Source organism: Coturnix japonica, chromosome 5 (assembly GCF_054131305.1).
Source record: "Coturnix japonica strain WE chromosome 5, WE-NBRP24, whole genome shotgun sequence".
Classification (NCBI taxonomy): domain Eukaryota; kingdom Metazoa; phylum Chordata; class Aves; order Galliformes; family Phasianidae; genus Coturnix; species Coturnix japonica.
In genome coordinates, this window is record NC_140667.1 from 34,882,560 (window position 1) to 35,145,477 (window position 262,918).

At 41.6% G+C, this 262,918-nt stretch overlaps 9 protein-coding genes and 2 long non-coding RNA genes across 35 annotated transcripts; 4 read left to right on the forward strand and 7 right to left on the reverse strand.

Annotated features, from left to right (window-relative positions):
- Positions 1–13,345: 13,345 nt before the first annotated feature.
- Positions 13,346–18,824, reverse strand: CFL2 (cofilin 2). The gene is made up of 4 exons (XM_015865018.2): positions 18,747–18,824; positions 17,193–17,500; positions 17,030–17,106; positions 13,346–16,938 (listed from the first exon to the last, which is right to left on the reverse strand). Exons 1-4 carry the CDS (start codon positions 18,747–18,749, stop codon positions 16,826–16,828), a joined length of 501 nt encoding a protein of 166 aa, XP_015720504.1. The 5' UTR covers positions 18,750–18,824; the 3' UTR covers positions 13,346–16,825.
- A 9,425-nt stretch (positions 18,825–28,249) lies between these two features.
- On the reverse strand, positions 28,250–79,634 carry BAZ1A (bromodomain adjacent to zinc finger domain 1A). 9 transcript variants are annotated; one of them, XM_015865003.3, is made up of 28 exons: positions 79,536–79,634; positions 78,806–78,941; positions 71,900–72,178; positions 62,092–62,235; positions 58,823–58,924; positions 57,520–57,607; positions 56,598–56,732; positions 55,932–56,034; positions 54,400–54,566; positions 53,639–53,734; positions 53,076–53,214; positions 52,494–52,640; positions 49,575–49,670; positions 49,224–49,448; positions 48,933–49,098; positions 48,548–48,661; positions 47,539–47,663; positions 46,493–47,098; positions 44,859–45,025; positions 44,519–44,673; positions 41,965–42,113; positions 37,065–37,145; positions 34,343–34,590; positions 34,021–34,244; positions 33,198–33,682; positions 31,946–32,091; positions 29,767–29,854; positions 28,250–29,273 (listed from the first exon to the last, which is right to left on the reverse strand). In XM_015865003.3, the coding sequence occupies exons 2-28, from the start codon at positions 78,916–78,918 to the stop codon at positions 29,083–29,085; spliced, it is 4,779 nt and encodes a 1,592-aa protein (XP_015720489.2). In that variant the 5' UTR covers positions 78,919–78,941; positions 79,536–79,634; the 3' UTR covers positions 28,250–29,082. The 9 variants fall into 9 exon arrangements, with proteins under 9 accessions (XP_015720489.2, XP_015720490.2, XP_015720492.2 ...); XM_015865004.3 differs by lacking the exon at positions 79,536–79,634 and adding an exon at positions 79,312–79,449; XM_015865006.3 differs by lacking the exon at positions 49,575–49,670.
- Positions 79,635–88,015: 8,381 nt separating this feature from the next.
- LOC146760757 (uncharacterized) lies at positions 88,016–90,474 on the reverse strand. Its single transcript, XR_014946671.1, has 3 exons — positions 90,334–90,474; positions 89,355–89,455; positions 88,016–89,263 (listed from the first exon to the last, which is right to left on the reverse strand). It is a non-coding gene; the product is annotated as an uncharacterized LOC146760757 (long non-coding RNA).
- A 395-nt stretch (positions 90,475–90,869) lies between these two features.
- On the reverse strand, positions 90,870–95,497 carry LOC107315055 (uncharacterized). The gene is made up of 3 exons (XR_014946672.1): positions 95,256–95,497; positions 91,648–91,803; positions 90,870–91,009 (listed from the first exon to the last, which is right to left on the reverse strand). It is a non-coding gene; the product is annotated as an uncharacterized LOC107315055 (long non-coding RNA).
- An 11,771-nt stretch (positions 95,498–107,268) lies between these two features.
- LOC107315039 (uncharacterized) lies at positions 107,269–126,824 on the reverse strand. 6 transcript variants are annotated; one of them, XM_085549126.1, is made up of 9 exons: positions 126,720–126,824; positions 119,636–119,714; positions 118,254–118,375; positions 117,088–117,226; positions 116,158–116,279; positions 114,309–114,419; positions 110,424–110,530; positions 108,998–109,088; positions 107,269–107,497 (listed from the first exon to the last, which is right to left on the reverse strand). In XM_085549126.1, the coding sequence occupies exons 3-9, from the start codon at positions 118,284–118,286 to the stop codon at positions 107,381–107,383; spliced, it is 720 nt and encodes a 239-aa protein (XP_085405252.1). In that variant the 5' UTR covers positions 118,287–118,375; positions 119,636–119,714; positions 126,720–126,824; the 3' UTR covers positions 107,269–107,380. The 6 variants fall into 6 exon arrangements, with proteins under 6 accessions (XP_085405252.1, XP_032300941.2, XP_015720479.2 ...); XM_032445050.2 differs by lacking the exon at positions 119,636–119,714 and having other exon boundaries at positions 116,203–116,279; XM_015864993.3 differs by lacking the exon at positions 119,636–119,714.
- A 291-nt stretch (positions 126,825–127,115) lies between these two features.
- On the forward strand, positions 127,116–139,532 carry SRP54 (signal recognition particle 54). Of its 3 annotated transcripts, XM_015864990.3 has the most exons (16): positions 127,116–127,236; positions 128,179–128,287; positions 129,433–129,524; positions 130,111–130,195; positions 131,090–131,194; positions 132,361–132,427; positions 132,553–132,610; positions 133,594–133,744; positions 134,562–134,710; positions 135,989–136,089; positions 136,194–136,280; positions 136,609–136,682; positions 136,918–137,026; positions 137,769–137,939; positions 138,341–138,436; positions 139,081–139,532. In XM_015864990.3, exons 2-16 carry the CDS (start codon positions 128,210–128,212, stop codon positions 139,170–139,172), a joined length of 1,515 nt encoding a protein of 504 aa, XP_015720476.1. In that variant the 5' UTR covers positions 127,116–127,236; positions 128,179–128,209; the 3' UTR covers positions 139,173–139,532. The 3 variants fall into 3 exon arrangements, 2 of the variants coding, with proteins under 2 accessions (XP_015720476.1, XP_085405248.1); XR_014946675.1 differs by lacking the exon at positions 136,609–136,682; XM_085549122.1 differs by lacking the exon at positions 129,433–129,524.
- A 3,273-nt stretch (positions 139,533–142,805) lies between these two features.
- On the forward strand, positions 142,806–156,593 carry FAM177A1 (family with sequence similarity 177 member A1). Its single transcript, XM_015864994.3, has 5 exons — positions 142,806–142,979; positions 146,276–146,452; positions 152,247–152,313; positions 153,502–153,599; positions 154,397–156,593. The coding sequence occupies exons 1-5, from the start codon at positions 142,893–142,895 to the stop codon at positions 154,595–154,597; spliced, it is 630 nt and encodes a 209-aa protein (XP_015720480.1). The 5' UTR covers positions 142,806–142,892; the 3' UTR covers positions 154,598–156,593.
- A 759-nt stretch (positions 156,594–157,352) lies between these two features.
- Positions 157,353–168,203, reverse strand: PPP2R3C (protein phosphatase 2 regulatory subunit B''gamma). Of its 4 annotated transcripts, XR_014946676.1 has the most exons (14): positions 168,121–168,203; positions 167,876–168,003; positions 166,585–166,689; positions 165,897–166,009; positions 164,974–165,071; positions 164,066–164,136; positions 163,366–163,498; positions 162,249–162,304; positions 162,100–162,175; positions 161,334–161,470; positions 160,561–160,627; positions 159,508–159,645; positions 158,345–158,404; positions 157,353–157,816 (listed from the first exon to the last, which is right to left on the reverse strand). XR_014946676.1 is itself a non-coding variant. In XM_085549123.1 (13 exons), exons 1-13 carry the CDS (start codon positions 168,167–168,169, stop codon positions 157,628–157,630), a joined length of 1,353 nt encoding a protein of 450 aa, XP_085405249.1. In that variant the 5' UTR covers positions 168,170–168,203; the 3' UTR covers positions 157,353–157,627. The 4 variants fall into 4 exon arrangements, 2 of the variants coding, with proteins under 2 accessions (XP_085405249.1, XP_085405250.1); XR_014946678.1 differs by lacking the exon at positions 160,561–160,627 and having other exon boundaries at positions 159,508–159,753; XM_085549123.1 differs by lacking the exon at positions 160,561–160,627.
- An 80-nt stretch (positions 168,204–168,283) lies between these two features.
- PRORP (protein only RNase P catalytic subunit) lies at positions 168,284–202,064 on the forward strand. Of its 3 annotated transcripts, XR_014946673.1 has the most exons (9): positions 168,284–168,394; positions 168,730–170,144; positions 171,564–171,611; positions 172,066–172,198; positions 182,054–182,161; positions 185,714–185,873; positions 198,894–199,042; positions 199,869–200,064; positions 201,637–202,064. XR_014946673.1 is itself a non-coding variant. In XM_015864987.3 (8 exons), the coding sequence occupies exons 2-8, from the start codon at positions 169,144–169,146 to the stop codon at positions 201,775–201,777; spliced, it is 1,776 nt and encodes a 591-aa protein (XP_015720473.2). In that variant the 5' UTR covers positions 168,284–168,394; positions 168,730–169,143; the 3' UTR covers positions 201,778–202,064. The 3 variants fall into 3 exon arrangements, 2 of the variants coding, with proteins under 2 accessions (XP_015720473.2, XP_085405247.1); XM_015864987.3 differs by lacking the exon at positions 185,714–185,873; XM_085549121.1 differs by lacking the exons at positions 198,894–199,042; positions 199,869–200,064; positions 201,637–202,064 and adding an exon at positions 188,501–188,697.
- A 1,838-nt stretch (positions 202,065–203,902) lies between these two features.
- Positions 203,903–213,467, forward strand: PSMA6 (proteasome 20S subunit alpha 6). Of its 5 annotated transcripts, none has more exons than XR_014946682.1 (8): positions 203,903–204,071; positions 207,134–207,228; positions 208,240–208,321; positions 208,568–208,723; positions 210,255–210,433; positions 211,747–211,841; positions 212,136–212,580; positions 213,259–213,467. XR_014946682.1 is itself a non-coding variant. In XM_015865020.3 (7 exons), the coding sequence occupies exons 1-7, from the start codon at positions 203,996–203,998 to the stop codon at positions 213,314–213,316; spliced, it is 741 nt and encodes a 246-aa protein (XP_015720506.1). In that variant the 5' UTR covers positions 203,903–203,995; the 3' UTR covers positions 213,317–213,467. The 5 variants fall into 5 exon arrangements, 1 of the variants encoding a protein (XP_015720506.1); XR_014946681.1 differs by having other exon boundaries at positions 212,298–212,580; XR_014946680.1 differs by having other exon boundaries at positions 212,450–212,580.
- A 23,268-nt stretch (positions 213,468–236,735) lies between these two features.
- NFKBIA (NFKB inhibitor alpha) lies at positions 236,736–240,280 on the reverse strand. The gene is made up of 6 exons (XM_015865021.3): positions 239,959–240,280; positions 239,605–239,713; positions 238,948–239,158; positions 238,343–238,431; positions 237,969–238,229; positions 236,736–237,483 (listed from the first exon to the last, which is right to left on the reverse strand). Exons 1-6 carry the CDS (start codon positions 240,270–240,272, stop codon positions 237,436–237,438), a joined length of 1,032 nt encoding a protein of 343 aa, XP_015720507.2. The 5' UTR covers positions 240,273–240,280; the 3' UTR covers positions 236,736–237,435.
- Positions 240,281–262,918: the final 22,638 nt, after the last annotated feature.

Sequence of the window (262,918 nt, forward strand, 5' to 3'; positions counted from 1 at the left end):
TGGAACATCAATTTGGGTTGTGATTTACCATAACCTGTGTTACGGTAATTGCTGTGTTCAGATCTGCCCACAGTTGTCACAGCAACTGTAGTATGTAGGGTCAGGTCCTGCTGATACGTGGAGTGACATGAGCAAGAAAATTTATTCCATTGGTGCAGTATTTGACTCTATTCTAAAGGCTGAGGGCTCAGTGTCTGTCTGTGTGTGCCCTGCATGAGAGAACTACAAAGGAAGATAAAAACCTTTATATTTTAGATTTATTTCAAGCATGAGTAAGACAGTCAAGAATGGTGAAAATCTGTGTTTTTTCCATTAAAATCAGTTGAGGTTTTCTGATTACATCAATATCACTATGTATGATTTATTGGCACCAGTCATTTGATAATACTGTACAATGGGAAATCTTTTATTTTAGCTTCTTTTTATAAAGCTTAAAGGACTCATACAGTTTCACTTAGTTATATTTTGCTTTAGTCTCACCTCCAAAAAATTCCTTTTGTTATTTCTCACTTGAGGGGGCAGCTATGACTAAGTGGCTGAACAAAACCTTCAGATTTACCAAACCTGCACTGCAGTTCACTTCCCACCATTTAAGGCAATGCTATTCTTGGAATCTGTGCTTTGAAATTTCCCCACCCAGGGAATCAGTGCTTTATGACAAAGGTAGGCATCAGACTAAGCCTCAATTACTGACCAAAGATCAAAAGCTTTAGGTTAATTTTTTCCTTCCACATCCCGTAGTAAAGAACCTCTCTGCTGTATTTCTTATTTAACATCTCCATACAACCTCCAAAGTGGAGCACTGAAGACAGAGGAACTCCAGAAGTATGTGCTGCCAATCAATTCCCCTCCAGCCTGAGCTGGCCTTTCTTAACTCTGGCCTGTAAGTGATCCTGTCTCCAAGTTATGCTGTCACAAAATCAGCTCTGAGCCACATACAGAGAAGACTTCTACTTAATCATAACTATGTTAGGATGTACATGAATTTCAGTACTACAAAATATCCCAGCATGCTGGAGTGATACAATACTGTATCAAACCCTGCAGCCACTTGAGTTAAACCAAGACAGTACCCATGGGACAAGCCTGTGGGAAAGCAGAGTAAATGTCATATAAGTATATTGGTGATTCATTAGGTGATGCTCTTCCCTCTGATGTTTCTGTAACAATGCCCTAAAGGTGCAGGGGCTCTACTCTGACTTCCACATGAATAGTAAAATATCTTGGCTGCCTAAGATATGATCGTGTGTGAAATGTGTAATCTCTGTGATGAGCTAAGGCAAATAAGAGCAAGTAAGTTTCAATCACTTTCACTAAGGCTCCTTGTTAAATCTATACAACATTGGCAGCTTCGGTCACCTCCTAGGGCTCTAGCAACATTAAACCTCCTCCTTTTGGGCCACCTGCAGTTCACATCTGGTTCTGAATCTGAAACACACCAGCTTTGTCTGAAGTGCTGCCAGCAATTGGTTTATGTTGGGCTACAAGGCTATCACACAGGGCTCCGCAGGAGGGTAACTGCATGCCCCAAAGGTGAAGGCTGGCTAAGTGATACATACAGAATTGGAGAATGCCCATAATAAAGATCATAGTTGTATTAAAGGAGAGAAAAAATGAAAACTATGAAACACTTCTGATACACTGTTTTTAAAATATTCATGGAATATTAGAAAATTGCATGATTTGTTCTAATTTTTACCCATTTTTATTTTTGAATGAAGTGCCAAATACTGGGGCTTAATTATTAACAGTATAAGTGAGGTACTGCTTGTTTGACATAAAGTTTTGGATATATTCAAGAAAGGGAATAGGTGAACTAGACAACTGCCAGAAAAAAACCCAAACAACACAGGTCTGAGCCAATTAATGGTCCAGATTTTAGCACAAATTTTAGAAGAATAAAAGATAAAGAGGAATACAGAAATGGGAGAAAAATATCTATTTGTTGATAACTGGTGGTAGACTCATTTGATGCATTCATTTGATAATACACTTTCCTGTTCTTTTCAGAGATAGATACAATAGAGATAGACCTCATCTTGCTGGACTTCCTGAATGCAGTTTGTGTAACACCAAATGAGAAAGCATTAATTACTATGAAAATCAAGAGTAACATTTGAACTGTAAAGCATATGAGAAACGTTCTGAACTTCTGTCAAGAGGAAGGGAAATTATTAACAGAGCTTCCTAGATTCACTCTGGGAACATCCTTATTTAATCTTCTCATTAATGACCTTGGCATTAAAAAAAAATAGAAAGTAGATGAGCAAATGAAATTTGCTGACAGCACAAAACTGGAAGAGACTACAGATGTGGAGGAGAACTGGAATATCACACAGGAAGATTTGTATTATCTTGAAGAACTGCACAAAAAGAAACAGGATGGAATTTCAAGGTAAATAATGTGAAGTGATGAACTTAAGGACCAAAAGAAATCTATAAACACATGAGAATAGAGCAAAGGAGGAGGAAGTAGTGGATATATCAGTATATCAGACTTGAATGGAAGAAGGTATAGGATCCTAAGATGCAGAGAAAGGAATATGTTAGTATCTTTATAACAGGTAGTGATAAGACCTGGTCCAACAAGTTTAGGAAAGATTAGTTCAAAGTGGACAAGCTGTCAAGAGGTGCTGGTAGGACAATTAGAGGAATGAAGAAGGCTGTCTTACAAGATCTTGGTATGAACAAGTAAAAGTTAGGGGAAAAGTAAAGCTATTTAAATGAAAGTATAACACAGGCATAACATTAAATGTCGAAGAATATATTTAGGCTGCAATTAAGGCAAGGCTTCAAAGTATAAAGGCATGGTTCTGGCACAGTCTCTCTGTCACAGTAGAAGAAAAATCTAGCCGATGTTAAGCTGAATTTCATATATACTTGGAGGAAAAAGCTAACAAGAATGGGTGAGGGAGGCAATATGGCTTGATAGTTGGCAATAGCAGGTGGCTAGAATGTAAGCCACATGGGCTGCCATCAGATTCTCCATCAGCCAAATGCATCACAGGAAACAGATGTGCAAACTTTCACTTGCCAACATGGAGTCCTGTACCATCTCTGATCACTGCAGTTTGGAGTTATGTGGTCAGAGTCTTGCAGACATTTCAGATGCTGTGGTACAATTTATGGCCAGAATACAGCCAAGGAAGTCTATCTCCCTTTCTCTATTTTGGCTTATGCTTCTGCAAAGTATTAGACTGAGGAATCCCTGTGTGGGAAGAAGTGAATAAGGTAGCTTTGGCCTGTTCACTCTGCAAGCCCTGGCAACACCATCTCTGGTGCTGCTGTCTTTGAAGCAGGAATTGGTTTTCACAGAAGTAACTTACCAAGTATCCTCACTTACTTCCTGGAAGTGAGTCAGGGGAAGTATTCATCAGAACTTAAGGTGATAAAAACACACTTCTGATCAAAGTGTGATGAAAGTGTCTGATCAAAGACAATGATGAAAAAGCGATTAAAGACACTGTGATATCATGCCATAAAAATAAATAGATAATTGTAACCAAAGTTACAAGAATAAGGTATGTATTAAACATGGACATGTAAAACAAGGGGGTTTGGACTAGATGATCTCTGGAAGTACCTTCCAACCCCTATGATTCACCCCCTGTGATGGAGGTATTTGGTAAGATCTGAATCTGCAAAGTAAAAAGCGAGATGGATGCAATGATGCATCACTACCATGGAGACATAACATCACCATGTCTGAGTTCTAGACAGCTGCTCCCTGATCACTAGTGAGCAACTTCTTCACTTAAAACTTTTCTACCATCCTGGATACAGAAGCCAAGCAAACATGATTCTAATAACCAACCGGTGACCTTCCAGAAGGAAAGTTCTGCTTCATCAGGTATGAGGGTGACGATGCGTTGAAGAGCTTGAGAGGACGAGGTGTATACCTTAGCAACACCAGAAGAGAAGCCTTAGCCATCCTTAGGGGTTCAGTCAGGGGGTGCCCAGCTCCAGGCTTACAGGTAGGCCCTGGTGCTGGAGCTGTTTTCTGAGCTTACAGTCATAAAAATGAAGCAGCCTTTTGTGCACACAGGCAGAACATGGATGCCAATCCAAAACATCACAGTAGGTACAAGTGGCCACATGACTGCAGCATTTATTATTGATGTCATGCATTAAAAAGTAAGTACTACAAGATTAAATTAATAACATATTCATAACAACTATTTGCTTAAAATAATTATGAATGCATGTATTGCGTATGTGAAAATCATCACATTTCAGGCTGGAATATACTATCTTCATTGCCCAGAAGTACAAGGTGTGATGCATGCTTTGAAATGCACATAATGCTGGTACATTATTAGTCTTAATTTGCTGTACATCCAGAGCGTTTCACTGCTGCCACTGCTGCCACTGCATCACAGCAGATACTTCTAATGATTCCACACACTGAAGAAGTTGGCAACAAGCATTTCTGAAACCTCCACTAATTTTAGGAGGAGCTACCCCTAATTATACCTGGATTATATCAATCCTGACTAAAAAACAACTTCATGTACACTTAGTACATGTGTGCACCTTCTGAATTCCACATAATGTCAGGTGAGATAATTCACCTATAACTTATTTTCTAACTAGTCTACAGTAAACCCATTTACTCCTCTACTCAAACCACTGCCAGAGACAGTTCACCCAGAATGCCATCAAAAAGCTCAAGATGGATGGAGTTCATTTCATTAGGATACTGAATGAACAAAAAAAACCAAAACAACAACAACAAAAAAAGAGCTGTCAAGAAATGCTGGCCCTTGGATATCCAAAGCTGCATGACACATTCCCTATGCAGTGTGCTTGGGAGGACTGTGGCATGGCAGGAGTCCCAGCCTCCACAGTGCTCCTAGTCAGCACTTCAGAATCTGAGGAATTTGGTTAATTCATATCACTGATCTTCATGGGGGAAGGGTGGCCAAGCTACAGCAAAATGCAGTGAAAGGAGGAAAATAGGGCTGGAGCCAGGCACGTGCATGTCTGACATCATGCAACTCCAAGTTTTATGCTAAAATTAAACTCTAAAAACTTTTAAAGGCCCTATGCATCTTCTGCAACAGTATCAACAGCTGAGACATGCTGGGCTGGATCTCACCAGTCTGCTCTATCCAGTCTACAGCAGTCAGAGTACTGCAGAATAGGCTGGTTAAAATACATGTGTGCTGAGAAGCTGAGCTATAAGTGATTAATGGGCAGTCAAGGCTCTTATGTGGGATTTGCCAAGCAGAGACAAGTATGAGGACATCAGAATTGTTTGCTTTTTTTCCACAGTTTCAAACATAATATTGGTCTCAGTTAAGTATATTGGGAATGTACATAAAAGCTGTGTGATATATGAAAAAGAATGTCCAATACTTTCTGGAAGAATTGGATGTACTGTACCGTACAAGATGCTCACAGTACACCAGCCCAGCACTGCCTGGAAGCACACTGGGCAGCACACAGGGGTGCAGCAGCCTCCCAGAGCACCAAGTATAACCCGCCCAGAGTTAGCCCTCATACTGTGTCCTGAACTGACCAAGGCAAGTCTCAGAAACATCTCAGACATTTCAGGCATTAGTCCTTGCTAAAAAAGCATAAACCTGACCTTTCCACAATCAGTAAGAAGTGTAAATTCCTGAATTCACTTTGTGGTGCAGCAGGGATAAGAGCCAGGAGAAACACCGGGGAATGCACAGCCTGGCCTGTGCAGGAAGCCTCTTCTCAGACACATGTCATTAACTTGCCTTTGCTGCACTGTCGAAGAGCACCCTCAGATGGCCTTCATACATATAATCCTTTTACCAAAACTTTTCTTTTTAAGATCAAGAAAAGGAAATAAATCCTCACTGTGTTGCTGCCAGTTTCTCATGCTTGTGACTACACAGAAAGACTTGAGATGAATTAACTGAAGAAAAGGAAAGTTCAGGTTTATGGCACCAAGAAAAGCATACAATAACCCAATACAGCAGCTCTCTATCTAAATTGTCAAGCCTGCATTTCAAAGTTAAACCCTGTGACCAGAGTGGAACTGGTCAAATATCTTGAGATATTATTCCAAAGTGTTTGCCACAGTTTGATAAACTGAAGTTAAGTTAGTTCTTTGAACAATTCATAAAGCGGCGTGTTTTTAACATGAGAAACCAGCTAATGGACCAATAATGGATTTTTTTTCCTGTTTGCAATTAATATACAATGGTAATGCAGGGGAGAAGTAGAGAACCAGTGATAGCAGGGAAGAAAATGAGAGGTGATGAGAACAGGTAAAGCCAAGAGAAATGGGGGGAGTGGGGTGAGAAAGCAGGTGAGTAGTTTCTGAATGTAAACCAGGGATGTGGGGGAATGCTCTGGAGGAGAAGGGCCACAGGAAGCAAGTCAAGGGGAGGAGGAGGGCTCAGGTTGGTCATTTTCCTCATTAAATAAATGAAAGACAGTGGGACAGTCACACATGTTCGAAGTGGAAACGAAGTGTTATAATTATCAAAATGACATACTCTGATCTGAGAATGTTTCTTATTCCTTCTGCAGACAGCATGAATTGTAGGATTATACCATTATATTGGTTTAAACCTCCATGGTCACAGATACTGTAGCATCATAGTGTGCTTTCTGTGCACTCTTTCACACTGCACCTGCGAGATCACAAAATAAGCCTGACAACACAGCAATCCCCCAGAACAGAATAAGTGAAATAGCTGCTTGTATAACCAACCTTCAGTTTTCAGCCGCTTAAAAGATATTGAAGAAATATAACTCAACATGCTATAATTTTATTCTAATTTTTTTTTAATGTGAAAACATCAAAACATTCATCACAGATATAAATGCTCTATTCTGTATTTCTCTGGAGAGCTCCAAGTTTACAACAACACAAAATGAACTTGGAATAATATCACAAAGTAGTTTGAGTATTCATCTCTCACAGATGCTGGCACCAGATATACGAGATGATCTATGGGATGGTCTATTATTATTTCAGGATTAAACTCTACAATAATAATTTCATTCCCACTGAACACTCTTGAATACTCTCAAACCCATTTGTCCTTTTTCCTTAGTTGTGATCCTATCCCTGTAGAAAGAGGAAGCTCCATAAATCTTTCCTACATTAAACTGAAGAAACTACAATCTTGCGTTCAGCTCACATCAAAGATATTCCACTGAATAGGAAGAGCAGAATGGTTTATAGAAGTCTGCAGAAATTACTCAATTTGAGAAACCTGGAGCTCATCATTCTCTGTTTCTTTGTAAGCATGTTTATTTCCAACTTATCTATGTTAAGTTGGTGTTAAGAAATACAATATTTTGCCTATATATTTTCCTTTGCCCCAAAGACCAGTGATTTTAATTGACTTTAACAAAAAATAAAAAATAAAAAATAAAAAATAAAAAATAAAAGCAATTTATACCCTAAGAATCATTGTTTGTGGCATCTTATATTAAAAGAATTAAAAAACCACAAACACTTCAACTGCTATAGCTTATACAAGGGAAACCAAAAAGGATTGCACCCCAGCACAGACTCTCTCTGTTGAAATTGGGGTGATGACATGCAAATACAGCGATAATTTAAACAGCAACAACAAATGAAAACAAGGACAATGGAAAAGGATCAGTACATTTCCTTTGCAAACAATCGAGTGTAGTTTCTACTAGACTGAAACACAATGCAGTGTGAGAAGCAGCAACAAAACCAAGTAACTACCAACACAGAAAGAATAGATCTTAATGGGCAACTTACAGCAGAGAAGTATTTGTTAGGAGAGAAAACTATAAGCTTTAAAAAATGACATCATTTCTTCCTAAATATGTATTCTGGTAATTAAAGGTTTGCATTTCCATTCAAAGTATGTTCATATTCATAATATAAAAAGTGACTTACAATAATCCCATGTTCTTGTCCATTAACCTCTGAATGTGATCCAAACACGATATTAGGAAGAACCTGAGAGGATCTGTATTTGCACATGATGCTGATGTAAAAAGAAACAACATCTTCCCACAGTTTACTATTACAGTAGAAAATCTGCTTATTAACAAAATTTCTTTTAAAAAAAAAATAGTCTTAAAGTGAAAATCTGAAATACTGTGTTAAATATTCTTTCTATATTTTTATAGTACAGTTACTAGTTTGTGCACAAGATGGCTGCAGCTGAACACAAATACTTCTTGACTATGGTGTGTGTAATTTTTATTTTTATTTTGTTAAGTATCTCAGCTTTGCCTTTCACTGTTAGCAGCAATAGCAACAGAAATTCTACAGTCCTGGAAGATGTATTGAGTTGTCAATTTCTCAGACTTCTAAAGCATAGTACAGCACTGTAAAATTCATGGAAATCAGAAAGCCTAGGGTGGACATAATCCCATGATGTTAGCAAGACCATAGAATGTCTTAGGTTGGAAGGGACCTTAAAGACCATCCTTTTCCAACCCCATGCCAGGGGCAGGGTTGGCAGCCACTATATCAGGCTGCCTAGTCCATCCCATCCAGCCCTGAGTGACACCAGAGATGGAGCATTCACAGCTTCTCTGGGCAGCCTGTGCCAGCGGCTCACCACACTCTAAGAAAACAACCTAACATCTAACCTAGATCTTTCCTCTTTTAGTTTAAAACCATTACCCCTTGTCCTGTCACTATCTGCTCACGTATGAAGTTTGTCCCCTTCCAGACTGTAAGCTCCTTTCAAGTACTGAAGGGCCACAATGAGGTCTCCCCAGAGCCTTCTGTGCTTCAAGCTAAGCAAGCCCAACTCCTTCAGCCTTTTCTCATAGGAGAGGTGCTCCAGCCCTCTGATCACCTTCATGACCCTCTTCTGGACCTGCACCAATAGCTCTGCATTTCTGCTGTGCTGGGGGCCTGAAGGTTGGTCACAGTGCTGCAGATGGGGCCTCACAAGGGGAGAGTAGAGGGGGACAATCACCTCCCTCTCTCTGCTGGCCACCCTTCTTTTCATGCAGCCCAGAATACCACTGGCCTTCCAGGCTGCAAGTGCACACTGCTGGGTTGTGACCAGACTTTTGTCCATCAGGAGCCCTGAGTTCTCCACAGAGCTGCTCTCAATGGGTTCTTCTCCCAGTCTGTACTCATGTCTGGGAGTGCCCTTACACAAATGCAATACCCTGCACTTGCCCTTGTGTGAGGTCTTCTGACATCATCACTGGATTTGCTTGGGCCCACTTTTTGAGTGTGTCCAGGTCCCTCTGGAAGACATCTTTCTGTCATATCAACTGCACCACCTAGCTTAGTGTAATTGGCAAATTTGTTGAGGATACGCTCAATCCCATTGCCTATGTCATTGATACAGGTGTTGAAAAGCACTGGTCCCAAGATCAGTCTCCCTGGTGGACACAGCTAGTGACCAGCCTCTGCCTGGACATAGATCCAACAACAACAACCCTGTGTCCATCCAACTAATATTTATCCACCAAATAGGCAACCTGCAAATCCATCTCTTTCCAACTTAAGGATAAGGATGTGTTGTAGAACCATGTCAACGGTCTTGCAGAAGCCCACGTGAATGACACCACTTGCCCTTCTTTTGTCCACCAGTGCCATCACTCCACTGTAAAAGGCTGTCAGACAAGATCTGCCCTTGGTGAAACTGAGCTGGTTGTCTCAGATCACCTCCTTGTTTCACCTGTGCCTTAACATAGCTCCCAGAAGGATCTGCTCCATGGTCTTGACATGAGGCTCACCGGCCTGTAGTTCCCTGGGTCTTCCTTTCTTCCTTTTTTGAAAATCATAGTGATGTTTCCCCTTTCCCAGTCACCAGGGACGACACCTGACAGATGTCACAGTGACAGAGCAAAGTGCCAGCTACTCACACTCCAGCTCCTTTCCAGAGCCTACCAGAACACGTGCACAATTCAAGTTTGACAAGATAACATTTTGTATCTGCTGCAACAGCCACAGCAGTTGAAAATTGTGACCACATTCCAGTGCTGTGTTTTGGCCTTATGCTGCATAATGCTACGATAATGCTCTGATACTCCCTTACAGTAATAATGAAAATAATAATAATAATAATAAAAATTAATAGCTGAAATGGATGACTATAATACCAGAAGGCAAAAGCTGTAATTGCAGCCTGTCCGTTCCACTCAGAATGAAAAATGAAATTAAAGGTTAGACATTGATACTGCTGCAAGCTCAATGCATCCCAGCATTGATAATATATCCAGCTATACAAGAAATCAAGCCAACTGCTGTGACCTGGTACTCCAACACATTCCAAACTCACCACGAAGATCTGTGGCAGATACTCAGCCTGGAGCTTGCTGGAAGATAGCTCAAGTTTTAAGTTATTCTCCTTGCAAAACTGGCACCAGGGTATTGCATTAAAACTGCTTTACATTACTACTTATTTTGACTACGTCAACTTCTAAATGCTGTCTGCAATGTGTTGTGAGTACTACACTGGCAGCACTGAACTCCAGGCAGTTAAAATAATAATGTAGTTGGAGTGACTGAATTAAAATAATAATAATGAGAACAAAGCAACTACCAGAATTACTGCAAGGTTGTATATATAAATACAGCTTGTTTCAAAGATGTTTTGAAATACTTCATCTCTTGAAGTAAATCCGTAAAAGTGGTTAGAATCAAAGCCAGGTTTTGACAGAACAGGTTAAAAAAAAAATAGAAGAAGAGGAGAAAGAAAAAATAAAGGAAGTGTTTATCAGTGTGACCATGGTAGCCGTTCCACCCAGCATTACCAGCAAACAAGGCATTCAGCCAGCTGGTAAAGTCTTTACCTAAATAGAAATAAGACATTCTGTTCAGCTTCCACATGCTGTCTGAGCTGGGCTGCTGCACGCCAACCTGAGCAGGGTGACACTGCCACCAGGACAAAGCAGCAGCCAGAGGTGGGCAGGAAGAGACGTAGGAAGAGTTACATTCAGTGGCCATATAGGCTAATGCCATGCATTTGTTTCCTATGGGTGTTCTACAAGATGCCTTTCCACTTTAGTCACGCAGAATAAATATTGTTTAGGAATTCTGGTTACTCAGAAGGAGAGTTCTGGGAACTGATTTTCCAGTATGGATGCAGAGAAATAATGCAGCATTACAAGGGAATTCACAAAAGCAAAAGAATAAAAGCCTTCAAGTGACAGATCCTGTATCAGTGCAGTCAACAAAGAGCTAAAACTGTGCACTTCATTAAAGAACTTTTGCAGGCAATGAATGCTGTGGACTTGGAGGTGTTTCATGGCTAAGTCGTGCTTAAATAACAGGGCAAAGGAATCTAAAATATTACTGTGAGTTATATTTGTCACCTGCAAACACCTAATTAAGAACTAAGTTCATTCTAATGCCCAGTGTCATAGCTTAATTATTGCAATTGGCACAAGAAACAAAATACATGATTTAAAGGGATTGTTCAAATGCACCATCTATAAATTATCAGACCAAAATCTCATTTATGCACGGCCTCATATTTGCAGGACTGAAATAAATTTTACCTCGATACAGAGTTTATGTTCACACATCGTGGCTTAGAAGCACTGAGACATACAGACATGGAATCTGTATACTTCTGCAAAGCAAACAATAACATAAGCTCAGCCTTTACAGTTGAAAGCTCATGTTGAAATTAAAAGGAAGAAAAAACCTGTGCTGTAACCCTCACCCTTTTTTTTTTCTTTAGCTATTCAGGTCTCTAAGAAAAACTGCTTGTTCTAAATCTTCCTCTGCTTCTCTGCACCTTGTTTGCTACGTGCACTTTCAATTTTCTGTTGAAACAGCTAAAATGGAAGAAAAGCTTAGCTCTCACATCAGCCTTAACAGAAGGTCAGAGATGAGAGCTGTGCTGCCAGTAAGAGGAAGCAGACACAAATAAGGCTCTCTAAACCGGTTCTCAAAATCACATCTCTTTTTCAAGTCCATGTATACCCTGCAGCTGTGCTCGCCAGAGAGTAACTGATGCTTTTAACTTTCTGCATAATAGAGAAGCTTTTGAGCAGCATAATATTACAGCATTTGCTTTCTCTAAATCAGATCTGTACAGTCACGGGCGAGTGAGGAAAAATAGGTACTAAAAGGTACAAGTGGAGATTGTCCGTCCAGCTTTACAGAAGATGGTGGGCAGATGGCAGGGATTTGCAGTGACACAGCTGTTTTTAAAAATAAAGAAGTGGGAGAGGAGAGGCAGGATTGCAGCCACACACGTTCCTAAGCCTGGTCACACGAGAATAAAAGTTAACCTACCATTGGGAAATAGTTTCTGTGGGTTTTTTTTTTCCTCCTTATCATCTGAATTGACACTCAGAAACTTTTAAACATGATCAGCACCTTCAATTCCTTCTCCAATCATTAGTTTTCTAAGTAACTATGAAGCCAATCTGACAGTAGAAATACTAATCCACAGAGGCACTGAAAAGGCAGTATCAGAATTACCTTCAGTGCCTCCAAACTGCACGTTTTTGCTGTAAGTGTTAAAACATAGATAGACCATTATAACATGAAATAAGCACTGTAAGCGATGCTAGCAGTTGGAATACTGCAGCTATCAGGGCTTTGACTTTCCACTTTAGTAATTTTTCAGATAGTATTGGCAGATGGCACAAGTCAGCAGCACAGTGAACAGCAGTATATGTGGATTACATAGGGCATCCAAGAACAGGTATGAAAATAGGTAAAAAAATCTTCCATTTCTAACTAAGCAGTAATGTATATGGAATTACTTACATTGCAAGGAGACTTTTCACTCACCATTAATGCTTACTTTCATATATATCCCCTAAACAACCACATAGAAGCCTTGTGTCAGGTAACTCCTTTATAACTGCTAAATTAGAGTGATTAGCATTGAGCTTATGTTTTTAAGTCTTTACCAGATGACATGATGAAGCTGCTTCTTGACTAGTTACTGAGATTTGGTTCACAAGATTGACTCCCCTTCATTTAAGCTACTTCTAGATATACGACAATTTCCATTAACAGTAGAAATACCACTGGAACCAAAGAGGTGATTTTGATCACTGTGTGTGCTTTACAGTGACCTTTTCTATATTTCAATAACCCACTTTCTCTAAAGTATTAAAAAAGACTTGTCTGCACAGAGTTTGTACTAACTTCAAAGACAAAACCACAATTATAATTTCCTGAAGATACAACCCAAGATCCAATGCAGGAAAAAAAGGCTATCCAGTATCTATCCACCAAGTATTTCTTTATACCTACCTTTTGCTACAGCTGGTTACTGTACTGAATGGGCTGCAGGTGAAACCCATTACAATAATGCCTGGTATAATGCATTTACTTCACAGAGTGCCCTTTTGCATTGCTTGAATTACTCCCAATCCAAAGACAACAGCAAACTGATTCGTGTAGCCTAGAACATAAAACTCACTCACATCTGGCAACATTTAAATTAATTTTATTTATACCAGGTTTTCAAAATCAGAAATATTTTAAAGAAATTCAATACTTAAAGACAGGTGCTACATTGATGATCCTTCATCCACCATTAGTGCCATGTTTTCACTCTACAATCGTTAACTCTCCACCACAAACTAAGGGGAACTTACAAGTTTATGAAGATAGGCAGATATGAAAATTTCGTTCATACAGGCATTGGCATAAGAGAGTAAAGCTTATTATCAACTTGTGGCAATTTGACTGCTGCTGTAGTCCGCTGCGGGTTCTGAGGGAATTACACAGCAGACAGAGACCCTTCTGCTCAGAGAAATGGACTCAGTGGGTTTTCACTGATGGTACTGAAAGCCTGTTTAAGGATCTGACTGGGAATGAGTCTTATACTTCAGTCCTTATCGATTTAAACTCTGCATTTCCAGAATTGCCACAACTACAAACATCACCTACTCATGCCAGTCATGGGCTCGATTTCCTTTGTCAGAGAAATCAGGCCTGTATGTCTATACCTTTTCCAGGATTTACCAAATCAAAACAAAACAACCTCTGGTTCTGAACTATTTCTTAGAAGAAAAATGCCATTTCTGCACATGCTAATCTCATGAAACTTTTATTTAATGTTTATCAATAAAGTAACTGAAGCCAAGATACCCAAAAGTCATGTCTACATCGAGATACACAGAAGATCTTCAACTCGAGAGGATTTTCCTCTACTCCTCGATCACAATGAGGCCCTCACCATTTTGCATAATGACAGAAAACAACAGCTGACAAACCATTCTGGAACAGATGCCAGCTGTCTCTCATCTGTTTTATAATTCAAGCAGTAACAGTTCTTGTAGCACTTTATTGTTAGTTTCTCTTTTAAAAAAAGCAAGCCGTGTGAATTGGACCTCGCATCCATCAGTCATTTCAAGAACTAACTGAAGGCAGGCTGATCCTTTCCGATCCAAAACTTGGTTTGGTAGCTTTGGATCTTATATAAATACACTTTGTGCTTCAATTTTATACCTACTTGGACTGAGTGTATAGACATATAAGCTAGTTAAAAAACAAATAATAATAATATTCAGTTCAGAAGCCACAGACATCTTTCCAGACTGTTTGCAGCAGAGACAAACATTAAACACAGTACTGCTTAAAAAACAAACAAAAACAACACAAAAAAACCCCAAACTTTACTGTCTGAAATGATTCAAATTGTTTATTAAAATTTAACATTTTCAGTTTTGGCTTTTTTTTTTTTTTTCCTAAAGAAACCACTTATGCCTTGTGAAAATCAGTTAAAATGATGATTTCATTATACTGAACTCAAGTCAAATATAAAGAACAAAGTAGATTTTACATTAAACTGGGCTTTGCAACGTGAGTAATCAGAAATGAAGAGACTAATTTGAGGGATAAAAAGGTGTTGCTTTTTAAATAGACAACATGCATACCATCAGTTACTTCCCAGCCTTAAAAGATTCCTGAAAGGAGAGTTTTGTATAACAAAACCAAGACTCATCGACACACTTAGTAAGTCAGTGGTTGTCATGCCTTTTTAGTTAAATTCTAATCGAGTTTAGCCTACAGAAAACAGCCAACACAATGAGGCGTGCAAGTCGTACGGACAGCCAGAAGCCTGAAATAAAGTCTTAAAGTTCTACAGGAGCCTTACAGTTCTACAAGAAAGCCTAAACACAGTTTCTTTAATGTAATCAAACTTAAAAGTTGATGATTATCTGCTTCTTGTTGCAAAAAGGGGGCTACGAACTGAAAGTAAAGGGCCAGTATTTAAGAGCTCCTCAGTTCTACTCCACCAACTTTTTAAAGTAAGGTAATGATAAAGAGCATTCCTTCTGGCAGCATGTACATTTCAGCTGTGACTGGCTGCCTAACAGAGTGCCTTTACGCATACCAGCAGAATCATGTCCAGTTTTGCCATTTGTGGATAACGATGACAAGATACAAAAGCATGTGTTTGCCATAAATAGCTCTGGCTAACGGAGGATTGCTCACACAGAGCAGATCAAATTCTCTATAAGGAGAGCATTATCTGGCTCTCAGCCAAAACATGTCCCCAGTGCAAGCCTCAGTAGTGGCAAACACTTTCCAGTTCTATTTACATAGAAGTTAACAAGCAGAACAGTTCATCTAGGATACTTCTTGTACCAAGTCAGTGCTAACTGTGACGCTTAAGAAGCAAAAAACTATTCACCAACCTGTATTCTGCATTATATACAACTGTCGCTAGATATCGTCTTAACAAAACAGAGCTGCAAGATTTCACGTAAGGTTTTACTCTAACATGTAGAACTTTAAGAGCATTCAGGTGCGAAACACACTGCATGGTTAATTCCTCAGTACTTGTAAGTTTCTGACACGAGGGTTTCATGGAAGCTAATGGTCTCTAGCAGCGGCAGCTGCTTCTACGGTAAACTAGGAATAGGTCCTTTACCGACTGATCAGAACAGTGCCACGGAGTATTGTAAAGCAGTGCCTAAATCGTGATTAGGAATGAAAAACTTGCACTATTTATGATGAGATTAATGATTGTTTATCTTCACAATACTTTCCACTGAAGTTATTTGAAATATGCTTAAATTAAACATACTTAAAAACTATATTTTCCAATGAAAACAAGGCAACGTTCTGTAATAAGCCACAAGTTTTATTGCAATGTGGCTGGTTTTTGATCTCAAAAACAATGTTCCATTTAAGGCTCTTTTTAATACAGAAATTGCCATCATGACCGATGTTTTACAAAACTTTAGTGTTTCAAGACTCACATGGTAAACAGATAACTTCTACTCCTGTTCAGTAGTGTACATTCAATGGAAAACAAAAGGCATCGTAACAGCTACTTCATTTATAAAGATATGCATGTAACAGGAATGAAACTGAGGTACTACAATAATTTGATGACACAGTTACAGCAACTTAATTGGCATTCCTTTGGGGGGGAGGGGCGGGTCAAACATATTACAAAAAAGTGCTTTAAATGCATAGTGTTGTGTGCTGCCATGTCACAAAAATAGGCTTGTCAAGGCAGGTGAGGTGTATGAATGCACAAGAGCCTCATGGAACTGCAATCAAGTGCAACTGTAAGTAATACTGTATAGAGTCTACCATCCCACCAGTGGACAATACTTTCAAGGCATTCAATTAGCTTACCCTTTGCTGTCTGCTAGACTATTCACATTAACTATCACATTCATTGTACGTGTGGCAAGGAATGCATGCAGCGTCAGTTTTGGCTAAGAGTATGACGTGAAAGCATTCCTTGGATCCTACATAAAACTACCAGGATTAAACAGTCTAATGGCAATCACTGGTAGACTGCTTAACAATGACATCTCCTTCAGGGGCAGAAGGGAAGGGACTTATTTTTGAGGAGGGAAGGAGAAAGGGAGACTAATACTATTCCAATTGAACGAGCTGCAGAAATGGAAGCTCCTTAGATCCAGATGGCACTTGTCTGTCTTTTTATAAGGGTTTTCCTTCAAGTGAAACTACCACGTTGCCTCCCAGTTTCTCTCCGAGTGTTGAACGGTCCTTAATATCATCCAAACCATTTACTTGCCACTCATGTTTAATACCTGAAAGACAGATGGACAACAGGGTATTTGTGAGAACCTCTGCATCTAAGCAGCACTGGGACTCACAACCAAGACACTTTTAGGTCCGTACCTGTAAATTTCTTTTTAATGGCATCTTTAGAGCTTGCGTAGATCATCTTGCTTTTTAAAGGTGCACTTTCAGGAGCCCTTTAAAGGAGGAAAAACAGTTATTCAATCACCCAGCGTTAAGTCACGCCTATTCGAATTTAACTGCAAGCTTTGCTTCTACACACCAGAATATAAATACCAGGTCTTCCTTCTTAGATTCCTTTGTCTCATATGTGGCATCGTACAAAGCGTATCGGCAATCATTCAATGGTAGCAACTTCACAAAGGCTGTATAGGGGTCCTCCACAGTATCTCCAATGTCACCGACCAGTATCTGCTTGGCCTCCTCTACGATTATTTGCTTTTTGTCATCACTTAAGCAGAAGAGAACGGCTTTCTTTCTCTTTTTAATCTCTTCTGGGGTTGAAGATTTCCTTACTTTCATGTCATTAAAAACCTTTATGACTTCATCATTCACTGTTACTCCAGAAGCCTGTAAAATGAGATCAAAGGAATAATTTAAACGGCAAAAATTAACATTCGCTAAACAACGCAACAGATAAAGAACAGATAAAGAACAACAGATAAAGAACTCCACCTGCCCCTGTAGCAATAAAAACACTGCGCTCAACCTGACCGCACGGTGAGGTTGGTGGTGCTGGCAGGACTGGTGCAGAGGACATAAAGGAGGTGTAAATCCTGTCCACTCAGCATCGCTTTAATTCCAGGCGGTGCTTTTATTCGACCGCACACCCGCACCGCTCCCGCACTTTTCCATTACCTGATCGTGCACTCGGGGGGGGGCGGGCAGGGAGATGGACGCGGGACTTTGTAGAGTGGGGCCAGGGTGGGTTTCTGTGATGGAACAAACGCTACGGCAGCGGTTTGCAGCCAGCACTGTCATGACTCTCATTTTGCTGGGTGATGTAAGGCTCCACAAGCAGGAGAGATGCTTTCTGCATTGTGTCAGCCCCGACACCGCGCTTTAACAACTCCCGACTTCTATTTCGCACTGCCGGTGTTCTCCGATCGCTATTTCTTCCCGATCAAAGCGGGGTTACTACGCGTGCGGCTCCCGTAACGCTACCAAGCCGTCAGCCCCCAACCCCACCGCAGTAAGGAAACAAAACACTGACGGGGCGAGCGGGCAGCGAGCGGTGGAAAAAAACCAAACCCGCGGCACAGTTACCCGCGACCAAGCGAGCACACCCGCAGCGCCCTCGCCTTCACAGCACCCGCCGCAGCTGGGCCCGAGCGCCCGGAGCGGGCAGGTGCACGGGGCGCACGGGGCGGCGGCTTTGTCCCCGGGAGCCGTGCCCGCCGCCGCGCTTTGTTCGCCGCCCGCCCGGGCACAACGCGCCGCATCCCCGCCCGGCCCCGCCGCCATCCCGCTCGGCCCGGCCCGGCCCCGAGCCCGGGGGCACACAGCCCTCCCCTCCCGGAGCCCCCTCCCCGCGGCCCGCCCGGCCCCGGCGCGCAGACACGCGGACGCGCGGACGGACCGACCGACGTTCGAGCGGCCGCGGGGAGCGCCGCGCCCACCGCCCACCGCCCGCCGTCGGCCCTCGGTCCCGCCGCCGCCCCGGGGCCGCTCCCACCGCCCCTTCCCCCCGCACCGGGCTAAAATTAGACTAAAATGGCCGCCGGAGGCCGCGGGGTCTGAGCGAGCCGCGCCGGGCCCGCTCGGCCTCTGGGCTCCGGAGCCGCCTCCCCGCTCGGCCGCGGCGCGCCGCCCTTACCATGGCGCCGGGTCCGGGGCGGCGGCGGCTGCCTGCGGTGCGGGGCTGTGCGCGCAGGAGAGCGCTGCGCTGCGCTGCGCTGGGGGCGAGGCGGGCGGGGACTCGGGCCGGGCGGGGGATGAGCCGCGGCGGCCGGGGAGGGCCGGTCACATGGGCAGCGCCGCCACCACGTGCCACCGGCCCGGCCCGGCCCGCCCCGCCCGGCAATCCGCGCCCGCAGCCGGGGCTCGCGGGGCCGCCCCCCGCGGGGAAGGGCCTGGAGGCGGCGGCAGGAAGCCGGGCTTCCTCTCATGGCCCGTTCGCCCGGGCCGCCGTTTACTTGTACGCCTTGGCCCCCGTCCGCAGCCCCACGCGGTGTCTGACCGGCCCCCTGTGCTGGCGAGGTGCGGCCGAGCGGGCGGCCCGGTGAGGCAGCCTGGACGCGGCCTTCTCTCGCCGCCTCGCTCCCCCCGGGGCCTGCCCGGCCGCTCCTGTAACGTGGAAACCATGTCCCGAGACGTGTGGCCGCGCCGCACAGCACGGTCGTGGCGGCGGCCGGGCTCTTGGAGGCCGAGCGCAGCCGCTGCCCCTCACTGCAGCTCACCCCGAGCGGCCGCTGTCAGCACAGCTGCTCTGTGTGCTCTGTGTGCCGCTCCGCAGTCACAGTCCCCAGCATCGCTGCCCTACCCGGCGTGGCTCGGGCTGTGCGCACGCCATACGAGGGGCATGTGTTACTGCTGCCCTTTGTCATCTTGTTCGGCTCTGAATGGGAGTTGTGCTGCTCCTACGGCTGTCGTCGGTCTGTGAGCACAGATCTGGGGCGGCCTGGCATGGGGACAGCACCTCCTGGCAGCACAGAGACGTGTCGGAAAGAATCGCTGATACGGCGGGGCAGGGCACAGTGTGCAGGGGGTAAGGAGCAGTATTAAAAGATAGGAAGATGGCTTCTAGGAAAACAAGAAGGAACGGCCCTCTTGGGAGTGTGCCATTTGTCTGTGTTGGGACGGGCATGGGTCAGGCACAGGATACCAGATGTGGACCTTTGTGTCTCCAGTGCAACAAGTGGATGTGGGGACTGTTGGCACGGCACGGCTCTCATCCCATGAGCTGCTGTTTGGCAGCCCAGGGCTCCTGGGCAGACAGGATCCATCCAGCAGTATGAGTGAACACCCAGCTCCCTGAAGTACCTGAGCTGCTAATGGTATCTTGATGGACACCACCAAACTGGTGTGTGTATGTGTACAGATGTGTATGTTCATACTGTACTGATGTATAGGTTTTTTTCCCCCTTTCTCCATTACCACATGCCACCATGTTGACATGATGAGTCACATCCTGCCCTCTCTGATTTCAGAGTTCAGGCCTGAATTAAACGTGGTGAGACCCAAAAGTGGCCCATCAACCATAGGGCCGCTACCCTGTCGATGCCCTATGGCTCCAGCCCCTCACATCCATACAGTCCCTGCCAAAGACACAGCCAAAGACGGCAGCTCTGCCACCTCTTTGTTCCAGCCAGTGGCCATCTCTTTGTGCTGCCAGCAGCATCAGGAAGAGAGCTGGTACTGCATAATTGCATTTTGTGTAGCCCATAACACAATTCAGTTTTCAAATACAACATGTGCTTTTGATCATACAAGTAATTAGGTAGAATAGGTGAAAATTTATGGGACATAACAGCACAATTCCTAAAATGGATAATTCTCCAGGCGCAGTTTTATGGTTGACTTATAACAATGTAAGTCCAATGAGACCATCTCTTCAGCCCCATTTTGGGATGTCTCCCACACAGCTTCACAGGCTTTGGTGAACTCCAGCTGCTCAGCATGGTTTGGTGAATCACAAACCCATTTGAGACACCGTAGTGTGTCAGTATTTGTGGCACGTGCCCTTCTGTGTCCTTGCACCCAGTGCCAGGAGGCCACCGGGAAAACAGCAGGAAGGGATTCGTAGCATTTGAAAATGGATTTAGTCATGCACATATGCACTTGCACAGAGGCCCATTTCCCACACTGAGGCAGAGACAGCAAGGGGCAGAAGATACCAGTCCCAGAGCCACACAGCTGGGCTGATGCTCCAGGGATGACAAGTCAAAATCAGGCATGACTCACCTCCTGCTCACTACCATGGAAACTGAATAATGAGGCACAGTGTTCATTGTTCTGCTCACCTCACCAGGTGCCTAACTGAGGCTTCCAGCCTAGGGGGATGTTGCCCCAGGGCCCTGACTGGTACCTGGCAGTCACCAGAGTGCTGAAAAGGATTAGAGAGAGGGTATTTTATGACTTTATAGAAATCTATGAGACATAAACAAGTTTAATAGTCAGGTCAGAGGTAAACAGATGGGCTTCTCATTTTCAAGAAAATGAGTGTTGGACTCCTGGTAACAACAACCACCAGAACAGAAACTTGTGATGGAGTCCACTGGTGACCTTGGGAGGCCACAGAAATGGCTGATAACCAGACAATAATAACCAGAAAAAAAAAAAAGAAAAAGAAAGAAAAAAACATATTGCAGGAGCACATTGGGACAAAGCTGCTGCTCCTCTGGTCCCCACATCAGGTCTGGGTGCATGCAGGAAGCATCAGGTTTCACTGTCCGGGTGCCACAAGGCCTACATCCCACTGGGCCCCACTGAAATAGCCCTGCGATGCAGTGACATGCTGTGCTGAGCACACACCTCTGAGGAAACCTCCACGTCCCCCTCACCCTCTGTGGACAGAGGCAGTGACTCAGTGAAGCAGAAGGCACTGCTCATTTGGGTTCCACTCCTGGGTGCTCATTGGCATGTAATAATCATAATGAATAGAGCTGCTGTCTGCATTCAGGCTCTCTTAAATCAGAGCCCTTTGCTTTTGCTCTCTCTGCTCCTCTCACGTCACTGAGCTCAACAGTGCCATTCCAGCCAATTTCCTGTGGAGGTAAGGCCAGCACTGGGCCTCGTCCATGTCCCTGCGGTCACCTGGGCTGCTCCTCGGCCCCGTAACTCAACCTGTGATCTTGTCTGAGTTAAATCTGGAAGAAGGATAGAGGTCACAAAAGTAATTAAGATCCTTAATTAAGTGATTAAGCTTCATAAAATAATTCATGTGAGATAGGAGAAAGTGGGGCTGTGTGCCTACAGGTTCAGCTCAGAGACTTGTTGAGTTCTGCTGTCAGACTTCAGATCCCTTTGGATGCTGACGAATCACCATGAAGAGGACTATAAAGGGAAGGCAGAGGAACTTGTGTGGGTGTTTGCAGGAGTAAAAGAAAGTCTCAGCACTCAGTTGGTACAAAGTTCAGTCAGTCCCGGGGTGCTGGCAGCAGCAGCTGATGCTCTCAGAGGCAGCTGCTGTCTTGGGGCCACTAAATCCCGCTAATGGGTCGTGGCCCTGGGCTCCCACTGTCCAGCCAGCAGCCCGTGGGCAGGAAAGGGCAGATTTAATAAAATTGGGTTGCCCTGTAGTGACATCATTTCAGAGACAGTGTTTTAACGTAAAGAAGGAAATCTCTCCTGGGAGAGAAACTAATGGCAGAAAAATGGGTAAATAAAACAAAAAAAAAATCACCTAAAATCTAATACAGAGGGAAATTTTGCTCAGTGCTATTCATGAAAATACACGAGATAAAAGATGACTTCTAAGTAATTACCACATGTTGTGCATTCACACAGCTTTGCACATTTACAGTGCTGAGAGAGGTAACTTCTGTTAACCCCCATCGCATTCATAAATGCCCACATGCCTGACAAAATGCATTTTCCCCAGGAGCAATTTCTTTCCACATCTCTTCCTGCTGCCCCTCATTCACAGTAGAGAAAAAATCACAGCACAGTGCCAGGTAAGGAAGGATTTATTCAGTCAGCCATAGGCTGCTTAGCAATTACTCAACACTGACACCATTACCATCTTTATTTATTTGTTTTTAAGAAAACAGTCCGTGGTATCCTAGGTAAAGACTACATATATATCAATATATGTGTATGTATGTGTATATATATACACATATATATTCACTTTTACTACTTGTAGAATTTATATTGCAGTGCCTGCAAGCTCTCTATTGCAATTATTTACAAGGTCCTCCCACCCAATAGGCACTGCCTCTCCATTCCCTGAGCTGCTGAGGTCACTCAGGAAGCTGTGCAAGCTCAGCGGCAGGGCAGGGGGCTTGGTGCCCCTACCACATTTTGAGCTGCAGAGTATCCTGCCTCCCTAGGAAGGAAATGCAGCTCATTCACAACAATTATTTATTGAAACTTCAGTTTCAAACGAGCAGTGAGGTCAGACTTTCCTTCTCACTAGCAACTTCTGACAGCACCAGCTCCAAGTTTGCTGCTCTAACGATACTGCATTGAAGAGACATCTGTACACAGGGTGAAGCAGAACCCTGGCTACATAGCAGATGTGGATGTGTGTGATAAATACCTTGTAAAGACTGGAAATGTGAAAAGCAGCATCATTTTCTGGAAGGCACAGCCAGTGCTGTTCTTCACAGAGTGATGCTTATTGCAGTGACAGGGCAACAAGGGAGCCAAAGCGGCCTTTGGAAAACCAGGTGTATAGATCTGACCCATACGCTGGGTAAGTACACTGGGGAAAAGCTGCCAAACTGCAAAAGTATAGATTGCAATGCAAAACAAAATATAGATTTGATTTCATTTTATTCTGATGGAGGTCCAAATGTTCTTCAAGCAGCCAAAAAGCAACAGCGTAATTTGCTGGATGTACCGGTCAGCTGGAAAACCTCTTCTGGATAATCCACTCCTTTTGTGTTCCTGTTTCATATACACAACTGTTTCCTACAAAATGAACTAATGGCAGTCACCTAAAACATTGAAATTTCTCAAGCTGAAAGCGTGCCAGCTGTGAGAACTGGAGGAGGGAAAAAACAAATTGTTTTCAGGCACTGCCAGCTCGTTTTTGGCTGAAGAACACTGCTTTGGGTCTGGAGAGCATCGCTCTCTCCAGTTGTGCCAGCAGCAGAAGCCTGCTGCACAGAGAAGTGCAAAGCATGGGAAGTGATGCTGGGATCTCCTCTCAGCGCGTTCCCCCAGCCCACATCAGCCACTCCCAGCCACAGAGGAATCCAGCAGCCCCAGGCTCCTTTCTGTCACTATTCAAGGACACACACACCACGAGCACAGAGGAGGTGCCATTAATAGTTCTGCTTCTTTCTGTCAGGAGCTTCCAGAGGAGCTGTAAAGTTGGGATGCCTGAGGTTAGCGGGGATGTTAATCAACTCAACAGTCCCAAGAGGTGCTTCTCCAGTAGCAATTTCACCCTTCACTAACCTCTTCAGTTGTATGGCTAAAATCCCTCTGCTTTTCCACGACAAGAAGGTTGTCCATTGCAACAGCAGCTGTTCAGCAGAACACTGCCATGCACCTGGCTTGTGTGTCTCCTGCTGCTGTAAGGTCTGCTGCTGAGCACATCACTCACTGACATTCTGCAATTTGCACTTCTCCTGTGTCTTACACAGGACCAGCCCTTATGCTGCCAGTCTCGAGCTACTTTTCTCTCCAAGGTTAGGAAGTCAGATCCTGCTGACTCTTACACTAGGTTTTCTATGCATTTGCCGCAGCATAGGAGCAATTTATTTATTTATTTATTCTTAACAGAGTTCAGTTTTCTTTCTTTTAAGTACTGTGGCTCAGCAGTTGTGTCTTCTCTTGTTCAGCATACAAAAGATGACACCTCACCTATGTGTGCTTCTCTTCCTGCTGTAGTTGGGATGAAGCCCTTGATGTTATCATCACATCCATGACTTGGAGGCTCACCTTAAGGAGACATCATTGCAACACAAAAATCATTCACTAGGAAAGTATTAAATCCAGCTCAGGAGTTGAGGAAGCCATCACAAAAGTGCCAGGACAGGGAAGATTAAGATGCATGGCTCATTGAGATTGGAAGTTGTAAAAGCCCAACAAAAAAATGGCTGATACTTTTTCTTCTGAAGTTTTGACATTGTTAAAATTGTTCCAGACAGACCTAGAACTCACTTTGCTGCACTGCAACCAGATGTAAGGAAATTATATTGTTTGATCGAAGGACTGGCTCTTAGAAATCTCTTCAAAACTAAGATGGACAGTCTATAGAAGCAGATGAAGCACAAGCTAAGGAACCAAGAGATGCCCGGGTAACCTACTCATGTGTCTGTCCGCAGCATTGCAAGACCCCTTGCAAAGCATTAAGACCATTTGAAAACCAATACGCTTTTGTTTCTCAGAGAGCAATCTAAAAATAAAATATTAACTAAGCGTAACATGCTAAATACATGAGTTGAGGTCACTTGCTGGTGGATGAGAATGGGCTTTAGGATAGCTGGGGCACAGGCATATTTATAACTGCAGATGGATCCCTGAACCTGTTGGTCACTGTGAAAGTGTCCTCTCGTGACAGCAGGACTCAGCAGTGCCAGGACTGCAGAGCCCAGCATGTGACTGATGGCAGGATCTAGGCAGGAATGCTCACAAAAAGGAACTATCACGTCCTGATCCCACAGGCAAAGCCACATACAAACGCAGAACACAAACACTTTAGCATCCTGGATTGCGTTACTGGCATTTCACAGGTGCCAAGCCACTGCAGGACTGTTCTTTTTAAAGTCCTTTCCTCTCTGGGCTAATTTGCTCTGTAAAGTATCTGAAGAAGAAAATTACGATTATACATGTTCTTCTGGGACTCAATCTAGGGGGCGGTTATATAAAGTCTAAATAAACTGGTAAACTAAGAATAGCAAACAACAACACTCAAGCTTGACTGTATTGAAGTCAAGCTATCAAAGTGAGAATACCCTCTGTGAGAATACCCTTTGCTACAAGTCACAAAGGAAATTATTTCCCATTCCTCCACGTGCTTCAGGCAGTACCCAGCGCTGGGATCCCAGCACTGCACACTGGGGCTACTGGGCAATTAATGTGTGCTGACACAGTGCCACTGAGGTTCAAAGATAAAGACAGCAGCAGCGCTTTGGACTACATGCTGTAATGTAACGTCCTCAGAGCAAACGTGGCCCAGTCGAACAACTGGATGGATTCTGCGAGCAGCAGCAGGGCAGGGTGCTGTGCTTACTACTGGCAGCACGCATGGCCTTGCTCCAAGCAGCCCCGCTACTCGCCTCGTGAGTATCAGAAAACTACTTTCTTTTTTTCCTTCTACAGAAAAATAGTTGTAGAGGTACAACTTAAAAAAAGAAAAAACAATGCAACAGCATTTTTCCATAAACGAAGCACTACACGGCCTGGAGAAGGATATATTATGGCAGAGAGACGAGCCCAAAGCCAGCATCTGTGTACTTTTTGGAAAACATAATCCATCTGTGGCCTTCTGCCATTGAAAACATCTCAGTTGCATTTCATGGTGGCATTTGGTACTTTAGTGTACTCCAAGTATTTACTCCAAGTATTACAAAGCACGAGTTTGGAAAAGCATCCATCTGCCAGAACGCGGCTCTGATCATCTGCCCACAGGTGCCTCACCCCAAGCAATCAGATTTGTCTGGGCACTTACCAAAAGAATAGGAAGCTTAAACGCAGTCACGGCCGCATTGTCCCCACAGCCCCAAACGTGGGCTGCTGCTGATGTGGCCAAGAGGGAGCCAAGCTCTGATCCCAGCACCACTGGGGTCACATCCCCAGCAGCGTTTTCCCAGGTACTGGAGATGTAATCTTTAAAGGCACAAAAGTGCAATGCTCATAAATGGTAACTATTATTTTAAAAGTAGATGGATTACAGCAATTAAAACCTCAAAATCTTGTACAGGTATACACATGTATCTGCCTAATTTAAAAACATGTATGTTGTTTCCAGATTCTGCAATACATGGGTTTGTTTCAGGGACACTTCAGCACCCCTCCTTGGAAACAGATGGGAGTGAAAGTACAGCTTAGAGCTGCAGGTATTGCATATCCTTAATAACAGGGTAAGGGCATCGGATGGCAGCCTGAGAAAACACACAGCAAGACATGAGTTTGTTCTGGGGGAAAGAGGAGAACAAGGAGCATGAAATCTCAGCCCCTCGGTGAAGGAGACATGAAACAACTCCCCTTTCCCCAAGGGAGCAGGGGGAAAAAATTCATAAAAAGACTTCCTGACAAATCAGAATAAGTCTAAGTGGAGCATGAAAAAGCAATAACAAAAGCACCACCTCAAGGCGATCCACTGAGAGAGAAGTAACAGGGATAAACCATTACCTGCTTCTCCTATGTAACTGAGCACACAGCAGCCACCGGGTGAGTAAGCTCTCTGAGCACCCCTGCACCACAGACAGACAGGTCTGCATCGCACACACAGCATGTTCAAATGTTTTAAGCACAGCAGCTCAGAGGAGAAGTGGGAATTTTTCCCTGTTTCATTGTCAGTAAGTTTAGCCAAGGCCTTAGGTATGCAAACTGAGGGGAAAACTGGTAACTCTGACACAAGTATACAAACAACTCTGACAAAAATTGAAGTTATGCTCCCATTCACTTCACACAAACTCATAATTCTACTTGTGGTACTAAGGGGAAGCTATTGAAGGAAACAGCTCTGCAGAAAGACCGATAGGAATGAACAGCTGAGAGTAGGTTGCAGACAGTGACAATTTCAATTGCATCTGTCACAGCATGTCCAGCTCCCTGTACCTCACAGAGTATTCACATTCAAGTCAATGGGCACTATTCATGTGGACAAGAACTTGCACAACTGTTTATGCAACCGGCTGGTCAATGCCACTGCATCCTCTTGGGACTGGACAGATGCAGGGACATCCAGTACAATCACCAGCCTCCAGACAAGTCTGCTGCTGCTCAGTTCTTTATTGTGCTCAGCACTCTGGGACAGGAAGGGCCAAAACCTTTATGGAACAAGAAACGCTTCTTTGATCCAGCAGCAAGAGATATGCCAGCCAGGAAAAAGAAGCAGCTCATTTATCAACTGCAAAGTATTAACAGGCATTTTAAAATGTGATATTCTGATTCTTCAAAACCAACCAACCCCTTCAAATTGCTCAGTCCCCTGTCACCATCCAAGAAAATGCCCATTGTTGCCATCTCTAAGGCAAAGCAAGTACTACAGGCAGAGAAAACCCTTGCATAGCAAGTAGTTGTCAACATATACAGGTCTCATTGTTACAAGACAAGCTAGCACAAGTGCAGGCAGAAAAGCTGCAGCAGCAAACTTCACCCTTCGGTTTTTCCCAACCTCTTCACTCCCACCCCCCAAACTCCGCACAGTTTTCTCCAGATACAGATGCATGGACTCAAAGTTAAAACTCTGTTAAAAAGATCCCTACCAAGGTCAGTCAGAATGCTGTAATGGGTTTTACACCGTTAGAATAAAGATCCTAATTAAAGAACCATACAGCTTATATACACTCTTCTTGTGATACTTACACACCAATAAACATCTGCAATGAACAGAGACCAAGTATCACAGTGGCTACATCTGCTGAAAATGCTCAGTAGGACATTCATGCCAAAACCAAATTCTTTTGCATTCCCTCCAGCAACTTGTCCAAGTAAAGCAGCGGTGGCAGAGCAAAAATAAGTGTCAGAAACTCAAAATACTTTGAAAAACGTGTCATTTTATTTGTACACTTTGAAAGTTGTACATAGAAACTTATAATACAGTCCTGTAGATTTACTCATTGCTAGAAGAACTGCCTGGGAAAGGGGAAGGGATTTAATGATTGATCATCAAGAAGTTAGAGGGGATAAACAAAAAACACAGGCAAAAATTTAGAAGTTATGGAACTCTTTTTTTGTTGTTGTTGTTTTGTTTTTAATCCCCAGTACAAATTTTATAAATACAAAACAAATTCACAAATTACTTTGAATGCTAAATAAATATCTACTTAATAAACTCGGACTGAATACCTCCAGCCAGCACTGGTACAGTACTTATAAGATATGCTCATTGTACTCATTCATGTGTAGTGTTGAGAAGATACGCTCAAACAAGTTTTAAACACACACACAGTCTCTTCAACTGCGCTACAGCAGAAGATTTCATCTGAGTTGATAAAGCCCTCAATACCACAGCTCTTACAATACCTAGAGGATGAAACAAGATCATTTGGTGCAGGAAAAAAAAACATCGTATTTCTAGAAGATATTTGGACACATGAATGTATTAAAAATGTACAAAACCTCTGTAAACCAGTACTGTATCCAGTACAGCTATCAAAATTATTAGACACTGAATAAAACTGTAGCAAAGGTAATCCTTCCTACGTTCTCCTGAGTGCTTAATATTACATTGAGAATATAGTGCAGGCCACGCTTCAAGGTGGTTAAACAGTTGTTATTGCTTTATACAGGTATGATGACTGCATGATTTAACATTTCATTTCATGAACATAGCAGACTCCCTCAAAAAAACCTTTGGAAGGCAGAGGTTAGATCCGTGACTTCTTGGCCACAGGAGCGGCATGGTCCACATTACCAGATGTGATAGGAAGTCCCAGCTTTTGAGCCTGGATGTGGAAAAAAGCCTGAAGTCTAGTTCCAGCTTTTGCTTCACTTGTGTTACGAGGGTTGTATTCAAAGCAGTTAGAAAACATCAGCTCAATGTCTTCAATGAACTCCGCTAGTAAATAAAAAAGTAAATACATGAACTTAGTGCGTCTCACATCATCAGCTAGCAGTATGAGCGAGGAGTATGACACCACTGAAAGAGTGAAGAGTTCCCAACACAGATGTCTTTACGTGTGCATCAAGCATGTACCGTGTATTAGCAAAGCACTGTGTAAACATTCTTAAACTCCCATGATAACTGACAGAAAGATTATAAATCAGGCAATAACAACTGAAGCTTTTCCAAATATTTCATCCATCTCATACACTGACATCAAAAGCTTCAGAAATTATGGGCTGTATCTCAGCAGCTCATTTCTTATCCATCTGCACATCACACACTCTGGTAGTTAAAGGCGTAACGTGTTAAATACAGAACAGTAAAAGTTCTTTCAAAAAACCCAAACAGTTTCAGCTTCAAATCCTGACACAGCTTTATTTTAGGATGAGAATTTGTTTTGAAGGAAGAACAGGGTTTGTTACCTCTTTCAACGTGTGATACTTACATGCTAGCTTGTATTCACATTTATTCACCTTTTCACGGATTATATTTAAGGCAATAGGTTTTTTGATGATATCGTAATAGTCTGGTACCTTTAAAAAAAGAAAAAGTATTTTATTCCTACAAAACAAATGGAAGCTTAAATTCTACTGACGTCGAAAGAAAAGGAAGAAAAAAGCAAATCATGCATTTTGGTTTTGAACAAACAGGAGTCCAAGGAACCTCCTCTCTTTCCTGATCTAAATATCAGCGTGCAGATATTGCTTTTGCATTTTTTCTATCATTAAAGTTGCAATCACAACAAACATTAGCCAGTAATTCAACACAAATCTTACCCTCAGTGTTCTGCAAACAACTGTAAGATCCAAAACTGCACAACGTGACAAGCAGCAGGGTATTAATGCTACTCCAAATTGATTGAGACAAAAATGATTTCCCAGATTTTAAAACTTTCTTTTTCCTGTAACATATTACAATATTACAGGTCCCTTCATCATGAATAAGGGCCATTTTTGCTCCACTATTGTTCACCTTTTTGCAGTGTTCCTTGAAATTTCATGTCGTTATGTTGAAAAGATGGTAGTGTGCCTTTCGGTATCAAGCAGGATGCAGTGTGCAAGTGCAAGAGACATAGAGCCACTCAGACCAGCAATTGTGAGAGAAATGCTTAAGGTCAACAATGGGCTGCTTAACCCTTAAGGATACTGATCATTCGGATCACAGTTTCTGAATTCCAAACAAGCACTGAAGTTAAGAGTGCCTCTGTTTTACCCACAGAGCGTGGAAAGGTGGGGGGGAACAACAACATTATCTTCTTAAAAGCACAATCTGTTCTGGATTTGTCTTTGGTTACAGGAACAAATATCCCCCCATGCAGCACTAAAAATATTTCAAAACAATGTTCTTTATTATTGCCCAAAACTTTACCATATCAAGTACAACTTGCAAACAAACACAGGCAGAAGAATCAGTGCAGAAACAGAATTAGATGAACAAGTTTTTCATTCCTTTCCCTCTTGGAATGCTGTTTACATTAAAACAAAAAGAAATGTAATTTTGTCTTTCAGGCTCGCTGGGCACTCATGAGTTAATATACTTTCCATGGTGTCCTAAACACAGTGAGAAAGTAAACCCAAGATTTCCAGTATGATGAAGAAAATGTAGGACATTCATGAATTTTTCCTCCTGAACTGTCTGAATTATCCTGTGGCAATTTATTCAGGCAAATACGAATGCACCAAACTCCAGCATTTTCTTCTCAATATCTGAATTAAGTTGGATTCTCCATCCCTCCCCCTTAAGAAGTTTCTCTGCATTCACTGCTTTCACGCTTCCCAATGTAATTCCACTACCCCAGCATCCATCCACTTGTCTGGAATTCATTCAGAATCCTCTCCTCTGCTCTTGAATCTTTCATTCACATTCGTGGATCATTCTTTTTGTCTTTTTGCCTTCCAGCTCCCCAACATCTGCAAACCCAGTTTCAATTCTTTATTTACCAGTTACTACTGTTAATTTTAGCTAACACTGAGCACTAGCTCCTGAAAAATGACTACAGCTGCTGTCAGCACAGAGTTTCTCCAGGGAGGCTAAAGAGGGCTGGCATTTTGTTAAGGTTGAATAGATCCAGCAGTGACACGCAATTGACAAGCCAGTGCAATCTGCAGAAAAGCAGACGTGCTTTGGGAACTTTCATTGAGATACTCTAAGTAAATGCTGCTTTAGAGGCTTGTGTCTACTTCACTGTCAAGTCTAAATGAGAAGGAAGTTAAATTAAGAACTCAGCCAAGAAATTACCTTTTTACTGCATTATAATTAATGTCAAAATGAAGCTGTTCCCACCTTGTTATTTTATTGCAGGCCTGTTCTGAAAATATCCTTGCACAAATTGAGCATAAATTCAATTAGTTAATAACCATAAAGCTTTACCCATAGCCGTACGCTGCTGTTTGTTTGTTCAAGTCAAAGCACTTCACTATTTAAACTCTTGATATCAAGCATAGTTAAAAGTCAGTATCATGTCATTCTAAAAAACGCCTTGCACCAGCTATTTGAGCTGAAGCATGAGAGTTTTCCTGAATTCCACGGCACTCCCCTGCTTGGGCAATGCTATAAAGCCCAACTTTACTGACGGGAAATAGATTGTCAAATGTTATCATTACTTTTACAGTTCTATCAGTTACCTGGATTTTGGAAACCAGTTTCATAAAAGGCCAGCTGTCATCATGTCGTACCAGTTCCACAACAAGTTGTTCAAACGCTGAGAGTTCATGAACTCCTCCCTGACGTCCTGAACTTCTCCTGTTCAATGAGGTCTGAGGAGACGATTCTGCAGGAAAAAAATAAGCCAGATGAAAATAAAAGTGTGACGAGTAAAAATCAAAAGAAAGTGAAACAACATTATCTGTTTGTAAAAAGAAAAAAACAAAGCAAGAGGATTTGGCACGTAAGAAGATGCACTGTGTTACAGTTCTCAGTCTGAGATAAGACAAACAGATTTTCCCTCCTGCTTGGCTGCCTTACCCTACCATAAGCAGGGGCAGATCCCAAGAACAGCTATGTTACAGCAGGAGAGAAAAAAAATATAACCCACATTTAGTTACAAAATCCTGGAAAGAAATATAACGAAAGAGGATTATTTAATCCTTAGATTTTTGTCTAGCACAACAGCACATGTTAATTTTCCTTCTGTGCTACTGCTGCACTTAGAAAAAAACAGAACACTACTTAGGAAAAAACAGAATAAGCCACCAACTCATAACTTACTTTCATAAAAAACTCTACTCAGGTATTATTTGATTTCAAGAGCAGTTGTCGGAATAGTTACAGACGATAAGCTCAGAAACTCCCAATGGTGAAGGACAGAAATGTCATAGAATACAAGGCAGCCACACTGGAGTGCAAGCTGTTTTACACTCTTCAGTCTCACATTACGTCATTTTTGTTTGTAAAAGGTATTGCAGCTTTTCAAGCACTTCTCTGCAGTCAATTACCTGGTACTAGCTTCACAAGTAACGACACTGTTGGTCCTGTACCAGAAAGATGACATTTGTCATCTTGTGGCAGTTTCTTGTTATATTTGTATATTCCTAATCTCACTACCTTGCCCACATTTAATAAAAGCAGACAAACTTAAGATGATATTCACATTGTTTCAGTAATGCACACAACTTCCAGATTTTCTGTACACCATGGTCTGTATCATGTGCAAATATAAAGCTCCAAACATGAGTATCTTCCTGGCAAATGACATATTTGTACTTTAAATTACCGGACTTATTTTTTAAACGTTCCCTTCCATCACTGTAAAAGAAGGGAATACTTTACTGTAAGTGACAAAAGTGCTATCAACTATCATTTCTCACTCCTTCGAGTTTCCTTTGCTCGACCACACAATTTTAGCAACCAAGTGAACTTCGATTTCATTTCTCTAACCTGTGGATTGTCGTTTCCTGCCTCTTCTCTTGGGCTCACTAACAGGAAGAGAAAGCTTTGGAGCAGCAACTGGGTATCTTCTAACCCGTTCATTAGAGTCTGAAGTCTCAACGATTCTAAATCCAAGAGAATCAGAACTATTTTCCAGTGTGTTATCATCAGCATTCTTTTTTCCTCTTCGTCGTCTTCGAGGACTGAGTAACTCCACAAATACATCTGCTTGTAATGAACTTTGGCTCTGACGAGTGGTCCGGCTGCTAAGTCTTAAAGTAGGTTTTGTCACTGATGGAGGGGCTGATTTTACCTTCCTTAGCCCCCTTCTGGTCACTCTAGATGAAGATCCTGCTTGCTTAGGTGTATTTTGCTGACTCCTAGAAGCATATCTTGCCTGACGCTGGATGTTCCGACTTGAAAAAGGGTTGTTGAGTTTGGCTGCTCTCATTTTTAGTGGAAACTTGACCTGTGGTCTTCCGTGCTTTGAAGGGCTACCAAAAAAAACCCAAAACAAAACAAATTATAATATTTATCCCAAGATTCCATTCTCCTCTTTATTCCTCAGTTTTCTAATTCAGCATTTAAAAAGTCCCCAACAACTCAAGGCTAGCAGGCAACAGGCTTCCACTGATGCATTCATCCCACTGCAACTACAAGGAGTTTTGAACATTATTAGCTAAAATAAATCATGCTTCTAAAAAGCTGCAAATACAAGTTAAACTGCAGTCAGTCTGTAACTAACATTCATGCCTCTCCAGCCATTAAAGGAGAACAGAAAAATCCCAAAGACAAATTTAATTCTCAAGTCATCTAATGGCTGCCAGTTTACCTCATCTCATCTTCTTCCTGAGATTCATCTTCCTCTTCATGTTCTTCTTCATAATCCTCTTCCTCACTTTGTCTCATTTCATCGTAGCTTGCCTCTTCCTCCCCTTCTATTTGCTCAGCCATCTCTTCATCACTTTCCACAGACGGTCTCTGTCTGGAGGAAAGGCGTCTAGAGCGCTGCTTTGGTCGGCACTCCGGACAAAACCAGTCTCCTTCTGGAATGATCTAGAAACAGAAGAAAAAAAGCATTAGCAAGACAGCGTTAGCTGTAAGAACGATGCCAACTTTATGTGAAAAGGAAGCACTTATTTTTCCTCAGATACCTTAAGCTTGGGCCTGATGCAGTAGGTATGATAGCCTCGATCACAGCCATCGCACAGTACCATGCTTTCTGCGTCACCTTTCTTTCGACATACTTTACAGCGAGCGTTGAGGATGGACTTTGACCAGATGACACTTCGATCCAATGTAGACAGATGAAGGAAGACTTGAGATAAGCTGGTAGAAGCAAGAAGTGACTCTCTCCAGCGATCCAAAACTGTTTTATAGGATCGTCCACCATCACTGGCATCTTCCATTAGAAAAGAAGGAAACAAAACAAAGCACAGGATCAAGCTTCTTTTTCAGTCACTCCAGTGATTGAAGATTATGAAGGAAGGCTTGGTATTTCAAACAGATATGGAATAGTAAATTGAGATAACAGAACAACCTTTGTATTATCTTTTCAGTATATAAGTATTTCTTCCCTAGTTTCCCAGCTGCCAAAGCTCTAGGGTTTCACCTTTCAATACCAATTTAACCATGAACTGCCACTTACATAGGACCTAAGACAAAAATCTTTACTTAGATGTCAACCTGGAAACCTAATAATCTGATCCCACTTAAAAGTATACGGGAAGACACATCAAATCCCCAAAATGTTTTCATTTAAAGAAACTGCTTAGCATTGAGAAGAGACTTCACTGAACAAGAACCAACAAACACGCAGTCAGAAAATACCAACTAACCAACTCCAAAGGCTCTCACACCTTCCCTCGTGGCACAGTCTAGCAGACAGTTTTTCAGCCCTCTCCCAGTGCTTAGTGCCTTCAGTCCTATCCTGCACTCTGCCTTCACAGGCATTTGCATGTCAGTAAGGTTAGATGTGGTGACCCTTCTGAAGGAAAAGTAACTAATTTGTTGGTATTTTATTAGCAATAATACCCATAGGAAGTTGTGATGCACACCTAGTGGAAAAACAAGACAGATCTGGGGGTCCTCTTCAGGTTAAAAATAAATGAGGGGCAGGTTTCCAATCCAGGCCACTGAAATGGCCCCACAAAGTAGTGAAAGGAGCAGTACAGAGCAGTGAAAGGAGTGGTACAGAACAGGAATGAGCAGCTGGGAATTGCAGAAGCAAATGGACTGTGTGAGGAGGTAATAAAAAAAAAAAAAAAGAGAAAGTATGAATTACACCCCGCACTGCTGCTGCTATGCAGAAAAGAAATTTGAGTGCTGAAAGCTATTTCTCATATTCTAAAGCAAGAAGAAAAAAAAGCAGTACTTTTAATTACAGAAATTTCTAAAGATGTCCCTTCTAAAATTGATGTTGCAGTTATTACTCTGTGATCTCCAGCTTGTTAACAATGCACTTCACTAAAAAATAAATGCTACCTTGCCTGCTCTGCTAGTCACAGTGGGCACAGGAATGGCCTGCAATCTAGATGTCTGCCAAATGATTTCTCCTCAGAAACAGGAAGAGAAAAACATCTAATAACAGATAAAATGAAAGAACAAAAATGAGACTAATTACTCTCCTGGCAAGGCCCTTCTGCCTTCTCATCTACTGTCTGCCGGGATTTGCCTAATCTTGCATATATTTGCATTAGCAGCAAGCGGCACAAGAGAAACAATGAGTAAAGGCAGAGGATAGACAAGCAGCACAGCTTCATAAATAAAATTCAGTCAATTCTGAACCACAAATACAAATCTGAATTTCTCAGTATTTCTACCTTGTCCTCAATGCTTCCCTTCTCAAATTCATTCTTCCTACACATAGTGCGCAAGCTCCACTTGCAGTACTGCAGAACAGCTCTCAATGTATTATTTGAAATTCAATAAGAACATTAAAACTGCTAATCAGGACACCAGACTAGAATTTGAAACCCAATTCAGTTCTCAATTCTTCCACAGTATGATTCTGGCAAACACAATTCTTCTTCCGTGTATGTATATTTTGGCAAGCATTTCTTTTGCTGACACTGGCAGCTTGAACATTATTGCTTTTTCACTGGCAGCTATTTTTAACCTGGACTGGTTCATCAATAGAGTTCATCACACATCACAGCAAATATGTGCACTGCAAAACTGCAGTTGTAATGCAATTACTGACCACTGCCTGTTTAAACACACTCTGGTGTTGAAAGGAACATGCCAAATGGCACCCACTGCTTCACTTCCCAACTTGTAAAAAACAAGTAACACCTTTTTCTTCCATTTATCATCTTTCTCATTTATATGGCTAACTCAGAGGGAAAAACGGCCTCTTCCTTTGTGTCAGAGCAGCTCTACATTGCTCAGTGGGACACCTCTCAGCAAGCTAAGCCGTCCAAGCCTTGCTACAATGCAAATGAAGTTGTTTGACAGATCTATGCATTCATCTATCAATAGCTAATTAAGTTCAGGGAAGGGTTTTCCATCTCAGTATTTTCAGAAGGGATATGCAGTGGCACAATGCTGTGAGGTTTCCAAAAGGGAAGGGAAAAAAAATAACGGAAAAAATAAGAAGAAGCGTAAAAAATGGGGGAAGGGAGGGAGGAGGAGGGGGGATTATGTGAACACAATAAAAACAAAATACAGTTCCTTATCTCTGGGTGCAGAATTTTGTTTTTTAAATCTTTGATCTGTATTTGAATTGCTTTCAATAATGTTTATACTGCAGTATTTATATGGCAAGTCCTTCAGTATAAGGAACCGGGTACACAATTAAAAGGATGGGAAAAGAAAACTGAAATATATTCGATATTTGCAAATTCTTAGTATTACAAGTAAACATTTAAAATTTACCATCTCTCTGACTAGTCTTGTCTTCCACTTTCTTCCTCTTTTTATACCCCCTGTGGCTCCTTTTATTATCTTCTGCTTTACCTAACATTAAATTCATACAGTTATTTCAAATACTTTTTTTTTTTAAAGTGTGGTCTTTTGTTGGTTGTTTGAGGGTTTTTTTTTAATATTAATTCATATTACCCATACTTGCATAGTCCAGAAATGTAAGTAGAACAGTGGTTACCACACATGCATATAGAAGAAGACAGGGAAGGGTAAAAGAATAATGTGCAGGGAGTAATTGCATAACTTAGGATTCACATTGACTCCCATTACAAGCAAAGACGGTCTTAAAGCTCCTTAAGTCTATCCCATCTTACCTTTGTGTCCACCTCTATTAAGAATGGCTATAACGCACCTTAATACCTTACTGCACAAAGGTTTCTTCCTCAGCAGACAACTTGTCTGGTCTATGCTGCCATCAGCCTCCTAACACCTCAAAAATACAGCTATTCTGTGGCCACAGTTGGCAAGGACCAAAAAACTAGCTTAACTTGGTCATTTCATTTGGACAGACAAGGTATTTGCATGAAGGCACATTTTTTAGTATTAAATGATAAAGTTACTACTCCAGGAAGGCCTCATCTGATCCAAATGCAAGATATCGTCTTTGACTGCGTTCTCTGAAGAGTAAATAAGAAAATTTTCATCAGGAAAAAAAAAGAAAGCTTCCACCTTCTCTGTCTCTGCTCATGAAACTCTGCAGGGAAGTAATGAAAGCACAAGAGTAAACCTGTATATATACAAATCCTCTCCCAGTTCACTGCTAGAAGATGTCTGATACTGCTATGGTGAGGACAATTATAAACAGAAAGGGAAACAACTTTGGAAGTAGAGGAAATCAAAATAATCAAAGCCTGCAAAGGAATGCAACAGAGATGAACAAAAGGAAGCAAGAAAGCACAACTTAGAAAGGACATAAATCATTTCCAGTATCAATCACAAAAGGTGCTTCCATGAATTAGAAACGTATGGAAATCTGTATTGTAAAAGACTGTACATGAAAGATGTTTCATGCCTGTATTCTTGCACTAGTGCAAGAAGCAGAGGCTTTTCTCGATTACCTCGCTGGATGCCAAGGTGACCAAATCACTTTATTTTTAGTCTCAATTTTTATACCTGTCACAGGAACAAGACTTTTCTATTGAAAAGTATTTTGGAATGTAAGGAAAAGTAATTCACACTAAAAAAAAGCAGCAAAATTCACATTGAAATAATATTTTTTCCCCTCAAACATTCTTTTTGAGAAGTAACACTTCAGAGTTTCCATTAAACAGCTCACATTTCAGGGAAAATAAAAAAGAAATGGCCTTTGTTACATTTTTTAATGCATAATTCTGCACAAGTGTGTAATACAACCCACACCCTTCCTCTCTCCCCTTTTTGTTTTTTCATTCTCCCCAAATGCTACCTAGGAACCCAAACGAAGGAAGAAAATCAAAGTTTTCATGGACAGCGTGTAACAAAAGGATTTGTAAATCACCATTCATAATTAAGAAACGCATACATTACAATTCAAGTAATGAACTGTTAAATTTTATCACCAAAGCACAGAAGATTAACAGCCATCTAGCATTTCTGCAAGGCAAAGGGTGCTGCTTCTGGAGTTTCTAGATGTGCCTTTGCATTGCTATCTTCTGTGTCAGCCTTTTCTTGCTCTTCAACTTGAGCATTTGGCAGGCACCTCAATTCTCAATTTATCAGAATCACCAGCAAGGCTCTCGGCTGCCTGATAGAGACTTAGAACAAAAACAGACCAAAGAGGAGCAGCTGGTCCTTTTATTACTCTGCTGGGTCTCTTTGTCTACTCTGCACCCTGGAGGCCACCAAGATAAACTTGCCGGTGACTGCAGTGAATTTCACTGCACTGTCGTCAGTACAAGCTGTACATAGAGTGAAAACTAAAAATTAAAGTATGGCTCCAGTTCCTAATGTGAGCAGAGCACATCGTGTAAAGGGACAAGGGGCCAGAGAGAAAAAGCAATGACACAGCAAAGGCAACAACTGAAATAATGAAGACAGAGCAAGGTTTGCAGAAATGCAATGGTGATCCTTTTACCAAAAGTGCTTTCCTGCCCTGCTACCAAAACAGAACTCACGACACTTGCTTGCCTTGCCGTGTTTTTACTTCAGTGTTAATTAAATTAGTCTAGAAAGATGGCTGTGCCAAGCTTAATATTAGAAACAGACTTGCAAGCATTTTGTCTGGGTAAAGTTGGAACAACTCTAACAAAATGTCCCATTAGAAAAAAAAAAAAAAGTGAATAGATGCTGATCAGTGTAAGAGTAGGTAACAAAAAAAGAAAAAAAAAAACCTACAAAAACTACCTGTTTGTAAATTGAAAATTAACTTCTGTCCTCAGAATATTCTTGGCTACTTCCTAGCCAGGCCACACAAAGAAAGTATCACAGTTCTGTGAGGTCAGCCTTTGAGTAAGAATTTATTTCCACATTTTACTATAACATCTAATAACACTTCTAACTTATTTTTTAAGTAGAGAACTTTTCACTGCAAACTAAGAAACAGAACTTGTTCTGGTAACAAGCAAAAGCCACTGCTTCCAAGTAACGAGCTTAAGCTGAATATGAGAATTTGCAAGTTTTGGTCTACTTTTTCATTTTCCTAAACACATCTGAAATACTGTAAGGTTATATTCAGAAAGGGCAGCACCCAGAATTGAAGCTTGACCCTCAGAAATGCCTACATTTACCAGACACCTCTCTAGCAGAGCTTTCCTCGACCCTTAGCAGATCCACTTTCTGGTCACATCCAAAAGCTCTCATTTCACAGCATCTTTCACAGAACTGCCTTAAAGTCATAAAATTCATTAGGAAACAGTATGTGTTTTCAGGTCTTTTCTAAGGAGCTGTTCAAAGAGTTCTGTGAGGAAAGAACTAAAAAAATTTGCTATCATTCGCACACTCATCTCCTATTAAGAGCAAGTCATTACACAATTAAGAAGTATGAGATGCTTCACGCAAAGGCAAAACAACAAAAGTGGAACCTGACCCTGTAGCTTAATGCAAAACTACAAAAGCCAGAAGAATGCCTTGGATCCTTTCTTGCTCCCTGAGCTACATATGTTATCCTACACACTACTGTTACCTCAAAGCAGAAGAAATTCCCAGGCAGCACGGTAGTATAAACAAACATATGAGGTTTAATATATGTAGATGGTGTAAGACTGCTTTCCCTGTATACCTTCTCTACCACACAGTATAAGGCCTCTAGAGAAAGATTCCTGAGTTAGAAACAAGAACTGCATCATCATCAAAAGGACAGACAACAACAACTGCCATCATTAGACTACAGCTGAGCTGGAACTCCTGAAAAAATAGCCACAATTAATAAGGACTGAAATGATGGAAGTCTTCAGCAGGGACACTTTTGTCTGCCGGTCCTTTCCACTCAACTCAAGATACTCAATCTATAACCTACAAACAGCCATTTTTTCTTTCAGTGCAGACTGCAGCATACTGTAGCTATCAGCAGAATGCTATTGCCAAAATACTCAGAGACAGTTTGGAAATGGACCCCTACACACTGCACTGCATATTTACAACCCACACATGCAGAGTAAATGATAAACTCTGGAAATGCTGTAATTAACTGCATCCAGTCCAGTCAAAACAAGTTATACCACGCTGGGCTTGGAAAGCCAGGACACACTGAGTTGACCAAATGCTTAACCAAGTAAAGTAGTTTAAGGTACTACTGCGCTCCACACCTTATCACCATTGCGTGTAGCATTTTCTTCTTCTAGACATAATCACATTGAAAACAAAAGCTTGTGCAAGGAAAGGCTGCCCATGTCAGATTTTCTGGTGTTAAGTCCAGCTCAAACTCATCTTCAGCAGCAACTGATATTAAGACATCAGGCTCCATGCAGAGGCAGCAGAGACAAAGAAATAGTTTTAGGTCAGTTTAGATCAAGTGTGCCACGGGGCACCAATGTCTAGTGAAAATACAGATTCTGGTGTAAGAACATCTTGGACTGCTGCAGCAAAGTCTGTCAGAGCCTAAGGACTTTGTATGCAGTCACAGGACCCCTGTTACACTGGCAACCCTGCCACAGTCCCAGTAATGTAAGAACTAAACTAGTTCAGTTGGGGTACAAAGCACAGCTCCTCAGCTGGGATGGCTGCCTCAGGAAGGACACACATCTCCAAGCACATCTCCATCCCTGAACTGCAAAAGGACCCAGGTAAGGGCTCCAAACACTGGAAAACACAGCCACCACACACACTTCACAATCTGCCTCTCACCACTAGAGCACATCAGAGGAAGTCAAGCTTTAGGCACATTTTGTTTTGATTTTTCCGTAACTTTTTGATTCTGAGTCTCACAGCATAAATGTAAGAGAGAATCTGAGAGTTTGTGGTTTAAACCGTTAATAAGTTTTATTATAAATATTCTGTTATTGCTAAATAAGGTGATCTACATATACTGGGGCTACACTGTTTTCACTGAAACAGTACATAAAAGGAGGGTATGTTTTTAACAACCTAAAGACATACAAATGGAACTCACGGTACAGTTGCATGACACGCTGCCCTCAACAGCAGGGGTGAATTATATCCCCAAAGGAAGCTCACTCACTGCTGCCTAAGGGTACGGCTCATGTCCCAGTGCATCAAATGTAAATATGGGGCCATGTCAATATGATCACTGAAATCTCAGTTGTGTGGGTGTGTAACCTAATAAATTCGCAAATTAATACAATGGTATATATCAGTAAGCAAGCTAATTGCATCTTTCACATGATTGCACGTTACAGAGGAGTGCATTGGGGAAAAAAAGATGGAACAACACCTTACGCCAAACTGTATACATACAGTTTCAATCCCAAAAGCTTACCAAGTGGTGCTTTGAGAAACCTGCGCTCAATTCCTTGTTCTATCTGGAGCAGTGCAGATGCTAAGCAGTGGACCACGTTATTAACTGGCTGAGGAGTACTTGTACTTGTTGATGCAGCACTTGGAGCTTCAGTTTTCAGTCCAACGAGTCTAAAATAATAATGTATTAAACACATTTTTAACATACTTTCAACTCAACACCACAGATAGTTGCTTAAGTCAGCATCCACAAGAGATTTCATTTTTTAACCTAATTTGTATGCATAGAATAAAGACACAGATACTGCTCAGATGTGATTAGTCATACCAGTCCTCTGGTTTGCTAATTAGTTTAGCTAATTAAGATAAATCATCCTTATGCAACAAAAATAGCTAAATTTCAAGAAATGCGGATGCCAAATTTTGTAATAAATTGTTGAGATTTCCAGAGGATTTCATCAGCTGATTTACAACGGATTTCTATTGAGTACAGTCTCTTTTTTCATTTAAGGAAAGAAAAACAAAAAACAAAAACAGTCCACAGGAATTACAAATAAAAAATCAAAATGCTCAACATCCATAACAAATCACTTATTTAGAATAATGAAAATAATGGAAACGTGTGCATCTCTTTATAAGTTTAGTGTGAACAAACTTCATTTCAATGACAGAGATGAAATCAGAAACTACGCCAGTATTTCACTTCAAGCATATGCCTTCCCCTCAGGATTTGTAGAGGTTTCAGCCCCAGAACATACAGCACCCAAGATCCCAGCTTCAGCAGCTGTGCTGAATACAACAGAACACAATGCCTTGAAAGGGATGTGCTTTGGATGTAGAGCTTTGTGGGTTTTATTCTTAATGCCTTTAATAATAAATAACATTTCTCAACCAATAATAAAGTTATGTTTCCAATAAACAGCCTACTTTTTTGACCAAAGACTAAGCAATCATTTCAAAGCACAGTTAATCTTCCCCAGCCACAGGCCTAAGTGTGTAAGCGTAGGAGGCCAACTAACACTAATGAAAATAAAACTCAACTTCTACTTGAGGCTATTAAAAAAAACAACCAAACAACAACAGAAAAAGCAACCAACTAATAAAGACTGTCCAGATTGTGCTTTTATTCTGATGGATGTGCAATGCTTTTGGTTATCTCTCTTCTTAATTCACACTTAAAAGCTGTTCATTGTATTTTGCAGTCACACATGTTTAGAGAGCCTGAAAGCAAGCAGAAAAGAAGCTGCATACTTATTTGCATTTCACTAGTCATACCCTACGGTCTTAATGAGATGTCACTTACTCCGGGTGGATTAAAAGCTCAGCATCAAAAGGAATCTGTCGTATGATTCCAGAATCCTATACTCTGCTTGAATATGCAAGACTTCAACGTTGGAGTAACAGCAATCCAGAAATTTTGATGGAATCAGTATCAAGTACCAAAAATAAAGCAAGAAGCTTTTGCACTTCAACAGAGAATCAGCAAATAAACCAAGTGCACAGGGTAACTGGGGACAGACATTTTAGCTTCTTGCTAAAACAGTGGAATACTTATTTCCACATTGGAGTTCTTAGAAAGCAAGCAGCTGTAAAACACAGTGTTAACGCAACACTGATGACCCTACCTATTCTCTATGCAACTGGAGAACTCTGATTCAAAGGAGTCTTATATCTAAACATTATTTCAATTCGCTGAATTTGAACAGGAAAAATCAGTACTCAATTCAGGATTTAAAAATCCATCCACAAAGATTGTTCTCATAAAAGGAACATTTCATTGCAAAATGCACAAACGCTACATTAGACTGCTGCCAATTAATCTTATTTCCTTCCAGTATTTCAACATTTATTTAATAAATACAAAAAAATCGTACTAAATTAATCTTAATTTCTGCAAAGAACGCAGCTTCTGAGAATAAAATATTTACTAATGTTGACAGAAAAGTCCTAGCCTCCATGGTTTGACTTACAACATCAATTTAGTGAAAGTCCCTAATCTTTCTCAGAAGAACATTTAGAAGAAAAGCAAACATTCTATAGTTGCAACACTATGATCTGAGGTTTGTTCTACAACAGGATTTGCATTATTAAAGTTATGAGATGATATCACTGTTTTGCTGCAGTGCTAAAGGCCAATTCAGACCGTGGCCTGTTGCAATCATGGCTCTTTCTGTGACTCATGAAGAGGTACACTGTACAGCTCAGCTCACAATCACTGCTACCATTGTCCATTTTAAACACTCCATAAAAAGCAGCATTTTCCCTCTGGAAAACAAAACATATATTGGTAGAATCATTTTTCTCTTTATTTTAGCCAATATTTAAATAAATTGATTATCTGAATGGTAGAAGTTGTAAAAATTGAGAAGATAAAACTTAGACACTTGTTAACAATAGGGCAGCATTGTTTACCAAATATAAAGCAATGCAGAAATAACATTTTACAACTCAAATCTTAAAATGCATCTGTTGAAAAATTCCAAGTTATAGAAATCAAAAGTAAAAAGTTTGAATATGAAAAATCGGAGTACTGGTAAAAGCTCAAATAGCAGAGTTGTTTCAATTCTAGTTCTTACCGGTCTTTAACCATGAACTTATCTTGATCATCAGTTTCCATTTCTTCAGATTCTTCATTCACAGTTTTAATTACACCATTTTCTTTATTTTCATCATTTAGAAATTCATACCGCCCATGCTCTAAGGCTGCTCTCCAGGACTGCCTGTCTGTAACCTGAAGCAAACATACAAATATTACATTTCCAAAGAATAAAAAGCCACAAAATTTTAGTGCCAATTACTGTCTACACTTAATTAAATTACACTGTCAGTAAAACCCACAGCACACAAGATTTCTCATTTAAGTTACAGACTTGATGGCACCACTGTGCTCCTAGGTGCTCGACAGTTCACAAATACCTTAATAGCTCCCAGTGTTCCTTGGTAGATCCTGTCTTCAATATCCAAAAGAAAGTCTCTGAGTCTCATTTCAAGTTGCTTTTCTGCAGATATTTGGGATGCATCATGGGCATTCTGCATCCTTCCCCGTACTGGAGGAGGAGGTCTAACGTCACTTTGAGGTTTGTCTGCAATAATACCAAATAGCTTTCTGTTAGGGGAGTTGGCTCCTTCAAGAAGCTGGCAGTGGAAGGAACAGAGGCAGCACAAGGCAGAACAAACTCAATGCACATGTCCAGAACTCCCCTCCTACAGCAACCATTGTTAATGCCAACATCTCCACATTACTCCAGTCAAACAGCATCCTTGTAAGAGAAGATACGCAAGACCAGCATCTGTGCATCTCAACACACAGGATGAAAAATTGCCAAAAACGAAAGCATGGCTTTTAAATTACCTACTGCTTTAGAAAGTGCTCTCTCAATAACAACTCTACTAAGAATACAAGGGAAAAAACAAGTCACACTTCCAGTATTTCTTGTATTTGTACTCTGCTGGATAAGCAAAATCATTTCTCCTTTGTGCATGGATCTTTAACACCACATTTAAGACATGCAACTGTCAAGTCACAGAAACTAAGAGTACAAGTTATAGTTCCTTTTAACAAACTACCTGTAAAACCAAACAGGTAAGATGCCAGGGGAATGGACTATACTGACTGAAAGCATGCACAGATCCTCAATGAAGCTCATAAATTTGCATAGGTGGCAAAAATCTTTTCAGAGGATTTACCTTAAATTCTCTCAATGCAGTGATGAAGAGGAATATACAAAAACTTGGGGGCATTCAATAAATAAGTGCTTTAAAGATGCTGTTGAAGAAGCACAGGGTGAATTTCTACAACACTCAAGTGCACATTTCTACAGTTTGAAACCCGTAAAAACAATACTGCTCTGCATATACTACCTCCTCTAGTAGTGAGCATTCACTAAAGGAGAGGACAAAAACTACCATCCCCCTTACCCCCAAAAAAACCAAAAACACTCTACAAAAAACCACCAACCCCACCACAGCATCGATGTTAAGCCACCTAACAGCCAATACAGCTAAAACCATCCTTTCATTGTTCCCAAAGGTTTTGGCATGACTTTCAAATATGCTATTTTTCCCTTGTTCACAACACTCAGGTCAGCAAAGGCTTTTTGGTAACTTCATGCATTATCAAAATGCGAAAGTGCATGTCCCACCTACTTAAAAAAATCAACCAGAAATAACTGCCTCCTTTAGTGAAGTTTCCATCTCCAGTGTCATATCCTCATTTCCAGTGTAGTGAAAGGAGAGGTATCAGTTGACCAACGCTATGACTTATCTTTAGCAGATATTAACCTAACACCAAATCAACCTTTTCCCAGTGTTGAAGTTACTAAGCAGACAAAAAAGAAACCACTGTGGTTTTTTTTTAGCAGACATATTCACAACATAAATTCTTCATAAGCAAAAAATGAAAACAATACAAACATTTTCCATAGGGCAAAACAGTGCTGAAAAACAATTCCTGGAATTAATTAAAACTAAATAAGACTTTGAAGCTTCTAGAGTATTATATAGCAATTACAACTGTGGAAGTAAGTTAAGACCAGGAACCTTTCCTTTACCTGGAATATGGAATTTTTCCACAGGAAAACTGCTTAGTTGTTCGTATATTCTATTTTTCTCTTGTAAAAGAGTTTCTTTTAAGGCACTCTCCCTATGTCCTCGGGAATTGAGAGCCTCTAGAAGTTGGTCCAGTTGTTCCCGAGAACTGTAAAAGCACCAACGGTTTGGTTTATATACTGGCCTTGGCACCTCTACAACAACACTGGTGTGTGAATCTTGGTCAACATTGGAGGTAGATTCAGAAGATTTCAAAGACTCTCCAGTTTTACTGAATACCTGAGGTTCATTTGTGCAAGACTGTACGCTATTCTGAAAGGAAGAGGTTCGAGGCAACAACATGTCTTCTGTGAGACCAGAATAGTCCTCTTCTATAAACAATCCAGGAACTGAGGGGAAAATCCAGTAGCGTCGGTACAAACGGTCACGACCTAAGGGAGTAATATTTGTGCAGGCTGTTGCATTCTGTATCTTTTCCAATAGCTCCTTCTCTTTCTTTTGTTGCTCCTGTTTTAAAGCTTCCTCATCTTCAGCAGTAAGAGGTTCACTCTTCTCAGAAGCATCTTCTTGTCTTGTAAATTCTTTATATCCATTTTGCCCTCTCCTTCCTAAAAGTTAAAGGAAGAGAGATAACAATGCCCATAAATTCTTTCTTTAGCTAAAATAAATCAATGCAGCACTTTCTTTTGAAATGTGTTGTTTTTGCATACTTCCAACAAGAAGAAACAAAACCACATAATAGCCTGTTAGTTTAGATTCTTACAAGTTCATTGAGGTACGTTACAAGTAACTTTGTCAGGCAACAACTTTTTATTTGTCATCCAAACAGCAAGCACGGAAGACAAGAAGAAACTGAAGATCACACCAATGACAGATTCGTAACAGGCCCACCAGATGAAATATATTTATGATAAAGTTTTTTTTCTTTATGAATTCGCATAAATTGTTATTTTCTAAGCTCACTATGAACAAGAACTTCCAAGTTGCAGGCATGCCTGTGTATGTAATGTGCACACAGCAACATAAACACACATTAAAGCATTATTACCTCTCCTTCCTTTTTTGTTTGGTCCCAGCTCTTCTTCATCCTCTGTCACTGTGTCTATTTCTGGCTCTTTACGTTCATTTTCCTTGCTCTCTGTACTGGTATCAAGGTCCTCTCGTTCCTCCTCCCTGGTATGATAAAATAATCAAAGAAAGGTGACTAGTTGACCAACCACATATTAAAAGCTTAAAGGAAAGAGAAGAACCCACAGTATAACACAGCACCTTCAACATAAACCACATTTAATACTAGAAGAACACCTGAAGTAACTCACTGAGTTGGAACTGCAAAGTTTCTATTTGAAGACTAAAACCAGCTCTTTGGTATTCACTCTTCCATTTAAAGAGCATTACAGTAATCAGACTCTGATTGAAGACACCCTAATACAGTTCAACTAAGCTGAATTATTTTTCATGAATGAATATATACATGTCTGTATGTTCTCCCATACAGCACTTTTTATAAAACCCTTATATTTCCCCTCATTCAGCAAACAATCAAATAGTCAGAAAGCTATGAGCAGCCACTAGAGCCTAATATTCATTTTTCACTATCCCCCCTCCCCAATTATAGCTTCAGAAACATAGTACAAATCTGACTTTGGCTCATGCTCATCGCTTACAAGCAGATTTAGTTAACTGTCTTCATCAAGCAGGTGAAGATACAGTTTTGTGTGTTTCCTTGGTTTTCTGTTGTAGGTCCCCCTCCCTCCCCCAGAATCATACATACGCAACTGCATGTGAATCTTACCACTTAAAATCATATTCACGTTATAAAAACTACAGTGATCTCTTAAGAAAATCTCCATAGTACTGAAGTTAGTAAAATAACTAATGTAAAAAATACAAATTACATTTTTTTTCCTAGTTTCTCGTCAATAAAGTTGTCAAGCTTTCAACAGAATTACAAGTCCAATGAAAGTTAATTTTACTTTATGAAAGCAATTTTAATTCTACAATGCTAAGATGAAAAAAAAAAAACAACACAACACTCATAATACCACATATCATACCCAACAGATACTTCCACAGCAGGATTTCTTTGCTCTTCTTCTTTCAGCTTTTCTTGTTTCTCTTTCATTTTTAACTCTTGTTCTTTCAACCTTTCTTCCTTCCTCTTACGTATCCTACCAGTAATAAGAACATAGAAAAATCAAGGGCAATTAATCCAGTATTTGATCTAGCCATGTTGTTTTTCCTTTACAGACATTATCATCTAAAAATGACAATTATATGGAAAGCACAGTGCTAAGAACAATAAACATTCGCTACTCTCTAGGGCCTCATAAACCTAGTCTAAAATATAAATGCTTTTAGTGTTTCTCATGCGCCTTTTGCAACTCAGGAATTAGACTAATCTGTGTCAATAACATTTAGCTTCCTGTATCCTAGTTCTACCTTGCTGCGGCTGCCTCCCGTTCTTTGCGATGCTGTTCTGCCTTTAATTCTCTGAACTCCTGTTTCGCCTGCCGTAGTACATCAACAGAGTCTTCAATGAAATCCCGAGTGGAGACCAAAGTCAGAAGTTTCCCACAGAGAGCATGAAGAATCTTCATCTTTTCTCCTAATAAAATTCAGACCAAGGTTCATATTTCATTACACACCTCAAACATCTGTCCTCTTTTATGTCAACAAAACTACGTGACAAGTGGTCAGACAATAAAGAAGACATTTATTGTCTTTCATTACCTGGCAACAAGTCATACACTGAGGTACTTGAAAGTTTCTTCAAGAGCCCAGGATTACTTAATCGCAGCTCCATGCAAGCATCATCAGTAGCATCAAACCCTCCTCGTTTTTGGTAGCGGTACTTTGCATTGGCTGACGTTACATCAGCACCTGATGCTAGAATGTGAAGTCTGAGAATCTCAGAAAGTGTGCAGCTATCAAGATCCAAGTTTTTCAAATTGCAGCCTACAGTTAAGAAGAAAAAAGTTATTTTACATAGACATTTACACACACATATATGTACAAACAGTGCTTTACAATACAGAGCAAAACAAGAACAGTAACAAAACAAGAAGTGAAACCCACACATACCCTGATGTAACTGGGGCCATGCAGCTGCCAAAGTTGCAACTGCAGACAGTGCAGATTTTGTGGGGTCTGCATCTTCATCCAAAGCCTCTGTTAAATCTTTAAGAAATAAACACTTTATTCTAGTGCAAGTAAAAACTTGTACTGCGGAAGGGAGGAAAGCAAGCCATTGTTTAAAGTTGCAGACAAAGCAAAGAGGCCCGATATTTACAAAAGCATGAATTACTGAGAAATCAATTCCAAACCAGAAGTAATATATTTTTAAATGCAACTAAAAGCTAAGGACATGCACCACATGCTACATGCCGTTCTCCCTATACGTGTAAGCTGCTAAAGCAACTGCAATGCACAAGACATGCACAAAAGCAACATTAATAGCACTGGAAACAAATTAGGATACACACTTGAAAGCAAAAATAGACAACAATGCAAGAACACCCGTATTTTACTTCCTCATGAACTGCTAATTCCTACTAACATTTAGATAAGACCACCAAAACAAATAAAACATTCTGATGCTGGCTGTCACTATTTACTCTGACTTTTAGTATGCAACCTAGAGACAGCCTGACTGATCTGCACAAATGCCATTGCTGAGATGTCAGCAAGAGACCTACAAGAAGCATCTACACTTAATAAAGAACATCACATGTTAGCAAACCAACCAAGAAAGCAGAGGAACTGAAAGGCAGAAACAGCAAAGTTCCCGTTTCTTAGAAAGAAGTTTCCTTAGCACGTACAGGTATTTCTCCAGAGGGTTGACATCTTTTTTTTTCCCCCAGCATTGCATGCTGTTTGAGTAATTTAACTTAATTCACTGTAATCATTAAGCAATTTCAACATCACCAACTGAACAAAGAGTCACAAATCCAAACTAAGACTACATAAAAAGCAAATCCACAGTAGTCTTGCCTGATAATATATGTTGTTTGAGAGCTGCCACCTGGATGTAACAAAACTCATCTCTTCATTTTCCCCTCTCACCTTATCTGTATGCCACCGTTTGAAAAAGTACTACAAACCAAAACACTACACTCTTAGTGTTTCTGCAAAAGAATACACCATCTCCAGAGGATTTAGGAGAGCTAACATTCATGCTGACTACTACTAGTTTGGTTAGCCAGAATTACAAAGCTGAGAACATCTAATTCTGTTACAAGAAAGAAGTTGCCTAAATAAGAATTACAAAAATAAAACTAAAAGGCTTTACCTGAAAGTAGAATAAACATGAAGGACAAAGTGCCCTGCCCATAACTCAGCCAAACTAGAAATGAACTGCATGTTTTCGTAACTGTTGGCCTCACGTAGAGAAATTAAAACATGTGAGTTACAAAGATATTTCTAATCAACTAAAGAATCTAGTCAGTCATCAATTGTTCTATGATTACCCTATAATGGAATCCCTGATTATATTACCCTAGCAGTGTTCTCTCTCAGTACTTATCTTTTAAAGAGTTTAACAAGTTTAACTGCTAAATTCAACTATAATTAACATGTACTCCAAATTTTTAGCCCTGCATCCAATCTATAACTTTATTCAATTAACAAGAGCAGTTTTTATTGCTGAAGATAGCATCCCTTTTTTTACAAAAAGATATTTTACAGATCAGACATAAGCAAAAAGTACTGCATCTTCACAGGGAGTGCTAAAGGAATCACCAAGTCAAACAGTAAGTGGTCTTCTATTCCTAACTCTAATAACATCACATGAACAGGAAGGATGAAATTTCTCCTTGAAATAACCAAATTTCTTAGTCCACAAAGAAAGGACACAAAGGGAAACAGCAGTGTGGCTGTCTTCCTTCCCAGCAAGCACTGCATGAAGCCTAAGAATTGGGAGAAGTTTTAGACCTCAGATTCAAAATACAGGAGGTATATGGGACATTGGCATCTTATAATATTTTCTAGGTTCCTAAGTATGACATTTTTTTCTGCCTCCTCATTTACAAATTGAGAGAAGGTCACTAGATAGGGGAAAAGCATAACAAAGAGGTAGGATCAGCTCCCTGATACACAGCAAGGCTTTATAAATAGCCAGACTTAAACAAATAAGGGAGAAGCACCTTGAAAGGGCATAAACAGAATACTTTAAGTCTGTGTTATTGACAAACCCCTGGAAAACACCCTGCATAGCAACAGATCTAAGGCCTATTCTACAGACTGCTGTACCTACAAGAGCAATCACAGACCACCAACTGAATCCCTGAACTGCCTGAACACAAACCAGAAGCAGTCTACTGAGGATGAAGACACATAATGTTGTTCACTGCATAAGTTCGGAACAAGTTCTGTAGTCACTGTGTTCTGAGTGCCTGTAAAAATGTGTGCAGTTTCAGCCTTACCGTGAAACCCAAGGACAGAGTGACAACGAGCAGCTTTACTGTAATGCTACAGAAACAAAGTAGCATCCAGTAGCTGCAGATACACTGTTGTACGATTTGAAGGAGAATGAATATGAAATTCTTCATTACAGTTGTACTGGGAAGTTTTAGTTTTTAATCTAAGTAGATCCAGATTTCCCCCCCCGCCCTCCCCCCCAGTTGAACTCCTCTGAAGAGATTCAGGAAAGCATCTCTTTTCCTCACCCTCAGGAGAAACAACGAACAGTGCTGAAGGAGGAGGAGAAGGAATGTAGACACAAGTTTCCTTCACCTCCTTAACATAAGCAGTGCTGTTAAATGCTTATTATGCTTTGCTGGATGCAAGCGCAGTAAGAATGAGCTTGTTTCTTCTGAATGTCCTCCAGCCCCCACCCACCATGCTCAAAGTTTTAAATGAAGATAAAAGTGAAAAAACAAGGCCATTAGCATACAATATCCATGCATAATAAGACAAAGTTAAGCAAGGAAATGACACAGATCATGCAGTTTAAAGTTAATTCCAGCACAATCAGGTTTTTAGCAGTAAAATTAAGGACCTGACCTTTGGTCTCAGCATCAGCTATTTGATCTTTGGCCACTTCTTCTTCCTCTTCGGCCATTGCCTGAAAGATGGCAGTCAGGAAGAAAAACAGCAGTTCACATAGTGGGCCTTCAGTGTCATTTCCTACAAGAGCTTCCTCTAAAACTTCTGTGAATAAAGTTTAAGAAGCGTCACTTTTGCCACAAAGTTGGAAAACAATTACGTACTGAAGAATTAAAGAAAACAAACATCTTTCCTTCAGGTATGATAATCCAGTTACCTTCCCGTAATTTACCACAAATATTCCTGCAATAACGCTGTAAGAACTGACAACGCATAGTTTGTTTTACTCTTGCAGTTACAGATTAAGAAAGCACAAGGAGACAGTAATAGCAAATAGATTAACAGCTTTTATATTGAAATTATTTTTATAAACACTGCAAAACTCGGTGAGAAGAAAAACTGATAGATGTGCATGTATAAGCGTTGCTATATTGAAGTTGCACAGACAATCCTGTAGCAGCGGTATTATGGTGCATCTAAAATGCTTGGTAGAAGGACACCACAAAATTGAGGCATTTTGCCACATAAATGACAACTTGCCTAGAGTCACTCCTTCAGGAAATTCATCTTGAAGATCAAAGAGTTCCCCAAAAGCATATAAAAACTCCAAAACCATCAAAGCATCACCAAAGATCTCAGGAGGAAGTCTCGTCTTCACTGGCATTGGAACTGGAAGTTCCTACAATCCAAAAGGAAGACATTAATATTGTATTTGGTCCCTACAGAATACACAGCTGATTAAAAACAGTCCGTAGTTCTAAGAATTGTATCTGTGTGGCTTTTTGTGGTTGTTTTTCACAGAAGATAGATACAAACAATCTATTACCACAACAGCATTTTTGTAACTTTTATAGCACGTAATTTGGATATACATCTTTTGAGATACCAAATTATTCTACTTCATAAACACAACTTTTGACTGCATTTAAAGGAACTCAATTTCATGACAAGTTAAGAAGACTGGGTGTCAAGATCTCTCTTTTAAGACTGTACTATTCCACAAGAGTTTTGAATTTAAGTTTTACAGAACAGTCCAGGCAAGCAAAAATAAGCAGATTCCCTATGAAATACAAGCTTGTGATATATTCCAAATTCAACCCTACCTTAAGATCATCACACTCCATATCTTCTCTAGGCTTACTCCACTGTTTCAAGTATTCCACATATTTCCTTTTTTCCTCACGCAGCTTCTCTCTTTCCTAAAGAAAGTCAGAATTGTATTAGAGATACAGTAGGATCATTCGTTAGAATTTAACTCACAGTGGGGGGGGGGGGGGGGGGGGGTAAAAAAGTCAGAACGTATTTCAACAGAAAGCGATGATCTATTTTTAACCTTCTTACAGAATGTATTAGCAAAACTGAGGGTGAGCTTCAGTAATACTTCCTTGGATTAGACTTTTTTGTTTTCAAATGGAGGTCAGACAAAAAAAAAAAAATCTAAAATAAAAGCATTCATGAAAGTTGCCATAAAAAAAGACTGTCAAAACAGGTACTGGATATGACTGTAGTAGAATTTAGTGGCATTAAATAATTTCATTCCATGTAAAGTGACAATTTTTTTTCTTGTTTTTGTTGTTTGGTTTGGTTGGTTTTTTTTAAACCAATTTTCAAAGATAAACTACAAGGAAATTTACATCTCGTATCAAGGGAGAACAAAAAATATATTTTTGTGAATTAACAACCTGAAATACAGAAAGATATCTAGAAATGCAGTTCCATATCATGTCTTACAAGTATCTACTCTTCTAAAGTGCATTTCTAGGAACTAAAAACAGTTAATGGAAAACAATGACACAGACTGCAAACAAACCAAATGAGCTAGATGGCCTGTTCCCATATAAAACACATTCTGCAAATACATTACTTTTTCCTTTTCTATTTTGAGTCTCTCTTTCTCTTCTTTCCTCTTCATCCTTTCCTCTTCCACAATCTTCTTTAGTTCTTCTTTCTTTTTTTCCTTATCTTCTTTCTCTCTTTTTCTGGCTTCTATAGCATTTGCCTTCTCTCGTTTTAATCTAGCTTTCTCAAAAGCTACATAGGAGGAAAAAAACAAGAATTTTTTCTTTCACAAAAAGTTAAATAAAATTAACTGTGTTTAAATAGATTGATCTTTCTTATAATTAACATATGAAAAACATATTGTCTTGAAGACTGAATTGTTTCTATGCCAACCAGAAATTCAATCACTTGAAAGTTCTTCAGAGAATCAGAATTTTAGGGTTTATGTATTATACATGTTTTTTCCCAAGGTTGTAGTAAAGTTGTATTTCTCAGCTCTTAATGAGCATACAGACATTTATTACTTTCTTTCCCTATCAAAAAAGCCAAAAGATGATGACTGATTCCAAATGCATATAGATTTACAGAAGCTTATTAAAGCATGTCAGAAGCAGCGATGGCACATACACATGAAATATCTGTTACAGCAAAATCCTTTAAAGAAGTTAACTTTCAATATTTAAAACAATTATTACTGAAAAGTCGATTCATCTGAAATCCAGTTATCAACTCAGTGGCTTTTATGCAAGTTTTACTTCCGTTACACACTAAGTTGAAAATTAATTGGTAATAAATGTTACTGATAGATTTCTTTGTAGCTGTATGCAGGGTAACAGCAGGGCACATGCTTCCACTTTCAGTGGACAGACAATATCTGTCAACCGCCACACAAATTAACAAATAAAAGGGATCAATGAGATTACAATTTTAATTGAATAAGTAGGCTAGAATCACAAGTGAATGACAGTGGAAAAAAAAAACAGACCCTTACTTTTAATAAAAAGTGCTTAACAATGGAAAAAAAGGCTTTTTTTTTTTTTTAAATCTACTTGTGAAATTCTGAAAAAGGGCTAGATTATTTTCTCAGCTATGTATCAGACATGCCAGTCATGACTCTCATCCAGAATATAAAAGCAATGACACTTATTATCCACAGCCTTCTGTGCACTGAGAAGGCTGATTCTTCAGCGTCCTTGGAATTTTGCTACCTTTTCACATTACTAAAGTACTATAGCACCTCTTTTTGAGAGGCTTCATGAATGTTACTAATTACCATTCCAATTAAGTATCACTTACAGGTAAATACGTTTAGCTTAATATTAACTGCATTAACACAGTGCACTTTCAAAATCTAAACTTCTGCAATTTTTAGTTCACCACCTTAAGAGACCAATGTAGTTGAACCGCAAGTCTCACACATACCCAGAGTTTAGTGAAATAAGTAAATAAAAGCAGGAAACAACAGTTCTAACCACTGAAGTGACATTCTGCAATTGAATAAACTGTCACTACATTTCATTTTCCCCTTGAAATATACAACCCCAAAAACAGTCTTAATTATGGCCAGCTCTCAAGCCTGCAAGAACAGGTTCCACTAGTCACAAGACCTCAACTTACCCATGGCCTGCATATCTTCTTTCTGCCTCTGAAATCTTGTCTTTTCCTTTGCTACTTTACTTCTGTGTCCTTGGGTGTTCTGCTTAGCAGTAATACTGTCCTCCTAAAAGACAGTTGGGGGGGGGGGGGTTGAAAGAAAGGACACAACATCAGCAGTTAAATAACCTGCAACAGATACTGTTGTTTTTTTCAGCTGCCCTCTGAAACACCCAAAACGGCCCATAACGTTTTCTCAAACATACTGACTACTCAGAGATTCTGCCCACTGGTTGAAATTCTCCTAGATTTCTTTTTAAATAAACAAGCTTAGAGCGCTAAACTTTTGCTGTGCTTAAATACAGGTAACTGACATAACTGCATCTGAGAGTAGGAATTCAAGATTTTTTAGATTATTTATTAAGCATTTACAGAAAAATATGTGACTTCAAAACATACTGAAAAGGTATGATCCGATAACATTGGAATTATAGAAATAAGAAAGACAAGAAGATAAACTGATAAAAAGAGATTAAACCTCATATTTAAACAACCCATTTCAATAGTGATTGTATAACGTTTCCCAAATCATTCCCAAAGACAACAAAACCAACAAAAAAACCCAGCATCAATCTTGAATTCCAACTGCTCTGGAATTTCACAGGAGTTAAAGATGTTGTCATGACTTACATGACTAATGGATGCCCTCTTTGGAGGTCTCCCTCGTCGCCTACTTGCAGGACTGAAGACAAATGTGGGTGGGTCATCAGGAAAGAAGTAGGAGTAATTTTGTTCTGCTAGATTATATTTTGCAATTGATGTTGCCTAAGTAAAAAAGATGAAAACATACTCGACGTGAGACTCCTACCTTCTTATAAACTTATGTAAATTAATGAATAATTTCCTCAGAAAGACTGTAAATAGTCACAATTGGCTGGCTCGTTGTAAGAAATAAAACTGCTATGCTATGAATGCAGAGTTAATCTAGCAGGAAGGTAACTTAAACAGCACACATCTGAAGGCGTAATTTGGCCTCATTTGGTAATACTTAAATATTTTTCAGGAAATAGAGCAGGACTCAGGATTTGCAGCAACTTACCAGAATTTGTTCAGAGTCACTTTTGACAGAGAAAGTTGGGAAGTATGGCATAGAATTACATGATTCTTAGAGGAGCAAAAAAATTGGCTTGTTAAAGTTTCAAGTCTGCCTTCTCAACCTGGTTAGGTCAGACGTTGACTCTTATTACTCTTAATACTGCTAAAGAGATGAAGGAGACACTCCAAAGAAGAACCCTCCTACACCCCTTTCAGCTCTATTTTTCTACGCTTCCATTTCTTTAAGAAACTGATGTTAAATTTACAGATTCAATTCAAAAATTAGTTGCTTTTATTAATTTTCCACAACCATCAGAGCTATGACTCCCAACTGAGGCTCTCATCTATCAAAGCTTTCCTATACAGAATGAGAAGTTACATCACTGTACGAGGATTCCTCAAAATACACACAAAATGCAAAATGTAATAAAAACAACCAATGCTCCTTTTTAACAACACCAGGAGAAAAGTCTGAATAAGGTCAATATTCTATTCCACAAACTTTTTTATTTTTTACCTTAGTTTTAATGACTCCATCATGTGGTTCACAGTGTTGTTTCAGAAAAAGTTTAAGTCTGTCACGAGAAAATAGATGTTTCCTCCGGCTGTGTTAGGAAATAAAGGTAGTATTATCAACTGATATACTTTAATTATTGTTTAAATGCAGCTGACAATATGTGCAAAATCACAAGTAGCAGATCACATGATTAAGTTTTTTATCCTCTTCACATTTACAAACTGCACTTAATATCCATGCAACTCTTTGCACAGGTGCAAATTTTTGTGCTACTGTAATTTTTGCTTTGAAAACCCCGTTATCCTTTACCAGATATACACACAACTCCACAGATGCTTTATCTTCACTAAGGCTTTCACAAAAATCATTCACAAAAATCATTCTATCAAAATGACATTTAAAATATCCAAAGGATAGGCTTTAGGAGAGTGAAAAACAAACTAAACTAGAGACAGCACTAAAGTACTGTCTCTCAAACATGGAGATAAGGCATCAAAGTCTCAAGCCAATAAGTATGAGAGTATGAGGGGGTGAATCCTCAAGCTGTTTTGTTAAGCCATCTAACTCCTTGCTACAGGATAATATGCATTCTAAATCTTCCTGGCATTCCAGGGAATTTGCACTGCTCCATGGAAAAGAAAACAAACCAGGAGCTACTGAGATACAGAAACCATCTAGTTGGAATAGCTTTATGGTACTTGAGGTTAAGTAAATTCTTAAGCGAACGGAAAAACATGGTATAATTAGCCCTGATTCAAGTAATCATCCAAGAGACTTGCCTATTACACCAGAGTAATTTATAAAAAGAACTAATCACAGTTCATGCTGGAACAGTGTCTTGAAATCACTGGAACTTTTCCCAGAGTATCCAGGTTAGAGAGGTTTAAAAACCCATCTACAGCACTTACAGAAAATCTTTACAACTTCCTATTTTGTAACAGTAAAGCAGCCAGATTACAATGACTGCTACAATAAAAAGATTACACAATGTGAATGGACCAGAAATATAAAAGAACACAGTTCTCAAACTTTTTTCACCAACCTCAGCCAGAGCAGTAGGCATAGGTACTATTAGTAATATCAGGTCTCATCTGTGTGCCAGTGAAAACACAGATATGAATGGATGGTATATGCATTAAAACTATTAAAGCTTGGAATCATTAATACACAAAGCTTGTGAAGCAGCTGCTTGCTCCAGTGCCTCTAGTTAATAGTTCTAACTTACCATATAGAAAGCCACTTTATATCAAAAACATCTTTACAGTGACTGATATAACCCACACACAATTGTTGTAAATTTTACCTTAGCTGAGATGCTTTAACAATAACAGATTCATACAGTTCTTTTTTAACAGGTTGGACTTTGTATTTGAACAAAGAAGGATCAATTATGGCTTTCTTCTTCCTAGAAAAGGTTAAGAAATAGTTAATGGCAATCAGAAAATACCAGTCTTACATTCTGCATGCGTTGTTTGTATACATATAGAATTGTAGAATGGCAAAGGTTGGAAAAGACCTTAAAGATCATCGAGTACAACCACAACCTAAGCATACTACCATAACAACCCTCCGCTAAATTGTGTCGCTGAGTACAGGAGAACTCTTCAGAATCCCCAACCAGACTTAGTCTAACTTCTGTCAGTATCCAACTGGACCTATTGTGCCAGCTTTTCTGCTACTTAGTTTAACATTACACTGCATCAAAGTCAGTAACATTGCTTGGAACAGAAAAGAGGTTTTCTGAGAACAGAGACGCTGGTTTTCTTGTAGTGAAGGGAACAAACAGGGAGACGAGCATTGATATATCCCAATCTTCAGAAAATGATCCTTCTTAATATTCTCAGTATCTGCAGTAAGCACGGATGAAGGAATCCAAAAGCAAAACTTCCAAAGTATTTAAAAAGATGACAGACAGTCATAGAGATAGAATCACATCTTAAAGTCAACTAAAGGACACAAGAAAATATTGTGCTAACACTGAAAAAAGAAGACTGAGTGCTAATATCAAAAGCACAGATTTCCCACTCCAAAACTGTCTCTAATAGAAAGCAGGATCTAAAGAATAACAGAATGGATAACTTTTGCACCATTAACTTTTACTATTTAGTTTGAGTAGTCCCTCTCTCACCTACAGTGGATCATACACAAGAGCCCCAATCTAACTTGCAAACACACCAAGCTTTCCCAGCTTAGTTACTGAGCTTCCAATAATGATCCTAAGAAATGAACACATTCCTGAAATCCTCATTTGTAAACCCTGATTTAAAGTCTCGTTATTTCTTAGTGCAAAAGAGGAAGTAGTAGTCATTCAGTACATATGAACAACTTTAAATAATGGAGGATTGTCCAGTTATTTTAGCACAGAAATTGCGACATTAACTTTTGTTGTATTTCATCAAGTCTTACAAAATACACACAGAAATTAACAGCCAGATCCATTTCACAGGACAAACACTTAACAGAAATTAACACAGGGCAGCACAGATGGACCACAGGAAAAGTAATCAGTCCAGAATTATGTGAATGAAGAAACATCAGCTGAGGCTGTTCTGGCCTCTTTCTCCCTGTAAAACCTAAGCTTTTACAACAGAATGCAACAAAAATAGCCGCCAAGAGCATTTTTACAGAATACTTGGCTATTTCTGCCCCAAGCAAACATAAGCGGGGTCAGAGAAAGGTTGAGATCTCTAATGACATCTATTTTCAGTTACGATTCTCCAGCCTTACAGATTCTTTAGGAAAAATATTTGCAGATGGCCCATCAATCTGTGCTGTGTGCTCCACCCCCCACAAACACATCCAGCATCTGCTGTACCATTGTTTAGGGGCACCGCAGCTTTGCCTGAAAGGTGGCTCTAAAACTTGGACATTTATCTGCAGACAGAGGCAGAACGCACCAGCTTAACACCAGTCCCAAGGCTGGTAACATCCATGCCCTCCACAAACAGAAAAATACAGTCTCTAAAGGATTAGACCTGTAAAACTAAGTAATCTGTAAAGGCATAGAGAAATGTCAGGTATCTACAGAGAAAATTTGACAACACTGCTTTATTTTGAAGTAGATTTTGCAAATGATAGTTTCTGGGTATATCAAACTTGAAAAACAGTCAGAGTGCTACCACATTTGTTATAAAAATTCTACATGATGTTATGATGTTCAACACTGACAACAGAAATCACAGAACCATCAGAAAAGACTAGCTCAAAACTTTCAGCAGGCATTTTAAAGTCTTAAGAGGTTTACGGTCCAGTTTCTTTCACAGATTTGCTTGGTTTTAGGTTGGTTTTTTTTTTAAGTATACCACAAAACACTGCTTCAAAATGTATTCATATTTTCTTACAACACTTCTCTTGCTAACAGAAAGAAATCGCTTTGGTAATGCAGAGAGGAAAAATAAGTAATCGGCCAAAAAGAACCAAAGGCCGAAACTCTAAGACAGTTTTATTGCCAGCTCTGTGTGTGTTTGCACTACTCCAAGAACAATCTCCTTCTAAATTCCATATGCCTGGGGGAACAAAAAATGCATTAATTTTCTGAAAGATGGAGGACTTCTTCACAAAGAACAGCAGATACTTTTAAAAACAAAAATGATAATCCTACATTATTCTCAGCCAAGCAAGGAGCTCCACCTTAAGTTATTCAAGGAACATCAGGTCATGAAGTCTTAATACAGCAATCAGTAACATTAACTTCTGCATCCATGTGATAACTCAAAGTCAATAGAAGTTCACGTAGAGCCTGTAAGTTGTTAGATGCTAGATTGGGACCTATTTCAAACATTCTTCCTCCTTCAGCACTGTGCTTGTTGTAAGAAATCTTTCATTGCTGTGCTAGAATAAGCAGCACATGCAAACACTGCTACAAGTTGATAGACAATCCAAATTTAACACCCCATCATCGACCAGAAGCTCTCTTATTCAAAGTTATTAAGCCACTGTAGCATATGTATAATTCCTTAATGCAAGACATGCTGATTTACTGCACCTAAATCATATTTAAATCCACTAAATACAAAGGTATAATACACACACAGCGAAGAAAGCTTTGCAAATTTTCCTGTTTTGGACAATCATATTAAAACTATGTAAAGACACTTCACAGTCTTCCAGTAAGATCATGTCTTTCCATCATACATCAGTCTCAGTTCTGAGGCCCATGATAGAACTGGGAACAAAATAATAGAAGCAAGCTAAGTAGTACCCCATGCTGTAGGACTGCAGAATGGAAATACATTTTCTAGAATATAGCAGCACGGGTTCTGTAGAGAGGACGGGCACACAAGGCTCCTCCACTATCTTTCAACACAAACACTGTCATTCCAAAGAGATTAACAGCACGTATTCTGTAGGTACTCAGATTCTCATCATACACAGTTTCCTGGTGATTATACATAGTATAACTAGCACGAAAGTGTGAGGCACCTGTGAACATTCATTTTGTCACCTCCAAGCTGGCAGAATATTCACAACCCATATAAATCAAGTGATTTGTTTCAACCAGACCCTGCCACGTTTCTTTTAGTCTCATTTCCACCCAAACCAAATGCCTTATCATGTAGAAGTATCATTTACCCATTTTGTGCAGAACTATTGTGCGTTTCTGAATCGTCACTATCACTGATGACGATGGTTTCTCCATCAGCACTGCTGACGTGGCCATTTGCCATTCCGTTGTGATGTGCTGGAGGAATGACTTCCAAAACCTGACATTGCAACCTGAAATAAAACACAGACATTTATCGCTGTTAAAGTCTTTCTCTAATACAGAAAGTATCAGCTGCCTTTTTAAAAACACTCACGTAGCAACATTATACAGTCTACAGGACAAATACCTAAGAGCCTTGCACTGAAATACTAAGTAAAATATTTCATGACTTCCATATAGGAAATGAATAAACTCATTTGCTTACACAGCATCATTAGCTTCACTAATGAGAACAATTTTCAAGTCGCTGGTAGAATTAGTTTCAAGGTTTAGTTTACTCAAGTAAGCTTGAAGTTTGAAAGAATTGCTGAAAGTTAACAATGCGTTGCTTGAAAACGGTTTGAATAAATCTATTAGATTTATTTTCAGAATAATCTAAGGAAAGCACAATTTTCAGATCCCAAAGTTTTTTGTTTTTAACTTAAAGAGATCATTTTCTACTGTTGTTCATGACCTAAATAAACAAGGCTGAAATGATTATTATGCATCTAATCTTAATAATGGCCCATTTATCTGCTGACACATATTAAGGCTCCATCTGGCATGCACACAATTGACAAAACAAGTCTATCCCTTTATAACTAGCATCCTGAATGCTAGTTACAAAAAAAGACAATTAATTACATATCAAAAACTACAATTTGCGTACACTTAGCACTGGATAACTATCACAGCTGATTCTTAACTGTTAACTTTCACCCTTTCCTGGAATTCCCTGGTTCATATTTTGTAGCTTAATCTCCTAAAGCCCTGCCTGCTTCACAAAAATTAACTATCACAGTCAATGGATGCTGTCATGTACTAACACTAAAAGCCCAAAGGGGTGGGGGAGGAAGAAAACAATGATTCTCTTCTTCCAGGCACCAAACACTACCACTTGAAATGAGTATGACAGAAAATACGTGAAGCACAGGGCTTGAATTAGCCTGGCATTATGCCTAAATTAAAAAACAAACTAAGCTGAAAAAAAAAAACCAGTCTGGGACAGCCAAATTTGAAGAGTTCTTTATCAAAACTGAACTAAATGCTGGCAAAAAGAAAACTACATCCAAGTATTTCTTCAAACAAAATAAAAATATTTCTTAAAACAATATAAAATATTTCCTCAAACAATCACCTCTTTCTGATTGTGAGCGTGATATAAAACCCCTGCTTGCAGGACATGGGGGGATGAGGAGGGACCACAGAGTAACAACAAAAAGAACACAACTGAGGGGCAGAGCACTGAAAAATCCCTGTGAGTTAAGCTAGGAGCTGCAAAGCAGTCAGTGCCTGCAGCTGTTCTCCCCACACCTCTCCCCAACAGGGAGCAAGCTCCAACATGCTCCACAGGGCACATTACCAAAATAAATAAATAAACATAATCTATTAACATCTTCATGTATTCCTAGAGCAAAGAGGACAATCAATATGCTTAATTATCCATGGGGACACCAGAGCCGTCTTCATGTAGAGCCAGCTTGAGTCCACTGGACTTATTAACCCCAGGCACACTGCCATTCAAACGCAGCTGGCCCTGTTTCCACAGCTAGCTGGTTTGGGACTGGGAGGCATGTTTTCCTGATGAGCCGAGCTTAAGTTAATTAACTGTGCAAATCTAAACAGACCCCGTGTAAAGAACCAAGAGCACCCGACTTCGTAACAGAGAGACAGATCCTAGTGGCTGCTCACAGCCTCATCCCAGGTCCAAGGTGGCTTATTAAGGCCTGGCCCAGCACCAGCTCAATCCCGAGAGCAGCCAAGTACATCAAACACCTTGTCAATGCAGAGTCTTGCTTTTCCAGTATTCAAATATCACAAACTCCCACTTCATATTATTAACATGAAGATGACAGGGTGGTAGAATGTGCATTATCTGGCTGTTTGTTTTTTTCCTAATTAAAAAAAAATACCAGCTATAATAAAAAACTTAGCAGAACTTCTTTCCACCTTACTAAAAGTATATCCTAGAGAGTCCCATTCAGTTTAATAGCGTTTAAATGGCTTTCCAGAGGAAGATAATCAAAAGCATCAATGAACATTGATAGACACGGCTACTGACGCTTGTCTGAACTATTTAGCTTAACGACCACTAGAGGGAGCGCATACACACTGGATTTGGAATCACAGTAAAACAGACGCATGAAAGCTGAATTGCAACCTACCCAACCCAGTGCCACAAGAGGACAAAGAATCGGAAACATAAACGAATCGATCCTCCTGGACAAAAGAGCCTGAATATTTAGCCACTGAGTATTTTTTTACCAAAACTTAATTTACCTGCTCATGCACTCTACTTTCACACTGCCTTCTTAAGTACAGAAATTACACATTCTGTACACTATCCAATAAGTAGCAAAATCCTCAATAAGCTGCTTTTCATTATTACTGTTATTCTTAAGCAGGAAGAATGACTAATGAAAAAAGCAAACACAAAAACCAAATGATTCTGCATCCTCTATACTTTCATTCAAATAATTACTTGAAACCGTCAGGAAAGGAACCAAGTGAAACACACTACACCTGGCTCAATAACAGCCATTACATTTCATTGCTTATAATAGAGAGGAGATTAAAGAAAGTGATGCAATCATTCCTTCCAGCACTAAAGAATTAATAATCTATGAATGAAGATGACTTCTTAGCCTTGTTACAGTCAAGCCATGGCGAGTTTGAGCAAATTCTTTGGGCAGATGCACAGCTTTTAGTGAGAATGAAGGTCTGCTTCTTCTACAGAAGTTTAAAATTCCTTCAGTTCACTTTTTTACAGTTCTTATTTCACACTGTAATTCACATAGAAGAGCAGAGCTAAAAAGCTAAATCAAGACATCCAAATAAAGAACACTAGTTTAAATACTTTCTAAAAAGGATACCTTAAGATCTTTAGGCAGCTTATGTTGAAGTCAAACTGATCAGATTAGGTTTCCTCTTACAGAAAAAAAATAGTAATAATTAGAAAAGAAACAGAAAACATTTAATTCATCAGTCCTGTTCATAAAAATTACATGATGATAATACTAATTCCAGCTACCGAGGCACAACTAGCTGGTAACAAACTACCATACAAGCACTTTATCTAAGACCATTCATGAATGCATCACGTTAAGAGCTTGTTATGTATTCCTGAAGTTATTCCAGTGTTTTGTGTTATTCAGAGTAAAAAACTTTTTTCTGACTTCCTGCCTGCTGTTCAACACAACCAGTTTTAGCTCATTTGTTGCTACACAACAATCTTTAGATCAGACTTCTGCTAATTCCAATATATTTGAGGGGAAAAAAGGAAGAAAAAGTAAAAAGAGTATTACTGGGAGTGAACTCTGGAAAGGAGTTAAAACTTCTAAATTAAGTAAAAACTGGACACCTCAATCTAAAAACTACATTAGTATCTACACACGCATACACCTTTCTCAGTCAAAATGACCTTTCCTTGAAATAACAGTGAATATTGCAGAAAAAGTTTATTTTCACACTATGTGAATCCCAAACATATTCAGAATACCATCAGACAAACTGAGAATAGCCATCACACATCTTACATAAGTCTCAACAACTCTAGCTCAAAAACTGACAGCTTAGAGCTAGAAAACCTGGAAAATTACTATCATATCCTGTAGCAGTTCTGCTACCTCTTTCTGCATTACAGGCTGCAAACAACAGCATGCAAGTCCTCTGACCTGTCACAAGAGTGGCCTTTATGCTAGTTTCAGAAACCAAGATCTGGGGTTTTTTAAGCTAGGCTAAATAGATGTTACAGGAAAGGTTCAAGAAGCGCTTGGCCTTTAAGACTGCATTTTTCTGGAAGAAGCAGCACCACCACAGTAGCCCAAGAGTTTTCAACACAAAGCGAGAGGAGGGATCAACCAATTTTAAAAAGTATTATTTTCTAAATACCAGCACCCATCTCAGTTTTGGGTGGTTGCGGTTTTTTTCCTCCTAATCAGCAAGAGAGATTTCCTACTGATTTCCATGAACTTCAGGTGGGGGCAGGCCAGCTGCACAAGTAAAAGAACACAACCAACATCAGCAGCCTTTACACCTCCATGCTGTATGAATTACATACATACAGAGCTAGTAAGAGCTTGTTACAAAACAATTCAAGCATACAGTTAAAGGTCCATGGCTACAAAGCTACATAAAATTGCAAAAATATAACACAAGCTCCTCTGGAGTCAAAATGCCTGAGGACACACAATATGCAAGAGATACACAATGCATGGTTGCTTTAGAAGCCCCACGTCTATCATTCTCTATGAAGAATAACTCTGGGCTGCACTCTGAAGATCAGTTTGGCACAACTCGCAGAAAACCTTCCCAGGAAAATGGTAAAGATGTGGCTGGCTGAAGAAGTACAAAAGCAAATTGCACCTGCAGCCTTGAGGTGCTATTCTGGAAGATGAAGAGATGATTTAACAGTTTGACATTGCCAGAAGAGGAAAATCTTCCCTTACATCCCTCCTTCCAGCCACATGTGGTGCTTGCTTTTTGTTGCTTTGGCACTCAATATTACTTACTAATTGACATTAAATTGAATTCACTTACCTGCCAAAAACTAACACAACGTAAGAGCTGGCTAAGTTTCTGTCCTATCAGGTGGCTCACTGAAGTATCTGAAGAGAACCAGAGCATGTGGAAGACGCAAATACCGGCCACAACCAGAGCAGGAAATGAATGTGAAGTAGTTAAGGTTTCCCCCACTCAGAAACCCTGAGACAATGTAACTCCCGGGATAGCCAGCGGATCTCAGTAGCTAAACCTTCCTAACCAAACAATTGAGGCACACAACTCCAGAATGTTATGAGTCTGTTCCACGGAAGCATACACCTATGAAGATAGCTGGGCAACACAGTACATATTTAAAGCTTTCCGGTAGTCCACAATAAGTACAACTTAGGAAACCTCCAAACAAAGGGGTTACGTTTCAGTGAGTTGTATCAACTCCTCCTAGCTCTCAGCAGTCAGTTACACATATAGTCAAGCATAATATGGTTGCCAGGTCAGATGAAGTTAGAAAGCTAGCTATAATGTTAGCTCTTGTAAGGATCATCATCTCCCACCCCAACCCCATTATCAGTTAGGCATTGTAATAGTAGCAACACGCACCCCGTGTGTCCCTGTTATGACTTAGAGAAGAAAATATTACTCAAGTTTTTAATTGACATAAAGCAGTGATTAATCCACTATGAACAGTCCTAAAGCATTAGGACATCACCTGAACAATCAGTGAGTTAAAGAAGTTTTGTTTGCAGACAACTTGGAAATAACAATTCCATTATTCCATGATTATCTACGTTTTACACAGCTTGGCAGTGGTCAACATTCAGAGCACAGAAAGGATATTAGCCTTATCTCAGATGAAGCAATCTTCCTCATAGAGAACACCATCTACTCCTTCTGTATGTTGGTTTCATTTTATAAACACCACATTCTCTTCAAGCATTCTGGCATTGCTTGCTTACAGATATCAGGCAAGTGTTGTTTTGCAGTGGTGTCATCTAGTGGTCAAACTACATGAAAAATGTATTTCCTTTTTGTATCTACCATTTTCTATATACTTTCTTCTTCCCTACCCTTTAGTAACCTAGTGCACTTTGTCAGCTGACTACATTTTCATTACACTCCATACTAACCGTTGAACAACAATCAGAAGTGCCTTAACATCAGTGAGGATGGGAAGGCAACACCTCATAAGCTATTTATAAAGAGTGGGAGGGGAAATCAAAGAGCTGGTAAAGTTGTCCAACATAAAACCTCAGACCTTTTTACTGCTCAAGCCAGACTGCAAGCTTACAGATTAATTAACTAATTATCACGTTGCTCACTCAGTTACCCTAATAAAGGCAGATATTATTTCTTTTAATAGCATCTGATCTCAGAACACTGATAAATGACAACTGGTTGTTTATATATGCTAGTTTTTTCCTTTTTCTTCTTTTTTCTCTACTTCCTTTTTGAAGGCAGCACTGCTAAACTCAAGTTAAAAGTTACAGGTCCTCCTGTTCAGTTAATCACACTGTAGTAGCTCTTATTTGGTTGTTATTCAGCCTATTCAGGCATTCATTGATGTTGTTTCAGGTAAGGCTTCCAACACCACAGACAACTGAATTCTGATTTTAAGATGACGTGAAACACTTCAGCAGGTTTTAACTACTAACAATGCAACACAGGACTAAGACAGCAAGAACTGGACAGAAAACTGCAAGATAAACTATTCTTTGCAGAAAAGAGAACAGTACATACAGGTCTTAAACTACACATTAGCTGCTTATGTGACATCTTAAGCGATGACAGATAACATGAAATATTACTGTTGCCCTCCCCCTCATCAAAATCTAGAATAATTTCTATGCCTTCATCAATAGTTTTCTGTAAACAGTAATTTGACATCCTAAGCGACAGTATTTACTGACAGCTGCTCTCACTGTCTTAGCAACAAAAGTCTATGCTTAACGTGAAATAAAGTTTTTAGTCACAGACTAAATTACATGAGTTATTACATTAGTTTCTAACTGATGTTTCAAAAAAAAAAGTGCATGTTTTATGGAGGCAGTACTGCAAAAACATACAGAACTCTCACAATTCTTTAACTGCCAACCTGGGCATCTCCTTTTTGAAAGCAAAGCACAGCACAGCTGTCACTTTGGAGGAAGGTCAGCCCAAGTTTAGCCAGAAAAGAGGAACACAAACAAAAGGCAGGCTAGCTATTTTGAAACTGTACAACATCAGAAAGAGTTAAAGAGCAAACTGAATTACCTCCTTGCCACTTCTAATAGACTACCAAACTGCACGCATCATTTTTACAGACTGCCTGACTGAGCCATACCAGGGGACTGGGGGCTCATCTGCAAATTCTCATTTTGGCTGATAACGACCAGACATACCAAAGTAACAGGAAGGACAGTAACTCCCAAACTCCCTGAGCTCCTCCTACCAGAGCTCAGCAACAAAGTGGAAGCAAAAATAAAATAAAATAAAATAAAAAATCAAAACTGAGCAGTGTAATGACCTGCTCAAAACCATAACAGCACAACAGGGACGTAAGACCATGAAAAATCAGAGATATGACATTCTGTAGTAACCAGAAAGCACAGGTACAATACAGGAACTGTTAAGTCTCAGGAGTCTTTTGCCAAGCCTCTGGACAAAGCACTGGCATTCTTACCCTTCCAGATGACTTGTCCATTCCTCACAGTGCTACAGAATGGTTCTTATACTCAAGATACACACACATATTCATTAAGATAAAACACTAACTTTCCCAGTGTCTATATTCTCATCCACTTACTTCACCGAAAATATAGGATACTGAATCAAAGTAACCTATCCTACAAACATACTGCATGCACAAAGTTAGGATTAATATCAATACTTAAATTACTTGAACAACTTCTATTTACCTAGCATTGTAGTATAGGCTTCCCATTAAAAGATGCAGGGAGCCCAGATAATAAAACAACCCAGCTAACATTCCATATGCAGAAAGTTTCATACATTAATGCAGTTTACAGCAACCCTACACAAATAAGTTTCATGATCTGCTTAATTCCATTGGTTTCATGAGATCCTTCTTCACTAGAGACTGACAAGGAATATTTTTGCTACAACGGACCATCAAAATGTAGCTCCACATGGCAAACACACAAATTGCTTTGTTGAACAGCAATGCTATTTACAAGTAACACAAGTTAGTATACATAATCCTCAGAGAAGTACTTGAAAATACAAGTCAAAGCCAACTCTCAAAAGCAGAATAACTATAAACCACCCCTTCTCAACTTATATTGTTTAATTATTTATCTCTAAGCCTAAAAATCCCACTAAAGTAACACTTAAATTGAACTGTTTCCTAAGTTTAATGAAGATGTAAAGCAGCTTCCTGATACACATTTGTCCAAAATATCAGTGGCATACAATTAGCTATGGAGAATTCTATATGCTTCATTTTAACTGACTATTCATACTCCAGCAGTTTAAAATATAAAATCTTTAGCAGTTTAGGTAAAGGTGGAAATAAATTTTGAATGATCACCTAACCCACCCCAAAGGCTTAAGAAATTTAGCTGAGATATTAAATTTCTCTGTTAAACTGGATCATAAATATAAAATATTTAAATATGCATCTCTGCATAATTTTGAATAACCCATAAGACTGAATCAAAGGCAAGTTAAAAAAGAAAAAGAAAGTAATCTTCATGAGACAGAAACATATCACACCTTTACCTGAGCAGAATTCAGCCCACAAGGTGAGCAGAAACCATTTTCTCGAGGAAAACTTAAAACCAGTGTGATGGTGTACAAATGAAACTGAAATGGATTCTGAATTTCAAAAGATGTCATAATACAAATCTTCCTCGTTTCTTCATACAAACCTACTTTTCATTTCAGCTTTGAAAAGCTAAGATACACATAAATATTTTAGTTAAGAGTTTAGAAAAGCAGCAGAAAGATGGGAAAGCTGCTCCTGGGGAATAAAAGGTTGATCTTCTAAAGCGTTTTTTGTGCAAATAATTTGGAAACTGACAGGATCTTCAAAGATTGAAAACAAACACATTTTATTTGGCAAATGAAAACCAAGAGGTAAATTACACTTACAATTCATTATATTTGGGTCCCTGGTTAGTAAGGGGGGGAAAAAAAAGAAAAAGAAAGAAAGAGTAATAACTTATTCCCTAAGCAAGATAACTTTGATACTAAAAATGACGTAGGTCTCATAGACCAGATGAGAAAAACAGAAATAAGCTTTGGATATACATTTTCCATACAAAGAACAGCAGCTCTACTGAAGTTCTTGCGCAAGCTCTGCAGACTGAGACTTTGAGACTTCACTGGTTGAAAAGAACAAAAGCTTTCCATCTCTTCCCTATTCCGCATTAAGCACAGGTCCACATGAAACACAAAACTTGCAAGGAACATTTGTGGATATCTCCTGCAGCACATGAACAAATTTTCCCTTTTAATAAAATCTGGATGGGATGCTAAGAAAACATTAATTTTATTCTGCATAGGTTATCTGATGACTATATCGAACCACCCTACTCCTACCACCCAATATGCACAACGCTATGAAGCCCATAGGATGTGCCTCATCTGCTCTGCAGTGTAAGCTCACTCCTTCCTCCCTACAAAACAGAAAAAGCAAATCTCAGATAATCACTAACAAATGTTTTAAAATTAATTACCTGAGAACGCAAATACAATTTTAGTGACTACTTAGAAAATAAAATCCAATTCTAATTGATTCTTTAAGCTTTCTTTACATGAGTATACAAAATATCATTCAATTGACTGTGTCCTGTATGATTTCATCAACGATTTCATACTATTTTTAACTAATAGTTTCTCCTGGTTTCTAATCAGATCTCATTCTACAAGCACACTACTTCCCTCACGCAGGTGCACCAAGGGACTACCACTCCTCTGCAAATCCACTGGGACTGAAAGACTGCTGCATCAAGACTGGAGAGAACTACCCTGCCTCTAGAGCTGTTTCAAAGCTAAGGAATGAGATAGCAGGCCCAGCAATACAATGCTACTCCTAATTAATGTAATTAGGAACAGTAGCAGCATTGCTAGTTTAAGCAATCTCACTTCTGAGTGTTTCACAGAGTTTACTGTTCTGATTTTTGGCTTAAAAGAAGCACACTCAAAGAAAAGGCCAACATCTGCTAAAAAGAAATGTGTCATTTTAAATATACTTACCTTTCACCATTATTTCTAATCATTTCCACTGTTTCACCAACAAAATACCGATCCTTGACGTAGGCAAAGATTTCATCACAGATCTCATGAAGTCGGGAGCGATGGGTAAGGGTGGCCAGGTAGAGAACCGGAATGATGAGTGCCTCTGGAAAACTCTGAAGATTATGTCTGGCTTTCTTCTCCGATTCCAGTGCTTCCTGATATGTGAGTCCTGGTTTACCTGTGACAGCACAGCTCCATACAAGGCTGTTGCACAGAATAGTGCGTTCAAAAAAATCACTGAAAAGAAAGGGAGTAGGAAAAAGAAAATTGTTACCTTCCAACATTTTCAATTTGATCCCAGTTCATAAAGCAGCAAATTTCTCTTATAAGCTTCAAGTTCAAAGATAGCTCTACGTCTAAGCCAGCTACAAATACCAGCAAGGTTTATTTATCACTACTTAAGCTACAGCTTCATAAATTGTTATTGTAAAAACTACAGTTGGCAATCATGGAGTATCAAGACCTGCTAGTACTGCAGGCAAATACTCACATGTAAGTGGCCTTATGCACAAGAATAATCACACTGAGTTTAACGTGTCATATTTTCATTGCATGGCCTGTATTTCCACACAAACAAGCAGGAGGAGGGTCTAAAATTGCGCAAAGAAAAAGCAACCTTAAGATCACAGAAACATGCTGAAACTTGAGTACGTTTCAGATTTGGAGTGCCCTTGCTCACATAGGAAAAGATGGGAGAGGTTAAAAAAAATTCACGTCAAGTACTTCTCTAAATAGTTTTTATTCTTTCAGTGTTTGTACTGCTCTTAAAAGAAACCACCAAACTATTTTTTTTCCCCATAGATTCTTCTCTCCTGTTCCATTAGCAAATACGGATTCTCTTCCTTCCCTTTACTTGCAACTAATACCAAAATACAGCGTTGTTCTTGCTTGCTTTTCTGAAAGAGGAGCTTTTCAATTTTGACAGGTATCAAAAAAGCAGCGATTTGTTAAAACACTTTTGAGATTACGTAGTTGGCAGAGCTATTCACAAAACCATGTTAAAATATATCACACACCGGATCAGTGATATGACAGCAGAGCACTTTCTCAGCATGCTCCAGTTCTGATGGTTATTTTGATTTGCCTTCCTTTACAACTTTTTACAGATCAGTATTTATAGGAGTTCAATATACGACGTGAAAAATTCCATTTGTTTGCCTTGTGTTAGCTTAACGCAGCTATTTCAAAGCACACACACAACACTTTCAGAGCATTCCACACCACTTGAGATAGCCACACTCAAGTTTTCTTTCCTTTAAAAAATTACAGGGTGCAGTGCTGCCATTTTTAACTAATAGGACTGTTCAGATCATTCTCATTACAGGGTTACAGAACTGCACAGCTCTCTCCTGAAGTTCTTTGTTGCAGGCTCCCCACTCACACTGACAAACATGCATCAGTCACACTGATGAAGATGATGACATTCACTGCAGCTGGACGGATGCAACAATAACATGTTGAAAATGAAATGGAAACTCCAGATTAAGGACAATGGAGGGTCCTGGCTCAGATAATCCTTTTTGTGGGATTCCTCTGAGCGAAAGAAGGATGCTCGAGGAAGAATATCAGCTGTGACAAGAACAGAATTAGAACAGAAGAAGAAAAGATGTGTTTTATGAATGACACCCTACAGATTTTACATTTTAATAAAATATTCCTTGTGTCTGCTTAATATATTTGATGATACACAATCTAAGGCCTGGATGACAATTTGATTTTGCTTCCTCTAAACAAGAAATGGGGAACAAAGAAAGAGAGAGAAAGGAGATAAATTATTCTTCACTATATGAAGAACAGATGGCTGTTGGCCATACCGAGTATAGAAAAGAAAGAATATTCCTTTTCTGCAGTTAACCACATTGAATCCAATCAGGTATTAGCAAAAATATGAACTATCATTGTTAAAGCACTAAACAAGACTTCTCAAAGAACAGCTTTGACTTTAAAAATAGGTATCTTTAAATTGACCATTAAAAAAAGAAAACAAAAAGTGATGGTATACACAGCACAGTTCATCTGGGTCTGTTCCTGCCTACATTTTACTACTTCTGTGTGAGACTCACAGCAATTTTAAGTGGCCTTACTGACTTCAGTGGACAAACATTTACTGAAGTCTTCATCAGATCTCTCCCTACATGCACGTCTGCCTCACTTCACAAAGAGGTTCTTGATAATTACCAGGAGTTAATTTAAAACTGATCCAAATATCTTGTTCAAAAATGACCAAAGAGAGAGCAGAGGCTGAAGCTGGCTGTGCCCCTTCTGGGGCTGTTGCTGCTCCCTGTGAGGGGGCAATGGGTGCTCCAGCTATTTAAAGCTGCAGTATTGAACTTATGGGGAGAAAAAAAGAAAAAACCTGTATTTTTTTTAAGCCCAGGATTATAAGAGGTGCAAAATTCTAAGACTACTCAAATTGAGACATATTGGAGGAAAACCCTTTTTCATTTGCAGACAGAGCTCTGTGTACCAAGCCCCACTGTAGCTCAATTTCCTCTTCTGTTTTCTATGGATTTTTCCCCCAAAAAAAGTTACAAAGGAAAAGATAAAAATCATACCAAATAAATGGCTTTCAGTTTTGAAGGCGTTATTTCTCAGTAGCCAGTCATTACACATCACACATCAAAACCATCTGTGGCTTAGTCTGTTAACACAGTTTTATTGCAATGTTTTAATGATCTCACCAACTCGGTTTGAGAGAGAACAATCACAACAGCAGGTTTTATTGGTGGCACCAGTCTCCCTGTCTCTGCAATACACACCAGTCAACACAAGAGGATTCACAGAGAGCACAGACAACAGCCACCAAACAAGCAATCAGTACCAAGCGGTGCTGTACTTGCTCTGCCCTCAAAGAGCAGCAGTGCACTCAACCATATTCCACTCTCAATTCCAACGCACACAGCAAGTGCATCTGCTGCCACATACTTCCCATAGTCTTGAATATGCCCTTATTGTGGGCATTACAACCGTGGGACTTCTGCACTGTTTCAGGACCCACACAATCTTTGGCAGGGTGCAGGAGGAGGTCCCCAGCAGCAGGCTGAGCTCAGCCAGGTGCTTCCAGATCAGTCCAAGGTGCTGTACCAGGAGAGCTCAGCTGTGAGTGCAGTAATTCACAATGACTCTCAGCTGGACACCTGTTTACACCGATGCGACAGAAGGAACACTAAGCAGCAAAGTTACTGGCAAACCATTTGGAAGTTCCACAGTGCTTAGTGAGTACTGGACAGAAGGCAGTTCGTTAGTGGAATGAAGTAATTCTGGAAGTAAACTACTTGCAGTTTCTGTGCTGACTGTGCTTGCAATAGATATCAAAATGAAAGAACCAATCAAGCACAGCAGTAAGAGATGGCTCTTGCCTGAACTAACCAAGTACTGCCATTGAGTCTACGCTCTGCAATATTTTTAGTACTTCATGCACATGCTTATTTCAAATCATTTTCATTGATTTTTAACATATATTAAAAACAATTCAGAAGAGAACAAGTTATTTTTTAAACAGAAGAATTACACAACGGAGAGTGCAGAACAGGAGAAAGTTATGCTAAGGGAAATTTAAGCAAGAGGAAAGAGCAGAAAAATTACACGACATGGCTGATCTGCAGACAAGATTATTCTTACTACTGAAGCTCTTATCCACATCTAACATGTAATCTATGTAGGCTGTGTTACCAGCATGTTCACAGATAACTCTGCCATCCAGCATCACAAGTGTTCATGTACTCAACCTGTTCCCACACGTGGTCAATAGTACCTATTACATAGTAACGTATAAAAATACCCAAACCAACTAAAAAGACATCTATCCCCTAATGCTGACAGGTTAATCACACATTAACATATTTTAAATTGAGGGTTTTTTCTTCAACAAAACAGAAAAATACATCTAATTCAACCAGGTACACATTAAGAAGCCTTTTACACAGTCCTAACTTCTGACTTTTGACCAAGAGTCCCACAGGCTGACCTATAAAAAAAGCTTTTTTCAGTAAGTTCTAAAGATGCAGAAGTCCCCTCACTCACCACATTCCCATGTCTTACAAGGGGAAACACTCCTACTACTGGCCTCTATACTACTCAGTTTTCCTCAGCTTCATTGGATCATCTCTGTAGGTCAACTGCCTCTTCAAACAAAGAAAAGAAGGAAAAAAGAAAAAAAGCACCACAAGTTCCTACCTTTCAAACTGCCTTCACAAGCAAGATTTGCCATACTCTGCCAGTAGTTCTCACTGTACATCTCTATTAGATGATCACAAGGTGTCAAGACCAACAACAGCATCTCACTTTGCACCCACACACACACCCCTGCCATGCTTTTCCTACTGCTGCTCTCCCACTCAAGAGACTGTTTTGCCAATCCCCCCCCAGCCCTACCCCCTAAAAGGGACTAAAGAAAGCAGTAAGAACATCAGCTCCACCTGCGTCTGCTGCTCCTGATAAACACAACTGAACATCGTCATCTCACCAAGCCTCCTTCTAAAGGATTGCAAAATTATGTGATGGTGTTTCTGAAGAAAAAGGAAATGGATTCTTAACAGGAAGGTCACTTTACAAAACAGCAGTCTTGCCAAATTCTCCTTGCATTAGCATAAGGATTTCTTAAACAGGGAAGAATCATGCTACACATCATCTGTACTCATCTCCACTGGTGCTGTTATGAACATAGATTTAACTTTCCAATGCCCTACATTTGTAATTAAAAAAAGAAAAAAAAAAAACCAATTATCAGTAAATAGTAGTTAACTGAAGTGCCCATATATGTGAGGAAGGGGTAAATTCAGGTTACCCCATTTATCAGTGCATCCTGCTAGCTGCTGTCAGGTTCTACCTTTTTTTGTTTTAAGCTTTCACCTTCAGAAAATTCTAGTTATTATCACAAAAGTAGATTCAGGAAAGTCTAGTTCAGGCAACAGTTTTCTTTCATGAAACAACTAGTCCCGTTTTCAAGAAGCAGTCCCTGCCTGTCACCATTACCCTAAATGCTGTTGTTTGGAAGAGGGCAACGCTCTCATCTCACAGCTGCCACCTGAGGCACTGCTTTGCAGTGAGAGCGGTGGCCTGAGAGCAGGTGGGCACCTACAGAGCTTGCCAATGCTCCCTGGTAGATCACACTGCCACCAATTCACCTTCATCTGAACACACCCAGCTGCAGCATGACATATCATGTAAAAAATACTGGGCTTGTCGCTGCAAAGCATCCATTTTCTCCATGCAGAAAAATAAATTAAGAATAATAACAACAATAAATAAACACAGCAAAGATATGTGCAGGAAAGGTGGAAGTCCTTTCCCAAACGCCATATCCCAGCCTCGACCTCAGGGCGAGCCACCCACAGGCACTGCTAGGGACGGCCTGTGTGAACAAGCTTAAATTTATCCCTTCATTCATACTTTGGTTAAACATGGGATTTGGTCCCGCATTAAACATTCACCACACCGCGCCAAAGCTGAAAGATACCTTTCATGCTCAAATTTACTCTAAACTATATATATATATATATATATATATATACACACACACCAGAAACGTACTCCAGAGCCGTGTCAACACTGCACGGGAGCCATCCCATGACGTGCCAGCGATAACGGAACGCACAAGGGCAGTTTGTGACACCCGGGGCCGCCGCAGCCATCCCCGCAGCGCCAGGCAGTTTCCCAACCCGGCCCCGGCCCGACTGTACTCGGCGAGATGCATTTGAGTAAGAAAAACAAGTCTAAGCACGAAAAAGATCTAGGTGTGCTCTAATTTCGCATGCTGCGAACGAGAAGCGTTTCTGATTTAATCTCATTAGTCTGCACGTCTGTTGTGCAGACAAAAAAGGGAGAGCTCGGCGCTGGGGCCCCCCCGCAGGTGGGACGGAGCCGAGCGGCCCCGGGGCACGGAGCCCCGCGCCGAGAGGAGCTGAGCACTTTCCGCCTATTGTTCTGACAGCGCTGACACCAACTTAGGGACGAGCCCGGGCTCCCCCCAGCACTAACGACAGCTCGACTGCCGCCGGTCTGCGCACCGGCAGAATAAAAGGACGGACGGACGGGGGGGGGGAAGCAGCCAGAGGACTGGAACCGGACGGAGCTGGGGACAGGTGTCCCCCGCCGGACGAGCGCACCGGCACCGCTCCGTGCCCCCCCCCAGCCCCCGCCCGGAAGCAGGTGCAGCGCCGCGGGCTCCCGGGGCCGGGCCGCGTCCAGCCGGGTCAGTCGTCGGGCCGGCAGCCGGCGGAGGGCGGGGCGAGGGCGGCCATGGGCGGCGCGGCGGCCCTGACACCGGCCCGGGAGAGGGTGCCGGGAACAAGGGGCTCCGCGCGGCCCTGCGGCTCAGCGCACACACACATACACACACACACACACACACAACAATAGCGCGGTGGGTGCGTGCCACGCTCCACGCGCGGAGCCGCCGCCGAATCCCGGGCCCGGCGCGCGCGGCGGCCGTTGGTTGTTGCCGCGTCCCGGCCTTGCGCAGCACCGACACGCGGCGGGATGGAGGCGGGGGGGGGAGAAGCGGCGGCCCGGGGCTCAGCGCCGCCTCCCACGCGCGCAACTTTCACTTCCCCGCGGAAGGAGCCGGGTGGCAGCGGGCAGCCTCCCCTAATCCCCCCGCGGAAAGACGGGGCCGTGGGGTCACCCTGCCGAGCGGGGCAGGGATTCCCCGGGCCGGGCCGGGAGATCCGCCCTCCCTCTCCCCTCACCCCGCGGTGGGGCACGGGCTCGGCGCCAGCCGCGACCCCTCCCCGCCGGGCGCCCCGCGGCGCTGCCGGGGAATCCCCTCCCTCCTCCTCCCCGCCCAGGTGTCAGCCGTTGGGGGTAACCGCTCCCGGCCGCGGGGAAGAAGGGAGGGGGGGCGTTGGGGGGCGACCGACTTACTCGTAGTCCCTGAAGATCTCGTTAGTGACCCTGCAGTAGAACACGCGCTCGTCCGGCCGCAGGTCGGCGGGGGGCTTCTCCCTCACGAAGGGCTTTCGGTGCAGCAGCGGCATCGCCGCGTTCCGTTCTGTCCTCGCTGCGCCGGGACCCGGGGAGAAAGGAGACGAAGGGAAGCGGTGAGAGCGGGCCCGGCGCGTCCCTCCCCCGGGGGCGCCGGAGAAGGAGCGGCAGAGAACGGCGGCACGGCGGGATCCGGCGGCGGCCTTTTGTGTGCCTGACACGCCGCTGCCTGCCTGGGACTGCGCGGGGAGCGGCGGCGGATCCTTCCTCCCCCGCCTCCTCCCGCCGCCTTCACAATGGGGCCGTGACGCCGAGCGGCGGGCGGGCGCGGTGCTCCCCCCCCTCCCGCGCCACACAACGTGCTCGGCGCGGGGACACCCCGGCCGCCGCCGCCGGCTTTGTCTCCGTCGCCCCCCCCCCCCCGCCCCGGGTCACCCCTTCCTCACCCCTTCCCCGCCTCCGAGCCGCGCGCCGCGGCCGGACACAACTTCCACTCCCCGCGGGGCGAGCGCGGCGGCCGCTTCCTGCCTGCTGGCCGCCCCGGCGCGCTCCGCAGCCCTTTCCGCCCCGGCCGCTCCCCGGCCGCCGCCTCCTGCCTCCGCGGGACGGCGCGGCCCTGGCTCCGGGTGCGGCGCGGTGCGGGGGGCTGCCCGACCCCTCCGCCTCCTACCTGGAGCCGCTGCCCCGGCTGCTCGGGCGGTACGTAACGCGGCCCGCGGCTCTACCCCGCTTCTCCTCTGCCCCCCAGCTCCCGGGAAGTTTTTGATCTACTTCTTCGAGCCCTCAATCAGGAAGAGCTGCTGGGAGGAGCTTTCCACTTCTCTCCCCTACATCTTTATTGGCCGCTCGGTGCCTTCCAGCGTGTGTCACACAGGAAGACAGAGAGCAACATTATTAATTAATGGCTGAGAGGGCTCATCCTCCATTTTTGAATTATCAGCCTGCGATCTGCCGGCCGAGGGGAGGAAGGCGGTTCTCCCCGCTCGCCCCCCGGCCCCGTGGATCCCCGCCCCGGCAGCGCCGCGCTCAGCAGGCAGCCCCCGGCCGCAGCTTTCCCTGCCCGAAGCCGGGGGGAGCCGGCAGCCGAGGCGCACGGCAGCACCGGGCTGTGCGTGTTGTGCTGCGGGGAAGGTCGGCAGCGCGTCACTTGTGCCCGGAGCTGGGCCCCGTTCCGCCGCCCCCTTTATTTTTCCGCCACTTCGTTGGAAACGTCCGTACATCGCGCTACCGGTGTACTCGGTTTTCTGTTGGTTGCGGTTTTATTTTTCACCGTTTTTACGGCATTTCCATGCGTAATTAAATCATGGACCTTAGCCTAATTGTGATCTCTTACGTGACAGCCGGCTTAGAGACGTATGCATAGAGCCCACCGCAAGCTCCAGCGCTTACATAGAAGCGCACTTAACGCAGAGCCCTCCCCCTCACACACAGAACCACCCGGGTGGGAGGTTTCTGGGGGCTCACATCTAAGCAGGAGCCTTCAGCATCAACCCTGCTCAGGCACATAAAGGTGCTGCGCTGCTTCCTGCACCTGTGCAGGGGCTGTTTGTCTTCCGTGCAAGGATCGGCGTTGCTGTAGCCCGGATGACTGCAATCTTAAAGAATGTTTACACTCCAAGTCGTGAATTGCTTTGTTTAAAAAGTGATCGGGTTTTAATGAAAAGCGCTGAGAAATGCCAGTGCTCTCCTCAAGTTTACAAAGTACTGAACTTGAACTACAGCACAGGTTAGCTCCGAGTCCCACCAGCTTATTTTTATTTGCCACTTGGCTTCGCTTTCAGTTTGTAATTAATTACCAGCAAATGGCACAAATGCAACTTTCAGTTAATGCACTTTTAGCGCATCAAACATCAATTTTAGTCAGTTTTGCATCAAAACTCTTCAGTATGCCACGGCTGTGACATTTAGTCTTGGCAGCCCTCACGATTACAGTGAGATTTTGCAACACTACGCTTTGTTTTCAGCTCAAACTCCTCGGCAGATGGGATTAAATTGGAACCTCGGCTTATATAAAAATAATTACATTTCTAAATCTCAAGTTGGAGAGAAGAACTAGAACATGTGAACCTGCAGCTCACAAATGAGAAGGGAACAGACAGACTCGAGTTGATCATTTTTGAAAGTATCTTTACTTTGAAGCCAGTATCGTGATATCTGGGAGTTGGGCTGGTTTTTCCTTACGCCTGGACTGTCAGCATGGTGTTATTTCAGAATTAGTTGGTATCCATGAAAAATGCATGAGCTGATAGAACTGTGACATCAAAAGCAAATCCCCTTTTCCTCTTTGCTCTCTCTTGCCCTCTCTCTTTTCTTCTCACCTTTTCCTCCTCCTCTTGTTCTTCCCCCCTCATTATTCCCGCAGTGACTTCCCAATGAGCAGATCCTTGCTAAGTATTAGGGCTGCGCTGCGTTTCGATATTCTCAGGATAAAGAGGAGCAATTCATATAGTTTTCACCTCCGAATCCAGCTCCATTATTTAAAGCCCTCTCAGTCAGTCTCCGACTCTGCTCCCAGTGAGGTCAGAGGGAACCAGAACCATTTTCTGTGGCACCAGATAATGGCTACTGAGGGGGCATTGAGAATGCAGTGGAAATTCATTCTGAGAAGTCTGAAAAAAATGTCACTTTGCTTTCATGGGAATATTTATTGCACTTTTGCCCTGTATTTGAGTGTTGTAATAATTTGATGTGCCTTTAACACGTCACAGAAAATATAGTTTTGATCACAGACACCACACTGGGGTTATTGATGTGGATTTTACCACAGAGGGGTAAAAATAAGCTGCTTCTGCTCTTAGAAGATGTACTCTAGCAGCTATTCTAGGTGGGAATTCCTTTGCCAGTGAGTGAAGTTGTGCAGTTCTTGTTCACAGAACTTTACAAAGAGCTGAACTGGGAGGATAAAATCTCAGGAAGCACCTTGTCCTTGTGCTTTACAGCAATAGGACAGTTTATGAGGGACTGTGCAACCCCCCAGCTGGTCCATCAAACCACCTCACAGTTCAGCTTTTGTTGTACTTGCTCTCTGCTTCATCACAGACTGTTTTCCCTTCTCTTCTGCTATTTCTTCTTGTCCTAAAGCCACCAAGAACTGATCTGCACAGATCTACTCCAAAATACCTGTTCACATCGACCATTACCACATAATTCCATGTATAACAACTGTTATTCTGGAACAAATGCAATGGAATCATTTTAATGCAGTGTTGCCACTTTAAATTCACATTTAACTTTATACAGGAATAACTAATATTTAGCCAAATCATATCCTTGGAACCATGCAAAAATAAGACTTTGACCCAACCTGTTTTACCTATAATACCATGCAGCTGGGAGAGTTGTTATTTTTTTCTTGGAGCGTGTTTAGCCACTCGCTTGCTTTTTTGCCCACCTTTTCCCCAAAGGCTGCCAGTTTCTTCTTTCAGGCTTTGGCTGAAATGAATATATATGTATATATATATATATACACACATATATATACATATGTAATGGGAAGCTCTTGGTAGAGAACTTCACTGGGCTTTGAATGAGACTGTATAGGTTCTCAACTCTTATTTTCATAAAAAACATATGGTGGAAAAGATAAACTTGCAAGATGAACACACTTGTTGAAGTGATACATTGCAAGTGAGATGTTCAGTCGAATGACAGTTATACTATCAATCATCTCTGTGTTTTTCTACTTTGTCTGCAGTGTATAAAACTAACTCACATATGTGCATTGACTCAATTTTAATACTACAGCCCCCTCTCTTTCCAAATGTAGTTTTGAAAACCCCATATTTCCATAACACACACACAAACCTTCGCTCCCCTTCAAGCTTGAGGCAGCCAGCAGAAACACCTTATTTCTCTGCTGATGCATTTTATAACTTACTGATACAGCTTGTTCACCTCTTGCCCTTTCTGCACCACCTTGCTGAGCACTCATTCTTTTGATCGCATATCTTTATTTAGACTTTAAACTATGTGAGGAAAGACAATGTGCTGCTTTTATCAATACGCCCCAGCTGTGTGTAACAGCAACATTTGGTCTATTGTCTTTTACTGGCTGCAAGGAACTACACTCAGTTTTTAATAACTTACTTGCTTATGAATAACATGCTTTGGTCAGAAAAGGAGGAGATGCATACACACAATTTTTCACAGCACATTTCATTTTTCTCTTTCATTTCAACATGCATTTAGAACAGTTCTGTAACCACAAGGATAGCAGATTCTTTATTCTGCCACTGGGTACATTCAGCACTTGTTTCTTTCACAAGAGACAAATAAAGGAGGAAGTAAAGAATCAATGCCCACGTTGAATGAATTTTTGACATAATCATATTTATTCGGTAGTTCCTTGATGGTCTCAACCCAGCATCTTACTTGCTGTAATAGAAGGGAGGGCAGCATGTCATGCCCAGAGCCTGCGTTGCCTATTGCTGAGTTTTGATACCACAATAAGCACCAGGGCCCATCTCTCACCAAGCTCCCTGGGAGCACTGAAGTGTTCTGTGTAAGAACTACTCTGTTATTCTGTGTTCCTTTGTTTTATTATTATTTCTTATTTCCCCTCCACTGCTTGGTAGGATTTAGACATGTAGTTCTCCCTGCTTTTAATGGACACAAATTAGGGGATACGCTCCTTTAAGATTTCCTTTAATCATACCTATTTTTTCCCCTCTCAGAAAGGGCTATTAGAGGTATTTAGGCTGATAACCTTATACAAGTGAGGAGGAACTCTGACCTCATCTACTGTGCAGCGATGACCATGTATCATTGGCTTCTGACCTGATTACAAAATGATAAAATCACGTTGTGAAACCACTCTTTGTTTCCTAACAGTGTCTCTGAAACCAGCTTAACTTCAGAGAGGATTGGTACTGCATTTTCTTAGATACAGTTATAATGCACAGGATACAGAGTACTGACGCTACTGTAATTTCCTGACACTAATGCTGGATTTCTCATTGCCAACCACTACTTAGCATGACCAATGACTGATTAATGATTCTGATGGGTGAACTTGATACTTTCTTCTACATATGTGCATTCTCACTCCTTGGGTGATGTACGGCACTTTAAACACCTTGCATCAAACTGTTTGAAACCTGGACCTGAGTCAGCAAGATATTCTTTATGTGGTCAAATCTGAGAGTAAGAAACCTAGAGCTGCAGAATACTAACCATTTACTAAGCTTGCACTGACATTATTGTAATTAATTATATTGAACGCCTTTCTGTCAGCTGACGAGTGGAACCCACAGTATGAAGGATGTTGCTGTACTTCATGGCTTTGCTGTATAACAGCTGCAACATCTTTTTGCAGTAATACTGAGATTAGCAAATCTGTTTGCTTGTGGAAAGGGATCCCATGCATTGTAGTTGCCGCTTAGTAGCACATGAAGAGGAGTTGGCCCAGTCCCTGGTCTGGGTCATTTAGTCCAGGATTACAGGAATGAGCCAATCTGAATCATAAAATTCTGCCCAAATCCACACCATGATGGGTCTTCATTGAGCCATTTGTTTGACAAATGTAATGACTCATGATCATTACTGGTATTCTGACTTACCCGTGTAATACAAGGCTGCTTTGGAACCCAAATTGTTTTCCTCTGTCTTGCTCATCTCTCACAGAGCGCTGTAGGAAAGCTGAAGCACAGAGATTAACCACTTAGGCACCATTCTGACTGTAGATGCTGAACAGGAGAGGTGTGAAAGAAGCCAGCAGCTCCTTGAGCCTCATCCTGCCTGGCAGCACCCCTGATGCCTCCCCACATGGCATCTCACAGGCTGGTCCTGCCATGGAACAGCTCCAACACAGCACTTACACACAGGAACTGCTTCAGCTCAGGGAGACAAGGGCAAGCATAAAGCAGTGTCTTGTCCTGGGTGCGAGACAGCCTGTAGTTTGATTTCAGCCTCTTGGTTTTCCCTGAAGAGCTTGTATTAGCAGGGTGCTGGCAGAGGCATCCAGACCTGATGCACCTAACACTGGAGTGGTGGTCACAGTCACAAAATATTGTTTAGGGGAATGCTACATGCAAAGGGCATCCTCTGGAAGGAGCGCTCCCTCGGCACAGACCCACGATGACCTTCCCTCCTCCCATAGCGCTGGGGACAGGCATGTGTTAGATGTACACCACTGTCACACTGCCCCTTCTGGGGCCTCATGCTCCAGGGAAATGGAGATACTGATGGGATTTCTACATTTCTTAAACTCAGGCACTTGAAAGTATGTTTATTTTATACAAAACATGCAGGGAAAACAACTTGAAAGTGATAAATCCAGTGCTTGCTTTGGTCTTGCTGGCTGTGGAAGGCTCAAAACAGACACCAAGTTAGTAAGAGTGTTACTGTGCCACTGTACTGCTAAGCATACACAACAGGAAAGAAAATGCACGCTTTCTTTTGTTATTAGTACTAATTCAGCACAAGCACCAATTGCTAAGGATTCAGTAATCTGTGAGTTAGGAGTTAAACATTATTTCAGTCACAATTTCCAGTCATCCAGGAAGTTCCTACACAGAAAGCAAAGACACTTCATGACCCTAAACCACGTTCAGAGATAGAAGTTACAGGAGCTGAGATCCGATTTAGTACAACTCCACAGTGCGGACGTAGGTATAATGTAAAAATGCTTCTATTTGAACTGACTTTGTTCTATAGGAACACCTTCTAGTGGTGCAATGTATCTTTACGCATCTCTACAGGGACCCAAGTTTAAGGCTGAATTGAGACAGTTATCAGACGCTGTGAGTCAGTGCACTGTACATTGGAAACAAAACTAAAGGCTCAGGGAGAGAACTGCCTGCTCTGCATGTACAGTTATACGAATGCAAGGCATAGCATGGCCTCAACTCTGTATCTCTCCTGTTGTGCAACTGAGAATGTATCCAGTATTATCATGTATGTGTGTTTGGGTAAAAGCATCTTGCAGCTGGCCTAAGTTGAAAGAAAACTTTTTTCTCCCCTTTTTTCCCTCTAGCAGCGATACTTCACACAGTACCGAGGGAGCTTCTGGCATTAGGACAACTGGTAAAAATCAGGAAGATTGGAAAAGGTGCACCAGGAAACAACGCTCCGTTTTATGTCAGTGGCCACGTTCTCAATGAGATCCGCAACCGCAGAGCTCATAACCGACTTCTGAAGCCAACCGATATGAAATATTTCAGTGCTCACATTAAACGTCGGTATGAAAAGTTGTAACATTTTACAGCGTTTGCAAAAGCGAACAGTATCAGCGCTCTCCCATCCCGCAGTGCCCGCCCGGCGGCAGCGCCGCCTCCGAGCGCCCCCCGCTCCGCGCTGCCGGTCCCGGGGATTGCAGCGACAAGCGAAAACTCCTCGATTTGCCGAGCGAGCAGCTCGGAATCGCTGCTAACCAGCGGGACTTTAACACCCGACGTGCCACCGCGGTGCCTACACGCCGGCGGCTCCCTCCCGGCGGGGCAGGAACGGACATTTTCTCGCCCTCGCTCGGCCGGGAGACAGGGACGTACATCCACCGGACCGAAACATCTACCCCCGAGCCGCCATCCCGACGCACCGCCCGCCTTCGCTCCGCGCCCCCCGGCACCGACCCGGGTCCCGCGGGGTCCCGGCTCGCACCGTCCCGCCGCCCGCGGAGCCGCACGGGGCAGGCGGGCGGTCCGACTGCGGCGCCCCCTGGCGGCAGCGGCGGCACGGGAGCCGGGCAGGGAGGGGATCGCGGCGCGGTGTTGCCCCGCGCCCCAACGCATCGCCGCCCCTCCGTGCGGGACGAAGGGGACTCGCAGGCAGCCTGCGGAGCGGCCCCACTGCCGGCTGCGCGCCGCCTCCGCCCGGCAGCGTGCGCGTGCGGTCCGCTTCGATAAGGCTCGGTTAAAGCTTAACCCGGGCAGGCCGAGGGGCGAGCGCCGGCGGCGGGCAGGAAGCGCTTCTCTGCGGTGCCCCGCCGGGAGCCGCGCCTGGGGCGGAGCCGCCTTCGCCTCGCCCTGGGGGCCCGCTCCGCTCCGCACCAAATGGCGGCGTGGCGCTCCACGCGTGCCGACCGGGGCTGGTCAGCCTGCCCCGTCTCACCCTCAGTCTGATGGTCCTTTGCAGTAGGATACAGGCTCCTGCGAATCGTTCTGTTTTTGCAGCGGTAGGGAACGCAGGAGGGGATTTTTCCAACTCCTACTTAACATAATCTTCCCAAATCCCACCCTTGGTCCTGCTGTGAGCTCCGCAAACAGCCACCAGCCACACAGTTCAACTCATGTATGTTTCACCCTTACACAACATGTTCCAGAGCCTGTGCAGAAGCCTCTTTAGAAGAGGAACTTGTTTTGAACTTTTAAAGAATGCAGAGGTAGGGCAAACAATAAGGAAAAAAACATGAGTACAAGTAGGGAACGTCACACTTTTAAGTTCAAGCCCATTGAAATCACTCTTTGCTTCAGGATGAAACCTGGGCAGTTTTGTCCTAAATAATAATAATAATATGGGCTGAGGTTGGAGGTTTTACTTCGGGGGTGAATATGTTCTACAGTTTCTCAAAAAGAGAAGGCGAATATCACCCAACCTCTGCAGGCAGGACTCTGCTGACTGTCAGAATACCAGCTGTAAGGCCAGACCCAAAGGCTTATAGGTGTGGATGCAGTTTCTAGGGAGGGCAGTTAAGGTAAGATGACAAATGCTGACATGGGATCCCTGTGTGGCTGCTATAAAGGTAATCCTATCTGAACTTAACAATTTTACGGAAAAAATTAATCGAGCCTTGCAGGTTACTTGTGCTTGTGCAACTTGAAAACAAAATCTATCAGTTGAGCCAGATCCTTGGCATGGCTCCAGCGGCTCCAAACAGCTCCAGGGCCATCAGCTTAACTGCCCCAGCCATAAACGTGTTCACATGGCCAGGAACAACTCAGAAGGGCACAGACCCACTGCGACAGCCCACACTTGTCCCATTCTCAGCTCTGATGCCCACAGCACATGGGACAAGCTGTACGTACCCATTGTGCTGTGGGTCTGCCTCAGGAGCAGCCCAGAGCTAAGGGCCATGGAGTAATTATCCACATTGCAGAACAATGACACAAAACTTGCAACCCTTCAAACAAAAAAACATTAATTTTTTTAAAGTCATCTTTGGATGAAGAAAGATCAGCTCAGCAATAAGAAACTACTACTTTTCACACCAACCAATAGGATTCCACACATTTACTTTTCTTTGGTATCCAGTGGATCAGCCCGGGTACCATTATTTTTTGAGTTCTCATTGCTTGCTTTATGCAATTTTGCTCTCAAGCTTCTGGTGAGAAAATGGTGAAGTTTGATGTAGTAATTAAAAAGTCAACATTTTACAATGCTGAAAACTATTAATAGCAACACCAACAGGTTTGATTTATTTGCTTGGGCTAAACTTGGGGTGCCCTGGGCCGCGTGTCTTTAGACAGCAATGGCTCTGGAAGCAGCAGCTATCCAACGCGTTGGGCTGAATATGAAGACCTGAGCAAGAAGTAATCCTGTGTGATTTTCCCAGGTCGATGAGAATGCTTTAAGAGCAAAGGCGTTTCCTCCAGGGGGAAAAAAGCCCAAACAAAAACAGAACAAAAACCCAACCCTCTGCCTAGCAGTTGCCTGGAGCAAAGAGACAGATTTGTGTGTGTGTGTGTGTGTGTTCCTGTTGCCTAGAGTCATGTGGAACCTTTGCCCTTTTAGAACTAGCTACAAATCTTGGGCCTGACTGGGTACTGCGCTTTGTGAGAAGGAACAAGAAAGAAAAGAGGGAAATAGTCATTCAATGGACCTGAGGGCCAAGCACAGGATTTAGGAAAAACGAATTGTGTACTGTCTATTTACAGAGAAAGGGACAGAGTTGGTATTATCCCTTTGGCCTCCCAACAGATGTGCTAATTCAAAGACTCAAATAATTGCATCTAAACAAAACAAACCAACCAAACAAACCCAAAATTATTTGCAAGTTTTACAACAATCAGATGTTTAGTGAGAGCAACTCTCCATGTGCATCTAAGAGACAGGTAGGGCCAGCTATGAGGAAAAGAGAACACTGCACATCAAACTAAGTGAGCTTGCTTGCTGCTGCAACAATGCAGCCTACAGAGAGCAGTTCATAATCACTTGAAGTAAACCAAGTAACACATACTTGTTAGAAAAGGAGAAATTGATATTATCAATCAATAAGTAAATCTGGAAATACCATAAACTAACTGGGTTTCCTTAGGAAAACGAAGTAGCAGCAAAGGTTCTCCAAGTGCAAGCTCTTCCAGGTTTAACTGAGAAAAGAACAAGGACACCTGAAAGAGATGCTGATCTTAAATGGTTTACAGCTGCTTCACTGGTGTAAGTGATGATGATGCCCCTTGTTCTTGCAGGTGCATAAAAACCCCGTTTCAAAGGATTTTTGTCAGTATCATGTTTTGAACAGCCAGGCTGAAAGATGAAAACATGACAGCCAAAGAGTTTAGAAGGCAGCAACGATTCCTGGCTGAATCCTGGCTCTTTTCATCATTTCAGAACTCACCTTCTGATTTGCTCTGTCTCCTTATCTCTCTGTGTGAACTTTGTCTTGTGGAAAGATAAGAAAAAGGTTGTGCAAATGATTCAGTTGAGTGTTCTGATGGTCTGCAAGGAAAGTGAGTGGTACATAAATATTAACTGCAAAGGGAGAAATTCACCTTGTCACAGCCCAATTTTAAAAATATAGAATAAAAAATACAGAATATTCTACAAGATACTCCGTATTGGATTTATAACATTTCTGTTAGCATTTTCCTTTACAGTTTTTCTCTTCTTCTTTTTCATATTTATTTACATCTTTGAACACATCAGTTTCCTAGAATCTCTAGTTCTGGCACAATTTAGAATTTAGATCATTACATAAAGTAAATTGCTGTATTACTTAAAGTGCATTCTTATCAATCAGAAACACAACTCAGCATTGGGCTGTCATATCCAGTTTTACAGCAGTAGCGTACATCAAAGTTAGCTTTGCTCTGATGTTATAAAAACTTTTCAAGAGAGGCAGAAGTCACAGTTCATTGCAATATTTATAGTATTTAAGAATGCTTTTAAGTATCTTGTAATGGCAGATGCCATCGAGTACTGTCATAAGTGGTTTTCTTATTCTAAACAAGTAATGTGTGTTATGGTATGTTTCAAGCATTAAACATGTTGGGAAAAATAAAGACTGTGTCTGTATTACTTTATGAATTCTCTTTGGATTCTGTTAATGCCACATTGTATTTTGATTTTTGTTTTGAATACAGCTTTCCCATGTTTTTAGCCATCAATTCTGTAGCCTAAAGTATGATAGATTTTAATAGGTTATGTCTAAGAAAATCCAACACAAGTATCAAAGGCACACAAAATGCTGTGTGCCTGGGTCTCCTGGGATGGAAAACAGTTTTTTTACAGTAGGAGTAACCCTTGAAAGGCTTGGACAAGAAGTCCATGAAATGAGACTCCTGCTCTTGCAAACGTTGGCCACTTTATCCCCCTACTTCTGTTACTCAGCCTGTCCCCAGGAGTGCTTTCTCCTCTCTCAGGTTGTGTTCTTGTGGCTTTCTGCTTCAGTAAATGGGGAGATGCTACAGCCTAACCCATCTTGGGTCAGAGCAGCAAGAGAGAACTGGAAGACTGCTAGGAGTGCAAAAGTTCTGGGAGACCAGCTGTAGAATCTAATCAAGCTGTGCTGTACAGTACCACAACTCCAGAAGGATCCCAGATGTAGAGCAAACAGCTGGCAAGACACAGTAAAGACAGTTAGGAGTTACAGTCCTTTGAGTTATAGGATCAAATCATAACACAGCGAGCCTTCCTAGAATGAGATGAAGCCACAATCTAACAAAAAATTCCAAATACGACCAGATTTGAAGTTTCGCTCCTGTTTCTCCAAGCTAGAAAGCCCCACTCCCTTGGGAATTACAGTGAGTCAACACTATGTGTGCAAGGCTCCCAGCACTCCAAGAAGCTCGTACCTTCTTTCAGACAAGCCATTTCTGTATGCCCTGGTCCCACTCACTGTCTCTGGCCTTACCTTTCCTGCCAGTCTCGATCCCTTCCAACGGCTGTTCTTAATCATGCAGTCATAAACATCCCTTTTAACACATAGTCACAACTGCCAACTTGTTTTTCTTCTTCAAGAGTGGCTGTGGTCATTGATTATCCAAAGTTAAACTGTAATTGGCAAGTAACAAGTGATTTCACAGCTGTTTAAAAATGTCCAAGATAATAAAGTTGGAACTTGGGGGGCATGTAGAAGAAAATAGGTTAAATAGGTTACAAAGTAGGTCATTCATTTGTTATTTATTTCTTCTCTTTCCTCTGCCATTTAACACAACATGTAAGGATTTTCCTTTTGCAAGCCTTAATCTGCACTTCTCACCCTTGTCATAAAAACCAGAGAAACTGACTCGCTCTCAGTTCAGGGCTATGGTCCAAATTCCATCTTGAGCACTGTTAGTATGAGTTCCACTAGGAAGATTTCCTTGTTTTTGTTCAAATACTTTTATGTAGCACTATCTTTTCATACTGGAAAACATCTATATAGACATATATAGATAGACAAGCCAATTATGCTTAAAAATGTTATCTGAAATGTACAAATGAAAGGTAAGTCTCCGCATGGTGTGCCTTGATAGGCTGCTTGAGTTGTTCTGGCTATGTGGAAGGACTGAATTAACACCCACCCTGGTTCACTGTTCCCATCCCAGCTGCCCTTCAGCAGTTCTCCCACAGCCTCTGAGCTCAGCAGTCCATCCCTTTGCCTGTTGATACAGCATTTCTCTAAAGAGTGCTGTTGAACAAATACGTACCTGTAGAGAGGATGAGACTGTAATTCCATGTGTATCTTCTTTAAATGTCGATCATTATCTGAGGTATTGAGAATTTGGGGAATTCCACGTTGTAAATATGCAGATGTTTATAGTACATACGTGGCTGACTTGTAGACAAATCCAGCACTCAGGAGACTTCAACATATATAGAGAAATATAAACAGGAAATGTTCAGTTCTGTCTTATGTGAATTATGTACCAGGCACAGAGATTGTGGATTCTTAGGATTATTCCCGAAAAGTCAAGTGTTTAAATCCCGTAGCATTCCTGAGTGTTCTAAGCAAAGGACAGGCTGAAAAAAGAAATGCCAGGTTCTGAAGGCAAACTAAATCTTTACATTGCTGGTAACCTACAGTTTTCAGTTATTGTCTTTAGCTGTTCCTGAATTGTATCATATTAGGAATGGCTTCTTGAGGTGCTTCTCAAGGGCAGTGGGTGTTGGAGCAAAATTGTAAGGATCACTGAGCGACTCCCAGCAAGTACTAATTCAGTACAGAAACATAGATTTCATTCAGAGGAAACTATTTTTAAGATGTGTCATCACAGACAAAGCAGGCTTTGGTTGGCATAGGCTAGTCATTAATGGCTTTCTGATGTTAGGCATGGTATAGGTCTGAATGTGATTAAGTTAGCAGGAATTCTGCCACCCTTCAGTGACAATGACGTTGAATCCTGAATTGAAAAACAGGAACATCTTTAACAAGGGAGTAGCTGTTCTGGGTAATTCAGCTAAAACATTGGAAAATTTCAGGGCAAATGGAAAGAGCCAACCTCAGCACAAGTGATTAAAAAGAACTATTGTTGTTAAGACCTAATTATTATGCAAAGAATGGGAAGCTCAGAAAATTCCTTAATATTGCATTTACCATTATCAGCTTTTTGAGTTCCTTACTTCTAGGTGGTGACGTGAGTAACATCTGACTAAGAAAGCAGATCTAATTTCTGGCAGTACTGCATTAGATGTTAGTACCATTATCAGCCATAGCAGAATCCTAAACCTAGTTTTCAGCACATTAATACAGGAATAATTTGTTTCTCAACGGTTATTTTGAAACATATTGATTTTTCAGCCTACACATGTTTTTACTTGTTTGTGATCTTATCTTACTCACATTTCAGAGCCACACAATTCACCGCAAAGACATAAAATGCAAAATTCTCCACCCAGCTTGGCTTCAAACAAACAAATGCAACTCCATGCAAACAAAGAAAGTATCTAAGCATTATTTGCCTGTGTTCTTAATGTTTCAATACTCTGTGGAAGAAAGCAAGTTGGGTAACAAGCTGCTTTGACTTCATATCCAGTACACTTTCAGGTTTCTCTAGTCTGTAAGGCCAAGAATCCAGTGTAAAAGGTGCCACAAAGCTCCGGCATACTTAAGACAAGGCGGTGCCGTGTGGGGTTTTGTTGGGTTTTTTTTTTGTTCTTTTGTTTGTTTTCCCCAATCTTTGTTGCCTTACTTAGGAACAAAATACAATTTTTTTGCTACAGATAAAAAGGAAGACAAGTCTGAGACATTACCTAAATCTTCTGTGCCTATTCCATATGACTTGGAGGAAAGAAGCTGGGCTTGTAGCTGGTTAGATTTGCATTTTCTGATGAAAAGAGCTCACAGCTGGAACCATTTCATTGGAAAACCCTGCTTCAATGAGCTTCCAACAGTCAAAGCCAAAGCCCAGAACAGGGCACTGCACTGGTCTGGGTGCCCGTCTCCAACCTACAGGCAAATGGTTTGTGGGGACTCAGCCTCCAACTCTTCCATCTTGATAGTGGCTGACACCACTTTCTCAAGGAACAATTTGTGACTTTCCCAGGAAAAGCTCAAGCCTCATGAGTGTGGGCACTGCCATATTATTATTGCTCTTGCTGCCATGTAGGAAATGGGGTCAGCTTTGTAGAGGGCATCCCTGGGATATTAACCTCACAGCTTGAAAGTAAGCGTCCCATAAACCCTGACATCTCCTGAGTGTAAATGACTGCACTTTCTAGGGAAGCAAAACTCTGCTTGATTCCTTGTGCAGCTTCAATTGGGAAGGACTTGTCTGTCCCCATCAGCACCAGGGAGGACAGGACCTGGTACTTCAAATTACTTTTGTTTGTCCCCAGCAGGACTTGATGCTTCTTGCCCAAGTTATGCAAGGCTGTCCTACCCTATCTGTGACAGAACTACTTGGCAAGATCTACCATTGTCTTCCTTTACAGACTGGGCCACTCTTTCAATCCTGACTGACTGGAGAATGGTTGCCAATTTGTGTGTGCTTTATTTTCATTTCCTCTGCACAGATCTGGAGAGCGTATGCCTATAAATATCTGCTTAAATGGTTCTTGGGGAACCACTATTTTCTCTGGGGGCTAGATTGTATTTTCAAGTCATATCTTGCCATGGAAACAGATGGCTAATGAAGGATCTGAATTGGATTTTTCTGCATCCATGTCTCAGTCATTCATTCAACCAGGTGACAAATCCTCTCAACAAAATAGAGGTTACAGTAAAAACTGGACCTCAGCAGCAGAGGTCACCCAGGCTGAGATAAGCAATCTGTGATATCTTTTCCAAATCAAGCCAATATCAATATAGTGCAGTGGTACCTTCCAAATATGATGAGGAAATTTTCAAGTCTTACCACAAGAAGCTTTACAATCAAATCTGAATCCATTTCAGGCTGGCCCATGAATTAAAAACTGTACACTAAAACAGGGACCAGAATATGCAACTAAATTCTAAATCAATCTTTGCAACTAAATTCCAGACATCACAGAATGATTTTGAAGATGTTACTCAAAGGAATGGAATATGTATTTTAAAGTGAGCATTACCTTGTCCAGATTCTGCACAAATCACCTGGAAATATACGCTCTCGCAATTTTTTATTGCACCGTGACCTGTTAAAGTACACAATAAGGGTGCTGGAAATTACAGGCTATGAACCTCCAAAGAAACAGCACCATTAACTTTCACAGAACTACCAGCATGCTATTCACTGCTGATAATTGCCAAGGATTAATTAATACAAGTTTTATTAATATTAAAGTCCATTGCTGAGCCAAGACAAAACTATGTCGACATTAACAATAAATTATTCAGATTTTTTCAGGATGCTTTTGTAATTGTCATGAACTGCTGCACGTACGAATCAATCAAAACAACCAGTCAAAAAGTAGACAGATTTGAGACAGACCACACTGCAAAGCACACAGCTCCTACAACGGATGTAAAAGATTTCCATGGAGCATCTCTATAACTTATACTCTTGATCAGAACAAGAGACAGAGCATTCCCAAAAGATCCACGATGTGTTTAACAGCCTGCAGTGAAGGCTGAAGAGAGATTTTAGAAAGCTCATGTTGTCCAGGCAGAGTACACAGTTTCTATCAGCTGCAGTAAACCTTGTATGTCTTGTTGTATGTTTTAAAGATGACTTAAAGAAACTTAAACTATAATAGTAGTTCACAATACTGTCATATAATACTGGTATAATGCTAATTACTTGGTAGTGCTAATATATGTCAGCTAGCTGCAAAGTGTTGTGGGGACCGCAGAGAAAGCCAACAGAGGAACAATTGTCTTATCTTTTGCTTTACTTACCTCTTTTCCCTCTTCTGTGTGAAGGAATAGTGGCAGAACATCATTCCTTCTCCTCATTACTCCATAAAAATACTAATTTGTGTCTGCCTCTCATTCAGCACAGTTTGCACCTCTGTGGTGATGCTGGCTCAGTAAAAGGGTGGTGGGAGCGTTGTGCCAGAAGGTGAGGAAAACTATCGGTAGGACTAAGTGAGCATGTTTGAAAGTTGAGGGCACATGTTGAGTTCACAAAAGGAAATGCTGGTCGCTGTTGCAATGCTGGTTACACAATCACATAAGGTTTTATTTTTAAAAGCAAGTAAAAAATTACAGTGCATCAGCTCCTCAACTGGTGTAAATCAGCATGGTTTTATTGACTTTGATGGAGCTATGTCGATTTATACCAGATGAGGATTTGGCCCACTGTATGGAGATATTTTTATTTCTCTTCTCACTCTATCAGTTAAGGAAAGGGTAATAATCAGAAAGCTGGAAGCAATTACGTGCGTGTGAGGAGGGGGTAGTTTCATAATAGCTAACTTGATATTATTTCCTGTAAAATGCATCAGGAGAATAGAGCCTGGAGCCTGCTGACCAGTTTGTTTTGTAAAGAAATATTTGTTCAAATCTGTTTATAATAATTTGTCAGCGACAGACAGGCTGGACTCGAGCACTTGCCTTCCACCAGCAGCAGAGGCGGCAGCACCGCAGCTTGCAGGGCAGTGAGGGGCAGCTGAGAACAGACCAGGCGAAATTTGGGTTTCATTCACACCCGTGTAAATCCAGAGAGATCCTACCCAGATCGGTGGAAATACTCTCTATTTACAACAGCGTGCCTAAAAACAAAAATTGGCAGAGATTTCAAGTAAGCATTTATAAGCTGTTTCTGGCAGCAAATAAGAATGGGGGGAGGGGAAGATTATTCATCGCAGATGCTTTGTAAGATTAGCAGAGGCTTTCTGGTGACAATAATGTCTGCTAACATAGTCACTTGTGGAAAATGCTTTTTAAAACGCAATTCGAGTGAGTTTTCTGGTATGCCTTAATTCCTGAAGCATTTCATGGTGGCAAAAAGCACTAACCAAGAGCTGGAGCTCGGTGATCTAAATCACCCCTCTTTATGCCAGCTGGGCAGATCAGCCCCCAGCTGCGGCACCAGGAAGGTAATGTAGTCTGCGGAGGGGAAAATTTCTAGGAAACCATTTTGGATAAATGCATTTCGTAAGGGTTAGTTTTAATTACGGTAAAACAACCTCTCACAGACAGCAGAGATGAAGACAAACTAAAACACATCTAAATTGGAAAGCTGTATCAAAGTGTTTTAAATAAAATATTTAGAATACATGTAAATATAGTGCAGATTATGCTGTAGAACAACCTGAATAATTTAGTACCTATGCCAACACTGTTAACACTAAGTTAACAGGAATTCCAACCGGCTGTTGGAATGGAGCTAATTCCTGTTATCTTACTGCTTGGGATGATATAAAGATATTTTTTTGCATGTATTTAACTTACAAACGTCAGTGAAATTGCAGGCCCTACACCACATAGCCTGCAGCCTCTGCCCGGGCAACCACTGCCCATGGTGCACAGGCCCCCCATGCCTGCTGCTTCCCACAGCAGTGAGAAGTAGCTCTGCAGGGAAGGGCTGGTTTGGCTTATTTTGGGATCCCCTTTGTGGTAGCTTCAGTACAACCTCCTTACAGCCAACATACAATAACGCACTGGTTCAGCTGGGGCAGATGACAGGGTGCTGTCACTACTCTTTCTGGTAGTAAATATATATAACCCTTGGTATAAGCCACTAGCTTTTTCTTCCGTATGCTGTCTGAGTGTGTCTTTCAGTGGGTTCTTCAGTCAGCTCTCCAATCAGTCCTAGAAAGTTATGGGTAACCAAAGTTATCCTGCCCAGTATTTCACATCTGTATGCCATCCTGCTCTGGGTGAGACAACAGCAGGGTCATGACTGTCTTTTCTGGTTAACACAGAGAACTGAAAAGCAAGTGCAGTACCGTAACGCGGACTGCCTCCTTTCTGCTGTTACATAGATTACATAAAGAATAGTTCTGTTTCGTTGCATTTCTTTAATTAACGCACTCAGATCCTTGTCGTTATTTAATATGTTGCTCAAAGTGTAACTGCTTACAGACAGTTTGCTAAGAATCAATACCACAGAATCAATTCAGAATAGGAGTAGTCTAGAAAGGATGAGAAAACAGAGCGTGAAACACGAGTGAAATGAAAGTAGGCTTTTCTCATTGCTTTTCTGCTTAGCTTTCAGACCTTCATAGAGGGGAAAAAAAAAGATCATTTTCAATTCTGATGTACATTGTGAATATGATGTCCCCGCTAATTGTGATGTGGTCAGAGATTATGATTGAACTCAGCAATCCACAGAAGATTAAATCCTAAACCTCAACCCTGTTTTCATTGAAAAAAAGTAAAATAAAAAGTATTAAGGGAACAAAATAGAATGATGCACCTAAACCAGAGCAGTGCCAAATAAGGCACCTGTCAGATTCTTCTGTGAGATGTAGGCAGTTTAAGATTTGCTATGACAGAATTTGAGACTGCTGCATTTTAGTTTTGTTCAGCTTCCAGGGTGAAGGTGGTCCAAAGCCTGAAGATGAATTTCAGGGGTAAGCTAAGCAGTAGCCAGGAAAATGATTAATACTGCAGTAACTCCCAGTTCAGACGCGTCAGCTAATCTTCAACGTGAGAAAACGCGGGACAGGGTCATCATTAAATTAAGTGAAGCTTACGTGTATAAATGAATTTGAGCCTGGTGTCCAGCTACACACAGGATTAGATATTAATGCAGTATCTGATCTGCACACACTACTGGATTTAGTGCTTAGCACAGCATGAACCTCAGGCTGCAAGCACAATTTCTCAAAGGAAATATCTGTGGGTGTAGTGCATCACTGTTTGGTTTTGATCAGAGACTGAGATAATCCTATCACCAGACAGAGCTGAACTCAGCTCAGAGATCACCAAAAGGAATCTTGTGGGGCCCGCAGGTCCCAGTGCTCATCATTCACTGCATTATTCACCTACTGTACATGGGCATGGGAAGGAAGAGACCCAACTCTGCCCCGTACCAGCTGCAGCTCCAGCCAAGTAGGTTTCGGGAAGAAGTTCCCTTCCACGCACTCCAACCTGATCTGAGAAGAAACATTAATCTTGCTTCTAGTGTCTAAAGCAGAGCCCTGAAGTACATATTTGACAGTCTGGAAGCCTCCTAAGGCTTTTGTTTGTATATTTGATTTGTTTACACATATAGGTAATCAGTTTACCAACTGGAAACAAATCTCCAGAAGCAAGAGGCAACCATCTCATTTATGGGCATCATGTTCCCATATATATTACAAAGACTGGAGAAAACAGGGCTGCAAGGGCTCTCTGAAGGCCATCTAATCCGTCCTCTGTGCCTAGGCAGCTTGGAACAGCTTACATCAGATTGCTGGGATATCTTCACTCACATATCTTCACACTTCCCAGCACGCAGCCTGTATCTAACCTTGCTGCAGGGTTTTACAAAAGGCTGAGCATGGTACTCACAGCTCCTCAGGGAAGAAATGAAAAGAGAAGTGGGAGTAACAGAATGACTTTTAAAATGCTGTTACTCAGCTTGGCCCTTGATTTAGTATCAGATTAATGGATTAAAAACAAAACAAAATAAACAAAAAAAAAAAAAAACAAAACCAAAACCAACCCTTAAACTTAACTTGATTGTTATGAATAATCCAGAAATGTAAGAAACTAGTGTGAGCCCATGGAGCCTGAGACCAGCTACAGTCTAATTACTTGGGTGGATGTTTTAATTACTGCAGATAGGAGCACTGGATGAAAGCTGTCATGATTCAGAATTCAGAAGCCACATCCTCCTTATTTTCTAGCCATCCCACTCAGCCACTGAGAGGGAGTGCTGAGAGCGCAGCAAGTGGAGGCAGGTAACCACATCCCCAAACAGCTGTCATCCTCCGACAGCAGAATTTCCAGTGTACCTTAACAAAGAGAAGCAATGAAAACTAAGAGGATGTAAGTAACCTCACTGTTAACAGGTGCCTCCACAGTTATTTCTCAGAGCTGTCCTGGGCCTACAGGCAAAATTCCCCTTGTTTTTTTTTGGCAAACTTTTGCCATTTGCCCCTTGAGAGATTTAAGATGAATCATTTGAAGGCGTGAAGACAACACAAATAGCTCATATTATCTTGAGCTCTATGCAGGTGCTCTCACTGGGGAGCTGAGTGCCTGCAGAGCTCTGATGAAGCTCCCCTGCTGATGTCACCTTTGCTGAAAACGGTCAAAGATATCTCAGTTATAGAAAGCTGCATCTTTTGCCAGGTAGATGAGATGGATTCACACATGTGAGGGCCATCCTCATTTACACCTGGGTGTCACTGCACAGGTCTGCCACAGGGACCTCTGCAAAGGGGAGGAGTTGAGAGTTGGGGTAATGCAGACCTGTCAGTACTGAATCCAACCCAGTTTGATGGTGGTATCTCACACCCGGCTCCTTTCTAGAGCTTTCATGCAACAACTTTTTCACATGCGCAGCAGTATGACCACTGAGAAAGTTTTGCTTTCAGCAAAGCAGTTCATGCAGCAAGCAGAATAGCTTTACAGCTCCTTTCACAGCTTTGATCTGGATTGGTGTGACCCTGTCTCTCTTGGCCACCAGCCTTGCTACACAGAGATAAGCATGGGCCCCATCTTCTCTCACTTGCAGCACCCCCCTCCCTTCTGGCCTCCCTGCCCAGTTTCATGTACCTCTGATTAATTTGCATAGGTGCCAGACACAATCTGTATCTTATTTAGATAGGGCCATAAATAAGACTTCTGAGAATGCAGGCTGTAGGAGCGTGCAGAGCCCAGGGATCTCAGGGAGAGCAGCTGCAAATGCTGGACAACTATAAGACAGTGGGGAGAGAAAGGAGGCCTTCTAGCCTGCCAGCACAGAAAGAATGCTTTTATGTGAAAAAAAAAATCAACTACCAGGTATTGGGCCACAAGATCAGCAATGGAAGGGTGAAGTGGAAAGAGGGCTGTTCTCATAAGCAGGATTTGCATTATCAGCCATCCCATGCTGCTTCTACAGTGGGTAGTGGCAGGCCCCAAAGTGCTGTTAGCAAAGCCCTCCTTCTGTCAGCTCTCTCCTGCTCCCTTCATCCCTCTAACCCACCTCTCTTTCTCTGGGGGAACTTCCCACTGCACTGTGCATCACCCTGGTCCTCTAGACAGGAGCAGAAACCCACAGCCCACACCAGCCTGCCTGTCTGCAGTACTTTTTCCCTGTTTTTCTTCAGAACAAGTCTTGCCGCTACTGATTTCTCCTGTTTTGTTTTTTTTCCTCCTCTCACCCTGCCCCTCTCACAGTTCCTGAGAGCTGGCTGGGAACCAGTGGCCCAGTTGGAGCTGGCAGGCATGTTCAGGTGAACCAGTCTAGCAGAAAACAATACTAGGCTGTGACTTCTGTACTCCAGCTCCCCTTACTGAGGTGAGGGGCAATGAGATGCACACGCTGTTCTGAAAACCCCACAGGAAGAGCAATGGTGAGAGCACAAATGGGAGAAGTGTGAAGGTTTGGCAAAATGAGAGGAAGAAGGCTGACTGGGTCACGTGAAAAATAAAGTAGAAGCTTGCCTGCAAGGAGAAGACCTGGCTTAGTAAATCTAGGGGCTGAAGAACAAGGATGGGATGTTCAGAGCTGAATATAACGTGAGAGGAAAGACCAAGCTGAGTATGGCTTACCCTGGTTCAGGTCACCATTAGGGCTGTAGAGCTTACCTCTTTTTCCTGAGGCCAACAGAAGAGAGCCTCGTGCAATGGAGCTAGTCTAGGTTGCAGGGATTTCATCCACATACACAAGGTGCTTGCCTGCTCTCCACTTTGCTATCATAATTCCCTATGATTAAAGCCTGGTGGGTAATTATTCCTTGACTAGCTGCCTCTCCCCTCAAACACCTGCAGCCACTTACAAGAAGGACAAAGAAATAAGCCAAATGCTGGGCATCCTAAGACTGCAGTTATAGGGCAAGAATGATGCATATGACTGATGGCTGGTAGCTCTGGGTTGGTGTGCCTGCAAGTCTCAGTGAAATGCCCCCATCCAGTTACTAAATAAAAACTCACCCCTGTTGTTTGTGAGAGCTGAACCATATGTACAGTCATGATGAAATGTGGGTGGTGCAGCTAAATTCTGTTAATTCAGAGCATGAATATCAACTCTTACTGATGAGTGGTAGGAGGAAAAAATAGGAAAACATGTAAGAACATCCCTCTGTTACCAGACAGCTTTCAGGGTGGCATCAGTTGTTCCAGACACTCAATTTGGACAAAACAGTTGACCAGAGGAAAAACCCCAAAACAAACACAAAAACAGAAGACAAAGAACTAGAAAGGCAGACCACAGTGGCTCAAGACAAAGAACAGCGTTGGATTGTGTCATTTATGTACAGTGAAAGAGGATCAGTCTGAAAGGGACTGGAAAACTTCACAGAAACCACCCTGTCATCTATTTAAGTAAATACTGAATCTCAGGGAATTCTCAGTTGTGCTGTTCCTGAGTGCGAAGACCTCTCAGAACTAAACACATCAACTGAAAGGTTCCTTTCTCCTACAGGAAAGCTCAAAGAGGATGGGAAAGAATGAAACAGCTTTAAAAGGTGGTTTTGGCTTTCTAGACCTCAGCTGATAGTAGAGAACCTGGAATAGCTGCTAACCAGATGATGTTTGAAGTATTTTTTACATCAGAGCAAACAAAGTAATACAGATACAGAAGAACTTTCAAGGTAGCTTAACTTAAGAGCCTGCATGAACAGAAAGGATCCATGTCTGAACAGAAGCTCTGCTGCTGCATCCCTTGACTGTGCATGTGCAGGTAATGCAGCAGAGGTAGTGCTGATGCCAGCGTGTGCGAGACCAGCACAGCTGAATGTCAGCAGTAGCCTAAAGAACTTCACTTTGAAAAAAATGCATAGCTGTGAAATCCATGGACAAAACTGATGTCTGCTTCTATTAGTACCAAAACAGCAGTTTGACCTAAATAACAATTTCTGTTTGGCACTGAAAGACGAACAGAAATAGGGTCCAACTCGTGAGTCATTAAAAAATACAAGAAGCCCAACAACATGCAGTGCACTCCACAATCGGCCCCTTCCTGAGGGAGGCCAAAAGCTGTACGTACGTACTCTGTAATCTTCTCTTCCACGGAGATCTTAGTGCAGCTTCAGAACTGTTGGCTGACACCTTTATGACACTGAAATGGATGGAGTCAGTCTACGAAGCACAGATTTTAAATAGGCAGTGGAGCTCCTCACTCATTCCAGTAAGTGTATCAGAATGACAGGCTTGCAGTGTCGTAGCACCAGATGTACTTACATGTGCAATGTCTGTGGTTACAAAACCCCTGACATTTTCCTATGCCCCAGTCACTGCCTGGCACTTCTTTGGGTTATGTGTGACTTCAGAATTACTACAAAAATTTACCATTCATGTACATCTTCTGCTTGCATACCTTAAGCGGGGTCAAAAAGAAAGTACTCAGTCATCCACCATCAGCTATCAATAGTGCTGACACCTAGCCCTTGTTGGTGTGCAAGTGCTTTTGCAACATAATGCTACATTCAGTCTTAAGACATTAAGACTCACGTTTTCAGCTTTCCGTTTAACCCACTACTACCACCATTATTCTTCCTTTCTTTCTTTCTTTGTTCAAGCGGTTGGACGGGAAGCAGGCAGCTCCACCCAAATTCTTCCCTCTGTTACACCACGTCCTTGCTAGGTTTTTATCCACATATCAGCTCAGTGTCTGTTTTCCAGTGTCTTAAATGCTCTGCCAGGAAGCTGTCAGTGATGTTCCTCTCCCCTCCTCCCTCCATTGTGGATTATTCATCTCCTTAATGTCATTTTAAATATAGAAACTGTTTCTTTTAGCAGCAGTGTGGATATTTTCATGCTAAAAATTGTAAGTCAGTTATTGACCACGAAAGTGCACTCACCAATACTACAGAAGACCACATGTGTGCAATTAGATTTACATGATCACAGTGACCAGCCTTAATTCAGTGCCCTTCTGTTAGACAGGAAATGCTTCTTCTACCTCTGCCCATGTACACAGCAGACTCTTGAGGATAAGCAGAATCTCATTTTGTACTTGTATGTATATACACACATATACACACAATGCACATGCTCACACTGTGCTGCAAACAATCAGAGCCTGCTCTGTGTTGGGGCTGCTAGCAACTCTGGTGGAATATCCCACTTCAAACTTTGGCATGAAATCTCCTTCTGACTTTCCTCCTTCCTGCTATTCCTTGCCCAGGCTCACAGTTTAGGTTAGCTGCCTTTGATGCTCCAGCAAACCCAGGGAATGCAGCAAAGCAGAAATGCTGGAGGACAGAAGCAGAGCCTTCACTTCAGCCCAAACATCCCCTTGGCGGAGTCTGAGGCAGGTAGTGGAGAGGCAGAACCCACAGAATCTTTCTCACACAGAAAGGGACAGATGAGGCAGAGCCCAGGACTCTGAGTTGCAGGAATTTAAAATACTTAAGCATGATGTTCAATGTCTCTTCCTCCACCAAAACGCCGTGCTGTTACTCTGTTCTCACAATTAGTGGAAGAACAGATATTTGTAGGAGTGATTAACAGGCATTTGTTGGACAAATAGCATTACTCTCCTTCTCCAATTCTGCAAATACCCCCCCCCCCCCCCCCCCCCCCCCCCCCCCCGCTTCTGCAGAGGGTTTGTCACAGCCCAAGGGTGAATCTGGGGAGGCCATTTGTTAAAACACTGGCAAAGAGCTGTGGCACTGTCTGTGCCAAGCTCTGTTACACTGAGGTTGGGGAGCAAGAGCCAGGGTCTGACGCAGTGCCTGCAAGATGGGATGGAGCCAACTCTGCACATTTCTTTGAGGTCCTGACAGGAATTCGTGGAGGGTGTGAAGCAGCCCTTTATAAATGCTTTCATCATCTTTCCAGTCAGCATTGACCCTGAGAAGCTGCTCAGCTAAACTGACTGGCTGTTTGCTGTCACTGTCTTTCAATGGCCACACTTGTGCAGAGCTCCTGCTTGCCTCCTGCTGCACTACTGCCTGGTCCTGGCTCTGGGAGCAGAGAACGAGAACACAGTTTAAAAGAGAGAAGAGATAAAAGCAGCCTAAAGAAAAAAGAACACAGATGATGAGGAATTGAGGAGGTGGATTTTTTTTCAAGCTTCTCTCACTGTCAAGTTTTCCTAAGCACGTGTCATTAGACCCTTCCAATACCACTTAATGGGAAGAAGCACACATGGAAAATGACTCACCTTTGACAACAGCAGGCGTTTGATGGCATGATCCTGAGTGAATATATCTGTGGTGTTTTCTGTTTGTAAAGTTAATCTACTATTCTTAAAGCTTGATGGCTTTTGCCCTAATACCAGGGGTCCCAAACACCGTTGGTTTAATGAAGTAATTCTCAATAGATCTGAACTTCAGATAGCTCATCGTGCAGAAGACAGAGTACAGCACGGAGAGTTATGCTGCAGGGAAGAGTAGGGTGGCTTTCACCGTGTATCAGAAATTCCTGATGCTTCCAACAGGCACCTTGCTTTGATTTTGGATGTATTACTCCTATTTTCACCATAGACACTAAGGCAGAGAAAGGCTGAATTGTCTGCCAAGGAGCATGCAGAGCAGCAGCAGCAGCACCATGAATGGGGACTTGGCCCACTGGACGTATCCTTGGCAGCTTCCTAGGGCCAAACAAGCAAAATCAGAGCTGAGGTAATGTAGATACTCTCAGGTGAATTTCTACTGACATCTCAGGCTGACCAGGTGAACAGGAGAACAGATTTTCCAACTTGTCACAAAGGGTATTGCAAACCTCCTTAGACCTTACTTCTGCTTCTCTTGTGTAGGGGAATCTATAACAGGACTAACAGGAGCCAGACAAGTTGGAAAAGGAACAAATTCAATTAACACCTTCTCTCACACAATAGTTACTTGAGTTTGTCTTCCTCATCTAACCTAACACCCTTAAGAATGGCCCTATGAGCTCAACAAGCCCTATGAAGCCAAGTTAGGAAGAAATGTCTGAAGGGACTGAAAAGTTTTATTTTTTTGGCATTTTTAACCAAAACTTCTCTGCAAACATGAAGATGTCTGGGTTTAAATCAAGGTCCTGGTAAGGGCAGCAGAGGAAGACAGAAACTTGAGCAAATTAAACTCACTTCTGACTTTCTCCTGATGTCTAAAAAAGACAAGGGGAGCTCTTCCCTGTTGCACCCTTGTTACATATGAGCTCCAGATGCGGGCATGCTATTTCAAGAGTCAGAGGATACAGATGTCATTAAACATGCTAGTGATCTGCTCCAGTCTACTGCTTTTTTTTTATTTTAATCTGAGATCAACACCCAAAAAGTATTTGAAGACTCAGCATGAAGAGGGGAAACGACTGCAATGAAAGCTATCATTCCTGTATTACCAAAGGTGCAGGGCATGGGTTATCCACAGTATCATGAACCAGAAGTCCTGGCAACTGATTAGGGAGCAGATCTTGGAGGACCCCTGAAACAAGTAAGAAACATTCCAATATGGTCTCTTCATCTCACATGACAGTGGGGCTATGCAGTAGCTTTTAAATACCCAGCCAGTTTTCCTTTTACAGTAGACTATTTACACACTCCAAATTCAGTCACAGCTTCCACTGTATTGTACTGATTACTACAGTCTCATTTCCAGATTCTGAATTGCCCATGCATTTCTTTTCCCCTTTTTTATTCTCTCCAAAGCTAGTAGACATGCATTACCTCCACACCACTGCATAAACTCTTCTAGGTTCCCTTTCTAGGGGCATCTGTCTCTTTGGCAATTAGGCAATCAGCAATTTACTTACCATACTTTAATAAAATAAATACTTTAAGTAACGCCTGTTTGTTCTTAAATGCATAAAGAACAGATTCAGTCATGTTTTGGGGCTGCAATTCAGTATCACTCACATTTAAACATCCTCCTCCATGCCAAACAAACCACTAAAAATGCAGCTTCTTAAAACTTATTACCATTATCCAGTACCATTTAACTTCTTTGTTACTGAGCGCCTAATGGCCACTGTTCCTTTTTGCCTGTCAGATGTATTATAAAGGTCACTGGCCTATAAATTATTTGAACACTGAATCCCAATTTAAAGTTTTCTCATCTGCATTAGCCATAAGTTGTGTAGTAAACTTTCAGACACTAACAATGTTTCTGAATTCACAACACACTTAGCCCAAAACTCCCAAAGTTAATATTTTTGCACTCGATTGCCGATGTTTGGCAAAAAACTGAAACATTCTTCAGCTGACTAAAAGCTTCACATCCTTAGAATGTAAAATCTAAATATAAATGTGGTGGGCGTATGTGGATCTTTTTTCTCTGAGGAGGCTCTGTTACGAATTTCCAATGTTTTACGCCACCACCGAGCCTCCGCTAAGCCGTGACACCTGTTCAGAATTTTCAGCTTCTTAACCCCTTATTATACTTTCTATAATCCCTAGAAGTGCAGAGCATGCAACACTGTTCTTCAGTTCCAGGCTTGTGGTATTAATTCTCACTGCCTCCTCGGTACCTTTCAGTGTTTTACGTTAACATCCTTACCTTAAGGATTAACTAAATGGATGGAGTCTTTTCTCTTAACTAATGCCAGAAAATGCTCAGTTTTTCTGGCAGACCATGTAAAGAAAATCTAAGAATTCCATTGGAGAAAGAGTTTTAGTTTGATTTTTGACAGAAGTATCTTAACAGATGCAGCTTTTAAGTAACTAAGTTAAATGTATTGCTATCGCCCATTAACAATAATTTGCCATTCTTAGCTTTGATATATTCAGCAAACTTTAGCAGTGCACAGTGCTAGGGAACAACAACTCTTTTGCCATCAGTCCATAGTCACTCTTTCTAACATTTCTACTAAAAATAAAATGTATCTTTTAGTTAAAGGCCAATACATTTTTGTCAGACAAAATGCTTATACAAGGAATCTTGCTTAAAAAAAAAAGACTCTTACATTCTAAACCACAATAACAACTTTTACTCAATTTATTCATACGTATAAATCAGAATTCATTTTAGAGTCAAAATAAATGATACTGCAAGGATATTAGTAAGTTTTTCCAGGTGCTACAGAATCCTGTATAAATGTATTTGTTCGAGTGCTTCTCTGTCAACATCCTTTTCCACATATACATCATAGTTTAGCTGTACCTCCTCTACCCATTGGCTGAGCTGTATATCCGTCTGAAACAATGAAAACAGATCATTAAATTAACACAATTCTGAGAAACACGACAGGAGTAAGACCAGCACAACATTAGGAAAGCAAGGCATAATTAGACCGATTAGTCACTGCAAATTATGCAGCACTGGATAAATTCATTTCTGGAAATGCCATTTAACTTAAATAGGAGTGTAATAATGACAAATTCTAAACATGATCTCAGCTGGTAGTCTAGATATTTTGTTAGTATGTTACAACTGCTTCTCTAACTGCATCTGTACGAGCCTCAAGCATCCTGATCTCAGGGCATCGTTTTGACAGAAGCAGTGAGGGAGCAGCTAACCGTACTATGGAAGAATCACACGAACTTTCCCATTTTACATCTAGAGAATACAGAATAAGACTACAAAGGTGTTCTCGGCTGTTGTGTGGCTACTCTCTACTTCAAGAGAATGTCAAATGACATCACTGCATCTCCTGGGGCTAAGGATCCATTTCACCCATTGGCACATGGCAACAAATAATTTAACTTCTCTAAAGCAGACTATTGGCTAGCAAGCCACTTTATAAGTAACTTTGTCGTGTATTATCAGTATTTTGTTTCCCAACTAAATCTAGCCCATATAATTTGTATAGGCATCATACACATAACAGTAATCTACCAGTGACCTGTGGCAGAATGGATGCAGAGCAGAGACTGGTCTGTCAGAAGTGATTAGTACTCAGAGAACAACAGAACAGCAGCAGCATAGGATATTCAACATCATTAAAGTTTTCCAACCATAATTTAAAGCTGTATTAGTGATCTGATACACCTGATGGTAGTCACTTGCCTAGCTGGGATACCACCATCTCTCCTCATCTGTACTCATAATAATAGCTCATAATGGCATGTTGTGTATCACTCTTGATGCCGTCAGCAGAAAAGAAGACAGGATACCATCAAGGATGGTCCTTTCTTCAATATGTTCCTTTTCCCCATTGGTTTAGCAAAACAGTTTGTCGTATTTTAAGGCACTGCACAAATGTAAAGCTAAATAGAGAAAGGAATTCAAAGTTTTACTTCTAATTAGAAGCTTGTAAACATATGTGTACTTTTGAGGTTCTACACCTATACCTGGATGTAGTCTTAAGGGGAGCGAATACTGTCACAATCCTGGCCTGGTTCTGTGACTATACTTATTATCACAGAATTATTACATAATTATGCAGCTTATACAATGTTATTTTTCATAACTTCACAGCTAAAGACTTGGTAACAATATGCATGATAATGATTCACGGAGCCTACTGATATAGACTGGGTTTTCCATTTTATAGGTAGGAACAATTAAAGTACAGAAGATTGTTGGTGGTCAACCCAGAAACAGAAACCAGAGTCCTGCACATTTTAGTCTACGCTCTGAATTAAATACCCTTTCTGATGGCAACACTGGCAGGCACCTAATCTCCAGAACAGAACTGCCACTTCCATAGAAAGTGACAAAATGTGTTGGCTAAAACTGGCTGAAGGAGCTTACCTGGAGCTTTGAGAGCGATTCTTTAAGGCTTGGAACTGTAACTAACAAGGACCCTCTTTTCTTCACATTACAAGCAATAAACTCCCAAGCTCTGAAACACATTGAAAAGCAGGTCATTAGGTTTTAGGGAAATAAACATATTCTTACTTTATATTATAACCAATAAATTCCTAAGCTCTGAAACATTTCTGAAAATATGTCATCAATTTTCAGGGATAGAAACACCTTTGAGACACAACAAATCTAACACTAAAAGTCAGTGGAGGTAGACTGAGTATGAAGATTTGTCAAATATGCTTATCACCCACTGTTTGTGTCTCAGAAAATAACTGTGTACAAACAAAATCAGACTTTATATTACAAACAGAAGAAATACATGGTCTTAAAATGTTGAGGTTTTTAATTTTTTTTTCACTCTGATACATGTCATTTTGTACTGTCAAAACCTTCATTCTGGACTAAAATTAAACATCAATCCAGTCCCCAAGCACAAAGTTGTTTTAAGCAGCTCTGTACACACTTATTTTGCAGTAGTGACAAAAGTCTCTTAAGACATCAGCAATAGAAGTATCTAAATATAGCCCCTAGCATTTCCTTTTTTCCTGATTTTGCAGGCTGGTTCATTTCTAACAGCACAGCAATTCATATTAAAAAGAATATAATTTTCACCATTTTTCAAATGTAATTTGTCTTCATGGTACGAATGCAACATTAAGCCACCACAACTGAATTCTTGAAGAATTAAATGAATTCTCAGTCATGTGCCTTGAAACAAATCTCCAGGCAATGTGAAAGAGTCACTAATTCACCCAGCCATTCTGTCTCTGTTTGTGATTATTGTTTGGTACTGAGAACACACCTTAACTTAAAATGCTAGTGGAGACACAGGGACCCTTTTCTTTTAACTACCCGTGCTAAAGGCACAGTAACTTTTGGCAGGTAAAGTTATTTAAGTTTTAAATGGATAATGATTAACAAACGTTCATCTGGAAGCATCCAGTATCCTAAAAAGAAGGAGCTTAATCATGCATTTATTTGCTACCACATCCTTATGAAAATACATTAGAACTATTAAGATCTGTGTTTTGCAGAGCATTTGTTTCAATGCTGTGACATCTGTAAGTCAGAGCAACCTGTCTTCTTTCTGAAAATCGAGCTTTATGCTGATAAATCCACTTCAGACCCTCAACAGTGCAAGGACCCAGGGCAAGATTTGAGTAAACAAAGGAACAGTACTCAGTGAATTGAACAAACAGCTGCTATACTATCTTAGCAGTTAAGAAAAACAATTAAGTAAAGGCAGTTTAAAACAATTTCCTTACATAATTTATGTAAGTGACTTCAAAAAGCACAACCTTAAGGTTTTCCACAAGGTTACGCATACAGTGCCAAAGAAATAGATTACTTGTTTGGACACATAGCTTACCTGGCCTGTTCCAGTCTGTCAAGAAAATATTCAAAGACATTATTCATTACAATAACATCAGCATTCTGAAGAAGTGAAGCCTGAGTACAGATGTCTGCATGAACCACCTGAAGGAGAAAAAAATCACACAGCATAAATTAATTTAAGAGACAAATACGTCCTTCAAATAAACATGAAGACCAACAACATATTACAACATATGCTACGACCTTTTTGAACCCATCACAAAAAGGGGTATTTCACTGACCTTACTGTAGATGCTTGCAGTTTAATTTAACTGGATACTTTTTTTTTGAGAATACTTGAAGGCTCAGTGCCCTACTAAGGGATCACAGCTAGAAAAAACACTACAGACACATATTTGGCAATTGAATTCTCATTACCTACATAGGGACTGAGAGTGCTGGACATGCAAAATGCTCGCTGGCAGTGGAAGACAGCAAGTGCTTTAACTTCCCAAGCAACTACTTCTCTACTAAGCACAGGAGCTGGTTTGATTTCATTTACCTTCACCTATCAAAAAGGATATTAGTACATCATGTCATTTTCAAACAGGTGTGATTATAGTGACAAGAGAATGTGAGTGTTCATTAACACTCTGACAAGATGTGTCTGATTTCCTCCTCAACATGGAAAAGTGCATCATATTCTAAATCTGCGAAACAAACTAGAACATCTTTTGAGGGGGTAAGAGAGAGAAAGCCAATGAATGCCACAATTTTTTTTGAAAGTGCATCCACACAGAAAACTTGATCAATGTCTGGTCTTTTCTGTGTGAACTATTACTGGGTTGAGCAGGGAATACAGTGACCTTATGGATTCAACAATTTCACATTTTGCAGATTTCTTCCAATATACAAAAGATGCAGAAAAGAATTTTTGATTCTGAATGTTTGTACCGAATATAAACATTTATCTGTTGAGAAACACTTCGCTCATTTAACATATCAGTACTTGCTGAGAGGGAAAGATACATATCCCTCTTCATAAAGAGCATGTAAAGCCTGCTGTTCTGATTGACAGAGGTAACAGATACTACCACCCCTGCAACCTGTAGGAGTTCCAGTGGGGAACGAGATGACAAATTGTCACACTTTATGATCTCAACTGATGCTATCAGGGTACATTACTGCAATTGAAATTGCAGCCAAACATTTTAAGATTAGTAACAGCAGAAACAAAGGTCTACTATTCAGATATTACTAGGCATCAACAGCTTCATTTCCTTAATTTTACTGCTACCTGTAATGAATGGAAGTAACTGTGTTCTCGGAGTTTATGCAGAATTGGCAGGTTAGTATTTGAAGGTTGTATTTCACTGAGAAATATGGACAGCTGACTTATCAGTGAAATTGCAGCTTTCACCACCAATGTGCGGATATCTCAACGACTTATCCATTAGTTCACGATATACGGAATATTTTAAGACAATTAATATTTGTGATAATTTATCTTAAAACAGTGTAGTATAAACAACACCTGCAAAGGATCTGATTAAAAAGAAGTTCAAACATCCAGGCAGCAGAGAAACAAGACAGACCACTCCTGTCACTGTCACCATCAGCTGTCCTAAAGAAGGTAGGTCCTGATTGCAAATCTAGGTCCTCTTAATAAAGCCATTGCTAACTATAGATATAAATAACAGGCTATATAAATAACTGTGGTGGTAGAGCTATTATGGATACAGCCTTAACTGCTGCCTCAGTACATGGGCTACAGCTTCCTGCAGAGGGGCAGAACAAACAGCAAGGGACAAAACTTGCCTCAGCTAGAACTGCTGGAACTCATGCATCAGCACTTGGATTCCTCCATAATTTATTAGTGCATCTATGCTGTAAGTGGGATTCACGTCAAAATTTCAAGGCAAAGGAGACATTTTAATTTACTCTCTGATTTTCAAGGGGAGAAAGTAACAAAACCAGCACATTTCTGTACAAAACACCTGAGCAGCAGTGTTTAATTCAAACCCAAGCGACTGATGGACTGTTCCCAAAGGGATTTTTAAAATGACAGCTTGACGGAGGAAAAGATCACATACATAAGTGGCACAAGACATCACATTACTACTGAATTTCCTTCAGTTCCTACTAAAGGCAGTCCTAGTATTTTTATCATTGATTCAGAAAAATAAGCTACCAGAAAGTTTTAAATGTATGTTGGCTGATACCTCATTTACCTCAAAAATGCTCAGACCTTAAAGTTAGACTGCTTTTACAGAACAGGAGACTGCTGATTAAACTGACATTTGCAGCCCATTCTTGTTAAACCCACCCTTGTTCCTGCTGGAGAATGCAGTACCACAAGAGCATATATGGCTGTACCACAAGTCAGGCCCGGATACCGGTCCAGCTGAAACACTGGGTTCTACATCAGCTGTACCTGATTTCTGTTCAGCGTGGCTATATGTTGGCACAACAGAGAGGAAAGCAACCAATTTTAAATCTGTTGAACTATTTTATTTTTCTTCCAGCATCTAAACATTTGCTCAGACATCAAAAGACACTGAGCAACTATCTATATACTTTAACAAACCAAATCTTGATCAGGATTCCACCCTTTTGTCCTTTAGGATCATATTCTAATAAAAATTCAGTTCATCCTGAAAAACGATTGTTATTTAAGGAGGGTCTCTTCAAAATTTGTGTCATAAATTATTGTCAGCAGCCGGATTCTGACTATTTTTAAGATAGTATATATCTCTAGAGAGGTAAAATAAAAATCTAAGAATGAGATATTCCAAGCATGGTGATAACAGAAGTCACATGACTAAATTAGCATCTAATGAAATTCAAATACTAAAGTCCTCAGGCATTGCTTTGAAAACATAATATCTTCTTATCTTTATCTTCTGAAATGAATACATCAGCAGAATAACAAGGTGTGAAGGAAAAACAAAGTCTTATAATATAGAACCTAGAAGGCTGAAAAGCATGTATAAGCATCTCCAGTTCCACTGAAGTAACTTCACAAAGTTCTAACTGTGACTTCAGCCTCATCTCAAATGAGCACAAAGGACATGCAAAAATTGAAGGTTATGGATAAACTGTCAGCAATTGCCAATGACACTACTTATCTGGTGTTATATTTATGTATGTTTATTATTTCATTATGGTTCAAAATCAGTTACTTTAATTTCCAAGAAATAACTGTGCCCAGAGGTTTTTGTGACTCCACTCAAGAGGATACACATATAACACAGGATTTAAAGCCAGTATTTCACCCAGCATATTCTACTTACCAATTTTTGCTGGAAACAAAACAACTGGTCTTCCCCAGAAAGGGGAAAAGAAAAACAAATATTTTTCTCATTAAAATCATAGTACTACTTATTTCCATAACAGGAGCTGAGAAACAATTCCCATAATGATATCATATTGTTTGAAACTCATTTTGCTTGTGGAAAGTACGCATGCTCTGACATGCCAAGAAAACAAATTCCAATAGCCAAAAGTCCTCTAGGTGATCTTAGATGCAAATTTACAAATCCTTCCGCTAACATTAATGAAATGCACAGACATTTGATTTTCTTATTCAAGACAGAAACTCTGATTCACTTATTTTCAAGGAAGTCAGTGGCAATGCTGCTGTTCATTTCACTGGGAGAAACAGCTAAGATGTATCTGTTTTGCATGAGCCAGCAGGCGAATCCATTTAGGAAAGTGGCTAGGACATGCATCATGTTATCATATTTTGGTAATTTTCTTTCTTTTTTTTTTTTTCCACACTGAATTTTTTTTTTTTCCAATACAAACCCTTTGTTTAAGACCAAAGCAAGCAAAGGCAGAAACAATTTCTCAGAACACCAGTTTACCAGTCACACTCACAAATAGGATTCCCACTATCCAGCGGTTAAAAATATAAACACTTAGCCACATGTTTAGTTACCTTTATTCTGTCAGTGAACTGGTATTTTGTAATTGTCATTTCTTGCAACTGGCAAAAGTCTGCATTCATTTCTACTCCATACAGTTGGGATGCTGAGCTATAAAGATAACCCTACATTAGGAAAAGGAAGTTTAGTAACTGTGATGTCTTTAAAACAACTTCAAATATTTGAGTTGAAATGGAAAAAACAAAACATAACAACAAAAGTAAATATTAAGAAAGTATTTAACAAAGAAAAAGAAACTAAGAAGTGCCTTACAGTGGATGTGATATATTTTTCAAAGCTAGGCCCCTTTTGACAGTTTCCACTTATGTCTCACAAACTTTTTTGTAAGAGATCCCAAACAACAGGTCAAAATGACAAAAAAAGTAGGAAAGCTTCAACTTTTTTTGATTGTAAATTGCAAAGTAGATGGAAAAAGGCCTAGGAAGGAAAAAAGCTGTAGAAACCAAATTATAAAAATAGCAAGAAGGCAAAAGACTGAACAGTTTTGTTTCTTGAAGGAATGGAAGAAGAAAATACAGCAAGAGAAGAAAGAACAGCCAGGACACATAATGTGAGTGAAAACAGAGGACAACCTTACCAATAATATAATGGGATGTTTTGGGACAGTCTTTGTCAGCACCTCTAAGTAATGTATTACTGCCATTTTCAGGTGCTTTACAGAGATGCAGTATGAAAAAAATTGAGAAATTATCTCTAAATGATACACCCAAAAATACTGAAGTGGCTCCATTTTGGACTGAGATTGTATAAATTTGTAAGAGATGTTTAAAAACAAAACAAAAACAAAAACAAAACAAAACCAAAAATACTTGATCCTATATTGCCCTAATGGAGATACTGCTTTAACTTCTATTTGCAACTGTCTCTACAGAATACTTTGCGAACACTGGGAAATACCAGTAAACAATGCTGAAGATACAGAAAGTTCAAGATAACTACCTACTGAAATCTAATTATTAATGTTTTCTGAACCCATTCAAGTCAGTGGCAGCAACCTATGAAGGTAAAGTTAACATTCCTAAACATGATAAAAAGTAGAACTCTTCTTGAAAAACATTCCTCCTGCTTTACCTCGAAACTATCTTCTACTATAACACTACAAGCATTTAAGTACTTCAAAAGAAATTCAATAGCTAGCAAAAGTGTTATCATTAAAGGACCCAATGCTGCAAATATGGACAAAAGGGAGTAACTCCTCTCATTTGAGTCATCCCAAAATTAGATTATTCAGATGAGTAAAATCGTTTAGTAAAAGCGTTACCAAGATTGAGCCCTAAACAGCCATTGACTTTTGTAACAAAGTTGTAATGTGTGTTTTGCGTTGCTGTTGGCCATATGTTGCACCAGCCATGCCAAAAGCAATCAAAATTGCACTCAAGTTTCTCGATGAAGTATTTTATGTGCATTTTAAAATGCAGAGCAGGACAATATGTTTTTGAAGACAAATTCATATCAAAGCCTTCCTTTGTATAATTCAACAGTTTGTCAGATTCACAAAGGAATTTAACATATCTGATCTATATATAGACATGGTCAAGACATATGGGACAAACTCCCTTCTGGAGGAGAGACAGAGCAGGGATTAGCAAAAGAGCAGTATGTGTGACAGCAATATGCTGCTATGTTGGACAACAGACTTTTCTGTTGAGAAAAGTTTTTTTTTTGCTCTTTGAGAGAGCAAAAATTAAAATCACTGCGAAGCAGCACCATATTTTATTCAGTCAGATCAGAGATACTGTTCAGAATGACCTGTCCAAGATTGAGTAATGAGAGTAGGAAGTCAGAGAGGAAGGAATATGTTTGTTACAGTAATAAAATACAAAGTCCTGTGCTGGAAGTTACCGCAAATAGCACTGCACCAAGCCTGGAGCCAACGTCAACCACTACCTTTCCTGTCAGGTCAGGCAGTACATGTTGATAAAGAAACTTCAGTTCCATGAGGGAAAAGGAATGCGAAATAAACTCTGGGAAATAAGAACAGAACAAAGGTGTTGGGCGGGCAGTACTAACTAATGTGTTAGTAACCAATAAAATATTAATCTGAGGAGTTACCATCACTGAAAACCCATTTGCTTTCCTTCCTCAACTAGTGCAGGGATCCCAGGAAAACCAAGGATTGCAGATCTGATCCAGCCTGTCAGCAGACTGCTCCAAGTCAGGGATTTATTTCTTTACATGGAGTATTTTGAAATCCTTCATGAAACTGAGTTACCTTTTTCTGTACAGTGACATGTATTAAACAAAACAAAATACAATAACTTGGAATCACTGATGGAGAAAAGGAAATATGGTACCTAAAACTCAACACAATTCATGCAAACCTTTTTATGAGCTGACATTCTAATAGCTTAAAATTCAGCTCCAAGGTTGTAAGGAACAGAATGTTCTCCATATAAGCTATTCCTTCTTCAGTGTCTGTGCTGTACTAGTGACAACACTGATCTGTACCACACTACACAAGCTTTAAGGTAGATATTGCTCTCCAGTTTTTCAGTGTGCACGAGAAGACTGAGGCTACTGCATGGGGTGCTGTAGTATTCTTTCTGTATATACCTTTTCAGTAGTACATAGCACTTTCTGTGGGCAACTAGGGTCACTCATTCACAGCAAATTGCTTGGACACTCCTACAGGTTATGGGAAATAATACTGGCCTGCGTACTGCACCAGTCTGCACAGTCCTCCATCGGATGGATGCTGTGTTGCCCAGCTGAGTCACTGCACAAACCAGTATGTATAAAATTCACTTCTCACGTTTCCAAAAGAGCACTTACCTAAAGATGCAGTCTTGTATGAGCCACACTCTGTGCAGTAGTTCCTACTCATTCTCCCCTCCTCACACATTGTATCAACAATATCATCATCATAAAGGAATGCATCAACGTGAACCATGGGCAGAGGATGTTGATGTATCTGAGAAAAGGAAGAAAACATAAGAAAGGCATAACCATCTCTCTTAACTTTACTGGTCTACCTTTACCAAAATCCCTGAGGCCAAGTGTCTCCCCATTCAGAAGTGACAAATCAAAATTAAACGACAGAAATCTTGCATGAAAACTGGCTCATCAAATTTCACTGAAATAACCAGTAGGTGGAAGCTGACAAAGGACTGAAAGCTGCAGGTTTTGACAGCTGAGTAGGAGAGCTGCTGTGAACTTTGTCTTCTTAGAAATGCTTAGAGGAGGTAAAAGTTAACAGAAGCTTCTTCCACAAGAGGAGAATGTATACTAAGAAAGGGCTATTTTGCTTCTTCATTTTAACCATACAAGTGGTTTCACCTTCGTGTCTCAATCTAGAAATACCTGATTTACACAAGTGTAAATTCCAGTCAAATGAATAGCAGTTGAGATGACTGCCTTCTCATCATTTCAACGGGTATCCTCCAGTTTTTTTCCTCCAGTTCCTCTTTCCTCCCCTTCCTAAATCCACTTTTTTTTTTTTTTCATCTAAAAGCCATACAGCGTTTTTAGGAAATGCGTTCACTTTCCAGCTATTCTAAGACCTGAAGCAGAAGAGGTGTTCACCCTTCCCACAAAGCTCACGGCCTACCTCTCTCTGTGCCATCACAATGTGAAAAGAACTGGACATCGCTTCTGGGCTGCTCACATTATGGCAAAGGCAGAACACTGGCCCTGTATTTCTATCATCTTTCAAGGGGCTGTTAAGAGTCTATTACGGAGCTAGCATTAAAGAATTGCTGTGACAGGTAGCACACCACAGAGAACAAAAGCTGCACCAAATAATTTATGATGAAAGTTTTAAGAAGTATGAAGCAAATTCCTTGGAGTCACACAGTTACACAGAAACAGACCTGAGAATCAAACTGCAATTACCCATATCTCAATCCAATGCACATTCTCTGCTATGAGCAACTAGTAAAACTGCATAGCCCCAAATAAATGCATGGTTCAGCAAAAGGAGACCATAATGATTAGCTTACTTTCTGGATAGCGAGATGTTCCGAATTAAACATTGCCTCAATGGGTAAATGATTCCGCAAATCTTCAGCGATATTTTTGAGTACAACATCATTGTTCGTCACCACAAACTCATCAAAGTCACCTATAAATCAAAACAAACAAAAAACTCTGAACAATCATGTAGATCATGTGGGCTAAGTGATGACCAATACAATATAGTCGCAAGACATAAACAATACCAGATGGATAAGGTTTTTATTTGAAATGCATTTTTCAGCCTTTGTTAGTTTTCCCAGCCAATGACAGATTTAGACTGTAATAACACTGGAAATAAATGTATCACTTTTTTTGAAATCTCAAATTATTTTCATATTTATAAACTTATAACTCACATACGATGGTCTGGGCTGCCACTAAAGTGATACTGTTTCAGCTTAAGATATAAAAACATCAAAGATGTTTTTGAACTATTGGAGAAATTACAAAACTCACAGTTGCCCGAATGCACATCGTTTTGGTTTTTTTATTTGTTTTTGTTTGGTTTTTTTATAAAAGTTTCTCTTTATACGTTCCAATCTTTCTAATAAAGCGGTTACAAAAAAAAACCAACCAGGGATAACGCACAGTTCAGCAGTTCAACTTAGATTTTATGTGACTAAAACTATCAAAATATTTCAAATGTGACAGAAAATAGGAGTAGATATAAACCAGTAAATTTCTGCAAAGCCACACTGTAAATTCTTGCTATTTTTCCAAGATATCCCTGCATTCTTTCAACACTTTTTTTTAATTATTATTATTTAGTTTTTTAGTTTAGGCATTTAGAAGAAGGACCTGGAAGGAATGTTGTGAAGTTATTAACTCTTCAACCCTTCTTCCAAGGCAGAGTCAATTCTGAGTGCCAATACTTCTCCCAAACCATTATCTAAATAAATAAAATATTTTTGGATGCTGGAGAATCTACACTCTCCTTTATCAATCTACAATCTTCCTTATCAACCCATTCCAGTGCTGGACTACACTTACTATTACCGTAAGAATTCAGTACTTTTCTTGGTAGTTAATCTAAATTTCTCTGCCACAACTTAAACCTCTTTGTTTCATTTTCAATGTAAGTAGAGAAATCTGTTTATTTCTTGTATATGGAAGCTTTTTATTTCTTCAGAGACTCATCACATCCCCTCAGCCATCACTTCTCTGGAAGAAACAAGATCCACTTCTTCAGCCTTTTCTTTCGTTTTTCCTACAGTCTGATCATTTTCATCACTCCCCTTTAGAACTTTTGGACTCTCTCATCCCTTCTGACCTGCAGTATTCAGAACTAAACCTATTTATCCAGCTAAATGTTTATGTGCATCAAGCAGACTTTTCACACCTTGCAGACAACATCCTGCTTACATACCTTAGTTTCATGTCAGCCCCCTGTCTGCTCAGAAGACACTGAACTGGTGGTTCTAAACAAAGGCACTCTTCAGTCAAAACTACATATGCATAAAAGAAACAAAAACACAAAACAAAAAACAACCACAAACATAACCCTAAAAAGCACAGTCACTCCATCTGGATCTCTTAACAGATTTGTCTGGTTCCCCTTTCCTTCTGGTTTGCTTCTTGTTCTATATAGAATGCCACTAAGGGTACAGACTGTGATTTTCACATGTACAAGTTCCACTCACCAAAAGATATGGCGGCTTTTCTAAGTGTTAGCAGTGCTGTCTCAGGTGGGAACATTTGTATGAGCAAGTTTGATGGCAAGCAGGTTCAAAATACATCTATGAAACATACTGCCAGTTTTGTGCTAGTACAATCTCTCTTCTGAAGCACAAGCAATGCCAGAAACAGTAAGAAAATACAAGACTACCAGACACCAGCTACATTTTAAAGCATTAAATGCTACTGAAATGCTTTATGCTTAAGCCCTGTAGTCTGAACAACACTATTAAAGAAACCATTACTCATCAATGCAAAATGGTATCTTCTTTGAAGGTATGGTTGTAAATGGTTTTGCCAGTATTGACACCAAGAGATAATCCTACATTCCCCACAGTATTAAAATTTATTTATTTACTATTCACAAACGTACAGCAGTAACACACCAAAGCCCTGACAGGCATGGTGCACTTTAGAAGACAATCTGCCATTTGAAGCAGCTTACAGACACGTCCTCCAAAACCTCAGCTCCCCAGAAGATGCAAACTTTGCAGTGAGGAACTGGGTGGGACAGAGGGGGCAGCTGCAAATGAAGCAGCATGAACAACACAACAGGTGCAAAGCAGCAGCTCTAGCCTGTCAGCATTTTAACATGAAACCTCTAATAAGCACCCATCCCACTGAGTCCCAGAGTTCGCTCCACATTTCCAGATTCTTTAGGATCATTCAAGAAGCAGTGACTTTTCTGATCAGCACAGATGCACAGATGTAAACTCACAGATTACAGGAAGGTGGACCTACTAAATGTAGCTTAAATCTGATAATAATAAGCTGGAAGAAATCTTAATAGTGCGAGAATGGGTCCATGGGAACTAGGACAGACCTTTAGAGAGCTGAATCTGCAGAGGTGGAAATCATCTGAAGAAGCAAGAGGAAAAATAGTGACATGGACAGAAAGAGAGCAGAAAGCTGATATTAGCAGCTGTACAGACTGGTGCCTGGGGGCAGTAAGCCCCTACATCTGGCAGATGCCTTCCAACAATGCTATTACTATGCAAGAGACCTCATCCAGCTGTTAAGAGTATCAAATTCAAATATAGAGTTTAATGAAATGCAGGAAGAGTTTGTAGACCACCGTGCCAGCCATATCACATGGCAAGAGGACAATTTAGCTCTCTTATTTGCAGAACTGATGAGATAAGGCCTGCTCCCTCACACTCTGAGGGACCCCTCCTGGCCAAGTGTGGTGGGAATGGTCCTACAGGCTGTATGTCATGTTCCATCTGTGCTGCAGTGAGATGGTGCTGTCAGAGGGAGATGGGAAGCATGCTTCCCTTCCTCAAATCCTGACTGTCCTTCCTGCTGGGACTGCCTTCTGTACAACACTTGGTCACAACACTGAACCTCTCACACGGGGCTCTCTGAGCTCCTCCTAGGAAACACAACGATGTACAACAGTTCTCGTGGATGATCTGTATGAACCTACCAAAAATCTTAAAACATCTGAGCAGCTCAAATGAAGAACATGTAATGTTAATACTGAAAACTTAATGGCCATTGGAAACCATTGACATTAACACTGAAACATAAATGGCCACTGGAAGCACTCCTTTCCATTTGTCAGTATTGCAAAGAAGAGGAGGAGGTCAGAACACGTTCCTGCACAAGGCATGCTCTGCACTTGCATGCTTAGCCCATGACTAAATGCAGGCTCCGAGTCACACCATTCCTGTCAAAGCAAGAACAGCAGCAGCTCCCACAATACCTCATTTACTTTGGCAGTATGTAAACATTCAGATTGCCATCAAGTACAGAATGCAGGTGCCAAATATGAAAATATGTATTTCTGCCTCAGTCTGGTACAGTTTTATCAGCTCCGCCCTGGTGTTTAACAAATTGTTCACTCTTGAGAATCTCAGTATCAGCTTACAAGGATCTTCAAAGAAGAAACTAAAATAGAAAACTATTTTTGCTATCATTTTAGTGCCTGCTGTATATATGAAATGCAGTGTGCAAACCTGGTTAGCAGACAGCTAACCAGGAAAGAAGTGCACAGTTCATGAAGTGCTGCAAGATGAATCACAATCATTTGTTTATGGAGGAAGTCTGAGTGCAATAGTGTTTGTATTTTACTTCAAAAACCGGTTTCACTGGATCTACTCAACACATATTTCTAACATTTAATCAACACATTGCAAAAACTCTAATTAACACCATGGTGCTGCTCAGTCTTTCTACAGCAAATACAACGCACAGGAAGAAAACATCACAAAACATAACACAGTATAGAAAGGATTGCTGCACCAACGCCTTCACATCCAGGTACTGCGCACTGCATGTCAGAAGAGAAGCGATATATCATTTCATAAATATGAGGATTTAGCAAAAGCAATTGTAACAGCCAGAACCTTGTGGTTTTCTAGATAAATACTCAGCCTCAGAGATGTAAAAAGTGAATACTACCATCCGCATTACTTGATACAAAGTTAATTCAGTAGCACAGTGTGCTTTAATGATACTGGACAAACAGGTCAAAGAGGAAGTCCCACATCTCTAGCACATTACTAGCCTCTTTCTGGCTAACAATGTCAGAACCAACCTCTGACCTCAATATATGAGACTGCTTCTTCAGGAATGCAAAATGCTTTTTGCATCCTCAAATAATAGCTAACTACTGGTAAAGAGTATCTAGCTATTTTTCCAACAGAAATATAACCAGAGCTTATTTTATTAGTTCTTCTCATTCATAAACTGTAAAAAAAACTTCAAAGTTATATTTTAAACTTGTCACTTCACTCACCCATTTTCCAATCACAGGCCTTCCCCACCTTCATTAAGTTTCAGTGACTAACAACTTAGAAGTACTTGGTATTGTTAAGATTTCTCCCCCACAGCAGTATCATTTGTCTCAGCAGAGACTAACAACGAAAATTAACGCCAGTTCCTAAAATTGGTGATTCATCACACAACAGGTTTAGCGAACAAGAGAGCAGTGAAGAAGATTCTTGGTATGGTATCACCGTAAGAAATACATTCCTGTTAATGCGGCTCCGCAACACTACTTCATCTCTTTTACAAGGATATTCTACTTGGATAAATCACTTTTACCCATTTGGATATGAAACCCTATACTAAATTGCTTTTTCACAGACAACACTCCCTGTGAGAGAGGTTTCTTTCCTCATTTCATACTATGTCCTTGTTTTGTAAAAATTACCATCTGCTATTTTTACCTAGAATGCCTAGGGACACAATAATGCCTTGGCCATGAATTACATAAAAGCTGGACAAATGTGGTCTGGTACTGAGAGTATGATGAAAAGCTTTATTCTCTGTATGCACATCACTGTAATAAAGAAACACACCTACCAGAGTTTGGTTAACTTTGTCGGGTACCCTTCCTTCATCACCCTCTATAAGTCTGAGCTTACAGCACCGATGGATCTCAACTTCCAAGTGACAAGAGTAAATTCTATGTCACTCACGTACAAAGCTGGTTTATCCCCAGTACAAGTGAACCCAAAAGAAAAAAAAAATCATATTTAATTATACGTCACTTAACTTAGAGGATCTGTGATGGTTTATTATTCAATTATTGTTTCAATCAATAAAACACTGTATGAGCAACTGGCAGTTCTGTCTTGTAAATCACTTTGAAATCTCAGCTTCAAATAGAAAAGTTTCTACTAAAATATATGAAATGGAAAAAGCTTGAAAGATCGTTTTACTTCACTGTTACATAACTGAAAAATAAAAGCTAGTATCAGTCTGTTATGGCCTTGCTGACTTTTTTTTTTTTTCCATTTATGTTAGATCCCATGACAATGCAATGAGAACCACAAAGGGTCTTTTTAATCACCTTATCTGTATTTCACTGACATCCACCAAGAGACAGGCAGTGGCAACCCTGCACTAGAGCTCCAAGTACAGAAAAGATTTGCCATGAACAGTTGCCACTACATAAAGCGATTAGGTGACTTCAATCTTGAAATTAGTATTCCTGGGGCTACTTACTTTGATTCTTGTATCTCTGTTGAGATACAGAAGCCTGATCAATCTCTGCTTTCATTGCTTATCTCCTCCAGCACCCACTCTTACCAAATGCAACCTCTCCTGCTATTGAAAATGTTTATGAGTTTGGGCAGCAGCAGAACAGTTGGGAATGCGTGCATGCACACATTTATATAGAAGCTATACATCAAATGCTGGGACCAACTGAGTGGGATCTTCAGGGGGGTTTCCCCAAGTGTTTTGAATTAGCCCTTGGGCTTCACCCAAGCTTTCCTAGCCAGAACTTCTGGAACGTGCTTATTGCAGAAGGATATTAAAGCATTAATCATCTTATGATAAAAAAAAAAATCAGTTAAAACACCAGAGATTCCTGTTATACCTTCCAACTGCTATTGTTTCATTTGCTCTGTGATCTAAGACTAACTCCAAAGAAAAGCTGGAAGGCGAGTCACCATGAAATGACGTACATCCCACTGCAGTGTGTGGGAAGGGCCGGCCAACTGCGAAACAGCAACGCTGCGTTGCTAAGCAGCTGCCTTAAAACTGTACTGTCTTCTTCCATCACACATAACGATTTGGAAATTCTAAAATTTGCAAGACTAAAAAAAGCATGACTGGTTATTTCACTCTTTGTTGGGACAAAGAAAACGAATAGCATCGTACACATACTCTCACTCCCGTAATAACTAAGAAAGATTAATCAGAAATCATTAGACTGAGAACCTGAGCAATGTTCTCTTAGCTCACAGAATCACAGTATGACCCGGGTTGGAAGGGACCTCAAGAATCATGTAGTTCCAGCCCCCCTGTCTGGCAGGGCCACCAAACATACACATTTACTAGATCAGGTTGCCCAGGGCCCCATCCAACCCGGTCTTGAACACCTCCAAGGACGGGGCATCCACAACTTCCCTGGGCAGCCTGTTCCAGGGCCTAACCACTCTCCTAGTGAAGAACATCCCCCTAACATCCTAGCTCCACCTACATAAAGGTCTTTATCTTATTTGTTTCACAAAAACATAATCTGGCTCTATCCTGGAAAAGTTTCTTTTAATCCACAAATATAGCATGCAAATCAGAAAACATCAATTAAGTTAAATAATAAACATGGCTAAAAGGCGACCACTTACATATGGCTTTCTGTAAGACTACATGCACGCTCTGTCTGGGAGAGAAGAAGCCTGACCATGGCTAACACTGGAACTGTGCCCCGTCTTCCTCAGCTGGAAGTAAAACTGTGAGCACAACACCTTGACAGGAATGGGAATAGGATAGCAGCAGGAGGTGAGGGGAAAACGCAGACCATGGCAAAACAACTTATTGGTGAGGAGACCATTCGTGTTTCCTTTTATCCTAACCTTGCTTACTTTTACTGTTTTTTCCATTAAGAACGCTACCCCTACATCCCTACATGTTTTTTCTTTACAAAGTTTGTTTCTTTCCTTCACCCACACTGCTGTGTGGTACAGAAATGCAGTACCTTTCCATCTTCTCTCATGACAGTTTCAGCACACAGGAACCCCAAATTCCTGTGTTCACTATGCAACAGCAGAAACCTTAGTCCCAGCTCCTCTGACAACCAGCACTAATTACTATTGCTCTCCCCACACGCTACAGTGAGGACAAATGAGGACAGTGTGATCACTGAAACACAATAATTAGACTGCTGGGAGGGGAGAGGGGGGCAGGACCACAGTGAAGGTAACTGTCAGCATGCAGACACAGCTCATCAGGGAACCAGAGGCAGCATGGAGAGAGGAATCATCAAAGTGTTTTGTTGGGAACAGCACCCCAAACATTTGTGATTCTGGCAAAACAGAACAGAAATTGGATAAATGCCTCTGCTTACTTACTGCTCAGTGACAAATGAACATAAACCAGTAATAGAAAGAGGGCACTTTGCTTGAGTCTGAGCTCAATCAAGAAAGAAGTAAAGAAAGAGATGAACCACAAGGATACAGCTGTTCTGGAAAAGAGTGGAAAAATATGAGCAGGTTAATGGCCTCGCAAATCAATGAAACCATCCTCACTGGGTAACGATGACAGATTCTTACAGGTCTGCACAAAGCATTGCAATCCCCTCTCCTTTACTATAGAGGCACGTGTACATGAATGTACATTTAAGTGGGGAGCCTATAAAACCTCAAAATTACATCAGAAAAATGAGCAAATGACAGTAATTCTTGCAAAGCAACATGGCCAGTAGAAGCAGAAACTGATAATTTCTACATGCAGTAGCAAAGTACCACATTTTATGGGCTCTAAATTTCTCCACAGATCTGTCAATCTGGGAAACTGAATTAGGCTAAATTCCACCAGTTGCTACTGACACGCTGTGCCTGGTGTCACCTATACATGCAGACAGATGTAGACATATGTATTTATGTGTATATGCATAAGTGTAAATAAACACACACACACACACACACACACACACACACACAAGAACGTCTGGTTACAGTTAAGTCTAATCATACCCATCAAAACTCAGCCCTCATCAAGCCCCGGGGACTCCCTATCTCTCCTCTAAATGTGAAGGCTGATTTGTGCGTGTCCTGCAGCACCCGGCCATAACTTTCCTATCAGACGATGCGTTGTCGCGCCTGGGCTCTAACTCTCCCTACGCGTTTATGAAAACGCCTCCAGGCACAGCCCGAGGCGTTGGGACATCAGCCGCGATCAGAACGACCCTAACGCAGCATGGCTCGGGCCTTCGGCGGCCCCCATCCGCACAGGCCGCTCCGAGCCTCCCGTGCAGGCCGAGCATTGCCCCGCGGTGCCGGTGTTCCGCTCCCCCGGGCTCCCTCCCTCCTGCCGCCGCTTACTGCTGTGACGCATCCATTGCAGCAGGCGGGGCAGGTCGGCGGCACACGTGCCCCGCACGGCGGCCAACACCGCGCGCCGCGCCGCCGCCAGCTCCATCGCCGCGCGCTGCCGCCGCGGGGGGGCGCCATAACCCGCACCCGGCCCGTCCGCGGCCGTTACAGCGCACGCTCAGAAGGCGGCCCGGAGCCGCCCGCTGTGTGCGCATGCCCGGAGCGCAGATCCCGCCCGCCGCGCACGCTCGAGGCCGCCCCGCCGCAGCCCGCCCCGCCGGCCGCTCTTAAGGTGGATCCATGACTCGGGGCGGGTCTCGCAGAGCGCTGTCGCGCTGTCGAGTCGGGGCGGCCTTAGCGGGGCGGCCGGCGTGTGCCCCGGCGGCGGAAGTGCGGGCAGGGCGTAGGCGAGTGGTGACGTCTCCCGGTCGGTAGGAGCGGGTGGCCGGTGGCAGAGCGGGGAGGCAGCGCAGGGCAGCGCAGCGCCGCCCGGCCCCGCAGCTGTAGGCACCGCGCCGACCCGACGGTGAGTGCGGCCTGTCCCGGTGTCGCGTAAAGCGCCGTGTTAGCGACGCGCTGCTGGCTGCACAGACGTCGGTGCGCGCAGTGCGGGCTGCACGGGCTGCGGCTCAGATCCCAGCGCGGCTTCTGCCGCCCGGCTCGCGTCGGCCACCAGCCGCCGAGCGGCCTACAGTGCCCGCAGTGCAGCGGAGCCAGGCCTCGGTCCGCGCCGGGCAGTGCGAGGCACTGCGTCAGGGCTGGCCGCTGCCACGGATGCGTGCTGCGTGCCCATTGGGGCTCATGGCTATTGGGACTCGTGGCCATTGGGGCTCGTGGCCACCGGCTGCTCTGACACAGTCGGGTCTTTGGGTCTGCAGGACGGTTCGGCGGTGAAGATGTTTATTAGGAACTAATTAACTTTTTGTATTTGGCTATCTGTACAATTCTGGAATGTGGGGGGAAAAAGCGTGGAAATTGTCAGCTGTTTTATTACACATGGTTTCATATTGGGAAGTTTAGCTATAATAGTGCTGATCAGGCAGTGTGCCCTGTCACTAGCAAAGCGCGCTGCTTCTGATCATGTTGTCTCTCCAGGATCTGTAACTTCTAGGCTCTTTGGCTTGGTTTTAAGTCTGTGATGTACCATCACCCTGGTAAGGAAACAGGGAGCTGTGTTCTGTTTGCGATTCTGGCTGTGCTATTTTGTCATGATGAATTTTAGGCACAAATACACCAGGTAGTGAAATGATTCTTAGTTGCAGGATGGTGTTTCTGTTTTCAAGTAGGCCATCAGGATGTCCTAAAATCAATTTTAGGCCAGTATTTGCTAAAAATAATACTTTAAAAGTTCAGATTTGTGCTTTCTGGGGAGCAAAGCAGGTTACTTAACCCAGAATGTACTGGAATAATAACATTGTGAAGGTATGGCTTCAGCTAGTTTTACAACTGTTTTTTAATTATTTTTCAGTTTCTTTTGAGTTTGTTTTGAAGCCGCCAAAATGGTTCTAGCAGATCTTGGAAGAAAAATCACGTCAGCATTGCGCTCACTGAGCAATGCTACGATTATCAATGAAGAGGTATGTAACACAAGTGCATGATGATACTGCAACATTTGGAAAGTAAAGTTCTGGTAGATTAGGCTGATGAGAAGCTGAAAGTTAGTTGTTATTATTCCTGGGCTCTTTCCATCCTTCAAGTAAAATTTCTAGCTAGTGTTTTATAGCCTCTGATAGCCAAAATGCAGTGCTAGATTTAGGTATAGGGTCACCTCAGAGATTGTGGGCACCACATTCTCAGGGCCGTCATGACTGGTGACTGTACTCCTGGAAAGCAGCATTCAGAAGTGGTAGATGCTGAAGAAGGCAATTTATGCCTGTGTTCTGGTGGGAGCTACTTTGAGACCTTGCAGAGTGCACCAGCATTTGTGTTTAGCTCTGCTACATGTGCACTGGATTGCTAGCAGGTGGACTGTGGAACAAGAAATGATTTTCAGTATAAAGAAATGATTTTCAGTATAGGTTTTGTGCCCTAAAATGAGAGGAGTTTGCTGCTGTTCTGTCCTAGCCAGTGTGTGATTCTGGAATCTGATAGATGATGAAACTTGATAGTCTGTCTTTTTTAATTAAGATTTTGAACTGGTGAATACATTGTAAGGACTGAACAACAGTATTGAAAACTAAAAGATATCATTTGGAAGTGCTTTTGAATAAATTGCTAGAAACTTCAGGTAGACAAATATGTTTTGTTGCCTGGAGTAACTAAAAAATAGGCTTACCAAAGGTTGTAGGGTTGGCATAGTATATGGGAAATTGGTAATCACAGCCTGAACCTCTGATTAATCAACTGAGGCAAGTGTCGGGTCGGCTGTGGGAGCACAGGTGAGAGTAATTTAGCTGTGATCCTGGACAGGGTGGAGCTTGACTCCACCTCCTCTAGACCTCATTTAAGGGCTGACCACCACTAAGGCAGCATCTCTTTTGGAGAGAGAGTTTATGTAGGTGACAAATTGAGGTGCTTCCTTTTCCCTTTCAGATTTAAACTTGATTTGCATATGAGCAAATGCGTAGACTTTGTGGCAATTGATAAAACAGTAAGACCTCATGCATCTATGTCATAAAAGCTTTTACTATGTCATAAATAGACTCCTCATTGTTATTGGAAACTAATGCTGAGCTAGTCAATGTTGTGTGTTATAAAACCATTTTTCTTCTATACTCTAAAGGTTTTAAATGCTATGTTAAAAGAAGTATGCACAGCATTACTGGAAGCTGATGTTAATATTAAACTTGTGAAGCAGCTAAGAGAAAATGTCAAGTGAGTAATCAACACCAATTTAATTTTAATGTTTGTAAGAATTGTATCTTGATATTATGGAAGAATAACTTTAATTTGTATATGATTTTCTCAGACTTGTCCTGTCTACCTTCAAACCATAGTTTTCACATTAACAAAATTCAGTTTCAAGCAGTATCTAGCCAGTTGTATCAAAACGCTCTTCTTCAAGTTTAGCCAGTTGCTTTGATCTTTCTTCGTAAAAACAGTGTCAGTTGAGTGGAATAGGAAACCAGCACTTTGTTTACAGCCTAGACACCTCATCTTCCCATGCTCTGTGCTGCATATAGATAGGTCTGTGAAAATGATCAGAACTGTTACCTTGTTACTTTGAGATGTGTAAGTCAAGTAGATACAAGTATACTAGAAACCTGGCTTTGTCCTACATACTAAGATGATGTCTCTAATGTATGTCACTTCTTGAATACGTTGTACCTAAAAACTCAAGGCAAATCAGGTTGCTGTTCAACATGCAGAGTCTTCACTTACTACTAGGTTCAAGTGATGCTGTCAGTTCTACCAGTGCTTCATGGCTTCAGTTTTCCTAAAACTGTTTTCTTTATCTCAGGTCTGCAATTGATCTTGAAGAGATGGCATCTGGCCTTAACAAGAGAAAAATGATTCAGCATGCTGTCTTTAAGGAACTTGTTAAAGTAGGACTTTCAGAATTCTGTACTTTTCTTATACAGCCTGTGTTGTGTGAGCAATACAGTAGCAAACTTAGTTTTAAGGTTATTGTATGGTAACAACGGGTGTTCTGCTTGTTGGATTGTCAGGTTTTCTGTTCTAAAGCTACTTTGTATGCAAACAGTAGTACTTTCTGATTGGAACTTTACTTTCTGAGTGTATCTTCTAGACTGACCTTCAAGTTCAGCTATTTCAATAAATTTAAAGACAAAATAAGGATAAGGGACTGTAAACTCCTGAACTGCTGTCTTTGGTGGTCCCAGCATTATGTCCTTGCTACTCTAGGGAAGATTTGTTCAAACTACTTACAAAGCATTGAAAAAGTCTGTAACAACCTGGCAACTTTTTATCAGCTTGTTTGGTCAAGTCCATACCTGGTATCAGTATTTGGCCTCTTTCCTGTTACATGTTGTCTTCTGTTCATCTGTAGTCTGTGATCATGCATGTGTTGGCTCCATGGAATATATGCTCCTATTCATTCCAGAAGTAAGAGACTAAACTTAAAAAGTCTTCTGTGTTGTAGGATTCTAGAAGAGATCCATCTTGTGCAGAGATGGTGGGGTGGAGGTTATGTTTCTGTGTTTTTATATTTATACAGTATATGTAGGCTGCCTTGCCTTTGGTGCTTAGTCTTATGAAAAAAATAAGTGTTATAGAATGATTATGTGTAACACTGTATACTAGATATATGGGTGTTCATCGTGAATTTAAAGAATCTAAGCCAAACTGAGACCTAAATATCCAAAAAATTGGGTTTCTTGTTGAACATGAAAACAGGCACTGATCAGGGCTCAGTTTGACACTAAGTGTTACAAGTTTCTGAAATACAGTTTTGCGATATGCTACCCTTTGTTCTATAGCTTGTAGATCCTGGAGTCAAAGCATGGACACCTACCAAAGGAAAACAGAACATTATAATGTTTGTTGGTTTGCAAGGAAGCGGTAAAACAACAACCTGCTCAAAGGTAACTTGCGCTGAATCTGTTTGGGCTTTTTGTTGTTTTTTTTCTTGTCTTGTTGAACACTTAATGTACAATGTGTACTTGTGGCTCCTGCTGTTTTTATTACTGACTGCATTGTAGAAATACTTTTGTAGAGGAAGTTTTTAGATAAGGTGAATGTCTGAAGTAATATATATTGGAGCTTATAGTTGCAAGACTTCCTCCAAGGTAATTTTTTTTAATTCAACTTCTAATGAAACAACATAATGTATGGATAAGTTTGTTTTCACTCCATGGGTTTAAGAGTCCCTGTGAGTGGCATCTTTCTCATTCTGTTGCCTGCCTGGGGGAATTAGTATAAGTTGACTTCTATATTAGGTATCTGAGGTAAGCATGAGTGGATGGTGTGAAATCTGTTTTAGCTGCAAGTTTATTTAGGAAATTTGGATTTCTGTTTTCAAGACTAAAAAAGAATGCTCAATTCAGAGCAGTTGTAACTTAACCTCTTAATTATTTCTGAAAAGATTATCCTATTGAAGAAGACCAGTGCGTACTTCCTTTTTTTGTCACTTGCTCACAGAAAGATTCATATGTAGGCCTTGCTAAATATATCACTGCTCTGATTTCATAAGACATTCCTGGTGCTTCTGTAGGAAAATATATCTTGGAAGTCTTTATTTGGGAGAATCAAATGTTCTGTGAATGAATGTTGTATTAGTGAGTCCTGCAAGTATTACAGAACAGTAAGGATTCCTTTCATTGCTTTAAAACATATCCTTGCAATTGGAATATATTTGTTCCTTTGGAAGTAAAAGAGCAAAGAAGTACTCAAGTTTTAGCAACTGCTGCAGTTAATAACTTACTACTTCAGCTGGTTTCCAGAAGCTAGCTCTATTTGTGATATTAAGAGACAATAAAATAGGAACAGAGGCTATTCTTAGCTCAGGAAACTGAAATCAGAAGCAGTCAAGCCACTATTTTTGTCTAACTGAACAGTTACTTGTATATCATGCTTTTCCAATACGCAAAATTTGATGGTTGTATGATGTTACAAAGTGGTCACTGGTATACCAAGGCTGGCTCGATTTTTGTCCTCAGTTTGTACTTTAAGGTATTACATAGTGTCATACTTTGTAGTGGGAGTTTGGTGTAACCATTTGCTTTGGTTTTCTGTTTTTTGTTTTTAACAGTTAGCATACTTCTATCAAAGGAAAGGTTGGAAGACATGTTTAATATGTGCAGACACATACAGAGCAGGTAATTCAAACAACTACTAACAATATGGTTCTCTCTCTAATACTTAATTTTGTGGGGTTTATTTTTGGGTTTTTTTTTTGTTTTGTTTTTTTCCTAATACTTCCCTGACCATACCTGTCTTATAGGTGCTTTTGACCAATTAAAGCAGAATGCAACAAAAGCAAGAATTCCTTTTTATGGGAGGTAAGCATCTTTCAGAATATGTTTGAAGAACAATTCAATTTTAATGTTCTTTATTCTCTTACAAAGTCCTGTTCACTTTTGCTTAACTATTTAGACTTCATAATAACATTTGCTCTGATGACACGCACTGAGTGGTTGAGGTTGGACCTCTGAAGATCCAGTCCACCCCCACTGTGCTTGAGCAGGGTCATATGGAGCAGGTTGCATAAGGTCATGTCTTTTTAGGGTTTTCAACATCTCTCAAGAAGGGGATCCACAACCTCTTTAAGCAGCCTAGCCAGTGGTCTGTCACCTTCACAGTAAATTGTTTTTCCTCATGTTCATCTGGAAGTTCCTATGTTGCAGTTTGCACCTTTGCTTCTTATTCTGTCACTGTGCACCTCTGAAAAGAATCTGGCTCTGTCACTTAAGATATTTATATGCACTAAGATTCCCTCTGTTTTCTCCAAGTTGAAAAGTCTTAGGTCTCTCAGCCTTTCCTTATAAGGGAGATGCTCCAGGCCCCTCATCTTTGTAGCCCCGTGTTCTCTCCAGTAGGATGAGGTCTCTCTTGTTCTGGGTTCCCCAATACTGAACACCATGCTCCAGCTGTGGCTTTACTTGGGCTGAGTAAAGGGGTAGGATAACCTCTCTTGACATGCTCACAATATTATTCTCAATGCAGCAAAGGAGACCATTGGCCTTCTTGCCAAAAAGGTGCACTGCTAGTTCATATAGATGACCTAGGGCTTCAGAGAAGGGCTCGCAGGACATAGTGGAGTCCTCAGTAGATGCAACAGTCCTTTGTACTTCATTTCACTGAATAGTAAGGGTGAATGATTTAGAAAGGTGTAATCTTATTCAGTTTTGGTTTGGCATAAGAGAATGTCAATCTCAAAATCCAAGTGGTTAATATGGTTAATAATTTTACAGTCAAGCAATAAGAAGTTTAATTGGTTTGGGAATAAAGAATTGCATATGTATTGATATTTCTCTTTGATCAGTTATACAGAAATGGATCCTGTAATTATTGCCTCAGAAGGTGTTGAGAAATTTAAGAATGAAAACTTTGAAATTATCATCGTTGATACAAGTGGACGTCACAAACAGGAAGACTCACTGTTTGAAGAGATGTTACAAGTTGCTAACGCCATAGTGAGTAATTTGAAGAAATATATTAAATTATGTTATTGTAATGCAACTGCAATTAATTGCTCACTTTTATGTGGTTTTCTGTCTTCTGGAATGTGTCAGCACTTTTAACATTTAGAATATGCAAAAAATTATGAGCTGATATGAACAAACAAGAGAGAGATGATCAATGCTTAGTAGCTTTTGAGTCAGTTCTAATTATTGGATCTGTGATTTAAGGATGCTTGCATGTAGCCAGACTATAATTCCTGCTTCAACTTTGCCTTTCAGGGTTTTTGCAATGTGAAACTAGATTAAAAAGCCAGTCAAGTTCCTTTAGCTATGTGTACATCCTTTTATGTGATTGCTGCAAATAGTTGCCCTGAAACAGAATGTTCAGCAAGTTGGATGTGTAAATAAGTTGATGTTTCTTGTGTGAATTAAAAATATCCAATTTTTAGTTCTGTAGTCTTGCATAACAATATGGCAGCTCCCACACAACTCATGCTAATGAGTAACTTGTTTTCAAAGGAATGGACGTCTTAAAGATTTTAATAAAAACAAGAAACAGAGGCTGTTAATTGCTTATAGGTGCTAATTAGCTCGCTGGCTTGGATACTAACTAAAATCACTCAAAACATAAGTAATAACTGTAAAACTATTAAATTTTAATATTCTATGTTAGATACTTTTTTTTGCAGATAGTAACACAACATAAGGGTTTTCAAGATGTCCTTAGGTAATACTGCTCATAGAAACATATTGCAATAACTTCTGTTGCTGAACATAATACATGAACAAATGTTAAGAATGCAGGATTTTTTTTATTTTTTCTTCCTAGCAACCAGACAACATTGTTTATGTGATGGATGCTTCTATTGGCCAAGCTTGTGAAGCTCAAGCGAAAGCCTTCAAAGATAAAGTAGATGTAGCTTCTGTCATTGTGACTAAGCTTGATGGACATGCGAAAGGAGGTGGCGCTCTTAGTGCGTAAGTACTGTAATATCATAGGAGTGTCTGGCCATGGATGGACAAATGTGTTAGTGTTTCACCTATCAAGCTACAGGACATCTACAGATTTAAGTAGTTATTTTTATCCTGATTTCAGTGTTGATATCTAGTATCAATGATTAGAATGTGCTTCCAATGCAGTAGTGCTGTCACATCAGGCTTCTGTCTTCTGAGAATGGAATACAACTATTATTGCACCTTGTTTAGCAGGGCTTTTAATTAAAAATATTAATTTGGATGCAGTAACTTTTCACATTATGTTTATTTTCATTTAATGTCCAAGATCTTTACTGAAATGGGAGACATTCTAGCTAGTCAAATGTAATGGCTCTAGAGCTGTGATGCATGTTAAATTTCCAAATTCAGTGTCCAGGAATTTGGTGAAAGGTAAATTGGCAATTACACTTTTCTGAAGTCCATTCTTGTTGGATTTCATGTACACTGTGCTGTATGTTGACAATCTTCATTAACTAGAATGTGTGATGTTATCTTCTGCTTCTGTGTTAGACTCACCTCCAGCTGCTTTTGGATGATACAGCTTGCATGGAGCTGAGATTAAATGTCAGAACAGTTATCTGACACCAACTTGCTAAATCACTGTTTGATTTAGATTTTAAGTGTTAGAATCTTTCATCTGCCTTATGTATTTTGCTGCTATTTATAGCACAGTGGTGGAAAACTGAACTTAGAGGCAAAGTGAAAATACCAAAATAAGTTCTTGCTGTCATGTGCTTGTATATGGTGTCTGTTCTATACTTTTTGCCGATGGGAAGCAGAATTCATTTAAAATTATTGCTACAGATTGATTCTTTAAAAGGTTTTGATTTTATTTATTTTTCCCGTGTCCTTGTTTTTTGCCTGTCTTGAAAGTGAGAATTTTTTAGGGTTCCTTCCACAACAGGCAACAAAATTAGCCAACATTTGACTTCCCAGTATTAGGATAAAATGGATGTGATTTATTTTTCTTTCTATCTTCTGAAGTTTCTGGAACTTGGCAATGAAGATAAGCAACTTAGTTTTCTGATGTTTTGTAGAGCTAAACTACTTGTATAGAATACAAGTAGAGCTTGTATTTCATGAGGTACTAATCAGAGAAATATTGTCAGCTACTCATTGTCAATATTGGATTTTTGTTTGTATTAATATTAATATGTGTATGAAAGATACTTGGGAGATTGTGCCGATCTTGTGTTTATTGTGTTGTGCTGATGATCTCTAGCTGAGAGGCCATCTCATAATATATGTATTTTACTGCAGAGTTGCTGCTACAAAATCTCCTATTATTTTTATTGGAACTGGTGAGCACATAGACGACTTTGAACCCTTCAAAACACAACCTTTCATCAGCAAACTTCTTGGTATGTACCACATGCAGCTGTGCACAAGATATATTGAGATGGATAATTGAAAGTTAAACTTTAACTTCTTCAATGCCAACTTCAGGTCTGGTTTTGTTTTCCAGGTATGGGTGATATTGAAGGATTGATAGATAAAGTAAATGAATTAAAGTTGGATGATAATGAGGCGCTCATAGAAAAGCTCAAACATGGTAAGTTGTTCCCAAAGTTTGGATGCAAAGACAAGTAACTTGTTCCAAGTGCACAATGAAGAATGATTGTTCCCTAGTAAACGTGTGTCGGGCAAGAAACAGTTATGTTTTTCATTAAGTGACAAGTAGAACTGTAATTGCAGATGAACTAGCATAAAACTCTTAAGCATATGCTATCAGAAACGACTTATTAATAGTTGAGGTTTACTTATCTGCTTGTTTATCCAGTATAGTACTTATCCTGTAAATATAAAGAATACTTGAGCAATGGTAGTAACAGCAAAATGTTAGTGTAACCTTTGCTAATCTTCTTTTTGTTGTACTTTAGGTCAGTTTACATTAAGAGATATGTATGAACAATTCCAAAACATCATGAAAATGGGACCATTCAGTCAGATCCTGGTTAGTTATTCTAAAAATCATTTTATCAGATTCTGATTTATAGCTGACAAAATTATGCTGTAAACTTAAAATTCTTTACTGAAACTGGTACAAGAATCTGTACTTTATATTTTTCAAAAAGGTAAAAGTATTTGTCTACTGTAATACATACCTGCTAAACTAAAATTTCTGGTCTGTTTCTTAAAGTTGGCTTTGCCTGTTCTGACACAGCATTTGTTTTGCGTTTTCAAACTAGGGCATGATTCCTGGTTTTGGAACTGACTTCATGAGTAAAGGCAATGAGCAAGAATCAATGGCGAGGCTAAAGAAACTGATGACTATAATGGACAGTATGAATGATCAAGGTAAAAACAAATTTCAACTACTGTTTGTTGAACAAGACTAAGGATTGTTTGGGGCAACAAGTTAGATATAAGACTACATCTGAGATGATAGAAGAGAGGGAGGTACATTTCACTCTTGGAAATAGTAAAGAGCACATATGTATCCCTGTACCATATAAACTCTGTTCATACTTGGAGATATACTGGCTCCATAGATACATACTGCTGCTTTCTTGCAGAGGCTTGATAAAATCTGAAAGCATTCTGTTGATAATTGAATTTTGTTTTTCATAGTGTAGCTATACTTCTTAAGTTATTAATGCTGTCCTTACAAATGAAAATGTTGCATTCATCTTCACAGAGTCACTGTCTTTCTTTGTATCTTTCTCCCACCCTCAAATTAACTTAGTGATACAGCCTGGTCTCTGGAAGGTGTGCTGTTTCTAATCTGCCTATAACTTTGACAGGAAGAGGTGTACTCTTACCCTTGAACTAAACCTATAAACCTGGCTTAGGCTGGATATGCTGAAAGAATAAATTGTTTCTAGCAACTTTTTCTTTCACTGTGATTTAACACATGAAGGACAATAACTTATTGCTGTTCCCTACAATACTCTGTTATTTCTGTACAGTTCTATATCAGCACTTTTAAAACTACTTTTTGCTCTCTGGCTCAAAACTAAATTCTCAGCACACTTGTTTTCATTTCTGCTACCAGCAGTAATCAGTAACAAAGCATTTTTTTCCTCTCCTGTAATTGCAGAACTTGACAGTACGGATGGTGCCAAAGTATTCAGTAAGCAGCCAGGAAGAATCCAAAGAGTAGCAAGAGGTTCAGGTGTTTCTACTAGAGATGTCCAGGAGCTTTTGACCCAATACACTAAGTTTGCACAGATGGTGAAAAAGATGGGAGGCATCAAAGGACTTTTCAAAGGTAAAAAGCAAAACACTCAGTGTGAAGTACATTACGTGTATTGTGAGAGGAGGACTGAGCTGTAGTTCACTAATTTTTTCATGTTTGTAAGCTCTTGTGTAACTAGTGAGAGCTGTTTTGTTCATGATGCTGATGTATAATGCGGCAGTCAAAACTACCGTATTTTTTGGCTTAACCAATGTAGAGTTCATTTCTGCTACAGTGCTGATACTTGAGTCTGCTGTGGGGAAGGGACAGAGACTGTTCATCCTTAAGTACTTTGGCTGATGTAGTAACTTTTAATCATTGATTTACATGGATTTTAGAAGGAAGAGATAAAACAAAAACATGAGACAGAATTTTGGTGGGTTTTTTTCTGTCCTGGTACATTAATATGCTTTGCTTCTTCCATTTTCTTTAAGGTGGTGATATGTCCAAGAATGTAAATCCATCTCAGCTGGCCAAGCTGAACCAACAGATGGCAAAGATGATGGATCCAAGAGTCCTTCATCATATGGGTATGCATTGCCTTTTTACAGCTTCAGCAGGGGTCTGTTATATTATGGAATTGAGAAGGGTGATGTAGAAATGTGTTCGTTATGTATCAATATTGTGTCTCCATGTCTTCTAACAAGAATCAGAAAGCTCAGTTGATGTGTTATTTATACTATGCACTAAGAAGTGTTTTTTGTAGACTCTTAATTTGGATTCAGGTCTCAAAAGGAGCAATTGAAGTAGTGACAAAATAATGAATATCACTTAACAGAATTCAAGAATGTCTGTTGCAAAGCACATCTATTTCTGAACATCTGTCCCAAGGTTTGCCTCAAATAAGTGATGCTGACATGAACATCTTTCAGTAAATACTTCCATACTCAAGTCTTGTGCACTGATACTGTTAATTCCTTCAAGATTTTTTTTATTTTGTCAAGATTTTAATGCAGAGGTCATGTTAAAATCCACCCAAAGCCTTGTGTTTGTGGAGCCTCCTGTAATTGTTTTGTCAGATGTCCATATTTTGATAGTTATTTAAGCCTGGTTGAGTCTTGGGTTTTCATTTGTATATTACCAAAATGGCCTCTTTACAGCACAGAGGCTTTTTTGAAGTAAGATAGCTGTGCTTCAGAACTCATTAACACATGTTTTCGCTTATTTTCTGTAGGTGGCATGGCAGGATTGCAGTCAATGATGAGACAGTTCCAACAAGGTGCTGCTGGGAACATGAAAGGCATGATGGGATTCAATAATATGTGAAGAAGCCTTAATAAAAACGGACTGGTTTGACTATTAGTTGCAACTTCAGTGAAAGGATTTGCTTTCTTCCTTTTTACAGTGGTGGGCGGAGTGATCTTTTAAAATACTATTCAAGCTTCTCAGTTTCTACATCTAATTTCTGAAAACTATTTTTGCTTAAATTAGTTCCTCTCCACTAATACCTGATGGCACAAAGAATGACTGAATTTAATGATGTAAAATTTTAATATTTAGAGACACTTTTTAATTGTTTACATTAAATGGCAGCCATTATATTTGTAAACAACCCTGATTTTTGGTTATAGTACATAAAATGTCGCAAATATACTGTAAAATAAAATTAAGTAATTATAAACACAAGAATGGCTTATTTTTTCAATTCTTTCATAGTGATCATTTATTAGTATGTAATGAGATGTCCTTAATTTTATGTATTTCTAATTACTGCTATAACTCTTTGGCATACCCAATGTAACTAGTTCAACATCTGAAATATGTTGCTATTTCTGCTCAGTTTTTTGGAGTGTATTAATTTTGCACAGAATTTTGCTCTCCAGGATTCTATGGTTCCTTCCCTATACATAAAATACGAAGCAACTAACAATGTGTGCATGCAGATATCTTCAGTATATTTGACAGCTTGATAGCCTTCATACCAGACTGCCAAATAAACTGTTCTTCCATGGTGAAGATAGTCATATATAGTAGATAGAATTTTGTGCTGGTATCCAAATTGAAGTAAAAACAGCTGTATCTGACAGACCATATTGCCCCAACTCAGCTATGTTCTGATCTTAATTTCCCATGTCATCCACTGTGCTGGTCTGAAATCTACAGGCACCTGAGAAGCTATGCAAGCCAGTTAAAATTTGACATCTCAGCAAATACGGTAAAATCTTTAACTCTTATTTTAAGGAAGGAGATAGTTATGAATTTATTTACATATACTGCTGTGTGCTTGGGTTGTAAATGCACCCACTTCTGTTTCCTAGATGAGTGATAGAAATTAAATGCAGTAATTAAATATATCCACGTGTTAATGTCAGTTGATTGAAAAGGTGACAGCTAACACAGTTAATAGCATAATTTTCTACAGAAATCCTCTTCTGCTAATAAAACATAAGATGTGCTGTAACTTAATTTATAATGTGGAACTATCTTCTGCACTGCTAATGATACCTGTATTCTTACCTATAGAGGATGCTGAAAAATCTGTAGATAGACGATTCACTACAACTCTGCATTTTAGGCACGTAAGTAGTCTGAAAGGACTGCTAAGTTGGATCTTATATATTAAATGTAACAAAGCAATGAGTACTTCTGTATCACAAGCTTGTGTGGGTGCTGCCCTCAGCTATTTAAACAGTATGTGTTTACAAAAATTTGTTTTTATAGTATTTTCAGTTCTTCAGCAATAAAAACTAATACAATATACAAAAACTTGTAGCAGAGACTGGAAAACAGATCTTGGTGTGCAACATAAGGGATAGTGGATAGTTAATTTGAATGCTGTTGATGGAAATCATGCATGAATAGGCATATTGAGAATGGAACAGTGAAGCTCTGTGCTCTTGTACAGACTCAGCTGGACTGTCAAGTTATTAGCAGTTAACTCTTCCTATTTTCAATTCATTGCACATGTTTAGTTTTAGTCTTTTGAATTTCCATATTACCACTGCTGCTACTGTACAGGAATAGAGTTCTGCCAGCTCAACCAGCCAGCAAGAGGCAAGGGCGAGTTTGGAAAAGAGTTCTGTTAGTGTGGGATGTGTGGTTTGTTCACATAGGTGAACTCTTACCATACTAAGTAGGACAGTCTTCAGAGCCTGTTAGGAACAACTGCCTGAAGATTTGGATTGCTTTGGTGTTGTTTTTTGTTCGTTTTGTGTTTTTAAGCTTGACTATATGGAATGGTCTATAGAACCCTCATTGCTTTGTAGAAGAACAACATTTTTAAGGAGTGAGAAATAAAAATGTGAGTTCTGTAGAGCACAATGTGGAATGTACTCTGCCTTGATATTCTTAATTGCTTTTACAAAGCCTTTCTTGATGCAGTGTTTGCAAGTGCAAGCATTACATCATTTTATTGTTAGGCTTCTTGTATGTGTTTGTTGTTTTACTGTCTGGACACAGCTAAATTTAAATTCAAGTTATCAGGTAATTGTAGTGCCTGGAAAACGCCACTAGGAGGAACTAATGGCTAAGAGAGCAATGTACCAAATAAGCTTAACTCCTTATATTTATGTTCTAGATGAGCGTACTTATTTAAAGTCAGTGACATCCTGCAGTTCATAATCCTCTCTGCAACATGCTAACAAGTTTAGAAATGTACTTATTAGGGCACATTAATGTAGAAACAGTTTTCTGTTGTGTGTTTTTTGTTTTTGGAAGGGCGGTGGATGTCAAAGTGTGTGCAAGCCCTGATTGTGCTGTTCTGCATTTAAAAAAACAGCTAAGACAGCTGTGGAACAATCATTCATGTATTCTCAGTGTGTGCTAGTTTGGTTTGCTGCTCTTTAATGGGAAGTCCTACCCACAGGGCTAGTGCAACAGGTCTGATGTAAATTTTTACCCTTGCAAAGAACAAGGATGACTTTGGCAGCTCAAATATTTATATTCTTTCATTGCAGCTATTGAAAGGGATGCGTTTCTTGTTAATGACAGCTCTCTTCTGAGAGACTGCAATACTAAGATATGTTCCAAAAGCCTATCTGTGCTACAGACCATAGCTCCTTAGAAGCCATAGTCAGCTGTCCTTCAATCCTGTATCATCCTTGTCATCATGTAAGTAATGGCAGTGTGAGTTACAGCCACTGACTCCTACCTTGAATGATTCATTCACTCCTTGGTTCTGTAAACAGGATCTTGCACAGGTAGAGGAGGAGGCACTTGTTCTCCAGCTGTTGGCAGTGGCTTTTTCCTAGGTCAGTTCTGGCCCTTTGTTAAGGTGGTTAGCAGCAGCAGCAAAAGCCTTCAGCACTCAGTTTGGAGAAAGAGGACTTTGCTTGCCGCTGCTGTTGCTCCATAAAGCAAACCAATTAAGTGAAGTCAAATGCTTTTCCTTGCCTGCTGGGAATACATGTTATTTTCTCACTGAGACAAATCCCAGGGGCCAGGACACCCTGTTTTTTCTTTCCTTTTGTTTCTCCTTTAAAATGCACAAGGTGGGGCCTTTTCCACAGGTCCAAAATTTGCCATCTTTGGTTTTGTTCTTTGTTTTTGTGAGGGGTGATAGTTCCCCCAACTGCAGGCAGCTGTGCTGGAAGGGCTGCATGCTTTAATGCTCGGATGCTTTTGTCTTGAAGTGAAATTTTGCTCTTGAGTTGAGGCTTGAGCCACCTGCCGCCCCAACAGGCGCAGAGGCAGATGTGAGGGGGACACAGAGCAGGCTGGGGAGCTCAGTCCGGCCCTGTCTGAAGCGCCTGTTCCTGGTAGCGATCCCCTGTACGTTTGTCCCCAGGCTCTCCTGGCTCTGACTGCTGCAGTTGCAGGGCGCAATGCCCGAGGTGGGGCTCTCGAAGGCGCTCAAACGCCGCGCGTTTCCTCGTTCCCCGCTCAGCGGCCTAGGGCCGGGAGCACGGCAGGGCCCACCAGGCCCCAGCGGCCTCTCAGCGCCCCGCCCCGCCGGGCGGTGTGACGGGCGGTGCCGCCCGGTCGTTCGCTTCCCTGGGCCGCCGCGGGCCGCTGCCGCCCTCCCCCGGCGCCGCGGCGGGCGGGAGGATGGAGCAGGGGCTGTCCGCCATCACCCTCTACTGCGCGCCCGCCGCCAGCCCCGCGGCCGCCGCCTGCGCCATGGAGCCCGAGCAGGTGAGCGGGACCATCGGGGACCACCGGCGCTCGGCGGGGACAGGCCGGGGCGGCTCGGGCGGGGCCGTGATGTGCGTGGCCGAGTGCAGCGGGAGGGTCGGGGGTCGTGTGAGCGGCTGCCGGCACAGCTCTGCCCTTCGGTGCGCTGTACTTACAGCCCGCAGCACGGGCGGCTTCTGTTTCACGGGTGAACAGCGCCTTACAAATCGCCTGATAAATATTGAATCAGGGCGGCTTTCCGCTTCCAGCCGGCGTGTCGGTGACACAGCCGAGGTGTCAGAGATCCCTGCCTCGGGCGCACGCGACACCGGGTCTCGGGCGGACCTTGCCCTGCAGAGCTCTCAGCCGCTCGGTGCTCCTGTGCCTCGCCTTGGCCGTGCGCTGCCGTCCTGAGGCTCGCGGTTCCGAGGGCTTCTTACAGCTCTGCTCTCCCACCCTTACTTTGTCGTCTTCTGCTTGTAGAAGACTCGCGTGGTTTAATGACGCTTGAAACACAGGCCAGAAAGTTAAAGAAAATGCACCGAAAACAAAAACAATACAAATACAGGCAGACAGGATGGCACGGGCGGGACCGTGTCTTGATTAGTATTACAGCCTCCCAGTGACTTGTGCCATCAGGCCAGCAGCTCCCTGTGAACTAATTACTCATCCTTCTGGGGGACTGTGTCCCTGAGTGCCGGCTGTAGGTGTCCTCACACATTTCATCCTTAATTGTAGTTTATTTGTTTTGGCATTTGGATCGTGGGCTGGAATTCCATGGTGCTGGGCATTGTACCAGCACAGCTGAAGTGCTCCCTACTACTCTGCCGGCTTCTGCCAAAAACTGAGGTGAGGGGGAGGGTGAAAGAAGTAATGAGGAACAACGCTTAGGGATGTAACCTTCCGACAGAGGAGGTGTGTGAGGGTCATAAAGTGAATTAAAATTCTAAGGGGGCATTTGAAAGGAAAAGGAGATAGCATGACAAACTTCATAGAGCATCTTCACAGAGAGCACAAAGGTAACTAGCCTCATGTTTAATAGCTGACAGTATGGAAGCCAAAGTAAATGCTTGTATAAGCATTTATTTGTTATGCCACGTGTCGGGGCTTTCAGGACCTGTATAATGTGGTGGTGGGGATAGGCCTGAGGAAGAAAACGAGATGGCAACCTGACTAGAGCTGCACCCATGAGCGGTGATTTTATGGCAGCTCCCTGCATTGGAAAAAGAAGCTAAATGTGTAAGGACTCAAACAGATTAAACTGTTGTGTTTTGCTATAAAGTGAGTCTGGATGATAATTATGGAATAGATCTGTATTGCCACATTTTTGAGCAGATCCTGTTGGGAGGGGAAATAAAATGTACTGATGCTGGACTTCTGCTTGCAGCTGGGAGAGGTGGCTTTTGTTGGTGTTGTGCACGAGAAAATTAAAAGGGCAAATGCCACAGTGATGATTGGAAACAACATCTAGGTTTGCCGCCCGTGTAATAATCAAAGCAGCAGCTGACGTGTTTTATTGTATTAAATATATTCAGGTCTCTGGAGCAGATTACTAAGGGAAATGTTTTATCATTTCTTGATGATTCTTTTAGTTTGTTGTGTTGACTGCATTGGTCCAAAATGTTGTAGCAGCACCAACTGTGCTGAGCTCCTTTCCAGTGTAAGAGGGGTACAGGGTGCACTGAGAAGTGTACAGCTTCCAGAGCCAGAGAATTAAAGCTTGCTTTTAAATTTTAAAGATTTGCTACACTATTTTTCTAAGCAAGAAGATATTTGAAGTATTTGAGTTAAATGAATCAAAATCAGCAGAGTCTGATTTCTGGGAGCTTGTAGTGAGGCTCACTGTTATTGATCACAATAAATAGTCATAAGAAATAGTGCTCTTCAGTACTGTGGCTAACCATGAAAAATGGAATCATTGTACTGTGCCAATGAAGAAGTGTGAAATTTTTGTAAGAGGCCAGTTCTGTGGTGCTCTGTGCTCCAAAAAGCACAGAACCCACTTGCAGTGTGCGGTGCCTGCCCTCACAGTGGCACAAGGGATGCTCCCTGTACTCAGGCTCTGCTTTTTCAGCACTTATTTCTGCAGCTTTGCTGCTCTACTACTGCTGTTTCCAGGACTGAAACTTAACAGAGAGAGTCCGCTAGGCCTGGGGCTGTCAGCTTCGTGCTTCTGCATGGAAATGTAATGCCAGTTCAGCTGGATTATACCACTGGAAACTTCATTCTGCCACTTCATTCTGTGTTGGTCCTCCAGAAACACACATAGAATACACCATGGTAGCTAAAGAAATGCTGCAGGAAGCCAAAATGACTTGCAGTTTTCTGCAGCTGCATACTGCAAGAAGGGGTGATCAAAGTGTGTACTCCCTCTCCACACTGTCAGGCATAGCATGTGATTGGTGTATTCCCTCTCTCTTCTCTGGGCATGAGATAAATCTATTGCCTGGAATGAAGGAGGCAGTTCTGCCCCCCTACCTTCACCTGCCCCACTGCACTGTGCCCATTGATTTTCCTAGTGAACCCAGCATAAGTGACAGGAAGAGCAATACTGTGTTTAGGATTAAGGGTAATTCTACAACTTTGTGTTGAAAATACACATTTTACTAATATTTTTGATTTGTGAAGACTGCTAAGGTTGTAATAGGCAAGTAGTCAGAAATTGGAACATGTCCATTTTACATGAACTTAATTCTATGTACACATGCATACATTTCCTTCCTTATGTTGTATATTGTAGAAGCGTGTCATAAGGAACTTAGGTAGTTCCTTGTGTGCTTTATATTGTATTGGACATTATTGTGTGCTTTATATTGTATTGGACATTAAAAGCAACTTGCTTTTAATTTTTAACATTTTCTGTCTTCTGTGTCCTTTTCTGTATAACAGCAGTATTTTCAAAACAACTTTTGCGTTTGTTGCAGTATTTAAATGCTCTGCCAAGATGAAGGTTCTCTTTTGATGGATACCATACAAAACTTTCTAAAATTTTCTGTCCACACGAGTTGTTACCCTAAAGAATTATGGATTACCCTTTGAACCAGAAGTAAAGCTTTCCCAGTGCTTTTTCTTAGACTTCAAGACTGCACTGTAGCATTCAGCAGCTGGAAGAGCAAACCCACACTTCTCTTTTTTATCCATCCTTACCCACTACATTAACTGTGCTTTTTTTCCTGGCCCCTTGTATTAATGGTGATTGCTGCTGTATATTAAACAATCCAAACACATCATTAAGTTTTGAAGGGAAAAGTCCAGTTTTTCAGCTTACTGCACAGAAACGTACTTGAGATAACTTTTATTTTTGTTCTTCTCTGTAGCAACTTGCAAATGGAGATAGAGGCTTTGAGAATGTGGAGCTGGGTGTCATAGGAAAGAAGAAGAAAGTTCCAAGGAGGGTTATTCACTTTGCAAGTGGAGAAACAATGGAAGAATATAGCACAGATGAAGAGGAAGATGAACAAGAGAAAAAAGACCTGTTGCCTCCTGTAGATCCTGTAAGTATTTCACTTCATACATTTCTGCTTACTGGTTTATTGGATAACTACTTGCGGTTTTTCCTTTAGTTTCGATGTCACAAATTGATATGGTGTATCAAAGGTTCAGTTAATTCAATTGGCTCTAGGCACTGAGAAACCCCAGTCTTGTGCTTCTTTTATGACAACCCCACAAACTGGTATCCAACTATTTATTCTCTGCCCTCCTACAATTCCGTCTTCCCATAAGTTGAGTCTACAGTCCCATACCCTGCCTGTCTGTGGGACTCCATTTCTGGCCTTCTCTGGCCTTGTTTGCCTGTACTGACTGACTTGAAGTGGGGTTCTTGAAATCAGCTGGATCTTTCCCCATGTGCTGAGTACTGTCAAGTGGCTGGGGGTTGTTGTTTTGTGCAGCAGCCAGCCTGCCCGTGCTTTGGAGGCAAATGCCTGTTCAGAGCTGCTTGTTCCTACACTTCAGATAAGAGTCACTGCACACACAGAAACTGGTGGTGTTTTCTACATGACATAAGCATTGCTGTTGAAATGACCTGTGCCCCATGGATGGGAATCTTTAACTAAGAAACGTTGTGTTTAAAGCTTGCTAATTACTGTGTGACTAGGTGCTGTATTTATTTGAGTGTGCATCCTTCCCAGGGAAGCAAAAGGGAGGGATTTCAGTGAAGAGTTTGACTTTCTTCTCTTTTTCTTCTGAAGAAGTGGTGTGGCCACAAGGGGTTTGCATTGTGAAGGACTTTCAATCAGTTCTCCTTTATTCCCTCTGCAAAATTAATTTAGCTTGAAGAAAAAGTAATAGTTCGAGGATTGATCTGCTATGAGAGTATGGAGAGCTGGGATTGAGGCTCCAAGGGATTCACGTATAAAGCTGTTGCATTCAGACTTGGATGTACTGATGGCATTGGGACCTCTTTCTTGTATACAAAGAAAAGTAACATTAGCCTGAGAGCAGATTTATTGGTATAAAAATGCATGTCAAGCTTACGTGTTAATTAAAATGTAATAATCGCAAATAAATATATTTAACTGATAAACAATTGATAAGTGATAGCTTTGGGGGAGCGGGAGGGGGTATTTTTTTTTTCTTCTCCTTAAGATTTTACTCTAGAAGTGCAGGAACTGTGAAACTTACTGAATATTACTGTAACATGAATGGATCTTCAGACTCAGATCTGTTCCATGCATTGAGGGCTCTGTCAGGTTCCTGTAGATACAGACAGAGATTTTTTTTTTTTTCCAATTATAATTAGCAGGGGACTAGATCTGTGTAATTTCTCTGTCATTTCCTCTCAGTAGAACAATTCCACTGTATTATCATGTGCATCAATTGTCATGAGCCCAGAGAAGTACACACTGCTGTACAAATGGACACTTAACTAAAAAGTCCTCAAATATTCACCACTGCCAGGAGTTTGTGGGATCATACTCCTGCTTTCCTAATATGAATTTTATTCTGAATACCAAAAAGCAAATTGTATGGTACAGTTAAAATTGCTTTATTCCACTACAGTTTATGAAATATTTAATTTTTATTACTTTTTTTTAAATAATAAAAGAACCTTCTGAAGCAGAATACTTTATTGTGGAGCCCAGTATGCCCCATTAAGCATTGCTTTTTACCTTGGCAGAATAAACTTGATTAGACCAAGGGTTGCCATTAAGTGAAGTTTACCTTATCTGCTGAATGCTTCCTGTATCCCAACTGAGCCACTGAATTGAAGAAATGTTAGTCCAAGCTGAGCTTTGATGTTTTAGCCAACAGCTGCCTTGAAAATGTTTTTATTGTAGGATTTCTATAAAAGCAATTAAGTAGTCAGTTTGCTGGGACCAGCATGTCTAAAACTTGTTATCTCGGTTGGGATACTAAAAAGTATGTTGCAAATAATAGCTGTTCCTGGACCAATTTATTTTTAGAAAAAGCACATAATATTTGGAATAGAAACTTTAAATCATGAAAATCCAAAGCTCAGCTGGTATTGGCATAGTAGCAGGTTCTGGGTGAGTTTAAACTTAAGAGTTTAAACTTAACTCTTAAGAGAAACAAATATTTTGCTGTGTTGTAAGGAATCTTCTTCAGTAGTTTAGTTACACTGCAGAGCTAAGCAGACGATGGCAGTGTCTTCTGTACTAAGCAAAGTAACATGTATGTATTCTGAATACTAAAGAACTCAGCATGATGCTGCCCAAAACAAATTCTCATAAGATACTGAGTTTTAACGTTTTGCTTTGAAGCAGTGATTCTGATACTTCTCTAAGTCAGCACTCTGTTCATTGCTGGTTTTGGTTCAGAGTGTCCGGTCTGTTGTGGATTTTTAAGAGGGAGTTGTATACAAATCACAGGTCATGCTTACTACATTTTTCTGACTTCTTTTTTTAAGATAATATTTTTTAATATTAGTGGTCTCCTTTGCCTTTTTGGTGTTTGTAAATGCTTTGTTCATAACTGAATCTTTTATCAAAAAATGTAATTTATATTGCAAATCTCCTTTAATTCTGCCCACCTCCACCTTTCTCCAACCGGCTCCAGAAGATAATCTTTCTGCCTACCCTGGATTGTCACTTTGTTCCTTTCCCCTAGTAGCTGAGTGGGCAGAAATGCCTTTGCAGAGCAACTATAAGCAACAATATAACTGTTGGTTGTAACCTGAGCATTCATCTGAGAACGTTTCGTCAGTGTTGCTCCAGAACAGATCAATTTTGTTAGAAAGACAGAACGATATTCTTACAGGAAGATGATTCTGATACCTCCTAGTTAAAAGCAGCTTAACTTCATGTAGCAAAAAAGCATTATTTTATGCTGCCTGAGAACTTGGAAAGTCTAGTTTTATTTTAAGAACTTGGCAGTGAGAGAGGAAAATCAGTCAATGACCAAATAATTGCTATTCATCACACAATATGTGCTTTTTTTTCCTGTGCCCTTCAATCTTGTTTTAACTGGCCTGTGATAGCAGTTTCACCTGCTGTGTTCACTGAAGGACTTGTTATACCAGTGACTACTCAATCAGTAATTAAACTCATTAAACTGCGTCTTGACACAGTAAACAATGGAAGATAATCTGTTTGGCAATATTTAACTCATAAAACACAGCCTGCTTTTTCTTAAATCAGTAAATGATTCTTTAACTCATTTTGCCATTTTCTCTGAGGAAAACTACACACTCACTCCAAAAAAACCCCAACAAAACAAAGTGAACAAAATCAACCTAACAGAAAACCAAGTGGCAAACCTACAATCTTCAGAAAGCTCGAAAGTGTTATTAGGGACTGAAATCTGGCAAAATAAACGTGGCTGTGCATTGTTTATATGGCACATTCAGAAGTTCAGCAGTGTGTCTGCTCCCTTAGGCAGCACCATACTAGGGAACAGTATCACGTTCTGTTGCTGAATCATAGCCCTCTTGGTTTTACCAGTGGATGAATTCATTATGATAATTCCTACTTAAAATGCAGAGTGCTAACACCTTCTGTACATGGACTTGGACAGATCATATCGTAGCTGAGTTTTAGATTAAAATTGTGCGTTAGGGTATTTTGTAATTTAAAATCAAGTGTAAATACGCATTATATTTTTAATTTTAAGAAACAAAATTAAATCATGATAGCAAAGTACTACAGTTAAGCATTGTAGAAACATATACTTAAGAGAATGATGGTAGGAGAAATAATGTTCCCTCATATTAAACTAGCGCCCTGCATCAAGAAATACAATATTATCTGTCCTTGTTTTGATTACACTGAACATCAACGCTTCTTTGGACAAAGATACATAACGTCAGGGTGTGCAGTTCCTGCTGAACTGACTTTGGTACTGTAGGACCTGAATTAAGTACCATTTTCCAGTGTCACTCAATAAATCAAAGATATTTCATATAGTGCTATTAATTAGTATTCAGTTTTTGCATAACATTTATGTTCTTATCACCCATAAGGTTCTTGTGTTCTCTCTAGTACCTCTTCTCAGCTCATATTTGGATCTCTCGCTTGGGTATCTAAGGTCCTGTCAAAAGCTGCCCAAACTTACCCCGAGGAAGTAAGAAAAGAAAAAACAGAGAATTATTTCTCCCGGATGTGTTTGCATGTTCCTGCTTGTTCTCAGTGGTATTTACTCTACCAGGCATTTCATTTTACTGTTGAATCTTCGTTACGTGGTTTCTTTTGGCTTTGTATTGCCTTTAGAGACACTTGAAAGAATGTTCCTTTTTTTAAACCATCAGAACTGGCACAGAAATATAGGACTGAGTGAAGAAGTGTCTAGCTAGGCCAGAAACACATGTAGAAAGCAGAGGTTTGTACAAAGTTGAACTTAGAATTACTTCTAACATAGCAAACTGTTCTTTAATTGTGGTGGGGGAATAGCAGAGATAAAGCATCTCTGTGCCTGCAGAGACTCTAATGTAATGTTTGTGGTACCGCACTAGGGCATTAGAATATTCTGTGTCTGATTTACTTCTGTCACATTGAAGCTCAGCTTCTCTTTTTATCCTTAAATGTTAAAAGGGCTCTTGTAGCTTCTTACTTATTGCTGCACAGCAGGCTTTTGTTTGTTCTGTGCGCTGTGTGAGCGCTTTGTGACCTCGTCACCTCGTTATGAAGGATTGTACAAAGGCTTGTCAATGCCATTATTTGCACCTGTGGCAATGAGCTTTTCCAGCACTTTGAGTTCTTCAACTGAACAAACTGAGAAATGATTGTCGTTAGTTTGTCTGCCAACTGCGTATGTAATCAACAACTGGAGGTGCTTTTGTATAAGCAGGATAGCAGCTGGTTTTGCTTACACTTTTACCTTGGCGGGACGTTTTCCATATCCATTGCCAAAAATATGTAGCATCTGTTTTACTTCTGCCTGCCAGCTTGAGCTTCTTGCTTGACAGATTGTACTCACGGATAAGACTTCCCCAGAGTCTTCTCAGTGTTGAACAGCCCCACCTCTCTCATCCTTCTTTCACGTGGAGGATGTTCCAGTCCCTTCACCATCTTAGTAACTGTGCATCCCATTAGGGTTCACAAACTTAGCTGTGTCCAGTTTGCTTAAACATTCTGAAAGCAGATGCTTTCCTCATTGGTGAACGTGAGGTCCAGATCACCTCTTCTTGTGTCAGGAAATTGCTGGGTTTATGCCCTGCTGTGTTGTTCTTCCAGCAGGTGTTATGGTGATGGAGGTCACCACTGAGACTGTTTCTAGCGTGTGTAGCAGGCCTCATGCATTTGCTCTTCCTGGTCATTAGTCCTATAGCACGCACATCCTACAGTATCACCCATGGTGCTTTAAAGCTCTCAGCTGGCCTTTATCTAAGCACAGGCAGAGCTCCATGAACTCCAGCTGCTCTTACACAAATGGTGGAACCCCATCTTTTTCCTCACAGACCTTTTTTTCACTTGTTTGGTTTTTAAACTGTCTTTTGTTGTTCTCTCATTATTATAATCAGAGAATATTTGGTTAGCCCAGTTCTCTGCTTGGTCTGACAAAAGTCAGAACATAATGAGAAGGTCTTTATAGTTAGAGGAAGTATCTTGGGATTGTGCTGGATGCTTGTTGCTTCCCATGTCTGGGAGTGGGAAACAAAAAATGGTGAAATTAATGTTCCCAGATGTAAACCATGGTTATTTTTTGTATCTTGCAGTTATATCTTGCTTCAGATATGCCTGGTCTATACTTACTGTAAAGCAAAAATATTGTGGTAGCTGCAAACAGGTGCCATTGCAGACTTTGTTCTAGATCTACTTGAGCATTTGCATGACTTACCATGTATCTTTAACATATAGCTATACATGTTGGTAACTGTTTTTGTTGTTACAGACAACACTCACGTGGGGACCTTACCTATGGTTTCATATGTTGAGAGTTGCCACGTCAACCTTATCAGGTATCGATTAATTCTTAGCTAAATATAGTTTTTAGAATGCTTGTCCTAGTCTGTATTCTTCCCAACACGTGAAGTATTCTGTATTGTATACTGACAAATATCTGCGGGATTTCCATCATTGTACAGCCTGATTGTCAGTATTTAAAAGACTACTGACAGTCTGTCTTATTGATTAAACTATTATTATTTTTAGAAACACTTTACACTACAATCCCGTTCATTGCCGTATCTTTTCCTCATTCACAAAGGTAGATCTCACTCTCCTTTTTTTTTCTTCTTCCTTTTACATTTTCCAGAAATCTTTTATGAGTTTGAGGACTGCTAGAGGCTTTCTTCTTCCCTCTTAAGTTTTGCCTCCTGTATTTGCCATTTGAACTGATCATTTGCAAGAGCTCTGTCTGGAAGGTCATTTATAAAATGACTGTACGCTCAGAGAACCATTCAGTTGATGACTTCTGTTTCCAGTAAAGATTACTGAGTAACTCATTCATTTGCTTCGTAGGAGCAGATTTGTAATTTGAAGTGCAATATATTTGATTCCTTGTTTGCTTTTATTGAAGCAATAGTGCTTTAACTATCATTTTGATACAGCAGCCAACTGACCCACGCCCACCTGTGCCATAGTTCTGAATTCACTACATGTTATGGCAAAGTAGTTCTACATTTTGCCTTGAAAACTGAGACAGCTGAGATCTATAAATTTTATCAATGCATCAGAATGCAAAACAGAGCATCATTTAAAATGATACTGGATTAAAGTGTACATCTATCATTAAATTACCTCAGTTGTCTGGTACCACTAGACTGAAGTGCCAGTATGGTTGGTAGCCATATGTTTTTATCTAATTTTCAGTTAAATTTCAGTTAAAAGCTTAAATTCTAATGGATGCCCTAACAAAACAAACCTGGATGCAAAGCTAAAGCTGTTAGAATGCAAACACTACCACTGTCAAGCTTTTCATTCATTTCCACATTCTGTTTTTTTGTTCATTCTCTTTCTTAAAGAGGAATTATTAATTTATTAGGCTAAAATCTATACAGAAGTAGCTTAGCATAGCAGATTTTCTCTTTTGAGTGATGTACAGTAATGGAAAACCATTTGGGAAAGTTCATGCCTTTTACAGCGGAATTATGTTCAACAGCTTTCTTCCATATATTAATCATTTATAAAACCCTGTTTGTTTTCAGTATGTGATTTCCTTGGGGAAAAGATTGCATCTGTTTTGGGGATAAGCACTCCAAAATACCAGTACGCCATCGATGAGTATTACAGAATGAAGAAAGAGGTATGTTGTGTGTGAGATTGGGCTCTTAAGCTTTTCTTCTCCCTACTTATCTTCCCTGGCACTTTCAAAAATAAAATCTGTATTCCTACATTGATTACTGAAATGAAGTTTCAGATCCTCTGTTTCAGCTCACCTTTAGTTTTCACTTGATACATGATTTATATTTGCTTATCCATGAGCATTTTCTCATCAGACTGTCAGTCTTAGAATTGGTTGGGTCCTGACTGCTGCTCTGCTTGCTTCTCTTCTACAACAAATGTTTAAGTAAGTCAGAAGTGTAAGAAAGTTGAGAGGAACACTCTAAGGAGGCAGCTTCCTCACTTTACTCAGTAAAAGTAGGTGTACTTTCCAACTCTGAATTCAAGGGTAAATTGAACGTTATGTTACCATTTATTCCAAACTGTAACTGAATATGAATGATAGGAGGCCAGTGCCCTATGCAAAAAAAACTTAAAGCTTTAACACTTCTGACACTTACTTTATTTTAGTAGCTTTTTATTATTAAAATAGCATTGAAATGCTTCATAGAAAGTAGACCTATCACTACTACTGTTCACTAAACACTGCTTATCTAGACATGTCACTTTTTTAGTGCTGGTGGGACACAGTTCAATTCTTCACTTTTGGTGGTATTTTTTTTTCCTTAATGGGAGTTGTGGAATTATGATAAGCTGGTGACTGTTATTAAGCAGAACAAATATTTGTGTCTTCTAATGGGAATTGATATATTCTTACAGAATATAAGCCTCATTTACTTCAAGGAAACAGCAGCTTATGAACCTGGTGGTTTATTTTAGGAAGAAGAGGAGGAACAGGAGAACAGGATGTCAGAAGAAGCAGAAAGACAGCATCAGGAGCAGCAGAACAAACTGCAGGCAGAGGCTCCTGTCCAAACAGACCAGCCTGAAGCAACAAGTACTTCTTTTGTGAATGTAAACTTCGAAAATGAGGGAGATTGCCAGTCTGTTGTGGAAAATAAACAAGATGTAGTTTCTTAAGTAAGTGAAAAACGTTGTATTCTGTAGGAAATAGGAAGTGTCAGGTGTCACAGTCTGGCTACAAACAGAAAAATAGGATGATACTTGTTCATTGTAATACAACTTCAAGCATTCTTATTGATCAGGAGAGAGCTAAGTGATGCCTCTTCCTTCTGTCAGCCTAATAAAGGCTGAGGCATTCTGCCAAATTGGCACTTCAGTTAAAATGAAAATTGTACTACAAACATTTTGTCTAAAATTGAATTTCTTGTAAAGCAAGTAAGACATTTAAATTGTTGTCTGGCACTCTGGATTGCAGATGTGGAGCTCTTTTAAACACCTATTTCTGATTTGTACACTGTTTGCAACTTAGCTCTCTATGAATAGATTAATAGGAATCAACATCCTGTAACTCACAAGTCATAGTAGCTTCTGACTTCCCCTGTTTGTTGTCACTACTGTGTGCATGTATCTTTCCGTTACTGACACAAGAGATGTTAGATTTAATGTTAATTAGATTTAAGGGCCCAATGAGACACTTTATTATTACTCTTAACTTTAAAGGGAGACTATAAACACCCCTGAATACGTAGGTACCAGTACCAGCACTGTTGGAAGCTGATAGTGCTCAGCTGTTCCATTTAGTGCTGTAATCAAGCACAGAACTAGTGTCAGCATAAGATGCTGTCCCTCTAGATCCAAGAATTAATAGCGAGCCACCTGTTCAAATACTTATTTACATGCTCTGAATTGGCATGGAGAGTAAATTGAGATCTTGCTAAATCGTAACGAATGGGGTAGGCATTGTGTATAGTAACAACCTGTAACTACACCTTTGTTGGTTTTTTTTCCCCTTTTTGTCATACGATACCTGAATCAGTGCACCTAATTAACCTGAGCAGGCAGTTTGTTTAACGTTATGAATAAGGAATGTGCTGGTGCAGGTATCTTTTCCCCCTTGTGCAGAATTCCAAAATAACTGGGAATTATAAAACCAGGCTTAAGTATCTTCTTTTAAATGAAAAAAAAAAAACAAAAAAAAACCAAACTTGTTTTAGTATTGAAACAAAACTCATTTATTTTAAAGTGAAATTCAGATTCACTCCAGTTTTTAACTACCCCCAATTACCAATTAAAGGGTTTTATTGCAATGACTGTGATCCTAGTTCTAAGTTGCAAAAGGTGAATGGTTTTCATTGGGACAATCAGGAGTCATTGCTATAGGCAGGAAAACAAGTAACTGTGTCCCAGTCACTTCCTTTGCAGAATATTTATAGATAAAATTCAGAAATTTCGAGAACCTTCAGTGAAGTTTTCTGTTGGATGTCATCATACTTCCCCAGCCTTGTTCCCACTACCAGCTAACCAAGGAGCATGCTGGAACAGTACAGGCCAGGTACCTTGGGATTAGTTTGCAGAGCTCGGTTACGTACTTCAGACAGCTCTCTGAACTAGTATCTTGTGTAACACAAATTCTTTCTTCCCTCATGTGCCCTTCTACACTACAGCAGATCTTCTGAGAAAGATTCAGTCATCTGTTTTGATCTGTTTGTTCTTTACCTTGTTTTGAATGATAATACAGAGGGTGCTGACAGCTGTGTAAAATCATTCCACCCTGAACATCTGCAAGGGAGATCGTGGATCAGTACCTGGGGAATACAAAGAAAAATATTGGGAGTTCTTATGGTGCGGCAAAGATAAAGCCTCACTTAGCTCTACAATGAAAACTTCAGAGCTGAATGACGCTTTGTTTTTCTGCCATGAAATTAATGTCGGTTGTGTTTGTTCTCTTCTGTCCCTACTGTCTGGTATATCAGAAATATTCTCATTGCCTTGGGGTTAAACTTCTTTGTATAATATGCTGTATTACTCACTGTGCCTTAACTTAATCCTTTCTTCAGTTTTTATGTTTGTTTGTTTTCAAACTGTATGGAAGTGGTTACTTCCATAACGGTTTAATTTTTCTGTAAGTGCATTAATTGGTTATTTTATATTTAATATAATTTTTGAACTGAAATTTGGCTGTGGCTTTTCCTTTGGAACTGTGGGGTGGTTGAAATTTTATGCCTGCGAACAGGTGTGGTGCTTGTTCAGTGCTTCCAGTTTCCTTGAGTCACACATCCTGGCAGAAGGTCCAGGCACTGACACTCGAGGAATCTCCATGCCACCACCCCTTCCTTACAACTTCATGGAGTTATGTATTAAGGAACTCGACATTTTTGGCACTATCTCAAAGTGATAAACAGTGCAGGACTACAACCATATCTGGCCTGTACCTCTTCTACTTTCATTAGAAATATGAAACACGTTAACTTATTAAATCAGTAAAATACTCATACTTTAACTACTGCTGTAGCTCAGCTATACAAGTTCAATTTCCTATATTACTTACACAAGAGGTCATGGTGGTGAAAGCCTTTATAGAGGTGTTTGGATTAGTTTTATCCAGACCTAAATCTAATGCAGTTGTTTCTGTCAATGAACCTCTTAAATAGTAGATAAACAACCAGCTGCTGAACTGATGAAATAGGTAGCCTTCTGTTATGCACTTACAGCTAAACACATAAAGAAGGAAACTGCCAAAGTTATTTACCTCTTAAGGATGACTTTCGCCTTTTGAGTAGAATGCCTAACAGTGCTGTCATTAGACAAAGCCACGCAGAACAGTGTGGCAGAGTGGATACAGGCCAGTGCTGAAAATACTCAAAAAAATACATCCTTAATTTCAAGATAAATTCACCTTTTAGAAAATTCCAATTAAAAAAGGCTCAGTATGTAAGGAAAAACTCTAAAAACATTTATTTGAAAAACAAAACCAAACAAAAACACAACAGATCATCATTACCTCTTAAACAAGACCTGCTGTTTTCATCTCAAAGAATCTGCAGAACTGATTTCTACACACTGCATTTTATTTTACATGCCTGAGGAAGATGGGAGGGCAGTAAAATGGAAGAGGCATCAATTTAAATAATGTCCCCAGCATCCAGTAGTTAATGAATGCATCGGTTAAGAGATATCTCAATGGATGCAGTTTACTCCTGTTGAAAGTCACGTATCATCAGCATCAGCAATGCTGTCATTATCACTTGCCACAAGGACCTCTCTGTTCTCGTATGTCCAGAACCCATTCAGATCAATTAGAATACTGGTAACAGTGTCTCCTTGACTGCTATTGATTAAATCTTGAAGGGAGATTTTGTAAGGATCTTTAGGCTTCACCATATCAAAGATCTCATCCTGTGAAAAAAAAAGTCAAAATTAGGAGGTGGGAGGGGGAAGAGCCCTACGTATTAATGAGCAGAATAATGGTTACTTTATACTGTATACAGAATGATCTTAGGATAACTAGAGCCACCCGTACTAATATACAGAACAGGCTGTTAAGTCCCTAACCATGTCAAATGCAAAACATAATAACAGCTACAGAGAGGAACAGTGCGCTCAGCTCTCACAGCTCAAATAAGAGCTTGCTTTTCTGGGAGCCTTTGGGCTCCAAGTAGCAACATGAATCTCAGCTCTTATAGGAACTATCTTGAAGTGTAAGGCACAACAGTATATATTAATAGACAATTTGTCTATTAATTGTCTTATGCAACACATGCTAAATAGAAAGACATTTTCAAACCCACGAGACACACAAGTCAGATTCACCTCTACTACCCTGCAATTAAATACATATCAACCTCAAAACTACAATACTCTATAGGTAAATTATGAAACGTTTATTCACATATTTCATGTAGTACTCTATTTGGGAATACTGACCTTGACATCCTGAAAAGAAACTGGTTCTTGTCCATGAATTTTCATTTGTTCCTGAATAGCCTGAAAAAGAAAAGTTAGAAATATGCAGCGCAGTGTTCTACTGATACTGTACGATACCTTTTAAACATGCTTCTGCTTGTTAAGATGCATTGCTGTGTGACAAGGCATTAATAGAACAGCTTGCCATCGGTTCTCTTTCACACATAAGGCAGTGGTGAGTTAAGGTACAACCAGTGACGTGCATTTCCAAGTCCACAATCCTTAGTATAATAAGAATCCAGCTTCTATTATGACCAACATTTGAGCATTTGGAAGACAGGATATGCAGACACTCATATCACCTATTACTCAAGATAGGAATATATTCAAATCAGGAAATTCATTATTGACATATTCGGGGAGGTACTATTTACAAGGGCATGTAGCAACACAATGAGGGAAAATGGCTTTAAACTGAAAGCGGACCAGACATTAGGAAGATTATTCTTTCCTGTGAGGGTGGTGAGACACTGGCATGGGCTGCACAGCCAAATTGTGGATGCCCCCTCCTTGGAAGTGCTTGAGGGATAGGGCTTTCAGCAACCTGGTCTAGAGGGAGCTGTCCCTGCCTATAGCAGGGCAGTTGGAACTACATGATCTTAAAGGTGCCTTCCAACCCAAACCACTATATGATTCTAAAAATTGTCAAGTAATATGGAGTATGACACAAGCGAGAAGCTTTTTGCAATGATTTCCTGGGATGAAAAATCCCACAGCCTTACAGGCCATCGCTGTATTTCAGCATTTTCCTTTATTGTACCACATTTTAGGATTACAGTGGAAACTAAAAGCATGAGCAACAGTCAACTAGAACTATCATAAGTGATTTTAACAAGTAATCATTACATATATATATAATTTTATTTTTTAAGCAACAACATTTTTTCCTAGGTTAAATCAAAACAGTTAATTTCAACTGCAGAAAAACAATGCTGAATGCCTTTTGAATTCTTTCCAAGTTCTGGAATATATTTTTTAGTGTTTTAAATCTTCTTACAAGCAGTTACTGGCTTCCCAGTGGGTACTGGTAATTTAAAGGGACTCCCTGCAGATCTGCATGCAGAAGCACACAGGCTATAACACCATAAACACAGAAAATGGCCTACCTGTATAAAGGGACTTACCCTAAAGAAATAATTAAGGGAAAAGACATTCAGGTATCCTTTGTTCTCAATGTCAAGCAGTTTGAAAATATATTGCAGAGCTGCAGGCTCCTTTCTGTTTTCTAATGCAAGTACAAAGTCCAGGTAGGTTTTATAGTCCTAAAAGTAGATACAATCATGTTTATTACAGTCTTCTTTCTAAATTGATTTTGCAAGCAGGAACATTATAATTGCCAGCTATTTCATTGTAGGGGATCAGTCTATTTTCTGAAAAAGACAAAATAAAATGGAAAATGGCTGCTACCACCAACATGAACAGAAAAGTTAGTTCCTAGTGACTGCTGAGGAGAGGAAATCATGCCATTTTTAGATGTAAAACAGTTTTCCAAACATAAATCCAAATGAAACAGGCTATATATACTTTAAAAAATGTTCATTGCATCTTTAGAACACTGAACATACCTAATCAGTTAAGAAAAGCCGTAACAGTTTTCATTAGCACAAATTAGAAGTGTTCAGAGGTAATAATCCCAGTATTATCCAAGAGCAAACCATCTGACCAGCTTAAGTATACAATCCTTAGACCAGAGAAGTTGTTTGGCAATTTGTGTGGTTGAAGCATTAATAAACCGCACAGATATGTGCCTTCCTTACGTTTTCCTTTGTTGCTTACACCAATTTTTTGTTTCCTGATCAAGCTACAGTGGTGATAATTAAAGACAGAAAGCCCGCAGTCTTTTGTGTGTAACATCCATGTCTACCTTAAACATCAGCGGGTTGTGCTACCACTCAGAAGGACTTCAGCAGGCTGGAGAAACGGGCATCACACTGTGTTCAGAGAGAATACAAAGTTCTGCTAAAAAGGAGGAATAACCACATGCACCAGCACATGCTGGGGGCTAACCAGCCAGAAAGTAGCTTTGCATAGAATAAGCTGAGAGCCTTGATGGGCAACAAAGCTGAATATACATATGCAATGAGCCCTTGAAGCAAAGGCAGCTGACAACAGCATTTTGAGCTGCATGAGGAAGAGTTTCACTGGCAAGTCAGCGAAGACAATGATTCTCTGCTTACCACTGGTTAGCCTGCATCTGAGTGCTACTCTCTGTTCTGGACTCTTGAGTGCAAAAGAGGTAAGGAACTATTAAAGCAAGTCAAACAAAGGGAAACTAAGAGGACTTCTAAGCTCAATGATTCAGCGATTCTACAAAAAATTACTAAGCGGGCAGCAATGTTATATAGTAAACGGGAGTTTAGCACATTTTAGAGGTAATTAATCATCTGAAAACAGATGTATTAGAAGTAGTGATACAGTACATAAAGCTTTCAAAATATACAGCACAGATATTTTTCATTTTAACTCTAATTTGTTTAGATTTCTCATGCTTCACAGCTAGGCAAAGCCTGCAATAAAAAAAAAACACTACAGTCTTCATGAAGAAATGTACAGATTAGCTGATTAGCAACGTGCATATACATTAGCTGATAGTCCCAAGTGTGCCACTTGCCCTTGTCTCTCTTTCAAGAATTAAATTCCCTCTAAAAACAGATACATCTATCCTTTTTCAACGTGCACTTTACATATAGAACATACAAGTGGAAGAGAAGCTTTCTCCTGTGCTACCTGGATTCTGTACCATTGCTGCTTTTCAAAATGAGAAAGTTGTCTTCCAACTACACTGCAATCATCCTGATATTAAAAGTTTATTTTCTAATCTAACAAAGACCAACAAAAAGTTACTCTACCTCAAGCTACTCTTTTTGAAAAAGATACCGACTGTTGGACATTTCCCTTATTAATAAGTAAAAACTTCAATACTGTGAACAGAGTAAGATCACGCAATTACCATTTCTCCATCATAAGTTAGGCATTCCTGAAAGACACGGTCCAGGAATATGTTGGTCAGGGTCCCTGTTCCATACCGGGACAGCTCTTCTTTGCTGAGCATGCCATTGTGATCTTTATCAAGGTTTAAGTACTGTCCTAGGAAGGAAATAGATGACAAAATATAGCATCCCTATAGAAACAATAAAGCGTTTCAATGGAGAAGGAAAATTCAGCACATTTAACATTGAATTAATTTTTAACCATAGAAGTTAGTTAAGTGGGAGTAAGCTGGAACCACAAAAATATTCATGGATCATCATAATGAGCAATGGGAATAGTGGGGGTGAAGAAGGGGGTTTCCAAAACTTCAGGCTTCTAATAGCTCCACTGTAAAGTAAGGGCCCAAAAGTAAAGGCTGCTTATACTGGGAAGGAGCACAAGCCTGAGAAATACAGTATTTTTAATGGATTTGTTGTGATCAAAAAAAGAGCTAAAGGTGATGCAAAAGCATCAAGAGAACTGTCAGAAGAAAAGGAATTTTATATTTTGTTCAGAAAGAAGCACGAAATGTCAAAGAATAAAGCTGAGGTAAAAAGCAACATTGGAGAATAGAAACTGTAAAGAAAGTTAAGAGGATGCACTGAAAAAACAGCTAGAGGCGCTGAAAAGCCTGGTTATCAGGAGGGGTTAATGAGAGAAAAAATAAACAGGAAAAACAACACCGAGAATTTGACTAAGTCATATCAGGTAAAGAAATAAAGTGTTGGCATATAAAAGGAACCTACCATAAACTCTTAGTGCAGAAGGAGCAGAAAACCAATTTGTTTCCTGACTTTCTTTAGAAAGATCTTCATCCCTTAACTAAGTGAAATACAAAGTTAGAATTCAGAAACAGTGAAGTAAAATATAGTAATACATATTAAGGGATCTTTACCTCCAGTAAGTCATCCAGGAAGCTGCAAGCTAAAATGTCCTGTATCTTAATCTTCCCTGTAGAAAGAGAAGGAAACTGAATTTTAACTCAACACATCCCTTTGGCTGTTCTCATTTAGGTGGACACCAGCAGAAAACAAACAAATTTTTATTTTTAAGGGGAAAAAAAACCCCAAAACATCAATTGATAATACAGACAATTAAATAATAAAACAAAAATAGCTTTTAAAATGGCAGAACAGGATTTGTTGATTCTGATAGTTATTCTGCAACTTTGAAAGCCAGAGAAATTCATAAAAACATAAATGTTCAACACAAAATACAAAAGAAAATTAATACAAAGAGAGTATATGCTTAAAATGCTTATTAGAATAACAGTGTCTTTTTCACATCTTCCAAATTATAGACCTGGCAAAGCTAAGGTGAAAGACTGAACATCTGCTGTTGTACCTTTAACAAGTGGGGAGACACTGCACAAACAGCTGTGCAGAATAAGGACACCATAACTACATACACCTTCTCTATACGCTTGTTATTGCACCAGCTGGAGACTACTGCCCACACAACCCTGCTGTATTCAAGAGGCATAGTGATGTCTTGAAAATGCAGTTTGTGAACTGAAGGTTCTAGAAAAACCAAACTGTTGTCCCAGTAAGCTACGTCTATTACAAGATGATTGGCATCCATAACTGCAAACCATTGGTGGTGAGTTTACACGGTGCACACATTTAATCACAGGGAAACGACGCCGTCATCAACATCCTTGAGCATTTCCACAGCTCTGAGGATTTTCTGCCACACATTCCCAGTTCCCCATTAGTTGCTACGCTTTCTATCCCTTTAAATTAGCTATTATGAATCTCTTTATTTACTAATTTCTATAACACAGAATATCACAACTGATGGATCTTCCAGTAAAACTAATTAGCACTTCCACTTCCAGTAAAACTAATCAGACACACACAAAGGCTCATATTTTCAGCAGAGATTAAAATACAATACTGCTGAATGGGAGCCTACAAAGACAATACTTTAGCTCAGAGGCACAAGCAGTTTTAGTAGAAACATTTGTTTAACATGGAAAATACACAGTTAGAATCTGAAAAACACAAACCTACCTGTTCTGAGGGGATCCAGAAAGAAGAAGAACTTTCTAACTGCTGTGCAGACATAGAAGGAATAAAAAGATTTTTCTAAGCCATCCAGTTGCGGCAAAGTAGGGATGAGTTCTAAAATATAGTTTTCTAAATCCTGTAGAATTAAGAGAATATACACAGATAAGCTTAAACAGTACTTCTGTTTAAAGCATATGTTTGTCATACTTCACTCTGACTTCCACGTACACTCAGTTAAAAATACACCAATGCAGCAAAGAGCATAAGTGAAGGCATAAATGCAAATCTCTTTGTGCAAGAAATGCTGCGTCAGGCACATAACACACATGTGGTGTCATAACTGAAACAGTTTGCAAGCAAAAATAAATGTTAGAGAAGTATATGATATTCACATCTAAATATAAATGAATTCAACTGCAACTTTTTCAAATACCAGTGTGTAATTCCTAATTGGATTATCCTACTACTGCATGTTCTTTACTATATAATTTCAGTTACAGCAGTAGCTGCAACCTTATTAGTTATTTTATAGTATTAACTCCTGACAGAAGAGATTAATTTCACTCCCACTCTGGACGTAACTTTTTTGTGATTTCTACTGTATCCTAACAAAGCTAGTAAAGGGCCAGTCACGTAAAACCTTCTCTGATTCTCTATCACTTGAGTTAAGACAGACAGCAACTTAGTAGAAAAACATACTTACTGATTCTCTGAGGTAGCCCTGTCCTGCCACATCATATAAACTGAGACCTATCCTTGTTTGATGAAGCCACACTGTAAAACAGAAAACAGAATTATAGGAAAGAAATCTGGAGGGGGGTTTTTGAGGCCTCACCAAAATCTGAGGTTATTTTAAAACGCACATGCACTGTTTAATGTTAAGTACCTCTGTATTTCCTTTTTTCCTGAGGTCTAAGCAGTCCTGCTGAAAAACCATGATCCTGTCTTTAACTTGGTAAGAATCAGCACTGATACAGGGTACACTGTGACCAAGACTGCCTTATAATAACCAGCTGTGAGAAATGGCTGAGCAGGTACCATGTTTCACCTGGTACATAGAATTCCACATATTTGCTCTCTGTCACTAAATTATTTTCATGCATTAAAAACAGCTGCACAACGTGGTATACAGATTACCTGTTAGACTGCTATAGCTCTCTGTGCAGTGTGAAGGGCTTCAGCTACCATCCAACTGCCCTCATCTCACTTCCAAAGTATAATATACAACAGAAGAATTTAAATAGCACATGCACGTATTTTTGAAATGAGAAGGCGTGTTGATCAGATAATCTACAGGACAACAGTTAAGATCACACTGTTTGCATTTCACTGTTTTGTACTTCACCATACTGATTGAATAAAGAAAATCAGAAAGATAATCTATATAATAAGTTGATATATAATTATATTTAATAATCTGATGGACTTCAAGAGTACAGTGAAATCCTACCTGCCCATAAGAAAGAAACCCTCAGATCTCTAAGAAGACAGCATTAGCAATCAAAGGATAGGATTCTACTGCTGTTGATGAGAACAGCAATTAATGAACAAAGCTTAAAATACCCTCAAAAATAAAATAACTTCTCATTAAAACAGGAAGCATCAACTAACCTTTTCGCATGACATAATTGAAGAACTGCATGATAGATATCCTCCCATAAGGATCATTATTGAGTAATTTAGCAAAGATCTTTGCTGTGAAGAACTGCCTGTAAAACAAACAAAGTTACTTGTGTGCACCTGATTATACTACACTGAAAGATGCAATTCCAGTACTCCAAACTTGCAGAAAATCTGAAAGACTTTTAACAATACAGAAAGTGTTCTATGTCTTCAAAGATATTAATTCACTAACCTAAAAGCAGTTATCATTGAGTTTATTCATAGCAAGTACACATGTAGTTGGGACCCTACCAAATAGCAATGGTACACTCAATAAACAGCAGCATTCTTTGAGACATAAACATGAGACTCTTCAACAGCCTGCAAATTCTGAATGTTTCTTCAATTTGTCTTTGGTACAGGACAGCTGGTAGCTCCCAGTTCTCTTCAGTGCTACAAAGTACAGACAACCAATCTGCTTCTGCCCAAAACTCAATTACAAAGCCATGTATGCAACAGCAGTCTCCAGCAAGAACATAAAACAGTAATACTCATCACATGACATACACAGAATATTTTGTAGGAAATTTCCCATAAAAAGATATGAGGGAATGCTGGACAATGTCACTGCAGACAAGATTTCAAGTATAAAGCATGCAGTTTAGTGGCCATACTAACTCCAAAACGTTTATGATGGCAAGAACTTCTTTAAAAACAAACAAACAACACAGTACCCTCTTTTCCAAACCTATGAAAATTACTTGCAGGGATGCAGAGAAACATACATTTGCAAGGATGTAAGCCAATTAGGTCAGCAATAACTTCATTAAGTCTCTCACCATTAGACTGTCACCATTTACTTGAGCAATTAAAAGTTACAGAACCATTTAAACTTGGCCAGAGTAAGCACAAATAAGAAAAGAAACACTTACTTGCATTTAGGTCCAGCTTTTTCACCCACTTTCAAGAAGTTCTCATAATTAATCATTGCTTCTTCCCCAATCATTGGTGATGTCTGATGTTTGTCCAGTAGGAACCACAGATTCTTAAAAGATATTTACACATTTGATTAAGACGTTATCACTCTGTATACGTCAATGCTAAGAGCATCTAAAAAACGCAACAAATACAGGCTTTTACTGTAAGGCTGTCTCAGCTGGGACAGGACATCATTTCAAATAGCAAAGCAAGCAAGGAGCTCTTCCACTACTCTAAACTGGTGTTATAAACATGTCACTGGGATTTCTAGGGCCACAGCTCTTTGTCTTCACACTGCAGTTAGCTCAACAGTCTTTGGAGTCTCTCTCAGTGATACACAAGCAGAACTTATCACCTCTTCCAAGCCCTATAGAAAACTGTCAGTACATGTGGGAAAACCAGAAGCCACTGATTTATTCCTCAGGTACATCATGACAAGGAAGACTTACACTCACGTTACCATACCCAGACTATTCAGCACTTTTGAGTTAGCTAGCGCTTCCAACAAGTCAACCTGTGTAAATACAAAGCACCTCACCAATCACACAAGATTCTGTGGACCAACAGGAGATGCTCAAACTCTCCAGAGAAAAAGAAGTTTGTCAGAAATCTTTGCAAGACATACAAAAAATGTTTTCTTACCTGAAGCTCTTCGTTATCCAACAGCTCTCTACTTTTCCTTTGCAGAAAGACCGCTCTAGATTCTTCTCTTAATTTTTGAAGCAAGACTTCATCTTCAGCTGGCAGCTAGAGAAATTGTATCACTTCAGTTTTCTGTACAGTGGTTCTATTGAAAAGCCACAGAGTCACCAAGTATTTTTAGGTACCCCTGCCTGATACACTTGGATGAAGTTGCTTACTGGACAGAAAGTAGTCAACTATCTATTGGAATGCTACCACACTTCCTGCTTCTTCTACAGGAATGCTTCTAGACTTGCATAATATCTCAAATTAGTTCAATATGATGTGTTTATTCAAAGCAGGGGATCACTATCACAAGAAACAAAGAATTACCCTTCATTCTATAATTTAATTTTTAGCACTTCCCCACTGCTGTGGGACAGAAGGGCTTGCACACTAAACTTTTACTACTGCTATTTCAGTCAGCAGAGAACAGCGCTTTCTGTTTCATGGCAGGCCTGCCTCTCACAAGTGTGAGCATCTTCTAGACCAATTTTGGTCAGAAATACAGATGGGAGAATGGTTTGCATGAAGATTATGCTGACGTTTACACACAAAATTTTATAGACCTATCAGAATGGATGGCTGCATATATATTCATCAGCTGAAACACTGGTACTCGAGAACTCTATTGGCAGAAACTCATAATTCTGAGGATTAAGGAATGATGCAAGGTTAGACAGCTGCTGACCAATACCAAAAGTGTCAAACTTTTTCTTTTATACCCCTATCCCAATTTGATTTATATCACAGATAACTTGTCTGACCATTACGATGCAAACAACATCTTTAGCTGCAATACCAATGACCCTTTCCACAACATAGCAGGCTGTTCTGTCTATATAAAGACAGGGAGATTTGTAACAATGGTACATCAAAACAGAGAGAACAAGGAACACTGAACGTCTTAGATCAGAAGGGACCTTAGAGACCATCTAGTTTCAATCTCCTGTTGTGGGCAGGGTTAAGAAGTATCTCTGAAAGAGTAACAAGACTTGTTATCTTTAGTAAATACTCAAGTTTATGGTCCAGCAAGCAAACTATTGCATATTCTACCCTAAGGTGTTCAAAAATTATTCAAAACTGCTAAAATTCACAAGTATGCAAAGTCAAAGATGTATTAAATTCACATCTCTCAGAGCTCAACCTTCTTCAGCTTCTGGAGCTGAAATACCCCCTTTGAATAAGCACTTTTTTTTTCTTCTAACATAAACCAGCCCCTTGTTTAAACGCACCTGGTCCCCTCGCTTACCCTGTAATAAAATCGCGGTATGTTCGTGTATGACGTATTGACTTTAGCTCTCCCTCCTTTCCACTCCACGTAATACTTTGTGAACAGCTCCATCTCTTCATCTTTCAGTTCCTGCTCGCTCTTTTTGGCTAATTAACACAGAAAACCATTTTCAGACCGGACTCCAATGTAATACAACGACTCTTCCTTTAATCCCCGCCCCCCCCGCTATGTCCGGCTCCACACAGCCCGCCCCCCCCTCTCACGGGCACATCTCGCCGCCAGCCGGTTCCTCAGGCTCCGCTTCCAGTCCATGGCCCCGCCGCACCGCCCGACCCGCACTTGACATGGCGGAGCGAACGGAGCGCTCTGATAGGCCGCTCCGGGTCCCGTGCTAACCCGAAAGATGCCATTGGTTGTAAGCGCGTCGAGCGCGACTGGTAGCACATCCGGGTGAGAACGCGGTCGGCTCCGTCCTACGCTCCGTGTGGGCGGCATCGTGCGGCACCGGGCGCCCGTAGCCGCCGCACAGAGACTGAGGTGGGTGCGACCCATAGAGCGAAAGCAGGGACCGAGCCTCGCCAGGCTCTGATGGAATAAATGTGGGAGAGAGGGAAAGACTGTGCTTCCCAACTGGCAGGTGTGGGAGCTGTAGTGCCGGGGTTCTGTGGGCGCTGTGGCTCGGATCACAAGAAAGGTGTTGGTCTCTGGTTGGAGGCCTGAGGGGAATCCTGTGTGCTGTGCTGTGTGTGGGCCCAGCAGCTGGAGTTTAGCTTCCTGACCGAAAGTTGTATCGAACTTTATCAGCGTGGGAACTCAAACGTGGTGTTCCTCGTGTGCTCAAAGCATGATGTTGTGGTGATTTTTGTTTCTAGGAAACCTTCTGGCTCCATTTGGATGAAGGCAAGAAAGAAAAACAACCTGTGCCTTCTGCCTGGCAGCATCACCAGTCCCTGACTGTTTGCAGCACGTGCATTGTTCACCTTCACAACGTCTGACAGAGGAACAATAAGCTGCAAACCTGCAGAACATCTCTAGAAGGAAAAACAGCCTCATCTGGGTGAAAGTCCTCACAGCTCTGAGAGTTGCTGGGTCATCTTAAAGATTTCACCATATTTTGTTTTTGTCAGAGCTATAAAGGACTCACAGAACAAGCATTCTGAAAGCAAAGCATATGTGGCTTGACAGCTTTAAGGCTTCTATAGTAAACTGTCCTATGCAAACTGTATTTTCCACTTCAGAACTTTCCTCGGTACAGTGAGCTAATATTGGGACAATTCATTCTGGTGATGGCACTTTTTTCTCAACCCAGTCAGCATGGTTTACAGGCTTTGCTATGGAAGAGCCGTGTATTCTGGCCTGTTTCAAGATGCAATCAACTGTTTGCTGTCCCTTTTGGCATCTCTAAAAGGGACAAGATTAGTTCTTTCAGCTTTATGACATCTTCCAGCACTGCTCTACCAGTGGATCCCCAAGGGACTGATGCCTGTCCATCTAAGAAAAGGTCTGAAGGTGATTATGAGGAAGAAAAAGGATGGGATGAGGACACTCAAGAGATACATGAAGGGAATGTCCGCTTTTCTTCCTCTGGGGGAACTCTGAAGAAACAGTTAATGAATCACACTGTATCAAGGCATAAGTTTGCCACCGTACAGCCTCCCACGAGGCCTTTGTGTGCTGAGGAATGGAATAGACTGAGGGAAAGTTTTCAGTCCCCTGAAACATTTGAAGAAGTGATGTTTAACAGTATGGTCAGATACAACAGCCCCATTGATGTGGCTAAGTCCTTGCTGACTCACGTGGCAAAGAGTAATGGTGACATTGGGTATAATCTATTGGTCAAATATCTGGCACTGTGTGTCCAACAAGGGAAAACTTCAGAAATTTGTGATGTGTATGACATAATGAAAATCAGATTTAAGATTTTAGAAAGTGGGGCTTACAACCTCCTTATCAGAGGATTGGGTAATTCAGAGCAGTGGAGAATGGCGTTGACTCTTTTGGAAGAAGTTAAAAAGGTTACAGTTCCCTCCCGATCAAACTATGAATCCTGCATCAAAGCAGCTGGCCGGCACCAAGAAATGGCCCTTGCTTGTGAACTTTACCATGAAATGTTGGCTAAGGATTTAGTGCCAACCTTGGATGTCCTGCAGGCTCTTTTTGACTATAGCAGGGGTGTGAGAGATCCTGTATTGCAAAAAGAGATGTTTGGTGTCCTCTTATATTTGAGAGAGAACCAAATATACCCTCACAAAACATTTATGCGGAGTATTAAGCTGTGGTTTGAAAGGTAAATAATGTTTCAATAGCAAGCTCCATGTTCATGAGAATACAACTCTAATTATGCCATACATTAAATCTAATCACATAACTGAAATAGCATTTATGCTGCTGGCTAAAAGTAAATAGGCAGTTTATGTGGAGTTCCTGAACAAAAGTAGGATCTGTTAACTTTGAGCTCTATTAACAGCACAAAAATAATGCAGATTGGGACTGGGCTTTTATTAACAGAGGAAAAAAGTTACTATTATCACAGAAATGAGTGTAACAGAAAAAGTACTATTTTCAATAATGATTTTTCCAAAGAGCAGATCAGCACTGACTTCACTAGTGAGTAAAGCCAGATCCAGTAGAGATCTGAGTGCCTGATGAACGCAGTATTTTTCATTTCCTATTGTCTTTGTTAAAAAACAAATAACTGAAGATCCTCTGTGTACAGTGACAATAATGAAAAGATGGTGATAAATACCCAAAAGGTTATTTACAGGAAAAACTCACCTGTGTGGAAGCCTCCAGTCTACTGGGAACTGCTGAAACAACCTCCACTAAGGAGCAATCTCTGAGAGATGCTGCCTTAGTGGTGGTCAGCCCTTAAATGAGGTCTAGAGGAGGTGGAGTCAAGCTCTACCCCTTTCGGGAGCACAGCTAAATTACTCCCACCTGTGCTCCCACAGCTGAACCAACACTTGCCTCAGCTGATTAAGCAGAGGTTCAGGCTGTGATTACCAATTTCCCATACGCTCTGTGTATCATCATACAGAATGAGAAAGGAGGCAGGAAGTGGAAGGGCTATCCCAAAGCCCACAGCACACAGTTGTGCAACCAAAGATAATAAACACAGCGGCAAAGGGGGAGGTATGTGCAATTTCATGCTGTTGTACATGTAGCCTATTCTGTTTTGGATCTTGTGGGCAACAAGGAACATTTGCAGCACTTGTGGTGGCTCCAGTGTTAATAGCAAAGGTGACGATGATGATGTGGCATCAGGAAGTCTCAATGTAGCATTTTGGTATGACCAACATTACACTCAAGAGTATTTTTCTAAATCTCTGGATTACACTTGCATAGAATTCTTGATTTCCTGCTTTTCCATCTGATTTCTGTGTGCTTTATGAATGTGTGGCAGCACCTTGAAACTTGTCAGTACAATCTTGTTATTTGTGTATTTCTTTATGTTTGGGGACAAAGTGAACTGAAGGAGTTTGTGTTGGTTCTCTGCATTTTGTTAAACACTGATTTGTTATTTAGTACTTCAAGGGGTGAATTACGTATGAATTTCTGTGTGTGGCTATTTTTTTTTTCAGGGTAGGCGATGGGCCTATTTATAAATAGTGACAAAATATATATGTATTTTTTGGTTATCTGTAATGTTAGTATAGCTAAATGAGAATGTAATGCTGTAATTTATCGTTTCCTGTGTATGTTTCAGTATACCAGGAGAGAAATGGATAGGACACCTGACCAGTATCAAAGACAGGTAAATGCAGTGTTTTACTTAAAAGTGAGCTGTTGTATGGATTTGTGTGTTGCGTTGACATACAGGTTTAGTTTGGAGAGGCAGCGGTTGAAGCAACTAGGAAAGAAAAAAGTAAGGATAAATGGTGCTTGGGGCAAGGGCAGAGACTATGGCCATGGGGCATGGAACAACTTTAAAAAGGCTGGGTCTTTAAAAAGATTCTTATTCTTTCTCCAGGCATAGTTCTGAAAGATCATGCAAAAAAATCTAGAAGTGGCCACAGTGACTTCAGAATTTCAGATGCATGCCAGAAAGACTACAACCAACTTCCTCATTATTTTATTGTGTTGGATTTGTGGGGAAGAAATGTTCTTATAGCCAGAAGCCCATTAAGATAGTAAAATTTAAGGTAAATCTTATTTATTTTTTGTCTCCTTGCATCTTATTTTTTATCTTCATGTTTCAATATTTACAGTGGACAGTGCCCAGTTTGCAACCATCAGCTGGAAGATAGTGAGCTCACCGAAGAGGAGTACAATAATCTGAGGGAAAAAATAATAAGAGATGTGATACATGGGACTGACACTTTCAGAAAGACAAGTCCACAGGTAGGTCTTGCATGCTGTCAGGCTGAGAGAGTAATATACGGTTGATGTTGGTGTACTTTAAAAACAGCACAGATGGGTTTTTTTCCCCTTTGCTTTAAACATTAATAAGCCTTTAGATTTTTACTGACATATTTTATTTTTAAATATGTACTTTCATCTTTATAATTACAACATACATCAAGAGTAGCAAGCTTTTTCAAAGGATGTTTTAAACATTTGAGAGGGCGTAATTTCCATACTCTGTTGTACGTTGCAGTTCCGTTCGTTACTCTTGTGCAGAGATTCTGCCTTAGTGGTACTGAATGAAGCTGATCTCCACTAGATGGAGCCCAAACCACACTGTGGGATGGTTTTGCATTAGCTTATAAGCAGTGATGTGACTTGGCTGTAGGTGGCAACTCTGATCCATATAGATTCTGATAATACGGAAAGACTCGCCAGGTTTAGTTCTTAAGGCTTTCTGCTTTCTTCCTTATACATGTGCAGCAGTTAAATGAACTTGAAACTGTCAGGGTGCTCATAGTACCTGAAGCCAGTTCAGGCCTCTAATTTATGTGCAGATACTCATCTTAGTTCAGGACTTCTGGCTGATCTAGCTGTGAATTTTAGAGGAGACTGAAATTATCCTTAAAAATGTAGCAGTAATTCACTAGCAAGTATTTGGTGATTACTGATGTTCCATAATATAAGTGAAGGGATGTGTTTTATTGCATGCTGTAGAACTAACTTTACCTGTTCTCTAAAAGCCATTATGAAAAGGTGAAAATTATGTTTGAGGTAGGTTTATTAAAGAAAGCTACAACAAAACTTTAATTCCTTAAGCATTTTTTCTGTCTAATCTGTAAAGCTTCGTTTGTGTTCTATACAGTGATTACCGTCTTGAAAATTTCAAATGTGTAAAGTGTTCAGAGCTAGATTGTTAACAGTACTGGTTGGAGTAAGGAGGATTTAGGAAGGCAGTTCTGGTAATGGGGTGTTCATGTTACCACTGTCAGGACCTGATTGATCATATGAAGGCAATCTAATTAAACAAAGAAGGAGGTTGTGGATGCCCCATCCCTGGAGGCATTCAAGGCCAGGCTGGATGTGGTTCTGGGCAGCCTGGTCTAGTGGTTGGCACTCCTTCACATAGCAGGGGTGTTGAAACTAGATGGTCGTTGTAGTCCTTTTTAACCCAGGTCATTCTATGATTTTAAGATTTGATGCCCACAGGTTTTGCTGACTTGTGTGACAGCTGGATTTTTCTTATTTACCGCTCCAGAGCCACCTCTTTGGCAGTTCAGAGTTGACCACAGTCCAGTTCTGTACCAGCAGACAGGCTGAAGGGGGATAAAAGTGGTGTGTTTACTGGTGGCAGTACAGCTGATTCTGCTTCCTCCCTGCATGCTTAGCATGGATGTGTGGCAGAGGCAAAGTGGTGTTGTGATGTGTTGGAGGTTTCCAGAAATAACTTTGGGACTTTTTAGTTGCCTTTGCACTGTGAAAGCAGACGTGGTAATGAAAATATCCTGCCCATTTTAGGTATGCCAGACTGTGTGACTTCTCCTGCAGCCAGGGTTTTCCAGAGGGGAAACTAGGTAAAAAGGCTGAAATTACAATGTAGGCAAGTGTATGTGAGGGTGTTTTCCATTTTCCAGTCAGTCATGCCTTTTTGTAGCAACCATTAATAGAAAACATTTTAGATTTCTATTCCCTATTTTCTTTTAACTAATATTCTTCAGTGCTTTGGTATTTCTTGTAACAAAATGGTTAAATGGAGAAATAGTTTAAGTAGTTTTGAGCTCTGAAAAGTTTTATTCCAAGAACACTTTGAACTGCAGTATGGAATGCATTTGGAATTTTATTTTTTCTTCACTGCCTAGTCTTTTGTTTCACTGTTGCAACAGTATTGTTGCTCTTATTCCTCTCAGGCATAAATGCAGTCAGAGTGTTTAATGAGGAGCAAAGGTTTGGTTTACTGAGGATCCTCTCTCTGAAAGTACTCTGTTATGCTGTATTTAGAAAACAATACAAAGACTGTGTGATTAGACACTTCTAGCAAAGAAAATGAAACGATTTAGTGTGATAAGTAAGAATGGAAGTGAACAGTATTTACAAATATTTTCAAGACTGCCTGCCTGAACTATTGAACATTATCTGTAATGAGAAAATACCTACTGCATAGATAGTACAAATTCAGATCTTTATGCGCAACTACCAAAAGCTGTTAGGATGTTAAATGGTGATGTGATATAGCAAGTTGCAGCCTTACAAGCTGATATAGGAAGAAAACAATTTTAATAAGGCTGTCATCTTTGTACTAATATGATACTTTCAGCTGGACTCATGTTTACTCTGGCCACATTTAATTGGGAGCTGTGCTATTGAGACAAAAATGGTATAATCAGTGTACTGAGAGACAGTGTAATCTCTTGCTGGATGACTTTCATGCTCAGAAGTTTCTCAAATACTCTAATAATTTCATCCCATTTGTAGTTATTTCATACTCCTGATAAGGGCTGATGTGCATGGGGAAGGAAGTGCTTGTGCTGTGAGGAAGGCAGGAATAGATGTATTTGTGGGCATGTATAGTCCCCATACTAGGTCTGAACTAAGTGCGTAAAGGGGTTTTACGTGTTCTTTTAGAATGTAATAGTCTGGAGGAGGAAGAGAAAGTGACCCATTCATATCCCTGTAATTCTTGCAGCTGATCCTGTAAAGCTTTGAAAGTAGATCCCTCTGTCTTAACATTTAAGTTGATGGGTTTTGTATAATGCATTGTTTCTCCTTTGGTGTGTGCTTTTCTCAACTCCAAGATTTACCTTGAAGCCCTTTGAGCCCAGGGGGACTGAGCGTGCTCTCAGCAGGTTTGTCAGCAACAGCAAGCTGTGTAGTCTGGTCAACATGCTGTGGGGAGAGGGACCTGGACAAGCTAGAAAAGTGGGCCCATGTGAGCCTAATGAAGTTAGCTGCTTCTGAGGTTGGCTACTCATATCTGCCCTGAGGTGCCTGGATGATTATGGTTATCTTGCACCTGAATGCCATGACTTCTATGTCTGATCCTTTCAGAGAGAAAGAAGAGTGGTTAATTCAGCTAGGCCTACTGTGAATGCATCCGTAGATAGAGCTGAATATGTTTTTTTCACTTCTTTGCTAAGTATGGGCTGCTGGAGTCAGTCAGAGTGGGGTGCAGCAGTATCCTGTGTTGCCTTATAAGGCAGGTTTTTTGCTGCTAAGTCTTGTAAGATCCACAGGGATGAAGGAGAGCTGGATTGAGTGGGGCTCTGGTTTAGTTGCAGGTTTCTTTTGGTTGCACTGTTTAGGCTAGGACAGAGGCTAGTTTGATGGCTAGGAAGAACACTAGCTTCAGTGCTTGGTCCAGTCCTGAATCTTGTAAGGACCAGTAAGTATAGAATAAAGATGGGTAAAATTATGGTGAATGTTAAGATAATTCCAGTACTGGGCTTCCTGGATGGAGTCTGAGAACACTGCAGACCAAGCTGCAGGCTTATCCTGCTTACTGTCTGCCTTCCTACCTGCATTTAATTCAGTGTGGATGTTACACTCCTCCTTTGATATTATCTTCTAGGGCTAGAGAAGAGGGAACTTCTGGAAGGGAAGAAAAAAGGAGGAGAAGAGGAAAGATAGAGTGGGAAAATGGGTGTTGAGAAACAAAGGCAGCTGCAGTTTTTTAAGGCTTTTCTTGTATCTTACCTTACTGCAGGGGCTCCTGATTTATAATGGAAGCAAACAGAAGCACAGAGATTATTTTGGTAGGAAAAAAAAAAAAGAAAAAGACTAAGCTGCTTCCTTAGTACTAAGGAATAGATAGAGATGAAAACATTTTTGTCATGTATTTCTTTCTCTTGGTTACCTCATTGTTAGAGAATTTTCTTGAGGTTGGGTCAGATCTTCTGGGTGGTCCACGCTTCCTTTTCTTGATTCATTTAACAAGGAATGGTTATAGATTTTGCTTAGGTCACTGTCTACTTTACTGTTAACTGATTGTTCACCAAAGAGTTAAACTAGTTTGACTGAGCTGAGTAGCTCATTTTTAAGGACATTATTTTATCAGGAACTCCCTGAGTACACAGTCCGGTACTTGTCATTCATCCATTCTACTAAGGAGGTTCTTGAGAAATGCTGGCTTGATGCAGTTTTGAAGTGTTTTCTGTGTTTGAATGTTGCTAATTTTTTTTTATAGTACTTTTAAATAATATTATTGTGAACACATTTGTTTTACACAGTTTACAAGGTTACCCCTTTAACTTGGGCTTTATCAAGTCATCCTTTACCATTTCATTGTTTGATCCATCACCAAAGCTACTGCAAAATGGAGGAGCTGCTTTCCAGCTGTGGTCAAAGCCAGAGTTTTCTGATACTGCAGAAAATGGCATTTATCCTATATCCATAAATTATCCTAATTTATGAAAATTAGGATGGCATAACAGATTATAACAATTTCAAGTTGTCTATCCAGTGCTTTATTCCTTAAGATTGAATTAATTTTCTCTTAGAACAGCAACAGTTTGACCGGATATTTTCCTTACACATTATGATCCTTTATATATGTATGGATATTAGTACAGAAATTTGAAAGGTGGTGCTAATTTTATAGCACAACCCTTTGTTTTTTCCCTCCTGCATTTTTAAGATGCTATAGCTAACTCTGAGTTCTAGTAGCCTTTTATGAAGTTGTGTGTCAGCTTTGGGGTTTCTTTTTTAATCTAACTAGTGTTTTCTCATTTTCTTTTACCTTTTGTATGGACACATGGAAAGAATTTTTTTTTAAATACTCCTTTGCAAAAGATATGCACATCTGACTCTGGCAGATCATTGTATTCCAGAGGTTTTGCACAGTTTTTAATTGTCAGTTTCATCTTATTACAGTGTACAGATGCTGGGTGCATAGGTTTTATAATTCTCTGGACTGTTTCCAGAGATATAAGGGCAGAACGTTTGGTGCCATTCAGTCCCTGGAGTGGCTGCTGTTTCTATTGAGATTGCAAATATTACTCAACAAGTGCAGTTGGTGGCAGCGTGCTTTTCAAACTAGTGTAGATGGCCCCACCACCCTCCCAGCTGCTCACTTCTGTCCCCTTCAAGTGTGCCAAGGGAGAAAAAAGGTGAGCGTGTCCCCGTGGTGAACAGGGGACATGGCTAGATTGCAAAATGAGGTTGTGTTTTGCCTTGGATGACTTTTCATCTTTATTCAGCTAAATGAACTGCTTGCTTAGATTCACTACAAACATTTGCGCCAGCATAGCAGGCAGCAGCACAGGGGTATATTTGGCTGTCTGTCCATCCACATGATGTCCTCATGTGACATCTTTCCACATGGAGATTATGGATTGACTGTACGGGAATGTTCGCCTGCCTCACGTACTAGTATGTCATGCTCTCTTTTTGGTACAGTTTGTGATGCATAGCTTTTATAGTGTCCCACTGTCTTTGTATAATGCCTGTTTCAGTATTATTAGGTGTTCAAGTTCATATATGATGGCAGCATTGCAAAGCTGAGGGTATTTTTCCACTGAGGACAAGCAGCATGAACTGCTTGTTCTATCTCCATGGTCAGTGTGCTTGGGAAGTGCTCTTCCTGGGCACTTGTGGCGGTGGGACTGACTCACATCAGGCGGCAGCAAGTCCTGCAGCAGCGCTGCCTGCTGCTGACGCAGGAGCATGAGCTGGCAGCATGCAGCTCACCTCAGTCTGGCTGCCCGCCTGCCTGCTCTTTGCTTCTGGGTTCCTTCTTGTTTGTGACATTGTCTCTGGAGGTTACAGCCACAGCACTTTGAGCCTCTTGCTTTATTTGTTAACTTTGCAAGCGTAATAATAGAGGACAAACAAATCGTGCTTAATGCAGAGTACATAGTGATACCGTACACAATACTGAGAAAAGCCTTCCTGCTTGCAGTGGTGCGAAGGGGATTTCCAAGCTTTGAAACTAGAAGGGGAAATATTTAAAGCCTTCAGGCATAACAACAGCAGACTTAAGGGTAGTCCAGTAGTTGCAACACAGAGCACCTTAAAAAACTGTCTGGATTTTGGCTTTACAGCTGGATTCTGTGTCTCGTGCACTAATGCACATTCCTGTGTTTTCCTTCTGATACCAGGAAACGCTGCCAAAAACAGAGCAGCCTGCACTGCTTTGTGTTTTATGAAACTGACAAAAAGTGAATGTTTTCAGTTCTCTAAAAACTGTTCTCACAGCATTGAAAAATGTCCTTCTTGATGGTTAGAATAGGGTTGCATGATCTTAAGTTCAATATGCTTTGCTCTTTCCTTGCACTTGCGTATATTGATATTCAGTGTGGAGAGAGAAAGGACTGATTTTTCTTTTGTTCAAACCTTAGAATTGTGAATGCTTCTGGAAAATGATGCATCAGTAACTGTACTTCTGTTCTTATACACATCTTATACTGTTTCCACCATTCCTTATGAGTGAGCACAGGTTTTATTGTGTAGAAGTGACAAACATTTGTTCCTTCAGTGGTTTTGATATCTTTTTGTAGGGCTTTTTGCTGTTTGTTTGTGGTTGTTTTTTTCCCTTCAAATTCCATGCATGTGCATGAACAGAATGGCCTTTCTTATATTAAAATTCCTCTATGTGTTTGCTCATGTTTCCATGTAGCTCCTTTGCATGCTACATTCACTTGTTTTCTAGTGTTCAGATCAGCGGGCATTTTGACTTGGTGATGAATTTGAAAGGCTGATTTTTATTTTTGGTTGCCCAGATATTTTCTATTCAGACTTGAGCAGAAAAAATGCTATGATCCTGTGGTCTTTCACCCGATACCTCAGAGAGATCACCAAAAAATCTCATCAAATTCTGTAGTTTCACAGTGCTGTAAGTTAGCACAGTCAGTGCTACCTGGTGATCGCAGTAGCCTCACCTGCTCCTGGCCTCACCCCTAATCTGCTGCTGTGATGTCTGCTGCTGTGCCAGTACAGACTGACCTGAACAGGGGAACTGGCTCAGGCTAAAGTCTGTTCTATTGGCTCAGCTCATGTCAGGTAACTTCTTAATCTGCTCCCATATTTTTTGTTGCTCCAGCAAACTTGTTTGCATTGGTAGAGGATTAGTAGTTAGTAATGAATGGCTGAGGAAAGGAAAAAGATGGAAATGCCTATTTCTGTGTTAGCATCAGCACATACTGATTAAAAAAGGAAAAAATGATGAAAGAGAGCATGGGACATCCAGACGGTGTGGAGTACCAAAAAATGTGAGATCACTTTGTACTGTTGCTGAGGTATGAATGGATTTCAGCCACCCACATGCTAGTGGATAATCAAACAAATATTTTAAATGCCTTCTTCATGTAAGGATAATTTCCACATTGGATTTTTATGACTGAATTAGTTAAGAACTGATGTAGTCAGTGCCATATCCATTTGCAAACATAAGTTATCTTAATAGAAATGGCAGTGAACCACTTGTATCAATTGTGTAGTTGGCATTTCCCTGTTTTCCCAGCCAGGCAGTGAATGAAATTGGGTGTTTTCTGTTTCCAGTTCACTTTTCTTTTGAACGTAATATATAAGAGGTTATGACTGGAACCTCCCTTCTGCAGGCTCCCCACAGTCCTGCTGCAGTGAGTCATGCTCACTGGGTACATAGGCTGCTACAAAACATCTGGCAGCAAATAAGATGGAATTGCTGTACAGCTTATTGCAGTACTTTTCTGTAGCTCCCTTGCATTAAGATAAACTTTTCCTCAGCAGCTTCTTGAGATGAACCAAGTTAGAAATTGGTGTAGTTTCTACTGTGTTTATTTGAATGTCCTTGTATGTAAGGAGAGATCTGCTACTTGTTGGTGTCTCATAGGGTTCTTCAGGAGTGCAGCCTATTGTGTTCAGCAAGACGTCTTCATCTAAATGTTCCTTTTGGTTTTCCTGTGTTCATTACCTGCCTGTCTAGCAAACACGTTGCTGCTCGTAGATCAGGTTCTCAGTGTGGAAGGGGAAGCTTGTTTGAGTAGCACAATTCCTTTTGTCTAAATTGGCTCTCATGTCATTATAGTACTGCATTGGTGAATTTTGTGTCTGGCTTGTCTTGATAGGTTGTAGCTTAGCTGCAGCTGTGCTCTGCTTAATTACATTTCATAAGGAAGATCTTCAATTTCTTTTTCCAGATGGTTAGTGAGGGGAATGTCTAGAGAGAATTGTGGGTGAATCATCTCTTGATTACTGTAGCTGTAAGTAACAGCTGGATAAAGCCCAGGCAATTCTTGATCTTTGGAAGATCAGCATATTTCAATTTTTATACTATATTTCTTACAGTGTAGGTCAGTGTTTATGTGCTTGAATAACCCTGGATGGTATAGCCTTCTGTTTGTTCCCAGGGTTTGCTCTTTTCCCTTCCCTATGACTGAAAGGGATGGGAAGCCTGACAACTCAAACTTTCTTTTGTAGACTCTTGTTGTGGCTTAGGTTGGAGGGGACCATAACAAAAGATCATGGTCCTAACCAAGAAGTTGGCTTCTGAAAGACACTGAGCCTGCCCTGGCAACTCTTGCTCCATCTGCCCCTCTGGAAGAGGAGGGACAGCAAAGCACAGGGTGCAGAGAGAGCACCCAGCTCCTCTGTGGCTTTTCCAGTGCCTGTGCTGCCATGCTTTCGTGACAAAACACTCTGCCTACTGGGGTAACCCACTTAAGGAACTGCTTAAGGAACTGCTCTGTAACTATTCTCACTTGAAATAAAATACCCCTGTGAAGAGTCTTCACTAAGTGTTTGTTTTATAAGGAATGGAGCCCTTAAAGACAAGATTACACATAGATCATGTTTTCTAAAAACATCTACTTGACTGTAGGTAATTGCTTCCAGTAACGATGGCATTTGTTGGCACTGGAAGAATAATGCCCTGTTCGAGTGTTTCCCATGTATTTTCATCTGCTTCCTCTTGGTCTTTTCCATTCATGCTTATCTTTTTCACCAGGCTTTCCTATTTTGCCTTTGTCCTCTCTGCTTCCTTCTTTTTCCTCTTCTCCTCATCTCAGACAGCTGTCCAGTACTGCAGCAATGACTTGACTGATTTTGAACCACAAGGAGTTCCAATGAAAACCAAGAGCCTGGAAGCTGGGAATCTTTTTTTTTTAACCTCAGTTGTTTCTCTTCCTATTCCCCCTCCCCCCACTGCCATTGCTAATGATGTCCGATCTGAGTCTTGATGTCCCTGTCTCTCAGATGGCACTGGGAATATTTATTCATCTATATAAAATATCTTGAGATTGGGAGGGGAAAAATATTTCACAGGCGTCAACAGTTTGTAGATATAGCTTTCTTGCCTTATTTCTTATACTCTCTAAATTATATTTATTTAAGCGGTAGATAAGTAAAATGATCCCATGAAAGGCAGTTCATTCTGGTGGTACCAGGCTGAGCTGTGCTGTCTGTGTTTTTTACCAGCGTGCTTTTGACTGATACAGGTCTGTTCACTTAGAATATATACCTGAAATTTTAATGTTTGAATGAGGCTTTCTTATCTCACTTGGTCTGTTTGTGCTCTTAATACAAGTGATCCTTTTTCTATTATAATTTGTCATAAACATTCCAACTAAATTTGAAGTTGGTGGTCATACATTGCTGCCTGACAGCAGTATATTTTCTGAGCAAATACATTATTTCACTTCTTTCCTGGAGGAAGAATGTAGTAATGTAATTTAAAGGAATATCAAAACTATCTAATGTAACATTTTTGTTTTCTGAAAGTACTTTTTCTGTGTGTGTTGTTATATTTGCAAATATGCAAGTAAGAAAACTGAGAGATTTGGTGGAGGCTTCTTGGATTGTTTTTATAATAAAAATTGAATGAAACTATTTCTATAAAATGAAACCTATTATTTCCCATATCCTTTTGTTAATTTATTTCAGGAATTTGAAGCCTTTCAAACATTTGTGGAAAATCGACTTCCGTTTGATATCGTTATTGATGGACTCAATATTTCCCATATAATGCCCAGAAAGGTGCAGTGTGAAAATGTAAGTGCTGGTTAAATATTTATTACGGATTTTTTGTATGCTTATTCTGATGGCAGAACAATTAGTGCCTCATTATTACTTACCCTCTTGAGAAATTGGTCAAACTTTTTTGTAGCACATATTACAGTAAAATTCGAAGATTTATCTAGACTTTGCAGATTAAAACTAGCAGATGAAAGATGGTGCTTCTTACATATTTGATTCAATCAGTCAAATAAAATCATACCTGAATTTCCCTTAGTGTGTCATGCTTGGTGATAAGCTACTGACAGTAACTTTACTAGGACATATATTGTATCTGTTTTCATAATAGGGAGCAGAATTACCGTACTATATAGAAAACTTAGTCTAATACAGTTATGCTTGCAAGTATTTATATTGTAATAACTCTTATTTCAAACTGTATCCTGTACAAGTTTAAATTTAATTTCACTTGCTATCTGGTGACAGCAACAGGGCCTGAGGGAACGGCATGGAGCTGCAGTGGGGGAGGGTCAGACTGGGGGCTAGGCAAAGGTCCTTCACCAGAGGGTAATGGGTATAGAATGGGCTGCCCAGAGCAGTTGTCATGGCACTGAGCTGTCAGAGTTGAAGAAGTGTCTGGACAATGCTGTCAGATGTACGTTCTGATTTTTGGGAGTGAGGAGTTGGACTCAGTGTTCCTTATGATTTCCTTCCAACTTGGGATATGTCTTCCAAAGCCAAATTTTAGTTCCTTTCTAAACATAAAGAGTTTGATAATTTAATTTACTTCTAGTAATTACAAGAAAAACAGTTTAGTTCTTAGAACTACTTTAAAGCTATTCAGAAGAGGCAGGATATCCTCTCATATATAGAGATAAAAGCATCTGAGCTCGGGAACTAAATAAACCTGCTGAAAGATGTCTGAGAGCTGTGATGAAATTTCATGAGATTCTGGCTCATAAAAAGGGTACTTTCCTTAGTATGAAAATAGAAAAGGAAGTTTACAAGTTGTTTGTATGGGATCATGGAGAAGAGTTGATTGTCTGAGAAGATTCCCAGGCAATGTGCAGTGGCACAGTATTTTTAGACCTATAAAGACAGATTTATGCTGTCAAGGGAGGGAGAGAAATGAACTGTTGGCTTGTTGATGTTCTGCACTGGTTCATGCCTATCCCAGTCTGGGAGCCCTGAATGAAGTCCTCAATATTCAGTAAACTCTCTGAAGATATTCAGTACTGATCTGGACTCCTTCCTGTGTGATCTATTGTGATTTTGCAGTGGTTTTTGGATTCTATAAGAGTTCCCTTCCAACCCCCCCAGTCTGTGATTGGAGGCAGTGGAGAGAAGAGTCAGCCTGGTCTTGTGGGATAGTTACAGTTGATTTCTGGTCAGAAATCTTTCTATGAGATATTGGCATGTTGAGCAGTGTAAGCTACGTTTTCCTTCCTGGCTTCTGCTGTGTTTGTTGAAAGGACCTTGGGATCTGCCATGCCAGGCAGCTCCAGGAGGGGAGTATGGAGACATCAGCTTTCCATTTAGATTCTTTTGTATTGGTACAGGTTGAATTCCTCACGAGTCCTAGATACCTACAGCTTAGGAGAGTATGTATGCTGTTCTGTGTTGCATAACATAACAGTGACTGCTAAACAGAAGAAAAGGGGGAAAAGTATCAGCAATGTAGGACAGTGCAACTCTTTCTTTTGCCTCTAAGCTTTGCCTCCATCTTTGTGGAGTAATTCCCCATGTGTGACTGCTGTCCTGGCTGCAGGCTGCCCTTTTGAGGGCTCATGTTGCCACTAGCATGTGCTTCCTGGAGGCTGCCATCATCACAGCAAAGACAGCTGACTGGGAAATGCAGAGTGAAGAAATACATGCAGGACAGGTTGGAGACACAGTGTGAAGGATAAAGTTAACAGTGAAGGCTGCTGAGGTCAAACTGGGTGTCCAATACAGCAGGAATGGTCAATTTAGAAGAGGAGCATGTTGTGACTCTTTACTGACTTCCTCTGCTTGTCCTGAGAAATGATAATACAGGAGTATATGTCCAAGAACTTGTGTTAAAAGCTGCACAACCCAACATGTTTTACTTAGAAGTTAAATTATTTTACGTCTCCAGATGGGAATCATCTGTGCTCTTCTCAAGGGTTTATTGCAACATCGGTCAGAGTTAGTCAGGATGCTGCATGGTAAATCTGTTCCCAGCCTACCAGGAGTATGCTATGATGGCTGAAAGAGCAAATGAGATTGTTAGTCTCTGTAAATGTATGTGTAAATGGGTGTTTTTTTGTACCACTTGTAGAACAATTTAGAGGGAATACTGGAATGTACATCACTGTTAAACATGGGAAGGGGCTTAAGATCTATGTGGCAATTTTGACTCATTCTTACCTTTACTAAATTTAACAAAAAGCATTGTCCCACTTTTAGATTTAGTTGTAGGAAATGTGAATGTGGTGCTGAAGAACGGCTAGCTAAACTCTTTGTGAGATTATTAAAATTAGAAAACATTGGTAAGAATACTACTTTGTTTTTCAAACAGCTTAATATTTGTATTTCCGCTTTCGCCTTCTGTAAGCATCCTGGAAGGTGGCTGGCTATGTGGGAAAGGCTCTTTTTTGTGGGGTGAGAAGGAAAGGAAAAACAGCAGAACTTGAAGGAATGATTTTTAGTCATCTAATCTCAGAAGTATTCTGATGTTCTGTAAAACGCGATATGTGACTTCCAGTAGCCACAGGCACCTTCACTTTTCACAGCGAGCACTTACTTAACAGAGCGTGATGAATCTTATTGACTTGGCAGATTTACAGAAATATTCTGTGGTAATTTCTCTATCATATGATACGGTCACTTTGTAATTATAATCCATTTTTTTTTGCCCGGTTGATTTTTAAACTAGAGCTGTTTTTCCAGATGCAAATCACCATGGGGTTGCATCAATTACTGACAAAAGAGGAGGGGGTGTGAGGGTGGGGTCAAACACCTTGTAGAGGAATAGAGAGGATGTCTTATGAAGGCAGTCGCTGTAAAACTGCCACACAACATATTAGCAGTACCTCTTTTCAGCTCTTTCCAACTTAGCTTATCCTTTTACATTAGACATTAAAATTGATTTCTAATTAAAAGGTATGGTAGAACGGAAATTATTCTTGCTAGGTAATCCAAGCAGCAGAAACAGACTCTCATAAACGTAAGATAGTTGAGTCATGTATTTCTTGCAGTCTTCTGTGTGTTATATTCTCCTCCTGTTTAAGACTGGTTCTGATGTGTTTGCCTTGATGAGTCAATCACAGTTTATAAACTACCATTTTTGCAGTAAAAACTGAGATAGCTTTGCTGTTTGACTAAGCAAAGGTCACTGGGGCTGTGTTGTGACTTTGAGTTAATCCAGATGTATCTAATGACATAAATCCTCAGCTAGCACAGTGTTGGTTGGAACTCCCTGTCCCTTGCTGCCCTGACTCCCTACAGTGCTCCTGCCTTTCACCTTGTAAAGGTCAAGAGAGGGAATTTCCACACATTAGCTGTGTGGTTCTTTTGTTAAACAAAAATGTTGCATAATTCTCAAATGCGCTTTTTCTGGTTTATCAGTTTTCTGTCGTATTCCTTAGAAGCAAAGGGAATCTAAGTGCATTCAGGGATGCCAAGGCTCTGAAGAATCCCACTTCCCTTGTGAGAGAGGAGTGTAGAAGCTCTGCTGAGCTCTTTCCAACTATCTCTGGATTGTAGGGGCCAGAGCAGGAGATGAGAGGTAAGAACCAAACATGATGTGGAAAGGGTTTCACTATTTTTAATTTATACTGAGATTAGTCTGTTGTAAATGAGGTATGCAGCCAGCTCCCTTCAAGGCTGTACCCAGCTGGTCTTAGACATAACTGAATATAGATGGGGGGAAAAAATACATGTGTGTATATATATAGATACACATGTTTTAGATGTGTGCTGGAATAGATCAAAGCAAACTCACAATTCCCTTCTTCAAGCAGTTCAGCCAGTGAGGCCTCATCAACCCAAACTTTTCACTCTACTCTCTGTATTGAACTCAGACATCTAAAAGATTGGTAAAATACTTCCAGACTGAGTTCTTTAAGCACAAAGGAATAGTTCTTGCTGTTGGCGGGAAGTTCAAAGTGGTTGCTCCCGAACTTAATCAACATTTCTGTAAATGGACTACACAAGTTCATATAATTCCCATGCAAATGACAGTAGGCCTGTACAGCAGCTGACAAAGCCAGACCCTTGCAGTTCCCCTCTCATCCCAGCCTGGTGGCAGCAGTTGGCAGCCAGTCCTACCACAATTCTTCCCCTCAGCAGCAGTCAGCCCTTTCCAGAAGAGCCACCAAAACTGCTTTCCTGCACCTCTCACAGCCTTCCGCAGGGAAAATAAGCCGTGACTGCTCTTGCTAGGGGCAGCTCTAGGACAGGCAGAGGGTTGGGATTTACCTGGTAGATATTTTTTCTCTCTGCTGGGGGAAGTAGCAAACTTGCTGCATGCAGGCTTAACAGTGGTGGTATGACTAAGTGAATTGTGTGATCACGGGTAGCATAGGAATCACAGGTTACTTCATTTGTTTGCTTCTTTTTCATGTTAATTAGTTTTCAACTTTTGTCAAAGTTTAAATATAGTATTATATATAGCTGTTCTAGTGTTTTTGTGCTAGTTGTACCTGTGCTCCCCCAACCCTGGCAGTATGGAAAAGGAAGGTGAGAAAGAGGTTTCAGCCTTGAAGTGAAAGCTGACAGTGAGAAGACTTCCATTGGAACAGAGGAGTAAAACAGGATGGAGGATGCTTATCTACAGGAAAATCTGAATGATCTTATTAAATTCCTGGGGAGGGAAAAATAAAGATTATGGTGTTGAAGAATTTTGAAGAATTATTCTTAGTAAATTCAGCTTTGAACTATTGTTTTGATATGAACCTTATTCAGTGTCAAGGCTCTTTCTCCATATATGAAGATCAAAAAAACAGCTCTTAAAATAAAGTGGAAAAAAGAGGAGGAAAAATATAGGGACACATTAACCCGTTATTAGTAACTCCAGTCAGTTTTGGAGTATAACTTCGTTTCTTTGAAGACTCTTGCACCTGTAAATTATCTATGATTTAAAGGGAAAAAGAAGCTATTGGAACTTACAGTATTCAAGAGAAGCTATAAACAAAACTTTCTCTCACATGTCTGATGTACTGAATATATTTGGAGGTCAAAGAACAAAAGAAATAATACCTGTGCTTACAGTATAGTAGACAAATTCAGGTACTAAGTTTATCCTGATTTTCATTTAGTAATTTTTCCCAGTCATCAAGTCTATTTCTAGCTGTACTGTATGTGAATGAGGTCTAGTGAGACAGTAATACTTGGTACAAAACATGAGCTCTGCTGTATGAGCTGTCCTGCAAAACATGCATTTATTAATGAATTTGCCCCAAATCAAGTCATGCATGGAAAACAATTTTTTTTTCTTCTTTGACTTGTTTGGCAGCATCTGTGATTTGTTCCAGTACTTTAGTGTCTTTAAATGAAGTGAAAATTGAGTAGATCCATGAGTCATTCCCTGTTCAGAATCAATACATCCAACAGAGGTCTTATTTGTCATACTGTGACAGTTCATCAATTCTTCCTCCCACCATCTCTTGTCCTACCACTCAGCAAAGTTGTCAGACATGTTTGTCCATTTGCTCTTAGCCTTTTCCATCTCTCTCTTTTCTGTCTTTATAATGTATTTGTCAAATAATGAAGATATTTGATGGATTCACTACAAACCACCTCCAGCATCTGTGTAACATGATACGATCTTCAGTTGATTTAGTCACAGGATACCTCTACTGACATTCAAGTTTTCTCTTAGAAGAGAAAAGGAACTCAAACACCAGCAGGTACTTTTGCACCTTCACTTATTTTTGGTGTGTGACTGGTACTCTCAGCACTGCATTTTCTCTCTCCAGTCAGTTAATTTCTGAGGGTCCTCGAATGTCTCAGCAGGTGTATTGGTTCAATTTCTTCTCCTAAGTCACATGTAAGAGACTGATACACTAAAATCTTCCCCTCCACACTGGGGCCATGTGAAATAAGGTAGATAAAGTTCATGCATTTTTGGTCACCAGATCCTGAAGAAGAGCATAGCTGTTAAGCTTCTAAGAAGAGGTGAAGGAAACTAGGCTTGTTTGTCTCAAACCTAGAGTGAAGATCTGAAAAGTGTGTCTTCTCACAGTTCTTCAGAAAGCTCTGACAATTTCCATTTGTGGCTAAAAAAGAAATGAAAGAACACTTAATATTCAGCTTCACATACATAATAATTGAAAGCATATTTGTCATGAATGTCACAGATTCTAGAAATATGGCTCCGAGTTGTAAGGATGTGTGCTTTCACTTTCCTTTCAGAGGTAGCCAGTCTGGTTTTGCATTCCTTGTTGGGAAGAATAAAGGAGCAGAAACTGAGCAGGTTAAGCCATTTGACCACGAGGGAACCTCCCTGTTGCTTTCTGCCCAATTCTGATACTTTGTTCTGGTGCCTCCCCTCACTATTTGCAGCCTTTGTTGCTGGTTACAAGGCTGAATAAAGGTGATTCAATCAATGATCTGTGTTGATTCCTCTCTGGTATTTATTAATTTCCGCCTTTGTATTTGGCAGTAGCAGTGAATCAAATGTTAAGATGAGTGGAGGAGCACACAGGCACTCCTTTTTTATGAGGGAAATTGCATCACATTCTTTTTGTAACAAAAACTCTTGTACATCACCAGGTACGTGAGCTTGAAATTCAAGAAAGCACAATGATAGTGGCCTTGTGATTCATGTCCCAGTGAACTCTGTAACTGTAGCAACGGGTTGTTTGTTGTGGTGTAGAGAAGTCCCACTGAAATCTAGGTGATAAAGTCAAATGGCATCTATGAAGTGGATGAGTTTCAATCCTCCTGTTTCACTTCCCCCTTTAAAAAAATTGTGAGATGAACTTTCTTTGGGCTGCCCAACTGATTCATCTAATTACAGAACTGTTACCTCTACGGCAATAGTATGCTATGCCTCCAGACCTGAAACCCAGTCTTCAGGGAACTGAACTACATCTTTAGGAATGATTCTTGTGTGGAAACTCCATATTGAGTAGTGCCATTAAGATACGGAGAGTAGGCCATCAAATGGAAAGTTTGGCTTATTGGGGGCTAATTCTGTTTAAAAATAATTGATTTGAGCCTGAGAAATACTGTGGGTTAATTTTGTGTGTCATCTTAAAGATAATGTAGATAAAATCGTCAGAATGGCAGTTGTGCATGCAGTTATGATGCAGTTATGCTTCTGGGTTTATGTACTTCGAAAAACAATCAATTTTTTATTATTTCTTGGCTTTTATATCTGAAGTGTTATTTTTTTATTATTTCTTGGCTTTTATATCTGAAGTGTTATTTTTAGCAGAAGGAAAATACACCTGTTTTGAAGCTGTGTTATCTGAGGGAGAAAAGGTACGATGAAACTAAACCTAAATTTCGTTTTGATTTGTTTTTGAAGTATGAAAGCCTAGACTTCCTTGCACAGTTATTTCCAGAGATTCCAGTATATTTACATGCCAATTAATAATTCAACAAGTTATTAACCCACATTTATTGTTTTTTTCTCTAGTTGAATTCTATTTGTAGAGCTAGAGTGGAAGAAACATTTGTATAGGTAGCTTAATCTATTTAAATTGAGGTTATAAAATAGTTATAAACTGCAGTGAAAATTAAAACCAAAGTTGAAGTTATTATTTTTTAATCTTCCAGAAAAATTGAGTAGAATTCTCCACGGCTTCTAATCTAAACCTCTTCTTAGGCTGTTTGTTCACATTCATCTTTGAAACAAAATAATTATGAATTCCTATTTGAATCCACCAAAATGAAGACAGCACTGTGAACATGATCACACTGACAGTGTGCTTGTTCAAATCAATTCACAAGAATTCATATTTCAAACATCTGACATGTTGTAAAAACACTTAATGTAGAATACTGTTGCCCACTACAGGTGAAACCTGCATCAGTTACTATGAAAAACATACTTTTTTTCCCAGTACTGATTTTATATGTCAGATGCAGAAGTTGATGGGTTCTATCAGGTATGGATAGATGATAACTATTGTTACAGTCTCCCAGCTTTTTGACATCATCACTTGTCATTGATACATATGTCATACATGTTTTATTGCTTTGAAGAGTGGAAAGTTCTATCTTGCCACTGATAGAGCATCCCCAAAGGAACTTTTGGAAGTGCCAACAGTAAAACACAGGGATTTCTATTTTCTTGTCCCACTCACTCTCATATCCAAAAACCCCTTCACTGTGCTGGCCTAGCCAATTTAACCAGTAATATCAAATAATTTTAGCACTGAATTATCAGATAAATTGGGCTGTGTTTGTAAACTAAAGTTATCCTTGTACTTGAACACAGACATTTGGTCTGGAGTGCTGCAGGCTCCATTATGGAGTGTGTTCATTCATTCCATAGAAGCAGGCAAAGATACAGTGGAATTCCTCAAATGGGCTGGTGGGTAGAGTCACAGACAGATAGCTGGAAACAGTTGTTCCAAGTCCCCAAAACAAAATTTGCTTAGAAATGAGTAAGATTTTCTTGAAACAGTGAGTGGAATGTTCGTATTTTGGTTTGTATTTTGCCTACACTCTTCTGGTGATCATATTTTAATATTCTCGAGCTTATTTTTCTGACTACAGGGACAAAAATTAACCAAGTAGTTAAAGATTTTCATATAACCAGTTATTTCCAGGAGATGGATCTTGCAGACAAATGTCAGATATCACCCATAATTAACTCATGAGAGCTGACAATATTATCAGTTTGTCGAATTACTTTATCTTATCTCCTGAGTTAAAGAAAAATACTTAAGATAAATACTGACCCACCCAGTGCTCAGCTATTGAGTATTTCAGACGTTATCAACACACTTCTTTTTAAAAGCATTGAAGTGTATTAGATCTTGTGGATCTTAGCCATGGTGAGTACTTTCAGACCTTCACTGCCTAGGATCTCCATCCTCTGATGTTGGCAGCAGTGGTAGCAGAATAGCATGAGTCTACATTGTTGGATGATGCAAGTTAATGACTGTATTAATAAGAACAGTGTTGAAATATTTAAGTCCCCTAGGTTTTAGGTTTTCTTCAGCTTGATAAATATTAGTTCTGCTTACATTAGTATTAAGCAGATTGCTTCCCTGATCCCTCCTTGCTGGAAGCCTCACTGCATGGTTTACCAGGTAGCTGGTATGTGTGCGAGGCAGGTGGACCTGGCTCTGGACATGCAGCTGCTCCTCCACCTTTGGCCTTTGCACTGTAGTTTGTTTTTGCTAATTTTTACCCTCTGGAAGGTAAATGTCTGATATGTTCCCTGTCAGGTTAAACACATTTTTCATCTTTCAAATAGAAATCACCAGATCTGAGTACTATTGGTTAGTGTATTTATTTGTGTAAAGGACTAGAAGTTCTTATTGGAACAGCTGTTTTTGGAGGTAGTGTCTTTAGCTGTGAATAATAATCTGTAGTGAACAGATGGAAAATAGTCGTAGTGAGGAACAGAACAAAAACTGTGTGAAAATTCTGCAACAAATGTTTGCTGCATGCTATAGGTTTTTTTATTATGATTATTATTAATGCAAACTGTTGATTGGCAGATGATTTTCCTTTTTATTGTGTCATTCTAACTGGGCCACAAGCCTATTTACCTCTAGGCACAGAAACTCTCTATATTTTAAAGTTTTTCTGTAATTCTCAAGTTTATTGAGAGGTAAATTGTCACTGCAGAAGCGCAGCTCTACTGAGCCCTGAACAGCATCGTACCTGTGCCTGCTGAACCACTGATCTGCCCAGCTGGTGCAGCTCCTTTCCTCAAAGAACAAAAGTACCGACTGGGACTTTCTGAACCACAGAGAGGGGGAAAACACTTCACATTGTACTGGGTCATTGGTGCTGTACAGACATCTGCATAGGACAGTGATGAGAACTAAAATATTGGTATCTTTAAACTGTCAGTTTCAGTCTTACAAAGCTGATTTCAGTCCTGCACTAAGTTATTTCCTATCTATGGAAAAGATCAATCAAGCTTGTGCTTTCATTTTCATAACGCTGCTGCCACCACCACCCTGAGATCCTGCTCACATTTTGGATTTTCAGTACTTACCTATAACTTCTGACCCAGCCTGTCAAAATCTAAGGCTGGTGCAACTTCATCTAGTTCACAAATATTCTTTTCTAATAACTTTTGTGGTGGTTTTTTTGTGTTCTTTTTTGTTTGTTTGTTTTGTTTTGTTTTGTTTTTTGTTTTTTTGTTTTACATTTTTTTCTAAAATGTGGAATGGTAACAGGAACTATTCTGTGACTTAGAGTTTTTGTATACAGCTGCTACGGTAATAGTAGAAATGCAAAAACACCGATGTAATGGCAGACCCCTGAAGTTGCAGGTTCATTTCGGACAATTATTTCATTTATGGTTTGTGGCTCCAATAGATTAAGTTTCACTTTTGTATGCTTTATAAAATAAACCTTATACCTTATTTCCATAAAACTTGCTTGTTGGTGAAAATAAAGATGGTGTATTTGCAGTACTAGGTGCCATTAAGCTGTGAGCAGCGAACAGTAAGAAAATAATTGTTGAGGCACCAGTAGTACAGGCAGGAAGAATTTAAGAATGAGAACAAAGGATAGTACTGAGATGTGGGAACACGTATGTGTCACACTTTGTGTCTTTCATACTTTTATGTGCTCATTTTCCTCCTGGTTTATAATCACTGATTGACAGAATCATCTCACTCACTTCCAAAGTGTGGAGGATTTATACCAGTGGCTCTTTTCAATACTTTGGAAATCTCCAAGTTTTGCTACAAAACAGTCAATACTCAGTAGAAGTCTGGATAAAAAAAAACCCTTCACATAAGATGCCTGTTGTGGCTTAACCCTGCAGGCAGCTCAGCATGACACAGCTGTTCACCACAAAGCAGAATTTATTGAAATCTGGGAAGGATGTTGTACCATGATATAGTAGTTTTATTTGTGTAAATTGACTTTCTAGGTTTTGTAGTAAACCTTATATCATTTCTTTATTTTTAATTGCAGTGTAAGGAAAAAATGGCTGATCTTTTTTGATTTATGGTATTGATACTTAACTCCTGGAAAGGAGTTATCTAGGATGGGAAACATCCAGGAATTAATAATAACAATAATAACATTATTGTAAAGTTGCCATTATTTCTGGAGAATTAATCTCTCAGACAAGAGTAAAATGGATATTTTTAAAACTTAGACATATGCAAGAGAGAGATTTTATCCTTAATATGAAAGAATTTTGATCCAACAAATCATGCTGTAATTCCTGAGAAGGCCTGAGTGACACAGGTGCTCAGTCTTACTTTCTAAGGAGCTCCCTCTAACGGGGGTCTAATTTCCAGGGAGAACAACTGAAGTCAAAAACTGTTTGTGTTTAGGAGTTGATGAACCAAGCTTATGAGCGACGAATGATACACGTCTTTTTATTGCCCAGTTTTGTCTGAAAATAACATTAAAAAATATAACTGTACAATAAGAATAAACTTTGTGTATGAATGTTTTAATTGCTTGTAGAGATGAGCGGCTCTGCCTCCCACAAATACCCTTGCAGCAGAAGTCTCTGTGTTCCCTTCAGAAGCCCCATGTCAGGTAATCAGTTGGGTGGGAACATAGGATCAGGAGCCACATGCCTAACCTTCCTGCCCCTCAAAATTGTGCAGCCAGGTGGAGAGTGTGGAGCCAAAACAGCAGGAGCCATCTCAGCCTGGATTTGTACATCTCACACCTGAACATTTTCAGGATGCAGAGAGGTGCAGCTTCTGAGATTGCGTAAGTCAAAGCCTAGGTGTAGATTGGTGTAGATTTCAGATTATTGATCATGACTGCATTGTTGAATTTTTGAATATTTTTGAATTCCTAAAATCTTAAGGAAGTTTGCTGCACTTGTGACAAAAGGACAAAATGACTGCATTACATTATTTTCCTTGTGAATACAAACATTTCCCAGTTCTAGTTGTTGCTTTGTCAGAATGCTACTTTGGATTTCAAATTCACCCCTTCTCTCGATCTTTATGCCTACTTTATAATTACTGAGCCAACATCAGTGAGTCTGCTTGCACTTATAAACCAACAGTATAGATGTATTTAAGAGATTAGGAAAAAATGATATAATAACTGGTTAACAAAAAAACTTCTCTATGCAACTCGAAGCCTGTTGCTACATAACAGAATAGTTTGTGGATTGGGAAACTTAACTGGCACTGCAGTGACTTTCAAAACTCAACTTTCAAAAATTCAGTTGTGCAACTGAGGAATGTTTGCGTTTCCACATATTTCTTGAGTTGTTTTCAGTGTCAGAATGAGACTGTTTTTCTCTTCTACAAATTCTGCTACAAAATTGAGCATTTCCCTACCACTTCTCCTCCCTTTTTCTGCTGTCACTCCATAGTTCCTGGCACTGTTCATTAAATAACATGCTATGCTAACTGTTGTCATTACGTGTTTCTCTCATTTATCTATAGTTGACCTTTATTCATGTGAAGATCATGATGATGATGAAAATATTATCATTCAAAAAGAGTGACATTCAACAAGTGTGTGCAAATATGGTGACACTAAAAGATTTGTGAGGTGTAAGCTCTGAGAGGGGGCTGAGGTCTTCCAAAGTGGTGATCGGTCTGAAAAGCCAGACTCCAAAAAGCTCTTTTCCAACTGACAATCCTGCTCCTGCCTCCCCATCCTTCATGTCATACTAACAAGTTAAATTGTGTGTATATACAAACGTATATATATATTTAGTGCCTGCATGCATCCTGTTGGATTCTGTTATTGTAGAAAATATTGCTTCATTATCCATCAGATGATTACTTGTTGTGCCTTTTGAGTGTAAGAGCAGGGTATAGTTGTAATTGGATTACATATTAGAAAATATCTACTTCAGAGCTTTTGTTTTGTTTGTTGTTGTTGTTGTTTAACATGCCTCACTGCTGGAAATTGTAAGGACCTATTCCTGTTCTTTTTGTATGAAGAAATTTGTAACAGTTTTCCCAAACCTAAAGGCAATTTGAAGAGTTTTATTTTGTTGAGGCGGCTCTTCAAAATTGTTTGAAGTAGGAAATTTTACTTGTAGTCTATAATAAAGCAGAGTGGAATGTCAGAGTTTAATTACAAACGTACTGCTTCTGCATTCCAGACTGTTTCAGAGATTATTTTGAGGAAGTTCCACCACCTTCAGTTTAATCAAATGGAGTAGTAATTAAAGGTATCTCCATTACTGGCTAAATACCTGGGGTAGTATGAATGCAGGAAAACATAGATTACACTGTTGCTTCTATGCCTGAGCTTAATCCGTTTGAAGTATATATAACTCTTTATAACTCATTTGCACTCAGGAATCAGGAAGACAAATTAGCTTGGATGATGTGCACGGAGTGTCCTTGTAGTTAGTTTCTACCTGGGTGAAGGTATGTCTGCATTTATGCAGTGCTGCACTTGCAGTCAGTGTCAGTTCTGGATGTGATAAAACACCAAGTGTACCTTGGTACACAGTCAGGTTGGACTTGGCTGCAGAAGCATCCTCAGGATGCCTCTGAAAATGGACTTTCTTGGTAATGCTGTGAGAAGAAGCTTCTGTTGTGTTTGCTGCTTTGACGCTGGTGTTGAATTCAGTGAAATTACTGGGCTCAGTGGGAAAGTCCAGCCTGTCGTGTGTGCCTTCCTGCATAGCTGGTGTGCTCTGGGGAAAGTCTCTTTCCTTCTGCTACGTGTGGCAGCTACATGCACAGGTTTCTTGAGCTTCTTCATCTGTACTATGTAAAAAAGGAACTAGAAACGTTGAAACTGTAATTCAAATGAATGTGTTGATGGTGGGAACTCAGTCCTTGCATAACCCTGGGGATGCTCATGCTCAGCCCCAGCTGGCAGCACACTCAGGCCTGGTACCTGCATCAGCGCAGTGGTTTCCCCTGTACTTCACAGCTACAGGAGTGGGTGGGAGGCAGCAATCACAAGAGTGGCTTATTGCTGTTATTAGCAGACACCAGATTGTAGGCGTGCTTTGCTTTTAAAATAGTGGCTAGTAACACCCAATGTTTAGAAAATGTTTAATATGAATTTATTAGAATCAAACTGGACTTCAGCTATTTGTGTTTGGCTATTTCTTCCTGCTGTAGCTGTGTGCTCTTGCTGAGGGGCTGAGTGCTGTGCCTCCAAGTGATGGCACTTTGGGGTTTCCTGTGTGACAAATGGGAAAGCACCGGTAATGTCTAAGGAAAAGTGCTGTGTGCAGAAAGCTAACCTTTGAAAATGTGACACGTGGCATTGGGTGATCAGAACGGATGGCTGGCAGTGAGGCCTTGGGAAATCTATATCCTGCCCTGTTCAAAGTCCCATTTGTGAGCTCATAGCCTGTCTTCCCAGTGCTGCGTTGTGCACCTGTGAAAAAGGACATGTATTTGTACATTTACTTCATAAGAGTATTTTACAACTGAAGGAATGGGATTCATCTTGCAGTATGACAAAGACTGTCTGCTCCTCAGCTTAACTCCTGGGTTTGATCCTTTGTAAACTGTGCACAATTTATGTGTGAATATGGTTCTCTGCAAAGCTCATTCCAGGAACTAGTATTGGAGCATTCCCTTCCAATGGGAAACTGTTAATGATTGTTCCAGCACAGCTGGCAGGTACATTTTACTGCAAGGGCAAGAATGTGATGGTGGTGGTAAATTCCATCAAATAACACTGCAGCAGAAACAAAAAAGAACTCATTTCCTTGGGGGGAAATAGCTGCATGCACTTATCTCTGGGACTGTCCTGAGAAAAGGTGAATGTACATACTCAGCCAGAGTGCTGATTTTTCTCTGATTCACAGCTTAGGCAGCAGAAATAAGATTTAGAACACACACACTGTATACATGCATCAATTTAATTCTGCTTTTCCTATAAGAATCAAACAATAACAGAGTGCTTCAGAGAGCCTCATTGGGGATCAAGATACATTTGTGAACAGCAGCCTGCATTCCTGCATTGATCTGTAGTAGCTTCAGACTGACTTGTGGCTGCATCCTGGCTCTGTCGCAGTCCGGTTTACCAACTCATTATAAATAGATATGTATAAATGGTCATTCTTTTGCTAATTTCATAATCCTCATTCTCAAGAAATTCTTGAGTGACATGGGGAATGTGTGTGCTGTGTATTTTTTTAATGTTTTCCACCCACTGCCTTCTGAACAGATCATTGAACAGTCAACGTTTGCTGCCAACCTAGTGCAGGAGTGTTCAAAGAGTGCATCTGCGCTGAGCTTGTTGCATACAGGGTACTTGCTCTTTGTAGTGGTACGCAACAGTAACTTTTAGATAACTCCTGGAAACAGGAGATCAACAAAATACTCTTGTTAAGTGAGGGATCATTGCTACTGCTTTGTTAACAGTATTACGTTTGTTTTCCTCTCTGACTAAAGCAGGTGTTACTGTGTCTCATGCTTTCCTTTCTCCAGAAGCAGCTGTGGGTGGAAGTAGCCACACTGAGGAAACCCCCACCTGGGCAATGTGACTCTCTGCAGACCACCTCTGCAAGTGCTCCAGCCTCCAAGGGAGGCACCGTGCTCTCTAGTAAAGTCACATTGTGCAAGGCAGTATTCAGAACAAAATTACCCGTATCTTGTGAAATTAAAAATAATACCTGTATTCTACATTTTATTTGTGTAAGTAAAGTGTAGTCTTTGTGGCAATTAGAGGAAGGATGGTATGCTGCTGGGTCACTTTTTTAATGGTGAGTTCAGTTAATTTAAGGGAGGTTAAAGGGAGGGAAAGAATGGAAAAACAAAAAAGAGGAGAAAAGCAGTTTAGTAGGGGGAAGAGGTAATAGGGAGGAGGGAGGTAGCTGGCAAAGCAGGAAAAGGGACTAGAGAAGAATCAGGAGGCTGTATCTACTAACAGTGTCAGCAAACAGTTGCAGATTAGGAAGCACCTTTTCCTGGAGGTTGAGCATACAGTCATCTGAGGAAGCAGTTCTCTTTTTTTCTGGGCAGAATTCCAACAGCATTGCTCTGTGACACCCACCAGCTCCTGTGGTACCCGTGTGTATGTTGAATATCAGAACCTTCCCCTGCTGAGAGCAGGAGGGGGGAAGGCAGGAGCTGGAAACATGCTGAAGAGCAGCTGGGAGAGGGAGCTGGACAGAAGTGCCTGCACTGAGCAGCTCTGAGAGGCCGGCAAAAAGTCCCTCTGAAGAGAAGCTGATGCAGCAGTGAATTTGCTGTCTCAGGATGTTGGTTTATCAGTGGGAGGCCAGTCTGGATGTGGCTTTCATAAACCCTTCATCTTGAGGTCACAAATTCCCTTTTTTTGCAGCTTGCTACTTCCTCACACGGCAGCACAGATCAACTGTAGTTCTGTGATTTTGACAGCAGGTGGTGCTGGAAAAGCAATGTGGTTTAGGGCTTGATCCTTCTCTCCAGCACCAGCCAGGACTTCTCTGCTTTATCTTTTCCAAGGCTAGGCATTATTTAATTTCCAAAGTGATCTAAATCCCTGAGGTGGCGCAATGCAAAGCTGAAAGAGCTGGGAAAAGTTTATAGAAGTAGTGCATTTTCTGTGAACAGCTTCCTACAAGGAATTTCATTATTATTACTACTCATTTATGTTGCAGTTAAGAGCTGTGGGAAATGAGGATGTGTCACAAGTCCCACTGGTGTTTCGTGCCATTCTGCTTGCTTACAGCTAAGGAAATCTTTTGATTTGCTTTGTTTTTCTGCAGCTATTTGAGGCTGTCAACTGCCTGGCAAAGGACTATTCCCGGTTGCTTGTGCTGGGCCGCAAACACATGCTGACCAACTCTTTCAATTGGAAAAGAGAGGTTATGAAAGAAATGCAGAATAAGGCAGACTTCTTCTTTGCTGAAAATATGTAAGTTGAAGAAAATAGCTACATTTAATGGCAATCCACACCTGATTTATGTGCGTTTTTAATTACTATTAATAGCTGTAGGTTTTAGTGCTATTACTAATGTCTCTGAATTGCATGTGTGAAAAAGAAATATTCTCCTCGCTATACTTGCTTCAAAGAACTACATGTTAAATGATGCCTTATGAAGAGTTACATCACTTGAAATTGTTTACCTGTCTCTGCTGCTTCTGTGATCCCAGTTCCCAGAACTTCTGACCAGGTTCCTTGTCCCAACAGCCAGTCCAAAGCTCTTTGGTTTTGCTCATTCTTTCAGATAGATTCTCCTTTGTCACCCTTTCTAGTTCTTGCTCTCGTTCTCTTTGCTGTCAAGTCACATTGCTTTTCTTTCTACTGTCTGAGCAGCAGCAAAAGGGACACTGTTGCAGTGCCATGTTGCAGGGACTCACAGATTTGAGCTGTTGCCTGTGTTATGCTTTGTTGGTGGTGCTGATTGTTTATATTTCAACAAAGTTTTGGAGTTGCCCCAAACTTCTGGTTTTAGCAGTTCTGTTCCACATAGCACTGTATTGATAAGTTTTGTGTCAAAAGATTATGTTGTTGCATTAGCAGACAGTAATAAGAGGGAACAATGTTTGGTGTGATGTGTATTTTTATTGTACTCTTTTGGTGCCTTATGGTAAGCAGAAATTATTTTAACATGGAACTAAAATAGTGATGGGAATTTTGTGTTGCTGATGAATGAATCTCAGATTAACGTTTGATTCATTTCCTGCAGCCAGTTACAGCCTTGTGAATGATCTCTGTCTTTTCCATTTGTTTTGCTAAGTTCTGAAGATGATGCCTTCTTGTTATACGCCACTCTTCGGTCAGGGAAACATTGCAAGTTTGTTACAAGAGACTTCCTCCGGGATCACAAAGCTTGTCTTTCTGACAGCGTTACTCGTCATCTGTTCCGTAAGTGGCAGCGTGGACACCAAATAGTGTTTTTCCCTTCCGCAGGAGGAAAACATATAAATTTTTTGGTAAGTTTTCTGCTGCATTCAGAAAGCACACAAAGGATATTAATTACATGGAGTTTCTAATTCAGTAAGCAAAAAGTTTTTTGTTGGAACATGAGAAGCAGATTTGTACCAATGGGCTCAAAACTTCCTTTTTTACTGAAGATTTGACTGTATTCACAAAGCGTGGCATAAACATGAAAGCTGTCAAGAAATTGTCACCTTACATGTTCATAATGTAAATGTAGTTATATTCTTGTGTATAATAGTCTGCTGATGTAAAATGTGTTAGTATTTTTTATTTGATTTAAATTTTGGACTATATAATTCTCCTCTGTAGCGCTATTATGCTTCTAATTGTGTAATAGAATTTCTCTCGTTTTCATGTTAAAGAAACCATAAGAAAATACCTGCATTTTAATATTCACGGTAATGTTATCCAAGCGTATCTGTAAAGTTTCACAAAGGAGATCCCAGAACAGTCAGAGCTGTAGTTTGTATTTAGCTACTGAAATCACAGACTTCCTAGCACAGTATCACCTCATTATGTGCTCTTCTTTGTGTGTGTGTGTGTAGGAGACAGATGTCCTTGTAAGGCTTGAACACATTTTTCTGGGAAAAATTAATCATGTGACATTGCATATCATGTGGTTTCTTGGTGGCTGGTCTACCTCCATTGTTACTGCTGAATTAAAGCAATACTGCACTTATTTAGATTCATTTTCTTGCTGCTCTAGTTAAAATTGTAAATGAATGTTCTTCACTACAATCAGACTGCAGAGATGCAGGTTTATAAAGACGACAGCTATATTCAGAAAGATGAATGCTATGTACATTCCTATTAATGGAAACGAATATTGGATATAGGGTTACTTGAGTAACACAGTTTTAGCTGTACTTATTTTGTTGTAGCAGGGCTTGTAATTTTCAAATCTTAATTGACGTATGAATGATTTTGGATGTTGGACATTCCCAATCGTAGACTTCCAAGTGTATAAATACAAAGTGACAATATGTTCTGAGAACCATCATTGCAAACCAGTGATTTTTTTATATTTGTATTGCACGTGTTGGGTTAATGTGCCTGTAACACAGTAGACCAGAGTTATATTTGTCTGACTGGCTGTTCTTGAAAGTGTTACTGAGAACTCCTTTTCTTAAAACATCCTTGGCACAAATCAGTTTGTGGACTTATACCAGAGGGACAAACACAAGATGTCTTTAATGTGCCCTGTGAGTTCAAGCTGCCAAACGCTGCATGCTGAACTAATTCCCATATGATTTCATCTAACTGAACAGAGAAACACTTCTTTATCTCTGAACATGTAATGTGTTATGTCCAAACCATTACTACCTGGTGGAGTCTGCAGATAGAATTTTAACTGTTTATAATGCCATGTAGACCTCAACTACTAAAAAGTGTTTTAATTTTTCCTTCAGTGCTAAATCTTGCAATTTGTTTTTATGGGCCAATAATTGAGAGTTGCTAAAGAGGTGAATCTGTGCAGATTTCTAAGGCAAATAGCTGTAGTCAGTGCTTTACCAATGTGTTAGATAAAATCTAAAAACTTGTTTCTATTTTTCTTTATCCCACAGCCCGCTTGCAGTTATGACTGTGTGGTACAGACTACGGGTGACACGTGGCATATCCCCTATAAAGACACTTTTGAGGAAAAATATTCATATCAAATACCAAGAAAATGGCTTTGCCTTCAGCAGAAATACAGAACAACGTAATTGCACAATATGAAGCTGCTTCCGTGATGGTTTTGTTTGTTTTTGTTTTGCTAGGCAGTTGCAGCAGACGAGGAGAACTCAGCAGTACAATTATGGGGTTAATGTATGAAGCCTGTAACTAAAGAAAATTCAGTAACTGCTTTTTGTCAGACTCATTCTTGTTACAAACCTGTGGGCACGAATGGTAGTCCACAAAGGATGAATTAGGTCTGTTATTTCCATCTTAACAAGTAATTTATGTACCCTCTCCATGTGATTTGAATTAAAAGTTGTTTTTCCCTCTGGAATTTCAGGTCACGTGTTTGTTTGTTTAATTTTCTTTCCTTTCCCTTTCCCTTCCCTTTTTTTCCTGAAGCTTTTCATCTACACTGAAACTCTGTTCTTCAGAAAAATTAGGCAAGGCTTTCAGTACCTTCAAAATTGGCATGCTGAGCTTCATAGAATCACAAGGTTGGAAAGGACCTATAAGATCATCTAGTCCAGCCCATCCTCCCTTTACCATACCTACAGAAAAAACCCTAAACCATGTCTCCTAGCTCCCTATCCAGGCGCTTCTTGAACACTGCCAGTGATGGTGACTCCACCACCTCCTTGGGCGGGCTATTCCAGTGCCTGATCACTCCCTGATGCCACATTGATGGTACTGAGCAACTGTTTGGTCTTGGTGTAAGTAAAATATTGAATCTTTGAATCCATACACTTGACTTTCAAGGATTTTCTTGCTTGGTTGCTTTTTGGCAATTTGATGAAATGTTTGAACATTCCTTCTGCTTTTCTCATAGGAAAAAATAAAATATCTGACATGAAACTCCAATATTGCAAGATAGAATAGCTTCATGCATGGTAAGGAGTAAGAAGCAAGGCATCCTCAGCCCAGAGGAAGGGAGATCTTAAAAGAAAAGAGGTCTTAGGAATCTTGAGTGTTGTGGAGGGTATGAACGGGACAGATTACTTGCTGTCTCTTCCCATTGAAGAAGCAGCATCAGATGATGGCAGCAGGTAGAAGGTTCAGATGAAACTGCACAACACGTTGTGCTGAGCGGCCCTTTGTCACTGTGTGTTGCGGATGCAGGTGGTTCAGGTGGTTCACAGGAGCTCAAAGGGAAACCAGCAAGCTCATGAAAGAGAACCCCAGAACGGGCTGTTAAATAACCTGATGTTATCACTGTTTTGGGAAGTCCCTGCAGACATCAGGAGGCTGGGAGAGTATTCAGGGAATGCATCATTAAAGGCTCTCTGGAGCCTTAATGCTTTTCCTTGGGCATTTGCTTTTGCTCACAGCTGGTGATGGGGCACAGGGCTGGAGACTTCCCAACACACATTTTAAACACTTATTTTTATCTGCCGACAACAAAATGAAGGGGACAAAAAACTGTCTTACAATAAATACCCAGTGTTAATAGAGAATGATAGCTATAAGGAAAAACCAAAGCAAGCCTCATGTGGGGCAAACAACGTGCTCCAAAATGCACCCACTACTTCACCAGAGTTAGTGAATCATATTTTAAAGCGAAGTTGTGCTTATCCAAACAGCTTTGCACGGCTTTCCATGCCCGGATTCAGAAAAACAAGGAGATAAAATCCAAGCGGACCGTCCCCGTTGATCCGGGGAACCCCGGGCTGCTGGCGGCCAGATGTGTGTGCGATATTCGGTTTGAACGGGGATTTCCCTGCGCTCCGGACGCCGACGGAGGCAGCGCTCAAACACTGAGCAGTGACCGCTCAGCAGCGCCCACCCGCCTGTGGTCCCGCTCGTGTTTTACAATGACGCCCATCCAGCAGCACGCTGGGCGCTTTGTTGGCACAGCCATGGGGCTGCTGCTCACACCGGGGCTGTTCTCGTTCCCCGGGTATTCTCGCAGCACCGCGACCTTCCCCGCTCTTTCCTCCAGGCCGCACCTTGGCGGCTCCCGCACCGTCCGGCGGAGGCGCCATGTCACGTACCGCTCCCCTCCTTCCCCCCAACCCCCGTGTCCCTCTCGCTCCACCCGCCGCCCCTCACTCCGCCATGACCCCGCTCCCGGCCGCACTGCGCATGCTCTGCATTGTCACACATGCGCAGTGCTAAGGATGGAGCGTGACGGGGCGCGAGCTGCGAGTCCTTGTGCGCCTGCGCGTTTGCAGTGACCCGGAAGCGCTCCGTCGGCGGCCCGTAGCGGTGGTGGTGGGTCCCGCACGCTGACCCCCTGTGCCGTGCCGTGCCGCCCGCAGTGCCGCCATGTCTCGAGGCTCCAGCGCCGGCTTCGACCGCCACATCACCATCTTCTCCCCCGAGGGCCGCCTCTACCAAGTCGGTGGGTGCCGAACCCCGGGGACGTCGCCGTTGAATTGCCCCGTCACGGGCCGGGCCGGAGAGCTGTGCCGTCCCGGGCCGCCGCTCACAGCGCGGTGCTTCCCTGGGCCGGGCACGGAGGGGCCGGTTCGTGCCCTGCCTGGGTCCGCAGCACCGCCAAGGGAGCTGGGCCGGCCGCGGGCCGGGCACGCGTGGAGGCTGCGAGCGGCCTCGATGCGGTGCGGGGCTTTTAGAGCCTCTGTGCCGTCCCAGGGGCTTCAGCTGCCCCTTAAGTGCTTCTGCCGTTAGTCTGGTTAGACTTACAGCGCTGTGCTTTGCAGTCTGAGATACAATAGCGGTTTGGGATGGGACTTGGGCTATCCCAGACAGTGCGTACTGGAACTGGGTCAGTATCTGGTTCTGCAGAAGAGCCTCATGGTGCTCCTTTCAGGGGCTTCTGTAACAGTGTAGCCAATTTTCAGTAGCTCAAAGACAGTTTCATCCACACTGCGCCTGAAGGATCTTCAGACCGGGCCAGATGAGTTGCTCTTGCAGCACCATCCTGATGCTCTCTCCCTGGATCCCAGTAGCTCTTCCCCAGCTGCAGCAGCGTGTGTGCATTACATGGCACACCTGTACATGTATCTGTTCTCCAGGAAAGGAAGTTGCTGAGATCAGTCTGCAGAAGTTATCAGTAGTACCCAGTAGGTTATTCTGTGTCTGACCATAAGTTTTACTCATGAAGAGGTCTGTGTGGAATAGGCTTCCTGGGTAGGCAGTGCAGTCCTGCAGGGACCTTCTCACAAGGTATGACTATGAAATGGCACACGTTCAGCTGTCTTTATATAAGTAGAAAGCCACCTGTACTAACTACATACATATACAGGTTCTTTATTAATACCTGTAGTATTTGTATGCAACTTGCACAGTAAGCCTTATATGTATGGTTAGTGGGAACAACACTTTTTTGCACTGGTCAGTAGCTATCTCATGTAAGAGTCACAGGATACAGCCTTCAGTTGCCCTTCCAACATGCTAGTTGGTCTGGAACACCTTCGTAGCTCTCTCTGCTGCAGTACTACTTGTTGGTCATGGTTTCTGTGTCCTGTAGCAAAGAGTTAATTGAGGGTTTCTGACTCCTGTATACATTCATCAACTGTTATTCAGCAGTTGATATATGAGAAATGTACAGTACTTGCATATCTTTTGTTCAGGCCTGAGAAGTATCTGTATGTTTGTTTGAGAGTATTTACATGCAGTCTGAAGTTATATTAAAGGTACTTTGAGTACCTGTCTGCTCGGGAAAGATGGGGAGATGAGTACTTAAATGTGCTAGTTAACCTCAGGTAAGTATGAGATCACTCTGCCAGCAGCCAGGTTAATAGTTTGAACATGATCCTACACTAATGTTCCTGCTGGCTAGCATCTAGCCACAGTATGGGCAGGAGTTACCTTTACTTGTGGTCAACTATATGATTCCGGCCTTTTTCTTTCTTTCTGAATCATGTGAATCTGTATGCATACTAGATTCCAGTTAATCAGGTGCTGTTGAGGATAGGTGTAGGTATGTATTGCTCTAAGGCTGTCTTAAAACCTGATTTTTTTCCAGAATAGAGATTTCCAGTACAGCGATACCAGACTAAAATGCCAGCATTCTGCCTACTTCTCAGTATTTGTGAGAAAAAGTTTTTGAGAGCACTTATTCCCACTCACACCTACGTGTCAGAGTCACAGACTGGCTGAGAGTGTCTGAGACCTCTGGGTCCATCTTCTCCAACCTCTGCTCAAGCAAGGACAACCATAGCAGGGTGCCCAGGGCCACATCTAGGCTGCTTCTGAAGATCTCCAAGAAGAAGACTCCAAAGCCACTGGGCAGCCTGTGCTAGTGCTCAGGCAGTTGCACAGTTATGAAGCACTGCCTGACAGAGGAAAAATCTAATGTTCCACTTTGTGCCATAGATCTGAGTGCAGCTTTTAAAACAGCTTACCAACTCATGTTGTTTTTAAAACAGCTTACCTTCTTTCTCATGTTATTTTATGTACAATTAACAAATGTACAGTTAGAGGAGCAGTGTGGCTAGGCTGATATTTTACAGGTTTATAGTTAGAAAGATTATCATGGTGGAAAGAGACAATCAAAAACAAAATACTCACCCACAGCCTAGGCTTGCAGTAGAAAACGCTAAGAGGAATGATCTCCAGAAAGAGATCCTTCCTCAGTGGCAGTCAGCCCTTAAATGGGGTCTAGGACAGGTGCAGCCATGATACACCCCTCCTGGCCACACAGGTGACTTGCCTTCACCTGTGCTGCCATGGTTGACTGGTGCTTGCCTCAAGTGATCAATCAGCGGTTCAGGCTGCGATTCAACAGTTCCCATTCACTTTAGAATACAGTTTTAGCAGATCGTTCTGAATCCCAGCCTCATTGAAATAGCTAATTAAAAAAATATATATATCCACATCTAGTTAGTGCCTGGAACTTTCACTTCTTGACTAGGTATTAGGAAGCTCAGGGTAGTTATATATTACCAGATAAAGATTTTTAAAAGGCTTTTGAGGCTTTTGAAATTGTTAATAAAGGGAGGTGTGTTTCTTAGGCCACGTGAAGGGAATTTTAATCGTTTGTCTGAATAATGCTTTCTCGTAGGTATGTACACAGATTTTGTTTTAGAAAGTAAACTAAAACTTTGTAGTATTTGAGTATCAAGTCAGAAAATGGGATAAGATTAAAATCTCTCTGCCTTGCCTGTTATTTCAGTTTTCATCTGTATCAACTAAAGTGTACAGAAGAAATTACATCCTTCCAATGTAGTAATACATGAAAGCTCCCACATGTTGAAAAGATGTGTAAGATTTACAGTTACATTAGATTAATGTTGGACTGTTTTGGTCAAGTGCAGAACTACCATTTTGGTTTAAAACAAATTGTTGGGTACTCTAATAGAAGAAAAAGGCAAACTACTAGGAATACCTGTACAAAGCACTAATAGATTGTGCTGAGATTTCGGGGGGGTGTAGATGTGTCAGAGTTGCTTATACTAACATATCTAATGAGCTTTTTGTGGTTTTTGTGTATTTTTCTAGAGTATGCTTTTAAGGCCATAAACCAGGGTGGACTTACGTCTGTAGCTGTTCGTGGGAAAGACTCTGCAGTAATTGTAACACAGAAGAAAGTACCTGTAAGTAGTCTATTTTTGAAGGAGGCCTGGGAGAAAGTGAGGAATAAAAGACATAGAGGGTGTAGTGATGCACTGTTAAGATTATGTTTACTGTCATTGACAAATACAGCAGTTTGGATATGTTCTTGTTCTGATTATATTGAATTGTAGCTTTGTTTACTGCTCAGTTGTGTATTTTGTCACCAAGTGCTGCATTAATGGTTTTGTCTAGAGCTGGTGAAGGGGTAAAACTAAAACTTGGATTAGGGTCTGGTGTACTTTGCCATGCATACATCATTCTGACTTGTAAGGGCTGAGTTACCCTAGGTCAGTTTTCTGATCTCTCTTCTTTAATTCCTACTAAAGAACCAGTGTGCCAATAGAACAGTAATGTTTTCATGAGTGTTTTGGCACGGTGGTGTTGTACTGATGACAAAGGGGTAAAACTCCTGTGTTTGAAGACAACATGGAGTAGGAACTCAAGTCTTTCTGGTTTGTTTTCAAAATTTATTCAGGTAGAAAAGGACTTCAGTATTGGTCATGCTTAAGTTGACAGCCTTTTCTAGATATTGAGCATCTGAAGGAGAGCTGCAAAGATGGTGAAGGGTCTGGAAGGCATGGTGTATGAGAAGCAGCTGAGGTCCCTTGGTTTGTTCAGCCCAGAACAGAGAAGGCTGGGGGGAGGCCTTGTGTAGCCTGCAGCTCCTCACAGGGAGCAGAGGGGTGGTGCTGATCTTTTCTCTCTGGTAACGCAACAGTACCTGAGGGAACTACATGGAGCTGCAACAGGGAGGGTAATGTTGGGGTTAGAGAAAGGTTCTTCACTAGAGGATGATGGGTCAAGCAGGTTCCCCAGGGCAGTGGGCATGGCCTCAACCTGCTGGAGGTCAAGGAGCATTTGGACAACACTCTCAGACATAGGGCTTGGATTTTAGGTTGTCCTGTATGGAGCCAGGTGGATGGACTTGGTGATCCTTGTGGGACCCTTCCAACTCAGGATATTCTGTGATTCTGTTTCTACTTCTTCTTTAGGACAAGTTACTGGATTCCAACACAGTAACTCATTTGTTCAGCATTACTGAAAATATTGGCTGCGTGATGACAGGAATGACAGGTATTTAATTCACCATCTTTTTAAGTATCTGAAGTATCAGTATTTCTATTTAATTTACTGTGTATTGCATAAAATTAATTATTCACTCAAGGAAGTTTGTTTCGCTCAGTCTGGCTTTAGAAAACTTGTCTAGTTCTCATGTATGTATTTTAAGACAACTTAGAATTGGGTGTGGTTCTCTCAAATAATGCTGGGAATAAATATGGTACACAGTTAGTGACATTAATATCAACTCTTTCTCTCTAGCTGACAGCAGATCCCAGGTGCAGAGAGCCCGCTATGAGGCTGCTAACTGGAAGTACAAGTATGGCTATGACATCCCTGTGGATATGCTATGTAAAAGGATTGCGGATATTTCTCAGGTCTATACGCAGAATGCTGAAATGAGGCCTCTTGGTTGCTGTAAGTATAGCATATGAAGTCTGTGCTGTTTCTTGCTTAATCTTTCAAGAAGTATATGAGATTCTCACCTGTTTTCAAATTGTGTAATATTGCGTGAATGTAACCAAGGAACTGAGAGGGATGAACAACCAGGTGAGAATAATCTTGGAAGTCTTGAATAGAAAGCATGAGTCTACTACTGGCTGAGCTTCTGAATTTAAGTAAATTATTTAAGTGCTTTTAAAACAAATGGTGCTATTTTACTTCAGTTTTATGGGCCTGATCTGTTTGCAGGGTGATGGCTGTTAATGGAAGAAACTCTTCTTACTGGCATATATGGTCTGCATAAGCATCACGGGTATATGGAGAATACAGATTGTGCAGACTTCAACTGTTTTGTATCTAACTAATGTGTATAGACTAAAAATAAGCTTAACTGATGCTTTCACCTGAATCGTTTTCTGTGTGTTCTAGGGAAGATGTACATAGTATTTTATTTGTCAACATTTCTGCATAGATGTTTCTTCATAATAGCAAACATAACTTATGTTTAAATAAAAAAAAAATATTATATTTCTACCATAGTTGGTTATCCTTGTATGTTAAGGGTGGTTTTGACTTCCTTTTTTTTCGCTCTCTTACGCTTGGCCATGAACAAAGTGTAGCCATATTGGCAGATTGTCTGGGAATTGAGGTAGAAGACTTCATGTTTCCTCAATAGCTGTTTCGTTAAACATTCAGTCTAAGTTTCTTGTTGTTATTGTTGGTTTTGGTGTTGTTTTTTATTTTTTTATTTTTTGAGAGAATATTGTCGGAACTGATGAGTCACTTCTGGTAATCATACTAGACACCAGTACTTCTTACTAAAGCAGCATTCAGGGTTGCACCACAATTTTCATGTTGGGGAAATTTTCCCATGATTGTATACATGTAATGTTCAGGAACAATCATTTCTTTGCTTGGCACTTCCCATACTTTGATACTGACAGAAAGGGAACTTTTTTTCTGTGCAGCTTTTTCATTTGCAGTAGTAGCTGTTCAGAAGCTGACATAGCTGCAACTACTATTTAAAAGTTACACAAGTGTAAAGCTAAAGGCAATATAAGATGCTTTCTTTTTGTTGTTATTTTTCTTTGATATAATATAATACACAGGATTTGAACTGTGGCTGGGTGAGCCTTGTATCAGGATTGAACTTATTTATTTCCTGACTTTGTGGTTCTTTACACACTGAGGCTGGCCAAAGCATTTCTATGCTTAATGAGTAGCTTTCTTTGTGTATAACACAAATCTAGTCTGCACTAAAGTGAGTTGCATGCCTGGTGTGGGATACTGGTAAGAAAAGGCAAATGAGAGATAAAGAGGAAGTCTCAGGTCTAGGTATTGGACTTGCTTCTAAGGATCTACTGCTTTGTATGCATGTGTTTCTTAGGAGAGAAGTATCAAATTGGTTCAGTGAAACTGCTAATATTGGAAAATAATTATTAATTAATATTGGAATATACATATAAATTAATATTGGAAATAATAATTAACATTTTTTCTCTTCAAGGTATGATTTTGATTGGCATTGATGAAGAGCATGGCCCTCAGGTGTACAAGTGTGATCCGGCCGGTTACTACTGTGGATTCAAGGCCACAGCTGCAGGAGTTAAACAGACAGAGTCGACCAGTTTCCTTGAAAAGAAAGTAAAGAAGAAATTTGATTGGACGTATGAACAAACTGTAGAGGTAGGCTGGTAGAAGGCCATAAAGGTTTGTCCAAGTATTTTTAATGATGTGGTGTATAGGATTCTGATACAAAAGAGTGCAGTTAGGAATTTCCTGTTTTCTGATTGTTCTGTACTATTGCCAGAGCAAGTATAGCTTTTCAACCAGAAAGTCCCTTGAAGATATTTGGTAAGCGTTTAGAGTCTTCTCATCTGTTTTTTCTGTGTTATGTTAGCTGAAGTGGAACCTGTGGCTGTAGCACTTCTGCTGTAGTTGGTGGCTTGTTGTTGCAGTGCTTGATTCTGGGCATACCAGAATAATATTTTTTCTGCAGTGCTTAAAACTGTGTTAAAAATGTTTTAAACAAGATGGGTGCTACTGCTTCAGTTCAGCACACAGAACAACAGATGCTATGTCTACTGTGAGAACCGTTGTTCAAGGCCCATTATAAAAGCATGCCCTATTTATATAGCGGGTTAATGAGCTTGTGTTATAGTTATCCTTTTTCACCTACACCATAGAGAGCTATCTAAGCAGTCCTCATGTATGGCCCACCTGTTTCTCCTGCCTGGTCTTGTTCCCTTGTAATGTTAGGTCTCTGGTATAAATAAATATATATATAAATATGGTATAAATGAGGTATAAAATCTAAAGCAATTGGACCCTGCTGTAAGTTAAAACTGTTCTATAAAGATAAGTGAATGCTATGCAAAATAACTGATTTGGTAAGCATCTGACTACATAGCAGCTTTACAGAGCTTTTTGTGCTCAGTCATCATTTTAGGAATACATCTTCAGCATTATTATGACTCGACTTCAAAGCATGAGTGAGGTTGCAAAGAACACCTTTTGAAACAGGTGATGACTAAGGTAAAAAAAATATATATATGCAAGTTAAGTCTTAACTAAATTCAACTTCCAAAAACAGCCAATGTAATTTTAGTTACCAGAAAAAAAGCCAAAATGGAAGCCACACAAGTAACGTGCTTTGAGTAATCCCGGACTGTAATGCTTTTATCTGTTTGCTACTTAGGGAATGTGTTCTGTCCTTGGGACCTGGGATGTTAATCTTTGCCTGATAAAGGTTTTGGTTTTGTCTTTTTTTTTTTTTCCTGGTAAGAAAATGTATTCATTGGTTTTTGTAGGTTGAACTTCCTTGAGAGAACTGGAAAGGCAGTATATATGTACCAAATGAAAACTATTTGAAACTTTACAGCTGAGGTTTAGAGGTGGAAGGAAATAAAACTAGAAGAGAGGATAATTGTTAATGCTAGATCTACTAAAAATGCCTTAGCTCTTTCTGTTTATTGATAGAGTTTTTTGTCACCTTTCAGACAGCAATAACATGCCTGTCTACTGTACTATCCATTGATTTCAAACCCTCAGAAATAGAAGTTGGTGTAGTCACAGTGGAAAATCCGAAGTTCAGGTAAGTGATTGTGATCACTGTTATAAAACCTGGTGTATTTCTCTGGCTATGTGCAATTTGTTTTAACTTCTTGTGTAATGGTAAGTTCAGAAAATGTCATTAATTGAAGTTTGAGGTTTGTTTTCTGATTGTTTTATTTTTTACTTGTAGTTTCAAAATGCATGAAAGACGTTGTTCAAATAATAAATTAAAAATAAAAAAGATGCTGTTTTGAAGTATTTAAACTGGCTAAGGAATCCGGTCTTGTAAAAAGAGTATTGTTTGGTGATCAGAATCTTGTTATGTCTGTTCTAGATGTTTCTTTAATGCTTAAAAGAATGTAAAGCATGGTTTGTACTGGTATCTGGAGTCTACTATCAATATGACAATTAATGCAGTTATTTTGACAAGATTAAAATATTCTGGACTTGAAATCACTGCAGTGATTTGAAATTGGCTGAACGTTTACTTTCCAAGTACAACACGTTCCAACCCACTGTGAAAGGAAGACCTGCCATTTCCTCCCTGCTGCCTCCACTATTGTCTGATTTGGAGTGCAGCCCTGTGTGTGCAGCATGGTTACGGGGTCAGTCTTAAGCAGACAATACCTGGAAATCTTCCTGCTGCAGGCTGTGCCTCACATTAGATGCAGCGTGCTGGACAGCCTCCTCACAGCATATGGTACAGCTGTGGAAGAATTCGTGAAAGAATGGAAGAATAAATCTTGAGACATTTTGATTAATGCAAAAAGGCCCTCTAGGTATGTGTTACTGGTCAGGCTCACCATAGAGTCTTTCATTGTCTCATGGTTTGTTTTTTCATCAAAATAAAACAAAAAAGCTGAGGAACAGTTTGGTGGGGAATAAGTCCTCTGCTATTTTAGTCTAAAGATTTAGCAGGTGAGGACTGGAGAGAGGCTTCAAACCTTGGAGCCCTACAGTTGCAAACTTTTGAGTGCTTTTTAGTGTGTATAAAGTTATATGGTGTTGATGCATGAATTTACGTTCGATAATGGATGTTTAGAACAACAGAATTTCTGAAAAAGCATACAAGAGCTGAATTATCCCTTTTCCAGTGCTACCCCTCTGCCAAACTTATTTACCAGTCATGTCCTTTTTAGAAAGATGGGTTATAAAAACATGTGTATTCCTTGGAGTAATTGCACTAATTACCATACCCATTATTTTCACCAGGTCCCAGCTTGCAAATGTATTGCACAGGAGAAATTACCTATTCTTTTTCTACCTCTTGCTACTTTGCTCTTTAGTGTCTTTGATTCTTCCTTTGTTTTTCAAAAACAGTTGAAATGTTGGCTTGTGGCCTTGGCAGCAGGGCTTTAAGGGGCTGAAATGTATAAAACCGATTTGAATAGATGCTGGGTTGGAGTTTAAGGGGAAGAATCATTGAAGCTATTCAGGATTTCTTTTTGTTCTTTCAGGATCCTTACAGAAACAGAGATTGACATGCACCTTGTAGCTCTGGCAGAGAGAGACTAATTAGCTTTCCTATTTCCATTGTCTGTGCTTCTGACCAGGGTATTTGGTGAAAAGAAGACACTTAATAATGGCTTTCGGTTATGGAATGAAAATGATGTTCACAATACAATGTATTTTACTCTGTACAAATAAAACAGAGGTTTTTGAAATACTCGATGTTTCCTTTTAATGTGTTTTTAATCTTTGTTTTATGAAGTTCTCATCAAAATACATGACATAATGTTTCTGTGGTGATTATTTGCCTGTTAATTTTATCTTAACATAAATTTTATCCTCAGCTCTGTATTTTCCATTTGAGCTATTTTACTCCAAGCATAATGTTTTGTATCAGATTATGGTGTATGTCTTGATAGTTGTTACATTTCCGTTTGTTTTCTTCTCCCCTGATGCTGAAAGTCTTATAACATTACTATTCTATCCCTGGGAACATTAAGAGGATCATAATTTTAAACCTGAGAATTTGCTCAGGTTTGTATGAGAAAGTATAACAAAAGCTGAAGAAAAAACTTGAGCTGTAACTCCCCATGCATTCCTTCACACACATTTGACTGGGAAGGGGGAAGAAATATTAAGAGATGTCTGCTACAATTGAACAGATCTGAAGCCAGCACTCACTTAGGGGAAACAGATTCTGGTGTGTGCTTTGAGATTCTGGATGTCACTTACCTGGCTGGCGTCTTTGGGCAATCCAAAGTCAGTGTTTGGGTGGACGGGGCCAACAGAAAAGATCCATCAACATGAGTGTCTGTGGCAAGCAATTCTCCTCACACCTTCAAAGATTCTAGGTTAGGAGGAAACTTAAGAGTGAAGAACTTGAGTCAAAGTGAAGGGAACTGCTTTCCTGTTTTGTTAGAATTGAAGAGTTTTCAATATCCATGCAAACAGGGAGGTGATGGAGGAAAGACTGAGAAAGGGAAGATGACTAGATGCTTGTCACTGTTGGGTGGACATGAAAGTCCTCCTGGAAAGGCACCAAGCTAATATGACTTAGCCCCTTACCTTCTTTCTTCTTTTTACCACTGGTACTGGTTTTCATTGCTCTAAAAGTCTCTTTGATTTCTGAGACCTCTGGGAAGGCCTCATAAATTTTCATAAGCTGAGATTGCTTGATTTTTTTTTTTTTTCCCTTTTCCCTCTGCTTTACATTTAAAGTCCCTTAAACATGTATCTTTCAAGTTCATTGTAGTAAAAGAGACACAGTTCATTGTTTGGCTTTAATAAAATATAATGCTAAACGTATAACTGACTTGAGGAGATTCTGATGCTCAAATGTTTTTTCTTATGCTTCTAAAATAGCGTGAAATGCTGAGTTTGCCAGATTCCCCGAATTTTCAGTACTACCCCTAGAATTCAGCTTCTGTCACGTCAGATGCTGTTGTACGGATAGTAAGATGGAGCCATTTCTGCTTTCAGGGAGAGTAGGAATGAGTTGGGTTATCTGAGGACTGTGCAGTTTTTGCTGCAGTTGGCTACACAAATGCTAGTGGCACATTTGGAAAGGTTTATGTCTCTGAGTGACAGCTGAGTTTCTGAACTTTCCTAGAATCCTTCCTAATGATGTGACTGTAAAACAAACTGGAATTTTGACTGTACTGGAGTCATTATTTAATTCGGCATAAGACGTAATCCACTGATACTTTGTTCTTGATTGGCTTTAATTACACATAAAAACTTGAACAAAACCAGTTAAAAGGAATAAGATGGTCAAGGAGCCGTATGACTAGAGCGTATTTGCATAGTATTCAGTATTAAAGCTCCCTGCAAGACTTTTAATTCCAAATTTTGGAAGCTTATATGTGGTTGTGTAACTTGCACGGTTTTTCTGAGAGCAGTGGGCGTTTCATACCTCCTGTTTTCCATGCAGAACATTGCACCTCTTGTTTAGACATGATGAAATACGTTGTCTGTGGATTATTCTTTGGGAACGTTGCGTCCTTTTTGATAGCAGACTTTGAGTTGTGGCAGCTGAAATGCCATTATTGCTGGTTCTTTGTCTTGCAATGAAGATTTGTGGTTCTTTCTTGTATTAATGATGGGGATTTTCCTTTTTCAGTAAAGCTTTTTATTGCTTAAGGTAAGAAAGCTGTGGATTGATACCTGACCTCATGGGAAAGCCCCATGTATGACAGGTATATGTGTATCCCATTCCTCATGCTCTTAAGCAGATAGTATCTGCAACCAAACTATCAGTGTTGAACTGTACCTGGTGTCACCTGCTGGTCCAGGTATGGCACTTGCAAAGAAACTTGGCGTGATCCTTGCAATTCTAGTTTGGTTACAGTGCCCCAAGAGTAGTTTGTTGTGACAATGCTGCAGGCTGGTAGGTATGGTTACAGTGTGTGTACGCAAACTGTTAAACAGAAGTAGGATCAAGTCTGTCTTACTGGACCCAGATGAGTATCAGCTGTACTAAACTCGGGGCTGGCCCTGCATAACTGCGTAACTGCAGCCATGTATCCCTGTAACATGCATCCCTGTGCTGTTAGTATTGTGTGTAAAGTACACAAATATGAAGAACATGCAGTCTGCTTAGGTAAATCAGTACTTATTGGACTCGTTGGTGAGAAGCAGTTGAATTACTTACGAGCGATGCCCCCAGCTCCTGAGGGAACCACAGTAAAACAGTAAAGGCATGTTTTATAGACTCAATTAGCTTAATGGGAAATCATAATATAAATAAGATATGGATCATCAGGAGCTGTCTGTGTATTCATCCAGAAACAGAACGTTAAGGCAGGCAGTAATGAACCTTCCTAGGATTTCAGGTACTTTGTAAATGCAGTGTATGGCACTGAACCAGCTTGTAATGCACAATGTTGGACCATACCTTTTCTCTGTAAAGCTGTCAGTGGTGCCAGTCTTCTTAAGTATAGAGAGCTGAACTGGGAATTCATGTGCAGTGAGTTCTTGAGGATATGTAAACAGTGCTGTTAGAGACATGGGAAAATGTGCTGAATTATCCTCTGCCTTTTCTGCTCCATTCCTCTTTAAGTACAGACCAGAAGTACCAAAGAAGAAATGTTTTAACTCGCTGTGTGTTGTTAGAAGTAACATGGAAGATGTAGTTGATCTGAAGGAGGAAAAGAAATCCTTTTTCACCTGAGATGGAATGAAACCTGCTATTTTGAATTGTTCAGGACTTGTTGGTTCATGAGCTCAAGTTAGTGAAGTGTATCTGTGGGAATATTCATTTTTCCTTCTAGGAAAAGCACTGTATTCCTTGGGGTAATGAGGGGAGGGCGAGTTGTTTTTTTGTTTTATAATGAGTTATTTTTTCAGATGGGAAGTTCATAGACTGTCACAGCTTGTTCCAGCCAGTTCTTGCTAGTAACGATTTGTTCCGTCCCCTTGTTTTGGAAACAGTGTGAGATATCCTGTAGTTCAGGATCTGTTGGAACGGTGTCATGTCCACAGTAAAAACCAGAGTCACGTGCTTATTGTGCAAGGCTGCTTAAAGCAACTGCTCTCAGGATTTTGTCTCTTTGTTATGATTCCTATATTAAAAAACAATTACCTAAAAATATCCTACTGCAAGGTTGCCTGTACAGATAACCTTGCATTTTTTAAATGACTATCAAAGATCTCTGCTAATAGTTGCTGCTCTCCACGCCTTTCTTAGTGTAGCAACATTTTTCTTCAGAAGTAGCCTTTCCTGTGTCACTATCTGGGAGAATTCTGTGCTGCAATGTTAAAGACAGGAACTGTGGTGCATCTGACTGTTAGCCTGGAGGACAGACTCAGCAGTATCAAAATCCAGTTAACTGCATTTGGCACAATTGAGTAATCCACAGCGAGGTGCTTTTCTTTCTGTCAGCTATAGATGAGTGTTTGGTCACTGTAGATTCACCAGAAGTCCTTGCTATGCAACTTGTCACGTCTCAGCTGATTTAATGCATGTTGCACCAGCAGCCTCTGGAGTGAGTTTTTCCAGCTGAGGCTTTAGCAGCGCAGTATTCAGGGCAGGTTGAGACACCCAAGCACAAATAAATTTTTGCCACTAAGTTACATCTGTTTTTCTACTCCCTCTCCTGGAAAACAAAACAAAACAAGAAAGAGGCCCCTACCTTCTGTGACACTGACTTGCACAGAAATAGGTGAAAATTGATTCCTTAGAATAAAAAACCACCTTCTCTCAAGTCAGTCAAAAGTAGCTGTGAATGGGCTTGGGAATGAAGGTTGTCCTGTCTGAAGGTGAAAGAAGCACGTCATTCACACACAAGCTGACGAATTGCCTGTTTCTGTGAGGAAAAACAAAACAACAACAAATATGGCATGAGCATGTACAGGCTGGGATTGCATAACTGGGAGTGGAAATTCTTTTCAGTGACAAATGATTATCTGTGATGGAGGAGCTACTCCTCCCTGTTTTGATCCCAGCTATGTCTGTGCTTCCTTCAGCCAGCAGGACTCTTTTAAATTTGTAATGAGCCACTCTGTTTATTAAAGTGATGGGGAAGATTTGTTGTTTTGTATTTGTCCTCTTTTGGATTAGTGGCCTGGATCGCTGTAGGATCAAAGTAGCTGTAGGACTGGAGTAAAGGAGTGTGAACAGCTGTCACTGCAGAAATTACAGCCAGCTTCACCAAAGGAGGAAAGGAACAGAGTGCTCATTTATTCCCCGATCACACCTAACTTAAACTCACGTAATGACGCCTGGTCCCTCCAAAGTGCAGTGTACATCCGTGAGCAGGTGACACAAGCTGTAACTTCACACTGACATCCCTTCTGTAGGCCAGCACTGGGCTGAAGGGGCTTTCTTTGGGGATGGTGTTGTTCAGTCATTTCTCCCTGGCTTCTCTGCTCCTATACTTGTTGCGTGGCCCAGCAACTTCCAGGGCTACCCAGGGAACCTGAAAGTGGATCTATGTTTAAAAATAATAATAAACCAGAGAAGATGTGTGGGCTCCTTATTCAGCCTTGCTACTGGTCATGCACCAGTAATACCGGCACAGGGGGCAGTGCAGGACAGGAACTGCCGACAGGTCTGGTCCAACTAGTGGTGCATCTGGTAGGTGTGATAGTCAGTTCTCTTAAACAAGCAAATTCTTCCCTTGGGAGGGGGAGCAATATTCATTCTGTGAGTATGTGGAAGCCTTCTTTCTGGAATCCAAAAGGAGAAATGCAGGCAGCCAATAAGAGGTCTCAGACGAGTGCAGCCTGAGGGTGTGAGGAAGGTAGAGCTTCCAGCAAGGTGCTGAGAAAACCTACAAGTTGGATGGTGGTGGAGCAGCTTCCTTGGGTTGGATTTAGCACACGTGGAACATATGAGTTTCTTTCCTGCCCCTTTCCATCTGTGTCCTTCAAAGCATCTGCACCTGTGTGTACCTTTTGGTACCATTAAGAAATTGATTTGCACTTGATATTAGCCTCATTTCAGCAAACAGCATTTGGAAATGCTTGACTGGCAGAAAAACATTTCACACCTAAGGATGTGGTGAACCTTGAAAATAGGCTACCAGGGCAGTTTAGCTGCTTGGTGCCCCAGCGTAGTCTCTGGTATCTGAAAGTAACAGGATGTGACTGTGAGAAAGCCAAGCACTGGTCTCAGGGCTGTTTGCAGAAGCAGCAGAAGACGAAAGCACTTTCAGTGGTGGCCAGGGAGGCAGCCTGACCTGCAGCAAGTGGTTCCAGGTCCTGTGTGGAGCCAGGAGTTGCACTCAGTGATCCTTATGGGTCCCTTCCAATCAGGATATTCTATGATTTATGCTTTCTGAAGATGTGCCTATTGACAAACAGCAGCACGTACAATGCCTTCAGCAGGAGGACTGAGAAACTACTGTTGATGAAGGGCGTGTTTTCAAAATGACCTACAGCCCTCATTGCAGGCATAGGTAACAATGTATACGATGCCACTCCAGTAGCGATTCAAAACACATAATCAGTGTGTGAACACTTGTGCTTCACAACAAGAATGAACGTGTAGTCTGGATGTGCTTCAAGCCAGCTCTGCGAGTAGGGTATGAGGGTGGAGGGCTGGCAGTGCCAAGTGCTGTAAGAGCAGGGCGGCACATGGCATTGTTCCAGCCCCTGGCTCAGGTTCATCACATCCAGCTCTGCACAAGCAGTGTGGTGCAGGGCCACGACACCCCTACAGGCCCAATGGGGCACATTGCTTCCCCCCCTTCTTCTGTCCTGACAGAGCGTAGAAAGCAAACTGACTGATGCAGACAGGCATACTGCAGTCTGCACGGTTATAATGCACTGGCACTTTAAACCTTTCTGTGATGGTTGGTTGGTTACCTGGGAGAATAAACAGCTGCTCCTTGCCAGCCTCACGCACATCACTGGCCTCCAGCACACTCGAGCAGTAGAAGCATGATCCCCAGGCTGTGTTGCTGCAAGAAACATGAGGTATCTGTGTGCGCTGTCTGCAGTGCCGAGGGCCACACAAGGGTACCTGAGCTGGAGGGGATGTTGCGTACTGCTGTTGCTCCATTGAGCGCCATGTTGCTGAGCAGGACTCGCAGCAAAGTTAAACACAGCTGCAGTAGAACCTGCCCAATTTGTTTCAGCTGGGCCAGTCCTTGCTTAGAGGTACACAAACAACAAGAAGTTCTGTGTAGAATAACTTACAAAATATCAGGATAAGAAGTCAACTGAAATTTGTCCTATCAGCACTTGTGCTCACATTGTCCCCTCCAAGTTACACACACCTTGCATTTAACTGCTGCTCCGATAGGCCACAAACAGAATGCTGGCAGCTGCCCAAAGGCCCACCCTGCACACAGCAGCACTGGGCCACTCTGTGCCAGCACCGCACCCAGGCCCCACCCAGCAGGGAATTCCCACGCTCGGCAGCTGCAGGGAGTAGAGCCAGCACAGCAAGGAGCCGTGCTATGGATCCTGCAAGGAAAGGGCTGTGGGAAAATGCATGGCTTTCAGCCTTCTGCAGAGGGTTTGCTGTGCCTTTCAATCTCTTACAGTGAAGCCCAGCTATATCTGCTCAGTGCAGAAGGGCTGTTGCAGCAGGGCAGTGTGGTGTTTGCTTTGCTCCTGTTTTTTATAAGCAATGAGCAATGGTTTTCCTCTGTTAAACTAAGTCTTCTCTGCTATCAGCTTTATCTCTCGTGGTCTGAAAGGCAGTAACATCTTCCTGCCTGGGGCTGCAGGCCAAACCTTGTTGTGTTTCAGCTGTGGCTGTGCAGAATAGCAGTTTGACATCCAGATCCCCTCTGGGCGCTGCAGCTGAGCAGGGTCCTCAGGCTGAGGGCTTTAAGGCCTGTGGAGTGCTGCAGTGGCCCCATCCAGCCCCAGAGGTGCTGGGAAGGAGGGTGTAAAGTAAGAAAGTATAAGATAATACAAGAATGGTGGTATAATAGATAGCCAAAGATTATCTATAGGAGAAACTCACCAATTCTGAGGCCTTCAGTCTAGCTGGAAAATACTGAGGCTGGTCACCCAAACTCCACAAAAGAGCAATCTCCAAAAAGAGATGTTGTTGTTGTGGTGGTCAGCCCTTAAATGAAGTCTAGGAGAGGTGGAGTCAAGCTTCAACCCTTCCAGGAGCACAGCTGAATTACCTTCACCTGTGCTCCCACAGCTGACCTGACCCTTGCCTCAGCTGGTTAAGCAGAGGTTCAGGCTGTGATTACCAATTTCCTATACAGAGGGTGAGCACCATGCTCAAGGGTGCTTGAAATATTTCCCAGCACCACAGGTCTGCAAGCAGTTAGTGCAGGCGGTCACTTGTGCACTGTGTGCACATCTTTCAGCTCCCAGTATCTGTATTTTGCATGAACCTGCAGTATGCTTCCTGAGGCAGGGAACTGTGCCATGGCCTCAGCTGGAACCTGGGATTTGGGTTCAGCAAGGAGAAGTGGAGGCTGCAAAACCCCCTCCTGGTTTTCCTGTTTCCAGACTCGTCCATTCAAAAGTACCTCATATGAAGGTGGTGTCGCAGTCTGGGAAATCCCTATCTTGCATGGTTTCCTCCTTCTTTTCTTCTTCCTAAAATGTAGTGGCTTTGTCATTGCACAAACGTACAGTGCCTTCTGAGTGACAAGCTGATGCCATGCCACGATCCCAGCTGCTGCTCTACTCATGGTATTTGCTGCAGATTCTCGTGCATCTTTGGTAGGGTAAGGAATGAGGGATCTTCATTTTTTCCTCTCAGTCATTTTGTCAAGAGAAATGACATTGCCTCCAGGCACAGGCAGCTTGTACATTCACAAGCTTTCTTACAGCTTTTTGACCCTAATGTTCCTGCTTTTAAGCAGATAAGGAGTAAAGGGAATCAGGCTAATGTACTGTGCAAATGGAGAAGAGCAGGTGCTGCAGAATGAGTACTAATGGAGATTCTAACTTTGATTGATATTTTTCACAAAGAGGAATCTTTAAAAAATCCCTTCAAATCCCAAAAGGGCAGTTTCATAAGTTTCAGGGTCTGCAACAAGTTTCAGGGCTATGAACAAGTCAGTGGTCCTCTCACCACTGCTAGTGGGACAGGGTCTGGGTAAGCATGGGCTGTATGGAAGAGGTGATGCTGACAAAGGGCATGTGCTCCTCAGCTGGAGGGCAGGGATTGTTTATGGGCTGCTGGATGAGTCACGTGAGCTACCATGGCTGGTGACCTACTAGAAATCCCCTGAAGGAGAAGCTGAGTGAGCTGAAACTGTGCGTACTGAGGCCAGAGCACGGACTTCCTTGCTGTATCTTATGTAACTGTTGCTACATAAGGTGAGTGAAAAGCACAAACAAACAAAAAAGCATAGTAGGAAAAAAGAAAAAAAAAAAAAAGTAAAAAAAAAAGGAGAGGGAAAAGTGTTCCTGATAAGACGCTCTGTTACTATGGAGGTCTCTTGCTTTGTTCAGCTGCAAGGCAAAGCTGGCTGAAAAAATAGAAGGAATGTGCCTTTCTTCAAGTAAGCATTATGGCATGTCTGTCCTGACCAAAAATCTGCAGCAGAACACTACTGGAAGGCAGAAGTAGAACTGCAATGGGGAATGCATTTTTGAGAAAGGAGGATGCTCTGTTGCCCTGCATTATAAGTGAGCAGCCAGTACAGAGAGCCATAGTAGTACTGGTGCTTTTTGCCTGTGTATCACAGCTAGGTGGCTTGGCTGCACTTCCACACCGCAGCCTTCTGGTTCATCAGATGGGTGGAGCTGGCAGTGCTGCTTTGTTATCTTTGTCTGCTGGAAACATCAGTTGTTTCTTTTGCTGCTGAAATAAAGGCAGAACGTGCAAACTGCCACTGAACCTTCCATCAGCATGTGGCCCTATGAATCTGTTAGTTCAGTGGAAACAGGGCCATTGCAGTGTTTCCACTATGAATCACTATGAAAGTAGGTGAGGAGAATCCTAGGGAGATGGCACAAAGCGCTTTTTTTCAAGTTACTGTTAATACTGAAATACAATGAGCTGATTAGTGTGACAGTGAAGGAGGTCAGCCTGGTAACATGGAGAGAAGCACTGCTTGATCACTATCTGTGTGAGCCAGCATTGTAAATCTCTCTGAAGTTCTCTGGCCTCAGTAGCTTTTGCAAACACAAAACAGCCCCAGCCAGGGTTGTGGAGGATGCTGGCTCCTGTGTTAGGGAGATGAGATGCACTTTAGCAGGAGCCATCAGGTGTGTGCTTTATTTGTTTTCATAGAATCACTGGGTTGATTCCCCAGAAAACCACAGTTAAGGCCAAACTGGCACAGCTCTACCAGCAACAGCCTTCCAAGGGAGCCACTGCAGCTGCCTCTGCTTCAGCAGTAGCCAGGCACAATAAAAGGAAAGGGGAGGAAAAAGGGTAAGGAGGAGAAGCCAGCCCCTACTGCTCCAGGGCCCACCAGAGTCCTTCCTTCTCCCCAGTGTGTCCCATTAGAGAGGTATCCTGGAGAGTGTGGAAAATTTTCTTCTTTCCAAAGCTGAGAAGGAGAGTTTGTCTCAGCAAGTTACCACAGGAAACCCTCTGGTTTCTCAGCAAAAACACTAGAAGGAGAGCATTTGCAAAACACGCCCATCTGCACTGAAATCCAGCACATCCAGTTAGAAATTATATCAGCTTGATCCAGGGGTAATTTTGTTCTGAGGATAGCAATTGAAGGCAACAACTCCATCTGTATACATCCTCCTGGATCTGTTTCAGCTTCCTATCATCTCCCCACGCTCTTCAAGGCTTCTGGGAGTTCCTCCAGGCCTTGTCCTAGCCCTGCCCTCATTAAGAAGCATTCCCAGGTTCTCACAGTGTGGGTAATATGAGAGTGCTGCCAGCCAAAAAGGGGTTTATCTGCTGCAAGACCATTCTGCACTGACATCTGCTTTTTGCATTCCCTGTTCTCTTCTGCAGTGTGCACACTGCAGCCCTTCATCTGCTATGGGAATTGTTTCTTCAAGGTAGGTCCGTCCTGTAGCTATCTGCCTTGTAGGGTGATGGGGGAAAGAAGGGCATTGGCCCTTTGTAGTGCATCAGTGATGAGGAGAAGAAGGGTCACCTCAAATGCACGTAACTCTGGCCTCGCTAATTAGGCTGGAAGTGGCAAACCCTTCTTGATGAGTGGCAGCATGTCATGGGAGCTGAGTCACCCAGGCAACTCGATGCCAGCAGGTGATGTGGGGAATGCCAGCCCTAAGACCAGCACATGTGGTGGCACGTGCTGCTCACCTCACACACATTCATCAGATTTAACTGAACAAGTTACTGGGGAAATGGATGGTGTCTGTCATACCACAATTAGCAAAGAAAGTGTTGATTCAGGAGCTCTGCATACTACAGAGCTGATACCTTCACTTTCAGCCCTGGTATTGTTCATACAGGCTGGGTGTAGGCAGAAATCCCACCAAAGCAAGCCTACAAATGAAGATTTCATGTGTGGAAGCAACCTGGAATTTCCCACTGTGTGAGCCAGTGGTCTGGCTCATGGTGTTTGCCATTCTTTGGATTCACCTCAACCTTCTGCCAGGCAGGATGGGCCTGGACCATGATGTCCTGGAGCTCAGTAGTCCCCTTGCCTGGTGCCAGCCCAGCTTTGCCTAAGCCGTGTGAGCTGGTTCCATCTGAGTTGAGCAAAGGAAAACTGCTCCTCTCTGCCAGTCCCAGGCCTGAAAAGCATGTGGGCCGCCAGACTGGAGCCATCAGCACTGCCACCAGGTAGAGCTGGGTCTTTAACAGGTCCTGTTCTCCCCAGCATGCACGAAGAACAGCAGGCAGCCCTGTGGCAGCCAGCCACTCCTTAGCCCAGTGAAGGAACCAGTGCTTGTGATGTGCTGCAGGGAGCTGTGTGCACACTGCAGGCTTTCCAGGTTTGAATGTAGGCTTGTACAGCCTGCCAGCATCCTGACTGAGGATCTGAAGTCTCTTCTGGCAACTATGCCTCAGAGCTGACTTCTGCTGTGCTACTGAGGAGCAAGCAGCCTTTCCTTAAGCCGGGGCTGAATAAGATCCTGTGTTTCTGCAGCACTGCAGAACACAGCTCTATCTGGGATCTTGTAATGGCTGCCAGTAGTTCTGCTACTGGGTGGCTCAGATGGTCTCCCTAGTGGGCAGAAGCATCTCCCTACACAGGTCTGTTCTGTTGCTTGGCAGGGAGCCTGGGTGACAGTGAGGTTACACTCTGCCATTCAAGCACTGGACACGGCTGAAGACGATACCAGGTTGGAAAGATGTCTGAGATGGTGACTGCGGTATCTTTAAGTGCCAGACTCAGCCTGTTGTTCAGAGAGCTTCACGTAACCCTGACACAGTCTGAAACACTCTGGGCAGCAAACAAATTGCAGAGCAGTGCTCAACGTGACCAGCTCTCCCAGTGGCTCAGCATGCTCCCAGAGCCCATCATCCCCATCAAAAATTATGGGCTTGCTCAACTCAGAGGATGAGGCCCCTCTATAAGTATTAGCCAACATGAGCTCAGATTGCCCTAAGCACAGCTTTGATTCCCAGGTTTCACAAAGGCTCTGCAGGAGCATGCAGCTGAGGCAGGGCCTGCCAGGGAGATGTACTCTGGCTGATGGAGGAGGAGGAGCGGCCTTGGAAGCTGCCATCTCACGTAACTTCTGGCATTGCCTTTTTGTACTGCTGTCTCTGGTGGCTGGTGGAGGCTGCCAGCTCCTGCAGCAAAGCTGCTAGGAATGGACTAGGAATGGAGCTTCTGTTTATTCCCTCTAGGCTGATAAATCTCATCAAGCAAAACAAAAAAGTGAGTTCCTAAGCCTAGTCTGCACGGAGCTCATATGACAGGATGCTGCTTTATGGCTACTAGCTAGCAGCTGTGGTGGGGGGCTGAGTGGCTTTGGGGCAGAACAAGAAAACTGTCAGCACTATCTCTGCAGACAGGGCTGCAGCCTGAGTCTGTGACCTTGGCATTACAGCGCAGGAGTGTGTTAGTACAGGCGTGCTGCTGAGAGCTGCAATTAGGCTGATGGCCATGGTTTAGGGAGGTGGCTTTATCCAGTGATAGAAGGGTTTGGGGGTGGGGAGATTCCCAGCTCTACCTGTCATTTGAGCGTGGACAGCTAGGAACTCATGTCAACAAAGAAGCGAGATGTACCAAAGTTAATAACAAGCTATGCAATGTGCAGACCTGGCTGTTAGATTAATGGCAGCTTGCTGTCCAGAGCCATGCTCAAATCAGCCAGGAAGGCCAGCAGCTTGTTGGCGTGTGCATGTGGAGTCATAGAAGGGAACAGCAGGGGCAGGTGTCCATGTCCTGGTCCCTGAAGGAGAGCACCATGCACAGAGTGGGCACTTTGGGCCTGGACAAGCTCTTTGCACGCTTGAAAGTTGTGCTGGCACTGAAGCAGAGAGCTTTGGCTGAGCTGACACTGGGCAACGCTACAGCTGTGGCCCAGCAACAGCCAAGTGTTTTGAAATCCTGGGATCTGTTGTGCAACAACAGCTGCAGCTCTCTGGCCACCCTGAGCAGATCACCACCCACTGTGCAGGAAGCCTGACACATACAACCTGTCAAGCTCAGTGCATGCACAGCACCATATCACAGATACATGTATTTCAGGCCAGGAAATCCCAGCAGAAGCACGGCAACTGCTGCCCGTCCAGAAGCTCGCTAGGATTCCTCCCTAGGGCAGACATGCAATGAGCTGTTTACTTTCAGCAAGCAGTTGCCCAGCTGGCTTGCAGAGAGTTGCACAGCTTTTCCTTGCCACAGGCTCACTGCCTGGCCCTGACCCTTTAGGGCAGCTTGCAAAGGCACCACAGCGTGCCCAGCTGCTGGGCGTAGATGTGACGCCTGCAGCTTCCTGTTGCTTTGGCAGGAAGCCACTGCAGATACCATGGCCTCAGTGCCCCAGAAGATCTTTACATTTAGTAGGGCAGGAGCAGGCTGAAGTAGTAGAGGGAGCAGGAGCTGAGCTCCCAGCTCTTTACCAGAGTCCTTGCTCAAAGCACATAAATTCTGGATGTTCCTTTGCAGCAGAGGATCCGCTCCTGTGGGACTGAACAAGGGAGATCCTGCTTCACCTTCTTCCCAACATGTTGGCCGATGGCTTTGGCATTCCTCTTTGCTTGCTCAGGCTGCCCCTTGCTCTGTACCTTGGGTGCCAAAAGTGCCCTGTCGATTTCAGCAAACAGACAGGCTTTTAAAAGAGAAGGGGTGCAATGCCTATCATGACCATGCTTGCACTTTTCAAACAAGCTGGTTTGTTTTCTCCTCATACCACATCCTGCTGCCCTTCTACATCTGTATGCGCAGAAAGTCTCCAGACAGGGTGAGGCTGGCTTACAAAAAAGGAACTGGCATTTTTGGAAAGTATCCTTTGGTTCACTCCACAGCCAGTCCTGGATAATAGCTCTGTGTTCACTAAGATGTGGCCAGCAAATCTCCAAGGAATGGCTTTAAATAGAGCTGGGCTATTTCAGTCCATACAACTGCATGCAGGGAAGGATCGGGATGCAGGGACACATGTGGGAATGAAGCAGGAAGCATCGTCACTGTCTTATGCGTTTCATACTCACAGCAGCAATTGTATTCGCTATTTCCCTTAAATGAAAGAAAAGGCAAAGATGATTCACATCCCATTCCCCACTTGGCCGTGAAGCACTGTTAGTGTGACTAAGGTCCTCGCTGCATCATTTCTTTCTCCATCTAATGCTGAGAAGGGTGGTAGCAGGGCAGGCTGTGATTAAGTGGAATTTCTCAATGTTGAAAGGCGTTTGAGAATGGTCCCAGTGATTAATAAAATGACTTGAGGGGACATAGGAAAATCTGATCCTATACATTTCTTTCTGAATAGCTTGAACGTTTCAAAAGTCACATGTGTTAGAGCTTGAGAACTGTATTTGCATATAGCACCTCTGCAAGATGGGCTGAGCAAAGGTGAAACCTGCTGGAAGAGCCGGGCCCAGCCAGAAATCCTGCTGAATTTCCACCTCACTCTGCTCAGGAGCCCACAGTCTTTCACCTCACCTTATTACACATCACTGATGGAAATCTGCTCTTTTGCTGGAGCCTAATGCACATGAGAGTGGCCCTGTGCAGAGGGAGGGCCTGAACCTGAGCTTTCACAGCAGACAGCTGGAAGCTTCAGATTTTTAACTTTGCCACTGCTGGTTTTACCAGTTTGTATTCCTTGTGGCCCTGCAAAAGAGGGGGCTGGCAGTACACAATCGTATTTACAAGCAGCCTGAGTCCCAGGGAGCTCACAGCCTGAGTCCTGGAGGCTGCATGCTCATTGCAGGCTCTACCTTTGTTTCCCAGGGCAGGCTTGTGTTGGGGTCCTGGTGACCTGGGGTGCATGCAGACCTGGGCTAGCATTGACAGGGCCAACAGCTTCACTCTCTCAGCCCCTGCTGCCCACTGTCCCTGTAAAGTTCTTTGATGGATCAGGGATGCTTTATTTTCTCCTTGCATGATATGCCACCCAGGAGTTGAGATAAGCCATCAAATAGCTGCACCTCCGTCTTCCCCACTGCAGACCTATAGTATTAGTTTTGCTACAAGTATATATGAGAAGCTAATAGCACCCTTGGTCCAGCTCATTGGTATTACTGCAATCCTTAATTGCTGGCTGCTTGCTAGCAAAAACATCTCTTTCCCTCTCCCTCATTCCTTTGGTATTAATCATTCTGTGCTGTGCTGGCTGCTGGCACAGAGGCTCACTCCTGGGACACCTGCAGCCTAGCTGGCAAATGGGGAACACACAGCCTGCAGGGGCTGGGAGGAGCAGGGGCCCATCCTGGGGCTGCTCAGAGCCATGCCAGCAGCATGTCTGGCATTACACTGGAGATCTTGGTGCTGTGCAGACACAGGATCCAACAGACTGCCAGTTAGCAAAAGGGAGATGTGCAGGATCAAGTTTATTAGGTGTGTGACTACAGCTATGCAAGAAATAATTTAGCTATCGGCACTAAAAGAGAGTGACACTACTGTAGCTGCAACACTGTGTCCTGGGAGAATCACACCAACTGCTGTTGCAGTTCATGTTGCGTGCACACAGCTCAGATCATTTCCTCTTTCTTCTTCACTTCTTGTAATGCCGAAGGCAGCAGTGCGTGTCAAGCTCTCACTTTTAAGAGCAGATATCAGAACCTATTTCAGTCATGTCTTAAAAGGAGTCCGAAAACTCCATACTCAATTAGACTTTTCAGCAACATTTCTATCCAGAAGAGCAGTTGGTCTTTGCAACAAGGCCCTTGTGAATCACATCACAACCACGTTGCTCCTTTATCTGCATGTCTGGGTACTGCAAGGGATGAGCAGGTTCAAAATGCTTTCTGTGCTGAGGCCCTGATGTGTTGCAGATATTTGCATTTACCATCACTGCCTCTTTTTCTCACCACCACTTCACTGAACAAGGTAAAGTCAGATCCCTCTCACTGGGAGCCAGCTTGCACTTTCCTGCCTGGAGGCTCAGTGGGAGAGGTGCTGAACTCCTGCTTACTTTAGTGGAACCAGTGGGCAAATGGTGCCTCTCCCACCCTGAATTAGGGCATACCTCCATTTTAGATCACCTTTAAAGCTCCTCTTATGGTAAGACCCAGCAGTGCTCCATCATTCTTGACATCTGTGCTGGGGCAGTTTGCTGTCCCTCCAGGAAGGATGGTGTCATTCACAGCCTTCACAGCAGCAGCTTCCCCAAGGCAGCCTGCACTGGTGGACCCCTGCTCAGGCAGGCAGCTCACCATCACCTGCAGGAATGCTGCTCCCAAAGGGCTCCCTTGCTAATTTTAGCTGTGCTCAAAGACTCAATTGCTTTGGGGACTGGAGATGAAGATGTTATTTCATACGACATTAAGCAAAATCATTAATAAGGCTATACAGATTTGTCTCTCCCCTGTCATTACAAGAACTATGCAGTTTCTTTTGACAGCAGCTGTACAGTCAACGAAGCTACGGAGATAACGTTTTTCCTAAAGCAATGCTAAGAAGTCCTTTGTGGTGGTGTTTCATGACAAACTTGCTCACAATGCGAGGGACTTACCCACAGGAAGAGGAGGACACAATGAGCTTCTTTCATGAAACTGGTGCTAAATGAAAGCATCTGCATGGGAAACACCTAACAGCCCTGGGTCATGTGCACTGGCTTCACGCCTTTGATTGAATCGGTGTGGAGACATGGTCTATGTCATGGGTAACATACACCAGGACACCAACCACGAGGTGCCTGAATCAGCATCCATTAACCTGTGAGAAGCTGTATGCTTGCAGCCCCGAAACTTTCTCCACAACAGAATCCTCTGGATCTATTTTGAAAGTATCCCCTCCTGTGAGCTATCTTCTAATGTTGCACATCTGGAGCAGACAAAAGATAGAGTTGGTGGATATAGGAAATAGGATCCACATGTGTGAGGTGAGGGAATGCCTCTAATTGCAATGGGCAGCTGAGCAGACCTAACTGAAGGCTTCCAGCTGCAAGGCTGATTGAAAACCTGCCCCTAAACAAACCCAAGGAGTTTAATAGCTACCATGGAGACTGCAATTGGATGCAGATTTTGGGGCTGGCTTTTCACAAACAATACAACAAGCCCCAGGTCATGTGTATGCTCAGTCCTTATGAGTCAGGAGAAGAATAGGAGAGGAAATTGTGTTATCACCATTGCAAAAGATTGGGAGAAAAATTATTACAGGTGAGTGACAAAAACATCTGATGTTTCCAAAGACAAAGTAAAAAACAAATGAAGGCTTGTTTTCTGAGCCTCCTGAGTATTCTGTTTAAGTTCAGAAGTTCTCAATGTTATTTTAATCATACTTTTTTTCTTGGAACAATAATTGTTTCTAACTAAAGCAAAACAAAATATTTCCTTTGAAAATGGGAGAAAAAATAGTTATTTTGTATGATTCCACTTTTTGTTAAATAAAGCAGAGAGCCTGGTGAAATTGGCATTGCTGCTGTGCTGTACTGATGTGCTCTTCTCCAGTTTGAGGCAGTGTGTGGATACAGCTTTTTCCTCTTATCTTCTACCCCTCAGTACAGCTGTTTTTAGGAATGGACTTCCCAGAGTACCCAGTCTCAAGAGACCATCCTGAACACTACTTAGAAAGAAGGAAGCACTGAAGACAGTCCACTGCAAAATTACCTGAGTGGCTTCCTCATCCCACTTTGTCAAGAGTTCTCTGAAAAAGGAAATGAATGCTTAATGGTTCCTGACCTCACAAGTCCTTTAGAAACAGCAATGGCTCACAAAGGGAAGTAGATACCCGTGCGTTTTGGAGGTCAGCCTCCTTTACCAGGGCAGAGGAAAGAACAAACTGGCTTGGTGTGTTGTCACTGGGGCAGAAGGCGATGCTGGCAGAAGCACTGGCTGTGTGTGGCTGTCTGCCTCTCTTACCCTGGGAGCCAATCCAAGGATCATACAGTGGGGAAAAGCTTAATGCATTTTCATGTGAAAAATAATCACTTTAGGAAGTGGGCCAGGGTCCCACAGGGTATCCCAGCATCTCAGTGCCAGGCATTTCAGCTTGCTGTTGGTGTAATGCAAGCCTGCAAGGATGGGAGAATGGGTAAGTCTTGGGCAGACAAGCATTGTGCAACATTTTGCTTCAGCTCAGGAAATTTCCTGAGGCTGTTGGGCAGGAGATGCAGGTCAAGTGTGTTTGGAGGTGAGTGGGTGGTATGAATCCCCCCTTTCTGAAGAGTTTTCCTTAGACCAAGCTTGACACAGCCCAGGGTAAGTAGGCTTCATGCAGCTGAGGAGTTTTGTTTGCTTTCTTGTTTGCTGGTGCAAGGCTTCTCAGAGAGGCTTCTACAAGAAGTCAGATTCATGTTTTAACTCAAATCCAGAAGCATCAGCTCTGACGCAGGTTGGAGTGGAAAGTTCTCCTCTTAGAAAAACTGAAATAAGAGGGTGGTTTCGCTCTGTGTACTGCTTGGGCCATGCAGCTGTTATTACTGACTTTCAGTCCTCAGTTCAACATGCACTTAGAGCTCTAGCTCAGAAATTGCGTGTCCTCTTCCCGTGCAGAGTGGAAAAAGGCAGCTCAGGTCCTCCTGCACTGCATGAATGGTGAGCAGCGCAGCCTCTTGCTGGCAGCTGATTAGTGTGGGCTGCCTCTTGTGCAACATCTGGGCAGTCCCAGGTGCAGACAAACAGGGTTGTGAAGCACAGTGCTCACAGAACTCTTCTCGCCTTCCTTGTGAAACTCCCTCCTCCAAGCTACTGAAATCCTGGGATAATAATTAACTGAGTTAAAACTTGCTCTGTAATCGCAGCCACTTTGTGGGTGCACTTTGCTGGGTGCGTTGAAGTTAGAAATGTTTGCATTTTTAAGGCTCTTTCTGTGTGATGATCTTGCAGTACCTTGCATACATTCACTCATTTGTTTTCATGTTGTGTGTTGTGTTTTATTTTCAGTTGGAGGGATGACAAGGTTCTTTTCAAGGTGTCCCTTGAAAGACACACAGGAAAATTAATCTTTAATTACCTTAAACTGGGAATATAAAAAGGATTTAAATTGAAGGTGTGGGAGCCTATTCCTCCCAAGCAAGAGCACTGACCCCCAGGTTAAGCTCAATAAATGGGCAGAGCATCAGGGGGGCAGGAGGTGGGACCAGCATGGAGACCAGACTGCCTGGAGAGATGGTGAGACCTCCATAGCCATGGGCAGTGGTGGACAGGTGCAAGGTTGTGTGAGCATTGCTGGGAAAGGTGACAGCACCCATTGCAGCTGCTTGTGATGGCTCTAAAGCAGTGTCATTGCAGCAAGGATTGAGCAGAGAAAAACCTATATTTCTTCTGATCCAGACTTGAAAGTCCTGTTTGGAGAACTGGACAAGCAGATGGCCTTGGGGAAAGCTGAGAGCTGGATTGAGGGGGAGGGAGGGAGATCAGACCTCCAGGGAAGGGGTGGGTCTGTTTCAAGCCCTCTGGACTCCTGCTTCTTACACTACAGCCTTATAAATGTATCAGCATTTAAGCCTTTTTGCTCAGATGTGAAGGTTTTGGAGAGCTGTGGCTGGCTCCTGGAGATGAGGAGAGACTGTGTGGCCTCTGCTTCTGTCCCAGATAACTAAATTAAAGCTGTGGGGTAAAGCCAGCAGCTGTTTTTTAAACAGATTAAGGGTCTTTGTGTCTTCCCTGCCTTTCAGTGCACTGAGCCTTGCTGGAGCAGGCAGGCAGCAGGGCCAGTGTATTGGTAAACATTGTGCCTTGGCTGTGTCTGGCCCAGTAGTACTTCTGTGCTATGTCTGGTATGTTAAATACCAAAGAGTCAACAGGGAGCCACTTCCTAATGGAAGAATGGGCTGCAAGAGGAGAAGAGCAAGAGTTAAACCCCACACTGTGGGCATTAAATCCTGCAGAGTAGAGTCAAATCTGCAGTGTAGGAGTTAGTTAAATCTTGAAGTGCAGGACCCTCATGCTGTGAACTGCCCAACACGTGGGTTGCCTGTCCTACCTCTCCTTGTTGAGGGTAGAGAGGCTGAGGTGAGACACCTGCACCTTCACAGTTTCTACAGTGAATTAAAGAGAAGAGTTCTGAATCTGCTGGGGGGGGGGGTGTATGAGAGGCTTGCAGGGAGCCAGGGTACTAAGAGGAAGAAGAGGGTGTGGGAGGAAATAGAGTTCAGACCTGCGTGTGCAATATAAGGAAGTATGGGAATATCTCTGAGAGGTTATCAAAGAGATCTACAGTTAAGAGCAAAGGACACAGGCTGGACACAAAAATGCTAGTTCATGCAGTACCGTGCATGAAAGTGGATGAGTGAATGAGATCACAGGGAAGCTGGTGCAGGAGAACAGGAGCAACCCAAGGGAAGGGCTCAGTCTGGAATGCAAAAAAGAACAGAAAAAGGTGGATCGTGCTGCTGGGTGCTGGGTGGAGCAGAAGAGGGGAGGACAAAGGTGCTGAGGAGGTGGACTAATGGAGAGAACTGACACATACCTAACAGTAGGTGTGAAAATGTGAAGAAAAAATACCAAGGGAATTCCTAAGGAATCAGAGAAATGTATTGCTGTGTGCTTGTCCTGGCTCTGAAGAACAGCAGGAATGAGGGACCTTGTGGTGGGAAGTCCCCAGCAGCTCTAGGGAAGCAGTGTCCATGATGTGAAGGCAGCAGAGATTGCGTTCTTAGGAGGAAATAGGGTTGTGATACCACGGGATAAACTGGAAGGACAATATGCTATGAGGATCAGTCTGTAGTCAGGGGCTTTTCAAGGGAAGTTATCTGATTGCTTCCTCATGCAACTCATAGGTGGACTGGGGGCAATCCTGTCACAAGATGCTGCTGATGTTGGAGATGTGCAGCAACTTCAGAAGTTAACAGGTTCTGTGGAATAAAAGCCCATGAAGAACCATCTCTCAGAAGGAGGCCACTTTGATCTCCGTCAATCTTCAAACCGCTGGTTGCTGAAGTTAGGAGACTCAGTATTGCTAGAAAGTTGCAGTCTTTGTATGCTTTTCTGCGCGTTTCTGGCCATTGCTACAGTCAGGAAACTGAAACTAAACTGAATGGGACCCTGATCTGTATTTGGAATGGATACTTTTGAACTCTTTAAAGGTTGCTGAGCCTCATAGTGCCCTATTCAAGACGTTCAAGGTGCAGGAAGGAAGTTTTGGGCCTATGTGAAGAAGCATTGGCAGGAGGGAACAGACAAGCAAGAGCAAGCTGAGTTGTTCTGCTAAAAGCAGCCATGCTGGCAGAATTAATGAATGCCCAAGGATCTTCCTTTCCTGGTCTCACTAATGAGATGTGTCTACAGGAGTGCCAGGAAGGAAGCAGAAAGTTACCAACAAAACCAGTCTCAAAAGATCTTTCCAAATGCATAGGTACGGAAAAGAGACAGTGCAGATAAGCAGTGGCCAAGGGCAAGTGTCAAAATTTGCTTTCTTGAGAGGTAGGGAGTAACTTATAATGGATGATCTTTGCTTCTGTTATAGCATAAGCGAGTTCCAGCATCAAGTGAAAAAACAAAACACTGCACTAGCAATGTACCCTGTGGAGTGGTTGCAAATACAAAACATGCCCAAAGCTAGTTTGTGAACAAAAACTATTCTCACATTACTCTGTCCTATTTGCTTTAACTGCATTTCCTGCATTTTCACTACTTGGTTACTTTTGCATGACTGATGAAGGCAAACAGCATAACATGTACCTTGGCAGTGATTTGGTTAGATGCATAACTTACTTCCTTGTACAGCTGTACAGCATTTGCTTCATTTATTAAGTCATTATAGAACTCTTATGACGTTATAACAGCACCTGCCTAAGGTATTGTTTGTCTGGATGTTGCACTGGGTGCCAGGGAACATACAACTGCCTCTGAACGTACTCAACCAGCCCGATACTCCTGATAACTACACTTTCCTCCCACACTCCAGCCTTTGAGTAAAAAATATTTGTATTCAGATGGTATCTCCTTAAATATTTGTATACCAGGTCTGGCCATGTACCTCAGCACTTCCAGCACACTGGTATCTGTATGTGGTGAATGCTACCAAAGGACCCTTACATAATTTCAAGTCCATGTTTTGTCAATGGGAAACTGGGACATAGCTCAATGTTGGAACCTCTTCTACTTTCAGCTGTTGCAGTGTGGTGCTTAACTAGGAAAGGCTGAAAGTCATCTGGGATTCTTTGCTGGTAAAAACCCTGCAGTAGGTGGATAAACCCCCACCACTTCATCTGAATATCAGATTTAATGGGTGCTACAACTGCAGGAGTGCAGGGTGAGGCCCAAAGCCCCAGAAAAAAGACTATTGCCCAGACCCAATCCTGGAAAATGCTGCAGGCCTGAACTTCAGACATGGCCCTTTCTACAAGAAGGAAGTTCCAGTGCATACACCTGGGCAATTCTAATGATATGAGAGTGGAGGGGAAATACAAATGACTCAGGATGACAATTTCTGTACAGTCACTTCCACAACAGCCTTTGGCTCCCATGCAAATTAAGAAGCACCTAGGCAGATGCAGTGCTCTTCCTTGTACCAAACAGCCCTTTCCACAGGTTGTATCAGAAATCCCTTACGAGAGAGGAAATGGGTCCCCATGTGCAACCTGGAGCCATCGTCACCTACACTGGCTTTTGAGCCTGGCTGACTGTCAGCTGCACAAAAGCCCTCCAGTGAGTGCTCCTGGCAGAGCTCTGTCCTGCATCAGCAGCTCTAACACACCCCACCCTGATCCCAAGGTTGTGGTACAGGTGAAATGCAGCCCAAAAGCTGGTCGTGGTCATGCTTCACTCAGCTGAGCAATCACTGTTATGTTTCTCACATGCTGTTCTAGTATCTGCATCTAAAGTTAGGCCTTCTCTGCACCACACTGCCAAAAGGTGATCAGATGCAGATGGGAGTTTGAGCAGAAGTATTCTATCTGCATGAATTTCTGGGAAAAACATAGAGGAATAACTGAAATGTGTGAAGGGCACTTACTCCATAGCTGCAGGCTGGGCAGGGAGAAATGCAGCTCCCACAGAAGGGAGAAGGGGAGGCCCCTGCTTGCAGCCTGGGGGAAGGCAGGAGTGCTCCTTCCCAGGCATGCACTCCTTCCTGTGGAAATCCCCTTTGGAAAGTCTGAAGATGTCCAAGTTCAAACCAGAGTCAGGCTGTGATAAACGAGAGGGTAGGCAAGCACAGGACTGCTCTGAAACCGTCCCTGAGCAAGTCAGTACAAGAGTAGCCAGGTTTAAAGCTACACTCTGCATCCTCACTGCACCCATGGACACCAGGAGCCAGAAAAAAGGAAAAACAAAACAGATGCCCCTAGAGCAAGCAGCTCTCATTGAAAATAGACTCAGTTTCTCCATAGCATGCACGACCTGACACTTGTGAGGCAGAGGGGGAATCCCAGCCCCCTGCCCGCCTGCAACAACCGGCACAGGAAGCTACACCTACGTGTGCTGCTAAAATTAGCTGCAGCCGAAGCACTGGAAGCTGAAAGCTGTTTACATGTCCTACTCCTCCTGCCAGTGAACTACCCCAAATGCCCCAACCTCTGACCCTCTATGTCTGCTACATATCAATTATCTCTGAAAAAGCTAACCTCATGGATCCCATGCAGCTCACGTTGAGATGGATAATGAACCGTTTCACAAGCTGGGTACAGAAATCTGCTTTTTTTAATAAATACATATCTCACAGGTACCAAAATAATTATAAACAAAAATGTACAGTATTTACATTCTATACAGTTGCTAAAAAGTGTAGCAATTATGACACACATGGTGTGAAACACACAGTTTCCAATGCCCACAGTTAACATCATTGCTACCTTCTTCCCAGCAGCCAGGTCATCTCTCCATGGTCAGACTCCTCCACCTGCTGCACCTCAACCCTGAGCAGCCAGGGTCAGGGAGCAGGGCACAGCAGCGCCTCAACCTAATGCCAACCTCACAGTCTTCAAGCAGACGGGATGTCTGTGCAAGTCTGTCTTGCCACCGAGGGGATGAGCATTCCTCACAGCACTTAGTGTTACAAGGCAGCTCTCAAACGCATTTCTGACAACAGTACATTGGATATGCAGTCCGTTATCCTCATGTGGCAGAGAATATTAGGTAATGTGGCTCTTTCTCAGGTGGTGTGCATGTTCACTGATCTCTTAACGATGTTACACATCCCATTCCCGTTACTTAAGCACAGGTCAGAACATGGAACCTGTTAGCATGATGTGTTCCTGGCTGGGCAGTGTAGTATCTCAGTACTATTTTCTCCTTCGAGTATAGACTTTCCTTTTAAATGAAGAAAGTCAGGCTCTTTTTCCTTTACATATGTACATAGTCACTTTTCACAGAAACCTCTGCTTCAATATGTCAGCTGTCTTCCTCCAATACAGCAGTCATCATACATAAGCTGGAAGAAAAACAAAGTGCTGTTAATGCCAAACTCCTACTAGGATTATCCCATCTACTATGGGACAACAGCCAAATTCTGCATGCCCTAACTCCACTACGTCTGCAACTTCTACACTTAAATGGTTACATTTGCTATTTAACCATCACAAAAACAAATGCTGGGAAGACCAAACCCACCCATTAACTATTTTATCTCATTAAGTTCTGTAGGCATCAGCTCGGAGAAATAATACAGTGTGAAGCTACCCTCTGTTACCCACTGTATTATTTATATTTCACTCTTAAGCTCATTCTGTTTATAACCTTGCCCTAACTGCCACCCTGCCCTAACTGCCATCCCTCTGATGGCTGGCAGTACAACCTTACTTCATGGGCTGTAACCCCCAAAAGTTACATAGGGAAGAGGTCATTCACTGCAGTACCAGCCAAACAACAAAGAGCAGGATGTGACTCTTCTCTTGAAAAGAAGCAAATAGGACTTACTTCATCCTCTGTGAACTCTGGTTCTGATTCACTGCTCTCCTCGTCCTCACTTTCAGGCAGTATCTGCAGGTCAGCTGTGGTCAGCAGCTTCAGCTGCTCCTGTATGCTGGAGTTGTCTCGTCCCCATGTAAGCTGGTATGGGGAGTAGCCTTGGTAGGTCACTTTGTTCACATCTGCCCCATGTTTCACCAGAAGTGACACCAGGTCTGAGTTCTGCAGGTCTACGGCCAAGTGTAGTGCTGTTCTCCCATTGCATGGCTCCTGTTTGGATACAACATGAGGTATTGCATTAGGGGAGTGAGGCTTAGCACTGTCACACCTGTTGATTCTTCCGACCAGACAGCTCACTTAAATTCATAGTATAAATTACATACCTGAGCATTTACATCTGCTCCTAAAGACAGCAGGTACTCAACAACAGCCAGGTATCCTTGAATAGACGCCAAATGGAGACATGTATGTCCTGGAAGATAAAAACAAAGGCAAAATTTGAGTAAGTCTTACCTAATGCCCCATAACTTGTTTAAAGTCAAGATGATAAGACAGGAGAGTATCTAAGTTTGTAAATCAACCAGGGCAAAACCATGTTTTTCAAAACAGCTTTCCAGCTTCCTGATAACAGGGATAACTGGGTTGGATTTTGGATTGGGTTGGATTTCTTAGGGGATCTAATCTGTTCTAGGTTTTAACTGTGCCTTACTGTAACAACTTTACCCTCTAAAAATTAAAAACAAAAAAAAAAAACCATGAAAAAAAAAAACCACAAAAACATAACTGCTATGAGTACTGCAGAAGCACTCACTAAAAATACTAAATTTAAGGCCCATGAGAGCCAATGACCATGAGCGAGGAGGCCCGCAAGGCTGAACCCACAACATCTTAAGGAAGTCAGATGCTTCTTTGCTTTGGGCCCTCCTCAGCACTCCAATGGGAAGAAGATACTTCTCTTGAGATCTCTGCTAGGGCAGAGCACACGTACCATTGTAATTGGTGGCCTGCAGGACGGCGAGGAGGTGGTGGGGCTGGCAGTGCTGTGTGAGGACGCTGACACAGCGGAGCGAGCCCTGCTGGCAGGCGATGTGGAGCGGGGTGTTCCCACGGAAGTCCCTGACATCCAGGTCACAGCCAGCCTTCAGCAGCTGCTCGGCGATCTCAGGCTGGTCAGTGATCACCGCCAGGTGGAGAGGAGTCTGCAGGCAGGAGGGAACACACGGCTTTGAGTTATGTGACAAGTTTAGCAAAGGTTCAAATACACAAACCCTGCAGTGGCTATTGAGGACTTCTGCCCAAATGCAAGTACTGCAAGTCAGTTCTTAGCGCTTCCTGGCACAGCACACTGCTGCTCTGTAGTCTGGTAGCTATGGACTTGGGGCTCTCCAGATATCAGATATTCTATCCATAAGGAAGGGCATCATTAACATCCCAATGGAGAGGAATGCGATCCATTGCATCGCGTATGAAAAACGTGAGAGACTGCAGCAGGACAAAGCGCTGCACCCCCACCGCATGGAGTGAGCCAGGTGCTTTCCCCAACGTGGGCTCCGACTTAACATCCATTCAACTACACAGAAACTTCTCCTCGGGAATTCCCCGCGGGCCTTTTGCGGGGGCGGCCCGGCCCGGGGGCGCAGCGTACCTGGCTGAGGTTGTTCTGGAAGTTCAGGAAGGCGCCGTCGCCACCGGCCTGTCGGATCACCTCCAAGCTCAGGGACTTCTCTTCGTGAATGATCGCCAAGTGGAGGAAACTGCACCGAGGAAAAAAGGAAGCGCCCCACGTGAGACCCAAATCCCCCCAGCGGGACGCGGCTGACGCGGCCCCCGGCTCACGGCCGCAGTCATGTGCGGGTTTCGAAAGCCGGGGCTTTCCGCACCGCGGAGCCGCCTCTTCCTGGCTCCGCTCCAGGGACTTTCCGCGCTCCGCTCCGCTCCCCGCCCGGCGCCTCCCCGCCGCCGTCGCGCCCCGGCCCGGCCTCCCGCGGCCCCGACTTACGTGTCGCCGTCCTCGGTGAGCTGCTGGGCCCAGGCGTGCGGCCGGGCGGGCGGCTCGCGGGGCTGCAGGCGGATGTCCTCCAGCTCCCGCACCAGCTGCCTGTACTCCTCCTCCTTCATGGAATCCAGCCCGCTGTCGTGGCGGTCGTCGGGAGGCATCGGCCCGCCCTGCCGCTCCTTGCGGGGCGGCTCGCAGCCCTCCACGGCGGGCGGCTCTGCGGGGCGGTGGGCGCTGAGCATGGCGGCGGGGCTGGAGGGGCGGCGCGGCGCCGCGGTTGCTGCTGCTGGTGGCGGCGTTCCGACACGGACGGGCATCCGCGAGTGAGCGGCGGCGGCGGCGGCGGCGCCTATACAGCCCGGCGAGGGGATTTCTGCGGGGGAGGAGCCGCCGCCGCGGGAATTTCCAGCCACTCGGGCGAGCCCGGTCCTGCTCGGCGCCAGGGGCGGGCCGGGGAGGAACGGGGCCGGCCCAAAGCAGCGCGGCCCGGCCCAGCCCGGCGGAATTCCCTGCCGTGCCTGCGGGGGGGAGGGGGAAGTACTCGCCGTCCCGCTGAGTAACGCGGTGCTTGCGGTACTTCCCTGCGGCGCCCGGCCCGCTGCCCTGCACCGCGGCCCGCCCGGGGCTTCCCCGCCCGGATCGGGGAGAGGGCCTCCCCGAGGGGGCATTAACCAGCGCTCGTCTGACCTGCGTCGGACCGGGGGCATATTTCGGCCGGCTGGTGGCGAAGTGACGCGGTAAAGCCAGTCACTGTCCAGACGGGTGGATGCAGAAGCTCCCGTCAGTACGCTGAGTCCACCCTGCTACACGTGTTCTGTCCTCGTGCCCGTGTTGTCCTAGCAGTACCCACACCTGTCCTATGGGGCTGCCTGTCCTGCACCAGTCCTGGGGGAGGGAAGCAACACACAGGGCCTGGGGCTGCAGAGAGGAGCTTGTCTGCGCTGACCCCATGTCCCAAAGCCTTGAGGGTGTCACAATGATTATATATATATATGTGTTGAGAGAGATTCATACAGTGTAGTGCGTGACTTGTGTTAAACTGTCATACTGGCTGCAGGCCTGCAGGTATGGCATCAGCCTTCGTAACAACTCACCTCTCTGCTGTGGAAGATTTTAATCTCTCTCAGTGGCATGGGATGGAATAGGCAGGAAAGCACTGTTCCACTCTTTGCACACAGTTCTTGCCATGGACTCTACAGAACCCTTCAGAACGTTTGTGCAGATTAAAAAAACAAAACAAAAACCAAACAAACAAAAAACCCTTTTTTTTTCTCCCTTAAAAAGTGTTATATCCTGTCAGCATCCTTATTCCATGTCCATTTTAATTTTTTCCTCTCTGCTCTGTACTGGTGCCCTCCCATCTGCTTGCAATGAAAGCTGGCTGAATGCAGCCTCTCATAAGGATTAAAGTCAGTGTGGGTTTAGTGATGCCGAACTTTTCCCTGGTGAATTTCTCTGCTGCTACTCAGATGTGGGGGATTCCCATTAAGAATTTTTCTTCTCTTGCAGCAATTGCTGGCCTGGCTGACTAACTGCCCAAGATGTGCTCCAGCCACTTTCCCGTGGGATGATGTCTCTCTGCAAGAGGCCCTGGGAGAAAACCCAGAGATGAAAGAGGGAGGAAGATCAGAGAGGGCACGTGGGTTCCCAAAAACAGCTGGTCCTGGTTTCCAGCCCAGCCATACCATTCCTGGCCTTTTTCTCATTATTCATCTCAAGGTCTGGGACAGCCACCGGTGATTTTGGGCAGGTTTAGGAAAGCCAGGCAACTTTTTCTTTTATAGGTTATGGGGTTTTGAAAGTTTTGCAAGCTTCTTGAAAGGGTTTCCCCTTTTTGATGTAAATTGGCAGGGGGAACTTAATTATCAAATGAATCTCCTCCTGCCTTGCCTTATGGCAGGGAAGGGAGCTGGGTGCAGGCCTGAGCCGAGCAGCCTCCACCAGGGTTCTGCTGGAGCCATGCAGAAATTACACTGCAGAACTTCCCATCCGCACTGCAGCAGCTGGAAACTGAGCTCAGCAAAACAAGTTCTCTGCCTCTGCAAATGACTTCCATCTGCTGTCACAGGCAACCTTAAGCTATTTTTAGAAAGCATTTGCCAGGCCTCATTTTGGAGGCACACGTGCCGAGGTGTACTTGCTTTACGTACGTCTGGGAGCCGTGGTGCTTCAGACGGTTGTAGATGGTGGAAAGGAGATGGAAAAACAATTTCTGGCTGAAAGGTCAGCCCACTTCCTGCTGGCTGCAGTGCCCCAGCCGTGCCCCTGGCAGCAGGGGCTGAGCTTCAGGGCCAGTGGGTGTGCGTCCACGCTGCATGTTCACTGATGCCTGTTTTGTTTTGCTCTAAGAAAGTGATGTCCCAGAGTTAATAGTAGCTCTGACAGTCTCACCACAGGGCCCCAGGCATGGCTGGTGCCCAGGCTGTGAGGCAGCCAAAAGCTCAGCTCAAGGACCAGCCCTGCCCTTGCCCCAGTCCATGTGTGAAGCAGCAGGCAGCCAGTGGATGGCAGGGTGAGCAGGATCTATTAAAACAAATAAAGCTGCTATCTCCTCTGTAACTCCTCTCAGCTAACAATGTTGTTTATGGTGTTTGCCCAGGAGGAGGGCATAAGCTTGTAGGAGACAGCGTGACACAAAGGTTTTGAAGCTGTGGGGAGGTCACTGGTGCTGTTTTTATGCTGCTGGGGCACTGTCCTTTTGCTGAAAATTAACTCATTCTATCACTCATTCTGTACAATTTCCCACATAGTCCACAAGCACAAATAAATATGATAGAAAGAAACAAGATCAGCTTTTCAATTTGTAGTTTTGTCCTTTTGGTTGCCTGATGCTCAGATTCTCTGCACAGCTCCTCACCTGCATGCTGCATGTCCCTGGGGCCAGAGCAGCTGTTCTGACCCAGGACAGGTTAGAGTCAATTGCCATGGTCTGTGCCAACCTGAAAGCCTCTATCTTCTTGCATATGCTGGCTCAATAGTTCTCCTCTGAATGTACTCATTTTGCTCATCTCACAGGAGTGCTTTTCACATTCATCTTCTTGGGACCCAGGGTATTTGCATTTTGTATTTGTGACCATGTTAGGGGTCCTTGCTGCCAGTTTTGTGGTGCTCAGTGAAGGGCTGTGCAGATGCTCTGCAAATGGGTCCTTCTCCTTGTTACACAGACATCACAGTACTGAGGGCTACCTGAACAGCGCTGTGCCAATGCAAAAGGCTGGGACCATGAGGACTGGATTTTGCACAAGTCCCCTCTGCACTCAACACCCCATCTGCTGTGCTGCCAAACTGTGGGGAATATGTTTGGTTTTATTCCAGCCTCTAGCTGGCAAGGCTCAGAAGCAGTATTGCGTGCCTGACTGCTGGAAAAGGGGCAGTAGGATTTTAATCCATTTTTGAAGTACACGAAAGATTCTCATGCTGCTTCCTCAAGGAAACACATTAAACTGCAATTTCCTGATTGCCACACTAATCATGAGAACTGTCTAGTGCCGTCTCTGTGATGCTGTTGATTTACCAGAGTTGGTCCCTCAACTTTGTACTTTTGAGATTGCCCCTGCAGATATCTATTAACTGTTTCCACCCACTTCATCTCAGGGACCGTGAATTTCCAGGAGTAAACATAACAGGAAAGGGAGTTCACAGCGTTCAGGAGGATCTTGGCCCAGGCTTTTGTTTTTAACAAAAGCAAAGCAAAGCAGTGCAGTAAATCCACTGCCTGCATGTGTCGGTCCACGTGAGATGTGCCCTTTTGGAATAGGATTCCCCTTTATTTATCCAAAGGATTAAAGACGTTGTTGTGTAATGGAAGCTAAGAAACACTAACTAGAAAACACTTATTCTGATGGTGTTTTGCAGTTAAAATCAGCTTACCTTGTCCTCCCATCTACAGCTGCTATAGGGGTAAGGACCAGTCAGCATTCAGTTCCGAACCCTTTATCCAGTGCTCAGTGAGGGCAACATGTTTCCCTCCTGCTTTCCAATGATAATTTGACTGTTGCTAATTTGAAACAATTTTTAAAAGCCCACGTAGGCACAAGAGAGTTAAGCACAGGTTATTTTTGTCAGCTCACAGTGTTACTGTGAGTGGGCTGTTCACCTCCCCCTCATACATTTTTGACTGGGGACTGTCTAAGAACAGCCCCAAAACTGTGAGCTGTGGATACAGAGGAAATATTTCTCTGTCTTATTCAGGCTGACATGATAGCCAAACAAACCACGTGGGAGGTGCTTTTTCAGCATGAATAGCCAAGGTCCAAATTAAGTCATTTAAAGTCTTAAGGCTGTTCCACAGTTAAAGAAATGGAGCTCGCCAGGGTGTCCAGCCAGAGCTTCATGGGGTTGTTTTTCATAACAGTCAGAAATCTACATTTCTGACCACACTCAGTTCTTGTTTTATTTTTAGTCTGTGTCTTATTTTTGATGTCTCTTAAATTGACTGTTGCATCCCTCTCTGTGAACTGTGGGGCTGTTTATAAATCCATTGCTTGCATGTCTGGAGATCCTTAGGGATAAGATATGCGATATAAATTTAAACTGCTTTTGTTGTTATGCCTTAGGGGTAAATATAGGTCACTTCATTTGAAATCTACTACCACTTGGAAGGCAAGTTTTCTCTGGTGTCATTCCCATTTCTCTCGTGGAAGTTTTGTTACAGCATGTTGCTCAAAGTGCCTTTGCCTTTAGCTGATGCTCATTGCCTGCTGCAGCAAAACTTGCTGCCACGTATAAGAAAAGCTGTGGAGTGGGAGGGGGAGCAAAGGCAAATCTCATGGGCTTGTAGTACAACTTCCCCTTCAGCAACACAAATAATACTGCTCCCCATCAGCACGGCCCCTTCTCCTATGGCAGAGTGGAAGCACCTGATACAGAAAACACCAACTGGAAGCATGCTGACAATTACAGAGGGACTTTCCCCTGCAGGCAGCTGTGACATTTGGTAATATTACCTCCTCTAGTTTTTCCCAGCAAGAAGGAAGCTTGCAAAGGTGGGGAAAGAAGCACCATGGAACTGTGCAGAAAGGCGGCACTGTAGGAATTCGGGGCAGGGTCCCCATCAGGCGTGGGGAGCTAGTAGGGTTATACTAAGGTGCTACTTTCCTTTCTGCTTGAATTTGGGATACAGAAGGCTGAAGCTGAGTCTAGATGTGACTTTCCCTGTGGTGTGAGATGATATTTTGATCAAATGGAATGCCTGAGCTCGGTGAAGCAGGGCTGGCTGTACTCTGAGTCCAAGCACTGTGGGTCTCACTTGCTCTGATGCCTAAAGTTAGTGGGTGCAAAGGCTGCACTTCATCCCAGTAAGCAGATATGCTGCTTATATGGAAGTGGCTGGAGCAGCTGGAGCCCTCTGCAGAAAGCAGCCACAGGGCAGCCTGAATTAGCAACTGAGTTGTGTGTGGGCTCAGGAGTTTCCCTGGGGACGGATGTGGCAAACGCAGAGGCTAATGCACGGAGCACTGTAACTGCATCTGTGAGATAGCAGGGGACACGAGGGGAAGGAAGCAGGAAATACTAGACAGAATACAGAGAGCATAACCCCGAGGAGAAAAAAAAAAAAAAAAAAAAAAAAAAAGAGAGAGAAATAGAAAAAAAAAAAGCACTGTATAAAATGAACTTTGTGTTGGGTGCTTCCTGAAAAGGCCCTGGGACTGCAAGCGAAGGTTTTGAGGTTGGTTCCTGCTGTGAACACTCTCTGCAAATGAAGAAGCCTTTGGCTGCCCCCAGCCCCACTTCTCCCCACCATAAAGCAGCAGCTGGACTGGCACTAGGGAGGACTTTGCTTCATGTACCACAGTGTGCCATGCTCCTGACAGAAGCTCCTTTTTTCTGAACTAGCTCTGGAGCTGCCTTTGCCTACAGGGAACACAGGCAGTTTGGCCAGGACTGGACGTGTTTTCACACAATATCCTGCTGTTCCAGCCCATGCTTCCTTTGAGTTCACAAAAGGCTGCTGCTGAGCAGTGGCTGCATGAGGGCTCCTTACAGGGAGCAAGGAGATACACTGCACAAAGTGTTGGAGGGTGCCCATGCCCTCAGGTGCTGGAATCCCCCAGCTGCATCTGGAAACACAGTAAGGAGTCTACAGTGCTGGGCTGGGAGTCATTAACAGGGCTCTGTAGGAAATGGGAGCAGATGAAAATGCCATCCAGATGTTTCAGGCTGAACCGAGTTTAATTTTCTCTCTCTCCAAGGCTGCTTCAATTCCTGGGAAGAGTCAGTATATGCCTTTCAGGGCTGCTTTCTTCAGGTTTAGTGGGTGATTCTTAGAGAGGTTGGGCTTTGGTGTTTCCCAGGCAGAAACTTCTCTAAGATAAGCTCCGTTATTCCTACTTTGTACACAGGCCCCATGGAGACATCTGGAGGTGCACAGTGTAGCCCCGATGGCACACATGCCTGCCTTCTCTAGCTGCCCAATTAGCCAAGTTATCTCAGTTCTGTTTAACCCTGTTGGGGTGAGCTGCTGTGAAACCTCATCCCTCAGCATACATTGGAGGGGGGAGGAATAGTTCTCCAGTGGGTCCTTTCCTAAGGAACATCCAGAGGGACCCACACGTGCTGCCTTATGGGCAGGATGGAGCTCTGAGAGGGGGACCGAGCAGACAAAAGCCTGTCCTTTGGCTCCCAGCTGCACACTAGTTTCAGCTGCATCATCTCAGTGAGTCATTCAATAAAAGCAATTAACTGAAGAAATATCACTGAACTATAATAATTATCCAAATGTCCTACCACTGACCATTCAGATGACTAAATAAATCCACACAATCAATTGTGTTAGTGAATGCTAATTCAAATCTAATAACATCCTGGTTTATTTGATTATGTATAAAGAATTTACCTGCAGAGTTGATGCAGGATGGGATAGAGAGCAGCCAGGTGCTTGGATGGCTGCCCGCTGTAAGGCCTTCATGTATGTTTCATTGCTGGGCTAACAACATGACAGCCACCTGGCCTGGGGAGCAGCAAAGGGGTGGTGACAGGATGCTCAAAGCTGTGGCTTTCATGGGCACTGGAGGGACTTTTTTATTAAGTACTTCAAGGTATCGTAGAATCATCAAGGTTGGAAATGACCAGTGGGATCATCTAGTCCAACCACTGATCCATCACCACCATGCTCACTAACTATGTCCCTAACTTCATGCTGTGAATGACTATGATACACATTGTTACTTGACAATGCCTGTCACTGCGGGACCTGGATATGTAGGAATGATGGATGTTGCAGATGCAATGAGCTCCAGCCTGGGGCTAGGATTGCCTTCAGCCTTCCACAAAGGCATCCTTCCCTGCTGGGCAGTCCTGCCCAGTCCTTGCTCACCAAGGGAGGAGCCTGCTTCTGTAGCACTTGAAACACTGCCTCTGTGCCACCTCGCCTTTGTGAGCAGAGCAGGAGATGCTCTTGAATTGCTTTTGAAATTGAATGCAAGCTGGGTTTCACAAGACCATGAACAGTGCTATTTCTTAGTTAATTATGGTGGATAGATAGAGGAGATGAGTTCAGTAATGCCTGTTTTTCAGTAATATTTCAAGAATAGAATTAGCAAAGTTACCAAGAAAGCAGTCTGCTCTGAAAGCTGTCCACTGTGTTGTTTTCACATTTCTCTATGAATCTTTATTCTTAGCTCTCATGCTGTTTTGCAAATGCAGAAAGCAATGAGCACATTTAGCACAGGGACCGGTGACGCACTTTCACAATGTGAGGTGCCTGGGTTGACAAAAACCCAGCACCTCTGAAGTCAGTGGCAGCCAGAACGTGCTCACACATTTCACATCGATGCCCCATCCATTGAACTGTGTTGTTCCCCTGGGGTTAAAAACAGCATAAACATCAACAAGGCAAATTTCTCCTGCTCTCACTGACATTTCAGGGTTTTCTGAATGAGGCTAATGGACAGTGAATCACCACGATGTGCTGTGGCAGTGCCAGCTCTGCCCCACTTACACTTGGTACCCACTGCATGCCTGGAGCTGTGTCAGGTTGTGTCAGGGCAGAAGGTCCTGTGGCAAGGTAGGAGTTCCCCCAGGCACCTCAGTGGCATTTGGCCACTGACCAGAGGAGCCTGGCCATGTCACACCATGCAAGCTGCTGGTAGCCTGCTGCTCAGCAGCAGAAGCAGCCCTTGTACTTCAAGGACAGAGCTTCTGTGCATGTCTGTTAGCATGAACAGTCATCTGCTCTCTGAGGATGGCTGGTCTTATTTTTTTAGGTCATTCTGTGTAACATAATTATATTGGAATAGGATTCTTTTATCTAATCAAATGAAACTTCATGTAGTTAGTTTGTCATTAGCATTTATTAACGAATGTGATTGTGAGGATTTAGTTTCTCACATGGTTAATAGGAAGGCATTTAGATAATTACAGCTGTCTAGTGTCTTTCCACTGCTAATTGCTTTTACTGCCTGGTTCATTTCCAGAGCAGCAAGTGAGACTCTGGCTTGCAGTTGTGCAGAGAAACTGCTCCTGCAGTTAATCCTTGCTGTAATCCTGGTATGGTGCTTTGTAGATGAGAAGTCAGCTCCCAGCTCCTTTCTAAGTTTCACATGAACTGCAGAAAATCACAGCCATACTATGATCCAGCTTTCCCCCTTGGCTGCACCATGCCAATTCACCTGTCACCCAGTCTGACCTTGGCCATCTGAAGCTGCCTATGAGAGTAAAATAAGTAACATCCAGCATTCACTGTTTTAGGAGCTTCCCCTGCATCTGTCTTTGGATTTAACTGCAGTGGATGTGTCTAATCCCTTGTTGGGCTTCTCCACATCTTTGGTCTCCACAGTGTCCTGTGACATTCGTTATACATAAATTGAAACCAAAGCTGCACCAATGTTTCCTAGTGTCTGTTTTAAAAATATTAGGTCATAAAAGGAATCCTGATATATTAAGCAAGGAATGAGATTTCTTCTTCACCTCCTTAGGCCATGTGTGTTGTGACTGAACCATAACCGCCTTCTTCCATCTCCTTTCTAAGCTTCACCTAGCACATCTTTCTAAGCTTTATCTAACACATTCATTTCCTTCTTGTGGAGCTTTTTTTCATACACAGTTACCTTTTTACAGAACCTGTTTTCTTTTTCTGTCCCTTTGATATAGCACCTAGATTGTATTTAAGAAGGATTTAAAGAAAGACAAAATGGTGCACTTTGCTTTTTCTCTACTTCTTCCTATTAATTCTGATTCTCTTTCCTGTTCTTTTGGCCTCTGTGGAGTTCGGACCTCCAGTATTCACTGTGGATCTGAGATTTGTTTCTAGTCAAAACATTTCATTTAAAACCCATGATTGGTCATGTGTAAATAGTGTTTTTCCTTTGGGCGCTGTGTAGTGCTTTTGATGCAGAATGTAATGCGAAGTCTGACTTCTTATTGCTATGCTACATTGTATTTCTAAACGTTTTCGTACTTCTTTTCAGTCACAGCTTTACCTGTTGTGCCTAATTCTGTATCAGCTGTGATCTTTTCTGCTTCGTTCTTCACTCTGCTTTCTGTGTCCTTTAAATACACAAAAAATAACAACGTGAGAAGTGGACATTGTTTTCTTTAAAGGCCAGTTATGTGGAGAAAACAGATCTATTGTACAAGGTTAAAGTGGTACATTGTAACAAGGATGATGATACTGGTCATTCTCATAAACTTTTTTGTCGCTGATCTGTCCTTTTATAGCTATCTTGGTGGTAGCAAACTGACCCAGGAGTACTTCAGAACAGAACTATCTGCGCTTGGCCAGGCAAGTGACCCTGCACTGGGCTGGGAGTGCCTGCAGCCACGGTAGCGATGCAGGGGAGGTCCTGTGTCCCTGGGACTTTTGTGTCCTGGTGCTATAAGCCTTTGGGAGGTTCCTTCAGAGACAACGTGGTGGATACATTTGAAACCTGCAGCTTTTTCACAGGGAGAAAATGGGCAGCACTGATCTCTGCTCTCTGTGACAGTGACAGGACTGGAGAGAAGGGCATGGAGCTGCATCAGGGGAGGGTCAGGTGGGGGGTTAGGGAAAGGTTCTTCACCAGAGGGTGGTGGGCATGGAACAAGCTGCCCAGGGAAGTGATCACGGCCCCAAGCTGCTGAAGCTCAAGAGGCATTTGAACATCGCTCTCAGACACTGTGTTTTAAACGCTTTTTTTCCCCTCCTGGCCCCCGGCTTCTTTCTTCCCGGCCGCTGCCGAGAACTGTACTGTATTTGGTTTCATCTGTTAGGCCGCGTTTGCTTCCCTCCGTGGTGTTGTGTTTCCCTCTAGTGGTGCCTGTGCCCTGCAGAAAAGTGCAGCCGCCTGCAAGCTGCCTTACTCTGCAGGGGTGCTGGACCGGGGGCTTTCAGAGCTCACAGAACTCCTATTTGTTTCAGCGACCGATCCGAGAAGGTTGCAGCATGTCTCCAGGTGAACAACAGCGATTTTACTACAAAAATATTTCTCTGTGCTTCACTGGACTCCCAAAGCATGTCTTTACGAAGTATACCTGATCTGGCCTTGAATATGTGAAGTTGTCCATTCTGGATCAATAGCAGCATTGCTTGGCAGAGTGCTCTTGAAATATCAACTCAGTGATCCTTGTGAGTCTCTGCCAAGTGGGGATATTCAATACTTCTATGATTCTGTGTTTAACAAAACCCGCTCCCCACATTCAATCTCATTACACAATCTCTGGTGGGGCAAGCTCAGTTTTATACAGAGTGGAAGTTAAGGGGATGACACCTGTTGCAGATTCGAGTCCCATGCTGGGACCTTTATGCTAACATTCTCCTGTATTGCCCTTGTCTTTTCTTTCTCTGTGTACGCAGGTTGCTCTGAAACAAATGCCTATTATTTATTTCCCTGAAATGACAACAAGGAGCACAATGACACTATTTGACTGAGAAAATTCTCAGCTACAAAACATTTTTCAGCAGTCACCACCCTTAGCCAATCTGTGTGGATGAGTTGAACAAGATGCTTTTCAGTTTGTGGTGTGACAGCTGTGAGTGGCCCTCTGAACATGGCTTGTCTTTCATATTGCTGTTGCCACTGCTAAAATGCACCTCTCACCACTTCACTGTGCTCACATCCACTGTTTGGTCTCCACAAATATTCAGCAAGTATTGATAAATGTCAGTTGGTGCCAGTTTTTTATGCAAGGAGGAAATTAATGGTACATATTTGCTTCCTGCATACTTCCATGTCATATGCCATTTTGTCACCCCTCTGCTGCTACCTGTTGCATGGCAACAAAATGTAATGGAATATAGGCAGGAAGGTTTGACCTCTACTGCCACAACACCAGCATCTGTTTTTGATGTTGTGGACCAACATGATAAAATAAGAGGTATTACTTTTGGAGCAGCCTTCATATTTTCCTACTAGCCTACCACCTTCCTCCCATGTAAGTAGCTGCAATTGGCCATGGAGCTGCTATTCTCTTAGCAGTGCCTGGGTGCAGAGTAAACCGCCTGAAGTACATACAACAGAGGCTGCTGGATTGCAAGCCGCCCTTTTGGTTTTCATGCATGAATGTGCTATCAACAAGATGGCATTTTGCAATGATTCTCAAAAGCTCATCCTAATAAAGCTACCTAAGCACATCAATGCATCCTCCTTGACATCTCTCTCTCCCTTTGGAAAGACAATAAACAAGTGGAAAGTATGTGGCACAGTTCATTCATTTTGACAGATGAACCCGTGGAAAGATTTTTAGAGTCTCTGAACAAGAAAAGGAAATGTTTTGTTCCTCAGCATCTGGTAGGGGAAGCAGGTGAATTTTCTGGTTATTTTTCTTTAAATTAAAAAGTAATTGTGGGTACTTCAAAATGTTATAAGAGTTAATAACAGCATGTAAATATGTTCAATAATATCAATTAATGCATGTTCATTAATGTTGTATCTTTTAAATATTATTTCTATTATATGAAGTCTTGTTGGAACTGCTTTAAAGGCTCTTAATTAGCTTTTACTGAAGCAAAGTACCAGCAACAGGGATGCCAGAACAATGACTCGCAGGTGTGCATCCAGCTGTAAGAGGGATGTAATTGCAGGACTTGGCAGAGCTCAGATGCTTCAGTTCAAAGCTGCAATGATGAGAACCACCACTCTGCTGCTGTCTTACCCTAGCCTGAAGTCTGATTGCCACAGTTACCTGTGGTAAAGGGCTTCGGCTGCCCCATGTCCAAGGCCTCAGTCCCCAGTCAGAATCCAGGGCCCCCTGGGATACTGAACACCAGTCCCTGTTCATGGTTATCCCGTGCTTATTTCCTAGGATTCCAGCTGCAGCCTAGTCTGAAGTCTTGGCTGCCCCTCTGCTCTGCCTCTTGAAACCTCTTGAGGATGCTGAATGTTGACAGGATGTCAAAGTGAATGGATGAAAAAGTCTAGCTATTAAAGATATTAAATACAAAGACAACACTCAGGAATTGCGAGAGCCAAAGATTGCTGGGTGTTGAAAGGATATTCAGAGGAAGTATCACTTTAAGCTTTCCTGTTTCTATACATTTCTCCAAGCATCTGCATCTGATACTAGGCCAGGTGGGTTTTTACTGAGCCAACAGGGTGTTTTTAGGACAAATACAACCAAACAGGCCATTTTGTGCTGCCTTGTTGGGAGAGTGTTTCCAAATCCCCAGTGGTGGTTTGGTTTTTGTTTGTTTGTTTGCTGTGTGTGTGTGTGTGAATGAGTCTTTGACAGTTTGTCTATTTGTGTCAAAAAACTAAAAATTAACCAGAAAACAAAATAGCAAAGGTCGTAATAACACCATCAAGATTGCAAACATGAAGCACTTGGAGGGAAGAAAATGTCAAAATAAATGATCTTTGAGAATCTTCAAGATTAGATTAGATCAGATAAGATCTATCAGATAAGATTATAATTTTATCTGATGCCATCCAATTAGGAGATAGATTTGTTTTACATAGTAACCCTCCATTTTTCCACAGTGTCCTTTCCTTACCCTGCCCTGTCACAGATGAGCATTATTTATGGTGTGCAATGCTGTAAACTTAGTGAGGATAGATAGTCCCTGACACTGGGACAGGTAGTCCTTGTCTCCACAGTTTGTTGGGCACATGTCCCAGGGGACTCTGGGACCTGAAGGTGGATTCTGCTCACTTAACTTTAAGACTTTCACAGGTCAACAGAAGTTCTTTGTTTCTGTCATACTTCATAACATCTCAGTTCCTCGTTTGAGACTGGTAACACTTTCACTTACTTTTGTAGGTCCTGCCTGTTATGACTTTTTTTTTTTTTTTTTTTTTTTTTTCATTATCTTTGAGGTTCATTTTTGGCAGCTTTTCCCATCTCACTTTGATCAGCTTCGGGAGTCTTAGCTCTCCCTGTGATGCTTCTTGTCTTCAGCCTGGGATTTGAGTTCAGGTATGGGTTACTAATGCTAAACATTGTGTGTGCAGGCCTCTTGGTCTGCAGGAAAACTAAGTGGAAATTCTTTTGTAAAACCCATGCTGTGGAACAAAACATGAAGCTCAGTGGTGGGCTCACCATACCTAAACTGAGTTGCCTGTGGTCCCATCTGTGCCACAGAGAGAGAAAAAAAATGACATTTGGGTCTACTTTAGGCTAGATGCAAATGCCCCTGAAGGCATCCTATTGTGGAAGGTGATTAGCCAACTGATTTAGACTGGACAACTGTCTTTTACATGGCTAAATGTTGGTGAGAAGAGCTGGGATGTCTTGGCCTGATGTTTACAGAGTCATTTATTGTCACAGGAAGAATGCTGTGGGATTTTGTTGGTGGTTGATTTTTGTTTGGTTTGTTTGTTTGCTTGTTTTTAAATAATTTTCATAACCTGTTAAAGGGCAACTAAGAGACAGGGAAAATGAAGCCTTATTCTAATACTTTAACTGTAGTTTTCCTCGTCTCAAAACAAATAAACAAGCAAAAAACAACCAAAAACTTTCAACATGAAAAAAACCCAAAACAAACACATCCACAGCTCAACCTGAAAATTGCCTCCCAACAGTAAATGAATCCGTCATTTCTCTCTATGATGAAATTAAAATGTAAGTAAGGTGATTTTGCTTCAGAAAAGTTTGTTAATGATGTGGATGGTAGAAGGAGGGAAGTCTGCAGAGATTAAATATGCTGGAAATTAGCATAGGGTGTTATGCACTCACAGCAATCTTCATTGTCTCCTGGCAATTTGTCATGAGTGTCTTTTGAAGGAGGTGATGCTCTGACTGTGATGCACAGTGTGACAACATGATAAACAGGAAGTGTGATGGTGTGATGGTGTATTTTCTAAAGTATTAGCTCTAAACTTCATGTAATTTGAGAGAGTGTATGCAAGTGTCTGTGTTAATACAGCCATGGTTTTCTGAGTAGAAGCGTTAGAGTACTTTGCCTGAAAAGTGAGAAATGAAACTTCTAAAATACAACCTTTAAAAAGTTTATTTAGTGAGATTTCATTACTGCTGAGCATACCTACAGACTACAGTGGAGACTGCAGCAAAGAGAGTAGTCTTTTATTCTTCTTTTTTATTGTCCGTTATAATTGAGATTACTGGAAACTATTAAGAAAGAATAAAAAGAAAACAAAATCCTTCCCCTCCCTCTCCCCCCCCCCCCCCCCCCCCCAACAAAACAAAACAAAACAAAACAACACAACAAAACAAACAAACAAAAAAAACAAACAAAGAAACAAACAAAAAACCAAACAACAACAAAAACTGTAAGTGCTGGAACATCTTGTTTAGAGACTTTAGAAGGTTAGAGACCAAGTAAGAGAAAAATGATTGTTATCTGGTGTGAATTAACATATAGAGAGTTTGCTCACAACTAAAGAAGGTGACAGATATAACACGTGCATTAATAAAACACCACATGAAAGGTATGGCTGCCATTAGGGATGGTACTTGGAGAAATGCTATTGATTGCAGAAATTTAATTTAATTTGATGGCTTTTACTGTAATTAACACAATGGTTTGTACCAGCATAGATCTCTTAACAATATTGTCTAAGGTGACAAATTATGAAATTAAATGTTCATTTAAGATGTAATGCAAATTTTCTAAAGGTTTTTCTGAGTCAATGAGTCTCAGTTAATTTCTTTAGACTGAACAGACCTCTTTTTTTTTTTTTTTTCCCTCCTTTCAGATGAACATCCTCCTTATTTACATCAATGTTGCAGTGAAGGCAGCATATACAAAGGGAACGTTTGCAGATTTTGATGAATTCTTGACAACCACTGTTGCAAGCTTGAAAGGTATTATTATTATTATTATTATTTGGTAGCATTAGATTTTAATGGTACTGAATGCAACGTGCACATATAATAACAATAATTCACTTTCCTTCTGTTCACCCATTTACCTTGTCGTATATCTGCTAGATGCAGGGCCTGGTTCTCTTCTCTTTTACACCTGTTTTACCCGAGGGCTGTTTATTTTGATGGAGTTACTCCTGATTTAGACCTGTGTATATGAATCTGTTATCTCAGAGAGGTAAATTAATGCTTTTAATCAAGACCACTCTTCTGCCTACCCATCAACATCAAAGCCTAGGCATGCTATTAGTTATTGAGAAAGGAAGCACAGTGTGAGTAAGCAGCCCTCATCTATCTCTGGCTCCCTATTACCAGAATTTTAGCACCATTACCTCAAAACCATGAATACTTTTATCCTCATAGTCACTTGGAAATGCTGTATATCCCCATTTTACAGACCAAAGCCACAAAAAGATGTGGAATTTAGGCAGAAATGAGGGACCTACATCCAAATTTAATCCTCGGGGCCACTTCTTGGAGATGCTACCTAAAATCTCCCTGGTCTGAATGTACCTCTGTTTTGGACATTAAAGTCCCTCATAACTGAAGATTTCTTTCCCCGAAGAACCTCAGTCTGATCAGAATGCAGCAGCTGAGATGTTTAAGCTTTCTCCTGTCTGAACCACAGCAGGTCTTTCCTCATTTCTTCCAGAGGGTGCATCTGCTGCCCTGGCCTCTGAGTGTGCCAGAATCCTTTGGCCATTTTTCACAGCTAATACAAGTGGAATGTATGCCTTAGTTTTCTAGATGCACAGCTAATGTGACTACCTTAAGAAAAGGGTACAGGTCTGTGAATACGCATATACCTGCCATACTGAGATGGAGTGCCAAGTCCTAAGGAACTGAAAATTCAAACTCATTGTTGCCAGCTGGCTACTCTATGCGCTTTCCTCCTAGCTCTCCGGGAGATGACAGCACTGGGAGAAATTGGCAATTATGGACTAGACACAGCAGCAGAAAGCAAACAGTGGGAAAGTCATTTACTGGAACGAGTGGGATGAAGAAGCAGACTTAAAGGGCTTCCAAATAAGAAATTGTAGGTGGAAAGGAAGCTGTAGCAAGGTGACAGTCGACCTCTTCTCTCGGCTAACCAGTGATAGGACAAGAGATAATGACTTGAAAAAATATTCTCAGAAAGAGCAGTCAGGCCTTGGAACAGGCTGCCCAGGGATGTGTTGTAGTCACTGTCCCTAGAGATGTTCAAGAACCATGTAGATGAGGCGCTGAGGGACATGGCTAGTGGGCATGGTGGGGATGGGCAGCTGTTGGAATGGATGATTTTAGAGGACTTCTCCAACCTTAATGGTCCTACAGTCCCATGACCCGCGTCCGGCGGAGCTACGGAGCTGTCCCTCCCTGTGGTTCTGAAGAGACGGCAACCACAGCGCCGCACTGCCGGGTGCTGCCGGCCCCTCCCTGCCATCCTTCCTCCCACCCCATCCCAGCCACTCTCCCGGGTATCCTGGGCGCTTGGGACATTGAGAACGAGGGGCAGTTAATTTCTAAAATAGTCTGTCATATGTGTAGGCTGTAGTCTCTCTGTATTTATCATCTGATTATAGCTGTAATTGCTTTGCTTTTTATCCGTGGAGGAGCTTCCCACATATAGCGGATAACGGTGTTAGGTTGCCTCACAAAGAATATTAATTGCTTAAACCCATAAATTCAAATTTCAGGTCTTAAAGGCAAATTTAAGAATTAATTGAAAAATCAGATTTGAGTAGGTGTAGGTGGTTGGATGAACTGAGACAATACGCAAACTAGGCTGCTGATCTGAACAGTATTCCTTTCCAGTGGGAGCAGCAGAAAAGAAAATGGGGAAACAAATTGATAAGCCATTCAACTGCAGAACTGTTTTAAGGAGAAGGCTGGGAAAGTGTACGTTTATCAAAACAAACATAACACTGAATACTGTTGCTAAATGAATTGATGAAAAATTGATTACTCACAAAAGAGAAAGAGCTTAAAAATTTTAAGCTAAAATCTAGTTTTACTTCTCCATTTGTATAATTTGTCAGAGGAAAAAATAATTAAATACTATAACTAGCAATTATAAAGATAATAATTTTCTATTTATGCCTACAAATACATTGTCATTAATCACACGATTTATAGAAATATTCAGAAAGTAGTTAAGAGAGATTTTAACAAACCAAATGTCTGAGAAATATAATCCTACTGTGCCTCACTGGTTGCTAAAAGAAGGACACATTATCTTAATTATTTTTCTGGAGCGAACATTATTTCAATGTGATAAAAGATGACACGACACTAAAGGTAAAGCTACAGCAGATGTTACATGAGTAACAAGCCAGTATGCCTACATTCTGGTAATTTCTCCCCCTCTAGACATGTTCTCATTAATCTGTGATTAATAGGATTTGAGTATAGTAAATGATGTTGATCTATTGTCTGTCTTTGTCCTACACCATAGAGAGAGCAATTTGTCAGCTCGGCTTTTGTGTGGCTATTTAATAGCAAAGAGGGGAAGAGAAAAGATGCTGATCTTCTAATTGGCATCTATAGAGGAAGGTCTAAGAACACCGCCTGCCTGGAAATAGGTTGTGTGCAATTCCTATGCCTGTGAAGCTAAGGCACACAGACAGTTGTACAACCACACGTGCACACTGGAAAGGAACTGTGTGTATCTTTCACACAATCACCTGCTTCCAAAAGTAGGACCAAGAGAAAAAGCACTGTAGAACAATCTGCAATTGCCAGCTCTTCAGAATCTGTTGTGTTTCAGCCTGTTACATGTCAAGGGAGTACTTCTTGACTGGTGTGACTTTAATAAAGACAGAAGGCTCCCTCCTTCACAGAGCAGAAAGAATAAGACGGGAGGAATGGGGGGTAGTAATGGAGACCAGAACAGTCCTCTCATCAGGAAAATCAGAAGGAGAAGAGGGAACATGAAGTGCCCAAATGCCTCTCTAGAGATGCCAGGTGAACAATGGCTTTGGGCTCAGATGATGTTGCTCATAATTTAACTGTCCTCCTTAGGTGCTTAGGTTATCTAACCAAATTATTCTACCTAATGTGAAACACGAAATACAGATAACATCATAACTAAGTCACTAGTCCCAGTTCAACAGTCAGCTACTGCTTCAAAATAAGCAGGAATCATAGAATCATAGGATCATAGAATGGTTTGGGTTGGTAGGCAGCTTAAAGATCACCTAGTTCCACCCTATGTCATGAGCAGGGCTGCTCCCCATCAGATCAGGTTGCTCGGGACTCCATCCAACCTGGTCTTGAATTCCTCAAGGGATGGGGTAGCCACAGCTTCCCTGGGCAGCCTTTGCCAGGGCCTCACCGCTCTCAGTGTAAACAATCTTTTCCTAAAGTCTAGTCTACGTCTCCCTTCTTTTAGCTTAAAACTATTCCTACTTGTCCTATCAATACCAGCCAATGAAGGTCTCATGGAGACAAGCACTTTGCCAAACTGTGTTTCCTCAGATGCCTTCCCTTAACTCCTGCTAACAGTTTGATGTCCTCTGAAAGGTCAAGACACCTTTTTTTGGGGTATGGTTCTGGAATGGATTTCTCTGGCATATTTGCATCTCAGCATAATGCGTATGTGTTTCCTATTATGATGCCTTCAGTGGTGACAATAAGTGAGGAATTCCTGATTTAGTTTAATTACCCAAGCAGTTATCACAATACAACTACTTAAAACAACATAGTATCTCTTCAAACATATACCTATCTAAAAACATATGTAACTGGTGCAATTTAGGACACATTTCTGCAAATACCTTGTCCATGGGTGGAAAATTAAGTTTCATCAGAGAGAAGAGGGACCATCTAAAACTGGCTTTGCCCTTGGAAACTCTGCTGTGGAGCTGCACATAAAATTGTTTCTACCAATGTAACTCTTCAGTGGATATAGAGTAGAAAATCTTTACTGTCTCTGCTTTAATGGTGGTGCATCTGGACAAGATTTAATGGAAACTGATGAAAGACTAAGATTGGATAAAGATATGTTTTTCTAGGGGAAAATTAAAACCAAAGACAGAATTGAATCTGATTTAAAATGTAGCATAATGTAGGGAAATAAGTTGATGATCCTGAGGTTAGGGAAATGGCTCTCAATAATGTATGTGTAAGTCTTCAATATTTACAGCCACATTTCACAATCACATCCCTGTATGAAGCCACTTGGATCCACTGCTCAGGTGTAAACTAGTGCTTCTGCATGTACAACAGCCATTGCGGTGGAGTACAGATGTGCAAGGGATGAGAAACTGGGGAAGTAGGACAAATTGTTCCATCTTGCATATGAATTTGCAAAAATGGAACATATCTCTGCTGCTCAGAGATGTTACTTCTGGATGTGCTGAGCACAGTTATCACCAACCCCAAATGTTTCTGTCTTCTGGGGGTGAGGACTGGCATTTGACTCTATTTCAGTCACGGCAGGGAGAAAGCATCCAAGCTGTCCTAGTGGAAACAGCTCTCTAAAAGGAGATTAGGCCAGAGATGTCCTGGATGCATGAATATTGCACTGGGGAGTTGGGGACTTGTGAATCAGTCTTTCAATCTAAACGCATACACTTAAAGTAAACTCAAACCTTACACAATTCAAGCATTTGTACAAATAAACAATGCACCATGGCTTAAATAAGGCAAGTTTCAGTTCTTTCTGAAAATGAGGTTACTTTCTATTTTTTTTATTTTTTTTTAATGCTCAGAGGTGTGCAAATGGAAATACTTGCTAATCCTGTATTGAAGTGAGTGCAAAATGCCCCCACCTGCTCATGGGGAGTACAGCAGGAGGCACTGGAGGTTGGGAGGCTCTGTTTGTGACCTGGGCTTCATCTGACGAAGTCCTCTGTATCAGGGTGAGAATTTATTGCATCTGTCCATCAACACAGCTCATTACACAGAACCTGAACTTAAGCTGTCACATATTTTCTGATAGATTAATCTCTATCTAGCATGTGAAGTTGTTGTGAGTGCTATTTGTTATTTGATATTTCATGCTCTCAGACTGTTCAAAAAGCTGCTGAGTTAAGGAAGATCAAAATGCAGAGTGACATTTCTCTTTAAAAAGCCATTATTACTGAAAGATTGGAGGACTGTTGAAATGTGAGAATAAGGTGATAGAAGCAAACATTATAAAACTGTTATTTTAAAACATGACCTGTTTTCTGCTGCCCCTTAATATCACTGTGCTTAGAGGGGGAAGGAGGCTGCATTTGAAACAGTTATCTCTTATGCAGGCAATAGCATCTGGTGATATTAAAATGTCATCAGATGAAAATATATGCAACAGCATCAACCTCATTTGAATATGAAATGCAGAGGCAATCCAAGGCAGACAACTGCTTGTTTAGAATTATATGTGAGTCCAAAGGCTGGATCATCAATAATAGATTAAGGGTTTTTTGCTTGTCGTAAATTAGAGGTTAGATGGGTATTGTCGTTTTGTTTTTTAATTATTTATAGCATTAGCAAGATTGGATGTTACAAAACACCAAGGAGAGTAAAAATGTAAAATACAAAGGGGGAAGAATTAATTTTAAAATCTGACACTAGAATAAAGCTTCAAAACCTTGTATCAACTACACTGAAAATTAGATAGTAACATTCTGCTAGTTCTGTCAAAGTCAAATACAGAAGCAATTGTTAAGTGTTGATAGGCAGTGGCTAGAAGGTGTAATCCTCTGGGAAGGTTTTGATCCAAAATGAAACAGTTTTCTACCCCTGCTATTCAGGCAGAAATCTAATTACTCTCTCTTGATCTCTATGGAGAGGTAAACCAAGGAGTTATAGGTTATGGACAGTTTTATTGATTTTTATCTCAGAAATCAACAAGTGCAGGCTTTACACTTTACACATACTTGCTTAGCTGGTGTTAGGATCAAATATCTCAAACTGGCTTTCCCTGCTACCACATCAATAAGCGTTTCAGTTGTTTTGTTCAGGTTGTACTGTTGATGTTAGTATTACAGAACTTTTTTGCACTTGGAAGATTTTGGGGGAAATGACAGGTAGGTTTATATTTTGGCATTTTCAGATAAAAGCCTAAACACTTCTTTTCCAGCTACTTTCTTCTCTTAGAAGAATGAGTTGGTATATTCAGGATATAACCAGGTGAACTGATAAATATTTTTATCTCTGTAAGAAAAGGATCTTACAGTGAATGTAAAGACAGCGGAACCAGAGTCTCAGTGGGAAGAGGTCACCAGCGTCAGGAGATTTAGCATCCCTCCCATGTTCAAAGCAGAGAAGTATTGCTGTGATGCAACTGTAACAGAGGGTATTTCCATGGTACACTTCTCCAAGTGAAGGGTGGAGAAGGCATTGTGTTTCTAGTGACTTCAGTGCTCCTGTACGACATGTCAGCTGCCAGCCTCACTGCCCATATTCTAGCCCTTGCTTTGCTCTGGTTCTGTTTCCTGTCTCCCTGGATGTGGACAGTTCTGCAAATATCCACTCTTATCAACTGCAGCTTACAGAAATATTTAACCTTATAAACAAAACCAAGCAAAACAAAGCATTATCTTCTTCCTTAAGCTATTTAATAGGATTCTATACAGTTTTGCAGAATAAGTATAGACATTAGCCTAAATGATCAATGGAGAAGGAAGTCCTTGTTTCTCACACATTTTTAATTAAGTTTTTGCATATGGGAAAGACTTTGATGTTTGTTTTACTAAAATCCTGGGAAATAATGATGTCCCCAGCTCGGTGAACAGGTCTTGTGCTGTCAAGTTACAGGTGTCAGGATTTCATGCCAGCTTTGTAGAAATATCATAATTTTGTGCCTATTGTTGTTAATTACATGTTTTCATGCAATCTAATCTGTCTTCAAGAATGCTTGTGAATCATGTGTTCATGCACACAACATAGCCAGTCAGTTGTATTTAACTTGGCTGTCAGATCCACAGGCACAGGCACACAGCCTGGGATGAGTGCAGGTCTGAGATTATTTTGATAGCTTCTCTTCTCCGTGGCCAGGGAGATAAGGCTGTTTCTCCCACAGCTGCATTTTCCTGAATGACTGACAACCCCTTTAGAGGAGATCAGCTCCTTTTTGTGCCCTTTCACTCACTCGGAGGTTATCAGCTAAAACTGCACTCAGCATTCAATCACATTTTTCCCCTGTGGCCGTAACTCCTGTTAACACAATTAACCTTCTGATGGGAACATAAAATGAATCTAGGGAGGGAAAAAGAGCAGAAATACATTCCCATGTTACAGATTAAATGGCCATATTGCTTATAGCAGTGTTTTTTCACCTCTTTCTCTTCCACAACATTGCGTATAAGGGGCTATTAACAGGAAGTTGCCTGTCACAAAATTCTTCCTAGCAATCCCAGCAGCTCTTATTTTATTGGCAATTTTTTGACTTTAATGCTGATGGAAACTATTATGGGACATAAAACTGTATTGCCAGACAAATGAAAATTTGTGTTTGTTTGTGTTTTGGCTTGCTGAACCCCCTAAAATATCTACATCTGAAAAATATTTCATCCATTTCCTTTGGGTTTCTTCTATCACAATATTTTGAAAAGGTAAACAGACCCATTGCATGTTCATTTTTGTTTCCATTGACCAGGTGTGATTCTCAGACACCAAGGCAAGATTGCAGCAAGTGACCCTGTGCAGGTTTGGTGCTGAGCTCCAGCTCTGTCTCTATTTATCTTAAGCAAGCTATTTCTCTGCTCCATTTAATGCTACATATTAAATTTTATCACTTTGACGTTCTCTTCAGGTATCC

Excerpts from the sequence above, each read along its gene's own strand:
- BAZ1A (XM_015865003.3), bottom strand. The coding sequence starts at position 78,918 with ATGCCGCTGCTGCACCGAAAGCCCTTCGTGAGGGAGAAGCCCCCCGCC. Across the intron at positions 49,449-49,574 it reads ATGGCCCCAGTTACATCAGG|GCTGCAATTTGAAAAACTTG; the intron begins GTATGTGTGGGT and ends TCTTAACTGTAG. Across the intron at positions 34,245-34,342 it reads GCATCAGGCCCAAGCTTAAG|ATCATTCCAGAAGGAGACTG; the intron begins GTATCTGAGGAA and ends TTCTGTTTCTAG.
- PPP2R3C (XM_085549123.1), bottom strand. The coding sequence starts at position 168,169 with ATGGACTGGAAGCGGAGCCTGAGGAACCGGCTGGCGGCGAGATGTGCC. Across the intron at positions 163,499-164,065 it reads AGGGCTACCTCAGAGAATCA|GATTTAGAAAACTATATTTT; the intron begins GTAAGTATGTTT and ends TTAATTCTACAG. Across the intron at positions 161,471-162,099 it reads TTCTGCACTAAGAGTTTATG|GACAGTACTTAAACCTTGAT; the intron begins GTAGGTTCCTTT and ends TTTCCTTCCTAG.
- FAM177A1 (XM_015864994.3), top strand. The coding sequence starts at position 142,893 with ATGGAGCAGGGGCTGTCCGCCATCACCCTCTACTGCGCGCCCGCCGCC. Across the intron at positions 152,314-153,501 it reads TGCCACGTCAACCTTATCAG|TATGTGATTTCCTTGGGGAA; the intron begins GTATCGATTAAT and ends GTTTGTTTTCAG. Across the intron at positions 153,600-154,396 it reads ATTACAGAATGAAGAAAGAG|GAAGAAGAGGAGGAACAGGA; the intron begins GTATGTTGTGTG and ends GGTTTATTTTAG.
- PSMA6 (XM_015865020.3), top strand. The coding sequence starts at position 203,996 with ATGTCTCGAGGCTCCAGCGCCGGCTTCGACCGCCACATCACCATCTTC. Across the intron at positions 207,229-208,239 it reads TAACACAGAAGAAAGTACCT|GACAAGTTACTGGATTCCAA; the intron begins GTAAGTAGTCTA and ends CTTCTTCTTTAG. Across the intron at positions 208,724-210,254 it reads AATGAGGCCTCTTGGTTGCT|GTATGATTTTGATTGGCATT; the intron begins GTAAGTATAGCA and ends TTTCTCTTCAAG.
- SRP54 (XM_015864990.3), top strand. The coding sequence starts at position 128,210 with ATGGTTCTAGCAGATCTTGGAAGAAAAATCACGTCAGCATTGCGCTCA. Across the intron at positions 136,090-136,193 it reads TTTCATCAGCAAACTTCTTG|GTATGGGTGATATTGAAGGA; the intron begins GTATGTACCACA and ends TTTGTTTTCCAG. Across the intron at positions 137,940-138,340 it reads CATCAAAGGACTTTTCAAAG|GTGGTGATATGTCCAAGAAT; the intron begins GTAAAAAGCAAA and ends ATTTTCTTTAAG.
- CFL2 (XM_015865018.2), bottom strand. Across the intron at positions 17,107-17,192 it reads GACCTGGTATTTATATTCTG|GGCTCCTGAAAGTGCACCTT; the intron begins GTGTGTAGAAGC and ends CCTCCTTTAAAG. Across the intron at positions 16,939-17,029 it reads CATTAAAAAGAAATTTACAG|GTATTAAACATGAGTGGCAA; the intron begins GTACGGACCTAA and ends TCTGTCTTTCAG.
- PRORP (XM_015864987.3), top strand. The coding sequence starts at position 169,144 with ATGGCACTTTTTTCTCAACCCAGTCAGCATGGTTTACAGGCTTTGCTA. Across the intron at positions 172,199-182,053 it reads TCAGAAAGACAAGTCCACAG|GAATTTGAAGCCTTTCAAAC; the intron begins GTAGGTCTTGCA and ends AATTTATTTCAG. Across the intron at positions 182,162-198,893 it reads GAAAGGTGCAGTGTGAAAAT|CTATTTGAGGCTGTCAACTG; the intron begins GTAAGTGCTGGT and ends GTTTTTCTGCAG.
- NFKBIA (XM_015865021.3), bottom strand. The coding sequence starts at position 240,272 with ATGCCCGTCCGTGTCGGAACGCCGCCACCAGCAGCAGCAACCGCGGCG. Across the intron at positions 238,230-238,342 it reads GAGCAGATGTAAATGCTCAG|GAGCCATGCAATGGGAGAAC; the intron begins GTATGTAATTTA and ends GTATCCAAACAG. Across the intron at positions 237,484-237,968 it reads CAGAGTTCACAGAGGATGAA|CTTATGTATGATGACTGCTG; the intron begins GTAAGTCCTATT and ends TTTTTCTTCCAG.
- LOC107315039 (XM_015864993.3), bottom strand. The coding sequence starts at position 126,816 with ATGGAGCTGGCGGCGGCGCGGCGCGCGGTGTTGGCCGCCGTGCGGGGC. Across the intron at positions 118,376-126,719 it reads GCAATGGATGCGTCACAGCA|GTGACTTTGATGAGTTTGTG; the intron begins GTAAGCGGCGGC and ends TTTGATTTATAG. Across the intron at positions 109,089-110,423 it reads GACAGACTGGAACAGGCCAG|AGCTTGGGAGTTTATTGCTT; the intron begins GTAAGCTATGTG and ends AATGTGTTTCAG.